The sequence below is a fragment of the Brachycentrus maculatus genome, unplaced genomic scaffold (assembly GCF_059751285.1).
Source record: "Brachycentrus maculatus isolate JH-2025_06_01 unplaced genomic scaffold, ASM5975128v1 h1tg000024l, whole genome shotgun sequence".
In the NCBI taxonomy this organism is placed as follows: Eukaryota; Metazoa; Arthropoda; class Insecta; order Trichoptera; family Brachycentridae; genus Brachycentrus; species Brachycentrus maculatus.
In genome coordinates this window covers 1,332,650-1,621,007 of record NW_028280778.1, presented here as the reverse complement: position 1 = coordinate 1,621,007, position 288,358 = coordinate 1,332,650, and the positions used below count along the sequence as shown (strand labels likewise).

Sequence of the window (288,358 nt, the reverse complement as noted above, 5' to 3'; positions counted from 1 at the left end):
CCAAGGAGATGGCGCGTGACAGAGTGACTTGGAGACGACTCGTGTTGGCCATATGCTCCACCTAGGGAGCGAACAAGGATAGAGATAGAGAAAACTTTATAATACTGCATCATTAAGTCAAAATTGCAAATTTTCGATATATCCATAATGACGCTCAAACACCGCCAATAACCTTTGCGCCACCCTGTACTTAGGTTGTACTTTTTCACCTTTGGTCACATATGAGGTTAGGTTATTGTATTCCTTGTATTCTTAACCTAAGCGAGAGAGATTACTCAAATGATTAGTTCTGCATTCATTAAAGCGATAATATGTATCCGCAAACATGAAAGCTACCGATCCTAAACATGCACACAATTGTATGCAAGAAAAACAGTCAACTTATTTTTTGAAAAGAAATATTATTCGTTATTTGAAGACCAACTGCAAATCTGCTTTAAATTTCAAATAGTAGATATTCCTGTTGTAATAATATATCGATATATCGAAAAATAATTGAATAAAATTTGATATGGACTTGCATTATTGAAATGCAACTCCAAATAAAGTCTCTACAGATATAAAAATAGAAGCTATTCATTGTTAAAAATAAATTAAATGCCTTTTGTACGTATTAGTTGAAAGGAAAATGCACAAAAAATAACATAAAAACTTTTATTTTTTGACATCTCATCAAATATGAAGAAGAATATGGAAGTCTGGGCATTTACGAGGCTGACGACCGTCATACGCTGGTTTAAGCGGTCACTTTACACACGTGTAACATTCACTAATTCAACCCATTATTGACAACCACACTACTCAAATTCTTGGAAGTTCAATATATATGAACCAATTTTGAAACATTGTTCTTGAATCACTAAAACTTCACTAGAGACATCTATTGGTGAGATGAAAAAACATATTTGGAGAAACTCAAAATGTTGTATATAAAAACTATTGTTTCATTAATTAAGTAGAAACAATAAACATTGAGTGTAATTCCCTCTCCAAGCACAAGAGCTTAGTCTCTTTTTTGGAGAGGCACAACGTAACTACAATAGTATAAGATATATAAAAAGTAGAAATATCTAGAAAATTAATAAAATCTTAATATTTTTTGTAACTGTATTAAATAATTTACAAAAATAAGTCAAATAAATATGTCGGTTGGAACCTTCTTATGCATTTCTTATTCATAATCGTAAATCATCGTGGTATTATCTATGAATCACAATTTGTACTCAATTATTAAATGTTTATTCTGCATCAGTACGAAAAAGAATTAATTGCCTTAACAGAATCTGAAATAGCGTTATTTGAAAGTGCTAATAAATTTGCAGTTACGGCTTGGCACAATGTATTACTCATTATTCCATGAGTCATATTGAAGTTATTTTTTGCATTATTACGGATGTCTCGATACAATTTCAGCGGGCAATAACAATGGAAAGGTAAAAAACACAATAATTTTTAACATGCTATGAGAGAATACAGTGAACGTTCCGTTTTTGTCACGTTTCGACTTTTCTGTACAATTTGAAACACGTTTAAATGTGCAAAAATGTATAATGTATTAACGTGCACTCATACATCACTCACTTCTTTCAACAACGTCATATAGGTACCAAAAACTTGATTTTTCAGGAGATCGTTTTTAAAGTTTAAAAATATAATGAAATGTATTAAAAATAAATATCAAGCCACTTATTGAACTTTTACTGTGCAACAGATCTTTTAAGGTAACACCTTAATGTTTTTTCTCCGTTTCGTCTCCCATTTTCTCTATTTCCATGGCGTCTCAACAAAGGCTTCTGGGTTTTCTCCACTTAAAATTTAGCAATTCTGCTTATTGACATAACCATTTAACCAAAAATGTGCCTCATCAATGAACAAAATTTTGTATTGAAAAAGAGGATCAAGCTGAATATTGTTTTCGGACCATTCACTGAACATACGACGTGCAAATTGGTCATTTAGTCTATTCATGATAAAATGGCAAAACGTACTGACTTCAAATCAACTGTCAACCCCAGTTGACAGTTGATTTGTAGTCAAATTGACAGTTACCAATTAACAAAAAAAATCCTTCTTCATTTATTAACAGGAGATTAATTCTCATAGACCGTTACGTGTTTGTATGTATGATAATTCAAGGCATAAAATGTACTACATATATCGGAATCGCTAATTATGATTTTATATTTTTTTCGCTTAAAGCTTTGATATTTGGCAATTATGACAGACAGATGATATTTAGCAATCATGTATGATAAATTTATTACGCCATATGGCCTTTGAACGGGATCTTACCGTCTCTTAAAAAATTACGTCACGAGATGTGAGATCATTAGTTTATGATCTTTTGTAAAAATAAATAGATTATACTATGTAGTAACCATTTTGTATGCGATTATACATCAATCAGTAAAATAAAATGATATAACTTGTCTAGCAATAACATAACTTACATTAACAAACAGAATTGATGATCTACATTTATTAAAAGAAAATAAATAATAATCTTCTTCTTTCTGGCTACATCCCAACTTATCGTCTTTGTAGACTGCTGGGGTCAGCTTTCCTCGTCCTCAGGTTGTAGGTCCTTCTGTCATGGACAACGTCACCTAGGTCATGTCTTCGAACCATGTTCTCTCTTTGCAGCATCCATAATTTTTTTGGTCTTCCTTTAGATATCTTTCTAGTAAGATCCATTGCTATTGCCTGGTTTACGACATGATTGGGTTCTCTGCGTCCTATTTGCCCATACTATCTCAAACGTCTTTCCTCTACCTTACTATTTATGTCTGTTACGTCTAGGCTTCCGCGAATGCGTGAATTATTGTGATTTTATTTCTATATTTGATCAATTATAGCTGATAAAAACCGATTCTCAAATTTATTTTTATTGAAATCTAAATAAAGAACGGATTATTGAGAGTTAAGTCATATTGCATTGTACAAATTATACATTTAAAAAAAATATATTGCACAAATGTATGATGCATTTAAATCCTTTTACTAGACCAAATAAGTGTAAGTAAATAAATTAACTGGTCAAATTATAAGCTAAAATAAAACAACGGGAAGGATATATTCTAGCGTTTCTCGAGTATGTGAATATAATTCTGGATTCGGACCTCACATACAAGTGACAGAGTTTCTACCAGATAAAAAGCTATCTCATTCAATTATAGATCTATCTCTCTAGTGAATTCAAACACTATGTTTCGAGTTTGATCAACACATTTAGAAGTTTCAAGAATTTGAGTAGTGTGGTTGCCAATCATGGGTAGAATTGGTGAATGTTATACGCGTGTAAAGTGATCACTTAAAACAGAATATGATGGTCGTAAGCCCCGTATTTACGGGGCTTACGACCGGGCATTTGCCCAGACTTCCATATTCTTCTTCATCTATGTTGTTTTAATTCTATGACAGCTAATTTTTTATTGGTTATAAATCCACTTTTATGCAAACAGACTTCTTTACCGGAAAGATCCTTAATTATAGAACACCAATTTTATTCTTACGCATCAAAAATAAAATTTATTTCAAATACAAATTAATAAATTAACGTACGGTTACGTATTTTGTTGGAAGGGACAAGGTAAGAAGTGAATTAATTTAAGTCCATGTGTAATTATTTCATTGTAAAACCTTAATACTGTGAATTGTTATTATTTCTTTTGTATGTAATGTATATAATCTAATAATTAAAAAATAATAATGAAAAAAAAAAAAAATTGTATTAACATGTAAGTTTTTCAGCTCAACACAGGCCATGCCATGCCTAAAGAGCCGTAAAACATATAGAAAATATATGTATCTATGAAATAAATAAAATTAAAAAAAAGTATATTTTTTTATAGTAAACGGAATTTTTTGTTTTTGTGTTTTGTTATATATTGATTTTTTCGTAAACTACTACCTCAAGGCAGGGCAAAAAATGTCATGACGTTTTCTATTGCTCATTGTTGTTCTCGGGAATCTTATCAGTTTAATCTATATACATGTTATGTGACGTTTTATGTACATATAAAACACTTACCGTGATGTGTCATACGTCATGAATATGTAGTATTTGCAGCGGCGAGCAGAGAGTTTTTAAACAAAGTATGCCGAAGGATTAAAAAAAAGTTTGAAACTTGCCACAAACGACTACATTCAATAAAATCTCAAAACTTGCCAAAATACAAACAAGGAAAAGTAAATTAAAAAAAATATTTCTTTAGTAAAACGCTCATTTACTTCAAAATAAAAGTTTTTTTCATGTTTTTACTTAAGTAGGGTAGGCACTGGTTACGTAAATATGTGGAACGAACGCCACTGAGTATTTGTGATGATATCATTCATAGTAATAATCTAGAGTAGATTCTAGAGCAACGGCTCTCAAAGTGTGTTCCACGGAGCCCTGGGATTCCGCAAGTCGTCTGCCAGGGCTCCGCCGCGACAAGCAGCACAATAAATCCACAATTATGCTACGATCAAAAACTGTAAATTAAACAATTTACCCTATATGAATAGGTATTGTATCATTTTGTAGTTTTGTGTACAGTTGTAGATGTCAGTAGCGTATATTCTAATAATTTTTGTGATTTTATAAAATCACAAAAATTAAGTTTAGTGTACTAAATAATGAACATAAAATCAGGTTTTGCTTAGGACTCCATCAGTATTTGATGTTTCAAAACGGAACCATCACCAAAAAGTTTGAAAATCGCTAGTCAGAGTAAAGATTCTTGATCTTGATGTATTCGAAAGTTACAATGATGTCATCGTTCGAATACAATATTGTTATAGCTACAAAACCGCAAAATCAATCACCCCATCAGAAAATGTTATAATTATTGAAAATGGCGTCGGACGCCAATCATATTTCATATTTGTCAATCATATTTCATATTTAAACTAAATGACTGCAGTATACAGATTGATGAAACGGCAACAATCGTGTATCAACACTGGCGGCAACCCATCCCATCCCTCAAAAAAAATTTTTTTTTTTTTATTTAGTAAAAAAGTTCTTTAAAACAAAATTGGTTAATTATTTTTGCGCCACCTTGATTTTTTCGCATACTTTGTAGCTGTTTAGTTCAAAAATGATTGACGACGCCGTTTGCAAAAATTGTAACATGTTCCGATAGGGTGCTCAATTTTGAACCAACTTATATTATACTATAGGAAAGTCTATAAATTTATAACCAATTCGGTTACAGTTAACCCTTTCCACTCTGACCATTTTTTCACATAACTGATCAGCTCAGCTGTCCAAACTTAAAACACAGTAAGGGACATTTTTATTTTAGTACGTTTTTTTTTGCATTTTTGGACTAAGTAGAATCTACTTAGTCCAAAAATGCAAAAAAAACGTACTACAAAAATGTCCATTACTGTGTTTTGAGTTTGGATAGCCGAGCTACTCTGATCAAAAAAATGCGACGCTTTTTTCTACCATTAAAATAAATATTTTGGGTCCCTAATTTTGGGACACTCTGTCTAATGTCAGCCGTCGATTTAATCTAATTCATTGTTTTTAAAAAAAACATACCTATTCCTCACATATTTGTCGATGTGGGCATGTAAATCTATGCAGTGTGCTTACTTACATTATGAACATATGCACGCTGCACAGTTATGAGACTCTATTTTGTAAATATTGTACTACGCACTTGAGAATCCATTTTTCACAACTGTATAAATGGATATTTCTTTTCACAGCCACATCAAGACAAGATCAACAGGAGTATGATTGACATTCATTACAAATGCTAATTTGAGTTATCGGCAGTTGGTAATATGGTTTATGCGTCAAAGGCTTAAGTACCTACGTGTTGTTTTGGTTAGTTGAAAGGAGTTGCATTTTATAAATAAACCCGTCGATATACTGACGACTAATTACTTCAGTTTTTTCTTTAAAATGTAACAAGAAAACATGACTTTGTAAGCAAGAATAGTTTGCTAATATTTGAGAAGAAGACTTCATCTATAATTAGAAGAAAAATATATTTTTTGAACACGAAAAAAAATGTTTTTTGTCTTTGATTTCAAAAGAAATAATCTTAAATTCAATAAATCAATCAAGTATGTTATTTTATCGATCAGCACTGTTATTTTATCGATGGTACTGTCGTTAATACAAAAATCAAAATAAGTAATGATTTCAAAAGAAAAATTAGGAAACATATAATATTTCATGTATTTGAAAATAATATGAAAATAACTCCTGTAATTGGAGCTAATCCAGATTTTGTGAACAAGTATAATTTTGTGGACCCACTCAAAATGTTGTACACACAAGACACATGCATGAAAATTTAAATTATGTTTGGTTTGTTTTTCATTGTGTTTTGATATTTTAAATTAAAGTATTGTTTATATATATAGAACTTCCAAGAATTTGAGTAGTGTGGTTGTCAATAATGGATAGAATTGGTGAATGTTACACGTGTGTAAAGTGATCACTTAAACCAGCCTATGACGGTCGTCAGCCCCGTAAATGCCCAGACTTCCATATTCTTCTTCATCTTTGATGAGATGTCAAAAAATAATATGAAAATAACTCCTGTAATTGGAGATAATCCAGATTTTGTGAACAAGTATTTGGACACACTCAAAATGGTGTAAATTAAAGTATTGTAATGATCACCCTTTTACGTTATTGAGCAAAAATAAATAAATGCATGATTTGATGTGAATTCTTACATCTTTATGCATTGAAGTGAATTGCAGCTGTCCAAATCAAGGTCTGTAAAGAATTTCGGAAAAGTTATTGATATTGAGATCAGGGTCTGCAACATTGTATTTCGAATACAATTATGGTAACCGTATACCGGTCTGAAGAGATAGCGGGTACAAAATAAGAATAAATGGAAATATATAACCCTGTAAGCCAAATATGTTGTTAATTGAATTCGTATAAAGGTAAGTCGATATAGATTCGTAGCCCTTAATTTATCGATCATTGAGTTTAAGAAGAATTCTTTCAATATACATAGGATTTACGGGTATTGATAAAACCCCTTTTATTCCAAAGAAAAATAAATTTTATACATGTATTTATTAAGGAACCTACGATACAATATTTACAAGCTTTTATTGTGAATTTTCTTCTTCTTCTTCTTCTTAACCTTTACTGCATCGTATAGAAGTGTTACCACTACACTACACTACGCAGGCGGTCTATGAAATTAATATTTTTAAATATATTTTTGAAGATCATGTAAATACTAAATACAAAATAAATATAAGATTTTTAACTACGATATTTATTTGATATACTATAACAATAGTCAAAAATGTAAAAAAACAACTCAAAAGTGGAGACAATCCAGATTTGTGAGCAAGCATCAAGCCACACTCAAAATGTTTTAAATGAAAATATGCTTATGTGTAAAAACGAAATCAGACTAATATGTATTCGAGTATATATCACAAAAATGCAAATACATCGCTCACTCCTTTCAACAATGTCAAATATCAAAAATCGTCAATTTTCAGTTGTGCATATTTTCGGAATGCCCAGAAAATGTACTATATCCCAGCAAAAGCGGCAAGATTTAAACTTAATATTTACCCGTTACAGGGCAAAAAGTGTTGTTTTTGCATTTTGAAGAAAAGGTATTGTTTAATTATTTTTTAAATATATTAAATATTTTTTGACTGGAGAAAAAACCTTCAGGTTTTATCTAAAAAGATTTGTTGCACAGTAAAAAGTTCAAAAAATGGCTTGATATTTATTTGTAATACATTTTATTATATTCTTAAGCTTTGAAAACGATCTCCAAAAAAATCAAGTTTTTTAATATTTGAAGTTGTTGAAAGGAGTGAGCGATATCTCATATTTAGTTCAATAATTGAAAGAGCCTTGTAATGTATCATTGCAGACGAAAAAAAATATTTATAAAATGGAAAGATATCACTTTTATATCGGCATTGTTTCAACATTATGGTTTTCACATGAAAGAATTTAAATAAAAATTATATTTACAGTCCAGTAGACCTTTGTATATGTTGTGATCATATTCCACCTTTGTCCGTGATACAATTCTTTTGTTTTCCGAACTAGCGATCATAATATTATACTTTGAGGTGTGTTCCATTAGCCCATCACACCCGAGCAGTAGTGTGGAACCACGTTAGTTCCACCATTTGTTATCTTCACTTCATTATCCTTGTTCACAATAGGCAGTTTAGTTATTTTTATCCTAGTAATGAATCTGTGGAAGCGACTTGGCTCATACTAATATCTGAATTATAATCCTTTTTAGTCAATCGTCATTCGAGTATATTATTTTAAAATTAAGGGGATACAACGCACATACAGAATTCAATCACTGGCCGACCAACGGAGAAGTCACACGTCTCTTAACACCTGATTTTTTTTAAAGTTTGTTTTTGTTTATTTTTTAGAATAAATAATAATAATATAATAAAAACCCTTATCCGCACCAAATGGTGCATAGGGCACTGCTTCATATAAACGCAGTGTTATCTTGATCGTTTACACATGAAGGAAAGGTGATCAGCCCTCCGCTTCAGGTAATAACCATAATAACCAGTCCAGGTAATATTAAATAAATATAACAGTGAAAAAATCACTTATATTTATTTTACCCTCCCTGGGAATCGAACCCAGGACCTCCTGAACGGTAGCCGAGCGTGCTGACCATTACACTACGGAGGCGGACTTTTTAGAATACATATAGATTTTGTTTTTAACTCTTTACCTATCAATAACTCTTTCCTTTTCAAAACCATGTAATTATTTTGAAGGAAAACTTCAAAATAATTATGTGTTTCATGTAGATTAATAATTATATTGTGTCAATGCAAAAACGGTGATTTAAGAAAAAACTTGATTTCGTAAAATGTTACTTGGATTTAAAGAAAATTAAGTTGCGACTTAACGAATACTGAGCCTTAAGGCCCAATTCACAATCAATTGCATAAGGATTCTCAAGAAAAAAAGCTTTTCTTCGAAACAAATATATGGTTTTGAAAAGAAAAGAGTTATTGAAAGGTAAGGAGTAAAAAAAATATGCAAATATTTTTTCTGTGTAAATTTAAAAAAAAAAAATTCCAACAAAAAAATGCATCCATTTGTCTCTGCGTATAAATCTACTAATCTAAGTATAAAAATAATTTAATATAATATAATACACAGGCGCTGTGGCATAGTTGGGTAGACGCTCGAAAGCAAAACTGGCGTCGCGAAACGGACATGTGACCTCTCAGGTGGAATGAATTCTGTATTTGCGAATATCCCCTTAATTCCCCATGAAACACCATAAAATGATTGACGAAGCTCTTGAACATAACAAAAGTAAACAACATGAACATAACACTCTTGAACATAACAAGATTCTGTTAAGACGGTAGCTATTAAAGCTACTGTCCTTATAGCTAAATGTTTAAACATGCATAATGTATAAATAGATATGGATAAACATATCTGAATTTGTGACGTGTTTTATGTTTCGTGTGTGTATTATGTAGCTGCCTCTGTAGGCACCAGCTTGCATTCATCGGAAGTGGATATCCAATCCAGGCGAGTCACTTCCTGTAACGTCCGTTTATTGTCGCATTGTTCCGGCTGCATACTGAATACAGTACAGGGTTTTATATTTTGGACTCGCGTGTAATTAATTATAATTATATTTTTTATTAAAGTGCTCCATTAAAAATAACGAGGTTAATAGACTAGATGTCTGTAGTATTAAACATGGAAATGTGCAGGGTGCAAGTAGAACAAGGTCCGCAGAATCATTTTATCATTTTAGCGATAAATGGAACTGCATTGATTTGGTATTTTAATCATTTTTAATTATTTTGTTGATATCTCGAAAAATCTGGGTTTGTCGACTTAGGAGTTATTTATAGTGATATGTCTACAAGGATGAAGAATAATATAGAAGTTTAGGTATTTATAGGGCTTACCTAGACTTCTATATTATTCTCACAGGCTAATTAAAATGATCACTTTATACACATGTAACATTCGCCATTGTACCCATGATTGACAATTAGAGTACTATTTTTTATTCTCAATATTATTAATATTTAAAGCATTTACTTTGTGGTTAGTCATTTTTACTTATTTATTTTTTTACAAAAATGTTAATAAAATTAGTATATAACCACTCACCGAGATTTTTACGTCTACCGGTTTCGAGACGTACCCGTCTCTTCGTCAGGACAATCACTAACACAGCATGCAAACAATACTACGTACGTTTAACCTCGTAATACGTACGTTTAACCTCGGCTCGTAACGCATGTCTGTATTGAAAACTATAGTGCATGTTGGTCTTCGGGTCGACCAAAAATCGCATGTGTTAGACATTTTGTGTAGTTTTGAGTGTGTAAATGGTGCTATGGTGGTGAAGGGTAGTATTGTTTGCATGCTGTGTTAGTGATTGTCCTGACGAAGAGACGGGTACGTCTCGAAAAGACGTAAAAATTTCGGTGAGTGGTTATATACTAATTTTATTAACATTTTTGTAAAAAAATAAATACTATTTTTTTTTCGTATTCTACTTCTCGACACCATCTACTGTTGAATTGAGAAGGTTTTTTTTTAAATTAGCAAAGACCTTTATCATGGGTAGAATGGTGAATATTACACGTGTATAAAGCGATCACTCAAACAAGTCTATTTAAAATTGGTAAATGCTATAAATACCACTTCTATATTTTGTACAAATCCAGATTTGTAATCAACGATTTGTATATGCTCAAAATTTTGTTATTATTTTTTATTCCAAAAAATATATATATATATGTATTTTTAAAATGATGGTAGTCAAAAACATTAAAAAACATCCTTCACGCTATGAATAAAAAAAACAAACATGTATATAGTTAATAAATAATTATGTATGTATTTGATCACCTGAAATATTCTGGGGACCCTTGGAGGTCCGTAAGGACCACTTTGGGAACCACTGGTGTAGACAAAAGTAAGTGAGTTCACTAATTTGAAATTATGAGCATTCTATAAAGGGTATTATACTTTCGATCATGTCAGTGACACAGGATCACGTCAGTGACGCGTGTCGAACGTTGCACCAGTAATAATGCCGTTCCTTAAAATTGGTATAATAAAAAATGGCAGTAAATACATTATTATGTAACTTGATTTGAAATATTTCAAGCATTTTTTGCCGACATAAATATAACTATCCGAAACCAATGTAATGCAAATGAAATCGTGTCGGGTTGTGGTCCCGTGGTTAGTGTCGCGGAGTCTTGAGTCAGAGTTTCTCGGTTTGAACCCACTCTACCACAACTTGATACCTATTTCTAATAATGAGCCGCTTAGGTTAACAGAAATAGTATGAAATAGAATTATTTTTGTAAATAATAAAAACACAAATATTTCTTTACAACATTTTGAGTGTGTCCAAATACTTGTTCACAAATATGAAATGATATTTTCTGGCATTTCTCATGTCTTTCTTCTTCTTCTTTTTCCATGTTCGCTCCCTAGGTGGAGCATATGGCCAACACGAGTCGTCTCCAAGTCACTCTGTCACGCGCCATCTCCTTGGCTTCCTCCCAGGTCAGTCCGGCGTCTCGAAGTTCCGCTGAGTATAGTCGGTGAATGGTCGTCAGCGGCCTTCCGGGGCGCCGGAATCCTCGGGGTTGGAAGAAGAGACATGAGGGGTTGATGCCCTCAGGTGGCATTCTAAGGACATGTCCCAACCATGTCCACCTTCTTCTCTTCAGGACTTCCAGTATGAGGGGCTGTTGAGTTCTTCTCCTCACATCGTCATTCCTGACGAAGTCATACCACTTTATACCCAGTATTCGCCTCAGGCATCTATTTTCAAAACTTGCTAGTTTCTTGCTTTGAGCTTTGGTGAAGTGCCACGACTCACATCCGTACAGCAACACTGTTAGGATGCAGGCGTTAAAGAGACGACACTTGGTTTTTGTCGAGTAAAGCAGTGAGTCCCAGACATTGCGCATTTTATTGAATATAGCTCCTGCCATTCCGAGCCGTACATTCAGTTCCTTCTGGACACTACCATCCTCCACCATGAGTGTTCCAAGGTATCTGAAGGTGTCGACTCGAACGAGCGCTCGTCCCTCACAAGTAAGATGTTGATCTCGGTCCGGACAGGCTGAGTTGCACATGACATTGGTCTTTTTGGCGTTCACTCTTAGGCCTAACCGAGCGGAGTTTATTTGGAGGGAGTCAATTATATCTTGCAGGGCTCCGATCGATGTATCTATTAGAACTGCATCGTCCGCATATTCTAAATCGCATAATTTCTGAGCAGGACTCACTGCAATTCCTCGATCCGGTGGAATTGACATTCGTAGGATGAAGTCAAACATGATGATGAAGAGAAATGGGGCTAGTACACAGCCTTGCTTCACCCCAGTAGAGACCTCAAATGGTTCACTGCACACATCATCTATTCTAACGCAGCATTCGCTGTTAGTGTGAAGCGCCCTGATAATGGCCACAATTTTGACAGGAACTCCATATGCTTCTATGATATTCCAAAGAGAAGACCTATGCGGGCTGTCGAAAGCTTTTTCGTAGTCTACAAAACAGCAGGCAAGGGCGCAGTTCCATTCGTTACTTTGCTGTAACAGGCATCGTAAGTTATGTATATGGTCAGCGCACGCCCTACCTGGTAGAAAGCCCGCTTGGTTCTCTCTGAGGACTCGCATTATTGGTTTTTGGATTCTTGCCAAAATTATTTGTGCCAGAATTTTTCCAGGAACGCTTAAAAGAGTAATGCCACGGTAGTTATCACACAACAGCGGATCACCCTTTTTGTGGAGGGCTATAACTTCCCCGTTTACCCAATCCTTCGGGCACCTTTCCTCTTCCCATACCTTTGAAAGTAGGTGATACAGGGGGTCGAGGAGAGCGTCCATGCCACTCTTGACGTGATTATAATCCAGGATTCGGACCTCACATACTGATATAAGAGTTTCTGCTCAATAAAAAGCTTCTTTTCATCTCACCAATAGATGTCCTTAGTGAAGTTCTAGTGATTCAAGTACAATGTTTCTGAATTGGTTCATATATATATATAGAACTTCCAAGAATTTGAGTAGTGTGGTTTTCAATAATGGATATAATTGGTGAATGTTACACGTGTGTAAAGTGATCACTTAAACCAGCCTATGACGGTCGTCGTCCGCCTCCGTAATGTAATGGTCAGCAAGCTCGGCTACCGTTCTGGAGGTCCCGGGTTCGATTCCCAGGGGGGGGTCAAATAAATATAAGTGATTTTTTCACTGTAATATTTATTCAATATTACCTTGGACTGGTACCTGAAGTGGAGGGCCGACCACCTTTCCTTCATGCGTAAACGATCAAGATAACACTGAATTTATATGAAGCAGTGCCCTATGCACCATTGGGGTGCGGATAAGGGTTTAAATAATTTTTAATAAATGACGGTCGTCAGCCCCGTAAATGCCCAGACTTCCATATTCTTCTTCCTCTTTGATGAGATTTCAAGAAATAATATGACAACTATTTCTCTTTAAAAAATAAAAAATACCCACGAGTAGAAGGTTCTAACACGCTTATGTACCAAACGCTGTCTCGCGTCCTTCGCTGAATATTTTGCGGTAATGATTCGTTATTAGCATGTTGTAATCGGTGATTATTTCAAATTGCTTTTATATAATGGTAGCAGCCACGACGGTAGCAGCCAGTGGCAACTGTGTTTCTGTGCTTTGGTAATATGGTGACTCATGGCATTATTAATACAATAAGTAGATACCTCTGAACAGGTGTCTGATTCCATTTTTTGCGGTAGGCGAGCGGTTTACGTCGCTAGTCTCAAATAACAGTAACCTTCAAAATAGCGATATAGCAAATGTATGTACATACATTACGCTAGACAATGAGATGAGTTTTATCTAAATTGTTGTATATGATTGCACGTTTTCCGTACATAATATTGTTAAGGTAATGCATAAAAGAAGATACGTCATGCTTGTGGAAACAAATCGCTCACTCCTTTCAAGAACGTCATAAATAAAAAAAAAGATTTTTCAGGAGATCGTTTTTAAAGTTTAAGACAATAATGAAATGTATTAAAAATAAATATCTAGCCACATATTGAACTTTTTACTGTGCAACAGATCTTTTTAGGTAAAACTTCTCTCCATTTGAAAAATATTTAGTATATTTAAAAAAAATATTTAAATAATATTTTTTTTTCAAAAAGAAAACACCACTTTCTGCCCTGTAGCGGGTAAATATTAAGTTAAAAATATGTCGCTTTTGCTGGGATATAGTACATTTTCTGGGCATTCCGAAAACATGCAAAACTGAAAATTGACGATTTTTGATTTATGACGTTCTTGAAAGGAGTGAGCGAAATGTGGCTTTATTCCTTTGATTATGTTTATGTAAAATGCTTTGATTTGTTCAATGGTGTTATTATATCACCAATCATTTTAAATCATAGAAAAATATTTTAAAATTATTTATGTTTTTCAATGTTTTGTTTTTATTTTGAAATATTTGATCTTTGATCACAAGGCATCAAGGGAATTTATCACAAACGCTGCTTTGGTCGTTTCCACTATATGTATTATAGCATTTTTCATCTAATGTAGTCCCTCCGTTTCCCTGTAGGGGTAGACAGAGAAGATGGAACGCCACACTCGTCTGTCCATGCCCTACATAGACTTTTGACACGACCAAATTTTAGGTTCTGATTGATCTGGTCGTGCCAAGTTTTTTTTGGCAGTCCTCGTTCTATTCTCACATTCACCTTTTCACATTTTCCAAACATACTTTCGTGGTCATTCTCATTATTCATTCGCTCCGTATGTTCAAACCGCCTTAAAGATCTTTTCAATTATTCCTAGTCCAGCCTTACTTTCATTTTTAATTCAGTAATAAATCATTAAAATTATCGATTATCCACACATTTATCTGAGGGAACGCATTTCAATGGCGTTCACTCTCCTTTCATCTTTATTCTGCCTAGAAGTCCCTGATTAATTGATAAAAAAATTGTTGGAAAATAAAATAAAGGTACTGTTCTTTTAGTGTAATGGTCAGCATGCTCGACTACCGTTCTGGAGGTCCCGGGTTCGATTCCCAGGGGGGTTTAATAAATATAAGTGATTTTTTCACTTTAATATTTATTCAATATTACACTGGACTGGTGCCTGAAGTGGAGGGCTGATCACCTTTCCTTCATGTGTAATCGATCGAGATAACACTGCGTTTATATGTTCTTTTATATATTTGACCAAAACGGGCAAGTAAGAAAACGATAATTCACCGAGTAAAAGTTAATCATACGCATATTTTGAGTTATTCATATTTTTAAAAAAATATTTCGTCTGCATTGCCCAAAATCTGTATTTGACAGGCTTCAGCGTCGTGGTTCGTGGCATAGTTGGCTACTCGCTCTACCGCGAATTAGCGTCGCATCGCCAACAATGGTCGATCTTGCCGATTGCAAAAGATATTCTAGAAAAAAATCAACAGGAAGATTTCACTTTTTTTAACCCGCAAACACTTCACCACTGTATCCGTTTAACTTGTCAAATTGATACTGTCAACCATACAAACAAAACCTATTTAAACGTTTTCTTATATGTATGCATTGTCGTTGGTTCAAATATTTATTTAAAAAATGTTTCGTTAAAATAACTAATGAGGTTAGAAGCAGTTAACAGTTGAAATCGTTAAGTCCCAACTTAATTTTCTCTAAATCCAGGTAACATTTCAAGTAATTGTATTTTTCTTAAAACGCCATTTTTGCATTGAAAAAAAATATTTTTCCTCGAAATAATTATATGGTTTTGAAAAGTAAAGAGTTATTGAAAGGTACGGAGTTTTTTTATTTTATTAAAATATATATTTCTAAATATGTTTATATAGACTGTGACCTCTCCGGTGGAATAAAATAATTTATTCAATAATTAACATACACAAGACAAACTAACATTTAAGGCGTATATATATATATATATATATATATATATATATATATATATATATATATATATATATATATATAAATATATATAAATATATAAATATATATATATATATATATATATATATATATATATATATATATATATATATATATATGTATATTTATATATTTATATATATATTTATATATATATATATATATATATATATATATATATATATATATATATATATATATATATATATATATATATATATATATATATATATATATATATAAATATATATATCTTCAAATCTGTCGCTGTCGTTTTCCCGGATGACCCGCCAAGAGATGGAAAGATATCATCGTTTGATAATGTAACAGTTTTTTTAGAATTACCTTACGTTTGAATGACTTTGAAGCCTAGCTACGGCTAATGCAACACCGCGTAGTCTCCTACCTTGTAAGTTTTATAACCTATTCTTAAGTGAGATTAGGTTAACTCTTTATGGTTGAAGTTTATATCATTTTATGTAATCCTTAAGTGATAAATTCCAATCAAAAACACTCGCTATCCCATCTCGGAAATATAGCTACGGCTTATGCAAGACCGCTCAGCGTAGTTCTTTTTAGTCTCCAACTTTATTTTAGTTTTTTTAATTTTTTCCTAATTGAGTATTTTGAGTATTTTGTTCTACAAAAATGTAAAGTTCAAATATATTTCAAATGATTAATCATATAAGTTTTTTAATGCAATATTTCTCATTCTTTTCCAGTCGTCATTCTACTCCAACAGGTTTGCCGTGGCGTCAACGAACTGGCGATAAAGACTTGTAAATTGCATGGAATTAATTAAAACCTTTGATTATTTTAAGTATACCACTGTCTACTATCTCCACTTACATACACCGAAGAAAAGCTAAGATTCTTGTTTTCATAATCGAATCACTGGTTTATCATGATAGCTTATCAATAATCGATGTTATTTATTTGATAGTCTAGATCAGTGATTCCTAAAGTGGGCATTATCCGGCCTAGCGGGTGAGAAATTCGCTTGTGGGCGATGAAAGTTTAAATGTGCTTTAAGGTCGATTTTGCATGATTTACCAAAAGGCCTACCAAGCAGAAGTAGAAGAAGAAGACCTTTCAATGACTATTTTATTTTCAAACTTTATAAAATAAAACAACTTTGTTTTAACCACTTTTTATTGGTACACTTTTTCCAACCGCTTTCAACAAGATCCTTGTCATCATTAGGGTATATGTACTAATTCTAAATCATTGAAATACTCATACTTAGGTTTTAGATAATTATTAATTAATGTTTTACTTAGTAAATACCACTATTTCTGCAAATCTACTGTGACACGTGTTTCGATGCATTCCGCATCGTTTTCAAACACCGTATGGTGTTTGAAAATGCATCATTTTCTAAAATTTCGGAATGCATCGAAACACGTGTCACAGTAGATTTTAAGAAATAGTGGTATTTACTTAGTAAAACGTTAATTAAAAATGGATAGATTTTACCACAAAGTGACTGCCGAATCAATTAATGAAATTATAGATAATTAATTAATTTTTGGTATCGTAGGGAAGGGTAATTACTTTTAACCTAACTATGAGTATTTCAATGATTTAGAATTAGTACATATAGCCTGATGATGACAAGGTTCTTGTCGAAACCGGTTGGAAAAAGTATACAAGTAAAAAGTGGTTAAAACAAAGTTGTTTTATTTTATAAAGCTTATAAAATGTGCCACAAAGTATCTGCGAAAAACATTCAAGAAATTTTGTTTTCAAGACCATATGTTTATTTCGAAGAAAACCATATTTTTTCAATATAAAAACGGTGTTTGAAGCAACAAAAAATGCATTTTCGTTAAATTTTACCTGGGTTTAAAGAAAATTATGTTGCAGGCTTTTGATTATCCCGCTTTGAGTTATATCACCCATCCTTGCTCTCGCGGATTCTTCATACTGTCCAGTGAGAAACACGTTTTTTAGCCCGTTATGCAGTTTTTTTATTCGCCAATGCAGGCCATTGATGTGTGGGCAGGGTAACCGGTGCAACGAGTGCACAAGCTGCGTTACTTATCATTATTTAGTTATAATAGACGGCTAAGTACCAGCCAAACAAGATATATGTAATTATAAGCTTCTACCGAATGCCATTATTCATCGAGAGTTTTGCAGCATCATGGTTTCTAGTTTTTAGCATTCTTCTTCTTCTTCATCTTTTTGTAGGCCTTGTGGCCTGTTTTTAAGAGCGATTAGCCTCCTGCGATGTCGATTCCCAGCTATCGACCCATCTCTTTAGTGGTCTGCCCGGAGTCGTCTACAATGGGGTTGGCCGAACAGTGCGATATGGGGGAGTCTGGATAGTTCCATTCTCCTCACATGCGCATACCATTATTTCCTTCGTTGCCTTCCCCACCTAACGACATCTTCGATCTCGCAAATTTCCCTGATCCTGGCGTTTCTTATTCTATTTTGAAGACTCTTGCCTGATATGTTTCTTAGAGTCTTTATTTCTGACATTAAATATAGCTTATATAAATAAATATAGCATATTCTGCTTAGCCATGTCTGGTCATTAAATTCATTTAAATTGTTGAATTTGGCAGTCACCCAAGGATGTTTCTGCCAGTGTCAAACAATTTTAAATGATAGCCCCTCTCCAAGCACAAGGATTTGTTTATTTTTTGGAGATGCGCAAAATAGCTACTCAAACATATTTTATAATTAAGTACAAACGTCTTTTTACTCTAACATTTTTTTATTATTACCCTGGACTGGTACCTGAAGCGGAGGGTTGATCACCGTTCCTTCATGTATTTACAATCGAGATAACACTGTGTTTATATGATGCAGTGCCCTATGCACCATCGAGTGCGGATGAGAGTTTGAAGAAGAATGAAGAAGTGTCTAGTTGATAAATCAAATAGTAATACTTTTTGTAACAATAGAAAAAGAACTTGGAGACAAAATGCTGTAGGTATATGTTTACGTGTAATTTTATTGTACGCTTTTTTTACATCAAACATATCAGTAGGAAATATAGATTTTATAGTGTTAGAAATTTCCTCAAAAATACTACGCTGCGATTTCCATTATTAAACCTTTTATAAAGTGAGTACCTACTTATTCTGTAAACTACTGGTAGGTTCCTTCCTAAATACCATAAGATAATGAAAGCGTATCAAATGGATTAAATCCGAAATGATGCTGGGTACTGGGTACTTACCATACCAAGATGTCGCAAAGGTGACTGTTACAATGAAACCATATTAATTAGATACTTTTTTCATAAAATAAAACTAAACTAAAACTGTTTTTGACCACTTTTATTTTTTGTACTTTTTTCTCCAACTGGTTTTGACAAGTATCTTGTCATCTTTAGGGATATAAGAAAGCTTGTGAAAAAAGTACCAAAAATAAAAGTGATTAAAGAGAATGTTTTAGTTTCATTTCATTAACTTTATAAAATGCGCCACAAAGTATCTGCAAAAAAATGACATTTTTTATTTAAATTGTAACCCGAATTTGGTTTTCTTTCTTTGGTATAATGTTTTGGCTACTAATCACTTATATTAAAAGGTAGTACAGAGGTCAAATATAATACATATCATATTACACTCATTGGTTGACGATTTATATTAATTTATTCATTGAAAGACATACCAATATAAAAATAAAATAAAATAAAAATAAAATTTAAGATTTGAACAATTTTGCTGTCGCTATTTTGGATGCACCAACGAGTCAACCTCCCCAATTAAGCTGACTTATCGGCCACTTTACCGAATAATCTTATGTAGTGTTATCTTGATCGTTAAATACACGAACGAAAGGGGATAAGCCCTGCGCTTTAAGTATCAGTCCGGGTAAATATTAAATTAATATAAAAGTGAAAATTAAACTATTTTAGACCCCCCGACAATCGAACCAATGAGTAGTATGTCTTAGTATGCATATTTATATAAATACAAAGAAATATGTATAAGAGTGACTAATATAATAGAAACCACATCATTTTATTATTATTATTTTTCATCTTCTACGTCTTATGCTTATAAATTACATAATACAATTTAATGCTTGTAATATTCTCGTGGTTAATATCTAATATCGTAATAACGATATTATGATGATTCATTTCTTTTAATTTCATTAGAATGTATTAAGTTTTTTGCATCAAACATGTCTTTTTTATATTACATAGCCCGATTATTGTAAATTTCAAGTATCCACAACATAAAAATGAGATTTAAACATTAAATTTTAAAATCAAACACTGACTTTTTTGACTCAGTAGTAGTAAAATTGCATTTTATTGTAAAAAAACACAAATATATAAATTTGTGACAGTTGTTTGAAAATGCTGTTGACATTCGTTCGAAAATGCCATAACAAGGCGAAACAATTATCACAAACTTATTTTTATGTGTTTTTTTTTTAATAATAAAATGCAGTTAAGTAGACTTAAAAAATCAGTGTTTGGTTTTAACATTAAATATATAAATTAAAATGGAGTTCTACAAATTAAACTCCAAATTTATAAATAAATATAAATGGTAGCATAATAGTATAAATTTACGGATACTTTTCAATTTAAACTGAAATATTTTATAAAATAAAAAAAATTAACAAATGCGTAAAGAACTATGAATAATTTTCATAAGTTTGTTGTGTAATTTGACCCAAAGTCTATGTCAAGTTAAACAGATTGATGAGGTGAAAGTCTAATCTACATTTAATAAAAAGCGACGAAGGCATCTTCGAGATGCTTTATGATTAAATGACTGTATTATATTTCTTTCCCCCTTTTTATATGGATTTTTTCAACGTGTGGTAGGAAAGAAATTTTTAATTAGGTTAGTTAGGTTGTGTTTAAGGAGTTTATTTTATTATGTAAATTTAATTAAATGCAATTTTTTTGTCCGCCTCCGTAGTGTAATGGTCAGCACGCTCGGCCACCGTTCTGGAGGCCCCGGGCTCGATTCCCAGGGGGGGTGGGTTAAATAAATATGAGTAATTTTTTCACCCTGGATTGGTACCTGAAGCGGAGGGCTGATCACCTTTACTTCATGTGTTAACGCTGCGTTTATACGATGCAGTGCCCTATGCACCATTGCGGTGCGGATAAGGGTTTGAAGAAGAATAAGAAGAATTTTTGTGTAGGATGACTGGAAATAATGTCATCCTTAACCACTCCGAATGTGTAATGATGAAATATTATTTTTATTAACCCCCTTTTCAAGCTAAGGGTGTCAAAAAATATAGTTAACCGGATTCTGAAACCATTTTTTATAGAAAAATAATATATCGGGTATATTTAAAAAAAATGGCTGCCAATATTACTCATTACTTTTTATAGTTGCCTGAAAAATATATGTCCAAAACATTATTGTACGATTATCTTTCAAGAAAAAACGATTTTTAATGTTTGGTCACAATATACGAGTATAACACCAAATCAATAAACCTCGTGGATTGCTAAGCCAACTAAAAACACAATACTTTTTGCTTCATCAAAAGCTGAAAAACTATGGCTTTAGTTCAACAAAACCCGAACAGATGTCGCTGAGATTAACTTCATATTTTTTTTAATCTTTAACCTTCACGATCAAAATGTGATTGGGAATTATTTAAAAAAAATGTTAGCGTGATGAGGATAAATATATATATGATAATTTATTCAAGAATTAAATACGTTTTCGCTACCAGTTTCTAACCCAATTTTTCCCCCTATGAAATGATTGATGATATTATCTTATTCTGGTCTTATTTTAAATAACGTTTACTGTATTTTTTCTTTTATCAAAATGCATGGTCACCTCCTTAACCCGGGCAATGGCGTTTTCCCTTATCTTCTCTTAAAAAGTGATGAATACTTTATTATCATTCCTATGCGCTATCTGAACGCATAGTATTTGTACTTGAGGTTATTTTTTTATACTGTCAGCATTCGTTTCAGCCGCACGACCGGTCCGCAGTTCAAGAGTGACCAGAACGAGAACTGGTCGTCCTCTGCTTGTTGCATTACTAACTGTACGAGTGTCAATAATGTCTATGAAAGCGTTTCATGTGGTGGCTCTGATCCACTTCGTTTATGGAATATATTACGATCTCAACTTTCTGGAATTTCCAGAGAGTTTTCACATGATTGGAACCATCGTTCCCCTGAAAGGGCGACTGAAGTTTTTGACGTTTTGGGATATGGTAAGCGGCTTTTTTTATAACACCAATGAACAACAAATATTGCCGATCTACACCCGCATATTACTCACGTAATCAAAGTTCAAGTACTACAATAATTTATTATTTACATAGTACCATCGTAAATTAAACACGCCCACTCGTTTTTCATAAAAAAAACATTACACTAGCATAAATCTATTTGACAACATTTTGAGCGTCTCCAAATGATTTCACAAATCAGGATCATCTCCAATTATATTTTTTTTATATCTCAACATAGATGATGAAATAGTGAAAATTATAGTGATTCTTGTACAATATTTCAAAAATCACACACATATTTTGAACTTACTTAACTTGTCAATCATGCGTAGAATTGGTAAATGTTACAAGTGTGTAAAGTGATCACCTAAACCAGCCTATAACGGTCGTAAGCCCCGTAAATACTCAGACTTCTTCAACGTCTATGTTGAGATGTTAAAAAAGTCATATGATAAATCCAGTTCATTAAACTCTCTCATTCAAGCAAACAGTGTGCACTGACCCATGTTTTTATTTTTATTGACAATTCATGAATATAATTCTGTTTATAATTTGTTTATAAAATCATAATTGAGGATAATACATATCACCGTATTGGATTCGAACATCGCAGCTCTTTTATAAAATGTACAAGCTAAATCTTTTTACATTTTAGTAATGGGTCTAGTCAGGTCAAAGATGGATCTTTGCTCCCGAAGAGTACGGACATTATCTTACTAGCACTATTTTTTGTACCTAAATAGAAAAATTATAAATTACTATTTTTTTTTAAATAAATGTATTTATCTTTTCTCGCAGTGTATTGTACTGTAAAAATTAATAGATTATATGGTACATGTTTCTTTAAAAGAGATAAAAATAGTAATATGCACGAAAATATTGTTTCTTCTATAAGTATTATATCTATTTAAATAGAAATTTTAATATCCGTTTGTTCAAAATCTTAAATCTCTTAAACTTATCTACCGAATGATTAAAAATTTTGACACAATGTTGTATTCGAATACTCGCGTTTTTTCATCTATAAAAATACATATGTAAAAGAGGATAAATATTTTATTTTAATTTTTTAAATCATGCCTCGTGAGGAAAACTTGGCATGATTAAGTAGTCGGAATAATTGGTGAGTATGTATAAGGAGATGTATGCATGTGGAAATTGTGAAGATTGTTGGCAAAGACAGATTTGTGTGGCGTTCTGTGCTCTCTGCCTACCCCTGTGGAGATGCGGCGTGATGATTAATTATGATAATAATAATAAAACCCTTATCCGCACCCCAATGGTGCATACGGCACTGCTTCATATAAACGCAGTGTTATCTTGATCGTTTACACATGAAGGAAAGGTGATCAGCCCTCCGCTTCAGGTACCAGTCCAGGGTAATATTGAATAAATATTACAGTGAAAAAATCACTTATATTTGTTTGACCCCCCCCTCTGGGAATCGAACCCGGGACCTCCAGGACGGTAGCCGAGCGTGCTGACCATTACACTACGGAGGCGGACGATGATTAATTAGTGAGTTTATATATAATATATAAAATTATACACCAATTATAAATTAGGAAAAGCCTAGTATCTCAGTGGTTGGTTGATGCTCGACTCCGAATCTGACGTGTTGGGTTCGATTCCCGCCAAATGTTAAAATAATTCAAACACTACATACCATATTTCCAATTGGTCTGAGTCAATGGAATTTGAATGTAAAAATATAGTATGTATTTCTATTCCCTTAAATCTCAGGATGGGACTCCAGAGGTAAAACAGAAATGTTTGAAATTGTTCCTCTGAAAAGGTTTCTACTAAAGTTACCTATTTATTCACAGTAGATACAAAAATATTACTTTCCATTCATCGTGACATTCTCTTCTACAAACATTTACCTAGGAGTGTTGCATAAAACACCTACTTAAGTACTTACCTACACATCCAATTGTTTATTTGACCAATTAGCTCTTTCACATACAGACGACGTGTATACTAAATACATAAGCGCATAAAGCGACGTAAATTTATATTAAGGTATGCAGTATGACATAATGTTTTTAAGTGGATACTATTGACGTCTCGATTTTAACATAAAATAGAAGTTTTCCTCATCTCACTGAAAAAATATAAAAAGAATCAAACAAGTTTTACAAAACTCTGATTCCATCTTATTCTTTATTCTTAATTACGTAGTTCTCCTTGGATATTAATGTTATATAATCGATAAAAACGGAGGTATCATAGTTATAATAATAATAAAAATGTTTCTTACCGAGTTTCATGTTTGATTTTCCTTTTAGTAAAGTGATGCCTCGTATAACGTACCTACTGAATTCGTTCCAGGAGCAAGTTCATTATGCAAAAAGTTCGTAATGTGAAACGCGTTTTATCGTGTTAAAACAAATTAATTGGTTCTAAATCATAAAATATAGTACGTTAATGTAATAATAAAGAAACTTACGTTTTATATTAAATTTTTTAGTGAGACTTTGATATATAAGAGTCTACTGAAGCTTGCAGGGTCAAATCCTCTTGCTCCATCCTTCCTTATTGAATGATTCATATCTTCCTTATCAGAATGTCTTATTAGAACAATTTTATAATAAATCTATTTATAGGGTAAAGTGTACCTAAAGGTCTATTTTGTAAATTCATATTATAAATACATATAATTGTAAGTTGTCACGACAAGCGTATTTAGTTGTTACTAAAATTAATTCTATCTCAAATTTAAATTAGAAAAAAAACACAATCAGTTTATATATTGTATATAAATCTAACAAACATAAATCTAAAGAAAATTTCATCTTCGAGATACCAACATGATACCAAAACGCAATACCAAACAATTCCAACAGAACTCTTAATATTTAGGAACCAAGTAACATTTCTAAAGATATAAAAAAAATTAATACATTAAAATGGTAAAACATTAATTGAATGAATTTTATACATGTTAATCTAAGAATGAAAAAAAAGAATGAATGAAAACCAACAGCACAAGAGCTTAGTCTAATATATATGTGTATATATATATAATATATATATATATATATATATATATATATATATATATATATATATATATATATATATATATATATATATATATATATATATATATATATATATATATATATATATATATATACAGTGGGTGGCCAAATTATTAGGGACACTTGTCCTTTTTTGTAATTTTCAAGTTTAAATGAATTTTATGATCAAATAAATATGTTCTAATTAAAAAATATTATTTATTTTTGTTGCTGGTATCATAATTATTGTTTTTAAGATGTAGCAATGCTGCAAACTATCAAAGAAGTAAAATTTTTTCTCATTTTAGTGTTAATTAGTGAAAAATGGTGTTGGTGTGAGCTCAGTTAATATTTTTTTAAACCATTTTCCTGTATGTTTTAAGAGTCCAAGACTATAAAAAAATTAAGTATTGTTTAATAATTTATTAGTTTTGCTAATTTAATAAGTTAATTTCAATTAATTTTAAATTAAAATTCAATTTAGTTTGAATTGAACCTTAATATTCTAAATTTAAGTATGGGCAAGTCTTTAGACATATCTCCAAGAAAATGTAGGGAAGTACCAACCTAACTACTTCATTCCACATATTCCTAAAAAAAGATAGCAGCACTCACAGGTATTTCGAAGTCAGGAGTCAACCGGATAAAAAGAAAAATTCATAAAAACCCACCTCTAGAAGCAGCCCGCGTCTGAAAAAGTGGCAGAAAAACGATCACCACTCCGCGTGGTCACCGTAAAATCAGGGACATCTATTTCCAAAATCGTAAAACGTGTGTTGATTGTCCACTACGTTGATAAGCGATGTAGGAATCAACGCCTCAAAAATGACAGTTTGGAGACGGTTAGTCGAAGTAAATCTAATTGGTCGACGTCCAACCAAAAAACTACGCCTGACTGAGGCCATGAAGAAAAAACGACTCTTATGGGCCAGAGCACTCCGGAATATGACTGTTTCGGATTGGAATCGAGTATTTATGACTTACATTTGTATAATAAAATAAGAAGATAATAAAAAATACACATTTTTGCAATCATGGTAATACTTTATAGGTCTGCTTCTAAGAAGAGTCAACATTTAAAATTTTGGTGGGAAAAACTTAATTCGTCCGACGGGGCCCAGGAGAAAAATTCCACCCGGACTGCCTGGTAAAGAAGGCTACAAACACCCTGTTAGCATAATGTTGTGGTCTATGATCTCATTTTAGGGTATGGGACGCCTCCATATCATGGAAGGGACCATGAGGCAAGACCAGTACCAGCGAGTACTGAAAAGTCGGCTCCAGCCGAGGCTAAGGAATGGTTCCCTGGTGATGAAGAGTATGTGTTTATGCATGAATTGGTACCGTTTCATAAAACCAGGAGTGTTACCGCATTCCTGGCTGAAAAAAACGTCTGTTGAGTATGTGTTTTGCCTTGCCCGGGCAATTTGCTGGATATGAACCCCATTGAAAACATTTGGAGGCAAACGAAACGGGAAATTGCTAAAAAAGTCATCACCACCAAGCGGTTACTGATAGAAACTCTTATCAGAGTATGGCATGGTAACCCTAATCTTCGGCACAATATAAAAATCTGCATAGAAAGCATGCCCTACGTTTGGAAGTTGTAATCGCAGCAAAGGGTGTTATTACTAAATATTACGGTTTTTTCAGAAATTTTTGAATAATCGCTTTTTATGATAAAAATTAATTACTTTTATTAAATGTTTGATTACATTGTTTCTAAATTATAAATAAAGCACCCCAATCAATAAAAAAATAATTAAAAAACCTACTTGTTTGCTCATTAAATTCATTTGAACATGAAAATTACAGGAAATTCGAAGTGTCCCTAATAATTTGGCCACCCACTGTATATATATATATATATATATATATATATATATATATATATATATATATATATATATATATATATATATATATATATATATATATATATATATATATATATATATATATATATATATATATATATATATATATATCCGGTTGGTTACATTTGTGAACAAATAAAATATAATTTAAATTATATTGAGAAGCAATTTGAACTTTCAACTTTGGTAATTATATTAATATAATATTTTTCCTTATTTCATATACATATGTATAAAACAGTAATTATACGACCACGGTGTTAATCAATCAAATTAAAATAGAACCTAGCAACATGTTCATATTATACAACTGCTAATTATGTTATCATTAATGCAAATATACATTAACCTTGCTGTAATATTGTTATTCTCCTTTTCCCCCCCACCTACTATTACTCCTCCATTTCCTTTCCCAAATATCAGTAATTTTATTTCTCTCTTACCTACGTCTTATGCATCTCGTCAAATTTATTTAATTCATGAATACTACGTTATTGTGCAAACAAAAATATTTAGGAGTATAAATATTTTTAAGGTAAATTAAAAGATATGCAGATGAACCAACCCTTTATTTTTTTTAATTTAATGTATACTATGCTTCATATATATAAAACGATAAACGACTGAAAACATGGTATGTTGATGAAGTTGGTGAAGGATGAGATAAAAGAAAATATCAAGCTTTTGTCATTGCTACAAAAATAAATAATCGGGATGTTATAAATTAAAAAAATTATGACTTGTATACGTTGTACGAAATATGTATTTTTAATATTTTATTAAGTAGGTACATTATCGATTGACCAGAATCAAATCGAAAACTACTGGTTCGAAACGATATTTTTTTTCTTTAAATGTTATTGCAAAATTTTGATAAAGTGTTTCACGTTTTACAAGGTTTAAAAGAAAACATATCGCATTTTACAGAACTCTTAATTAATTTCCGGTTTTTCGTTGAAACGATTCGAAGTGGTTGTTTTATAACGTTTTCCAATTTTCAGTTTTTTTTTATTCTTAACGTTACACGATTAAAAAAAAGTTATTGTACATAATTGGCAAGATATCGTTTTAATGTAATATTTGATATGATAAATGAATATTTATCATTTTTACTAAAATTTACAATATATCATTGAATCTTTTCCTATCTTTTTTATCTTTCTTTGCAATATTTATGTAATTATAATTAAAAAAAAATCATACCTTAGTAAAGGTTAATCAAGAAGATTATAATAACCAAGTGATTTAGATGAAATCAAAGTTGTTTTTAAACGTTAAAAACTGATAAATATGAATAAAATTCAATATCATCCTGATATGAAATAAATATTTATAGCATAGACCATATTTACGATTTTTATCTAAGTAACAGATTACGTAGTATAAAGTGTGGCAAGATTGTATTATACCTGTATTATCTATTACGGAGAAGATTTTGTAAAATAAATCGAATTTTGGAAGAAAAGTGATTCCAAATTGTTATTAAAGTAATATTTCCTCTTTCCTAATTTAACTCGCATATGATTTTATCTATTTCGTTTAAATTACTTTTAATTCATAAATATAAATTTATTCAATATAATTTTTAATTTGTACATATATGCATATTTATTTTGTCCGCCTCCGTAGTGTAATGGTCAGCACGCTCGGCTACCGTTCAGGAGGTCCCGGGTTTGATTCCCAGGGGGGGGGTAAAAATAATTATTAATGATTTTACACCCTAATATTTATTTAATATTACCCTTGACTGGTCCCTGAAGCGCAGGAGTAATCAGCTTGCCTTCATGTGAGTAAAGATAAATATAACGTGCGTCGATACGATGCAGTTCCCTATGCACCATTTGGTGCGGATAAGGTTTAGAAGAAAAAGAGGTAAAATACCAGTTCAGTTTCAGTGTATATTCAGATTCATTTTTTATTATTCTTAAATTGCCGAGCATATATGTGCGAGTATATGGTAGGTGACTTGGAAACAATTTTTAATCGAGGTAGACAGTTGAAGTGAGTTGTGTAAGGTTGGCACTGAGAAGTATGGTCTGGTAGGCACTGATTTTCTGCCTATATGGAATGCACGCCCCTGGTAAGTTTGGTAAAAGTCCAGATAAAAAAATTATTGATTGTCCCGATACAAGTATGAATTAAAATGGTTATTCTATTAGATCGTACGTATGAAAGAAGGACGTAGACGCGATGATTATTATCTTATAAAATATTATTTTGAAGTTTAGACTTATGGAATAATCTACGTTTACGAGTATTAGAATAATATTATGAAGATATGAAATGAAAATCAATAACAGGATTAAAGTCGTCTCTTCAAATCAAGATAAATATAAATATATATATATATATATATATATATATATATATATATATATATATATATATATATATATATATATATATATATATATATATATATATATATATATATATATATATATATATATATATATATATATATATATATATATATATATATATATATATATATATATATATATATATATATATATATATATATATATATATATATATATATATATATATCAATAATATATATATATATTCAATCGAAACAATATTGAGATATGAAATAGTTTTTATTTAAAAAAAAACGTTTTGTTACTTACTTATCCATTGGCCCATGTTACTGCGGACGACTGACAGCGAAGACGGTTATGAAGAACAAGTTTTAAATGCATACGTAAATAATTGGAATTTGGTATACCCACAGCACGCTCTGGAATGGAAGTCACAAGTCAGTAATCAGTGAACAGCGAAGTCTGAAGTACATCGCGTGCGTAGAGTTACGTAGATAATCGCGGTCTTCATAGAGTCGAGACGAGAAAAATGTTAACCTTCTCGAATTGAGTGGATAGTAGTTATCTTGTTTCCCTGGAAATGGTGCTTCATGCTGGAATGAATATTACACAAAATACTTTATCGTAACACATTTGTAGTCGAGATTCCGTATTAAAAGCTGTGCACGTTAATTTAACGGGACTTATCACTAACAAAATGAAGCTTTTTTTGTTCCATTTCGTTCTTAGTTTGTATTATTGTGTGTACTTTTACTATGTCGCGACCATATTCATTCCTCCACCGACGTTGAATATTGTGCATGACAATTTTTTGGATGCTTTAATCTTAGGGGGGTTGAAGTTTTTAACTACTTGGAACTTGGTAAGATATATTATTCCCTTTTATACCTGTTAAAACGTATCCCTAAAAATAAATAGTATTTTAAGGGATACGTTTTAGGAATCATGGACCATATAAATCTATGACTCTTCCCTCTCTAAACGCAAGAGCTGAGTCTCTTTTTTGGAGAGGCTTAGCGTAACTAAAATTATAAGATTGTATTAAGTAGAAATGTAAAAAAAATGTATAAAAAATTGTAAATAATTAATTTAAAAAAATCTGTAGTGTTTAAAAAAATTGTCAATTCAATTTCACTTTTATTCGCGGAAAAATAAACACATTATTTCCATTCAATTTTTCATACGCAAAATTGAAAAGTTAAAAATGGTAATATCAAGAAGCCCTAAATTTTAATTTACTAAAACTTTTCTTATCAGTTTATCTGACCCCTATCTACAATTAATGGTATACTCGTACAGGACATCGCGTCGCGTCGACGCGATATGTATTTATCAGACGAGTACTAGTGCTTTTCCCAAAAAAATCGCCGCCGTGGGGCTGATTAAAGTGCATATTATGTGCATATTATACTATAGAAATATATAAATTTACGCTTTGATTGTGGAATATTTTATGACAATAACAATCGGGTTTTTACTCAAGTATCCAATCAAAAATTTTTGAATAAAATAATTTAAATCACACGTCAGACAAATATGCTAATACGAAATAGAAGGAAAAAAACACTTCTTATTTTATTTATAATTTTTTTCTATTTTTGGGGAAAATTGTATTCTCATGATATAAAGAAACTTCTAATTCGATACTATTTCAGGTAAGCCTGAGTGGCTTGTGTTTGCAAACAGGAATCAAATTGTGGTAAAGTGCGGGTTGAACTTAGAAACTCTGACTGAAAGTCTGAGACACTCTTCACAGGACAGCAACCCAATCTTTGAAATTTAAATGTATTAATTTTTTTAACTATAGAGCATCGCTGTTGTCAGTGTATGAATTTTCAGTTCCCTATTAAATAACATGACTCTTTAACCTATTGAACCTCTCAATACGACTTTTCCTGGACTAACCAGGACCCTTCTTCTTTTACAATATCGAGCAGTTGAACTCACACGTGATATAATATAAAATCTCTCTCTCTAACCCTTATCCGCACCCAATGGTGCATAGGGCACTGCATCGTATTGACGCAGTATTATCTTGATCGTTACTTACACGAAGGTAAGGTGATCACTCCTGCGCTTCAGTGACCAGTCCATGGTAATATTAAATAAATATTAGAGTGTAAAATCACCAATATTTATTTTCACCCCCCTGGGAATCGAACCTGGGACCTCCAGCACGGTAACCATTACACCACGGAGGCGGACAAAATAATATAATATATCATTTATAAACTATACAATGGCAGTTAATCGATAAGTACGAATTGTTATGAAGCACAATATTCAATTCGGATTTTAATTGTTAAACAGCAAATCAATTCATACAAATTATCACAAGAAATCGGTAATATTGACATATAAAAAAATGCGAGATATAAAAAATTAAACTTCAGTTACTAGAATATCGCGAAAATCAGACAATTCGTGACGTCATGTTTAAAATAGCTAATAAGCTATTTGAAACATGACATCGGAGGTTTGCGGCTTTGCAAACCTGCGATCTAACATACTCGTATACTTACAACGGTACTTATGATTGATTGATGAATCAGAAGAGCGGGTGTGCAGTAGTTATGCATTTTTGTCATGCACTATGTTACCAACCTCGTTAAATAACGTTTTTAGAAATCGAAAAATAAATTAAATTATTGATATTTCAGATTCTTACAAATACAAATAGGACATAAAAATGCTTTTATATCTTAAGTATGATGAATCCAATATTCCTCCCATGTGCCATTATCCAATTGTACTCTTTTAAATTATGCACCTTTGAAATCCCATTTTCATGAAGAATGCAATAAAAATTAAATTTATTGGAATCTAATACGAAGTATGTTATGATATTTTTATTATAATTATTCACGTATTATTTTTTTTATTAATAAAAGGGTACTAAAGGTAATCTCGTGCGGGATATTTGTCACATTAAACTGATTTTCACCGTCATTAAAACAGTATTTGGTTTGTTTTTTTTTAAATATTTTTTTCTGCAATAAGGGTACGCGAGTTTGAGGTCTTTCTTGAAGTGGTACGCAGGAAAAACTAATTGGAAACCATTTCTGTATTGTAATACCTCGGTTATCAAATGATCCTGCTCAAAAATACATATTTTATATCCTCATTTTTATTCAAATTCGGCAAACGAATGGTACAACGTATTGCCTGAAATGGGTATATCGAGAATAATTCGTACCTTCCACGAATCGAGTCTGTAAAACAATTGAATTCGTAAGCCAAGGTATTACTCTACTTGGTGAGGCCATTGATCCTTTAATCCAATTATTTAAGAATACTACATAGACGCGACAGTCAAATAACCGTTTCGCGTTGTTAGTTGCATTTGGTAAAAACAATATGAACGTTAAAATATCACTAGCCTTACGAAATGTGCGAGTTTTTGTATATGTGCCTTTAAAAAATGTGCTTGTATGTAAATGAAAATGGGGGGTGTTGACTATTTACACTTTATTGCATTCATACAGTATATTTTAAGTGTCGTTTATGACATTGTATATATGCATGAATTAGATGAATATATTAAGAGACATACAAATATGCGTGCACCAGGAGGAAGATCAAAATTTTTGACGTATTGGAATTTGGTATGTAAATAAATAAGTATTGACAATATATATGTATATATATATATATATATATATATATATATATATATATATATATATATATATATATATATATATATATATATATATATATATATATATATATATATATATATATATATATATATATATATATATATATATATATATATATATATATATATATATATATATATATATATATATATATATATATATATATATATATATATATATATATATATATATATATATATATATATATATATATATATAATATATATATATATATATATATATATATATATATATATATATATATATATATATATATATATATATATATATATATATATATATATATATATATATATATATATATATATATATATATATATATATATATATATATATATAATATATATATATATATATATATATATATATATATATATATATATATATATATATATATATATATATATATATATATATATATATATATATATATATATATATATATATATAATATATATATATATATATATATATATATATATATATATATATATATATATATATATATATATATATATATATATATATATATATATATATATATATATATATATATATATATATATATATATATATATATATATTATATATATATATATATATATATATATATATATATATATATATATATATATATATATATATATATATATATATATATATATATATATATATATATATATATATATATATATATTATATATATATATATATATATATATATATATATATATATATATAATATATATATATATATATATATATATATATATATATATATATATATATATATATATATATATATATATATATATATATATATATATATATATATATATATATATATATATATATATATATATATATTATATATATATATATATATATATATATATATATATATATATATATATATTATATATATATATATATATATATATATATATATATATATATATATATATATATATATATATATATATATATATATTATATATATATATATATATATATATATATATATATATATATTATATATATATATATATATATATATATATATATATATATATATATATATATATATATATATATATATATATATTATATATATATATATATATATATATATATATATATATATATATATATATATATATATATATATATATATATATATATTATATATATATATATATATATATATATATATATATATATATATATATATATATAATATATATATATATATATATATATATATATATATATATATATATATATATATATATATATATATATATATTATATATATATATATATATATATATATATATATATATATATATATATATATATATATATATATATATATATATATATATATATATATATATATATATATATATATATATACAAAAGATTGGAATAGGTTTATTGTAAATCTGACCCGTCGTTCAGAAAATAATTTGCATTCAAATTGATTAAAAATTGTCTTTGGGAAGCATTTTTTGTCTATTGTTGTCTAACGCGATTTTTGTCGTTGATGTTTGATATCCTTGCTTACTTGTCAAAAATATTTCTATTCAGTCAATTTCAATTTCCAATTTAACTTTACATTTAAGTTTTTGTTCAAATTCACCACACTAAGATATATCGATATTATAAAAAGATACAAGACGCCTTTACCATGCGTAAAGATAAATCGTTGAATGTCAATTCTTATGAAATGGCCGTTTTTAAAGCTATGAGAAGTATAATGCATCTGATAGCGGCGGTGCATTTCGGATACAGTTGTTATTTCGACTGGAATTTTGTAAAAATACCTAAAGAAGTGAACTCATACGGTGACGCATTTGGAAACAAATTGAAGTACTTAACATTTTGGGATGCGGTATGTTAAAATAAAAAAATAAAACAAACTACCTTTTGCTTAGACAAATTATCTGCTGATATAATGAAAGCTTTCCATATACGATGGTAGAAACGTTTAATTACCGTGCACGATGTATCAGATGCGATTCCCGGCTGTGTCAAATTGAAGTCAAATAGATCTCCAAGTTTACATTTTCTGCTTATGAGAATAATAAATATTTAATAATCATATAAAGTTGAGTGTTTAAAATTGAAAAGTTACTACATAGTACAGTAGATGGAATCTTTGGTTACAAATAATAAAAACTCGATTAAAAAATGACTGAACAAAATTTAGTGTTAAGCGTGCGGGTTCGGGGAGCTGAGATTACTATTAAAAACTAGAAAAGATTTTAGAATAGGCAGCTAAAGGTAGTGATGAAGAAAATGCTATCTTCAGAGACAAACGAAGGGAGCATGTTTCATGTTCTCCAATCAGTGAAATGTGTGCAGTTGTTCTACCCAAAGTGTCATTAATAACCATTTTAATTTATTGTGTTTTTGTTTGTTCCAGTTACTGCAGACTCTGTACTTCTCCATAGCGCTGCTTAATGATTTTATTGGATCTAATGAGAATGTTCCCTCGAAGGTTCCGGCCATCCGTCGCATCAAAGACTTTGTATTTTGCACATTGGCCTTCCCCACTGCCATGTTTGTCGGTGTTTCATTCTGGAGCTTGATGGCCGTGGATAGGGAGCTGGTATTCCCCAAAGTTCTAGACGAGTTCTTCCCCACGTGGTTGAACCACGTAATGCACACCAACATAATGGTGTTCATTCTGCTGGAGATGTTTTTGACCTTCCGCCAGTATCCCTCGGTCAAGAAAGGTATCTCCACTGTGACGGCATTTTTAGTGACTTACCTCATCTGGGTCCACGTCATATACTACTACTCCGGTTTCTGGGTGTACCCAGTTTTGCAAGTTCTGAATTGGCCTATGAAGAAGTCTGACTTTTACTTATGTTCTCTACTTTGTCGGAGAATTCCTCAACGGCAAAGTCTGGGGAAAGCAAATATCTCAATCCAAGAGGAGTGGAAAGAAGAAGTCTAATTAGATAATTCGCTTCACTAGACTGTTTTAAAACATCGTATATTGCGTTTTGTATCTTCGTCACGATTTAGAATCGTTTGTACAAGTTGGAAACTAGATGAAGTACCTAGAAATTGTTTATATAAGCTTAAAGTTTTTAACCGAGAATATAATACTTTTTTAACCATCATTTTGTCAAACAATCGTACATCACAATTATCTGATGTTCATTAGCTAGTTGCTCTTTCAAACGAACAAAGTATTCGACCATGTCAAATGTGCGATGAAGTTGTGTAAATCCAGTTAACGCCAGCTTCCAAAATAACATCACCCAACTAAATTGAATGAAGAATTCTTTAGTATATGGCAGCAAGTATATTATTGTATTATACCATCACTTACACATGAACATATGACTAACATAACATCTGGGGTAAGGTAAAATGACGAGGAGTCAAGCAGATCAGTAGCTAAATGCTCTCTTTGTAACTCATTTTTCCCATCAAATATATACCTGAAATATATCATCCAGTATGGCAATACTGGATGATAAAATATCACATTTCCCCTTACCTGGTTAGACCATAAATTTCTATAGTGTATTATTTAATTCAACTAGGTTTGCGAACGTGTATCCCAATAGAGCTAAATAATAAATATTGTTTATACTAATACTTATTTTAAAATACTAAGTCAAATAATTATATTATTAGCATAAATTTTTCCTCAATAATGAATATTATCTGTTTAAACTTATGATTATGTATGTAACCAAAATTGAAATTTTCCTCAATAATTATGAATATCTTTTTGAAAGAATGTACAAATATAAACATATTTAGTGAAATTAATTCATTTAAAATGTTAATTTCATTTTTACAATACTACTTCATTTCGTACTTACGCAACAAACCCAATTTGAAAATATTCAATATGACTCTTAAATTGATTATTTTTTACTTTAGAATAAATGTAAATACGGAACCATGAAAGGAAGATTTTATTGCATTATGTTAAACATTTGAATGAATGTGATTAAGTTCTCTTGATGCAAGATTGTCTAATCTTGTTTTGCCTATATACAGCAATAAAAAATTTCATCTCACTTGGTCCGTCCGTAAATTATGCAAAGTGTAGAAATATGTGTAGTGACAAGTTAGATATTTCGCCCGTAAGTAATCTATGAAACATTGTATTTTTCACATGCATTTGCTAGTTATGAAAATTGACTCGCAATTGAGTTCCAAAGCATCATTCCATTAAATAGATTTATGATAATCTGTTAATGTATATAGTAACAGAAAAGCTTAGTAAGATTATTTAATGCATAATATTTTGTTACACAGTTTAGTATTGTAATGATTTTTTTTTTAAATTGAGCCTGAACCATCTGCTATTTTGAAAGCTTAAATAAATATTTAAAAAAATACATTTAATTTATTTTCATATTTGCATTTTCAATTCATTGCGTCACCAAAAATTGACTTTATGACAGCTTTTATTCGCTATAATGTAATTATTAATACTATATTCATTATAGTATGTATATTTTAACTTTAACAAATTGTAAAAAGCAATTTATCTGAAAAGTAGGACTACCAACTTTGTACTATTTTGTGATCCTTAGTTTAAGGTACTGTTGTCACTTCGTAGGTCTTATGAATTTTTTCATAGTTCTTTTGTATGTAATCATTAAATCTATGAAATATACTTGGATTGTTAAATAATAACTTGTCCGAAGTAATGTATTTTTATTTCCATAATAACCCCACCCCTTCTACTTTTTTCCTGCCATCTTGTGAAAAAAAATCCATTATATTTTATACAGCTCAAGTTATACTCCGCCTCTATGGTGTAATGGTTAGTGTGTTTAGCTATTATAGTATAATAGTAGTATAGTGAGCTGGAGGTCCTGTGAAAATAAATATTAGTGATTCTACACCCTAATATTTACTTAATATTACCCTGGACTGGTCACTGAAGCGCAGGAGTGATCACCATGCCTTCATGTAAGGATTGATCCTTACTTACTTGTCGGCAAGGTGATCTTGAGATAACACTGTGTCAATAAGATTCAGTGCCCTATGCACCATTGGGTGTGGATAAGGGTAAGAGAGAATATACTACCTGAACCTATGCGAACTCTTAATTATATATTACAATTTACTGAATCTCTCCTCCGCATTTGATGTGAAATATGGGTTTCTTCAAGAAAAAAAAAAACCAACTGGACCTTTCATAGATGCTTGATGGAATTTACTTAACATTGATGCTTGATGGAATGCTGGTGATTGCAGTTAAAAATTATGAATTAATTAAAAGCATTCTTTTTGATGATCTGAGAGCCAATATCTACAATAGTCATTTTTATATTTCAATAAGAAAAAATTGTATTAATTTTTGCTATGTACCTTCAGTTTTGATATAAGCGTAAAGGTGGTGACTGACCGGAGCATTTTGTCGTAACATCGATCGCGGCGAGCATCCGAAACTAGATGGAGCGCTCAGCTCGCTGTACTGACTGCCTGAATGCTCGCATCGTAACATGTTACGTTGCGACGAAATGGCTCCGGTCAGTCACCACCCTAAAAGAATTTTCTATACTGACTGCCATTATAGAACCAATTATTCTAGGTAAGGAAATATTTGTTTGAAAAATTATCCCTTTATTTTTCTGCCTCTTTTACATCTCATAATGAGGTATTATTATATATTTTTTTTGACATCTCATCAAAGATGAAGAAGAATATGGAAGTCTGGGCATTTACGGGGCTTACGACCGTCATAGGCTAGTTTAAGTGATCACTTTACACACGTGTAACATTCACCAATTCTACCCATTATTGACAACCACACTACTCAAATTCTTGGAAGTTCTATATATATGAACCAATTTAGAAACCTTGTTCATGAATCACTAGAACTTCACTAAAGACATCTATTGGTGAGATGTAAAGAAGCTTTTTACTAAGCAGAAACTCTTATATTAGTATGTGAGATCCAAATCCTGGATTATAATCACACACATGAGAAACGCCAGAAAATACCATTTTCATTTTTATTATTAAGCTTATAATTTGACCAGATAATTTATTTACAACATTTTGATTGTATTATTATATTACAAAAGCGGAAACAAATATAAATACACATATATATTTTCTGATATTTAAATGATGTTTTAATAAATACTTTTTTTAATGGACAATTAAGTTTCTACCCACCTTCGTTTGGGATTCGAATACTTGATAGAATTAGTCCCAACAGCTCATTTTATCTCAAAAATGCTACTTGCTCTCACTCAGGAAAAAGGATAAAAACAAACATTTGTAAAACCCAAACTTTTATTTTTGATATTGAATATAACCATTTACTTAAAATAACAAAAGTGCAAAGCAAAAATCTTGGTATGTTAAGTCACACATATGCAAGTGAACAGGTTTTGCAAAACTCATTATTCAAATAGAATTCAGAGAATGAAGCCATTTTGCAGAGATAAGTTGGTCATTTTGCCCCACCTTATTATCTCTGTATGCAGAGTAATAACAATAGAAAGTGTTGTGGAGAATTATGTTTAAATAAAACACTCACTTTATTTGACAATGGAGCGGGTTACCTCATAATTGCGGTTATATACATATATTTTTTTTTAGTTGTTGAACCTACACATACAATGTACATACATTTGTGGATAACATCCTGATATATACGGTTAGAATATGCTTAGCAATTTTATTTATAACATAACTGACATGAAAAGATGAAGATGTGCTAAATAGCAACATTAAAAAAAATCCATATTTAATCGAAGGTGATTCTCTGTTCATCCATATTTATAAATTAATAGCCTTAAATTAGGTATTTATGAAGGTTAGTACAATATGTATTTTATTTTGAACAATATTTGATTCTACTATTAACATAAACAATAATTATGTCAATGATTTGATCTTAGTGTACAAATTCTATTTTAATTTCATGGGCACACAATCTTAAATACAAAGTTGTATTTTAATTCATGTAAGTACTTATATTATTTAAATATAGATTTATATACATGGAAAAATATTTAAAAAAAAAACAGATTGCACAATCAGCATGTTAAAGTAAATGTAGCCATAAAACACAAAAAGAATACTTTAAATAAAATATAATAAAGCTGTACAGATAATACTACATATGTATTTGTATAATAATTGTGCATAAACACAAAAATAAGTATCCATAACTATTCATGTATAGTTATAATTATATATTAACATTTGTTTGGTGATATTATTAATACGCATAGTATAAACTACAAAAAAAAAAATTCTTTGACCCCTATCCCCAGTAATTCAGGTGCAGGGTTTCTTACATTTATTCTCTTCTTGACTTCAATTTCATGATAAATAAGAAAAATTCTAATTTTTAAACATGTTGACCTAAATGGTACAAATTCTGAATGCTCCATACGGGCCCATCAAATAGAGGTCCCTTCTGGTATTTTTTTAAAAATATTCTCTTTGCTACCTTCGTTTTAAATTTTATATATGTCCATAGCCCGAGTGAAGTATAATACATATGTATTTTGTTCATGAGGCTTGAAAAAGCAAACATTCAAGTGCGAGTAATAATGTTATATTTATAAAATCATATTCAATACTTTATTATTAGTTTTCAAGTTTATACTATGAGTTAGTTCAAAAATATTTATAATATAAACCATATACATATCAGGAGACATCGAAAATTCACAGGAATACTCAGAACTTTGCTCTTCTATAGTCAAAATGTTTTTTTTTTATAAAATTTAATTTTTATTTTGACCAAAAAATAAATAGGATTAAAGGTAATCTATTAACATTATCACTTAACCGTCTCTGCTGGGGAATGTCCCTCACTATATGGGAATAGCATTTTTTAACATAATTATTTATTAATTAAACACCCATTCGTTGCACTTAAGGAAGCATGAATTATTTTCATTGATAGCAAAAAAAGGCATGAAAAAAGCACACTTAATATTACGCTAGTATGTGTTTATATATATTTAAAAATACTAACCCAATAAACACACCTAACTGCACAGCTAATAATCAAAAAAATTTAATAAAATCATGAATAATACTAAATGATCACATGTTTAATAGGTTTTAACTTATTAAAAGTAAAAGTTTTTTTTTGTTTCATTGTGTAAATAGTATTTTTTGTTTATATAAATGTTTTCCTTATACATAATAAGAATGACTAGAGTTTTTGGCATACATTTATTGAAAACACAACTTTAACTTTGAAAAATAAATGTTTCTTATAAGTATTAGATCCAAAAATAATATTAAAAAATATTTATGCGTAAATATACTCGGCTGTCCAAACTTAAAACACAGTAAGGGACATTTTTTTGTAGTACATTTTTTTTTGCATTTTTGGAGTAAGTAGAATATACTTAGTCCAAAAATGCAAAAAAACGTACTGCAAAAAAATGTCCCTTACTGTGTTTTGTGTTTGGACAGCCGTACTGTGCAGTAACACTCTTGTTGGAAGATAAATTAATCACCAGAATTATAATAAATTAGAAATTATGAAAGCAAATATAAAAATACAAATAAAATGTTTGTGAAAATAGCTTCAACGAAATTTAAAAGAAATATACAATAAATGTATAATACGAAGTACAAAAATATAACAAAGTGTAACACTTTGCTAAAATGTAAATGCATAATAATGAATTGAGTTGGTGGTAAAAACGTTCATTCATTTATTATAAATAATAATAAATAAAATAAAAACCAACACCTTTTTCCTTTTTCTTTCTAATATGTGTATTAATATACATTTTTTTCTTTCCTAAGATTTTCACCGCGTCATACATATGCACGGCCCCATTAAATTTATTAAGTATCAATCTGGAGCCATTGCTTTCCCGAGCTTGCCAGAGGTCAATAGTGACTCTTAATCGGAATGTGATTTGGCATCAAAGACATAGAAATATTATTTATGTCTTGACACGTCTTCCAGACTTGATCACGCCGTTCCGTGTGCCATTTTTGGGTAAATGTCCATTTCGTGGTATTTCTCCATTCCCGAAGCGACTAGCGAGTGAAGTATTCTTGCGAGATTCAAAAAGCACATCGGAATCAGTATCCGAGTCAGAAACGGACATTTTGTTCGTAGCAACTGCAAAAACATAATAATGAATTAGAAAAAAAAAAATTTAAGTGTCAAATTTAAGGGTGGATAAAAGATAACATAATAATGAATTAGAAAGAAAAAAAATTTAACGTGTCAAATTTAAGGGTGGATATAAGATAACTTACATCTCTTTGTTTCTTCTTCATCTCCACCTCCCAGCAAGGTGTAGCGAGCAATTCTGCGATGAACGGGATTTTTTTGGGAGCACAATTTAGTTATCAGACAACAGCATCCCCAAATAACACCCGCGATGGACAGGAATATTAGCAATCCAGCGACGACAACATATAAGATGGACCAGTCTATAAAGCAATAAAGCGACATTTCAAAATGGTGTGTTTTTATCACAAGATTATATATGAATTCTTATAATGGAACTGTAAATAACCAATACAAACAAAAATAATTCACTTACCACAGTTAGGGTCAATGTCATCGACAAATGATGTAAAAATGTTTTGCATCCAAAAGGCTTCACAGTGACACTGCCTCGTGGGCTCGTTACAAACTCCATGGCCGGAACAATTATTTTGGCAGACGACCGTATCAATGTGTCCCACATTCAGTTCCAGCAATCCGGCATCTCTTCGCAACTTTCTCTTCAATATAGAAACCACTTCAGGCCCTGGCAGAAATTCGGGTGGAGTTTTCTAGGGAAAAAAAGTAAAATTTACAGCAACGTGTAACTTAATTAGTGTTTTTTTTTGTAATACATGTTGACGGAATTTGCATGAGGTAAACTGATCTACGGTTAGATTTCGTCAATTGAACAAATTATTTACAACATTTTGAGTGTGTCTAAATACTTGTTCACAAAATCTGGATTATCTCCAATTACAGGAGTTATTTTCATATTATTTTTTGACATCTCATCAAAGATGAAGAAGATTATGGAAGTCTGGGCATTTACGGGGCTTACGACCGTTATAGGCTGGTTTAAGTGATCACTTTACACACGTGTAACATTCACCAATTCTACCCATTATTGACAACCACACTACTCAAATTCTTGGAAGTTCTATATATATGAACCAATTTAGAAACCTTGTTCATGAATCACTAGAACTTCACTAGAGACATCTATTGGTGAATCTCACCAATAGACGTCTCTAGTGAAGTTCTAGAATTGGTGAATGTTACACGTGTGTAAAGTGATCACTTAAACCAGCCTATGACGTTCATGAGCCCCGTAAATGCCCAGACTTCCATATTCTTCTTCATCTTTGATGAGATGTCAAAAAATAATATCAAAAAATAAACAAATTATTAAATTTTTTTGCCTAAATTTAAAAAAAGTTTGCCTAGTTTAAAAAGACTTTTAGTCTGTCCAACTTTTAATATAAACTTTTTGTTATTTCGTGTTGGGTAGACTCACAACCCTGAGACTGGTGTTGTTGGTCGGATTCCTGCCAATTCGAATAATTTGACCTCTACCCAAGTTTAATTTGTATCAAACTCGTTAGACGATAAAAACTAAGCAACCTTTCATAACAGCGAAAAAGTTTGTTTACATACCTTATCCATGACATAGAATATGATTTGGGCTTTTGTCGTCAATTGGTCAGCTCTGATATCACTTATATTGATGGTGTAAGACTCTCCTAAGAGCAGACCCATTTTTTGTTCCAACGAAGTCATTTGGCCAAACGTTAAAGCGCTTGCGGGCGCATTCAGAGTCAACTGAACCAGGTTGCGTTTATTGGGGTTTGGCTTAACGTTAATGCTGACGGTATCTGTGCCAGAAAGTCCTTGATCATCCCAAACCTCCAGGCTGAACACATACCTCCCTGGTACTACATCAGTGAGCTGGAATAGATATAAATCATGCAAAATATTAATACATATACAAATAAGAGATGTATACTTTCATTACATGCCATCTTCATCCACGACAAATTTCATGGCAGATCATTTCAAATTCAATGAAAATTAATAAGCTCATTTTTTTCAAATGCATATAAATACTTAACATTTTAGAAAGTCCTGCGAAATACTTGAGAACAAGGATCTAATTTTTATTTTTAATTTATACATACAGTTTGTTACTGTAATTTTCGGATTTTTGTATTGTACTGTAGTTACGACTTTAAAAAAAACAGGAGTAACTTGCAAAGTCTCTATTTTAATGGCTTGTCTGCAGGTAAGATAGGCAAGATAGATATTAAAAATGCAACACAAATACGGTAATAAATTGAAAATAAATATTTATCTATGCAAGTTCTGAACTAAAAATGTATATATTCCCCCACCCCTCATTTATGTAATACAGAACTTGAAACATGTACATTTGGCTGATAACATCAAAAAAAATGTATATGATGATGATGATAACCTCTGCAATTGAGGTCAAAAAATTGGTGAGAAGACAAGTTATTGCTAAAAAATAACCTTAAAAAATGTTGACTAAGAATGTGGATAAACTGATGTTCCAAATACAGCACAAAACTTTTCATATACATACAAATAAATATGCATTGTACCATAAATGGAATTCATATAAAATACAGCATCGTAACTTCACACAACTGATGCATATTATGTATAATGTACGTTAACTATGGACCTATCCTTGATGGTTGTAGTTTTGAGTGAAGAAATATTTTCCCAACAAAATATAATTTGTTCATCTTCAGGTATAGTGCGGAATATTTTATAGAATGTTATACGGCAGCACCACCCTGCTTTAAGTAGTGTAAGGGGGTGACTGCAGGCTGTCATTCTTAATAAATATGTATAATATTTTTATAAATAAAATTTAAAACAGGAATTATTGAATTTTATGCCACAACACTATTGCACCCCAAAAGTATTTTTGATGGCATCAAACGGAATTTGTCTCATGACATCTATTTGCTATGAAATATCTCTCAACTGATTGATGGTATTCTAACACATTAACAAATTATTTGTGGGAATCGCTTAAAAGCGTCTTTGGTACAGAGCGGGAGACGCTTATAATATACTTTTGGTATAGCGCAAGAGACACCAAAAAACATTGTACAGAGCAGAATTGGGTTTGCGGTTATTTGCGATTAGTATGCCAAGGGTCGGGCGGCAGACTTTCAGAGTATAATTAAGGTCGGGGTTGGTGAAAAAACTGCTTGACTACTATAAGAAATTATTAAAACATAACTTTACTGACTATCTGTCTATGGGATTGTATTTACAAAATGAATACTTACCATCAATACAGCCTGTTTATCGGTGTCCCAGACTACTTTTCCTGCTGCCAATCCGGTGGGTTGGCGAGACCACTGCCAGCGAGCTATGCGCAAATCATCGCGGGATTGTGAGCCGTTTATTGTAACCACACTAACGGGCAGCACTACCGTTTGGTCTCCGCCCGCATTGGCTTTTGGTGGAGCATTCTTGTCTAAAGACACCGAGAAGAACACATCACAACAAGGAAACATTGAATTGAGAGTCATTGACATATTATACTCTGCAGAATCTTTGATATTTCTATTACAGTAAAACCTCGATATAACAGACTAATTGGGGGGAGGGGGTGTACGTTGAAGCCGAAAGTCCTTTATATGCGCGTGGCAACGAGGATACCCTGGAACGACTAGTTGTGATCGGTAGCCTGGAAGGAAAGAGAGGGAGAGGAAGATCCCCCACACGATGGACCGATCAAATTAAGGCAGCAGCAGGCACCTCAGTGGTTGGAGCGCTACGTGCAGCGCAGTCAAGGGATAACTGGAGAAGAGTCATTGCTTCTGCAAGGGTCACAACCCTCAGCAATGAGGAATAAGACGGAGAAGAAGAGGTTTAAAATAAATTTAATTATTATTATTTTTTTAAATTTGAACACTATTTATATGTGAATAAACAATACAAAAAAAATACATTTATTCGGACACTAGTCGTGAAGTGATATTGCTGTTTGATATCCACGCACTTGCTTTCGGGAATCCTGCTTTGTAAAAGGAATCAAGTTTTGTTTGCACTTTTGAATTTTGAGACATAATCTGTGATTATCATGACCGCAAAAATTGTTTACAAGCGACGGCACTTGAATTTAAGCATGTAAAATATTAACTGGGACTGTATGTCTGGGACTCACTGCTATACTTGACAAAAACCAAGTGTCGTTTCTTTAACGCCTGCATCCTAACAGTGTTGCTGTATGGATGTGAGTCGTGGCACCTCACCAAAGCTCAAAGAAAGAAACTAGCAAGTTTTGAAAATAGGTGCCTGATGCGAATACTGGGTATAAAGTGGTATGACTTTGTCAGGAATGACGATGTGAGGAGAAGAACTCAACAGCCCCTCATACTGGAAGTCCTGAAGAGGAGAAGGTGGACATGTCCTTAGAATGCCACCTGAGAGCATCAACCCCTCATGTCTCTTCTTCCAACCCCGAGGATTCCGGCGCCCCGGAAAGCCGCTGATGACCATCCACCGACTATACTCAGCGGAACTTTGAGACACCGGACTGACCTGGAAGGAAGCCAAGGAGATGGCGCGTGACAGAGTGACTTGGAGACGTCTCGTGTTGGCCATATGCTACACCTAGGGAGCGAACATGGAAAGAAGAAAGAAGAAGAAGATAATATTAACAGGACGATTTAAAAAAAATTACATTTAGCTGGATTTTTTTTCATAATATCCCAAGTTCATCAAATAGAGGTACGTTATATTGAGGTTTTGCTGTAGTAACTGTTGCGGTTTTGTGGGGAAACTTACTTTGGGTGACAGTTACATTGACAGTGTCCGAGGCGGAGTTTCCATTGTCATCCAGCACGGTGAGCTGTATTTGATACTCTCCTTTGGTAAGTTTAGTAAGATTAGTTACAGACTCGTTGAAGTGAATGAGGGTAGCGTTGGTCGGGCCATCCAGGACTTTCCACGTATAGGCCACAATGCGGTGGTCGTCCGTGGAGTTTGTACCATTTAGAGTTACCCATGTTAGAGGAAGAGAAATATACTACAGAAGAAAAAATGCTTGTTAGATAATATTATATACACATACAATTGTTTACATGACATGCTTTATAGTAAAAATATATGCCCACATGCAAAAGATTTCAAGTGAAAATACAAAAAATACATAAGAGAGCATATTATTTCAAACAATCATAACTATAATATTGTTTAAATAATTTAAATATTATGTACATGTATACAAAAATCTCTGTTCACAAATGGAGAGAATGATCAAATTAACCAACTCACAAAAGAAGTGTACAAATACCCATACATGTGATCCATGTGAATATTTAAAAAGAAGAAGTGCTGACTATTAAATGCTAAATAAGCTTGTCATTGATATGTGGACAATGCTTTTTTAATATGATTTTTATAATAAATATTAAAAAAATTTATAAAAATATTCACTTACGGACACATTCTTATTTGAAAAACTATCTAGTGTTGACCCATAGCACTGGCAGCAACAAAATAAAGTCTTTTTTCTCAATATTTTAAATTAACCGTTTTTTTTTTACTTTTCAATTAAACCAGAATTACATTAGTACAATTAAATAGTAATAAGTTACAGAATTTGATTGAGTTGGCGATACGCACACACTAAAAAACTTTCAAGTGCAAAGGGTTAATTTAATAATGACATATGGACTGGAATATTTATTAATTTACACTAACAAAAAAAAATGGAAATGTGTAAAACAATTGAAGTTGTACAATCTTTTAGTACATTACAATGGATGATTAAACCGTAGTTACCTGATGTTTCCCAGCTCTGGCAGTAGGAGGGGTGTTTGTTGGTGGTTTGACAAAAACATGAACATCTGCGGTGGAAGACTGCCCCGATGAATCGGTCACTTTCAGCACAAATGTATACATTCCTTCTGATAAATTGGACAGCTAAAATGAGAAAGAATTTATCACAAACAGTCCCCATCGAAACCGGAAACCCAAAAGTCTTCAAGTGCCAAACATTTTCAAGAATAAAATAATCATCAGCACAGTTCGTGATTTCAGAAAAAAAAACTATATGCATAAAGTTTGTGTAGATTTAAAATTTTGCTTAGATTGTTTATTAAAAAAACAGATTTAAGCTCCTTTTTCTTGTAGACGTGTCACTCATGTAGTACATTTAAAAAAAAATGTATTTTATTTATTCGGGAATTGTACAGCTTACATATAAAAAAAATTATATAAAACAATAGTTACATTAACAATAATAAACATTACATTACATTGACAAAAAATAGTTACGTTAAAAAAAAGCTAATTAAACAATTCCACAATTATGTTATAAAACTATTAAAAAACATTCAGAGATTAAACAAAAAACATAAAACAAAGAAAGGGTATTATATAAAATAATAGATTTAGCAGGAAGGAGAAGGAAAGGAGAGGAATTAATAAGGGTGGTTAAAGGATTTTTTTTTCTAGGTAAGAAGTTTAAAAATATATTTATAAATATACATACATACATATACATACGCATACATACACACATATATATACATATACATACATATTCATTATATATACAGAAAAAAAATTGTCGTGCATCGTTCACCCCCACCCATAACATACATGCTTGCTAACTTGCATGCTTTTTTCTTTTTCATCTTTTTTATGTTTTTGAGCTTGCATGCTTTTTTCTTTTTCATCTTTTTTATCTTTTTTATGTTCATTTTATTTTAAAAAAATATATATATATATATTTTTTTCTGATAGTCAAGTATTTTTTGTATTTTTTATTAACACTGTTATTCTAGTTCAACTTATAATACCTATTGTATTCTTGCCAGTGCCTTTTACTATGACCTAAATTATATTGGAAACCCACACACAGGCCATGCCTTTGTGGAATCTTTTTTTATATTTATATTTTATTCATTTTTTTTGTATTTGAATTTATGTCATGTTTGTATAATGCAAAAGAATTTTAAATAAAGAAAAAAAAACAACTTGGAAAATTTTATTGAAAGGAGTTAAAAGAGACAAATAGTAAATTTTTAATGACTGAAGAACGTGTGAATCACACAAGTGTATTTTTACATTGAAAAATAATAATAGAATAATTAACTTATATATATGCGGTTGTCATATCGCTCACTCCTTTCAAGAAGGTCATAAATAAAAAAAACTTGATTTTTCAGGAGAACGTTTTTAAAGTTTAAAAATATAATAGTATGTATTAAAAATAAATATCAAGCCACTTACTGAACTTTTTACTGTGCAACAGATCTTTTTAGGTAAAACCTGAAGGTTTTTTCTCAATTTGAATAATATTAAGTATATTTAAAAAAAAAATTAAACAATACTATTTCTTCAAAATGCAAAAACAGCACTTTCTGCCCTGTAGCGGGTAAATATTAAGTTAAAAATATGCCTCTTTTGCTGGGATATAGCACATTTTCTGGGCATCCCGAAAACATGCACAACTGAAAATTGACGATATTTGATTTATGACGTTCTTGAAAGGAGTGAGCGATATATATTTGTACATGCGAAGCCATAGTAGGCATCTACATATACCCTGGAATTTTGGTTCTTTTATCTTGTCTGTTTCATACAATATTGAGTAAGAAATCTTAAAAATGAATTATTCATTCATAATTTATAACTGCTTTAGTATTTAGTTTAGGTTAACACGAGTATATTATGGGTTAAGACTGAAATTTTTCGCAACTTGATCTATAATCAAAGACATGGAGAAAAGGCTAAAACTTAAAATAATTTACTATATACCTAATATCAATGTTCTAAACATAGATATTAGGTATATAGTCAAGTTCAAAAAACAAGATAATTTTAGTTTTTCTTTACAACATAAGCACTCAATGGCGCGTGGATTACGGTGTTAGATTGATGCAGCAATGGGTAAAATTTAGTGATTATATTTAATCTTACCTGAAGATAAGGAGAATGTGTGTTCTGCATGTCGACGGCTTTGTCTTGATCTTGTGAAGATTTGGTCCACTCCCAAGTAGATATCTCGTGGTCATCGGTTGACAAACTACCATTTAGGGTCAAATTATTTCTAGGTAAATATATTATAATATCTTGCCCTAGAAAAAATACAAATTATTTAAACACCAAATTCTTTTCAATTTAATTTTTTGAAAAATTAAAATTATTGCTATAATAGAATATCAGCAGAATTAATGTGCATTCATGTATGTATGTACATTGATGGGATCATTGCTGGAAAGCGATATATTCTTACCAATCAAAAGTAAAGTGGTGTAAATGGTAAAAGTTTTTTCACATAAGTAGGAGGATGAATAGGTAAGGAGTCAATAGGGGAGAGGATTTAAGAAAGGGATTTCATGATGGACAGTTGGAGAAAAGTAGTGAATTACGAAGATTACACGAATAATAGTCCCGACATAGATGAAGAATATGGGAGTCTGGGTATTTACAGGGTTTATGACCTAACATAGCCTGGTTGAGTGATCACTTTACACACATGCAATATTCACCAATACATATTGACAACCACACCACTCAAATTTTTGGAACTCCTAGATATAGTGTTGAGATGTCAAAAGAAATGTAAAAATAACTCCTAAATGGAGACGATACATATTTGTGAGCAAGTATTTGGACACTCAAAATGTTGAAAATAAAGTCGCTGTACCAAACTTAAAACTAAATATCGTGGGTATACTGGCAAAAAATATTAACTCCATAATCCCTTTTTGAATAATCCTTGGTTTTTAATGTTGAATTTACGTTTAAAACCACATAAATATGATATTTCAAACTACTTAGTGTATTTTGCCAGTTTATAGAATGTTAAAAACTTTATAATATGCATCATTAAGTCAAAATTCTATATTTTCGAGTTTTTGCCAGTATACTCACGAAATTTACTATTTTGTTCATTATCTGTGTTCTCGTAACAAATAAATTAATGTGTATTACTATCAAACAGGAAACATTTTTATCTACCTGCATTTGCTTCCGGGGGGTAGTCAGTATGATTGAGCACTGTTATATTGGCTGTGGTAGAATTTTTCACATGATCAGAATCTTCCACTGTCAGACGGAACGTATAGTTTCCTGGTAATTTGAGGTCCGTCAATTGTAAAGTAGGACCATCATGAAGAGGAGGTTGGTAGCCGAGAGGGCCGGAGATCAACTCCCAGCGCCATGAAATAATAGCATCGTCATCCTAAAAACAAATATTTACAGTAAAATTTTATTACTTATTTTATTACATAACCGGGGAGTTCATTTTATAATTGCGCAACATTCAACGGGCGCAAACTCTTTCACTAGGACGTGTCAGTACATTACGCCCGGTGGACGTAACTTCATAAAAATTATTTATGCTGAAAATAAATGAAAAGACATATTTTTTCATTTATTTATATTTAAATCACAATAGAAAATACAAAATTACAAACAAATAGAAAAAAGTTCATGTCGAGACACGAATTTTTATACGGATGACTAATTACCTTTGTTGTTTGAAAATATAGGTCCCGCCCATTCCAGATCGCAACATATATTTTAAGGACGTATTCATATGTTCTACCCATACCCGATATGATTAATGTTTGACATATTTATACGTCCCGCCCGGTTAACAGGTTAAAATTTTAATGGACTGAAATTTCAAATTGGCAAATAAAATAATTTCAAAAATCAAAAATTATTTCAAAACATTGAACTCTCATTTTAACACAATTTTGAAATAACACGGTGCAACAAAAAATCAACAGTAATTTGGAATTTCCTACGTCCTACTCAGTGTGGATAGACATCGCAGATGCCTAGCGTGATCTGTGAGATGGTGTGTTTTATTAGTAATATTTTTCATACTATAAAATTCGGATAATGCAAAAATTGTCAAACTTAAACATAAATGAAAGTCGGTGCGAAAATTTTCTCAAAGGAGTATCGATGTAAATGAACGTTGAAGTCCGTCTGCCAGTTGGTATGATGTACATAACTTGTATGGCAATGACATCTGTGGATATTTGTTTGTAATTTTGTCGTAAAATAAAACCTAGAGATGGTGAGTTTTATCTTCAATATCTGATGCGAGCATCGAATGTTAGGGATCTGGGCGTTAGATTTGTGAGCACCCTGACATTTCACGATCATATAGAGGCAGTCAGTGGTAATGCATTGAAAATGCTAGGATTTGTTCTGCGTACTGCCAGGGTTTTCGAAAATACCCGCGTGCTGAGAACTCTTTATAACTCCTTGGTGCGAAGTAGACTCGAGAGTGGCTCGATGATTTGGGGGCCACACGAGCTTAAGTACTCTTTTATGGTAGAGAAAGTCCAAAAGAAGTTTTTGAGGTATCTCTACATAAGAGAGTACGGCTATTATCCTTGGCTCTACCCGACCCAGTTTCTCCAGAGACTAGAAGGAATGTGCATTACGCATTACGCATTTTATCGATTGTTGATTTTGTCAATTACGCATTTTTATCGATTGTTGCGCGGTATGATCGATAATCCTGAAATTATCCAGAGCATTGGTCTGTATGTTCCCGATAGTTACCTAAGACAGCGTCGGCATAGATTGTTTCACATTCCTATACACAGGACCAACCTGCCGATGGTTATGCCTGTAGGAAGAGCTACCGCTATGTTGAACAATATCACATTGGATATTGATCTGTTCCATGTGTCCGAAGGAGTTTTCCGAAGCGAGATTCTTCTACACATTTAACAAGAGTCTTCTTGCGTAATTTTTAATTTGTTTTTTTAATGTATACGCCTTAAATGTTTGTTTGTAATGTATATATTAATTATTGAATAAATTGAATTGAATTGAATTGAATTCATAACACATAGATTTTGTGAAGAAAAAAAATTTTCATATCAAAAGAACCCACTTCCCAGAGAAAGTCGGACATCAATTATTACACTCCCGGAAAGGTTAAGATAAAAAAATTGTTACCTTTGATTTCTTTAAATTAAAATCAAGATACAATAAGCAATAATGATTTAAATTTTTAGATATCCTAAATTTATTTTTATGCAAAGAAATGATATATTTTATCAATCAGATATATTTTTTTATTATTTTAGTATAGTTTTTTTTACACATAATCGGGTGGAACGTGTCCACCGTGCAAGTAGAAAGTTCAGTGTATTATGTTAAAATTAAAATTGACAATTTTTTTTTAAAATTACCTAATAAGTGAATGAAATCTAGCTACGGCATTTAAGTTTTGCCATTTACGGCTTTAAATTTTTAAGTTTTATAGCCTATGTTAAAGATTTACTCTTTATGTTAAAAGTTACTATAATTTAATGTAATTCATGAGTGTAAATTCTAGGTAAAAAACACTCGCTTGACAAGATTTACTGAAATGGCCAAGCCAAATGCGGAAAAAAATGATGTGAAAATATTACCTTGCTGTCGCTTCCATCGAGAACGGCCCCCGTGTTGGGTAGCTTGACATTTTGTGACGGGGGAGTGATGACGACAACGGGGGCTTTATTCAGTCTATTCGGCGGAAGGACTGTGACGTTGGCGTAAGCTTCTCCGTACGAGTTGGTCGCGCTTCCCGACACAGTGACTTTAAACTGGTAGTTGCCCTCTGTCAACTGTGACAGGGTGACGGTCCCACCATTTTGCTCTTTCATATTGCCTTGAAATGAAAGCTCATGTTATTTTTGATAATTATAACAATCATTTCCATTGAACAGTAAGTTATCCGACAAAAATTGGACTTCATGACTCCCCACTATGCATTTTTGTATGGAGGATAGCGAAACGCCAATCCACAAACACGCAAAGAAACTGATCATGGGGTACTCGTGGAAATTCAACACAGAAGCTCTTAAGCTTAGCAACAAACAAATATGGATCCTAACCAAGACTTTGACAGGATACTGCAGATTGAGGAAATACATGACGAAAATTGGACTCCCCAGTATGCAGATTTTGTATGGAGGATACCAAAACGCCAATCCACATTCTCTATAATTGTGACGCACTCGCTCGCAAACGAAGTCACATCCTTGGAGGACCTCTACTGGACTCCGAGAAGGTGAAGCTCCTACCACCAAGACAGTTCGTGAGTTACATGACTCACGTAGGTCTTGGGAGTGAGCTGTAATACAGAGAGAGGTCACAATAGACCTAATAAGGTCGCGGTGACATAAGGAATGCAAGATCTCTTGACCTCAAAAAAAAGTTATCCGACCTACCGCGTAGTTTCAAATCGCCAAGAACAAAGCTTTAGAAATAGCATTAAAGTATGCAGAGCAGCTGAAGGAAACATTGTCTACCGAGATTTTACTTTAACATCGGGTAAACAAAAGACAATCACGGACTTTTTTAGCCGAACTTAAGTTTAGTTTCGTAGTTCACAGCACTGTATGCGAGTATGTACCTACTGTAAAACATGTTTTATTACTTTGACCTAAGTTAGAGCTATCTAGTAACACTTATGTACAATAAACCAGAGTCAAAGTACTAGTGAGTTATTACTGATCATCTCCCACCACCGTAGTACACAACATAAAGAGGTTAAAAAACATTTTTATATTTAAAACACTGGAAAATAAATATTTACCTGTGAATCCACCTTTGGGCTGGTCAACCAATTTCCAAACATAATTGTAATGATCGTTACTAGTTTTTTCATCCGGGATCGTGTATGCTGAGAGAGTTACTTCATTTTCTGGAAGTCTAACCTAAAAATATAGTTCACTTCAATGAAAACTATGTACATATTTGAAACATTGTATAATGTATAGAATACAAAAATCTCAAATATAAAAAAACGTGTGACTTCAGTTTATGTTTAAGTGGACTACTAACCGATCATAAGCACAGGACTAACCCAAACCATAGATGCTTTGATGTTGTGTGATTTTGGTTAACAGTTGATTAGAATGCTGATACAAAGCTAATTCAAGTCAGTAGTGTTTTGACGTCGCACAAGTAAATAAGAATTGAATAAATATAAAAAATACACTAACCTCCTTAGACAAAGCGGACACGGTTAATTTGTTAACATTTGATTTTGATGATGTTTCAATTCCAGTTTTTACAGGCTCCCCAGTATCCAATTTGCTCGCTTCTTCATCTTTAGCAGCTTTAGGCATACCTTCCTTTTCATCGATTCGACTGTTAAGATCCATAGAATATGGTACAGCCCTTAATAACATGCACATACCAGTTGTATTTCTGATGTATCCGTCGACACATTTGCATAGACCTGACCTAGATTTGCTGAGAAGACGGACACATTCCTCATTCAGAGGGCAATCGGTGACAATACCAACTTCGCAAGTAACAAGTTTCTCCGTGAAATCTTCCGACGCGTCCATTATCATTTGCTGATCACTTTTGTCGAGGAAATTCTTCAAATTGCCTGGTCTGCTGAGAAAAGATTCCTTGGATCCGATGTTATCGCTGAAATGGGAGAGCAACTCCGAATCTCGACTGTCTGCAAACTGCTTATATTTGATGACATCTAGAGCGCTCTCCGGTTGTATGCCTGTTCTCCGATTGGCATTGTTGAGGTTGTCAATTATTTCATCTTCCAGGGACAGAGTAGGAATATCTTGGTAGCTTCCGTAATTAGCTTGTTCCAGAATGTCTTGCCAATTTTCTGATGATAAAAGTGGATATTACAGTTTAATATCAGGTCACTGCACCTCGAATGATGATATTAGAGTTTAAAGGTGGAGACTGACCGGAGCATTTCGTCGTAACGTAACACGTTACGATGCGAGCATTCAGGCAGTCAGTACACCGAGCCGAGCGCTCCATCCATAGTTTCGGATGCTTAGTGATGCTCGCCGCAAGCGATGTTACCACGTTATGTTATGACGAAATGCTCCGGTCAGTCTCCACCTTAATATTAGTTTGTTATACCTCAAATATGGGATTTTCAGGCAGTCATAATTGTGAAAAAACTTTTTTCACAACTTCTTTACAAATTCCGACATTGAGGTGCAACAACCTGATATGTACCATAAGCACACATACTAAATAGTTATGTACACGCAAGTGACCGAGGGTATAAAACATAACGGTCTGCAACCACCATGAAAAAGAAATAATCACCTTTTAAAACATTTCTGATACATATAAGGGATTAAACTTAAGTTACAAGTGTGCATTTTCACCAAATGCACTGCACAAGTAATACTATGTAACCAACGGAAGATGCATTGTTTCATTTTTTAGATTTGTATGACATGCATTTATGCATTTGATTATTAGCTATTATTTATTTGGTTACAATACAATTAAATATGTAAACAAAAAAAAAAGAATTATTGTTTCTTTCAAGTTGTTTACTGCTGGATATGGCCATGTTCAGGCATATTAGAAATAGCTGTTTACTAAAACTACCAATAAACGATATACGCCTATAAAATCAGAATGTTAAATAATTCTAATTTGATATCTTTTGTCCGCCTCCGTAGTGTAATGGTCAGCACGCTCGGCTACCGTTCTGGAGGTCCCGGGTTCGATTCCCAAGGGGGGTAAAATAAATATAAGTGATTTTTCACTGTAATATTTATTCAATATTACCATGGACTGGTACCTGAAGCGGAGGGCTGATCACCTTTCCTTCATGTGTTCATCTTTTATTGTAATAAAATCGTTCAGTCCATTTGCAGTAAAGTGTTAACAAAACGATAAGTTTTGCATCAATCTAATGTTTATGATTGGAGAAGAGTCATTACCTCCACAAGGGTTCCAACCCTCAGTAATGAGGAATAAGACGGAGAAGATGAATGTTTATGAAGTACTTGTTGTATTCCTCACTTACCATCTTCCAACACTGGACTGACTAATACCATAGTAACGTGGGCTCCGAGATGCGTATTTTCTGAGCGAAACAACGGCAAGCAAAGCTCATCGCTAGCACATTCTATATGGTAACATGCCGTGTCATGCATGAAGACTACATTGCAGGTATCAACAACACAGCAACCCATCACACATTGCTTCAATCCTTTTAACTTCGGTTTTTCTGTGTAGTTACCGGCAGTCAGGTTTCCTGTGTGCATTGAGAAAATAATAAGTCATATTACAAAGGCAAACGGTTCATATTTCTTTCCCGCTTGAGATTTTGATGTCAAATTGTAAAATATATTAAGGAGTAGAAATACACCGCCGCCTCCGTAGTGTAATGGTCAGCACGCTCGCCTACCATTCTGGAGGTCCTGGGTTCGATTCTCATGGGGGGGGGGGGTGGCAAACAAAAGTGATTTTTTCACTCTAATATTTATTCAATATTACCCTGGACTGGTACCTGAAGCGAAAGGTTGATCACCTTTCTTTTATGTGTTAACGATCAAGATAACACTGCATTTATATGATGCAGTGCCCTATGCACCATTGGGGTGCGGATAAGAGTTCGAAGAAGAAGAAGAAGAAGAAATACATAATATGCAACCGAATTTGTGCACTGATCGGTTTGATTGGCTTTAAATGATCAAATCGAAAACCAAATTAAGTAAGGACTTCTTTTAAAGAATTTGTTATTTGATCACCCATAGTCAGTTGGAACTAAAGAAGTGTCCACTAGAACTGAAGTTTGTTGATTTTTGCAGGGTCAAAATCGGTATTGTATCAAGATTGGCAACAGTGGCGCCCTTAATGATTCAACTGATAAATTTGACTTGGTGTATACATTTGTAAATAGTGTCAAAATGTATATTTTTTAGGAAACACATTTGAACTGCCATAATTTTTCAAGTAGTCATTAGGTTAAATAAACTTTAAAGCTTGGTTTGTACAGTTTTGGTTTAACAATACATAATATATCGCTCACTTCTTTCAAGAACGTCATAAATCAAAAATTGACAATTTTCAGTTGTGCATTTTTTCGGAATGCCCAGAAAATGTACTATATCCCAGCAAAAGACACATATTTTTAACTTAATATTTACCCGCTACAGGGCAGAAAGTGTTGTTTTTGCATTTTGAAGAAAAGGTATTGTTTAATTATTTTTTTCAATATACTTAATATTTTTCAAATTGAGAAAAAACTTTCAGGTTTTACCTAAAAAGATCTATTGCACAGTACAAAGTTCAATAAGTGGCTTGATATTTATTTTTAATACATTGTATTACATTTTTAAACTTTAAAAATGTTCTCATGAAAAATCAAGTTTTTTGATTTATGACGTTCTTGAAAGGAGTGAGCGATATAACATTCAAAATTTACAATTCTAAAATACGGAAATACAATATTTGTCAGCTTGATCTGTAATCTTCCATTTACTATTACTATTACTGAACTATCAAGGGGAATTTACAAATTTTAAAACACTTGTTTATTAGTATCGCAACAAAAATACACCTGTAAGCTTAAATAGATGGAGTTAGCAATTTTGTCGACATATTGTCATGTTTTCAAAAAACTTTGGTACTGAGAAAGTCATTAATGTTTGCCTAAATGATTTGTAGTCAAAATATTTGTTAAGTTAATACACGAACAATACATTGGTGAACTTAACCAACCAAAAAAAAAAACACCAAATATTCAGTATTATTTATAACAATTAGAATGTCTATTTGATAATAATTAATTACCTCTTGGAGCATATCCTAAAAAATTTCTCGGGTGTAGGCGAGGACATCTATTTTCATCATTCCAAATTTCTTCATATTGAGCATCACAAAATTTTAACACAAACAGCATGTTTAGAATTGATGCTAAAATTATATCTTTATATTTGTTGCAGTTCATTTTGGTTTTAGATTCTGAAAAGAAAATTTCCACAGTATAAAAATATGCAACGCAAATAATTTGAACCAGCAGATGTTGAAACGAGGAATATAACTGTGGAAATAAACATAATTAGAGATAAGGAATAATAAGTATGCGGGTTAGATAGGTAACAGAATAAAATAAGCGTACAACTTATTACACAGGCTAATTAAAACACATATGCGATAAAAAGCTGTTATCGAAAACAACCAAATAATACCGTGGGCGAAGGAAGTTGGGGACAAATCAAGATTAAACTCACGGGCATTAGCATTTGACACAAAGTTTCAATAGTTTGACATATTTTTATGTCGCAGTCATATTTCTTAATTTTTTTTCGCAGCTGTCAATATGGTAACTAATTTTCAATTTTTACTTTATGGGTATTGGGCGAATCTTGGAATTCAATATGTAACCAGTTTCGTTGACCGTAGACAACAAACGATGTTATCTCAATCTGGATACCTACTTACTGTTTTATAGATGGTTTTTGTTCTAATAGGATTTTTTTATGTAAGTACGAATGAAATCCGATTGGCACATATAATATAACTCAAATCAATATCAAATTATCAAATCAAACGACTTTCTTGGTTGTTCATAACTTCTTTAGTGTTATTAATCAATTGATTGGACAACGAAGCTGCCGATAAACTTGCAAGAACTGGTGCTGAGAGGCCACCAATAGGCCCTGAACCCATATGCGGACTGACAATCATCAAGTTTAGTCTAAAAAACTGGGCCATGGACAAGAGCCAAGAGATTTGGTCCAACAGCTCAGGAATGAAGCACGCAAAGGAACTGATCATGGGGTGCTCGTGAAAATTCACCACAACAAACAAATATGGATCCTAACCAGGACCTTGACAGGATACTACAGACTGAGGAAATACATGACAAAAATTGGACTATATGACTCCCCAGTATGCAAATTTTATATGGAGGATAACGAAACGCCAATCCAAATTCTTTATAATTGTGACGCATTCGATCGCAAACGAAGTCACAACCTTGAAGGACCACTATTGGACTCCGAGAAGGTGAAGCTCCTACCACCAAGACAGGTCGTGAGTTACATGACACATGTAGGTCTTAAGAGTGAGCTGTAATACAGAAGGAGGTCACAATAGACATAATTTGGTCGCATTGATATAAAGGATGAGAGATCCCTTGACCTCACAAAAAGTATGAATTAATGACTTTGATTAAAAATGTTTTGAGACAGAATTTGTGTTTAATTTTGGAGTTATGTTTTCATGGTTGACATTATTACCACGACAGCGAGGACCGGATTAATAAATGACACATTTTTGGATTAAAAAGTTGAAAAAAATTGAGGCCATGATAAAATATTATTAAAGAATTGGAATTATTAATCATTCTTTTAAATTTACTCTTATTGAGATTACGTATTCACAGGAGGGAGAGGGGACTTATCATAGAAAATCAGTAAATGGAGAGAGAAAAACATTTTTTTAAAATCATTGAATAATCAATAATAACCACTAGGCGCAATTTGTCTGAATATTTTTATTTTTCACTTTTTACCTCTCACAGCCTCCTTATTTTTTCAGCGCCGCTTGGGAAGTGATACCTATTATTACCCAAATATTTCATTAGGTAACTATTCCATGCTAACGAATTGATTAGGTACCTACTTACTTTAATTTTATTTTAATTTTTGGGGACGCCTAACTTGTTTTTGGCTGTTGATTGATTTGTTTATGGTGTGTGCACATCAAAATGGGCAGGTTATGGACTAATCGTGTTTTGTATTTTGTTATTTAGACATAATGTCGGTCATTAAGTTAGCTTATGATTTCCAAAATTAGAAGCACGTAAAACAATTGTGATTCCATGTTCATATTTACCGTTTGACTTCGCGCGGAGATTTTTAAGTGACGGAAGGTAAGAATGACACATCAATGTAACAGTTCTGGGCTCTAATTCTATTTACTTACATTAGGTCAATATTTCATTTATAATATAGGTACCCGACAAAGTCAAGATGGAATTTTCGCATCCTCCGCCCAACATCAGCCTGCCGCCTCCCGGCATGGGTCCGGGGATGGGGATGGGTATGGGTATGGGAATGGGCATGGGCATGGGAATGGGAATGGGCGGCCGGGGAGGGATTCGCCATAACTTCAAACCGTACGCCTATCCCATGCGCACTCTCCAGCAGGGTCCCATGACGCAGGATGATTTTGACGGTAAAAGACTGAGAAAATCGGTGATGAGAAAAACTGTCGATTATAACGCAGCAATAATAAAAGCCTTAGAATGTCGAGTTTGGCAGCGAGACTGGCGCGACAGGTATGCTCTCCAGCCTGACGCTATGTACACTCCCGATCTCCTCCCTCCGCCGTCCTACTTAGATAATCCCATCAATGCTGTTACGACTCGATTTGTAAAGACTGCTACGAATAAGATGCGCTGCCCAATATTTGCTGTCGCCTGGACGCCCGAGGGTAGGAGGCTCGTCACCGGGGCGTCTTCGGGAGAATTTACACTGTGGAACGGGTTAACGTTCAACTTTGAAACTATATTGCAAGCGCATGATAGTCCCGTGCGATCTATGGTGTGGTCACGCGGGGAAGGGTGGATGGTCACGGGCGATCATTCCGGTTATGTAAAATATTGGCAGAGCAATATGAATAATGTGAAAATGTTTCAAGCTCATAAGGAAGCTGTTAGAGGAATAAGTTTTAGTCCTTCTGATGCCAAAATAGTGACTTGTTCAGATGACGGGACATTGAGAATATTTGATTTTTATCGGTGTCAAGAAGAAAGAATCTTGCGAGGTCACGGAGCCGATGTGAAGTGCGTGCAGTGGCATCCCACCAAGTCTCTCATAGTTTCGGGAAGTAAAGATAACCAGCAGCCTATCAAGCTTTGGGACCCTAAGTCGGGACAGTCTCTCGCTACTTTGCACGCTCATAAGTCTACAGTTATGGATCTAAAATGGAACGAAAATGGAAACTGGCTTATAACCGCATCTCGAGATCACCTTCTCAAGTTATTCGATATACGCAAGATGGGAACGGAGCTCCAGATCTTCAGGGGTCACAAGAAGGAAGCTTCCAGCGTAGCGTGGCATCCCACGCACGAGGGACTCTTCTGCTCCGGGGGCTCGGACGGAGCCATACTGTTTTGGAATGTCGGCACAGATAAAGAAGTGGGTTGCATCGAAGACGCTCACGAGTCTATCGTTTGGACTTTAGCTTGGCACCCGCTCGGGCACATATTATGTTCCGGTTCCAACGATCATACGTCTAAATTCTGGACTAGAAATCGTCCGGGAGATTTGATGAGAGATAAATATAACCTTAACACTTTACCTCCGGGAATTCAAGATGAAAACGAGTTGGATGAGCCGGCCATGATCCCCGGTATGGGTCCAGAAGACAAAGTGGAGATATTCACTTCTGTAGATAAGGCTATTCCCGGTCTAGACCTGGACACGAGTGTTATTCCTTTGGATTCCGATAAGAAAGGCAAGAAGGTTCCTTACAGCAAACCCATACCTCGACAATTCCAGGCTCAGTGGAACCATACGGGAGGGGAAGATCCCACGGATGCTCTGGCACAGGCTTTAGTGGAGTCCGTACCGGGAGTGGTTCCCTTGCAACAGATAACTCCTTCCGCTATTATTATCTACGGAAAACTCGTTCCCGTGGAACCGGGTTCTAGACTAGAAGCAGCTATTGCAGAAGGACCCATCGCTTTAAAAAAGTGTATCGCATCAGGAGAAATAGAAGAATTACACGATGTGATGCCACATAATGAGGATAATGAGGATGATGATGATGATTGCGATACTAATTCATCGTTTTTAAATGACGTCCCGAAAGATCAAGACATGAGATTTCCTCAATCTGGTTCTGAAAATTCAAATTTTAACGATAAGCAAAATACTTCAGTTGGTCCTCCGAGTAATAACACCGAACCAAACTACTCCGGAGTTCATTCAGAAAATGATGGGAGTTTTGATACGGACAACCGGATCTTCAATAACAACCAGAATAGAATTAATCCCGATAATGGCGGGGGGCAAGATTGGGGCGGAAACTACAATTCTAATTCCAATAGAAGTTTTAACGCAAACAATGATAACGATTTTAACAGAAATTATGATGATTCAAGAAGAGGACCGTTCCAAGGTCCTCCCGATCAGAATAACTTCAATAACATGACTTATAATAGAGACAATCGCGGCTCGGACGCATCGGGAATTGGCGAAAGTAATCGAAACGACAATTCATCTAGATTTAGGAATGACAACAGAGGAGGGGGGAACAGGGGCTTCCATCAGAGGCAAAATCCCGACATGGAGTCATCCCGTGGGGGCATCAATGGGCACCGGGGGCGCGGGGGCGGCAGTCCCTGGAGGGGGGCACGCAGCCGAGGACGATCTTCCAATTCCAGAACTTTCCGCAGAGCTGGCAGAAATAATAACTTTTAAAGCAGGTTTTGTTAAAGTATTTCTTAACATTATCAATAAGCACCTTTATCAGGTGTTGATGTGATCGATTATTTTATAAGGACGTTTTTAAATAGCAAATTTCAGTTGGAAGAGTCCACTTGTGTTCTCAATAAATAATGATTAATTTTTAATTAATTTGTGAATTTGTTATTATTGTTTCCATTTATGAAAGCTAGGTCATTCAATAAAAGTTTCTCTAGAATTGTTGATTTTTTACAAAACTTATATTTATATAAAAAAAATTCACTTTCAATAAACTTTTGAATTACAAATATTCTGACTTGATGACGTTGCAGATATAATTTGAATGCATAATATTAATCGAATCGATGAAAACAGTATCAAAAATATTAGTGTATATATTTTTTGTTAGAAAATGTTCTAATCCTAAGATTAAGGTTTGATGTAAGTGCATGATTTAAAAATATTTTTATTTCTTTTTCTTCTTTAAATTTGCAATTGGATTGATTGATTTTCTTTAGCACTTTACAAAACAGTAATGTAATTTTTCACATTGTAATACTAGTTATATTTATTTTCAATAAAGCTGACTCCTATAAATTGGAATAATTGTGTTCCAAACACCTCGTTATGTTTATATCTAAATCTTAAATATATAGATACTCTTCAGGACTGTACGAGAAATTTAGTGTTTATCTGTATGGATACTATATACCTTATTTCAAAGCATCCTAGGATGATTTCTTTTATTCGGCATTCGAGCGGAACTTGTTTTCGTTTTTTGGTTAATACTTCCGGTACATTGCTTTATAAAAATAAAGCTAAGTAACAATATTTCATCCTATCATCTTTATTCCATTAAAGTCTCCTTTAGAATGATTCACTTCCACCCGTGAATTGTATGATTGATAATTTAGTTCTAAATAAATGTATATTTTACATAATAAAAAAGACTTTTGTTTGACAACCATCATTTATTCTGATTTCGATAACAGTAGACTCCGGAATTACTGGGAAAGATGATGAAATAAAAATCCCAGAATGAAATTTTCTGTTAATCCAGTAATACCTATCTACATATGCATGAAAAAATGTACTAACTCATGCGTTATAAAAGTGCCCAGAGAAGCACATGTTTGCGAATCCCCGATTTCTTTGTCTTAAGGGTAATAATAGTTAACTTCTATTACATGACCAACTGGTAAAGAGTTTGTAAGTTGGTGTTTGGATCATGGCCGATACTCAGTAATTATTCATTTTTATTACTCTCATTCATTAAAAGATTTTAAACATTAAAAACAAATTAAATACCTACTTTTTTTAAATTTTCGTGACCAACACATTTGTTAATACATATTGCGACATTAAAAGTAGATTGTAGTTGTTCGAGTAGGTATTTACAAAAGCGGTGATCTCAACAGATTATATAGAAGTCCCTCTCTAATTGTGTGCTCATGGTAAGGGATATTTCTTGTTTGCGAATAATAGTTCAGATGACATGTTTCTACATTCCGGGAATCGACTGACTAAACAGGTGAGGATTTTGTGATCATCTTTGTACAATTCATTATGTAATTATTAAACCCATTATTTACATCAATTTTTTTTCTCCTGAAGTTATCATTATGCAAGGAGATGTACCAGCGATAGCGACTTGTGAAATGGGACCTGAATTTGAACTGTACCACGCATTGCCTGCAGATTCAAGCCAAGTGGATGTAACCTGATCTCGGGCTGTCGGAGAGCTGTGATTGTTTTCGTAAGATGTTAGTTTACTTTTAACACACTTTGTAAAATAAAGTTGAAATATACATTTTTGTGAAATTATATTATAATATATCCTCTTATTTTCTGAATAAAGGTATGCGTCAACAATAAAGGATTTTAATTTTTCCTTATTCCTTCATATTATATCCTGATGTTGCGCGACAAGAAAAACTGATTGTCATTGGTGAATAAATAATACACCACAAAACTGAATCAAATGTATCTAGGCCTCAATAAAATACAATATTATTAAACTTGTTCTTCTTCATCACATACCCCCAAACAATAAAAAAAATTATATCTGAAATCATGCCTTATTTTGCTATTTTGCTATTTTCTTTTAAAACATAAAAAAAACTGATTATTTTGAATTTGAGTTTCTCACGTTTCCTTTTCCTTTGTTCCAGGATGAAGGGGATATGTTTTGTGTTCGCAGTAGCATGTTGTCTCCAAACTTCCATTCAACACGTACACTCTAGTATACACAAAGAGAAAGATAGCCATTTTAGCATTTCGGATCCTGAGGACCCCCAGTTGGAGGCGATCCCCGGGACCCAGAATTTCCGGATCGCTAAGAAGAGCAAGGAAAACAAGGCTTGGTATGATGGACGAGAGATGACGCTTATTCACTGCGTGCGGAAAGCTAAGTGTGAACCGCTGAAAACCAACACGTGTCTGGGCTCCAAGTTGACATATTCCCATACCAGTCTCCACTTGACCTACAGTTATAGTCAAGACCAAGTCTACGAGAAATTGCAGCAATATGTGGCGCTAAAAAATATTCCCAAATGCTGGGCTGTGGTGCAGTTATTTCTGTGCGCTACGTTCATGCCCAGGTGTGAAGAAATCAAGGGGCAAGATATGGTGTTTCTGCCGTCATTAGAAATGTGTCGAATGATCATAGAACCGTGTAAACTAGTCTACAACACCACCATTTTTCCGGAATTTCTGAAATGCAACTCTTCTTTGTTTCCTCCCGAGTGTGATAATGATGTGAAGGAAATGAAGTTTAACACGAGCGGGCAATGCTTGCCTCCCCTTGTTCATACTGATATGTCTCTACATTTTTATGAAGGTACGTATTATTTATTTTGATTGGTTGGTAAATATAATACTTTTTTTTTGTAGATATAAGATAGCGTTTTAATTGCAGGTATGTCTGGATGTGGCCTTCCGTGCCGAGATCCGCTGTACACGGAAGACGAACACAACCAGATACGGCGCCTCGTGATGTGGGGAGCTTCCTTGGCCTTCGCTCTAAACTTGTTTACAGCAGCTACTTTCCTCGTCGATTGGAGGAGCTCTTCCAAATACCCAGCCTTGGTTATTTTCTACATAAATGTCTGCTACATGATTTCTTCTATCGGGTATGTGAAAAATAAAAAAATAAATATTTGTTGTAAATTTAAAAAAATCTAATTTTGTCATTATTTTCATCTTTTTGTGTCTTAAATTTTAGTTGGCTGGCTCAGTTTTTATTTGATTCTCGAGGTGATATCGTCTGTTCCAAAGATAAGACAATGCGCCGTGGAGAACCATCTGCAGGGGAAAATTTGTCTTGTGTCATCATCTTTGTTTTGGTAAGCTATTTTGAACTCTTTCCTTTAAAAAGTAAAACAAATATGGTTCAATTTGACTTGAACTCTGATGTGACATTTTAAAAATTATGTTTGGATTGCAGTATGTAAAATGTTATTGCGTGGAATGAAAATTGTTGATACATTGTTTACTGTTGTTTATTTAGAACAATGCCTCATTTGAACAATGTCAATATAGTAATTTGATTCAAGTTTGAAGGAATATATTAATTTCCTTGTACATTTTATTTAATACTTTGGCTCCCATTCTTCTACAAACATAATTTTGATAACACATTTATGGGATAGTAAAAAACTTGGTACCCACAATCATTGACATATTATTTACTACTAAATAGAATTAAATCTTTATCCAGATCCTCATTGAAAATAATTTCTTTGGTAAAAAGCAGCGAATAAAATAGGTAATTTTAATCAATTGAAAAAAAAAATATTTTCATTCTTTTTTAAAGGAATTTTTATTTTATTCATTAAAAAAAATCCAGTGTTATTATATAAAAAACAAATTATAAATTTTATAGTTTTGAAAAACTGTGTATCAAAGTTTACCATCAATAGTTGGATTTCTAATGTTATACATACTATTAAATTGCCAAAATAGAATTAGTTTATTGCGAAAAAAAATATTTTCTAAGCGATGCATTTACTTTCTTGATCATACCACAAATTGTTAAATTAGTACTTTTATGCAAATTAAAAAAAATACTTATTTTTTTTTTGTTGTTTTAAATGAAACGCGGTATACATATTTAGATTTAATAGATTTATATTATCCACTGACTTCGTGATGGAATTGCATTTTTAATTTATTATTAGATTAAAACCAATATTTTTAGCTTTTCCACTTTTTTATTTGACCAGCGACCGGGTTTCGTCGTTACCGACATCATCAGACTGGTCTGGAAACCAGTCTGATGATGTCGGTAACGACGAAACCCGGTCGCTGGTCAAATAAAAAAGTGGAAAAGCTAAAAATATTAGTTTTAATCTAATAATAAATTATATTTAGATTTAATATTTACATATTACAATTTATTATAAATGTTTTAGGTGTATTATTTCTTGATGGCCGCTTGTGTTTGGTTTGTGATTTTCACCTATGCTTGGCACATGAGCTTCAAAGCATTAGGTAAGTAAACTTTACTAAAAATAATTCAAATTAAAATATTTTTTCATAGTTTAAATACTAATATATCATTTATTTTACAGGCAAAATACAGGATCGCATTGACAAAAAAGGGGCCTATTTTCATTTAGTAGCGTGGTCTTTGCCGCTAGTTCTTACCATTACAATAATGGCGTTGGGAGAGATAGATGGCAGTAGTATTGTGGGAATATGTTTTGTGGGGTACCTCAATCATGCCATCAGGGCCGGATTCCTTCTCGGGCCTATTTCTGCCGTCCTACTCATTGGCGGATACTTCCTATCACGAGGTGAGTGTTCCATACTTCCACGATCAAATTGTTACATTATCTACATACTACGTTACGTGGATTTTAATTTTTTTAATGTGATTTACCTTTCTTTTTCACTCATGCCATAACGGAGTAGACATTAAGGTAAGAATTTAATAAATAAGTATTTAATTTAAAGCACTAGTTTATGAATAAGTCTATTCATAAAAATTCCATGAAACAAGCATTGAATCAATAAAATTTGCTTACAATGCGCCTACTTATAAAGGTGAAGACTGACCGGAGCATTTCGTCGTAACGTAACACGTTACGATGCGAGCATTCAGGCAGTCAGTACACCGAGCCGAGCGCTCCATCCATAGTTTCGGATGCTCGCTGATGCTCGGTTATATTACGACGAAATGCTCCGGTCAGTCTCCACCTACCTCCACCTACCTCCACCTACACTCTAAACAAAATTGTCCTACATTTTACTTTATGTGTTGCTTTTGCTTTACAGTAAAAGCTAATTTATTAAAAGAGGAATCAAAATTAGAAAAATATCTTGAATTAGCTAGTCCAAAAGTATAATATTTTTGGTCCATTTTATATAGGTGCAATAAACGTATTCAAAATTTTTAATATATATATTTCTTTAAAAATATTGATATACTGACAAAATGACTATATAATAATATTTAAATGACTATACATTAATATTTATTGATTAAAAAATGTCCATGAATTAAAAAAAACTTTAAAAATTAAATACATTTATTATAATTTACTTATACATAAATTAAAGCTTATAATTTATTATTTAATATATACTAATGAATTTTACCTGTACTAATTTTCAGTACATTAATTTTATGATAAAATATTTTTGTATGCCTCGTTTATTATACGATACTTTTTTATACAATTTTTTATTTAATATTTTTAATTTTTGTTTTCCTAGGCATGGCGACATTGATATCAGTGCAGACTTCGAGTAAAGACATTATCTCAGCTCGTGCTTCTAGTAAGATCCGTAACTCCATAATGAGGTGTGGAGTAACGGCTGTTCTATCTTTACTATTTATTGGGGCTACATTTTTCTACCACGTTTATGAGTTTTTGAATTACAACAATTGGTATGATAGCTTCCGCCTTTATCTCGTGTGAGTATTATCTATTTATAATTTGTAGTCAATTGTAGTGTTATCAATAGTAATTTGTAATTTGTAGTATTGTCCGCCTCTATAGTGCAGTGGTAGCGTGTTTGCCTATCATGCTGCAGGTTCCAGGCCCAAATCCGGGGGGAGGGAAGTGATTTTTACTCTCATATTTATTTAATATCACCCTGGACTTGCCTTCATATAATTAATGATTGAGATAACATTGTATCAATATGATGCAGTGACGTATGCCCCATTGGGTGCGGATAGAGATAAGAAGAAGAAAAATAAATAATTCTATAAAATATTATTGAATGTTAATTTTTCAGTACACATCAGTGTAAAAATTGAGTGATGTGAGCAAAAAATTTGCTTTTAAACTGAATCAATAAGTTCTTCATAAATTATCAAATTATTTCATCTTAAATAATATTTTAACATGACTATCTGCATTTCACACCTTAGTAGATTTGAAAAGGTACTATTTCTAAATCACATTTTTATTGGGAGTTAGAAATGGATTCTAATATCCCATCATGTAGATCATGGGTTGGCAACCATTTGTTGTAAAAGGGACAAATATTTTTCATGGGGATCAGTGCGGGCCGCACTTGCAGTAGGTATACATACAATATTTATTTACAAATATTTTAGTTTTAAAAATAAAACGCTAAGTGTATATTTTAACGACATTTATTGTATTTAATAAAATCAATGAGATTCCCTTCGCTCCCTTTCTCACTTCCTTTCACTCGATTGTGTATAATATCGTCCGTCATGTGCGTTGTGGCGAGAATCTCGCGGGCCGCACCAAGATGTCTCGCGGGCCGCAGGTTGCCGACCCATGATGTAGATAATGGGTTAATCTCAAAGTGACCAGCTCCATATCCTAAGGAAAGGCTATTTGAGAGGGTTTAAATAAGATTCATATGTTAAATATTAACACAATGCCAATTTCAGATGTCGTTTGACAGCCATGCATCGTGGTACGGAACCCAACGAGTGTGTACAAACTGAGCGGCCGAGTGTAGCCATGTTACAACTGCAATTGCTGTGTCTCTTCTGCTCTGCGGCTGTCATGGCAAGCTGGGCATGGACAGGCTCCACTGTGGACACTTGGAAAAGGTGTATAAGGAGGTATGTAATTATATTTGGTTATGTATATATTATGATTTCCTTAATACAAAAATTGTTATTGGTCAGTTTTTTCATCAACCCCGACACTAATTATACTCGGACTGTCTGCCTCCCGAGCCTCAGTATAGTAATCGCAAGTAACTGCAAACACAATTCTGATCTGTACATACAATGTTTTTGGCATCTCTTGCGCTCTACCAAAAGTAAACAAATAGAACGCTTATAAGCGTCTCCCGCTCTCTACCAACAGCATATAAAAGACACCTTTTAGCGTTTTCCGCAAACAATGTGTTAAGGTAAGGCACAGATGATATAATATTCCTTTTTTTGTTGTTGCAGAAAATGTGGTTGTGAAGTTGAGGAACCGGTTAAGTTGCAGAAGCACAAAATTATTGCGCAAGCATTCGCTCGGCGTAAAGAATTACATAATCAGGGTAGAATGTCTATTTCATTCCAAAACACACACACTGATCCTTTGGGGCTGAATTTTGAATTGAATTCTGTGGCCAGTCACGATTTCAGTTCAACATGGGCAAATAATCTCCCCCGATTTGTGAAGCGAAGAGGTGCTTTAACTGGAGCGCAACACTCTCACAGCCAGTCTTCCACTGCTCCCCGAAGAAACTCACAGGTAATTAAAGCCTTATATTTCTCTTTTTATAAGAAAAATAAATTATTCAATTGTTAATTTCATTGTATTATATATGTACTTACACACATATTTTTGTGTTTTTCAGGATTCTCAAATCAGTTTTAGTCTTCGGCATGTGTCAGTGGAATCTCGAAGGAACTCATTAGATAGTCAATTGTCTGTAAAAATAGCAGAAATGAAAACTAAAGTTGCGAGCAGAAGAAGAATGAAGCCAATATCTAAATCGTCTAGGCGACGTCATACCAGGAATAATACCGTATGCACTAGAAAGGAAAGCACAACTTCCGTTGAATCTCAGATTGGAACTCACATATTAAGTGCTATGTCGTCTACTAAACAAAGGCACAACATTACAAATAACAGAAGGTCCGGTAATGCCGGGTTAAGCCCGGAACAAGTTGAACTGCTGTTAGCCAACGGAAAAATGATTCTTCCGTTTTTGCAAAATCAAGGCTTGACCACTACTTCAGATGAGGAAAATGGATCCATGGCATCATTCAAAATTCGGGATAGTAAAGTTAATATTGTTCTCAGACAGAAAGACCTAAATCTAAGTACAGATGATATCGCCGAAACAAATTCAGGGAACGGACTCAATATAAGAGAATATCAGACAGATTCTGAATCCGAAGCGTGCAATAAACAATTAGCTCGCATCAAGTACTCGAATAATTTGGATCCGATATCCAGCGAGGAGTTTAAGTATTCTGGTCGTAAAGAAGTATTGAAAGATCTTCGGGGAAGTAAAAGCAGTTCTAAGAGTAAATCAAGTCGCAGGTCTTCGAGGCAAAGCGGTCGAGTAAGAGTCAAACGTCCTATAAAAACCACTAAAAGCAATAAATACAAAGAAGAAGGAATTAAGATGAGCACTTTTAAAAGGAAACATACTCATTTGAATGCCGATTCTATTATTTCGAGTAATTGCAAAAATTCTCTCGGGTCTTCGTTCGATTCATTTTGCTCCGAACTAGGACCGTTGGCCCTTCAAAGTTCCTTTTCTGGAGTTTCACTCGAGAAAAATAATTCTCGCAACAGTAAAAGAAGTTGCGATGTGGGAATACAGGCTAATTCTCACGAGATCGCCACGCACACATTGAGTTCAAACGAAGGAGAAATAAACAAAAAGAATAAACTTAATACTCTTAAAAAATCTCAAAATTCTCACATATCGTACAATGCATCTGACAAGTCTATTAATTTAGGCATGGACAGGAAGGAAAAGAAGGATGCCAATAAGAAAAATTCAAACTGCAGAGATATTAGAATTTGTAATTCGGAGAAACAGGATTTGGACACTGTTAAATATTATCATTCTTCAGAAAAGGTTCTTGGGACTAAAAACCGAAGTAAACACTCGAAAAATGATGAACTTGACGAACATCTATTGATACAGAGAAAGAATGACCGACCTATAGTTATTAAAAAGCGGAATGACGCTTCTTGCAATTTGAGTGAATCTAAGAAATTGAAGCAATTATTATTACCCTAAAATTTTATCTCATTAATTACCATACATGTTTGTGAAGTTTTACTTTCCTAGTTTATATTGAGATTAACATGTTGTTAATCATTCTGATGTGATATTTACTTCATTTTAGCGTATGTTACCAACCGCAATCTCCCATTTACACTATAATATACTCGCCGCATTATGTTGAATGGTTGTTACAGAATATATTTTAGTTTTGATAGTACAACATTTTATAGAATTAAGTTGATCTTTTAAAATGCATTTATGACTTTTATTTATGCATTTAAGAAAATAAATTGTGCCTTATTTTAATTGTAAGAAAATTGTTTAGAAATTACTTGTGAATTTTTGAAATATATATTTAAGACTGAATAATGTCAGAAGTGAGTGTATTGCTCTCTAAAATAATTTTAAATTATTTTGACTTAACAATTTTTAAATGTGATTTTTTTTTGTTACGAATACACCTAATTGTTGGGTGTGCTTGACTAATTTTATAAAAAAAATCTGTATTTTACTTATAAACGATAATAAAGATATTTTGTAGGTTTTCCACAATTATTGTTTTATTTAATAATATAATAAAATAACAACTATTCACTTTTTTCCACAATTTTTTTATTTGACCAGTGACCGGGTTTCATCGTAACCGACATTAGACTGGTGTCATTTATTGGAGAAGTCCCCATGCATGCTCCTTTCTGGGTACTCATTTATATGTTCGGTCTGTTGGGAAATCCAATTTTGGGAGTTAATATAGGTATTCAATATACAGAATTTCTTATTGTAAATTGTACTAACTACAATATATAACTGAATTATTTTTTCTCCTGCATCTAATGGTGGGAACTGACCGGAGCATTTCGTCGTAACATCGCTTGCGGCGAGCATCCGAAACTACGAATGGAGTGCTCGGCTCGCTGTACTGACTATACGAATGCTCGCATCGTAACGTGTTACGTTGCGACAAAATGGCTCCGGTCACTCCCTACCATAAGAAACTGTCCTATATTGCATAATGCTGGTAGCTACAATGATTGATTGTGCAGCAATTTATTAAAATTGAATTCTTGAAGATTATGATGATGATAAATTAAATTCACAAATAAAAAGATCTTGAATAAAATTATGGATAAATAAAAAAGAGGACACGACCCGAGAAGTGGTTTTTGGAAAGGTAGGTACTGTTCTCAGGCAACACTATAAAATTTGACATTTCACCATTTACCGATTTATTTATGAACTGTCAAAAATTCTAGGTTATATTTTTCAATTTTATTTGAAACGTTTATGCGCAATTTTTAATGAAGACAATTTGGTGATCAAACATGTCTTGTACTTTATTTGCGATATTTCAAAGGTCTTTACAGAAACATTTATTGAATAAATCATTCAAAAGTTCCGACTTCTTAGTAAACGGTTTTACTAGCAAAAAGGATTATGCATTTCGATTGAGAAATTACTGTTCCGCAAATCAATTGCCTGCCAATACACTAGAAGAAAGGGATCAATGCAATGTAGGTACGATAGGACATGTTGATCACGGGAAAACTACGCTAACTGCAGCAATAACCAAAGTACTAGAGCCCGAAGGTTTGGCAAAGTACATTTCATATGACAGCATCGATAAAGCTCCGGAAGAAAAAGCTCGAGGTGATGAATACGTGAATTAGACCAAAATAAACACGACTTGAAATTGTAAATCCAGATTAGTGTATAGCATTGTTTTTTTTTTAGGTATAACAATCAATACTGCTCATATAGGTTACAGTACTAAAAAGAGACACTATGCCCACACTGATTGCCCGGGTCATGCTAGTTTTATTAGAAACATGTTATCAGGAGCATCTCAAATGGATGGCGCTATTCTAGTAGTGGCCGGGACAGATGGCCAGATGCCTCAAACCAGGGAACATTTGCTTCTTGCTAAGCAAGTGGGAATATCCAAGTTTGTGGTATTCATCAACAAAGCGGATCTGGTTGATGCGGATGTAAGTATGAACACGAAAATGGTGTCTGGCGATATATCTTTATTTCAGTTATCCTTCTTTAATAAGACGGAAGCAAAGGTGTAAAAATGAATAAATTATAATCTGAATATAAAAATATCAATTTTATTTTTGAGTCCAGTTTAATGATTGAGTTTTAATTTGTTTTACTCTTTCCTGTAATGTAACTATTTAAAAAAAGATTGAAACTTGTTTTTGGTCACTTAAATAGTTTTTTTATAAGCCACATAGTTTCTATAAACTTTATTAACATTTATCATATCGCTCACTCCTTTCAAGAACGTCATAAATCAAAAATCGTCAATTTTCAGTTGTGCATGTTTTCGGAATGCCCAAAAAATGTACTATATCCCAGCAAAAGAGGAATATTTTTAACTTAATATTTACCCGCTACAGGGCAGAAAGTGTTGTTTTTGCATTTTGAAGAAAAGGTATTGTTTAATTATTTTTTTAAACATACAAAATATTTTTCAAATGGAGAAAAACCTCCAGGTTTTACCTAAAAAGATCTGTTGCACAGTAAAAATTTCAATAAGTGGCTTGATATTTATTTTTAATACATTGTATTATATTTTTAAACGTTAAAAACGTTCTCCTGCAAAATCAAGTTTTTTGATATATGACGTTCTTGAAAGGAGTGAGCGATATGTCATTTTCATCATTATGTTACCAAACATTTTTTTTACAGATATTAGAATTAGTGGAAATAGAAATGAGAGAACTGTTGGATGAATTTGGTTTTGATGGTAGCAGCACGCCAATTATTTGCGGATCTGCCCTTTTAGCATTAAACGGAGATAAGTCGCCCTTTGGTATGTTGATCTGATCTTTTCAATTGGTTTTCAAATTGTAACTAGTAAATAATTTGAGAAATTCGACATACTAGAGATAAAGCTTCAGTCCATACTTTTCTTGTTTCTTGACTGATCATAGTTTTAGATTGATAATTCAGCAGCAGTCGCTCTGATCAACTTTATTTAAGTTTTCCCAATGTCATGTCATAAAAAAGAATTTAAGACCTCTTTTCATTAGGTCATTGTTGTAATTTGTTAAGAAATTCTCAAAATGTTGATTCTATATTATTTTTTGACATCTCATCAAAGATGAAGAAGAATATGGAAGTCTGGGCATTTACGGGGCTTACGACCGTCATAGGCTGGTTTAAGTGATCACTTTACACACGTGTAACATTCACCAATTCTACCCATTATTGACATCCACACTACTCAAATTCTTAGAAGTTCTATATATATATATATGAACCAATTTAGAAACCTTGTTCATGAATCACTAGAACTTCACTAGAGACATCTATTGGTGAGATGTAAAGAAGCTTTTTATCAAGCAGAAACTCTTATATTAGTATGTGAGATCCGAATCCTGGATTATAATCACACACGTGAGTAACGCCAGAAAATACCATTTTCATTTTTATTATTATGCTTATAATTTGACCAGATAATTTATTTACAACATTTTGAAAAATAATATGAAAATAACTCCTGTAATTGGAGATTATCCAGATTTTGTGAACAAGTATTTGGACACACTCAAAATGTTATGTTGATTCTACATTAGATTAGCAGATTAGATGCTTCTCCGCATTAAATAAGCAATATTTTAATTTTTTAATTGATTCGGCAGTCACTTTGTGGTAAAATCTATCTATTTTTAATTTTAGTTTCACTGAAATTAAAAATGGATAGATTACTACTTAAGTTTGAAATAGTGGTATTTACTAAGTTAAACTTAAATAATTTTTTTATTTTTAATTAATGTTTTACTTAGTAAATACCACTATTTCTTAAAATCCACTGTGACACGGATACGGTGTTTGAAAATGATGCGGAATGCATCGAAACACGTGTCACAGTAGATTTTAAGAAATAGTGGTATTTACTAAGTAAAACATTAATTAAAAATGGATAGATTTTACCACAAAGTGACTGCCGAATCAATTCATGGAACTTTTTTATTATTTTGTTTTAGGTGAACCATCTGTAAGAAAATTACTACATGCTTTAGACACTCACATTTCGATACCCATAAGAGATTTTGAATCACCGTTCTTAATGCCAATAGACAACGCCTTTACTATACCCGGCAGAGGATCAGTTGCGATTGGAACCGTAAAAAGAGGAATTATGAAGAAAAATGATTCAGCAACATTAATGGGTTTCGGAGTCAATTTTAAGACATCTGTATCCGATATGCAGATATTTAAAAAGAATGTGGCACGGGTAAGTTAAGTATCACTTTTATACGATTTAAGATTAAGTATAAGTATATTATCTTTCTCTCTTTTGTAAAATTGTTTTACAAGCAATAGATATTTACGACTGGATTTTTTAGGCCGTAGCTGGAGATAATGTTGGAGTCCTTCTTCGCGGACTCCGGTTAAAGGAGATAGAAAAAGGAATGATACTTTGTGCTCATGGAAGTCAGAAACTTAGTAATAGTTTCATAGCGGAGTTTTATTTACTGAGTAAAGCAGAAGGCGGGAGATCAACACCTATTGCAGGCAAAAAATACATTCAACAAATGTACAGCGCTACATGGGACATTGCTTGCAGAATAGATTTATGTAAGTATAATAAAATAATAATAAATCCCTTACCGCACCCCAATGGTGCATAGGGCACTGCTTCATATAAACGCAGTGTTATCTCAATCGTTTACACATGAAGGAAAGGTGATCAGCCCTCCACTTCAGGTACCAGTCCAGTGCAATATTGAATAAATATTAGAGTGAAAAAATCACTTATATTTATTAAACCCCCCTGGGAATCGAACCCGGGACCTCCAGAACGGTAGCCGAGCATGCTGACCATTACACTACGGAGGCGGACAAAAATAATTTGTATGTAATTAAATTTACAGTTAAGATGTAAGTATATTGATAAAAAATCATTTAGTACCTGGAAGGAGATTTTAAAACCTATCTGTTTTCTCTGTATATTTTTTCTTCTTTGTCCCTTATTCGCACACTGATAGTGCATTAAGTACTGCATCATAATGACACGTTGCTTACTGGATTATTAATTGTACAAAATCAAAGTTATCAGTCGTCTAGATAACGTTGCATCTCATTGATGCAATGTTATTAAGATCGTTAATCATGTAAAGGCAAGGTGATCAGTCCTGCGCTTTAGCTACTAGTCCAGGGTCATATGAAATAAATATTAGAGGGAGAAATGACTCATATTTATTATAAAGCACGAAGGAGTTTAGAATGAATTTATATGGAAAAGGAAATAGAGATGGAATAGTAGGTGAAAAAATTTGATTGCAGCAATGGCTAGGGCACTTGGAGTTGTATGCCCGCAGTCGTACTTGCTTGTGTAACTTACCATTTACATTGATAGTATGTAAGAGTCTCCTAAGGATTGTATTTTTTGCTGAAATATACTTAATTCTGTTTTGCTTGGATATTTTCCGGAAAAACATGAAAAAAATGGTATGTTGATGATAACACAGATAGATGTTGACAAGTAATGGTTTTTTTTTTCCTTTTCGGTAAAGACAATAATACTGCAATTGTTCCTTTGTAATTGTTTAACCTGTTGATTGCCAACTACGAGATAACTCGTAGATTGCGTTCTTTGCTAGGATGCCGGCCACGAGTTATCTGGTACTGTGTTTACTTGCCATATTCGTGCAGCAACGATAAAATTCCTAGTTTATCAGTGCTAATATGGATAGATGGCACATGGGAAGAGATCAAAAAATTAATGCTGACTTACATAAATAGAAAATTTATTAATAAATGAACAGAAAATATAATTACAAAAATTTATTCAAAATCAAGAAGTTAAAGAATATTATTGTTTGACATCTCATCAAAGATGAAAGAATATGGAAGTCTGGGCATTTACGGGGCTGACGACTGCATAGGCTGGTTTAAGTGATCACTTTACACACGTGTAACATTCACCAATTCTACCAATTATTGACAACCACACTACTCAAATTCTTGGAAGTTCTATATATATGAACCAATTTACAAAGCTTGTTCTTGAATCACTAAAACTTCACTAGAACTTCACTAGAGACATCTATTGGTGAGATGTAAAGAAGCTTTTTACTAAGCAGAAACTCTTATATTAGTATGTGAGGTCCGAATCCTGGATTTTAATAAAATGAAAATAACTCCTGTAATTGGAGATAATCCAGATTTTGTGAAGAAGTATTTGGACACACTCAAAATGTTGTAAGTAAAAGAATATTTTCGAAGAATTGGATTTATAGACCGGAATTCTAAAAATTACCGCGGCAGTCAACGTGTAAAAAGAATTACTGGTAGTCTTAAACCAGGCTTTCAGGACCCCATAACAATATTAAATTAATTAGATATGTGATTCCTTCCACCCTATCCATAGACAGATGTTGAACGCTTTTCTCATTAATTGGTGATTAAAATTTATAAACCAGTATTTTTCTAAAATGTTTTTTCTTTTTTTAATTATAGTGGATGGTAGAGAAATGTTAATGCCTGGAGAACATGCAAGTGTTCAGTTGACGCTGCTATCTGGGATGGTTTTATCTCAAGCACAATCCTTTACCATCCGGGAGAATAATGTCACCGTGGGAACCGGATGTATCACCAAGATTCAACCATTTGTTGTTCTTCCTAAACCTAATAACTTAAGCGTCCTCCCTTCTGAGAAGAAGTAACCGATTCTGGTGTGTACTAGTGTACGCTTGGGTCTCTTTTTATGCGATAGATACGTTCCACGGGGACTCGCATAAAATAATACTTAAAGTATTATTTATTGATTCGGCATTAACTTTGTGGAATGACATGATTATTTTATTAAAAATTAAACACTTGAATATTCCACTTAATTGAGTTTTATTTTTATTTACGACTAGTTTCGAAAACGACAATTGTTTTCATCTTCTTTTAATTTTAATTAGTTTTTAATTTGTACCAGAAGATGAAAACAATTGTCGTTTTCGAAACTAGTCGTAAATAAAAATAAAACTCAATTAAGTGGATTATTCAAGTGTTTAATTTTTAATAAAATACTTAAAGTACATACAAAACTGAGAAATAGGTTCCATTATTTTTAAAAACCGCATAACTTCAAATCAAAATTATAGAATGTTCCAAAAATCGCTAAAAAAAAAGTTTATAAAAATTAAAACAGAAGAGCTTTTTCCTTGATTAAATATCCACATATGGGAAATCGTTTTTGAGATAAATTCAAATTAAAGTACTTTTTCTGTTTTTTTCAAATAAAGCATCTCTTGAATACGATGTAAGATTTGAGCTTAACTTTGTGCCAGTGACACAATCACACTTTAACGGTTGTAACCTGCGCTAGTCTAAATTTTAGATTTTTTAAATGCGAATTCGCATAAAAAAGACTTGAACTACATACAAAAATAAGGGATAGGTTCCATTACATTTGAAAATCGCATAAAAAAGACCCGCATAAAAACAGACCCAAGTGTAGTATCATAAATGTGACATTCTTATTTTGGCAACTTATTATTTGGTTAGTGACTAAATTCATAAATACTCTGTACCAATTTTGTCCGCCTCCGTAGTGTAATGGTCAGCACGCTCGGCTACCGTTCCGGAGGTCCCGGGTTCGATTCCCAAGGGGGGTAAAATAAATATAAGTGATTTTTTCACTGTCATATTTATTCAATATTACCCTGGACTGGTACCTGAAGCGGAGGGCTGATCCCCTTTCTTTCATGTGTAAACGATCAAGATAACACTGCGTTTATATGACGCAGTGCCCTATGCACCATTGGGGTGCGGATAAGGGTTTTATTATTATTAATTTTGAAAGTAGTCAGTGGAGATTCACAAATTAACTTTAAATAACAATTTTGGTTTAGTAAATTTGTTCGCCTCCATAGTGGTCATCGCGTTGGTTGCTATGATGGAGGTTCTAGCTTCGATTCTCAGAGGGTCCAAATAAATACAGTGGAACCTCTCATAACAAGCATAATTTGTTCCAGAATCTTATTCGTTAAGCGTTCTTGTTTTGAATAGCGCGGGAGTCCCGGCTCACAAGTGAATGTCCAGAAAAAGGGACTTGCCTTTTTTCTGTAACTCGTTATGCGAAATGTCGCTTTTTAAGGGACGAACTTTTTCACAATTTTTTTGCTTGTTATGCGAATTACTCATTAAGAGAGGTGCTCGTTATGAGAGGTTCGACTGTATGTATAAAATATTAATTTCACTTAAATATTGATTACCGGTATCTGAAGCACTGCATCTGCACTTTTTTTTTTAAATGGCCTTCAATGGCAACAGCGCCATCTGTTAAATGAAACAGTAACACACTCAATATAAGACATTGCTCATGGCGGACAGCATGCTTCTTGACACGTGCTGTCATTTAGAATCAACAATGTTTTTAATATTTTCATTGCCCCAGAAGCATTGTAAAATCAAACATTTTAGAAACGTACTTACACGTACTTACAGAAACATTCTTTGTTTTGAATAGCGCGGGAGTCCCGGCTCACAAGTGAATGTCCAGAAAAAGGGACTTGCCTTTTCTCTGTAACTCGTTATGCGAAATGTCGCTTTTTAAGGAACGAACTTTTTCACTATTTTTTTGCTTGTTATGCGAATTACTCGTTATGAGAGGTGCTCGTTATAAGAGGTTCGACTGTACATATAAAATATTAATTTCACTTAAATATTGATTACCGGTATCTGAAGCGCAGGACTGAAAATCTTGCCTTATAATTAACAATCATGTCAACTTTATATCAATCTGATTCAGTGCCCTATGCACCATTACATGTGGATAAGGGCCCGAAGAAGAAGAAATTAGGTTACATCGAAATTTTAAATGTAAATTCCGATTTTGCAACTTATAGCAATTTTATTTAATAGCTGACCGCATATAAATATATTGACCATTCATCATTTATAATTTTATTCACTGACCATTTAGATATTTTACTGATTATTTGTTAATTTGTTGACCAAAATACTGAATTAGATACTGACTAAATAAATTGAGGACATTTGTTTTCTGTAGGTATATTGTTCTGTCAACTGATGAATTTAAATAAAATATTTATATCATACTTTAATATTGTTTTATTTTATTATAATTATTTCTCACGTTATTGAATTGTAATCGAAGGTTGTACCTTTTATTATTTTTTATGCATGTAAATTTAAATGTTCATTTGTTCAAAATCTTAAATCTTCTAAGTAATTGACCGCTTGCTTTGAAATTTTGACAGGATGTTGCATTCGAACACGCACGTTTTTTTCTACGTATTGTATTGTAAAAAAAAATATAAACGATCGTTTGTTCACAATCTTAAATCTCCTAAGACATTCAATGATTGCTTGGTTAATGATGGCAAATTTCAATGAAATTTGACACAACGCTGCATTGGAATACGCGCGTGCATCTATATAAACAACGGATGAAAGATAAAAAATGCACTTTTTTTTTTTAAATGGCCTTCAATGGCAACAGCGCCATCTGTTAAATGAAACAGTAACACACACAATATAAGACATTGCTCATGGCGGACAGCATGCTTCTTGACACGTGCTGTCATTTAGAATCAACAATGTTTTTAATATTTTCATTGCCCCAGAAGCATTGTAAAATCAAACATTTTTGAAACGTACTTACATATTTATATACAAATGCATTTAGAAATGTGTGATTTTTTTCTATAACCAGACAGAGTCACAGCAAAGCGTAGCCAGCTAGTATTTACATATAATTAAATACCTTGTTACAGTGATTAAAGAAAACACTTGTTTTTTACCACTTGAGTTTTATTATAGACTACATGTTTCAGAAGTTAAACTTCCATCATTTTTAATCATTTCTTTAATCATTGTAACATGTCTTACCACAAAGCTAATGTCGAAACAATAAATAAAATAAATACCTTGTCATTAAAACGATATGATTACCATATTTTATTTAATTCAAAATACACGATGTGTGAAATTCACGTTGCACACCATGTATGGCACACTAGTGCACTATGGATTTTTAAAAATCTTTATTAATATTTCTGTAACTTACATCTTGTTCAAAGGTTTAATACTTTTAAACAAAGTTCTCAAGCCCTACGAAGTAAGACCTTAAAAGGTCCAATATACGATGAATAGCATCTTGATTTTCTTTAAACCCAGGTAACATTAAACGTAATTGAATTTTTTGCTTAAAATATCGTTTTTTTATGGAAAAAAACAAGTTTTTGTTCGTAATAAATATGGTTTTGGAAAAAGAAAAAAATATTAAAAGATGTTAAAAAAATAATTTTTTGTCCGCCTCCGTAGTGTAATGGTCAGCACGCTCGGCTACCGTTCTGGAGGTCCCGGGTTCGATTCCCAAGGGGGGTAAAATAAGTATAAGTGATTTTTTCACTGTCATATTTATTCAATGTTACCCTGGACTAGTACCTGAAGCGGAGGGCTAATCACCTTTCCTTGAAATCAAGATAACACTGCGTTTATATGACGCAGTGCCCTATGCACCATTGGGGTGCGGATAAGGGTTTTATTATTATTATTAAAAAATATTTTTTAATATATATATATATATATATATATATATATATATATGTATATTCTAAAAAAAGGCAAATTTGCGCGCGGAAACACGTTCGACCCCTAGCGCAACCGTTCGCGTTCTGAATTTGAACGTCTCGAGATCTCAGCCTTAAGACTCAAATTTATGCATACTTAAATAAGACAAGCTTCGAAATATTATAAGCTTTTGGAAAGTAGTCTACTCTCTTTTTAAACCTTTATGCACCCAGATGGTGCATAAAGCACCGTATCGGACGAACGTAATGCTAACTTGATCGCTAATCACCTGAAGGTAAGTAAGGTTAGGTTGGGTAGTGTAGATTAGTCCTGTGCTCCTGATTCTTGGATATAAGAGTTGAATATATTTGATGGGTAATGTATGTCGTAAGTGAGGGAGCTTAGGGTGTAGAACAAAGAAAATTAAGAATAAATAATTGTTAGGCTACTCGGGGTTGCATGCTTGTACTCCTTCTAGATTGCATATATATTTCAGAAATAAATATTATTTTTTGATTTGGCATTAACTTTGTGGAATTGTTACGTACTCTCGTGAGGTTTTTGTCCTGTATTTTCAAGTCTTATTTTATATGGTTATGTGATAGTGTTTCTCTCACTATGTCAGACAAGACTCTATTATTAAATTTTCCGCACACCCTTACAATCCGCATACTCAAAGTGCCTACACAGAGCATGATGAATTCAACAGCTCCACTTTAGTCGGGAATATAATTGGCATTTGACCCGGGTAAACTAATTTATACCATACTTGTATAGTGGTACAAAACTATATTAGCCACTGTATATTCAAATGAGTTGCTCCCGTAATTGCATGTATCGCGCAATACGTAAACAGCCAGCCCTCGGGTTACCGAGCGCACATCAAATGTATTATTAAATCTTAATAAGTCTGGAACTAGAGTACGTGTACAGGGGAATACATTGCAATACTAAGCGCAAGGGGAGTAACTGACATGCACTTTATATATTTCAGTGCATAAAAATTCTGTAATTAGTTTTAGCGACAGGTTAATTTTCATATTTTTATTTATTTACTTATTTAAACACATTACATACAAAAGTCACATAAATAATATTCCCGATGTGTAATGTCCGCCTCCGAAGTGTTATGTTCAGCACGCTTGGCCACCATGCTGGAGGTCCCGGGTTCGATTCCCAGGGGGGAGAGGTCAAATAATATAAGTGATTTTTTCACTCTAATATTTTTTATCCGTCCGCCTCCGTAGTGTAATGGTCAGCACTCTCGGCTACCGTTCTGGAGGTCCCGGGTTCGATTCCCAAGGGGGGTTAAATAAATATAAGTGATTTTTTTCACTGTAATATTTATTCAATATTATCCTGGACTGGTACCTGAAGCGGAGGGCTGATCACCTTTCCTTCATATGTAAACGATCAAGATAACACTGCGTTGATATGACGCAGTGCCCTATGCACCATTGGGGTGCGGATAAGGGTTTTATTATTATTATTAATAATATTTTTTATAATTTCTAATATGGACTGGTACCTGAAGCGGAGGGCTGATCAACTTTCCGGCATGTGTTAACGATCAAGGTAACGCTGTGTTTATATAATGCAGTGCACTATGCACCATTCGGGTGCTGATAAGGGTTTGAAGAAGAATTTCCATTACTCATTTTGGGACATGGGATAAAGGTAAACAAGAGTGAAAAACAGCTAAAAAAGTAACAAATAAGAAAACACAGGGCAAAATGTAAAATATAAAACAAAAAAAAAAGGTACAGTAAATAGGCATGCAAAAAAACAAAAGGTAAGAAGGATGTTAAAAGGAAAAAAAATACAACTAATCACTAACACATAAGTATATTTTTCCATACAGTATTTTTTCAGTTCATTCATTTTGGATTCCTGACCGGGTTCTATTTTATATATGTCAGGCATCTGGTTAATTTGAGTATAAGTAATATATTGCAAGGACCTGAATGCCAAGGATATTTCTATTTGAATGTATAAACTGTGTTTAGTAAAAAAAAATACTATTGTTTGAATTATTTAAATAAAAATCCAAATATTATTCCAATTTTTGGCCATAGTAACAAGTACTGCAACAAACTATGGTAATTATCGAAGCTTTCCAGTGGATGCCTGTACAATGCCATTTTAATATTTTGGCTCACACCTCACACAAACATCTAATGTTTATATTATAAAGTGGATTATAAACATCCACTTCAGCTTGACCAAGTAGTTCATATTACTATAATCAAAAAAAAAAATTAACTTAAAATTTACAACATTTTGAGTCTGTCCAAATACTTGTTCACAAATCTGGATTATCTCCAATAGTCAATTTTCATATTATTTTTTGACATCCCATCAAAGATGGAGAAGAATATGGAAGTCTATTACATACTTAATAACACTTTCTGCTCAATAAAATGTATCTTTTCATCTCACCAATAGATGTCTCTAGTGAAGTTCTAATGATTCAATAACAGTGTTTCTGAATTCGTTCATATATATTATATAGAACTTCCAAGAATTTGTGTAGCGTGGTTGTCAATAATGGGTAGAATTGGTGAATGTTACACGTGTAAAGTGATCACTTAAACCAGCCTATGACGATCGTCAGCCCCGTAAATGCCCATACTGTTTATTGTATACGTAAATGCCAAAATTGTTTATTTAATATTAAGTGCATTCGCGATGATAAAAAGAAAAAAATCTAAATGGTAAGGGTTAAAACGTATTAAAATGCCAGCTTTCTACGTTCCTTTGAATGCAGATACGGCTTCTGTGCTAAGTATTGTAGTATACTCGTATAATGCAAGGTGAATTCTGAATTCATACCGATATTCAATGGCGAATAAAGCTTTTGGGCACTCAAAGGTAGTTTTCCAGATGGGCTCCACTGGTTACCAACTACATATTACAAAACTCAAGCCATCGCATTACGGAGAGTAATATAATAGCTAACAGAGTGAAAAAGTGCTTAGAAACATCATGAATTAGTAAGAAATATTTTGAAAAAAAAAAATTAGATGCCATTTTATTTCTTTCTTTATACCGCTATCCGCACCCCAATGGTGCATAGGGCACTGCATCATACAAACGCAGTGTTGTCTTGATCATTAACACATGAAGGAAAGATGATCAGCCCTCTGTTTCAGGTACCAGTCCAGGGTAATATTGAATAAATATAATTATTTGATAATAAGTATTTTTATTTTTATACATATCGCTCATTTGGTGCAATAATGGCGTAATTACACTTTTAGAAATATTACTGTAGATGCCGTTCAGACATTGTAGCAACAGAAATGGCGCCATTTTACTCAATTCCCTCACTCCTTTCAACAACGTCATTTATCAAAAATCGTAAATTTTTAGTTGTGTATCACAAAATCATTTCTGTCTATTTTTCTCACGATGTAAATAGTCTTTCCGCAATTTAGACATATTTAACTTGTTTTTAAAAGAAAGTGTAATTACGTCATTGTTGCACGAAATGAGCGATATATGGTACACCGAAATATGTATTTTTGGTATTATTATCTACCTGAAAATAAAGAAGAGTCGATATGTGATATGCACTTTATAGGTTTAACTATACAGGGGTTACAACGGTTGATATGAAAACTTCCCATTATTTATAAGTAGCTTACCGAAAACAGTGTCATTTTAATGAATAATTTTTATTCAATTTTATATAAATGTTCATTTATCAACGATTTCTCATTCATGGATTAAAAAAATAATAAAATAATAAAATAAACACATTGAAAATCAAATATAATTAAATATTTTATATTATATTATTTCATTGAATGTTTTTGCTGACACATTGTGACTCATTTTATAAACTGTATCAAATAAAACTAAAACTTTTCAAAACATAAAGCGTATTTTTTAAGATTATATTTTATATATTTTATATTGCGCCTTTTATCAGGAACAAAGAACAAGGGGTCATACATAAATATGAGAGTATATTTTTCTTAGTCTAAGAAAAAAATATGAAAAAAATATTTTTTTAAATGCTGTAAAAATATTTTTTTTCCTTAAAAACAAAAACAAATAACAATAAAAAATGAAAAATGTATTAATTTATTATTATATAAATAAAGTAAAGCTATGTTTCCTCGTAAAAACCACACCGGTAACGCATGGTATACCATGAACCATGAATCATTAACCGTATGTGTGCGACATTTTAAACATAACTTATTTGCCAACCGAATAAAATTAAAGTAAAAAAGTAGGTGATTTTTTGGTCAACCCGAGGGCCAACACATTTTCATTTCAATTTACTCATGCCTTTGAGAAAGCGAGTGTTTTTGCTTAGAATTTTCGCTCATGAATTACATGAAATTATAGTAACTATAAAAATTAAGACGCGAGTAGCCATAGGCTATAAAACTTTGTTTGAAAGTTGAAACCTAAGTAATGTCACGATAAGCGATGTTGCTTAAACCGTATGTTGATTTCAGAGTCACTTGGACAATTTAAAAAAATATTTTTAATTTATATATATATATATATATATATATATATATATATATATATATATATATATATATATATATATATATATATATATATATATATATGTATATATATATATATATGTATATCTCACATTTTTTTCATGGATGACAGTAAGAATAAAACTAATTGCCTTATTATTAAAAAAATATAACTTAACATTCTAATAAAAAAATGATAATGAAATTTTCAGTACAATCCTTAGTATGTAACACATACGAAGGATTGTACATAATACAATTTAGTCAAAAATCTATAATGACAATTTCGGATATTAAAGCCAACACCTTAGATACCTTTTTATTAATTTAAATTCCCCATAATCTGAGGAATTATTTTATTTTCAAATTCAAACGAGCATTTTTAAATTCAGTGTAATTTTTAGTGAAAGAATTCTCCCGCAGAGAAATTGTGACGTGAATTATGAATACTTGTTTTGCGAGAAATGGCTCACTGTTTACATACATTGCGCGAATGGGGAAAAAAGATACGGGTCATAAATAATACGAAGTGTAATTTGTAGTCTATATGAAGGTATAATGAAAAGAAACACCGTTTTGGGAAATGATAAATATTATTCCGCGCCTTATAGACAACGGCATAAATAACTCTCGCACATAATTTCGTGTTTTTATCATGACGGCCGGATGTATTCCTGTATTCGTATTTTAAATTCCGATTATAGAGCACAATTTTTAATTTTTTTTATAAAACATCTGTGTTTCATTGAAATCCATAGAAAACAAGGTGTTTATAGTGAAACAAGTTTTTATATTAATTATTAAAATCAAACACTGATGTTTAGAGTCTACTAAATTGAATTTTATTATTAAAATCACATAAAAGTAAAATTTGTGACAATTACTTCGCCTTGTTATGGCATTTTTAAACTTATGACATAAGTTTGAAAATGCCATAACAAGGCGAAACAATTGTCACTAATTTTACACTTTTATGTGTTTTTAATAGTAAAATACAATTTAGTAGACACTAAAAATCTTTGTTTGGTTTAAATATTTAATTAAACAATTAAAATGGAGTTCTACAAATTAAAAGCTAAATCTATTAATAAAATAAGTTTCTCTCAAATAAGTATAAAAATATAATCACGCTCACTACATTTGTGAGCGTGATTATATTTTTGGGTGTCCAAATCCTCACAAAAAGAATGAAATTGAATCGTATATATTTATATATAATAAAAAAAAAACTATGAGAAAGGAAACTGAAAAAACGAGAAAAGCAGCAATCGTTGGGGCATTCGGGGCTGCATGCGTGTACTCGTACAAAAGTTCGTATTTAAGCATGAAATAATACTTTTATTTATTATTTTTCTAAAAATACGAAGATCGTATCGGATATTTAAATTACGTTCCGATATATTGATAGAAGTTTTTATTAGCTTTGTGTGAATCACTTTGTTGTAAAAGCGAAAAATATGTTTTTTTCTGTCATAATTTTTAACTCTTTTTTATTTATTTTTTCGGCATTTACTTTGTGGTAAAAAAATATATTTACAACGGAAGATGAATGCATCTGTAACTTCCGAACCTAGTCGTTAAAATAAAAATAAATATAACTCAAGTGGAAATAACAAGTGTTTTGGTTTAAATTTTGTCTTTAGCTCTACTAATAAACTCGTATAATATAAATTATACGAGTTTATTATCAGATTTCTCATACTGTTCTATACTCTAGATATGCAAACACATTAAAATTTCTATCACATTACAATATAATCTCAATTTACTTCCCACACATCACTACGTGATACAAACACTGCAATTAGAGAGAATCCAGTAGGCATTAATCTTGTCTATGTCAGCCATTGTTAGCTGTTAGCTTCTTCGTATAATCGCGCATCACACATTAGACACGAAAGCTTTATGCTAATTAAACGCCTGTGTGTATTCATGGAATGTCATAATTGTTACTATTATCTCATTGGATTCTAGTTATTTAGCTAGCTTTGCAAATCAGTTGAGTCGAAAATCTTATTATAGCTATCTCAACTTAATGTGAAACATCTATCGTTCCTCTTTATATGAAAGAAATGGAAGTTTGAGCATCCTAGGGCTTACGACCTGGAGTTTGGCTGGATAAAGCGATCACTTTGTACGCTTGTGTAACGTTTACCATTCTGCCTATTATTGAACATCAAAATTGCATTAATTCTTGAAACCTGTATATGTTAAATATGCAATGGTCGCAGAACCTTTTACATGTCTGTACAATTTTCGATACATTTGTATCGAAAATTAAAAAAAAACTTAAAAAACTGTCACTTACCTGTACATTAATAAAAATCTATAGATCCGTTTCTATATGTCCTAAAACTGAATTTCAGATGGTTACAGAGCATAAAAAATGCGCAAATGCTCAATTTTTAGTGTTTTATCTCATTAATTGATTCGGCAGTCACTTGATTAAATCTATCCATTTTTTATTTATGTTTTATCTCTTTACAAAAGCATATTTTTTTAATCCCGTCAGGCCTCTATTTTTAAAGGCTTGTCTGCAGGTAGGAAAGCAAGGATAGAGAAGGTAAATTTGAAAAATACGCCACAAATACCCAGACCAATTGAAAATATATCATTCTTGAATTTATGTTGCAATCGGCGGGAATGGAGCCCGCGACGCCAGTTTCGCAGTCGAGCGTCTACCCAAGTACGCCACGGCGCCTGTCGACTATATACTCGGTCAATCAGAAAATGAATAAAATTTCCAGATACGGAAGACCTAATATTTTCGATAAATATTTTTTGTAAAAAAAATTGCTTTGCAAGAGAAGGTTTGTCAGGAAGCCTAGATGCTTCTGTATCAGTTCGGGAATGCGGTAGGACAGCTTTCAATGTCCTTTTGTAGAAAAATACTGTGGGTTTCCGAGTTATTGAGTTCATATTTCGATGCCACATGATTATGATCGATCCCAGAACAACTGTTTTGCTTATACATCTTATCTCAACTTTGGTTAGAATATTCATGAAGATGATCAGATCGATAAAAAATATCCGTTATCAGCAATATGCGACATATTTCTGTAATAACTAAGACAATACTTTGGAGAATAATGATGAGGAATTCAACGCTAAATTCTTGAATATTTGATATACCCTTCATCTTTCTCTTTAAGCCTTTTAAGAGCTTATCTTGGTTGTGCTTATCCCTATTAATTTTATTCCGCACTTGTGATCCGCTTTTAATACGAATAGGATATTGTATGTAATATATTATGTGTATGGAACAATGGGGATCCACTTCATTCCGATACAGAATGGATCACAATATACAGTGATGGAAAACTAAATTTAATTAGCAAAAAACAGTATAAAATTAATATCAACTAGCTCTATCCTATCTATTTTTTTTTAGATGCAATATATCCATTTACTTTGCCGATTTTCGTAAACAAAATAGTAGAACTTCATCCAATGTGCAGTTGACCTGCTGACTACCGATAATTTTAAAAGTATACTATTTAAAAAAGGTTATTTTCAAAAGTGAGAAATATTTAAGACGACGTTATTTTTTTTACCACAGTAAAAAAACCTTACTCATTAGAATAATATAAAAATGGCCAATTTTTACGTGCCGCTTTGGGGAAAAATCATTTAAAGGGCGCCAAATATTTATAAAACAGCATGGATTAAAAAATATCAATAGAAAATAAATAAATAAGAATATAAAATAATTGTTTTGTGATTGTTATTATTTTATTAAATCAAATACATTTTCTGCATAATAATATGGTATTTTTGTTTTGAAAATACAGATATCTTGAATAAATAGAGTGAAAATTGTGCATCAATTTTTCAGACGATTTTTCTAGTAATTGCCAAATACCGACTAGTCAGTATTGTCAGCAATATGGCCGATTTGACGATTTAGCCGACTTATATAAAATAATCGATGAATCTCTTAACAATTGTATATATTTTTGATTAGTAATTTTTAAATTTTTATTTGTCCGCCTCCGTGGTGTAATGGTCAGCGTGTTTAGCTACCGTACTGGAGGTCCCGGGTTCGATTCCCAGGGGGGGTGAAAATAAATATTAGTGATTTTACACTAATATTTATTTAATATCACCCTGGACTGGTTCCTGAAGCGCAAGAGTGATCACCTTGCCTTCATGTAAGTAATGATCAAGATAACACTGCGTCAATTCGATGCAGTGCCCTATGCACCATTGGGTGCGGATAAGGGTTATAATAAAAAAAAATAAAGGAAATTGTATATTTCCAAATAATATAACATTATTTTTACTAGATATTTCGAGTAAAAAGTACTAACTACGAACATTTAAAAATTGAACACTAAATTTACATGAAATGAACTTCTGATTATATTTCAATATTCCATCACTGTATGTGGTACTAGGTAATTTAATATTTACGTTTGTGCGTATATTACAAGCATTTGATTACCCAATTAACCAGCAATCGTATTAAACCACTAGTGACATTAATATTAAAGCGCAAACAACATTTGAGAATTGTTGTATGAGTTGGTATTTTCATAAATTGTGTCACCTACTTTCAAAATCCGCTACATCCATTTTAATATTTTTTTTTTAATTTTTATTTTATTGGAAGGAAGAACAACAGTTACAATATATGATAAATCAGAATGCAAACAAAAAACATGAGTACCAATACAGTTCTTCACAACTATGCATAAGAAAAGTCTATTTTAAGATTAATACTCTATCGGAATGCCAATTATGGGTTCAAAATATTGAAATAGTTAAAAACCCTGCTAAAAAATACTTAAACACAGCGTTGTATTTCAAACTCCGATATATTCATGAAACTTGCCTTCTGACCCATATCGGCCAATCAGAGAGCGGGGATAAGTAAAAAATTAAGATGACGTCAATATCGGTTTGTGTTTCGTGTTTTTTTTTTAATACTGAAAAAAAATCAAAAAAAATAGGAAAATTCTCTATTTCATAATATTTTATCTAATGATAGACAAATATTTGAAACATAAATGTTACCTGGAGAATTTGCATTTTTTAAAAATCGACTTACATGGATCTGGCGGATTTTGAAAGAAGGCGACACAATTAATCATATTCATATAAATCTGAAAATAAAACCTATTTTGTTTTGAATTTGAAAACGAAATAACTCCGTGATAGGAAATATTTTCAATATATCTTACATGTAAATTTATTTTAACACTCACCTCCCTCTCACTCACTCACATCTCAGCATATTCGAATAAAAATAAACAATCTCATGAACTCATCTCAATATAGACGAAGAAGAAAGTCTGGGTATTTACAGGGTTTAAGACCTGTCATAGGTTGGTTTTAGTGTCATCATACCTGTATAAATCACTTTATACAGGTGTTTTTCATGATTGACAACAACACTACTTACATTTAAGAAATTCATACATATGTTCATACATCATATAATTCTCACGTCGCTTCAAGTGTGAGTTCTCGGCACTATCAATGGTTGACTTGAGTAAGCTTTTATTTATCAGAGACTCTTTTAATTTTATTATGTACAAGATACTTAGCAAATTTATATGTACATATTGACATATATCCATATTCATCTTTTTTTGATAAAAAAAAACACATAAGCATATTTCAATATAAACTGTGATATGAAGACCATTGTTATAATTTTTATCTTTAAAAATAGACGGTAAAATAAGATAAATGGAGGAAAAAATTCAGGTTGTGAAAATACTTTTTTTATTATTTGAATTTCTTCAAAAAATATATTTATTCGCCGGACTATTCATAGTCCGGCGAATAAATATTTAACATAGTCATAAATAAAAAAAAACTTGATTTTTCAGAAGAGCATTTTGAAAGTTAAAAAATATAATATAATATATTCAAAATAAATATCAAGCCAATTATTAAACTTTTTACTGTGCAACAGATCTTTTTAAGTAAAACCTGAAGGTTTTTTCTCCAATTGAAAAATATTTAGTACATTTCAAAAAATAAATTAACAATACCTTTTCTTCAAAATACAAAAACAACACTTTCTGCCCTGTAGCGGGTAAATATTAAGTTAAAGATATGTTTCTTTTGCTGGGATATAGTACATTTCCTGGGCATTCCGAAAACATGCACAACTGAAAATGGACGATTTTTGATTTATGATGTTCTTGAAAGGAGTGAGCGAATTGTCAATGACTGTTTCCCTTAAATCGTAAATTGTTGAATCGGTAAATATGTATGAATATTTTAATTTTTAATTACGTATAATTGGCTGTAATGTAAGGCTTACATGTAAATAAAAAAATAGAAATAAACATTTTCTTCGTAAGATGGCCAATATTAATGATGCACGTTTGTTGTTCGGGTTGTATCGGGTTATGGTCTCGTGGTAAGTGTCGCGGACTCTTTAGTCAGAGTTTCTCGGTTCGAACCTACTCTACCACAAGTTGATATCTATTTCCTAATTATGAGCGCTTAAGCTTACAGAAATCTCCACAATTTGATTCGTATTTCCTAAACTCTACCACAATTTCACTTCATCACAATTTGATACCTATTTCCTAATAACGAGCCGCTTTGGCTAACAGAAATAGTATGAAATTGAAATATTTGTGTAAATAATAAAAACACAAAAATTTATCGTTTTAAAAAAAAAGTTCTTTATCTATGTGAATTTAATTTTCTGTAAGAAAACAAACGCTTTTGAAATGTCGACACGTTGTCAGAATCTTATACTTCACAATATGTATTCTAAAGCAGTGATCCCCAACCCTCGGGCCGCGGACTAGTAGCAGTCCGCACAAGCCCTGCTTAAAAATTGAAATTACATAAAAAATAGATCCCACTGCCAGTCCCGACAGCCTATCTGCATGAAGCAGGGTTTTCTTCTGCAGTTACAGAAACCAAAACAAAATAACGGAATAAACTAGACATTAGCAACACACTTCTAGCGCTTGTGCACTACACGGAATTTTACTGTCCGGCTGTTAGCATGAAAAAACAGATGATTGGCTCGTGCACTTGTCCGTCTTTCTCCGGTGCGCTCGATCAGTGCACGCCAAACTGTCGTAGTCGCTTTTATTTGAAAAAAAAAACCGCACTGCCGGACAGTAGAATTCCGTGTACTGCACAAGCGCCCTTCGGGTGTCATTGTCTCCTTTAACCCCCGGATGACCAGTCTCGTTACAAACAAGTAAGCTCCGGGGTTCTTATTCAATAAGTGTTATTCTTCTTCTTTCTTTTTTCCATGTTCGCTCCCTAGGTGGAGCATGTGGCCAACATGAGACGTCTCCAAGTCACTCTGTCACGCGCCACCTCCTTGGCTTCCTCCCAGGTCAGTCCAGTATCTCGAAGTTCCACTGAGTATAGCCGGTGAATGGTCGTCAGCGGCCTTCCGGGGCGTTGGAATCCTCGGGGTTGGAAGAAGAGACATAAGGTGTTAATGCTCTCAGGTGGCATGTCCTTACCATGTCCACCTTCTCCTCTTCAGGACTTCCAGTATGAGGGGTTGGGTTCCTGTTGGGTTCTGCGTTCTAGTGAGTTCAAATGTAAAATCAATTTGTATAAATTTTTTGACGGCTGTATTTTATTTTATTTTTAAGGCATATGTATATACAATTTAATTGAAATCATCAAATCAGAATAACATCAATTAACGTTGTCGTACCTCAGTAGGTCTAGTTAAATTATCAAACGTAGACGTAAAAGTTGGGGACCACTGTTCTAAAGTATATTATTCGTAGAACGAATACATGGAAGTGTGAGAGTCGAGATTCAATATCCGCTACGAGACGTGCCAAAACTCCTTATGAATAGATGTCTACTCCAAATGGGCCATTTTCAATGTTTTCAGCAAATAAATCTATAAAAATCACAACACAATAGGTACTTTCTTAATAAAGGAAACAAAAGATTAAAGGATTAAGTCCGTCCAAGTAAGGTAATGGTAAGCGGATTTGGCTACAGTGATAGAAGTCCCGGGTTCGATTTTAGGTGTGCCAAAATAAATTTTAGTGTTTCACTGTCATACTTATTTAATATCACCCTGGAATGGCACAAAAGTGATCATTGTAACTTAACTATCAAGGTAACACCGCATTCATACGTGTTATGTACTAAGGTGGTGTAAGATGATAGTTCTAAGTGAGTGACTGGTTTCTAGGAGAGACAAATCTAGAATGCCCTTGCCAGACTATGCGGGTATCTACACGATTGCGTTTTTTGTTTTGTTGATGTTGTTGTCACCGATATGCCGCCAACATACTCACATTCCTTACGATGCGATGCAGCACCCTATGCACCATTGGGTGCGGATAAGGGTTAGAAATAGAAAAAGAAAAATAGTAAGAGTAAACTATCGGTATTTTCATTAAAAGAAAAAATAATTGCGATGTCATCAGTTAGTTGTTTTGACCACAAGAATTAGATTTGAAATTCATATTCGAAATATATTGCTTGAATTGACTAGAATTTCACATCTTTGCATGGAAAGATTAATAATATATATAGAAGTTCCAAGAATATGAGTAATGTGATTGTCAGTCATGGGTAGAATGGGTGAATTTTTCCATATTGAACCGACTTTTTGAGTGAATTTTTCCAAATTGAACCGACTTCCATATTCTTCTTCATCATGTTGAGATGTCAAAAAAATAATTAAAAAAAATACTCCTAATTGGAGATAATCCAAATTTGGAAACAAGTATTCGGACACCTCAAAATGTTTTTCTTTGTTAAAAAATATATATTTTATTTATGGTCGATAAAATAAAAATTATTTTTTAAGAAAAATAAAGAAATTGTAATATTCATTTTTCCGTTATTATTTATCTACCCTCATAAATATTTTAAGACTCAGAAACGTTTAGGCCTGGAAAGTTTCATAAAATCTTAAAATTAAATAATTTTCTTTGGAATTAATTTTTAATGGAGTTTTACTAAGTGGTCGGTAATAAAAATATTCATTAACATGTAAATGAAAACGTAAGAGTAAAAAAAAAATACCAACTTTACCATTTTTAATATTGTTAATTTCTCATTCAAAGGGCGATGAACGATTGTTAGCTTTCAAAAACGTTTGGGGTAAAGGTTATCTTGAAAAATGTATAATCTTAATTAATTACATTTACAAATGGTGCGATAAATATTGCTGTACCCAGAATCAAGTATTATAGAAATACTGTTTACATGTATTTAATTAGATACGCAAATACCCTTTTAAATAATAAGTGTAAGTCCCTCTCCAAGCATCAGAGCTTTGTCTCTACGGAGAGAAGAGTGTCATTAAGTTTAAGACTATAAAATAGAAGTTAAGAAAATTTATTAAGTAATAAAAAAAACTCTTGTACATTTATTAAAAGAAAAATTGTATGTAATTAAGTAATACCGGATGTATATTTCGAAATGTTTCAATTAGTCAAGAATTAGCATTAAGAGAAATCGATAATCATTTGATTATCGATTTTAAATATATATTATACATATATATATATATATATTTATATTTTATATATATATATATATATATATATATATATATATATATATATATATATATATATATATATATATATACATATATATATATATAAACATTTATATATATATATATATATATATATATATATATATATATATATATATATATATATATATATATATATATATATGTATATATATAATATATCTAAATTTATAAACATATTTATATTATCTAGAAAACTTCTAGTGATAAAGAAACAAAAAGCTTTTCAGAAGGAGAAAACATTTAAAAAATATTTAATACATAGGTACCTATATTTTTAGCAACCTTTTTTTTTTGGAATTACTTAACAATGTCCAAGAAACACTAAAATCTAGCTTAGTCTTATGCTTTATTCTTTATCGTGTTCCTATTAGGCTTCAACTTCAAAAGTTTGAAAGCCTTTTATACTTGTAAGTGGGTAATTATTGAATGATTATTTTAGCCGTAAACACTCTCGTTAATGGCACGAGTTTATACAATTAAATCATTCTAGGTATGTTTACAATGAATTAACATAGGTGTATGATTTTAGTTCTATCATTCTACTTGATTAAACTTTATAAAATGAAACAACTTTGTTTTTACCACTTTTTATTGGTTCACTTTTTCCAACCGGTTTCGATAAGAACCTTGTCATCATTTAGGAGTTTTTTTCCCGTTTTTTAAATCACATTTTCAAATGGTGAACGGAGTGCGTGGAAGTTTTTTACATCGTAAGGGAAAGGTAATTAACTAACCTAACCATGAGTATTTCAATATTTTAGAATTAGTACATAAACCCTGAAACAAGGTTCTTGTCGAAACCGGTTGGAAAAGTGTACCAATTAAAAGTGGTTAAAACAAAGCCTACTTGATTACTTACACGGGATATAAATTTTCTTATATACTAGGCACAAACTATCTTACCTTATATATTTAACTATCACTACATTTAGTTTTTATAATAATTAAGAGTCTTGGCGTAAGATGGCGGTCAAGGATTCTCATTAAGGTATTATACAGTCTTCTTCTAACCCTTATCCGCACCCAATGATGCATAGGGCTCTGCATCGTATTGACGCAGTGTTACGTTGATCGTTTCTTACATGAGGGTAAGGTGATCACTCGCTTCAAAGACCAGTCCAGGGTAATATTAAATAAATATTACAGTGTAAAATCACTTATGCTTATTTTCACCCCCTACCCTGGATATCGAACACGGGACCTCCAGCAAGGGAGCAAACACGGAAACGGACAAAACGGTCATACAGTAGTAAACATTAAAATTATATAGTAAAGATAATTTTTGTAAGTGATAATAAAACAGACTTTAAATACAAAATCATGTCGACTATCAGCAATACATTTCGAAATTGCTTCAGGGAATATGATTTTTCATGCGGAAAAATATTTTAAAATAAGAGCTTGATTTGAAAATTTTCAACACATTTTTCTTTAAACGTTGATATTCGCGTCGTTGAACAATTTTCAAATAAAAAAGCGTAATAATAAATGCTAGTATGGTTTTATTTTTCGCTGTATTTTCAATAAATTTGCTGCTCTACGGATTTTATTCACATCATTCCCCAATTTTTGGTTTGGTAGTTACTTAGGGAAATTAAAATGGACATGTTTTTATTTATTTATTTGTTAGACACTTTTTACATGTATTCTTTTAATTACGTTGATTTTTCCATACTGTTTGTCGCCTCATTGAATGCATCGAAATATTAATATTTTATTTTTATTTTTCGATGCCTTCAAATAAACATATTTATATTTATTTAGAAAACTTCTAGTGAAAAAGAAATAACAAGCTTTTCAGAAGGAGAAAACATTACAAAAATATTTAATACATAAGTTTATACCATAGATACTCTTTGGATACGATTTGCCCGAGCAGTGCTCGTTCTCGTCAAATGCAATATAAACTCCTTACCCGAGTCTCGCTCGGGCTAGATAGGGAACTGGTTACGTACGTATTTTGTCGATTCATACTGTAATACAATGTATGCAGAGCTTGTTATTCATTGTACGTGTAATTTCACGTAGAGCACGTTCTCGCTTATAGAAATATGGTTCCAACTCGGAACGTAACCTCAAACATTATGACAGCGATTCCGATGTATGATCGCCTTAGTCCTTCAACTGTGAACCATATATTGTGAATCATATATTTGCGTATTCCTATATAAATATCCAGGTGTCTCATAATCCAACGTATTCCTTTAAAAAGGGTGTTAGGCCAGCTTATGAATCACCAAAAAATGAGATCAACAGAAAAGTTATTCAGTATTGTAAAACATAAATTAGAGTCCTAAAATATGAAAATTTGAAAAAGTGGCATTCAAAAAACTGAGCTAAGACGTAGATGTTCGAGAAATTCATAAAAGTGGAAATATCTCGAAAACTAAGGCACTTCACAGAGGTCATATATTCATTTCTTTCATATATTCATAAGCTCGCCTAACACCACTTAGAAGGAATACATTGGATTATGGGACGCCCTTTTTATATTAACATATTTGTGTCTATTACAATCTACCATACTTCAAACATATTCATGTAATAAAGGATCTATTGTATTATACAAGGCCCTGTGTTAAAAAATACTGACAATCTTGTTTTAGAACATCTTTTACCAAAAACATACATTTTAAAGCATAAAACCCATGAAAATCGATCAAACACCAATAATATTTAGCGTAAATTTATCAACTTTAAGTACTATCGTTGTGTAGTAAGTTGAGCAATTTCCAAGTTTGGTACATTAAATACATAGATATTTTAGACAAGTTTCAGCAAGAATCCTTAAGATAAGCAATTAACAAGTTTACGTGATTTCACAGTATTTGGAAGACCTTTAGAAAGTACTTACGAGTAGATATATGATACGTACACGATATGCAAATGATATACACGAATACTTGTGTATGCACTATATACGTACAATGAAAACGCTGGAAAAAAATAAGTTGCGCTCCTACAAATGTTATTTTATTTATTTATTAAATTATTTTCTTACAACTGATGCCATCCCGCCGTTTCTCTGCAGGAGCAGGCAGATATGTGGAACGACACACTTGTCCATCCTGATATAACCCCTAGCTTCCTCTTTATCTCCATATTTAGTCGTACATGACCTCCGATTACGTAGTATTTTGCCAGAAGCAAATTTCAAGCTCTTAATTTTTTTATTCATTATTACGACTTTTTTAAAAATATTAATTATGTGTAATATTCCTTTTCCATTAAATAATAATATATTCATTTAACGTCCTTCGAAAAATTGTTATATTTTAATATAATTTATATCATTTATATCCATCTTTCGGCATAAGCGATAAAAATATACTAAAAAATCACTACACATTTCATTGCTTATATTAATATTAAAAGAATATACCGAACAGCCTCCATTTGGAGGCTTTTCTAGATAAGGTAGTGAGGCTAGGAAAGGCATGTCAAATTACATATTACATCATAAACACTCGAATACAGACCAATTAAAAATAAATATGTCTTAATTCACCATGTAATTTGGGGTAATCGAACTGTTGAGGGCAGTTTTGCAGTCGAGCTTCTACCCAACTACGCTATGGCGCCTTACGGTGATCAATGTAAGAATATTAACTGGAAACTAGTAAAAATTTTATGGTCATGGTAAAAAATCTAAATATACGCAAATCACATAAAAACATATTACGCTTTATCGAAACAGTGCTTAAAAATTTGCAGTGCCCTATGCACCATTGGGTGCGGATAAGGGTTTGAATGAATGAATATTTGAAGATAGTAATATGTTTTTTTTTCAGGTGGGGTAAATCAAAATCATTGATAAAAAGTCACCACTGATTTCAATATAATAGTCTACTTATATTATCTGGTCATTTATTGTATCGTTCATAAAGTTCGAAAATTCAATGTTCCAGTTAAAAAAATTAACTAACTAACCATCACCCCGCTTCCCCGCAGGGGTAGGCAGAGAGAATAGAACGCCACACCACTCTGTCTTTGCAAACATTCTTCGCCTCTTCCACGTTCATGCATCTCCTCATACATACCCGCCAATTGTTACGACTCCTAACCTGACCACTTTCAAGTATTTGGCATACCTGATCGTGCCATGTTTTTCTCGGTCTTCCTCTGCTCCTTTTCCCAATTACAATCGCCTAATAAATTTGTTTAACCAAAAAAATATACAAAACGATGTATGATAGATGTTCGAATAGTGAAATAAGGAAGGAATGCAAAGCTGAGATAAGCATTATCGATCAAATTAAGAAAGGTGTGTTGAAATGGTTTGGACATGTAGAACGAATGAGTGAGGAAAGAACGGAAATGTTGCAGTTAAAAAGTCAAAATTGATCGAGCGCCTGTCGTACTGCATTACGTATAACGTATATTTACCTATATATCGGCCCAAATTTAGTTGAAGTTCCTCTTCTCCATTAGAATATATCCCTAGGCGTAGCTCTGTGAACTCCTGATGAAGTTTAGCCCTTGCCAGGGTAGTGTGAGATGTTAACTTGTCCTTAGGATAATATGACTTTGGTCGGAAGAAGGCGCACCCTCGTCACATCGCACAAACGCTGTACGATGTGTTTGTTGCAAAGTAGGAACATACAAATGTAACATAACACACTGTTATCAAACAAACATGTAATTAACACTCTCTAGGCTGGAATTACAACACAAGTATAACCCGTAAACTATGCAAGGTAAATGACCTTAACGTTTATTTTATTTATTGAAACCGGCTATCGATCGATATTGTTTATGGTACTGAAAACGAAAAAAAATACTAAGATTTACGTATTACACTAACACAAACTTTTTCAAGTAATTTTCAGTATTTCAATCATATTTTTTGTATAATAATTCAAACCGATTTTAACAAATACATTAGCTTCTTCAGGCATGGATACATACTAAACATAAAATAGTGAAATATGTATACATATATGCATACATATATACGTATACGTGTATGTGTGTGTGAGCATGTGTGCATAAACCTAAGGTTATTTTACATTTTCTTTTATAAATTTATACGTTTAATAAATATTTTTCATAAATTTTTAGAATTCATTTATCATAAAATATTCGATTTCTATTTATAATCAAATGACTTATTTTACCTTTACCTACCATTTCCTGTTATTTTTTTCTTCATATACACACACATATATATATATATATATATATATATATATATATATATATATATATATATATATATATATATATATATATATATATATATATATATATATATATATATATATATTATACATAAATATATTTTTTTTATTTTAATTTTATTTATTTCCCATTTGTACTATGTTGAAGCGCCATCTGTCCTCTGATTGCAAACAAATATATAAGGTATCAAACGTTTATACCAATATCATCAGTCTGTTTTTTATTGGTTGGAAAATATTGCTTCTGAATAATAAGCCCGCTACATATCAGGTATGTATGTATAAATGCAATTTCTAAAAGCCTATTAAAGGCGTTTATATGATTTATTGCATAAATAACGTTCAGTATATATGTACTAAGTGACTTTATATTTAGTTCAAAATGTAACATTACGGCGTGGCAAATATAATGCAATAGAAGCCGAATAACACAAAACAGACCCCATTTTCTTGGTTGACCACTGAAATGTTTCAGCATAACTCGTTTAAAATATTCATGAATCTCGGCTGTCGGATGGCAGATGCTACCCGCCCGGACCGAGCTGGGGGAAAAGTAATCCACTTTTTCTATTACCTACGCCACGTATTGCACACCCCTGACTGCCACCTACCCACACAACTATACCATACCACCAGGGCGTGCAAAATTAACGGAAAATGGCATTAATACCGGTAATTCACAACATTTTGAGTTATTTTAGCTTATAATTTGACCAGTTAATTTATTTGCAACATTTTGAGTGTGTCCAAATACTTGTTCATAAAATCTGATTTATCTCCGATTGCAGGAGTTATCTTCATATTATTTTTTGACATCTCATCAAAGATGAAGAAGAATATGGAAGTCTGGACATTTAACTCTACTACAATTGGAGATAATCCAGATTATGTGAACAAGTATTAAGACACACTCAAAATGTTGTAAATAAATTAACTGGTATAATTTTAAGCTAAAATAATTAAAATGATATTGATATTTTCTGGCGTTTCTCGTGTATGTGATTATAATCCAGGATTCGGATCTCACGTACTAAAAAACGAGTTTCTGCATAATAAAAAAGATTCTTTTTATCTCACTAATAGATGTCTCTAGTGAAGTTATAATGATTGAAGACGCACTCAAAATGTTGTAAATATAAGTTGCTTTAATATAATATGACTGTCTATTATTTTAATATACTTTGGCTGTACGAGTATTATAACTGGGTCTGTTCTAGCTACCAGACATGTTTTTAGTTTAAAATGAACTTTCGATGCTAGCCGATGAAAACATTCATATTAAAAAAAAAAAATGTTGGTCAGGATTTGCCAGCTTTGTTTTCGCTGTTAGGCTTTTATTTGGTGAAACTGATTTCAATGGCAATTGATTTCAGTTAAACGAAAGCGTATATTATATATCCAAATTTGTAACTGTGGCACTTTCCCATTTTGATCTGAAGTCTCGAGGTCCAGTTACGAAACCTATTGCGGGTTTGTTAAGTACAATCAATATTTCTTCGGGTCAGACCACACGGAGCTGCCCGAATCAATAAATTAGAGTTCCGGTCAGGTTGACATGAACGACTAAACTGGCACCCTTAGACATTTTTTACGGTATAAACTTTACATCGCATTTAGACCAAGAGTCTAGAGAGAAAATATTGTGAAATATTCATTTTTGTAAATAGAACTATAAGACGTCAAATAAAATAACATAATAACACATAAAAACCAATTTCATGAATTGATTTGAAAATCAGTTTGTGGTAAAATCTATCCATTTTAAATTTAAGTTTTACTTGGTAAATACCACCATTTCTTAAAATCTATTGTAATTCGTGTATCGATGCATTTTGCATCATTTTCAAACACCGTATTTTAAAATAATGCTTGTTGAAAATGATGCTGAATGCATCGAAGCAGGTATCACAATAGATTTTAAGAAAAAGTGGTATTTACCAAGTAAAAATTAAATAACAAAAACCCACACACAACATTTTGAGTGACTCCAAATACTTGTTTACAAATCGGGCTCAAAAAAAGCTCTCCCAATCTAACCATAGATGGTTCTAGTGAATTCACATGTAAAGTGTCATGATATTAATGATATATGGAGGAGCTAAAAAAAATTGAGTATTGTGGTTATCAGTCATGGGTAGAATGGTGAATGTTGTACTTGTGTAAAGTGATTACTAAACCAACCGAAGACAGGTCATAACCTCTGTAAATACCCGGACTTCCTTATACTTAGACACTACCATATGTTGGTTTTAAAAATATATTTACAAATTTATTTATTGTATAAAGATAAATAAAACACGCGCGTATTGAAATGCAACATTTTTTAAAAACTTACAAACTTAAATTTACAATTTTATTTATACAGATTATTTCATGTATTGTTGCTTCACAGCTTTAATTTAATGTTCAAGAATAACACAAGAAGTGTTTATGAAGCTTGTAATATAATATTTACTATCGTTAAATATTTTATGGACACCATAAAAAAGATGGGTGTGATACTACGAAATAAGCTGCGAAAGTTTTCTTTTCGGTAATAAGTTTAGGAGGGAACCAAATTACATGTGGGGATCAAAACTAACGAGAGTATTCTGAAACTGATTAAAGAAAAGCATGGATCAAAGAACTTAGGGACTCATCCCTGTCCACACCAGAAACTTGATGAGATGATATGTCGTCTAATGACATTAAATTGGTAAAAAGATAAGAGAGGAATTGTGGAGGTCGTCACCAAAACGTTACATTTCCATTACAAATTATTTTAAGTTATTAGTAATTTAAGATTTTCAAAGTAAAACAGGTTTAAAATGATAAAGAAGTTATGTTTTTTGTTAATCATTCTGCCATTAGGGTATTCGTAATTTGACCACAAAGAAAAATTATTTTCGAATCTTTTTTAAAATCCCTTTATTAGGAATTACTATTAGGAATTTCATAACATTAGTCTAGTTGTCTTGAAAGGATGGATTTCTGCAACCGTTTTTTAATATATTTGTGGACTGAATTGGCAAGATAACACATATTTGTGGAGATCCTCACCAAAAGGTTACACTTGCATTATAAATTATCAGGAATTCTAGCTTGTAAAATTGTTACGTTTTGGTGAGGTTTAATGATTTCATATTGGTTAAACACAGAATTGGTCACATTTATCGCAACTTTACTTAAGATTTCGATAGACTACAGTAAACAGAACAGATTTGCATTGGAAGGATTTTTTTGAGCAATATTGGAAATATAACTTTTTGGTGAGGACCTCCACAATTGTTTTAGGCACTTTGTACTTCGCTAAATGGGTGTTTTGTGTAATCAATTTATTTAACCGGTGGAGCCGATGATTAAAAAACGTACTGTAATAATATAGAGAGGTTGATAGAGAGGTTGTGGTCGATGATCTAGTTCTGCGTCGTTCTCTGTAGTTCAGCATATTTCATATTATTTATTGATTCGGAATTGAGTTTGTGAATGACATGGTGATTATTAAAAAAAACACTTATATGTATAATACCATTTATTGAGTTTTATTTCATTACACACGACTAGTTTCGAAAACTTCAGTTGTTTTCATAGACAGATGATTGTTGATTATTATTTTTTATTAAATCAGCCTACTTCAAGTCAAAACATGGCTTTTTCAAGCCAAGAATTTGTATATCTATGCCTTCAAAAGAGTTTTTATTGATATTTCAACATAGATGTAGGAAAATACAGAAGTTACGATATTTAAAAGGCTAATAACCTGTCCTTTGAGTGATCAAATTTATACAAATTCACCATTCTACCAAAAAAAATCGCCAAACGCGATACCTAAAATATTGTGAATAAAACTTGGAGGGGATTTAAACGATTTTCCAATATTTATTTAGCGCTCTCACCGCATTTCCATCGCCAAATAGATGGAAAATAAAAGGGAACTTTATTGATTTGTCGGGAGCGAAGGGGTAATTAAACATACAATAAATCAATACCCTGGAAAAGGTAACAGAGGTTCCCAAAAGGGCAACTATAAAAATATTTCTTTATCGCTTTCGCTCCGGCTGGGATGCGAATAAATATTTTCTTTGATGGCTAATAACGCGAATGTGGTCGAGTTACAACCAGAGATGGCGAACCCTTAGCAAAAGGTTTACAAACACAAAATATTTTTTTTGAATATTTATTTATCTGTTGAATAATATACGCTTATTTTTAAATAAACATTCATAATTTTTTATGCATCCCAAAAAAACCCATTTATTTGTTGAAGACAAATATTTGTTTATATATATATAATATATATATATATATATATATATATATATATATATATATATATATATATATATATATATATATATATATATATAAATATATATATATATATATATATATATATATATATATATATATATATATATATATATATATATATATATATATATATATATATATATATATATATATGTATATATATATATATATATATATATATATATATATTTATATATATATATATATATATATATATATATATATATATATATATATATATATATATTATATATATATATATATATATATATATATATATATATATATATATATATATATATATATATATATATATATATATATATATATATTATATATATATATACATATATTTTAATTTTAATTTTTTAACAATTTTTTCTTTATTTTAAATTCTTTTGCATTTTGCAAACATGACATAAATTAAAATACAAAAAATATGAATAATTGTAAATACAAAAAAAGATCCCACAAAGGCATGGCCTGTGTGTGGGTAATCAATATAATTTAGGTCATAGTAAAGGACACTGGTAAGAATACAATAGATATAAGAAGTAGAACTAGAATAAAAGTGTTGATATAAAATTTAAAAAAATACAAAATACTTGACTATCAGAAAACAAAAAAATATAAAAAATAACAATAAAATAAAAATAAAATTAAACTTAAAAGTATAAAAAGATGAAAAAGTAAAAAAGTTAGCAAGCATGTACAACATGAGTGATACGTCTACAAGAAAAAGGAGCTTAAATCTGTCTCTTCAATAAAATCAATCTTCAATCTTCAATCTAAGAAAATTTTTAAATCTAAACAAACTTAGGTAATAGATGAAATGATATTTTGCAGAAATATAGCACCGTAATTTAGAACCATACTTTGCTTTTGCATAACATATAACGCAAGTAAGTAGGTGTAATAACTAGAGACTGAAACCTTATTTAGATCGCTAAAGTTTCTCGTTATACAGGGTGGCGCAAAATTAATCACCCCACGGAGGATGTTATAATTTTTGCAAAAGGCGTCGTACATCAATCATATTTGACGATTATAAATTAAACAGCTGCAGTATACAAACGACTTAAGTTTGGCGAAAAAATAATTTTCAAAATTTAATATTGAATAACTTTTTTACCAAACAAAAAAAATATTTTTAAAGAGATAGAAGTCTTTATTTGGACCTTTAATTTTTTTTATTTTAAGAGGAATAGGTTATATCTGTCAAGTGGCTGCCGTCAGTGTTGATACACATTTGTGCCTATTTTTATCAATTTGTTTGTATACTGCAGCTGTCTAGTTTACAAATATCAAATATGATTAAAGTACAACGCCATTTAGAGAAATTAAAGCATCTTTCGATAGGGTGATCAATTTTGCGCCACCCTGTTTTAGGCGAAGCTACTCGTGCTTTAAACCAATCTCGTATATGATGAGACTTTCAATTTTCTATCAGATCACTTTTAACATACACCCTCTATTATATCACTAACACAGTGAAGTATGGAATATTATTTTTGTGTAATTATAAGAAAATATGTGGAAGAAAATATTATTAGAGAATTTAAATTGTTATTTCTAATTTGTCGAGATAAAATAAAATTTGATAAATTTATGTTTTTTTGTGAATAGGAAAAGTAAAACCTTTCTGAATACCTTAAATAAAGAAAAAACTATTTTGTACATTAAAAGTATTTTTAACGGTAATATAACCGGTCCGCCTCCGTAGTGTAATGGTCAGCACGCTCGGCTACCGTTCTGGAGGTCCCGGGTTCGATTCCCAAGGGGGGTAAAATAAATATAAGTGATTTTTTCACTGTCATATTTATTCAATATTACCCTGGACTGGTACCTGAAGCGGAGGGCTGATCACCTTTCCTTCATGTGTAAACCATCAAGATAACACTGCGTTTATATGACGCAGTGCCCTATGCACCATTGGGGTGCGGATAAGGGTTTTATTATTTTTTATTTATTAATATAACACTCTCCTATTCATTCATCGTTCTCTTTCAAAAAAAAATATTTTTGTGTAAATGTGAGACCGTAAAAATTAAATTTTAATCTAAATTTGACCTGATGATGGAATGATTATTCCAAAACCGGTAGTCACGAAGTAGTGTTTTTTAAAGTGGCATTACACAAAGTGAACGATGAATGATAAGGAGAGTTTAAAAAAACTATTTTTCAGGTTATATTTTATGCGGAAAAATTAAGCTGAACCAAATGATTAATATTATCGTAAATAAAACAATTGTTACATCAAGGTACTCGTATACAAATTTTATATTTATACAAACCTTTATGAGTACGAGAATGCAACCCAGAGAGGCCCAGACATCACTGACACTCTCCTTTTCCCAATAAAAATCTCCTTTCTCATAAAGTAGTAATGTATTTCTTATGCTTCTACCTCAGGGTAGCTCCTTCACTTACGTCATTTTCTATCAAATACCATATTTTATGTATTCCACTAAAGTATCCAATAATCTGGAGCTAAGGACAAATTGATTTTAAAAATATAATTAGCGACCATGTTAACTCCGCATCGATCCATTACGGTAGGTACCCTATGTACCATTCGGTATTAATAGGAGTAATATACTTCTTCTAACCCTTATCCGCACCCAATGGTGCATAGGGCACTGCATTGAACTGCACTTACATGAAGACAAGGTGATCACTCCTGCGCTCCTGGGACTAGTCCAGGATGATATTGAATAAATATTAAAGTGTAAAATATTTCACTTATATTTTTTTCCCCCCTTGGAATCGAACCCGACCGAAATCGACATCCAGCACTGTAGCTAAACACGCTAACCACGAAGTCGGACAAAATAAATAAATAAACATACATATAATTACTACTACTAATACTACTACTACTACCATCACGCCGTTTCCCCGCAGGGGTAGGCAGAGAGGATGGAACGCCACACTCTTCTGTCCTAACATACACTCCTCGCCTCCTTCACATCCATACATCTAGTCATACATGCCCTCCGATCATGCAGACTTTTGACACCGCCAGCTTTTAGGTATATATATATATATATATATATATATATATATATATATATATATATATATATATATATATATATATATATATATATATATATTATATATATATATATATATATATATATATATATATATATATATATATATATATATATATATATATATATATATATATATTTATATATATATATATATATATATATATATATATATATATATATATATATATATATATATATATATATATATATATATATATATATTTATATATACATTTACATATATATATATATATATATATATATATATATATATATATATATATATATATGTATATATATATATATATATATATATATATATATATATATATATATATATATATATATATATATATATAAATATATATATATATATATATATATATATATATATATATATACACATATATATATATATATATATATATATATATATATATATATATATATATATATATATATATATATATATATATATATATATGTGTGTGTGTGTATATAAACTAATGCTTATTATTATGTGATTAGTTCTGCACTTCAGCTATTAGTCCAGAAATACACTTAGTAAATATAAAACTGTTTGCTTCCGTATTAGTATTACAGTGGTTAGGACGTTTAGTTGCCATGCAGGAGGTCCTGGATTGGATTCTCAGCGGGGGAGAAAGTCATACAAAATATATCATGAAACTATTACCTCGATAATAGACTTAGATATATTGTGGCCTTGGGTCTTTTATGAAAATATTCATTCAATAAGGAAAAAAACGTTACTTTAGCAACAACTATCCTTTTGCAAGGAGCAAAGTTGACTCCTGATTATGTTTCTTCTTTACTAAAATTTCCATTGCTTATCACGTATGGTATATTTCACCATAATTATGACAAAGCTGTTTATAACGAGTACGTGGATATTGCTCCTCTTATGTTGTGAATGTAATTACGAACACTGTTATTACTACTCCTACTATCACGCCGTTTCACTGCAGGAGTAGGCAGGGAGGATGCAACGCAACACTCTTCTGTTCTGACATACACTCTTAGCTTCCTTCACGTCCACACATCTAGACATACATGCTGGAACGTAATGGTACTGGAACACTTATGATGAGGAAGACGAAAACGCGTAAATGAAAGTCAATTATTTATTTTCCGAAAATTATAAAGGGGGAGAAGACAAAGCGACGCCAATAGACAAAGAGCGAGCGCGACGTATATATGTTTGAATTTTAATCTTATCTAAGTACACAAATATTGGTCCTCCACCCCTTATATACGATTTTAAAGGAGTTGCATGTGGTGGGAATAATATTGTTAAAATTTAAAAGTTAATGGACTGCGTCTCTTTGTTCTTCTCGCATACAATTCTGAATACAATTTTAATACACAAATTCTTATAAAAAATACACAAATTTGTGAAGGAAAACATGCCCTTTGATTATGTGAACTTTTGGCACCACTAAATTTTAGGTTCTGATTGATCTGGTCGTGCCAAGTCTTTTGTCAGGATGCTCAGTATGAGATATGAAAATGCGGTGGGACATCTTTCAATGATCACCTTCCACCACCTTTGTATATAAATGTATTTTTTAAATTAGCAATGAGTTACGAATATCACATTGCATGGGGACATATGGATGTATAGGTTATAAGTATACTCGTATGTACACATCAATATGTCATGCCGTACGTTATTGTAATTCCTTTACCAATAGATCCTGCATGCGAGTATATATGCGGGTCTCAATTATATGGTACATTTGATAGGAAACTCATCCAATATCCTGAGGCGAGCTCCAAGGCAATTAAGACGTTCATCAGTGTGTTGTAATTCTACCCTACAGGATTGGGTTGCCTGCTACCTGCTATTTGCGTCTCGGGTGTGGGCTCATAGTAAGTGAATCTGTCGAGAAACGAATCTACAAATGAATGCGAAATCATTGCGTTTATTTTAACATTGAAACTTAGTAACGTGTTTACATTATTACACATACTAAGTTATAACTTATCAATAGGTTACAAATTTGTCAATTTTTAACCGATTGTTAATTAATAAACGATGTTTTAAATCGTAAAGATTAAAAAGTAAAAAGCATGTTTAAAACTGTCAACTGTCATATAACAAGCTGTAGAAATATATTTGGTTTTATGGTTTATTTGATTTGATTTGATTTGATTCGACCGAAACACATAAATTTGACAGTTGATTTGCAGTATTTTTTTTTCAGTTAGTCAAGTTTTGCCATGTCACCATGCATAGACTGATTGACCATTGTGCCCGTCGTAGGTTCGGTGAATGGGCCGAAAACAACATTCAGCTTGATCCTCTTTTTCAACGCGAAATTTTGTTCACCGATGAGACACATTTTTGGTTAAATGGCTATGCGAATAAGCAGAATTGCCGAATTTGGAGTAAAGAAAACCCAGAAGCTTTTGTCGGAATGCCCTTACGTCCATTAAAAGTCACTGTTTGGTGTGCTTTATGTTATGGGCAGGTGAAATCATTGGCCCATATTTTTTTAAAGACGATGCCGGCCAGAATTATACCGTCAACAAAGAGCGCTGCAGAACCATGATTACTGACTTTTTTGTACCTCAGTTGAATGGCATTGATGTGACAGAGCTGTGGTTTCAACAAGATGGCGCAACATGCCACACGGCGAGTGCCACCATCAATTTATTACGGTAAATTTGAATTTGTATACCTCTAAAAAAACACTAAGTACATCTGATCCAAAACCACGCTAGACCCTATTTTCAAAGTACAAAAACTTATCCTAAGAATAATAAATAAATGTAACTCGACACACCCTTCCAATGAGCTATTTACAAGCTATACGGTACTAGACGTACGGCAACTGTTCGTCAAGGAAGTACTGATTCACTTCTGGAATAAAATGGAAAAGGTTAGAACGCAACAAACTATTCGAACCCGGGCAGCATTAAATAAAAACTACATTGGGCCAGCCATTAAAACAAGTTTTGCCCAAAAAAATTTTTCATTCCTCGCTCCAAAAATATTTAATTTGCTGCCCGAAACCATTAAGATTTCCAGGAGTGATCAGGTCTTTAAGAACAGTGTCCGTCGATGGTTACTTAACATTGGAAGGGACAAGGTGGAAAGTGAATTAATTAAAGTCCAGGTGTAATTATCACACTAAAAAACCTTAAAACATAAATTATTTTTGTATCTCCTGTATGTTATGTTTATAATCTAATCATTAAAAAAATATATGTATATTAAAAATTTTAAAAAAATATATATAAACTTGTATTACCATGTTAGTATTCGGCTCAACACAGGCCATGCCTAAAGAGCCGTAATACGTATAATAAATGTGTATATGAAATGAATATGTATATTGGATGTATCTATGTATTATGAAAATAAATAAATAAATAAAAATAAAATAAATAAAAAAATAAAATGCTAAAATTTTCATTGCTTTTCCCTTATATTTCACCATAATTATGAAAAAGCTGTTTAAAACGAATACGTGGATATTGCTACTCTTATGTTGACACTAAAAAAGTATTCTAAAAACAAATCGCGCTCGAAAATACGACCTAGCGCAACCGCTCGCGTTCTGAATTTGGTCGTTTGAAATCTCGGCCTTAAACAAAAGTGGAGATTATATTTATAATTGATTATGATCTTACTGGGAGTCCTGTGTCCAAAACGCAATAGGTAGGTATCGGTAGGTACCGCTCTACTACAAACAACACTCCCCGAACAAGGAACCCGAATGCTCGAAAGCTCAACATAAAAAGGCTAGTCTGATTGCCCTCCCACGAAGGTATTACGTGTTGTGATCCCGGCGATCGTTGTCTCGAAGGCTTGTTTGTAAATATTACAAGATTTATCGCTCTTCTTATATCTACTGAATTATTATTTCCATTCTTGTGAGCGGCTTAGTAAGGGGTGCGCACGCGGTCAAATTATTAGTTAAAAATGCTTTTGTATCAATTTAAGCTTACTACAAACAAATAATAAACAAAGAAAACAATAAAAACTATATGCTTAATGCGTATATGAGTTAAGTGTTTTTTTTATGTATTCGTAAAAATAAGTGAAATTTGTTGATATGCCTAAATTACGTTAATAAACGTTTTAAGCTACATGAATATTTTTATTACAGTATTTTAAATGTTCAAAGTTTTTACTCCATAGTGTCATTTTTTTCATTTCTTTGTTAAATAAATAACATTTTAAATGAACATACAAACGTTCATTCATTCATATATATGATTAATATAATATATGTGTAGTATATATATATATATATATATATATATATATATATATATATATATATACATATATATATATATATATATATATATATATATATATATATATATATATATATATATATATATATATATATATATATATATATTATGTATTTAAGCACGTATTTCAAAAGATTTTAAGATATAATAGTATTTACCAAGTTAATCTTAAAAATGTATCGTGACTATGGTAATACGCATTCTATTGAATAGCCAAAATTGAATTAAATAAACAGCTGGCTACATTTGTGTTTTTGAAACTATTTTCCATTAACCCTTGTAGGTACGATTCTCGGGTCCATAAAGCGAAATGAGAGATTTTCAATTCATCCAGTTGCTTAAACAATTACACGAATGGTTTATTTTCGCAGCTGTTACAGACATTCGCAGTTTGTAAGTACCCAACTGCAACAAACTATGTACGAGTTGCTAGCTTAAGGAAGGAAACTTGGCTTATCACTAACTTGGCGCATATCAAAACTAGAGACGGGTACAGTTTGAGAGAACTTTACATTAAATAATAAAGTACAAATGTTACAGTATTAATGGTGTAATACGTGGAGGGAGTGGTTGGCTCTAGATTTAGTTCCTGAAATATTTTTTTTTGCACTGGGTGGTACATTGAATGATTGACAGTGATTTCTTATTATGGTCCAGGATTCTGACAACATATACAAATGAAGGAGTGTCTGCTCAATAAAAAAAGGTTCTTTAAACTCACCATATATGAGTCTAGTGAAATTCTAGTGATTAAAACACCATGTGTCGAATTTGAACAATATATACCTACATTTACACATACACACACATGTATATATATATATATATATATATATATATATATATATATATATATATATATATATATATATATACATATATATATATATATATATATATATATATATATATATATATATATATATATATATATTTATATATATATATATATATATATATATATATATATATATATATATATATATATATAAATATATATATATATATATATATATATATATATATATATATATATATATATATATATATATATATATATATATATATATATATATATATATATATATATATATATATATATATATATATATATATATATATATATATATATATATATATATATATATATATATATATATATATATATATACATATATAAATAGAATATGAAGGTCTGGGCATTGAATGGGCTTACGACCGTCATAGGCCAATTAAACTGAACACTTAACACACGTGTAACATGCACTAATTCAACCTTTTTAAAGATTGACGACCGCACTATATTATTATTATTATTTTTTCTTTCACTTTCTTATTTGTCTATTATTTTTAATTTCATTGTTAAAAAAAATGTAAAACATATATGGCTGACTAAGTATTGCACCCACCGCTTAATTATTATTATTATATAAATATTTTTAATATTAAAAATTATTACTTCGGATATAACGTAAAACTGCTTCGTATTATATATTTTGCAATCATATGAATGTAGAAATAAAGCCTTATCGGAGTAACGACTAAAACATCAAATCTCGACATTTATTTATGTTGAATGTCAGAGAATACGATAAAGTACAAGACACAACTTTTTACACAGGGGTGCCAAGGGCAATTTTTCGCAAAAGTAATGAAATATCTCAAATTATCTCTTTCGGTTTGCATGGAAATGGCTTCCATAACTTTTAAGGCTTTGGATGACAATGCCAATAAAAGAAAAGGTCTTTTTCGTACTCGTAGTTCTTTCAGCGCAACTGGATTGTTGGCAATACGCTTGAAAAATTCAGTAAAAGTTTCAAATTCAACCTAAAATTGAGGAAATTTCGTTAAAACTTTGGAGTTTGTAAGTCACGTACAATGTTCAAGTTTTTTTTCAATGCAACGATTTTTAAAATTTTTCTATTTATTGTTTCGGCATTAAATTTGTGGTAAGTCAGACATGATGGAGCGGGAACCCAATTATCTACAAACTTTTAGTTATATTTTTTTTTAAATTGAACGGAATTAATTTATACTTTAATAATAAGTCCATCATATTTATAATTAAGTAATATTATTCAATTAACTTGACTTTGGCAAAGCAATATATTTTATATGCAACGCCATTATATATTTAAAAAAATGTAAATGGTAAAAAACTAAAGTGGTAAAAAAAGTGTATTCATTTACAATTTTTTAACATTATCAAAAAATTATAACACTATTTGAAATTGGTATTTTTAACAACATTTTGAGTGTGTCTAAATACCTGTTTACAAATTTGGATTGTCCCTAATATTTTATCTTTTATTATCTATTATTTTATTATTATTCAAACCTTGAAAACAATATTGAATACAGTTATTGGATTGAAATTCTATCCTCTATTGGTAAATATTAAGAACTGTGTTGAACGATTAAGTTCAAAAACTGAATACACTGATGACAAAATTTCGTTTCTTGGATTTGATCATTTAATGCCAAACATTCTTATGAGTGATCAAATTTTGTAAATTTCACGTTTTTCAAACTCTTGCAATATAATATTTGACATCAAATACGTAAGCTGGGAAAAAATAAATTTTGGAAAATGTAAAGAATATTATCCGGTAATAGTAGCCGCTATCCATATTTATAATAAGGAACTCACTACATTAGATTGAGTTACTAAAATAAATTAAAATTACAAGGAATGATAAATAGTTATATACTTGTACTTGATACAAGGTTGAAAATTCAGTTAAAATAGGTTTGTAGCAAATATATAAAGCGATTATTTTTTTTATAATTCTAACCGTAACTTAAAATCACTCGTAAGATTGTAGAGGCTTAAAAAATACCTTACCTATAAAAAGAATCAATATTTAACTGTATTACAAAAAACTAGCAGTCATACCAGTTGTTACTGCTAACGGTACTGGAACACGTTTGATTAGGAAGACGGAAACGCGCAAATGAAGACAATCTTTTATTTATTAAAAATTACAAAGTTATAAGTGTGAAAATAACAAAATTACACCAATATATCGAAAATTACAAAACACGAGGGCGAGAAGAACAAAGCGACACCAATATAAAAACAGAGCGAGCGCGGCGTATACACGTTTTAAATATTATTTAATCTGAGCACACAAGAATTAGTCCGCCACCCCTTATATATGATTTTAAAGGACAAAATTATAAACAAAATAAAAGCCGATGAACTGCGTCTCTTTGTTCATCTCGCGTACATTTATGAATACTTTTTTAATACATAACTTATTCTGAAAAATACACAGATTTTGGAAGAAACACCAGTGTTCAGAGCAAACTATTTTAATATAGATATATTCAACTAATTTGGTAGTTCTCAGATATTTATTTCATCCTTGATGAGTTTTAGCGTGTATTCAAAATAATTTTCATTATTTCCTTTGAATATGACCAATAAGAAACGAATAAAGAATTATAAATCGAATAACTGTAACCGAATTGTTAAACTGCACATTTGCAGCATTTTCATTTGCATTCACCTATTTTTAAGCGCTTTAGGGTTTATAGATAAATATTGAATGTATGACGTAAATGCAAGCGCGTTATTTGTATTTTACTTTAATATATAATATAAATTTGTTTACATACACTTGCTTCGAAATATTATGCATGTTATGTTTACGTGACTCACGGAAGATAAACTATTGAGCCCCGGAACAACAGTCCATTTATGTTTAATATGTTAACAAATCAAACACAACGCTCTATTGTTTTCATCGTTAAAAGTTTCTGCAAAAATCATTTTCAGGAGAACCATTTCAATTTTGTATAGTGCTACTTAAAACATTATTTAAAGTGTATATATATGTATATATATATATATATATATATATATATATATATATATATATATACATATATATATATATATATATATATATAAATATATATATATATATATATATATATATATATATATATATATATATATATATATATACATATATATATGTATAAATATATGTATATATATATATATATATATATATATATATATATATATATGTATATATATATATGTATATATATATATATATATATATATATAAATATTTATATATATATATATATATATATATATATATATATATATATATATATATATATACATATATATATATATAAATATATATATATATTTATATATATATACATATATATATATATATATATATATATATATATATATATATATATATATATATATATATATATATATATATATATATATATATATATATATATATATATATATATAGATATATAATATATATATAATATATATATATATAATATATATATATATATATATATATATATATATATATATATATATATATATATATATATATATATATATATATATATATATATATATATATATATATATATATATATATATATATATATATATATATATATATATATATATATATATATACATATATATAAACATGTATTACAAAAAAACATATTTAATCGTCAATTTTTTTATTTGATTTGGTAGGCAGTCTCAAAGTACAAAAATTGTGTCCATTTTTAATTTAAATTTACTTTGCCTCAATCGTAAAAATTAGACAATATTTCAAAAACTGTAATTACATATTTTTTAGCTATACATATATTTCTTTGACATATCACGGCAATATTTTCAGTGATACGTAATGGTTGCATAACCTCCTATCACACGACAAAACATTACATTTCACAAACGCTTTTTGCACAGTTGGGGGTAGTTGTGTTGCTGAGCCATTCAGTGTGACATGTCATTAAAATATTTATTTCAAAACCTTCTTTTCATAACAGGAATCTTCATTCTCATCACGCTGATGAAAAACAAACATGGGACGCTTCGTAATTGTTGTTTTTAATAAATTTAATAAGCTTGCTTATTTTTCATTAGAACAATAATATTTTCATTAAAAGACGAATACGCAAAGTCAAATAAGATATTTTAAATACAATAAAATAATTCAAATTCATAAGCGTTTTATGAAAGTACAAAATTACAATTTTCTACTAAAATAAACTCATCTTTCATTGTATAAAAACAAATACCTCCGGATTTGAATAATTGTGAAATTTTAACTATGTTTTCAAATTCATTAGAGACGATTTTAAAACGATTTTTTTACTGAAATATTTTTTTTTTATATTCTTTCTATCAATTCGAGTTTTACGATGGAAAATTTAAAATTAATATCCTCGTAAAACATACATATATTCAAAGTATATAAACTGATAATTTTATTTGAAGGATTTGCAAAACACAACAGGGTGTTATATAAAAAAAAACACAATAAAATCTTATTGCTAAACAGAAACAATTACCCAATTACTAAATATGAATTTATTTTCTTTCAAAACTAAAATACTTACCCTGTTTTAATAAACACACAATATATTTTTTTAAAGTCATGTTTTTTTAAGGACGATTCTGGTATGGCTGGATAAAATTATTTCTACACAATAAGAAAAATGTCATAGGTAAGGTGGTATTTATTAATACTTAAAAATAAAAGAAACATATAGATGGTTATAATAGGGACAACATACACTAATTTAGGTGTTGATAGTATATGTTTTTGAAGAAAATTTAACAAAAAAACTTTCCAGCTACTTTTTATTATAATTGATAATATAATGATACAATTGAAGATATTGATTAAAATCATCAACCATGATGGAAATTGTCAAGGAAAACATTAATTTTATCACGACTCAAATTTAGCATAAATTTGCGGTTCAAGCCTTCAAAAGTATTTGTTCGCAACTGAAGTCAAAGCTTGGCAAATATCTCAAATATTTTGTATGAGATTTATAAATAAGCCAATTACGTAAGACGTTTTGTGTAAAGGTATCCCTTCAAAAAAAGTTTTGCATAAATATGTTTATATTTTTTAACATAATAATAAGACTTTTAAATATCTCAAAGGCTCTTTAAAGGTTATCTCCCTTTTCCGTTAGGGGATCATATCCCTACTTTAGAAAAGGTTTTTCTTTCTTATAAAGCCCTTCCCTTTACAGATATATACACTTAACACGTTATATCAGTATTTAGTTGCAAAGATATATAAAAACACACTTTCTTTCGAAGGAGTATGCTTGCTTAGATTTCACAAAAATATCCTCACTTGAATTTAGAAAGATTTCTTTTTCGCATAAAACCTTTAACCTTTTTAACCGCGTGTGTTCAATATAATATTAGTAAAAATAATAATAATAACTATTTATTCCAGCTTGACTAAGTGGTGGGTGCAATACTTAGTCAGCCATATATGTTATACATTTAAAAAAAATATAAAATGAAATTAAAATTACAAAAATGAAGAATAAATGAAATGAAAAATAAATAAAAGAAACTGCGAAAGAAAATCAATTGAAAATAAAGTCTAATTTTAATATACGTTTAACCTCGGCTCGTAACGCATGTCTGTATTGAAAACTATAGTGCATGTTGGTCTTTGGGTCGACCAAAAATCGCATGTGTTAGACATTTTGTGTAGTTTTGAGTGTGTAAATGGTGCTATGGTGGTGAAGGGTAGTATTGTTTGCATGCTGTGTTAGTGATTGTCCTGACGAAGAGACGGGTACGTCTCGAAACCGGTAGACGTAAAAATCTCGGTGAGTGGTTATATACTAATTTTATTAACATTTTTGTAAAAAAATAAATAAGTGAAAATAAAGTGTTTTTTTTTGGAGGGATGTAGTAGATGAAGATCAATCAGCTCGCTGGCAAACGCAGCACTGTGATATAATAATTTAATAATTCATCTTTCATATATATTTTTAAAATGTTAGTATTATTAGTATATAACCACTCACCGAGATTTTTATGTCCACCTGTTTTGAAATGTACCCATCTCTTCGTCAGGACAATTACTATAACAGCATGCAAACAATACAATAATTTATCGTTTATTTCAACCAGTATTAAGGAAGTGAGTTTCAGATTAAAAATATCAAAAATAAGATATTAAATATTAATTTACTTTATTTCACATATCCATGTACGCAAGCCTTTAGGTATGTGTTTATACATACATATGTTTATTTAAATTTATATATATATATATATATATATATATATATATATATATATATATATATATATATATATATATATATATATATTTGTATATATATATATATATATATATATATATATATATATATATATATATATATGTATATATATATATATATATATATATATATATATATATATATATATATATATATATATATATATATATTTATATATATATATAAATATATATATATATATATAAATATATATATATATATATATATATATATATATATATATATATATATATATATATATATATATATATATATATATATATTATATATATATATATATATATATATATATATATATGTGTGTGTAAATACAGGGTGGGGGGCGGTCATGACTTGAGAGAATGCAAAGGAGCTGGCAGCTACAGAAAATCCTGGAGACAGTTTGTGGACTCCATATGCTCCACATAGGGAGCGGGTATGGTTAAAGTAAGTAAGAAAGGATAAACGTAACTGTAGTAAAATAGCGCATTTGTGATATTTTCTTATAAACTAAATTTATGTAGTGATTTGAATAAGCTAATACATATTAGATTTGCATAATTGCCAACTACTATCACATGTATTTGTGTATGTATATAATGATAAGTGCTAATTTAATATTAATAGTTTGCATTTTGTGTACATATGTACATAACAATTACATATGCCTGACTTCCTGCTGGTGACGATGATAACAGAAAAATTAAAACATTAAATGATAACCAAGTTATTATGATAATATGATTAGTAATTATGAAGCATCATAATAAGAGTGACGAAACTATTTCTCAGGTTTGTTTTTGTTATTTTTTAAATCAATACGAACCGGAAAAATTAATTTGAGAAATATCTGATGGAGTCAAGATGCTACCTTAGTCGGCAAGATAAATTAAAAAAGAGTCTAAAATAATGTTTTTGTAAACAAAATTTTGAGTGTATCTAAATACTTGTTCACAAATCTGGATTATCTCCAATTACAGAAGTTGTCTTTCATTTTTTTTGACATCTCAACGTAGGTGAAAAAGAATATGGAAGTCTGGGCATTTACGGGGATTAATACCATCAGCTGGTTTAAGTGATCACTTTGCACACGTGAGCGCCGTAAACGCCCAGACTTCCATATTCTTCTTCATCTTTGTTGAGATGTCAAAAAATAAAATATTTTTGTTTATATACAGTCAGGTTTGGTCTCTTTGTAAGGTTAGGTTAGGTTAGGTAAGGTAAGTTAGGTTAGGTTATGTCGAGTTGTTGTCCCGTTGGTTAGTGTCGCGGATTCATAGTCACAGTTTCGAGGTTCGAGTCACTCTACCATAACTTAATATATATTTTTGATAACGGCCTCTTAAGACAAAAAAATAGTATAAAATTGAATTGCTTGTGTATTTGTGATAATGTGTGTAAGTGTAAAGTGTAGACTGATTCCTATCCCTGTTTCCTTTTCTTCGGTAGAACTCTATCCTGTCCTATATACACATTTTTGAAGATTCCAAAAAAGGGGTTTGGAACATTTTTGCTGTCGCAACAATTCAGTGCTCGCTTTGTTTCAATTGCTAATCGAATTTCGCTTAAACCGCATCATAAAGTCTTAAACATACCCGAGCTAAATATATCGTAGTCGTACAGGAGAAAGTGACCAACTAACAAAACGTAAAATGTTCAAGAGGATATTATACTCGTACTTCCAAGTTTAAAATCGCTTTGGAAGTTTTTCCTGGTCAACATTTAGCTAGTAAGATGTCAATTAGTCAATAATCACGTTTTTGTAAAAAAAATCACTTGGTCGTTTTCTCCTGTATGAGAGTGATACGTTTATTAAATATTAAAATTGAAAACAAAAATTCTTTAAATACCTACCAAACTAATTTTTTTATTACGAAAAACAAGAAACATACAGAAACAAGAGTTGGCAGCTTATAACAGTTCTCCTTAGAGGAATACGAAGATCTACTAAAAGGTCAGTCCAATCACTTCATATTCTTATCACCCATTTTCGCTGTGACATTTTACAAAATTCAATAACCTGCGTTGTGAACCAGCTTACGCGTCGTCAATAAGAGAAAAAAAATCCCTAAAAAATCTAAATTGTTGAAAATATTAATGTTTGAAAATGATGCGGAATGCATCAAAACACATGTCACAATAGATTTAAGGAAAATTGGTATATACCTAGTGAAACTTGAATTAAAAAAAATAATAATTACTTTGTTGAATTAAACGATTGGATTATAACGTGTCAGAGATCTCTGCTTTTTTAACAGCATTATAAGCGGAAAATCGCGTTATGTATACCAAAAGCAACAAAACTTGAGCTGAAATGCACCCCGTCATATTAACCATTTCAGAGAATCGTGGGAGATAAACAACTGCGAATCTGTTTTCTCACCATCCGTTCGGACTGCAGGGTACAATATATAATACAGTAGATGGTGCCGTATAATAACATACCCTATAAAATATCGTACAGTAACAGCATTGGAAACGGCGCTTGAACAACGGCCATGCAGTGTATCGACAGGGAAAGCTTTCACTGAGAACGCTTTCGGTTGACTTGAGTGCTACCGTAAAAGCACACATTTGTTACGTTCTAGATTGCTGGGATAAATACTTAAATTTTCCGTAAAGTAAATACCGCTCGGGAAAACACATTTTCCCTAATTTAAAAAAAACTGTTTTTGAATATAATGAATTCAAATTAAATATAAATTCACAATATTTTGAGTTCTGAGTTCTGACCCTTATCCGCAATCAATGGTGCATAGGACACTGCATCGTATTAATGCTGTGTTAGATTAATCGTTACTTTCATAAAGGCAAGGTGATCAATATTTTGAATGTGTCATTTTTTTTTACATATTCGTGGTTTCATCCCACTTATATATTCTCATTCTAATACACTTCTTCATTTTTTGTTAAGCTGTCCATTGGATCAAGATAAAATGTTTTTTTCTTAACATTTTAAATGCGTCCAAATACTTGTTCACAAATCTGGGTTTCTCCTTTAAGGAGTTATTTGAACATTTTCGATATATTTTACATCCTAGCATAGATGAAGAAGAATATTGTAATCTGGGTATTTACAGGGCTTTTGACCATTCATAGGCTGGTTTTAAGGTTAGGTTATGTCATAAGCCCTGTAAATACTCAGATACTCTTCTTCATCTATGTTAAGATGTCGAAAAACATATAACTTATTAACTAACCATGACACCGCTTACTGCAGGGATATGCAGAGAGAATATAATGCCACACCACTCTATCTTTGCAAATGTTCTTCGCCTCTTCCACATTCATACCCTCCGCTTATTTCAACTCCTAACCTGATGATGTCTAAAATATGAATAAGTTATTTTTCGCTTAAATAATAATTTTTTTACAATTTTGACAAGGGTTTTATTGGATGTGATTTTGGAAGACAAGATTTTCAATGTCGGAAGTCACTAATCCTTGCAATCAGAATCACGTTACTTTGTTATATAATTACTTTCACAGTTATGAAATAAAAAAAACTTCATTCATGATATTAAAAAATATTATTGAAATAACAATAAAACTCCTTGAATTTTCCAACAAAAAAAATGTCTTATTGTACATTGGTAATATTTTTATGAAGGCATTTTATTTTACGTTAAGTAATATGTTTCCCCAAGGCCATCGAGATATAATCACTTAAAGCTCGAAAAAGCTTCAAGTTTTTGTTCTTTTTTTTATGAGATTTATAATGTTAGTATAAAACTTTAGAAATAATTTTTCATAATGCGGTATAAAAAGTTAGTTTCGACACAGTCGTTAGCAATATTTATATTAAGTGAATATCTCTGTACCCAGCTCTCGCGCGAGCTATTTTAAATTCACCCTGCTTCGCATTAAAACTTTTTTGCATTCGTAATTTTTAATTCAATTCTAGCTTTACATGTTATAAAACAAAAAATAAGTTTTGTTATTGCTGTTAATATAAAATTACAAATAATTATGGAAAAAGTTTTGTATTTTTTTCATAAATATTTACAAACTTATAGAATTATGCCCAATATTGATTGAAGGCAGGTAGTTTTACGAGAATTTACATGTTTAAAATATCAAAATATGAAAATAAATCTAAATTTTATAATCAAAATGTAACTTTGTTTTAAAATCACTATAAATATTTTATTATAACTTAATTATAATGTCTACCGGTTTCGAAGCTAACCGCTTATTAATCAAGACTGATTTATACTAAAACACTGTCTACTGAACAAAATTAAAAATATTTTGACTGTTATGTAAAGCCACTTGAGATATACCCAAGCTCCTTTGCATAACCGTCAAAATATTTTGAATTTTGTTTAGTAGATAGTGTTTTAGTATTAATCAGTCTTGAAAAAGAAACGGTTAGCTTCGAAACCGGTAGACATTATAATTAAGCTATTGTAAAATATTTATAGTGATTTTAAAACAAAGTAACATTTTTATTATAAAATAGAAAATCACGAAGTTAGTGCTTCAAATATAAATTATATATAGTCTAATTTAAAAAAAAATTATAATGGTAAAAATAATTGACTGTTGACAAAACATATATTTAAAGTTAAAATAGTTGTAGAAAAAACGTTACAATCATCTCAAATTTACGGAAATGGCGCTATATAAGTTATCCAAATTTATTATTTATTTGTTATTATTATTAACGGTATAAACATTATTTTTGAAAAAGGTTTTAACTTTTTGTTATTGAATATACTTTTGTAGTTGGAATATTTTTAATAAGTCCTCCTTCCAAACATATCGAAAATCATACTCATATGTAAAAGGTTTAGTGATTATTGCATATATACAGTTGGCAAAAGAAGGATGAAAGTAGACTGAATGCAGTCGAAATGCGATATCTCAGAAGAATGTGCGACAAAACGATGAATGATGGATGTTCGAACAGTGAAATCTGGAAGGAATGCAAAGCTGAGATAAGCATTATCGATAAAATTAAGAAAGGTGTGTTGAGATGGTTTGGACATGTAAAACGAATGAGTGAGGAAAGAACGATATAACAAATTTATGAAGCGAATGTAATTGGAAAAAGGAGCAGAAGAAGACTGAGAAAATCTTGGCACGATCAGGTATGCTAGACACTTGAAAGCGGCCAGGTTAGGAGTCGAAATAATCGGCGGGTATGTATGAGGAGATGCATGAACGTGGAAGAGGCGAATAATGTTTGCAAAGACAAAGTGGTGCGGCGTTCTATTCTCTCTGCCTACCCCTGCGGAGAAGCGGCGTGATGGTTAGTTAGTTTAGAATTAAACATCTAAATGTTCAATAATAGGCAGAATTGTAAGCGTTGCGAAAACGTATAAAGTGATCGCTTAGGCCAGCCAAATGCCAGGTCGTAAGCCCTGGGATGCTCAGACTTCCACATTCTTTCATATGAAGGGGAACTATTGATGTTTCCTATCAAGTTAATACAACTATAAATGGAAATATTTTTGTGGATATTTTAAGAGATTTTAAACGAAGCAGTAATGGAGATATGAATATAAAAGTCTGGCCATTTAATAGGCCGTAACCTTTATAAGTCTCCAGACTTTCATATTTTTGTCTTAAAATATTTTATGACAACAACGCCCTACATAGGTAAATCTATTATTTCTGCTCAATGGTCCGTCTCGAGTTGCGACACGTGGAATATATATTAAAATATCATTCGTAAGGAGAATAATCCAGTATTGGACAGAATAAACAATAAAAACAGTAAATAATGAACTGGCCAAATAGAATTATATTAAAAATTAATTGTTCATTCTGGCTCTCACTCTCTCTTTCAAAAAATAATTGAAAGAACTAATTATTAATTGTTTACTTTGTGGTATGGTATCAAAATTAAAAACCGACATACGAAAAGAATTCAATAACAGCGTAATATGAATGATCAATATAGGGCAGAATTATTAACCTTACACAAATGTATATAAAGTGATCACTTTAACCAGCCAAATACTAGATCGCAAACCCCGGGATGCTCAGTCTACCGTCGTGTTGAGATAATTATAATAAATATCGAAATATTATAATTTTGTTTTACAATATTTATAATTTAAAAAAAGTAGTAGTATGCGTTTCAAAACAAAAACTTTAGTACATTTACTTCCAATACCAAAAAATTTTGATACCTACACCGTCATTTTAAAATTTAACCAGTTGAATTCTTTCATGTAAAAAAACAATAGATGCTTCATCTCAAGTTAAGATACCTATAATGTGTAAAATAAAAACGATTTATCCTGATTTTCGTTTACGTACCATTCTGTATAAGTAATTACGTAAGCAGATCCTTCAATATTGAATAAAAATAGTGGCTCACTGCTGAATTTACGTTAAACTAACAACGCAGCGAAAAATACAATTTAGAAGGTACTGAAAACATCATTCACTTTTTTAGAGCACCCCTTTAGAGCTTTGTGTAGCAAGCGGCTCCGGTGAGCTTGGTCCGACTCAGTCGCGCTTGGTAAGCCGTGGGGGATGGTCGCGCTTTCGTCCTTGTTATAATATATCGACAAACGTTGTTATATCAAACTCACAAATAAGTGTCAAACTTCTAGGAGTTAATCTCCAGTATAAAAAAAATCAGAAGTGTTTTTTTCCTGTGATTTATTTGTTTGTTTGTGTTAATTGCGGTTTGAATCTCCGCTAAGATGTACGCGCTCATTTTCGTACTATTATTTTTCAACTCGTACGTGTTCCCGCCAATTCGCGCGGAGCCGGCCAGAAAATTGAACGAAACTCAAAAGGAAGCGCTGAGGGAGTTCGTTCGTCAGGTTTTGAACCTGGATATTCCGGAGCCAGACGGGAGAACTAGGAGCGGGTCACGCGACGCCTTCAGCGCGATACAATCGGAAAGTAAATCGAATGTCACAAAGCCGGGAAATGAGAAGAATAACAAATTCCCGAAACACATGTTGGAACTGCTCGAAAAGCACTCCTTCCAGAACATGGTCGGGAAGGAAACTATTCGCAGCATTGAGCCGATGAAAGGTGAGTTGTTCGTTTATGTTTATCAATCGACTGTCGATTTTAAATAAAGGTAAAGTAAATACTAGTTTGAGAAACTTTCAAATTGAGAGTCAGTATACGTATAACGTCTTTCTACAAATGGAAATGAATTTGAAAGCCCATGATTATAGTTTTATGCATTTTTGGTTCATATATCGCCCACTCCTTTCAAGAACGTCATAAATCAAAAAACTTGATTTTTCAGGAGAACGTTTTTAATGTTTAAAAATATAATACAATGTATTCAAAATAAATATCAAGCCACTTATTGAACTTTTTACTATGCAACAGATCTTTTTAGGTAAAACCTGAAGGTTTTTTCTCCTTTTGAAAAATATTTAGTATATTTAAAAAAATAATAAAACAATACCTTTTCTTCAAAATGCAAAAACAACACTTTCTGCCCTGTAGCGGGTAAATATTAAGTAAAAATATCTCGCTTTTGCTGGGATATAGTACATTTTCTGGGCATTCCGAAAACATGCACAACTGAAAATCGACAATTTTTGATTTATGACGTTCTTGAAAGGAGTGAGCGATATGTGTATAAAATTATTTAATTTAGCACTGTTGAAAGTCAGTGGAATGTTACTATAAATATATTTATATTTCTTTCCCCCCTTTTTCATCCCTTTTATAAAATCAATTTAATTTTTTTAAAATTAATATTTAAATTTTACCACTAAAGGTATATATTTTACCGGATGATCGAATAAGACACTAAAAGATGATAAAAATCCTTTTAGGCAGCTTTTATAACATTTGTAATAAAATGTTATACAAAAAGCATCTTTCTGCACCGTAACAACAAATTACTGAATCTGAAACTGAAGTACATATCTATTTTGTAAGCCAAATTGCCATCTTATAGCAAGATTTTTTTAATTAGATTTGGTTGGTAACTAGATAGGGTACCGATCATTTTATCTTTTCATTCAGGAGTTCAATTAACGAAAAAAAAGATTCTTTTATCTGATTAAGTATTCCTACGAGAACGAAGGACACCATAGCGCAATAATTTGTTTTAACAAAAAAAATAAGAGATCCATAAAGTATAAATAAACTTTATATTTTTGGCGAAAGTGAAAAGATAACTTTCATAAACTTTTTTTGCATTTTTAAATGATCATTTCGATTAACTTTAATGCCACATAATTCAAAATGGTTTTATACCAATATTAAATAAATGTTATAGAGTTATTAACTTGTTGTGGAATGTTATTTAATAATTAAGTATTTGGGGTAGTTCGGGTTGGTTTCATCCCTTTATTACTAACTTATTCGACGAACCTATACCTGAATGTTAACTGTACTCAGACCAAATGACAGATAAGGGATGATATTTGACAGGTTACTATGAATCGTTCATTAAAATTTTGACGTTTCGAGCAGTTTAAATGATTCGTAAACTTATGTTTCGTTCTTAAGTACAGCATTAAAAAAAATAAATTAATGACTTTATGTAATAATAATAATAATAATAAAACCCTTATCCGCACACCAAAGATACATAGGGCACTGCGTCATATAAACGCAGTGTTATCTTGATCGTTTACACATGAAGGAAAGGTGATCAGCCCTCCGCTTTAGGTACCAGTCCAGGGTAATATTGAATAAATATGACAGCGAAAAAATCACTTACATTTATTTTACCCCCCTTTACCCCCCTTTTACCTCCAGAACGGTAGCCGAGCGTGCTGACCATTACACTACGGAGGTGGACAAATACTGTGGACTTTATATACACTTGTAATTAAATACTGTATTAAAAAAAGTGTAATATGAAAATTGACACATGGTCAGGTTGTCGTCAAGTGATTGGTGTCCCTTATATTAGAGATGGTGCAGAGGAGATTTCTGATATATCTCTTCATAAGGGAGTATGGAAACTATCCATGGTTATTCCCTTCAGACTTAATTCTGGGGATGCTTGGATTTAGCAGTCTGGGGAAAAGAAGGGATATAAAAATGCGCACCTAGCTACGCATTTTTCCGTCTGATCCGCGGTGTGACGGCAAACCCAGTTGTACTGGAGAGAATCAATCTCTATGTTCTCGATAACTATCTCAGTTTTCGGGAGGTTAGGTTCTTGTAGGTTTTGATTGTTGAGAGTGATGATCTTGTTTTCTGGACTCATACTTTTTGTTATTACAATGTTTTAATATTCAGATCGTCTACAGATGTTGGGATGTCAAAATGTAAAACTTTTCCATTTTTATTATAAACATATATTTTTTGAAGTACTCCAACGCACCTTCCGATAAGAACAATAATACATACATATACCATAATATTGTGTGATGTAACGCAGGTATTAAACACTTTTTAAGTTGATTTATGAAAATATGACTAGTTTCGAGAACTCCAAATGTTGAGATGTCAAAATATGCAAACTTACCATTTTAATTATATATATATATATATTTTTTTTTTTTTTTTATTCATTTAATATATTTACATTTTTATTTATAACATAATAACATTTGAATCATTTATACATATGTAGAACTTTTATATTTCGATTCGCTGTGCCTCTCCATAAAAGAGTCTGTGCTCTTGTGCTTGGAAAGGGACTTACACTCGTGGTTTAATGTTACATAATAAAAGATATAATAGTTTTTTTAATATATTTTTTTAAAGATTTAAATGTATAGAGCTTTAATTTTTTTCTTGAGGATTTTTATATCATCTATTTTTTTTATTTCTTTAGGGAGTTTATTGAAATGTTTGATTGCCAAATATTTGAAGTTTTGCTGAAATTGCTTGGTGTTGCATTTTGGAATAGAAAAATCGTTTGAGAATCTCGATGATAAATTCTTTGTTAAATTTAAATAGTTGTCACCCTTTAGTATTTGAAAAACTGCGGTTTTTTTATAAATGGATTCTATATTTGGGACTTGAAATTTTTTAAATAATAATTTTGTTGGAAATATGTTTTTTTTTTTCAAGATGACTTTAATTATGGTTTTCTGTACTATTTTCACTGAGTTCAGTATGTTGTTGTATGAGCCTCCCCATGCAATAATGCCATACTGTAGTAGTGAGTGAACGATAGCATAGTAAACTCTTTTTAGGTTGTCGATGGTTAGTATGTTTCGGATTCTAATGAATATATATATGCATTTTCTTATTCGTTTTACTAGTTCATTAATGTGACTATGGTATTTCAAATGTTGGTCTATTATTACACCTAGATATTTTATTTCTTTTTTTGGACATAAAACAGAACATAAGTTTTTGCAATTTGAATCCCTGCAGTCGCCATTGTGAATTGTAATTTTTATATTTGTCGGTATTTTGAGTTTATGGATACAAAATGGGATAAAGAATGTTTTATCTGTATTTAGGGATAATAGATTATTGTCAAACCAGAATTTTAGGATTTTCATGTCCTTATTTGCGCGATCATTTACGGTATTCCAGTTGGGTCCGTTTATAACTATTGCGGTGTCGTCAGCATAGGATATTATGTTACCGCTGATGTTTTGGTGAAATATGTCGTTGACGTAGATGATAAATAGTAAAGGGCCTAAGACTGTACCCTGAGGTATACCGAAATTACTAGTAAGGGGTTGGCTATAGGCTTCATTGATTTTGACAATTTGGGTTCTTTCGAGAAGATAACTCTGGAAAAGTTTTAAGGCTTTACCCGTAATTCCGACAGATTTTAGTTTTAATAGAAGTTTATCATGAGAAATACTGTCGAAAGCTTTTCTTAGGTCGACAAAAATTCCTATACAGTTGAGTGATTTATCGAGAGAATCTTGAATGATGTATGATAGTTTGGCAATTGCATCTTGTGTGCTTCTTTTTTCCATGAATCCATATTGGTTTTCATTGATTATATTAAATTTATTTACATATGTGGACAGTCTTTTTTTAATGATTTTTTCAATGATTTTACCTATGTTTGATATGAGAGATATAGGTCGGTAATTTGTGACTGATTCTGGATTTCCAGATTTGTAGATGGGGATGATAATGGCTTTCTTGTAAATTGAAGGGAATATACCGGTTGTGAGGCTAAGGTTTATGATGTGTGTCAAAGGTTTAGAGATTTGTTTTTTTATGAATTTTAATGTATTAACAGAGTGTCCGTCGTATCCCGGGGCAGATCCTCCTTTCATATTTGTTATGATTTCTTCAATTTCCTCCTGGGATGTTATTTGTAATGATGCTAATATATTATTGGAAGTTGGAGTATCTGTTTTAAAAATATCGGAATTAGTTTGAGTAGGGATTTTTTGCGCTAAATTTTTACCAACACTGGCAAAAAAATTATTAAACATATTAGCAGTTTTGTGAGGCATTTCTAAGCAATGAATTCGTGAATTTTCGTTTGAGAGGTACATTATTTTTTTTTGCTGGGGGTGTTTTTTATCAATTATATCATTTATTATATTCCACATTCTCTTACTGTCATTTTCTGCAAAATCTATTTTTGTTTTGTAATATTTTTCTTTGGTATTTTTGATGAGAAAAACAAGTTTTTTTCTATACAGTTTAAAATATTTTTTTAGGCTTTCGTTTTCGGGATTTTTTCTAATTTTTTTTATTAGACTTTCTTTATGTCTTATAGACACAATAAGTCCATGCGTAATCCACGGTTTTATTGGTTTGAATTTTGATGATTTTTTTCTGAAGGTTTGGTATTTGCTGGCATTCATGATATGACAAAATTTTTCTTCGAATAATTTAAAGCATGTGTTTACATCGGTACATTGGAATAATTCTTCCCATTTCTCGGAGTTGAGTTTATTTAAAAGTAAATTATTTAATGCCGGTGCTGAAGAGGTTTTATTTGGTATGTTTATATTCGTTATATGTGTGTTCGGTAGGTTATATGAGTATTTAATTATTGTTGTAAAATGATCAGTAATAGAGGTGTGTATAACGCCAGCTGTTATATTATCAGAATCGAGTGCGTTACAGAAAATATGGTCTATACAGGAAGGTCGTTGACCTTGAATGTTTCTAGTGGGATTATTAATAAATGATGTGAAATTGAATTCCGCTAGAGTATTCAAATAATTATGTTTATTATTGCAGTCATATTCCCTGTCGATGGACAAATTTATGTCACCTAATAAAAAAGTTTTTTCATTTTTGAGATTGATTAAGATACATTTTAAATGTTCTATGAATGTTGTTATCGATGAAGAATGAGTTCTGTAGATTGCTAAAACATTGCTAATGTGACCTTTGTAATTAATTTTAATTTTTAGGATATTAACATTTTTTATTATTATTTCTTCGAAATCAATAACGTTATGTGTATTTGCTATGAAAATTGCGATTCCGCTATTTTTGTTGATGATGTTTTTTGTTGCATAATAAGTGTAGTTCGGAATGTGGTAATCGATATCATATGATGAGTGAGTTTCTGTCAATATAATCACGTCCAGTCTATTAAAACTATTTGTTACTACTATGAATTCGTCAAAATTTTTTCGTATACTTCGAATATTCATATGCAATATAATTAAGCTATTGTCAGGGTTTGGATCTATTATAGCATTTGTATCATTAACGGTATGAAAAGTTCGTTCGTCTATTTGGAATTTAGTATCTATAGAATTAATTAAGAAGTCAGTCATTAGAACTGAGAGAAGATATAAAGATAATAAAAATAAAATAAAAATAAGAATAGGTAAATGATAAGGAGAAAATTACGGTTAGTGAAGTAATAATGTTTTTTTTTTTTTATTGTGTGGAAATGCATATATATACTCACTAAAAACAAAAAAATACTTACTCATAATCTATTCGGTCTTTCGCTATGATCAACATTTTTTTTCTGTATTCACAGCAGGTATTATCCGCGCTGTGATCAGTGGAGTATTTCATATTGTAGTTGCGATTTTGCGAAGCGCAGTTAAAACAATTGGATTTTTTATCTAAATTTGTGCAGTTTTTTTGCGAGTGCTCTCCTGAGCAGTGACGACATGTAGGTGGTTGAGTTCGAGATAAGCATCGTAGAGCAGTGTGACCATATTTTTGGCAGTGGAAACACTGAGTTAGAGGGTTGCAATCTTCTACTGTAATTCTTTGAAAGTTTATGTTGAGTTTGCCCTTTTCTATTAGAATTTTCCTTATTTTGCCTGAAGTTTGTATAATATAGTTAGTCGTGTCTCTATTGATTCCTTCTTTGTCATTATTTTTAAATTCTTTTAATAATTTTATACTATTTTTATCGTCTTCTTCTAAACCATTATTTTGCATAATGATGCCGTTTACTATTTCTTCTTCGGAGAGGTGGGTTTCTAGTCTTTTTAGGATGAGACATGGTTTCCTTTTTTGTATTTCTTCTGCATTAACGTCTCTTCCTAGTACATTATTGATTTCTTCTACTAGAATTTTCGTGTCCTCTTTTTTAGTGCAGTTGATGATTATTTTATTTACTCCTACTTTTTTGATACCGTCGATTCCTATTTTTAGTTTTGGAATTTTAATGTTTTTTTTTATTTTATCTTTGATTTCTTGAGAGATTATGTTGTTTTTTCCTGTTATTATTATTGCATGTTTTTGTTGGGGTACAGGTATTTTATTATTTGTTGTAAGTACTTGTGAGTACGTCCTCTTGCTGTTGTTTAAGTATTCTTCGATTTTTTTTGTGTAGGTTTCGTTGTTTTTTATGATTTTTTCTTGCAGGTTAATTATTTGGCTATGGTATTCGTTTTTTTCTTTATTTATTTGCTCTTCTAGCGCCTTTAAATTCTGTTCTAGGACATTTTTTATTTTCGAATCTTTAACCGTAGTGATTTTGTTTATTTCATTTCTGATATTGTTGATTATTGGTTCCATGTTGGGCGTGAATTCGCGTCGCCCGTCCGGGCGTGCGCGGGTTTGTGTTTAGACGGTAGTTATCACGGCAATAAGCTATATGTAATTATCACTATACGTCCGCTCACTACTGCTGACAGAAGTGAAGTGATATATATATATATATATATATATATATATATATATATATATATATATATATATATATATATATATATATATATATATATATATATATATATATATATATATATATATATATATATATATATATATATATATATATATATTTTACAAGGACTGCAACGCACCTTCGGATAAGAACAATAATACAAACATATATCATAATATTGTGTGTTGTAACGCAGGTATCCCCGAGAAGCTAATGTAGAAATTAAACACTTTTTAAGTTGATTTATGAAAATATGACTAGTTTCGAGAACTCCAAATGTTGAGATATTAAAATATGCAAACTTACCATTTATTATATATTTTTCATTGCTTTTACAAGGACTGCAACGCAGCTTCGGGTAAGAACAATAATACATACATATACCATAATATTGTGTGATGTAACGCAGGTATGCCCGCAGAAGCTAGTATAAATAATACAGGTATGCCGAAACAAAAGTTTCCTCCGGAAATAACGAAATTCTTTGAGTGGGAGGATAGAACGAGACCTCAGACAAAGAGCTATGTTTTAGAGGCAACCTTTATATGCTAACTTGATAACTATTGTATTTATTCCATGGTCAATTATGATATAAATAATAATTTTTGGAAAATTGGAAAATTTATATAGCGCCATTTTCGTAAAATACCACCTTTAGGGCGCTTAAGACGTAAATATATGATGATGATATTAATAGTTACATTGTAATCTAGCTATACCCAGCCACGCATTGCGGTAATTCAGTCTGGTTAAATGTAAAAGAAATAAAGGAAAAAACACACATTTCTAATATTTTTCATCTCACAATGAAATTTTCAATAATCTAAAAATCAGAAATGCAATCGATTACAAATAAAAACGCAAAGTAAAAGCAGCTATTATGAAGCACGTTGTGCGCCATGAGAAATGTTAAGTATTACTTGTGTTGCGGTTATATTTAACAAATGGCGCTGTCATTGCAGTAAAATATTAAGTTAATTTTTTTTAAACATATTTTTACCTACCACAGGTATTATGTAGTCAACGTAGTGTCAAATTTCAAAAAATAACTTTTCATGATTTAAGGTTAAATTAATGAGGCTAATGTTATTGGTAATAGAAACAGAGGAAAACCCAGGAAAACTTGGAACGATAAAAGTTATTGAAATACTTGAAATTGCTCAGGCCAGAAGTTAGAATAATCGTTAGGTATATATAAGGAGATGCGTGAATGTGGAACAGGCGTAGATTGTTTGCAGACATATTGTGTCATCATTTTCTTTCTGTTTATGCGTACCTCTACGGAGAAGCGGCGTTAGTTGGTGAGTTTTAGTTTAAGGTTTAGCAAAATTATTTACATTTAAATAAATATAGATTCATAATAGTTTACAACATTTTGAGTGCGTCCAAATACTTGTTCACAAAATCTGGATTATCTCCAATTACAGGAGTTATTTTCATATTATTTTTTGACATCTCATCAAAGATGAAGAAGAAAATAGAAGGCTGGGCATTTACGGGGCTGACGACCGTCATAGGCTGGTTTAAGTGATCACTTTACACACGTGTAACATTCACCAATTCCACACATTATTGACGACCACACTACTCAAATTCTATGTTTTGAATTATTATGTGCATAATAGTTATGTGATATTTATATTTATTTGCTTTTTTAGTATCTCAGAGACGAAGAAGTTATTGATATGGCGATACAAATATAAATATCCAGACTGGTATAAATGATCGCTTTATCCACCGAATAAATATCTTTATGGCAACTCCATGAGAAGTAAAACCCAGAAATTGTTTACAGAGATTTGAATGTTTTCAAAACTAATGTATTTATAATTATTAAAAACTTTTAAAATGTAGTCGCTAGCTTTTTCAGCAAATAATGATTTATAATTTATTATATTTTAATTTATAAATGAACTGGTCAAATTATAAGCTAAAATAATAAAATGAAAATAATATTTTCTGGCGTTTCTCATGTATGTGGTTACAATCCAGGATTCGGCGATATATATATATATATATATATATATATATATATATATATATATATATATATATATATATATATATATATATATATATATATATATATATATATATATATATATATATATATATATATATATATATATATATATATATATATATATATATATATATATATATATATATATATATATACATATATATATACATATATATAGAAGTTCGAAGAATTTGAGCAGTGTAATTGTCAATCATGGGTAGAATTGGTGAATGTTAAACGTGTTACTTAAATCAGCCTATGACGGTCGTGAGCCTTTTAAATGCCCAGACTTCCATATTCTTCTTTATCTATGCTGAGATGTCATAAAATAATCTTAACAACTGATCTGAAAATTTAATATTTTTGTTAGAAGTTTATAGTATAAACGAGTATTGTAAAGGTATATGGAGTATTTTTCTACGGGAATGAGTATTCCTCGAATTCCTACGCGCAATAACATATTTTTCAACTCCCCAGATGCTCGCTATTTTTGTAAATACGCTGAAATATCCCTGGAATTGAAATATAGTTTTTTCAGGTGTGCTGAAAACTTTTCTATAGAAGGTTATTTGCGACGTATTACAAATTGCGTTGTTATTTATATTACTAAATGCTTTTACAGAAGTTGATTTAATTCACTTAAAGTTTATTGCCCTGAATTTGTTATGAAAAAACGATTAAATAAGCGATTCATCATATGAAACACATTGAGGATCTTCAACTCAATTCTTTTTGTGTTATTATTGCTTATAAAAATATTTCAATTTCATTATATTTCTGTGAGCCTAAGCGGCTCATTATTGAAAACAGGTATCAAATTGTGGTAGAGTGGGTTAGAACCCAGAAATTCTGACTCAAGAGTCCGCGACACTAACCACGGGACCACAATCCGGCACATTAACTGCCACGGGAGTTTTTATTTTATCTGCAACCGCTCTAAACAGGAACTTAGTGCTACATATTTCACGTCTTTAATCCAGAATATTCGTCTACCTTCTTTATTGCGTTTATTTACCTCAAACTTTCTCGTGTAAAATAATACGTATTATTTCGTATTTATCTCCTCTCACCAAAATACTCTAGATTTTATTCTTTACAATCTCTATAACTCTAACACTCTTTCCTCCATCCTTCTATTACTCCCTTCCTCTCTTTGAATTAATCTTAAAACAACTTTTTTCCAACTCTCTTTATCCATTACATTTTGAGCATTCTACTTAAGCACTATATTTGGAATAGCTGCTTCAACCTTTTTTGTGATACCTTGGGTGAGAGTCCAGTTTTCTATACCATTAAGAAGCATCAAAAAGATGTAATCCTATTGCGTAAAAATGTGGAAGACGCGAAGAATGTTTGCAACGACAGAGTGATATGGCGTTCAATTCTGTTGGTTTACCCAGGGAAGCAGTGTGATGGTTAGTTAGTGGGTTAAATAATTTGTTTGACTGGGTTTCCTTCACTCGTTTGAATCGCATGCCCAAACCATTTCAAAACACCTTTCTTTATTTTATCGGTACTACTTATCACGGCTTACATATTTGATAATGAAAACATGTAAAAATAGGATTCATCCCTTTATTAATGGCCGTAGCCAATTAATACAAAATATATTACATGTTGTATACTTTATGATAAAATATTATGTTTTCTATTTTAAAGTATATTATTTATTTTATTTATTTTTTTATTTTATTTATTTTATTTATTCGGGAATTATACAGCTTACATATAAAAAAATATATAACAAACAATAGTTTCATTAACAATAATAAACATTACATTAGCAAAAAAATAGTTACGTTAAAAAAAAAAACAATTAAACAATTCCACATGTATGTTATAAAAACATTCAGAGATTAAACAAAAAATAAAAAAGGGTATTATATAAAATAATAGATTTAGCAGGAAGGAGAAGGAAAGGAGAGGAATTAATAAGGGTGGTTAAAGATTTTTTTTTTCCTAGGTAAGAAGTTTAAAAACATATTTATAAATATACATTCATACATAAACATACGCATACATACACACATACGTACATATTAAACAAAGATGAACATATGAAACAATGCATCAGCTATTATCCTAAAACATTGTAATTATTATCGCTGTATAGTTAGGAAGTGACATATTCCAGATATCAATATGGTCCGCGAAATCATTGCCGAGATTTTGCATTCGGTGTATGGGAGTGTTAAATCCAGACACTGTCCGACTGTTATTACGATAACATATTTGACGGTTTCTCGTCTTTCTGGTTGGCACATAAATATTTATCATTTGCAATAACAAGGATTAGAAACTGATTTGAAAATAAGTGAGTTTTGAAAACTGTGTTTATTTTAAATTTTATTTATTATTTTTTGACATCTCAACATAGATGAAGTAGAATATGGAATTTTAGACATTTTCAAGGCTGATTTAAGGGATCACTTTACACACGTGTAACATTCACCAATTCTACCCATGATTGACAATTACACTACTCAAATTCTTAGAAGTTCTTTATAAATGATTCAATTTCGAAGCATTGTACTTGAATCATTAGAATTTCACTAGATCTCCCAAGAATTCGCTTTGCACTATTGAAAATATTCCCATTGTGATTACTTTTTCTTCTTTCGCTCTTCAAAATTTTGTTTTCATATAAATGTCAGACCGTAATTATTTCATTTCAATGACCTGATGATGGAATGATTATTCCAAAACCGGTAGTCACAAAGTTGTATAACACAAAGTGAACGATGAATGATGTGGAGAGTGTTATTGAAAACTGTTTTAATTTGAAATTTTAAAAGTATTTTTCATGTACAGTTATGTGCAAAGGGAATTCTTGGGAGATCGTCAAAAAAAGCAAACTGTGGAGCTCGCGTCGAAGTTCTGAGAAGCTTCTTGTATAATCTCTCATCGTTTGCTGTGTATGCAAATTGAACGCGACAATGGTTCTTAATTCGTTCCCTAACGACGCGACGCTTATCGCCTCCTCGAGAACAGCCAATGGCTGCGGTTATTCGATATCGGAACCTCTTATCCGGGTTAAGTGCTCTGCGATGTTAACTAAGAAGGCGAGTCATTGTCTCACGAATTAGAAAAAAAAATCTACCTGTGTTTTGGAACCACCTGTGCTGAGATAATAATGTGACGTCACTGTTGCACAAATTCCGTCGTTCAGGTTTTCATAAATTGTATACATTTATTTAAAGAACAATTATAAACATATTTTTTTTTTGAAGAGACCCACCAAGCCACCGTGTGTCTTGTCGGTGGGGTTTTTTTTACTGACATTTTTTATTGTTTTTCTCAATTTTGACCATACATACAAATCAGAGAGAAAAAATTAAGAATATAAAGTATTTTACAATTGTCATAGAATTAACTCTTGATCATTTACCCATTCTTTTATTTTGCCTTTGTTCCATATTTTATTTCGACCTCCATCCTCCTTCGGCAGTAAATGAAAAATGTTTTTAACGATATATATTGCAGTGTTTGACTCCCATATTTATTGTTAATTAGGTTATATTTATTATATATATATATATATATATATATATATATATATATATATATATATATATATATATATATATATATGTGGGTACAAAAATGGAAAGGAGTGGTTATTCCTAAATGATTCATCGTGAATTGGTGTTGAATAAAGAGAGCGTTATTGCATATTTTCATAAAATAATTTGTGAATTTTTTTGTTCAATATTAAATGAATGTCCTGATTGATAAATCAGTGTACGTATAAAATCGGCGGATATGAATGAGGAGATGCATGAATGTGAAACAGGCGAAGAATGTTTTCAAAGACAGGGTGGTATGGCATTCTATTCTCTCTGCCTACTCCTGCCGAGAAGCAGCGTGATGGTTAGTAAGTAATTTTTTTATGTATAAACTAAATGTTCTATAATACAAATAGAGAGACCATAATATAAGACACCCAGATAATGATTGCGGACGGAATGTGCGAAGGCACAAACTAATGGATTAAATTATCTTCGAAATGCGTTGTGGCGGATAAGTCGAGCTGAAGACACGAGCGGAGGATAGAGCCGGATGAAGACTGAACATGAAAGAAGCAAACCAATCATAACATAGAAGATTGTAGCCCACGAAGAAGAAATCAGTGCCACATAAATATTCTAATAGTGCCATACTAATGTTTAGAATTAAAATATACTGATTGATTAGTTTTAGTTCTTGCCGGGTTTACAAATTCCTTACAATAACCCCAATATTCTCAAACATTCCCCAGCCCTTAGAACTTGACATACTCTCGATATCAATTTCCCCTAGTCGTCGCATGTTTTTACAGGAAATATTAATATAACTGGAGGTGTTGCGGAAACTAGGGTGACAAATTAATCCGTCGGTTTCGTAGCGCAATATGTCTAGCGCCACCAACCCTCAGGCCGGGGTTGGGGACGTTTCCTTAATAATCACTTTTGCCCTGTGAAGGGTTTGGGGACGAAGGTATTCGGGTACAAAAATCTGATTTAGGCCCTCAAATCACACCAGAACCCTTACTAACTAAAAGCTTAACTCAACCGCATATCAGTTTTTTTTTCGTTTTAAATATGTAATTAATATACTATTATTGTATTTTAATTACATATTTAAAATGAAAAATTCTATGTACCTGTATCCTCAAAAATCCGTACTAAATAAAAGCCTAACCCACCCGCATATCAGTTAAGTATTTAAAAAAAATATTTATATACAATGTACCTATACAAATATACTAATTGAATGTGTCTTCGAAAGAAAAAAGTTGCCCCACCCGGAGGACAGGTGACATGGTTTGTCAAACATTGACGCGCTAATATTTTTATTTATTTAAACTTCATGCACAGAAAATTAACAAGTACATTGGGGGGCTTATAGCTAAAAAGCAATATCTTCCAAGTAACCAAAAACAGACAAGTGATATTGATCAAAACGTAAATATTTTGTTTCTTATAAAACTAGAACAAACATATAATCTTTAAATGCAGAAAAAGGTAGCACGCACAGATTGATTTTTGTGGTATTAATCAGTCCAACAAATAAGAGCTATAAAAATAATCCGTCTAAAAATTAATGTTGTTACTGTTTTACCAATAAATATGGTACATTTAACTATTACGCACGTATTTACGAGTTTATATAAAAAATGCGATAAATTGACAAGAAAACTTAACTAAAAAAAAACGCAGTAAAACATTGCGCCTGGGATGTAAAGTTTTGAATTTCAACTGATTTTAGTTGATTTTTCAATCGAAATAATAATTATATCCAAACAGGGACATCATTCGTCAAGTGCCAGTAATAAATTAGTATAAAAATAATAAGAAATAATGCATTTCCAAAAGTTTTCTTTACTGCTTTGTAGGTATCATACGAAAGTATCTTTATAATCGCAGAATCTCAGCAGATGTGATCTTCTATTATAGATTGTTAAACTCATACATTGATTTGCCGGAATTGTTTTAGAGTTTTAGACTTCCCGGTCAGATCACCGGACAACTGACACCTTAACGCTTCCCACGAGTAGAACAAACTCTAAACAAGGTTCTTATATTTATCGTTCATCAAAATTGGTAAACGATGAATAAGGGAATTTTGATTTGTTCTACTCGACATTGTCGACACTGAGATCACGTACATACTCAAGTCGATACTCCCAATTTTCACAAAATTTGTCTTGACTTGAGCTTTGATCTTCCCTTTTTCCCCCTTTCCTCCCTCTCGTCCCTCTTCTAGGTATTTATGTTAAATTACATTTGTGAAATTTTGTAAATGGAATGTTACAAATACCTGTTTTTTGTTGCTTATTAAGGTAAATGTATCGTAGTCATACAGGAGAAAGTGATCAAGGGTAGTTTTTACAAAAAACCTGATCATTGACTATTTGATATCTTACTAGCTTAATATTGGAAGTATAATATATATAAAAAAAACTAACTAACCATCACGCCGCTTCCCCGCAGGGGTAGGAAGAGAGAATAGAGCGCCACACCCCTCTGTCCTTGCAAACATTCTTCGCCTCTTCCACGTTCATGCATATCCTCATACATACCCGCCGATTGTTACGACTCCTAACCTGACCACTTTCAATTATTTGGTATACCTGATCGTGCCATGTTTTTCTCGGTCTTCCTCTGCTTCTTTTCCCAATAACATTCGCATCATAAATTTGTTTTACCGTTCTTTCCTCACTCATTCGTTCCACATGTCCAAACCATCTCAACACACCTTTCTGAATTTTATCGATAATGCTTATCTCAGCTTTGCATTCCTTCCTTATTTCACTATTCGCACATCTATCATACATCGTTTTGTCGCACATTCTTCTGAGAGATCGTATTTCAACTGCATTCAGTTTACTTTCATCCTTCTTTTGCCAACTCCATGTTTCACTTCCATACATTAGAGTTGGAACCAGGACTCCGTTGTGCACTGCCAGTTTAGCTTATATTTATATTTATATTTATACTCACTGCATTGATGTTTATTTTTTTGGCATACAAAAGTGACTTAATTGGCCCTCCTGAACATTATGTGTATAAACCATTGTAAAAATTTACTGAATAAATATATTCGGAACATTTGCAACCTGGTTTTATTTTTAATGTATTGTATTGTATTGATGTTTATTTTCTTGCCAAGCAAAAGTGACTTAAATGGCCCTCCTGAACATTTGACGTTTTGTTAGTTGGTCACTTTCTCCTGTACGACTACGGTATTTATATAACTGTTACGTAAAATTTCCAAATAAAATTAAATAAAAAATATGAACTTTGATTCGCGGCTGATATGCGAATGTAAAATATTCTTAGCCGCCTAGATATGGCGGCCGGTATGGTGACGGGTTAACCTGCCTACGCCCTTGTGCTACGCAGGTGATATTAATTTCAAGCACCCTGTGTAAAGAACATGAGTACATAGTGCCAACTTATTCCGATTTAGTAACACAAGTTTCCAGGAAACTCTTATGTCCTAAGCACTTAGCGAGCAAGCGTTAACGCGTACCGATTTTCTATACATACATGTTACGAACTTTAAGCTTGTACCCATTTACTACACTAATGCGATATTAATAATAATTACTTTACTAGTAAGTCTGAAACGATATCTTGGTTAATTGGAATATATTCGTAAACTTACAAAGTAACATACATTAATGTAACTACAATATTTTGAGTGTGTCCAAATACTTGTTCACAAATCTGGATTATCTCAAATTAAAGGAGTTATTTTTCGTTTAATTTTTTTATATCTCATCATAGATGAAGGAGAGTATGGAAGTCTGGGCATTTGTGGGGCTTACGACCGTCATAGGTTAATGCTTCTTTCGTCCTACCAATAAATATTTCTTCTGAAATTCTAGTGATTCAAGCACAATGCTTCGAAATTGGATCATATATATTGAATTTCCAAGAATTTGAGTAGTGTGGTTGTCAATCATGGGTAGAATTGGTGAATGTAGCACGTGTGTAAAATGATCACTTAAATCAGCCTATTCTTCTTCTTTAATGTACCTTCACAATGTGTTCATGTTATTCTTTTACCCATTTATAATATTTTGTTAATGAAAATGAGTTACGAAAGAGATCATAAAATCAATTAAAAAGGTTGTTGAAAGCTGTCCCACCGCATTCCCAGATCTGATACAGAAGCATCTAGGCTTTCTGGCAGACCTTCTCTTGCAAAGCGATTTCTTGTCTATCTTTTGAGCTAGAATAAGATAACAACTTTATTGTGTTTCTTCATAAATAATCAAATTTATGGAAAAAGAATTATAATTTTTTTAAACTAAGTTAAGAAATTTATAGAAAATGTGAGACAAAATTGTAAATAAAAAGAATAAATACAACTTCCGAAAGTTTGAGTAGTGTGGTTGTCAATCACGTGAATCAACAGTGGTGAATTTTACATACATATAAACTGGTCACATAAGCTAGCATATGATCGCATAAATCGTAAGCCCTGTAAATAACCAGACTTCCCTGTTCTTCTTCATCTATGTAAAGATATCAATAAATTAAATAAATAATACAATCCTACAAACCACGTAACTTTTCACGTGTATAAAGTTATCACTTATACCAGCCAATGATAGGTCATAAGCCCTGTAAATACCCAGATCCACATATTCTCTTTCATCTATGTTGAGATATCAATACAAATAACTCCTAGGTGGACAAACATAAATTTGTGAATAGAGACTTGGACACACTAAAAACTGCTGAAATATTTTATTTTTAACCTTTTTAGGATTCTTGTTGCGAATTTTATTTTTTAGATATTATAAGTCAGAGGTAAAAATACGCGTTTGAATCAAATTTAATGAATCTCTTTAATAAAAATCAAACAAAATTTATCTCCCTAAATCGGTTTTTGTCAAAGAAGTAGATATATTCGCGGAATGATTCTGAAATTGTTGTCTTAAATAAAAGAAAATTTGTTTTTGTAATTTTTACTTTGATGGATCTCACCCGCATCGCAAAAAGCCTCATCCATCTCATTCAAAGCCTCCGGCCGCGGAACAACAAGGCAACCCAAATCTATGTAACTTTTGTTTTTTCAAATGACTTTCAACAAAAAATGTGACGATCCCCTGGGTACCAAGTGACAAGGCTCGTGATATATGCGAGCTTCAGTCAAAATAATCCACACTCTGACAGAAGAAATCAAGTTTTACTTGGTAAATATCACTATTCCAATTATTTGAATGGTGGTACCAAGCAAAACTTAAATTAAAAATCGAAAGATTTTAGAACAAAGTGACTGCCAAATAAATATTAATGAAATAAGAATTTAGTTCAACTAATACAAATGAAACATTTTGATATCTTCGTTTCTTCCTTTAACCCTTATCCGCACCCAATGGTGCATAGGGCACTGCATTGTAGTAATGCATGATGTAGGTGATCAGTCTTGCGCATATTGTACCATTCCATAGTGATATTGAACAAATATGAGGGTAAAAATCAACCATATATAATTTAACCCCCATTGGAATTGAACCCGGGATCTCCAGTACGGTAACCAAATGCGCTGACTGCTACACAACGGAGGTGGATATATATTTTAATACATTAAGTTGTACAATCTGCTTCCATTATATATGAAGTTATTAAAAATACAATGTAAATAAAAAGTACTATTTATAAGTCCATAACGGAAGTGAGCAGATCTGAAAAAGATGACATCATCCATACATGTCGTATTGGAGTGTAAAATAAATTTTATAATGTTATAATTTAATAAATAAAATTGATGAAATGTGCCTTCCGTACGAGAAAACTCAGTGAACGCATATTATTGTATTTTTTTAATATTTGTCATTATGTATATGATGAAATAATTAAGTAAATAAAATCGAGATGGCCAGACCTAAAAGCACTCATTCGATCAAAAAATAATTTTACAAATAATTTTCCTGTGGTTGTGAGACCTGGACCTTAACGAAACCTCAGGCAGGAGTCGAGAAAACTTAGGCATAGTCCAGAAAACTTACTAATCATTGATCTCAATCAAGTAAAAGTAAGTTAAGTACCTGAGACACATCATGAGATCCGACCGCAACTAACTTATACAACACAGTAAATAACGATAATGAAAGTGGTGGATGGAAAATGTATGTACAAAAGGAAGTGCTAGTTCTGTCACACAAGGGATTAGACCAAGATTTAATGTTCTGAGGATCTTTTTGCCCTGGCGATGACCGTTAAAGATATTTCACTACTGTAGCGTTTAGTATTTATTCAGGAATTGGGCTTAGCTTTCTCGTTTTTACGTTTTCTTTTAAATCATTAAATTTTATGCTACCTCCATTGCTCAGAAAAGTTAAATACATAAATCCCCTAACCCTAACCTAACCCTTATCCGCACCCCAATGGTGCATAGGGCATCATATAAACCTTTCCTACATGTGTTTACGAACAAGATAACACTCACTGCATCATATAAACATAAAGTGTTATCTTGATCGTAAACACATGAAGGAAAGGTGATCAACCCTCCGCTTCAGGTACCAGTCCAAGGTAATATTAAATAAATATAAGAGTGAATTTTTTTTTATATATTTATATATATGATTGACAACCACACTACTCAAATTTATGGAACTCATACATATGTATTATATGACTTCCGCGGCAACATCCAACGTCTCTTGTTGATTCTCGAGAAAGCTTTTATTTAGCAGATTATTCTGCATACTACGATTTGGAAACACTTAAGTATTGTGAAGCTTTGAATAGTTTATAAGTGTGGTTGAAGCTTTAAATAATATAATGTCCCATGAACGCATTATGAAGTGATCACGCCTTGGACTATTGTTAGTTTGCCTTTTCTTATTGGATCAGTACTGAACAAACTCGTTAGTTACTGCACTGTTCGATAAAACAGATTAAAAGAAAAGTAAAAAAGTGTATATTAAAATAATCTTTTAATTGCGTACTGCACTGTAAAGTAAGTTTCAAAGTTTAATTTTGAAATGTATTGCGGAAAAGCATTACTACATAGTTTACATGGGTATATTATTAATGTATTGTATATACTTAAAACCGATTTAAAGTTTGTAAGGCCATCAGCGTGGAAAACTTAAATTGTTAAGATTTCTTTGTAATAGAACTGGAGTATATCCATCAGATAAAATTGATTATTAAATTGAGTTTCATGTCTTGGCAAAAGTTCAAAGTAATTTAAATTTAATTATTAAATTAATCGGTTGATACGTTGAGCCATTTTTGAATTGGTTGAATAAATTTGTATTATTTTCCATATTCATTATGAAATTTTACGTTTCTAATAATCATTAGATGATTCTAATTTCGTTTATAAAGTCAAATAGCTATCGGGTTGAAATCCATTTAGTTGTAAATGGTTGTAAAAATATGTGGTTGCAATTTTGTTAAAACTTGTTGGACCTCTAAGGTCTTCAAAGATAATACAAGAGTTGTGTTATTTGCGTGGTTTTGATAAATCCGCGCCTATCACGTAAGACGTTTCTAAACAATTTTTTTACATGAATATGACACTATATGATGAAGAGTGAAGTTGTGGCAGCCAATGGTGTTGACATTTTGTCAATTTTGGAGGGTAGTATTGTACGCCAACTAATTTCGTACCTATAAATTGCAGGGATGTTTATGAAAAACATACTTTATACTCTCCAAATAGTGTTCCCTCTCAGCGCCGAGGAATTATACAGATATCTAAGTAGCATTCTAACATTCCATATATAAAAAGAAAAATTCGTTATTACTTCCCCTCAGAAAAAAATGTAAATGCTGTATACATCAATAAGATTTTTTCGGCAATTCGACACGTCTAAGAAGGTGGCCGAACAAATCCAGAAAACTATTTTTTTAAACAACAGAAAAATATGTAATAGTAATTAGTATACGAGTATTTGATTATTGTTTTGAATAACATTCTCTGTTAGGTATATTCACATGTAAAAATAAAAGTATTTTTAAAAAGTAATTAAAAATCGATGGCAACTAATCGGGAAAAACACGTATTCACTATTTGAAACTGACAAAAAAGTATCTCTGTAAAGTATGTTTATATTATAAATTGAAATATCTGTAAAATTGTTGTATAATAAGAAAAAATATTTTTTGTTTATAGAAAATGGTACATGAATTACTTTAGTTTGATATTACAGCTAATTTACATATAACGGAATCGAATCTCTGACATAAGTTACTAGCCACAGCAATTCCTTATATGGAAATAGTTTGCAGCAAGTCACTGAAGTTGAACTAACGTATAACGTTTCAATTTCATTTGATGCAAATATTAAACCAAATTTCTACATAATTACCTAAACGTTTAATGTAATTCAATATTTAATGATGACGATGATTTGATACTGAGAATATTATGCGAGGAATGTTATCTCGATGGTTTGAGAAATTTCGACGAAATTGAGTACATTGATATTTTCAGGTTGAAACCAGAATTAAAAAATTATATTATTTATATATATATATATATATATATATATATATATATATATATATATATATATATATATATATATATATATATATATATATATATATATATATATATATATATATATATATATATATATATATATATATATATATATATATATATATATATATATATATATATATATATATATATATATATATATATATATATATATATATATATATATATATATATATATATATATATATATATATATATATATATATATATATATATATTCTTGTATGTTAATTTGTATCTCTGTTACTTAAAGATACGGTATTTCTAAGCCTTTTGTTCAAATATCTATAAGACCATAAAATAATAATTCCCTTACCAAAACTATTCGGGAGCAATGTAGCGAATTTATATCCTGCAATATCCATTAACCCACACTAAATCTGGGCAATTTAACTTAATTCCTTAAATTGCTTGCGATAAGGAATGTTCGATTTCGCACAACTAAGTTCAATTAATCAGCCAATAATTACGTTATTACTGCGAAATGGAATACAGGAAGTTCTCGACTAGGACATCTCTAATGGATATGCGATATAATCGACCAAAATAATAATTGAAAATGCTTTTAATCAAAAAATTATTTTAAATCCTAATATCGCTCTCTATTTTAAACAACGTCATATTTCAAAAATTGTCTATTTTCAGTTGTGCATTGTTTTTCGAATGCCCAGAATGTGTACTATATTCCAGCAAAAGCGGCATATTTTTATCTTAATATTTACCCCCTACGGGGCAGAAAGTGTTGTTTTGCATTTTGAAGAAAAGGTATTGTTTAATTATTTTTGAAACTTAATATATTTCAAATGGAGAAAAAACCTTCTGGCTTTACCTAAAAAGAACTGTTGCACAGTAAAAAGTACAATAAGTGATTTTGATATTTATTTTTAATACATTTTATCATATTCTTAAACTTTTAAAACGATCTCCTGAAAAATCTTTTTTTTTATATTTGACGTTGTAGAATGGAGTGAGCGATATATCTAACGTGATGATCAATCATCAACTTTTATGCTTTTGTCGACCTACAAATGTTTTTCTAAAAGATGAATAATTATGCTTCTTCTAACCTTTATCTACACCCAATGGTGAATAGGGCACTGGATCATATTATTTATAAATTAAAACATGAAGGAAAGGTTTTCAGCCCTGCGTTTCAATTTTTTTTTTACTAACAGAAACCTGAACGAAATGTATGTAAGATTCTCTCCGAATTATTTCACATACTAGGAGACGCCTGAACCATATTCATTTTCAGAAATTTGAGTAATGTACTTGTCAATAATGGTGAATGTTACAAGTGTATAAAGTGACCACTAAAGTCTGCTTATGACGGCTCGCGAGCCCTGTAAATACCCTGACTTCCATATTCTTCTCCGTCTTTATTGTGATATCAATATATTAAATAAATCATACAATCTCGCAAAATATAAGTTTTCATTTCGTGGGTTTTTTTAAATACTTCGAATCAGAATACACATTTAATTTCGTACACGGTTTCTTTGTTTACGAACAATATGAAAGAGGATGAAAAAATACAAGAACGCTTTTCATGATGTACCAGACATATATTCCGGATCATGAAATTCCCCGAAAGGTTTTAAATTATTGTTTGAATTCACTCAAACAGGAAACAAAACCTAACGACCATACTACGAGGAGGTTCTATTTACAAACAAGGTACAGGGCGTTTCATTTAGTAGCGAATGGGCTACATTTTACCTCTTTATAGAAACGATAAATTTTTATCTTGTGAGTCAAATCTTTTTGCAATTCTAGAACACATGATTTTTTTTAGACCTTTATTAAATTACTGTTGCACCTAATGAAACTTGATTTCATACTCAATTTTTTATATATGAAGAGATGTTTTCAAAATAAAATATCCATAATAACACTACTTATTGGGAATAATTTCCTTGCATCTCATTTAAAAGTTTGATAAAGTTATGGTTGTATGTCGTTTTTTTAGCAGGTTTCCATGTTTTCATCAATAAGATGATTTCGCTGTTTGCTTTTATAAGGTTCATGCTTCAAAAATATTGTTTCTACTATGCGTTTTGAAATTTTTTACGAGTTTTCTAACCAACAGCAACGTGTTGAGCGGTATGTATGGTAAACTTTATAATAACAGGTGTTCCGACTTGTATTAAAAACTTTGTACAGACTTGTTTGATTCATCAAAGTGAACAGTACTGTGACAACTGTCAAAACATATTTGCAGTTGATGAGTGAAGGAAAATTCAGTAAAAGGCAGACAGGGGGTCTGCGGATAGCAAAAAAATGAAAAGTGGTCTACGTTGGGGATAAGTTTGGGAAACTATGGTGTAGACATTCCTACAAACCACAGATTCTCAACCCATTTTGGTCTAGCGCCTGGAGAAGGAAATTGCCAGAATATTTCCTCATGGACAGGGGAGAAGAATAAAAATTTATTTCTACTTCCAGTCTTTTCTTTTGTCTTAAGTATTTCTAAGAATATCCGGTCCCTGCTTAAATTTTGTTTCAATAATATAGCACCGAGAAAAAAATAATTAGCGCATTTCTACGTCTTTCACTATACACACACCCGGTATAAGGTAGCGTATAAGCCCTTCACGTAATAACATTCGTTATTCCAGACCATTACTTGTCTCATACTTAGATTTCTTCTGTAACCAGATTTTAGGGGTTGAAAGTGTTTTAATTTAAATATATTAAGGTTGTTCTTATAAATATTTATACTTTTGTCTCTGCTTTTATCCGACGATAAATCTCAATGTTTAAACATAAAACCACACCTTTGTAGTGCTGTGATTGTTTTATTTGATAGCGATGCTTGATTCCATTTATATTACGAATAATTTAGCTATGTCTGAATTTTCGTTGTTGAGTTTTTAACTTACTTATTGTAACTGCAGACAATTGGTAGAATTCCATATTGAATTGTTGGGTAATATATCCAAAATAAAAGACCGTTTTTGGATTGAATTCTACATTTATTTATTTATTTGTTAATACGTGACGCGTTTCGTCTTCTTAGGACATTATCAAATACGGACAGAGTTTTTAACTATCTAGATTTTGATGTCAAAATTTAGTTCTATTTTATTTTACTAAAGGAAATTTTCAGATAATACGCAAAACGATACGAATAAACATATAACTATAACTGGGCATCGATAACACATTGAATCGGAAATTTTAACTGACCTATGAAGGTCAGTTAAAATTTAAAAGTTAAGTCTTTAACTTTCTTTTCTGAAATTAGTTTTAATCAGAATAAAAGTAATTTTAAAGTAATCTTTACCGTGTAGTTACAGTAAAAACATTCATAAAGAATCCCAGGACTGCTTTGCGGATATCATACCTAAATTTTCATACAATGTTCGCAAATATTGAAATTGTTTGTTTTATTGTAAAATTTGAAAGGTTAAATGACACATTTAATAAATAAATGAAGAGTAATGAATGTATATTTAATGAATGTGTTAAAAGTTTTGACGTAAACAAAAACCTTCTTATAATTTTACTAATATTATGACACGTGTTTTGATGTATTCCGCATTCGTTTTCAAACACCGTGTTTGCAAATGATGCGCAATTTGGTACATCAAAACACGTGTGACAATAAGTTTTAGGAAAAAAATGGTATTTTTCCAGTAAAATTTAAATAAAAAATTAGTTTACATAATCTGACAAAATAGTTTACGTTGTCTGCCTCCGTAGTGTAATGGTCAGCACGCTCGGCTACCGTTCTGGAGGTCCCGGGTTCGATTCCCAAGGGGGGTAAAATAAATATAAGTAATTTTTTTACTGTAATATTTATTCAATATTACTTTGGACTGGTACCTAAAGCGGAGGGCTGATCACCTTTCCTTCATGTGTAAACGATCAAGATAACACTGCGTTAATATGACACAGTGCCCTATGCACCATTGGGGTGCGGATAAGGGTTTACAATCTGACAAAATGGAAGTATTTGGAAGGTATTTCTAACCCTTATTCGCACCCAATGGTGCACACGGCGCTGGTTCATATGGAAACTGTATTATTAAATATGTAAATAAAACATGAGAGTAAAAAACTATTTTCATATATTTTAACCACGCTTGAAATCAAACCTGTGACCTCCACCGCGGTAGTAAAACATACTGATGACTACACTAAAGATTACACGCATACCATGTACGAGTATATCCTTCAAAAACGCTTAGATCGAAATTATTATTTTTGTAATGCATAGTATAATCATTTTGTTATAACCGGTTTTATCTTTTTTCGATTCCTGACCAGCATTTCACAAGAAATGGAATTTTGTTTTCTGTATTTAATGTGTCGAACATTGACAACCATCCCGCGGAACATATGAAAAATGACAGCTTGACAGCTGGGATCGAATGACAGCACGCAAGAAACGTTTACAAATATTTTGCCATGTTGAAAATTGATCGAATTTGGTAGCTAAAAAGTGTTAGAATCATTGTATACAGATATTTTTATTAAATTTATGTATATATATATATATATATATATATATATATATATATTTATATATATATATATATATATATATATATATATATATATATATATATATATATATATATATATATATATATATATATATATATATATATATATATAAACATGTAAATATATATATATATATATATATATACATATATATATATATATATGCATATATATATATATATATATATATATATATATATATATATATATATATATAAATATATATATATATATATATATATATATATATATATATATATATATATATATATATATATATATATATATATATATATATATATATATATATATATATATATATATATATATATATATATATATATATATATATATATATATATATATATATATATATATATATATATATATATATATATATATATATATATATATATATATATATATGCACAATGATTCAAACACTTTTTAGCTACCAAATTCGATCAATTTTCAACTTAGCGAAATGTTTGTAAACGATTGTAATACATATAATACATTCAAGTTCACCTAGCGGGCTTTATCCCGTACAGGTGCCTATACATTTTGGATCGCCGATTTTTTGTTCAAACACATGAAAATATAAATTTTAACAAGTGTTTCTTTTCTTCCGACCCTGATGATTTCGACGCCCAGAAGACCGCATACGATCATTCACCTACTGTACTAATCAACGCTTTCGGATGCTAGACTGACCTGGGAGGAAGCCAAAGAGATGGCGCGACAGGGTGACCTAGAGAAGACTTGCGATGGTCATATGTTGAGGAGAGAAAATATTAAAAGAAGACGAAGAAATATTTCTACAGGTGTAATTATTTCCCCGGATACCGTACTATTTGTCAGAATAACAAATCACATTAGCTTTTAATACAATATGGAATTCTGGTGAGAGATTCGAATTGAATTATTCGGGTTTCAATAACAAGATCACAAAAGGTGCCTTCGGCTTTCACAAGAAAATATATCGAATTGAATATCCAATAAACGAACGGAAACTTTTCTTCTAGCTATAGGAACACGACAATAATGTGTAATTTTATAAAACTCCATCAAGTATTTTATTGCTAGCTCGAAGAAAACATCGATTCGATTCAATTTGTTCAATAAATTCTGAAGCGCGCAGTATTACTACGTATTATTGAATAAGAAATGAAAAATTATTTTTCATCAGTAGAAATAAAAATGGAAATATTCGTTTGTTCTAAATCTCTAATGATTTAATAATGTGTTCTGAGTGAACATAAAAATAATTTTTGTGATTTCATATTCATATATTTTTTGTAAATCGTAAAAATTTCATTTGCTTCAAAATTTAATGTATGGAATTAAAAATGCCGAAAGCAATTTATGTATTTTATATTACTCATTTTTAAATATAAAAAATGTCGTTATTCGCCATTTTGTGCAATTATTTTACACATCCATTCCTTGAAGATAAATATGAAATCTTCAAAGCGCCATGGATACGACATTGTTTGTCAGTGGTAAGGATGTACAGTAAAACCTTGATATAACGGACCTTTTATTTACAATATAACAGACAAAAAAACCTGTCAAATATTTTTTTTTATAAACATCCTGTTAATATTATACGTGCTTGAAATCAAGTGTTGCCGCATGTGATCAGTATTTAGCCGTCATAATATTGACGTCATTCGTCTAGCACTAGAATTTGAGACATAATGCCGTCCTGTTCGTTGACTGCACCTTGCTGGAATGATAACAACACTTCCAAAAATTATCAGCGGTAAGATCACATCTCGAAAAACTAATAACATTTATCCACTATTCGTCAGATAACGAAGTTCAATTTTACTGTACCCAATTTCGAAATTTAGAGAGGTGATTATAAAAAAAAAACAGCAAACTTTAAAAGTGCGAACAAAACTTGATTCCTTTTTTCAAAATAGGATAACTTAACAATAGTGCTTTGTATTATTTATTTATTAATATCTAAATACAATGTTCATAAACAAAAAAAACTTTTTATTTCCAATTTTTATATTTATATAACAGTCTTTCGGCTTTAACCTGTTAACCGGGCGGTTCACTGTTCAATTACGCAACTTGTAACGGGCGCAAATACTGATTCACTCCGTGTCTTAAATTCATGTCGAGACATGTATGGATGACTTATCTCTTTGTTGTTCGATAAATATACGTTCATATATATAAAATAATAAACATATATTTCAAGGACGTAATCATATGTCCTACCCGTACCCGATATTGTTAACGTTTGACGTTTTTATGCGTCCCGCCCGGTTAACAGGTTAACGGACACCCCTAGCGTCAATTAGTCCGTTATATCGAGGTTTTACTGTATTTGTAAAATATTATAAACCAGGAGACGAGGGATAACGCAGGAGGCTATTTATTTTCTTGTTATGTTCCCGAATGATTGTAATTTAGTGTACCTACTCAGAAATAATAGGGATGCTTCACGGGACGCCAAGGATTTTTTTATATCCCATCCGCAGGGTGAAATACCTGAGACGGTAAAGCGGAAATATAAGGACCTAACTTCGAGAGAACAATACAGTAATGGGAAGCAAGGGATCTATGGGCACTTTGTAAAAATATATCATCAATTTTATAACAAACTTTCGTGTTTGCTTATAACACAATCGTTTTTCGCTTTGATAGTTTATTTTATAAGTTATACAAATAAATTTTTAAGTAATCGATACTAGGCGCCATATGCTAACCACTTAGACTTTATCAAATTAAATTGAAATATGTAATGTTCTTATTTCTCTCATTGAAAATTTATACTTTTAAATTGGATAAAAAATGTACCAAAAACTACGAAATGACCCAAATAAAGACAATTTCATTTACAAAATTTAAAGTATATAAGTATAACTAACTAACTAATAACCTAACCATCACGCCACTTCCGCGCAGGAGTAGGCAGAGAGAATAAAACGCCACACCAATCTGTCTTTGCAAACATTATGGCCCACTTAAATGGTTGTAACGCATATATTTTATAGAGTCGTCTTGTTTTTCCGGTTCTATTAAATACTTGAACACGTGGTCTGTCCAGTGTATTCCCATTATGCGTCTGTAGCACCACTTTTAAAGGCACAAAATGCATGTTTTAAAATAACTTGAAAAAATTTTAAATCTCTTTTTCAAATCTTTAAACAGTAGATTTGTACATTTCATGTTTAAACATTACTTAAGTAAATGTTTTAATTGTACAAATGTTAAAATTAAAACATATTTGTACAAGTACATATCAAGTAGGATTTAATAATTCCCTTGAAGTTAATATTTTATTTTTCATGAACGTGCTCATATATCAACACGCATATTTAAAAAAAATAATAGGTTTTTTTAAAATAACATTGAATTGTTTAAAAAAAGTGTACATATAAATATATATATATATATATATATATATATATATATATATATATATATATATATATATATATATATATATATATATATATATATATATATATATATATATATATATATATATATATATATATATATATATATATATATATATATATATATATAAATTCATTTAAAAATTTAATTACAACATAATTAACATTTTTTTGTAGAGACCCACCCAAGCCATTATTAGTTTTAACATAACGTACACACAAATAAAAAAATGGATAATGAAAACTTTTTACAAATTTTATAAAATTAAATCTCGATCATTTACCCATTTCTTTATTTTGCCTTTGTTCCATATTTCATTATAATAATACAAATACATATTTTATCCAGAATTGCGAAGTATGAAAGTAATAGTTTTATTTATATATTTTTATAAAAACTTTATATAAATTGGCACGTTTTGAGACTTATCAAATTACACGGCTATGTATTTTGACACGTGTCATAAAACAAAACTTTCATCTTTTAAATAAGAAATTGTTTTTTAGTACTAAATAAGAACCTTTTACATCAAATTACGTCTTTGAGAGACATTTTACAACACGTCCTGACATTGATTTTTAATGAGAAAAAATTTAAGTAAAGAAGACGAAAAGGTAACAATGAAAATGGATATTACTTTTTTTTCATTAACTTCATTGAAGTGAGTTATTATATATTTATATATATATATATATATATATATATATATATATATATATATATATATATATATATATATATATATATATATATATATATATATATATATATATATATATATATATATATATATATATATATATATATATATATATATATATATATATATATATATATATATATATATATATATATATATATATATATATATATATATATATATATATATATATATATATATATATATATATATATATATATATATAATAGAATACGTCAGTACTAAAACACACATTTACGGATGATTTTCATTAAATAATTACGATTATAGTTTATTAATGACCATGTTAACTTGTTTGCTTATTTTAGGGCTCCCTGAAAAAAACACGTATTTCAAAAGGTTTCATGGCCAAAAAAGTTTGAGAGCCGCTGCCCTAGTTGATACATATATCCACCAGGAAGAAGAATGAGAAAGTTTTCATCATTCAAAACTATTAAGTTGTTCAATTGATAAAATTTTGTTAGAAAATTTAAATGAAATGCTTTGATAAGTGATTTAGTTACAACGCGTCGACCCTTTTACGATTTAAATTCTTGAACAGTGGCAGCTTTATGGGGTCCATGAATTATTCTACTAAAGGCAACCCCAGCGTGATTAATAATATTATCATAAAACCACCAAACGAGAATGAATTGTGTGTTTAAACACATTAAAAAATCATTTTCAAATCGAATAAAAAGTACGCCTAGTTGTAACACATCATTTTCGTATTTCTTACTATTATGTTTGTAGGTAAAAACTATAAAGCGGCAATGGAAAATGGTACTTGTGACGTAAACGTCTTCTTCTCTAGTTTCAATTGTGGGAATTGGTTGGCAAAACAACCCTAGATCTTTTCCTCCACTCCACTTGGTCTTCGGAAACCCTCTTCAGCCCCGTACAAAAGGTACAGCTCATATCGTGGCATATTTGCTCAAATACTCTAGGTAAGAAGGCCCGCTACCAAACGATCTTTCAAACATTCCCTCCAGTATGCTGTGCAGAAGATCGTCATGACTTATTGTATGACCCATCCTTTCCGCACGCTTCTTCAGTATGCTGTTTGAAAGGTGTCTGATTTCCTTTATCCATCCTCTTCAGATCCTCGTCATTCGTGGTGAGGTCTCTTCTAAATCTTTTTCGCATATGCACCATGTTTTACAATCAGACATCAAAACACTTCACTTATATATCTGGACTAGTTGTATATATGCCTTCCGCACATGGACGTTATTTTAGGGTCTGTTTCCTAAAAAATATATGTGTCGCCTACTTTCAAAATCCGCCAGATCCAATTTTATAAGATTTTCAAATGAATACCCTATCAGAATGCCAATTTTGGGTTTTATTGTTTAAAATATTTATATACTTGAACACCCTGCTCAAAAACATTTTTTTTTTTTTTTTTTTTTTTTTTATTTATTTATTTTTATAAATCACAATTTTTAACATATGTTAAAAATAAAAATAAAAAGTTATTTTGCAGAGACCCACCAAGCCACCTTGTGTGTCTTGTCGGTGGAGTTCTTTTTGCATACATTTTTTTATTGTTTTTTAACCATTTTAACCTAATATATACACACAAAAAAGGAGAAAAATTAACAATATAATCTTTTTTACAATGTTCATAAAATTAACTCTTGATCATTTACCCATTCCTTTATTTTGCCTTTGTTCCATCTTTTATTTTGACCTCTAACATCCGTCGGCAACAAATTAAAAATGTTCGGAACGATATATTGCAGTGTTCGACTTCCATATTTATTGTTGATTTTTGGGACTATCAGACCTTCGTTTTGTGTAAATTGTGTATCATGGTTGTGTACTAGAAGATTTCGATATTTTTGTCTAGTTTGTTGCTCAACGATGATACTCATCCACAATATTCCACGTACCGGCAGTAATTTTAAATGTTTATATAACAAGATTGGATTGTCCCTTTGATTATATATATGACTGGGTACAATTTTTTTGATTATGGAATATTGCAGATTTTGAACCATTTTTAAATTTGTTTTCGTCGAATGTCCCCAAGACTTAATTCCATATCTTATTAAGGATTCTACTAAAGAACAGTATATAATCTTTAAGGTTGGTTTAGGCAGGATAAAGTACAACTTATAAAAAGTACTCCCTAGAGCCCGCAGACGATCACAGAGTTTTATAATATGCGCATCCCATTTGAACTTATTATCTATACATAAACCTAAATATTTAAATTCGCCCACAAATTCAATCCTATCGCAACTACAATTTTGTTGCTTTTTATTGTGCAAACAGTCAAAATTGTGTGCAATAATATTACCTATCTGTGCAAATTTGTTTGCAAAGTGAGGTGAACTAATAAACATACATTTAGTTTTCTTTGAATTGATTAAGAGTCCAAAATCATGCGCCCATTTTAAAAGCTGATTAAAATCATATTGTAATTTTTCTTTAGCTTCTAATGGATTTTCACTTTCTATGACTAAAGCTGTGTCATCGGCGAACACAAATCTATTTACATATTTAAATATTTTTTTCATCAGTGAGACATATATTATGTACAGTTTTGGTCCTAAAATCGAACCTTGTGGAACTCCAGATAAATATTTTTTGTCTTTACTGAGAACATTTTTGATTCTGATTTTCATTTTTCTCCCCGTAAGATAATTTTTAAAGAAGTTTAGCAATTTTCCCCTTATGCCTATTGATTCTAATATACTGACCAGTTTTGCGTGACATATAGTGTCGAATGCTTTAGTAAAATCTATGAAAATAACAATAATGTGCTTTAAGTTATTTAAACTACAATTAATTTTATCGGAGAATTTTTGCAGCAGGTCATCACAACTGTTTTTCTTCTGAAATCCAAATTGATACTTGTCTATTATTTCAAATTTTTCCAAATATACGTCTAGATGAATCGATACATACTTCTCCAAAATTTTTTCAATTGACGATAGTAATGAAATTGGTCTATAATTATTTACGCATGAGTGGTCTCCTCCTTTATGTATAGGTCTTATTATACTATATTTTAGTTCGTCTGGAATTTGACCACTGTCCATTATTAAATTAATAAGGTGAGTTATAATAGGAGCTAGAAATAAATTATATTTTTTAATGTCGTACATCCTAATGTTATCTATACCTGTTGTTTTTGTGTTTTTCATTGATTTTATAATAATTGCTATTTCGGGCACCTTGGCTCTCGGCAAGTACATGGAGTGTGGTCTATGATCGAGTTCCATCTTGCTAGTTTTAATTACACATTGATGAGTTAGACTATTAACCCCCTCCTCGAAGAAATTTGCGAACTCTTCGGCTACTTCCACAGCTGACTTCGTTTTCATAAAATATTTTTCTAAGACAGTGTCACAGTCCGCTTTATTTTTTCTTCCCATCGCTACGTTTATTTCATTCCATGTAGCTTTGATGTTACTATAGCAGTTTTTAAATTTTTCATTGTAATACGCAGCTTTTGTTTTCAAAATAATCTTATTAATTTTATTTCTATACAGTTTGTATTGCTCTTGAAACCTTGTGTTTTTTGGTGAATTTTTCCATCTTCTCCATAACATATCTCTTATTTTGATTTTTTCTATTAAATCAGGATTTACCCACGCTTTTCTTCCTGTATTATTATCTTTTCTGCTCTTCAATGTTATTTTGCTATTTTCGTATACTTCATTAAAGAATATTTTAATTTTATTATAAAGAATACTTGGATCAGTTTCCGTTAATAAGAGATGCCACTGTATTTTCTTCATATTTAAATCGATATTTTTTTCCGCGAGGTATACATACTGTTCGTGTTTACTTTCTTGTTTTTTCCTTAAACAGCGTTGTGTTTCAAATTCCGCTATATTCATGGATCTTGCATTCTGACTCATATCGGCCAATCAGAGAGCGGGGATAGGTCAAAAATTAAAATTACGTCATCATCGGTTTGTGTCTCGTGTTTTTTTTTAAATACTGATAAAAATCCAAAAAAAATACGAAAATCCTCTATTTCATAATATTTTATCTAAAGATAGGCAAATCTTTGAAACATAAATGTTACCCGGAATTTAGCATTTTTCTTAAAATTGACTTACATGGATCTAGCTGATTTTGAAAGTAGGCGACAATTATGTTAAATAATTTGAAAACCTGTATTCAAATGGAGCAAGCTTAACAAATACTTCATCAATACCTTAACTGATGGCGCTACAATCAGACATACTTCACAAATGAATTAAAAACCTTACCCGTGTACGCAAAGATCTAAAACCATTGCATATATACACGATTCAAGAGTTAATGCAATATGGATGCTCAATAATGGGCTGAATGGTGAACGTTACACAAGTGTGTAAAGTGATTGTTTAAGCTAGAAAATGCCCGGTTGTAATCCCTGGGATGTTCAGACTTGAATCAAGTTGAGACATCTTTAAATGAATACATATTGTTAGTAAAAATGATAATACGCTTGTTTTTTTTGTTTTCATTTTATTCCCCGGCGTAACAAATTCTTTAAGTTATGATTTAAAACTGAATTTCCGAGAAAAAGTGCTTATTTATTTCAACGAAATCTGAAAACGGTAACGATAGCAACACTCAATATTCAACGAATAATGATCGGTTCGAGAAATAAAGTATTCTCAGTAACAGCACAAAAGGAAAAATGTATTTTCAATATTTGCTCAAGGTATCGTGCATGGCATTATATTTCACGTGCCTACAGGCCTTTACGTATTTTTCCTCTATCGGATTTTCTCCATCGTGATAAAATCACATCTGATTTCACTTGACGTAAAAAGCAGCCCACTCGGATTCGATGAGCGTCAAAAATATCCGGAGAATATATATTTAAAAAAAATATTTTTTCGAGTGTGAAGTTTGGGCAGTTCATTTAACAAAGGATGTAACCGAAATGGTGGAATATTTTACATTATTATTAAATAAAGAATCCCTTTTTGGCCCATGACATACATGTATTTTTTAGAATATCATATTCGTTGAATAATTCATAAATCTAGGATTCTAGGAAAATAAAGGAACCAAAAATTATACTTCATAAAATATTATTTTTGATAAGGAAAATAACAATATATTTTGCATTGGATATGATTTCTTTATACCCACGCGTATTTTTTAAAACTTTTTGTTTAAATAAAATACATTTTGTCAACAGATTTTTTAACGCAATGGCAGTACCGTCTGTTGAATGTAACAGTAAATACTGCTCTTTGCCCACAACGTGCTTCTTGCCAGTGCTGTTGCTTTAAATTTTCGATGTTTTTAAATTGCATTGTTGTTTCGTAGATTTTAAATATTTTCACTGCTTCACAAGCATTTACAAAAGAAAATATGTTAGAATTTTATTTAACGTATTTCTATTTTCACCGGTTTTTATATTGTATAATACTATTTTTGATTGAGCTGTTTCCGATATTAGGGAAAAAGAATACATTCAGTAAATAAGGTAGGAAGGATTTAATTATAGCATTCAGAACATAACTGTAATGATTTATATTATTAAACTCCAATTACTTCAGAATGTTATCATCTGTCATTCCTCCGTTTCAATATCATGTGATACGTTTACAAACTCCACTAAGGATCATTAACAAAATCCTCGTGAATAATCTACTACAATTCAACTACCGAATCGATGATTGAAAATGTTTGAATCGAAGTGAAACACAAACATAGAGTTTCCCATACCCCATCAGTACTATACAATTAATGGGAAGGACTCCTTGAATAAATAACTATTTCGGAGAACGAGCATTCAAATATATTATTTCAAAGTTGTTCAATGATCTCCCTCAAAATATTATTCATACAAAAGGGTTACAAAATACAATGAAATAATTGAAATTAAGACTACAATAAAATTAATTGAGTTTATTAATGATATCTTATTAGAATACATTCCTTACCATTTATCTTTCACTTTGCGCAATAACACTTTCAAAATAGTAGTTCAAGACTACTTCTTTATTTAAAACAATATAAAACTATTAATAAGTGTCATTACTTGCATAAATTTTATCGTTGCCGTAATGAATATAATATAAAAAGCAGATTTAACGTTTAGATACACGATCCTAATGACTGCGTCACTTGCTTATTAGAACAAAATGTATGAGAGCTCAGTAAGCTTTAATTATACAATGGATAGTTTTATATAAAAGCAGACCGTAACAATTTCACTTTAGTCTACATTTGACCTGACGATGGAATGATTATTCCGGTAGTCATGAAGTAGTGTTTTTTTAAGTGGTATTACACAATGTGAACGATGAATGATAAGGATAGTGTTATATCACCATACCACAAAGTTAACAATGCTCTTAAAATACAAAATAAATTTTATCAGGCTTAAGTTTTGTACTGACGTTTCTTAGTGTAACTGAATTTTATATAATAAAGTAACAACTATATAGTTTTTCTACATATATTTATATGTGTTATTTAATTGAACAATTATATTTTAGTTTTATATCCGTTTAGTTAATATATGCGCAACAATACATGAAAACCAATGACCCACTGAAAAGTCAATAGATTTATTAAATTACAATTTTTTTTTGTTCTTTCAGTCTCTGGATTTTCACCTTAAGCACAATTGATCAATATGTATTATGTCAGCATCTCATTAGAGCTTAAAATCTAAGCTTTTTACGAATGAAATTCCGGTGCCGGATAAAAAAGTATTATAATGTACCGGTCAAATTATAAGTAAAATTTTTTTTTTTTGTTTTTTAAAAGCGTTATTAACTTAGTGGTATCGTTAAATATACTCGTATAACACTGTCCATTCATCGTTCAAGTGGCATTATACAAAGCGAACTATACATGTGAGTGTTCAATATTCAAATATTTTTCAGGTTATTCCTAGCAAGTTAAATAATACGAAAGAAGTGAAATCCGGTATAATTCTGAAATTAGGACCTCATGTATATACATATATTGGTGGAAATATCGCTAAGAGACAACGAAAAAAGGACCGAAAATTATTTCGAAAATATATAATATATATAATTGTACGGTTTTAACAATGCTAAGGACTTTCTGTCAAGCAATAAAAGCTAATTCGCATTCTGCGTAGATGTTGACTGACAGTTATGGTTTGGGATAATTGCTCTGGAAGCACCCTACCCGACAAGCTTGCTGAGCGAAATGGATTCCAGACTGCATTAGTCGACCTGTCAATTATCGATAAACTGTCGATAAGGGATTGTGTTACAGCGACAGGTAATGACTGGAATTCATGCGCTTTATTAATATTATATATATATATATAAAAATTTATATATATATATATATATATATATATATATATATATATATATATATATATATATATATATATATATATAAATATATAAATATACATAAATATATATATATATATATATATATATATATATATATATATATATATATATATATATATATATATATATATATATATATATATATATATATATATATATATATATATATATATATATATATAAATATATATATATATATATAAATATATATATATATATATATATATATATATATATATATATATATATATATATATATATATATATATATATATATATATATATATATATATATATATTTTTTTTTATTTTTTTTATTTTTTTTAACGAAATATTTCTTTTCTTGCAGATATATTTTGATTAAATACCGTTTTCAAGTATGTCTTGGCGGCTTATGTTTCCATTACATTACACTAATTCTTTAACCTAACCGTTACGAAATTGTAATTCAACGTCTTTCACGAAATTGTGAATCATACGTAACGTTTTTGAATGCATCTTTCGGATAGTATATTTAAAAAAAAAAAATTATAAAGCTTGTGGATTCCTTGAAATTGCGCTTTAAATACATATAAAATCCATCCAAGAATATAATCATATTAGATAAATATAAATTAATAAAACAAAAATGACGTTTTTCGGTGTCGAAATACCGACAAAAAATAAAAATGCATTGCAGTTAATTACAATACGTCACTGTTTCCATCATTAGAGCCATTAATTTAAACGGAATTTATGTTATAATGTAAATAAGTATAACTATAAATTAAATATTTATTATCTTACTTAAAATACTCGTTCGTAAAAGTTTTAATTATTAATAATGGATCTCAAGTCATTTCTACAATCTGTTGAAAAGAGGAGAGCAAACGATCCAAATTTAGAGGGTGAAAAAATTGCAAAAAGTCACATTTCTGAAATCGGAAATTTGATATTTTTAAGAGGAATTCTCACAATCTTCAGTGTCAGGTGGAGTCAAGTAACAGGTAACGGGTGTCTCGAATAATAGGAAGCTATTATAACTAATGGCGCCCGTTGCTCTGGCAACTCATACATTTACAAAATTTTTGTGAAGCTAAAAGTGGAGAGAAAAAAAACAGTGAAAATTTTAAAGATTTGACATTCTAGCAACTACCTGCCTTATTTACTACAGAGAAACCTAGATTTAACGGATCTCAAGGGGTTTCGAAAAAATGGTGTATCGAGTAATTTATTATATTGATTTATAAAATAAAACAACTTTGTTTTAACCACTTTTTATTACATATACAATTTATCAAACAGTTTCGACAAGAACCTTGTCATCATCAGGGTTTATGTACTTAATTCTAAAACAATTTAAGTATTGTATGATATTAAATTTTTTTTAAAAAAGGTTATTATTTTTATTGTCACGTCAACTCCAAATGACTTAACATAAAATAAACCCTGATGATGACAAACTTCTTGTCGAAACCGGTTGGATAAAGTGTACCAATAAAAAGTGGTTAAAACAAAGTTGTTTTATTTTATAATGTTTATAAAATGTGCCACAAAGTATCTGCGAAAAACATTCAAGAAATATTAGGTTAATGTTTCGATGAGTAAAATATTATTATCAACATTTTGAGTGTGTCCAAATATTTGTTCACAAAATCTGGATTATCTCCAATTACAGGAGCTATTTTCATATTATTTTTTGACATCTCATCAAAGATGAATAAGAATATGGAAGTCTGGGTATTTTCGGGGCTGACGACCGTCATAGGCTGGTTTAAGTGATCACTTTACACACGTGTAACATTCACCAATTCTACCCATTATTGACAACCACACTACTCAAATTCTTAGAAGCTCTATATATATGAACCAATTTAGAAACCTTGTTTTTAAATCATTAGAACTTCACTAGAGACATCTATTGGTGAAGAAAAAATTATATTGAGGTTCGCTCTCTTATTTGTTGACCTCTTATTCTATCTAGTACTACTGCTACTACCATCACGCAGTTTCCCAGTAGGGGTAGGAAGAGAGCATGGAACGCCACACCCTTGAAAATATTAAGTTGGAGTTTTGAAAAGATTCAATTGACATCCAAGCATGCACACAAATATAAGTTCCCCTTTTCGTACTACAAAGTAATAAATTATCAGTGGCATATATATTATGCTACATATTTTATTTATTATTCGTAGATAATTCGAAAAAAGTTAGCATTTATATTTTATTTTTTATTTTAAAATTCAAATGGAATATCATAGTACATTAAAGACATGTTTTGAATATTGAAAGCATCAACTTTGTGGATCATAGTGATATATTATTTTGAGAAATTAAAATACTTTATTTTTTGATGCACTCACATTTTTATTAATAACCAACTAGTTTCGGCAACAACCTGTAGCCTTCTTCAGGGTTACTTTTGTTATTTTTGGGTCATAAAATAAAACCTGAAGAGGGCAACAGGTGGTTGCCGAAACTAGTTGGTGTTTAATAAAAATTTGAATGGATCTAAAAACAAAGTCTTTTTATTTCTCAAAATAAAACGTTAGAGACATATTAGTAAACATATGTTTAAAAAATAATAGATTCAAACTAAATATGAATGTGGAAGTATAATGCATTAAAACATATAATAGTATTTAAACGTAAAAAACAATAGAATTTAAAATGAAAGCATTAAAATTAGTATTAAAAAAGTCATTTTACATAATATGAGGGAAATATGTTTTTGTTTATCACTATCCATCATTCGAATTTAATAATATTTTTAGTGAATACATGTAATAATATTGTATGTCAATAATACTTTGAGCATGTCCAAATCATTGTTCACCACCGTGTTTAACACCCCGAGAGATTATTAAAATTACATGTCACAGGCCTTGGACAAGGATTTGGATATCATTATAATATATTAAAGTAAGTAAGAACTGGTTAAAATAAACATAAGGAATAAAAAAATCAGGCCTTTTCTAGGCTAACGATTTGGGAGAATCTCACAAACCCCGTTGAAGGTTCCAAATATATTTACTTCGCGAGATTTTCAAGAAAGCTCAGAATTCAAATGTAAATGATTGCTTGTTACGTATAATATATAACGAGCATACAGTGAAAAGTGACAATGTCAATTCGTGAAATTTTGACACATTCTCATTTAAATGATTGAAAGCTCTGCGAATTTCGTGAATTTGTTTTTCAAATTGTTTTAAAGCATTCCTCAAACATTTCACATATTTTAAGGTTCAAAACTCTTGTATATATGTATTTGTATATATTTATATATATATATATATATATATATATATATATATATATATATATATATATATATATATATATATATATATATATATATATATATATATATATATATATATATATATATTTATATATATATATATATATATATATATATATATATATATATATATATATATATATATATATATATATATATATATATATACATATATATATATATATATATATTTATATATTTATACATATATGTATATATATATATATATATATATATATATATATATATATATATATATATATATATATATATATATATATATATATATATATATATATATATATATAAGATATATATATATATATATATATATATATATATATATATATATATATATATATATATATATACACATCCATATGTAAACATAAACATTATTTTTTGATTTGGCGTTAACATTGTGTAACAACGTGATGATTTGATTGTAAAAATAAAACACTTTTATAAGGCCATTTTTGTGTTAATTTTTTAAAAATTTTGTATAGAATAAATAATTATATATATTTTGAGAATTTATAATGCGCAATTTTTGTAAAATTTTACTTCAAGGGCGCTTAATGTAAACGTTCAGAAGTTTTGTAAACTACGGATGTTTTCATCAACACGTGAAAATGCAAATTAAATATATATTTCAGTCAGTAAATTCATGTTTGTATTTTTAAAACTGTTATCCGCAATGAATGGTGCATAAGGCATTGCACTGTATCAACGCAATGTTATCTTGATCGTTAATTCCATGAAGGCAAAGTGATCAGTCATGCGCTTCTTGTACCAGTCTATGGAGGTATTAAATAAATATGGGAGTAAAAAACACTTCGAGTTTTCAACAATATAAGGGTGAAAAATACTTGAAACTAAAGAGAACTCCATCTTCGAGATACCAAAATGACTTTACAATACCAAAATGCAATACCAAACAATTCCAACAGAAATTTAAATATTTTGGAACCAAATACTTTAATAACCTTTGACATTAAAATGCTAAAAAATAAATTAAATAACTAATATACATCGAAGAAAAAAAACAATAATAAATAAAAATTATAACCAAATATAAAATGTAAAAATCAAACACTGATTTTTATTTTATTGATAAAAACACATTAAAATAAAATTTGTGATAATCGCTTGTTATGGCATTTCCAAACTTATGCCGCACGCAAAACAATTGTCACAAATTTTATTTTTATGTGTTTTTAACAATAAAATGCAATTCAGTATATTCTAAAAATCAGTGTAATTATAAAAATTAAAATGGAGTTCTACACATAAAATGCTTTATCTATAATTAAATTAAAGCATTCATATAAACAATAAATAATAAGTGTTAGTACATCTCGAAGCACAAGAGCTTAGTCTTTTTATTGTAAAGAACAGCATAATCAATTTTAAAATTGTTAATTTTTTATGAAAAACTCTCGTAACTGTATTAAAAAATATATTATTGTATAAAGCCATTAAAATCTTAAAAAATCTCTTAGAAAATTACATCTGTAACATTCAATTCGGCATTAAGCAGTAGTCGATATCCATTTATCAAGTAGGATTAATTTATTATTCCGTTTATCACTGTCTAAGAAATTTTGTTACGATTGTTAATCTTCCGAATCGCGATACGAACTTTCCTCCCAGACGCAATCCCCCTTAATTTAATACTTGTCTCGCTCTGCAAAGCGATTTCCTAAATGTTCGCAATCAGCGAGAATGTTCATCTTGTCGCTCCACGATGAATGAGAGTGTAAGGAACAAATAATGTTGTTATTCAAATGAGAAGTTTTATTTCAGCATCGGGACTCTTACATGGATCACATGGCATGATTTGAATAGCTGTTGTATCATAATATATTTACTTTAGACGAGTAAAAGGCTAACGATTTCATAATAAAAATCCGGATGAAAAGGATTTCGCACAATAGAACTGAAAGGGTACATTCACAAAATTTGAAGTAATTTTTTATTTTTTGCTTTCAAGATTACTTTAGATATTCTGTCAAAAAATTACTTTTGATATTTGATGTGTCTATACTACAGTTTGATTATTTAAAAAAAGTTGTTACTATTTTTAAACCTTCTCTCGAAGGAGAGAAAGTCATAATTGTTATAAATTGTTACTACGGTTTCATAAAAATGAACTATTTTTTTAATACTTTCCGCTGCTCAAAGTTATTTTAAAAATTGTTTAAAATAATTGCTTACATGCAACAAAAACCAAACCATTTTTTTAGAAGTTTATACGAACTAAAAAAAAATTATAAAAATACGTTAGCAAATGTGAAAAAATTTAATCACATACCATAAAGATGCCAACAAACAACGATGAAAAAAAATGGTTCCGGAAAATTATGCGTGAAATTATAAAACCTTCATTTTATTCTTCCAAAATTTAAGAGTAATTTTGGTTATTCTCTTCATAATATCTGACTTAATTCTAATGTGTTCTTTTAAGTTATGATTTAAGGCTAGTTTTTATACACAAAAGAATCACATTTTTATATTGACTAATTATAACTTTTAACAAATGATTTTTTACGTCCAATCTGGTTTTCTTAATATTATCCTTTTCCATTCTTTATTATTATATATTTTTTTACTAGAATTATGTAACCACACAAAAATTTAAATAGATCTAAAAAAAAAAATTATCATTTACAAGATTTTAATCTTTACTGACAATAATAATAATAATAATAAATCCCTTACCGCACCCCAATGGTGCATAGGGCACTGCTTCATATAAACGCAGTGTTATCTCGATCGATTACACATGAAGGAAAGGTGATCAGCCCTCCGCTTCAGGTACCAGTCCAGGGTAATATTGAATAAATATGACAGTGAAAAAATCACTTATATTTATTTTACCCCCTTTGGGAATCGAACCCGGGACCTCCAGAACGGTAGGCGAGCATGCTGACCATTATACTACGGAGGCGGACTGACAATACGAGTACTTTTAAATATATAATAATCACATTTATATTTTTAAAAGTACTCATTATAAAACATTATTTATTGATTTGGCGTTTAATTTGTAGAACTCCATTTTAATTAATTTATTTATTTTTAAATCAAACACAGATTTTTTGAGTCAACTAAGTGAAAAAAAACACATAAAAATTATTACTGTAACAATTGTTTCATCTAGTTATGACATTTTCAAACGAATTCTTAGTTATGGCATTCGTAAAACAAATTACTACCAACATCAAGTTCACGCTGAAATTGTCTAAGGTAAATTTCGTTTTATTTTCGTAAATCTCCAAAAAATAAATATTTGCATGATCTGCAAAATAATCGTGGGTTTTGAAGGGATCCAATAAAACTTTAAGAATCACTCTGGATCCCAGATTATGCGTATTTTGAGTAGATTTAATACAATAAACCAAAACGATTTTTCTAACTGGAGTTTACGATGTTTTTCTGGGAAAAAGGTCGATGTTTTTGCCCGAAAATACTGGGATGTGAGTTTTTTTGTTTTTATCAAACTACGAAGTACTTTGTACTCGCTAAACCTAACTCAATTTTGGCCTGTGTGTGACTTGGTACAAACTTATTCCACTATGATGACTTGTTCGAATATATTCGGGAATCAGCTTTTTTGATTTTTTTTAAATGATGGAATACACATATATTTGGAGATAATTCCAAGAAGTGAATGAATGACAACACCATCAGATGTAATAAATAAGCGAAAATATATCAGTACTTTTCATGATGTGAAATCGAATATTATATACAAAGTTTCAAACAAAGTAGAATTGGTGAATATTACACGTGTGTAAAGTGATTCAAGCCTGTGATAGATCGTAAGCCCTGTAAATGCCCATATTTCCATATTCAACTTCATCTATGTTGAGATGTCAAAAAAATGTTAAAAATATAAAGTTAATTTTCATGGCGCATAAATGAAAGATATTGAGTAATACACGAGGTTAAAAATAAACTTTTTCAATTAGATATTTAAATGCGAGATGAAGTTTACTTGGTGCTTTGATTCAAAGGATTGAAATCTGAGATAAGTGAGGAATAAGGAATAAAAATATGATCTTGAATAGCAAAAGAGTCAGGAGATGAGATATTTTATAAGTGTGTACTATATTACATAGTTTTGTCGTCTTTCTAAGTAAGAAAAGGAAATTGCATTCTGTAAGGAAACTCTCTTATTGACTCGTTATAATTTATAATACCTCTCTCGATATTTGTAAACGACGTAACTTTGATTCAAATATTTACTTTGTCAAACATTTACGTCTCCTTAAAAAGCCATGTACCATATATAGCTAGAGATGGTGGAAACATTTCCTAGATTCGAGAATCGAGGGCTAATAAAGTCATAAAACTAAAAGAAAAAGTGATGATTACACTGTGTTTAAATATAAAAATCGAAACGTCTTTTTTCAACGACAAAAACAAAATTACATTCATTTTGCTTATTTTTTAAATTAAATTAAGAAAACGGTCAAATTTAATACAATAAAATTGTATTTTATCCAATGCAAGTTTTTATTAAAATTGTAATATCTTTATGAGACAAATTTGAAATGCTGGCGTTTTTTGTGTTTTATATTCATGAATCAATTTAAATAATATACTACATGTTTGAAATATGTAGTTTGATATTTAAAATGCATACTTAAGAGACCACCTTTGAGTTTATTAATGACATGACCAGTTTACAGAACTAACATACATTTGTTGTCACATCTTTTTTTGTCAATATCAACAAGCTCACAAGTGGTGTATTACGAGTGTTGAATTTTTATATTTAAACCATCATGTCATTCAATAAAGTGAATATCAAATCAATTATAAAACACGATAATTTTTTTTAATTTCCTCCGTAACATTTTACATATGTAAACTATCCTTACAAACATTTATTTAATATTTAACTAAAAATATCATCTGTATATATATATATATATATATATATATATATATATATATATATATATATATATATATATATATATATATATATATATATATATATATATATATATATATATATATATATATATATATATATATATATATATATATATATATATATATATATATATATATATATATATATATATATATATATATATATATATATATATATATATATATATATATATATATATATATGTATATATATATATATATATATATATATATATATATATATATATATATATATATATTTATATATATATATATATATATATATATATATATATATATATATATAAATATATATATATATATATATAAATATAAATATATATATATATATATATATATATATATATATATATATATATATGTATATATATATATATACATAAGTCATAGTTTTTCGGTTTGAACCCACTCACAGAAATAGTATGTAATTGAAATATTTGTGTCAATAATAAAAACATAAAATTTATTTTATTTATTTAAAAAAAAACATTTGACCGAAATATATAAAAGTTTTAAATCAATAAATTCATTGAACGATTCCAAAATTTTTCCGTATATGTCCTGAAATTTGAACGGTCGATTCTGTCAAAATAAGTTTTATCTAAAAAAATTGTGACTTTACTTAGTTAATAAAAGTACGATAAACTGCGGTATATATATTTCTTTTACGAAGTGTTTGAATCATGGGAAAAGTTTATTTCGAGTAAGCAGGAAAATCACGTACAAGACAGACATCCCAACAAGACATTCATTTTATCTTCTCGCGCAGCTGACTTAGAGTTGGATTCAAATTATCACCATCGTTATTCGGTCGATAAACTTACGTTTCGTCCCGTTTAACTTTAAAAAAAAAACTTCTAACGCAGAAGTATAGTGGTTTGTTTGTTTAGATTTTTTGTATTGAAGATATATATATAATATTAAATAATAAATAATAAAAAAATTAAATGAGTTTTTTTCGATTGAAATATTTCATGTTATATAAACCTCATTTTGAATTGTCTTCTATACCATTTTGAAAAACAGGTTTGTTAAAATGGCTTTGATACCAAGAAAGTACTCTGAAATGTAAGTGAAATATTTTGATTAACACATATTTTTCAATTCATGACCATCTCGTTCAACGACTATTCACACTTACGACAGTTGTTAAATTTTTGTTTTACTTTATCAGATCTATGATTGCATCCACCAATTAAGTGAGTATGACTGTATGAATGGCAATTCAATAAGAGACAAGCCAGGAATTCATAAAATTTTATTCATACAGTAAAACCACTTTCTTATATTTAAGAAAAGGGTTATTGAATTTTCAAAGCTGAAGTCAAATTAGGAAGATGATAATCGGTATTGCATAAGTCGTAGATAGAATACGGAGTCACTCAGAGAATTTCGAAAAAAAATAGATAGTTATAATTAACTTGATTAAGTTATTTTTAACTCGAAATTTTGGAAAAAAATGGATAGTTATAATTATCTGACGATATTTATATTCAGATACAGTATTTTAAAAGATTATTTTACCTAAACTACTAATGACGTAAAAAACTCTATTGGCGAACGAATGACGAAAATGGTTGTGTGGTTTTAAACAAGCCTCCGAGGTGCCTCCTATATAATATAATATTCTACAGATACTTTTGCTACCTTAGTACCTGAGCCAGAGACCATTTAATATGTTTTATTGCGCGATTAGACCGAGAAAGATTTATCTAGGGAGCACTTTATTTATACCTACATATAAGTACATTTAAAGGCTATGCCAAATGTATAAATAATGGTCTGCGGCTTATAATTTCTAGAAAATTCTTTAAGGTTTCCTTGCTACCGTTTTCATCATATATTGCTACCGTTTTCATCATATAAACGTCGAAATAATATGTAATGTAACTTAATACCTCTTACTAACAAATGAAAACATATTGATGGTATATTTTTAAAGATAGGCACGATGATTCGGAGTAAAAACGATGTGTTGATAGCTTTAATATATTCTTTCACAAAATTAACCTACCTCAAACAAATATTTACGTATCCTAAGCTTTATTTTAAAATCTGTTCATCTTCAAACTATTGCGTCTTTTCTTTTTTGCGCAGAAACTATGTTTTTGTAAAATTACTAACTGTTGTATTAATAGGTTGAAAACATCGATAAAAAGGAAAATGAGTCTTTGTTAATACAATTTGGTAGTTATTTTTGGTAATTATTTACCATAAACGATTTTAACGTTTATCTTATTATATCTTATGATTTAAAAATGTTATTTAACTAACTAACTAACTAACTAACCATCACGCCGCTTCCCCGCAGGGGTAGGCAGAGAGAATAGAGCGCCACACCACTCTGTCCTTGCAAACATTCTTCGCCTCTTCCACGTTCATGCATCTCCTCATACATACCCGCCGATTGTTACGACTCCTAACCTGACCACTTTCAAGTATTTGGCATACCTGATCGTGCCATGTTTTTCTCGGTCTTCCTCTGCTTCTTTTCCCGCTAACATTCGCCCCATAAATTTGTTTTACCGTTCTTTCCTCACTCATTCGTTCTACATGTCCAAACCATCTCAACACACCTTTCTTAATTTTATCGATAATGCTTATCTCAGCTTTGTTGTTGTAAAATGTTATTTTGTGTTTTAAATACTGTTCCTAACACATTTTTTAATTATAACAATTGAAATTTATCTTGCCACAATTCAAAAAGTAATTATATATATTTTGCTCTAAGTAGAAATGATTAAGTTTTTTTATTTATTTTTATTAATAACGATTTTGTTGATCATTCTTTATAAGCGCGTAATGATTATGCATCGTGTACACTCAAACGCAATATATTTATAAATTATTACTTACAATTAGTTAATGCACACAGTAAATACGTTTTTATGTTCTTTTCGCTTGTATATAAACAATACGTGTTAATTATTTTATTTAGTTTAGAGCTCAAAGTAGAATTGGAAATACTCTTCAAACTTCGTAAATGCAATCCATTAAAAGTTATATTGGTGTTTCAAAGGCTTCATCAAATCGATAATGGTTCAATTAATAAGTTAGTGAGTGTGTACCACAATACGGGCGTTTTCCAAATTCTCTAATTTTATACAAGTGCTTTATTCGGTTTTTGGATGAATTGCAACTAATCAATATTGGGAATCAGTGTACAAATTTCGGTGCTTATTACCAATTTTAAGTTCCTTTTATATTATTTTTGAAAAAATTACATTAGAGAAATACTTGTATGTGACTTATTTTCAGTTAATGTACTGTATTTTCAAAACTATATTTTTTTGTATATTCATCTGTTGTTGAAAACATCTATATTCAGGCTCATTAGTTAAATCCAATAATCCGTCTTCGTTTGACCAATGAAAGCGGACACAGCCCTAGTTAGCTGGGACACTCTGGTTTTACGTCTGACGACCGTCGATGGACTTTGAAGTAAAAAAAAAACAAAGGTTCATAGAAAAACAAACGCTAAGACGCACTACCCTGTATGGCAGCGAGGGTGATTATCCTCTTGGTGATACAGAGACTGACAATGACGATTGAAAGGGTCCCAAATTGGCATGGCCTATGTGTCGCTGTCCATGATAAAGGACCTTCATAACCCGAGGACGAGCAGAGCTGACCTCAACAGTCTATATAGATGATAAATTGAAGATAAGAGAACATCTACACTTCTCGAAACCAGTCGTGTTACATTAATATAGGTAGGCAAGAGATCTTGCACAAGTGTTTTATTTTTATCCCTCAAATCATCATGTTATTCTACAAAATTTATACCAAATAAATAATATCAAAAACTTAAGGTACAAATATATACAATTTTAACCGTTTAACCAAAGAAGTAACCATTAATTATTAAGAACATTTTACTTTATTATAAATGTATGATATAACCTTAATTAGTTGAATGAAAATAGGTGCTTGAGGCGATTACTAGGTGTAAAGTGGTATGAATTCGTCAGGAGTCAATGAGGAGGTGAATGAAGATGTGAGGAGAATAACCCAACAGCCCCTCATACTGGAAGTTCTGAAGAAGAAGGTGGACATGGTTGGGACATATCCTTAGAATGCCACCTGAGAGCATTAACCCTTCATGTCTCTTCTTCCGACCCCGAGGATTCCGGCGCCCCGGAAGGCCGCTTACGACCATTCACCGACTGTAATCAGCGGAACTTCGAGATGCCGGACTGACCTGGGAGGAAGCCAAGGAGATGGCGCGTGACTTGAGACGTCTCATGTTGGCCATATGTTCCACCTAGGAAGCGAACATGGAAAAAGAAAGAAAATTTGGTTGAATAATAAGTACTTTAAATGTATATTTTTATTAAATAGGCACATCATTTTCTATTTATATGTATTATTGTTAAGGCATTCTATCTGTTATAAAATCAAGCTTAAATTTTGCTACCATTTGATTCTATGCTGGTAGGAATATACCCGTCTGAAGTGCTTTGTTCGAACGTTTGCTGTACTCGTATATATTATTATTAGCTTTCTAATCTTTGTTGATTCCCTTATATTATATTACGTTGTAGATTGTCTTTGAAGTCCTCGCAGTCTCCATGGCGCGTCGGCGTCGGTTGAAATAATACAAAGATTTTGCACAATATTTGAATATTTGTATTGTATGAAAAAGAGATTGATTTCATAAGTTATTTGAAGGAGACACGGGAACACCGAATATTGGAATATTTTTTAAAAAAATAATTAAAACAAGAATTCTTTTCTTAATTAATGTGCCTCGCATATTGAGAGCTTTTTTCAAAACATACATATATGAATTTTTGATATCATATAAGTATTTAACAAATAAATACACCCAAAGTACACTTAATGAGAGGTAAAAACAGAGTTTTAAAATTCATTTCGATTTACGTTTAAACAGTTCGTGATCCAAAACATGAATACATTTTTTTTGTGTTGTAAGTATTTTATTTATTGTTTCGGCATTTACTTTGTTCTAAGGACGTGTTAATATGATTAAGGAAGCACTTGTTTTTATAAAACAAGTGCTTCCTTACTTACCGAAACTAGTAGTCATAAATAAACTCAAGTGGTATAAAAACAAGTGTTTCCTAAATCATTTTAACGTGTTATAAGATAAATAAAATTATTTTACACAGTTATCATTGAAAATCAATCTCACGGACAATGCGCATTTGTTACTAAAAATGACAGCTACATTTAAAAATCATCGTGATTTTAAACATACAGGCAGTGTTTCTAAGCGCAAGAATATAAATACGGCAGTTAATTTTTCAACATATGTTTTACATGATATAATATTAACAAAAAAATTTAAGGGGTAGAGTTCACCTTATTTCATAACGATATCATATCTTTTAAAGTACAATAGTTAAAATTTTATGAAAATAATAAATAAAAATGAATTTAAATATTTTAGTATAAAAAAAATCGTAGAATTTTCTTCTTAATATCAGTGATGACGAATCTCAGTCATTTGGCAAATTAAATAAAAATGGGAAAAAACTTTGTTGTTTTGATTTCATACAAAAATGTCTGTTCTTAAAATTATCCTCTAACAAAAGGATTTAGTATAAATGGTAAATAAAAAAAATTAAATAAATGTTTTATAAAATGCACACGATTTCAACCAATAAAATCATATACAATAATATTTTACACACTAAAAACATATTTAATAAAAGAAAAAATAACACTCAATACACAAAGTAACTCATTTTTCAAAATTACCATTCTTAATAACCACATCCTTTCGTCCTTTTATTTGTTATTGTTAAAATCATAACTGCATTCTGGGTGGCCCACATTGATGTGAAACCTTTTCTTAATATTTCTAAATTATAAAAGTATAACAATAATATACTAATACATTAATTGTTATAAATTATTTATAAAATTAAATCTGAGCATAGTTGTGTAGTAGTCGTGAATTGATATTATGATTTTTAAAAAAAAGACATTATTTTTTTTTTGGATATTATGAAAAATAAAATAAAATAAATTACCTTTAATTTATTTTAAGTGTAATTTTATAATGCTCTAGATATTAAGGTATTCAGAAGAACGTTATCGTGAATGTTTTTTGTGAATCAAAAATAAAAATGATCACCTTATTCTTAACGAAATTGAAATTTAATAATTCCTATTAATTTATTAACATACCTTTATTTAAAATGAAAATAAAAATGTAGTAATTAATTCCATAAAATTGTTTTTACTGTGTAAGATGAAGCTTTCAACAATATAAATTCATAAAACATAAAAATTTAATTAATTATTTAATAATATATTTTCCTTCTTGATTACAACCTTGACCGGATTTGAAGTAAATGTCTTATTCTTCAATGCTAATTAAAACGAATAATGATCTTTGAAATGCCTTTTGATTCGAAATCGGTGAAATTTGAGTTATCATACAAAATGAGTTAAAAAAACGAAGTTTTTAAGTTATGAAATTAAAATTACAACAAGTGCTAATGATTAAAATTTATACTAAATACTAGCAGTATCCCGGCCAGACATTGCTGTGGCTCAGTTTGGATAAAACAAAAGTAAGAGGATAGCAAACACATCTAATATCCTTTTTTTGAAATATTTTTATTTCACAATGCTTGAGGGTACAAAATATTTTAACAGCTGTCAAAAAACACAATGTCTGCCATGAACAATATTTGGTATTGCACATTTACTGTTATGTTCAACAGATGGCGCTACCATTAGGGTCACAAAATACATTTTAATAATAACTTTTAATCTTTTACAGGTAAAAACACCTGTCGCAATTAGTGAATTACCTTAGGAGATATAAGATTTTAAACTAATTAACATATACATTTTTTTTATTTTTTTTCAAAACATATTACTGACATAAGTTATATATATATATATATATATATATATATATATATATATATATATATATATATATATATATATATATATATATATATATATATATATATATATATATATATATATATATATATATATATATATATATATATATATATATATATATATATATATATATATATATATATATATATATATATATATATATATATATATATATATATTTATATAATATTCCCGATGAGTAATTTCTATTTCTCATTTTAGGACATGGGATTAAGGTTAACAAGACTGGAACATAAATAATAAAGTTACATTTTTTTTTTAAATAACCAAAACTAATACATGAAACAAAAATAAAACATAGTGAAGTTTTAGTGATTCATGAACAAGGTTTCTAAATTGGTTCATATATATAGAACTTCTAAGAATTTGAGTAGTGTGGTTGTCAATAATGGGTAGAATTGGTGAATGTTACACGTGTGTAAAGTGATCACTTAAACCAGCCTATGACGGTCGTAAGCCCCGTAAATACCCAGACTTCCATATTCTTCTTCATCTTTGATGAGATGTCAAAAAATAATATAAAACATATACATTACTATTTATATATACTCGTAGAAACATATTTGCAACCTAGTAATTCATTTTATTATGTAAATGGTATAAACCTGTAAAGTTATTGATTAACGATATTGTTCAAAGACATGATTCTGAAACAATATTCGATATTGTTCTAAGACCAATGGTTATGGTTCAAGGTGGTCTTTTCATTATGTCAGAATTCTGAGCTCTCCTAGAGTAACATAGAATTAGGAATGCTAACTGCCTTATGGAAAGGTACGATCCGTTTAAACAGGATTTTTTGTGCATATAATGTCCCGGGCTCAGTTCTTACGTACATACTCGTATATTACCTAGCATATTATTTTCGAAGAATGTTCGATATTTCGTAAGTCGAAAATCTTTGTAATAAATATTGAAACAATTTTAAATTACTGTTACTGTCCTGATTTTACCGTTATTTAATTCTTGCTTTTTAAAAGAAAAAACTTTATCGAATAAAAACAAAAGATTATCTTTTTTCATAATTATATCATATTTATTTAATAGTTGAAAAAAAAACAAAAAAAGGAATGATTTACATACAGAGACAACGCCCATTTCAAATTTATAGGAGCACCACAGGTGTTATTCTTTACAATAAAAAAACTCATTTTAATATATCTTTCGAAAGTTGTAGGTACCCAAGATTTAAAATTTTTTCATATGGTAAAATATATTTTTTAATGTTATTAATTCCCTGTCGGTAATGCATATGTAATAAAAAAAGACAATAGTGAGACCAATCGTCACAGTGATTTGTAATATTATTGATTTGACATTTACATTGCGGAATAATCGTTGAGTTTTAAGGAGATTTGAGATTTTGAACAAACGAACATTAACAGTTTTATTTATATAGATGTAATATTAACATAAATCTAGGTGTTATTTATATTGACATCTCAACTTATGTAAAGAAGAATATTTGACCTGTTACAGGCTGTTTAAAGACCTTTAAATACCTAACTTCTTCTTTTTGTTAAGATTTTAATTTACATGCAAATCACTCTTAAGTGGACTAACCCAGATATCTGAACATGGATTTGTACACACTCTAAATATTTTGATATATCTAGGTGTTAGCGCTTATGATGTCTTTATAAAATAAGACAACTTTGTTTTAACCACTTTTTAGCTCACAAGTTGTCATTCGGAGTTGACGTATTCTCTAAGCAATGCACAATAAAACAACACCTAGGAGTTTTTAAATATGGTGTACACCATATAAAATCTCCGTACACCATATAAAATCATACTTTTATATGGTGTACGGAGTGCGTGGAAGTTTTTGGTAAGGGAAGGGTAATTAACTATGAGTATTTCAATGTTTTAGAATTAAGTACATAATCCCTGATGGTGACAAGGTTCTTGTCGAAACCGATTGGATAAAGTATACCAATAAAAAGTGGTTAAAACAAAGTTGTTTTATTTTATAAAGTTTATAAAATGTGCCAAAAACATTTAAGAAATTTATGATTTCTATTTGTCGGCTGTAGGCTTTTCTCATACAAAGTGCCAAGAAGTGCTAATGTACGAGTATGTTAGTAAAATGCTAAATGGGTATAGGTGTCTACCACCGCAAAAGGGTGAAAATAGGAAATTCAAATCCGATCTCGACTGTCTACGTTTAAACGACCAAATCAAGGCTTTTCCGCACACAAAATGGTTTTTCTCCAATCCCCTTCTTCTTTTATTGTATTCGAATTATTTATGAAATACATTTTTGCCATTTTAAAAGTATCCTTTGAGGAAATAATACAGTATTTTTTTTCTTCTGATAAACCATGAAGAATATTATTAGGTTTTATTTTTCGAACCACTAAACCATTTAAAAATACATCATCTCTTGTAACTTTATATAACGCTTATGTTCGTAGTCACCTCGAATTCGCCTCAGTCGTTTGGAACCCTCAGTACGCTATATATATAGCTCAACTTGATCGTATTCAAAATAAATTTCTAAAAATGTTGGATGGTAAGCTTCATTTAAGTTTCAACTCTTACGAAGAATCTTTAGCCTTCCATAAATTATCTTCACTTAGTAAACGTAGGAATATATCAGATTTATGTTTTTTGTATAAAGTTATAAATAATATGACTGAGAGCCCTTATCTTCTTGCGCAGATACCTTTTCACTGTCCAATTAGAATCAATAGGCATAGTCATACCTTTTATAATCCAGCACCAACAAAGAACTATTCAAAAAAATCCTTTATTTATCGAAGTTGTGGGAAATTTAATGAATGTTGTACCCACCTTGATATGTTCTACTCCAATCTTTCAAAATTTAAAGCTAAATTTTTCGAAATCTTATAAACCTAAAAAAGTAATTCTATTCCCTGTCCTTTCCTTTTCTTTCTTTCCTATCACTGCCATCTCCTTTTCTCTTTATCCCATCCTTGTCTCATGTCTCTTCCTTTATATAGACCTCTCTTATGTATAGTTGTGAAGAACTATAATTGGTACTCATGATTTTATTTTTTGTATTCTGTATGTATCATGTATTGTAACTGTTGTTCTTCCTTCCAATAAAATAAAATAAAATAAAATATTAATAATTTATTTATTTTTATTTTATCAGTCTCTTCATCAATTACTGTGGATAATATATAAATGTTATAGGTGTCTCAACTTGTGATGAAACATTTGTCATTTTTGTACGTAAGAAGATACAAGTCTGAGCATCCCTGGGCTTACAATTTGTCTTGTTAATATAGATGAAATATTCAACTCATTACTACCTATGACCAAATAGATCATGAATATGTAACTTTTTGCTAAAACAATCCTTACATTTAAGAATAACTCTCGCATGACACAAAAAAACACCTTAGAGTAAAGCAAATAAATCAGGATTAATTATGGAAACTGGAAACGTACATATCACTATAAGATCCATAACACAGAAACACATTAAACAAAGCCTAACACATACCTCTTTTGGTTGAAAGTATTTTCATTATTAAACAATAAAATTGTACAATTTGCTTTCATCGTTCATGAATTCACCTAAAAAATATTTATTAGGTATTAAAGAGTTATTCATAAATAGATAATGGAGGTGGGTAGATCTGAAATAGATCATATTATTTGGTCATGTCGTATTTGTTTTCATGTCAAAAATAATTTTATTTTTTTTATTTTTATAAAGAAGTATTGTAAATGTGCCCTTGCCACGGGAGAAATAAGTGAAATCATAATTGTAATTCATTATTATATGTATCATTATTCTTTATAAATAAAGAAATGTGGCTAGAATCTCATACACTCGTATATAAACTAAAATTTGACTCATTACTTCAAAAAAATTGCTTCGAATATATTTACATGTTTTCGCTCAATTTCTTCACGTAAGATCCCAATAACTTATATAATTTAATAAAAAATCCAAAATGTACATGAGATGTGAGTTCTTATAACAGTTTATAAAATGTATATTAAAATGAACTATTGGAAAACTGAGCGTGCGCGGATCGCGCAATAAAATGGCTATAAAACCAGAAAATTGCCTCAATTTTTCGGTCCATCTTCAATATTATGGACCGCTTCATATTTTTACAGTTTCGTCGTTCTTCATCTACACTTAAAATGGTCGTTTTAAAATTAATATGTCATGACTATAAAAATAATAATTGTTTGGCATCTGCTGTATCGTCTGGGGTCATAAAAATGTATTGTGGTGTGGGTTGGTTTATATTTATCTGAAACTGCACATTTTATATAGGAAGCATGGTGGTGGTAGTATTGTGTGTGTGTATAAAAAAATATTTTGTTCGATTTCATTAATTGATTTTGCAGTCACTTTGTGGTAATATCTTTATATTTTTCATTCGAGTTTTACTTGGTAAATACCCGAATTTCTTAAAATCTATTATGACACGTGTTTCTATGCATTCCGCATCATTTTCAAACATCGTGATGCGTGTTAAAAAATGAAAAATTATGCGGAATGCATGGAAATACTTGTCACAATACATTTTAAGAATAAGTGGTATTTACCAACTAAAACATATAAAAAAACATTCCTTCATTCATTTACCAAGTAAAACTTTATTTTTTGACGTCTAAACATAGATGAATAACGATTATGAATAACGGCATTTACGGGGCTTACGACCATCACAGGCTGGTTTAAGTGATCGCTTTACACGCGTGTAACATTCACCGATCCTACCCATGATTGACAACCACACTACTCGAATTCTTGGAAGTTCTAGGTATATATTTGATCCAATTTTGAAACATTGAATTTGAATCACTAGAATTTCACCAGACATCTATTGGTGAGGAGAAAAATCTTTTTTGTTGAGCAGAAACTCTTTCGTTTGTATGTGAGGTCCGAATCCTTGATTATATTAACTAGTATTTGGATACACTCAAAATGTTGTAAGTAAAACTTTAATTTAATTGATTTTATTTCGACTATAATAGATTTTGAGATATTACTATTTTGGGAATGTGGAGCCCCTTTTCAAGAGAGTATGATGTAAATATTTCTCTCATGTATGCCGATGTGATGTACAAACATGACGAAATTTAAAAGCAGGCGTCAGTAGAAGCAGGAGTATGTTTTAGTCGTTAGGTAAGAAAAACGAGGCTGAAAATTGGTGCTGGAAGTGAGATGCACAATCACGTTCCGTGTATTAGTGGCTCATTAGTGCCGTTAGTGTGGCCGGGCCACGTGGCCATATTCCCGCATGCTGTACATACTAGTACCTGCATTATAGGCCAGTCGCTAGGTACGTTTGGTTTTAAATTAATTATTTAAACAATAATTAATTTTGAGTGTGTTCAAATACTTGTTCACAAAATCTGGATTATCTCCAATTACATTATTATTATTTTCATATTATTTTTTGACATCTCATCAAAGATGAAGAAGAATATGGAAGTCTGGGCATTTACGGGGCTTACGACCGTCATAGGCTGGTTTAAGTGATCACTTTACACACGTGTAACATTCACCAATTCTACCATTATTATTGACAACCACAGTTCTCAAATTCTCGGTTCTATATAAATGAACCAATTTTGAAACCTTGTTCTTGAATCATGACGGTCGTCAGCCCCGTAAATGCCCAGACTTCCATATTCTTCTTCATCTTTGATGAGATGTAAAAAAAAATACTTGTTTTAAACCACTTAACGAATTTCATTTCTTAATCACGACTTGTTTCGAATACTAACAATTGTTTTCGTCTACAGGTGAAAATTAAAAACACGTGTTTAAGAAATAAAACTCATATATTGGTTTATTACATGAGTTTAATTTTTTTTTTATTATCTACATGTCATTCCACAAAGTTATTACCGAATCAATAAATAATTAAATTGTGTTAATTATATACTGCAAAACTTTACTTGACTAAGTATTTCAAGTACTTGATCGTGCTCATGTCAGGAGGAACTGATTTCAAAAGGTGTATAATATGTGCAAGGAAAGCGATTAGTTAATGAATGTTGACAAATCCGAAGTTATGCGTTCTTTTAGACTAATGTGCGGTAAAACGCTGTATGATAGACGTTTGAATAGTGATATAAGGAAAGAATGCAAAGCTGCGATAAGCATTATTGTAAGTAAGGTGTGTTGAGATGGTTTGGGGATGTGAATAGAATGAGGGAAGGAAGGGTCGTAATTTTTTTTATAAAGGCGAATGAGGTTGGTAAAAGAAGCAAAAGAAGACCGAGAAAAACTTAGCATGTTCAAGTGTTCAAATACTTGCGCGTGGCCAGGTCAGGAGTCGTAATAATCGGGTGGTATGTATGAGGTGATGCATGAATGTGCAAAAGGTGAAGATTGTTTGCAAAGACAAATAGGTGTGGCATTCTATTCTCTCTGCCTACCTCTACGAGGAAGCGATATGATGGTCAGTAAGTTGGTTAAATACTGCGATAATAATGAACTCATACATCGCAGCGATAGTTTATCATTCAGAATTTTCCTTTTTACCTTATCCTCACTATCATACCGCAAATATGGCTTTGTGGGTTAATGCTTATAAAAATATGTAATTTCGTACAATTTTCATGATTTAAGGTTAGGTTAGGTATGATACTAGCTAGATGTCCCATAAATCTGTATTCAGTCTCTCAAAGACAGTTCTTTTATATTCTATAACAGAAAAATGGTGCATTGAGTTTGTGCAATATTATCGATTTCTAAGGGAGATAGCGACTGGACTATTAAAGTAAATATACGTGGAGGGTGTGTTCTAACATCCTGTATGGGAAATGGGTATGATGTATGTATATGGATACATGCTTTTACCAAGCAGGAAAATAAGGCTGAGAGGAAATATTAATGTAACGCCCAGAATCCTTTAATATTAAACCTAACTTGATAGTCTTTTATGTATGTACGATATTCTTTTCCTGACCTATAATACTGCAATAAAATATTTAATAGAATTTTTAAGTTCTCGTAATATTGAACTACATTATGTCGTAAAATGTTGCGGATCAATAGTTGGTATTTTAATTATTTTGGTAAAATAATTGAACATTTCAGCTACCAAGCATAAATAATTTTAGGACAAACCTAAAAAGGGATATACCATACCAACATTATTTTTGTAGATTTGGTGTTGATCGTAAAAAGTAAATAATATTTCTGAGATCAGAAAAAAACATTCGATCAGATTTGTATGTTAAATTGTATATACACACAAACACATACACTTAAATATATAACATTTGTAAAAAAATGTTATTATATTTCCCAAAAATAATCATTTACGAATGTCGTTTTGAAAGTTAAGATTACACAACTGTTAATTGTAAAGTACCCTTTTTGTGATGTTTTTGTATTAAATTTTTTATTTGGCCATAATTATTATTATTTTTATTATTTTTCTATTTATTTATTATAGCCATCTATAAGCGAAATGTTAAATTACTAAATCGTTATAAATTTATTGTTTTGCAATATTATACAATACCATTAGAGACTATTTTAAAAGCCAAATTCTTACAAAAATGTTTCGAATAGACATTTTATTAATTGAGAAATTATCCTTTAATTTAGGTTTACATGTTTCATTTTTCTATGGATTTTTTCGAACAATCAAAAAAAAAATTATTTGCGATACCAATGCAGTATGAATTTAAAAGTTTTTAAAATTAAACCTGACACTTCTGAACGGGGTAAAAAATTTATGAAATCAATTAGCTCTGAAATAACGTATACGTTTAATGTAATATCCATGCTACAAACTCAATAAAAATTAAACAAAGAGATTTCTTTTTAATACATTTTATACTTCAGGTTTGTAAGAGTGAAAAAAAAATTATGAACCATCTAATATCATATTGTATAAGTAGAGAATACAAAAAACATTTCTCATTATAATCACGTGAAAGCGCTCGCGAGTATAATGGTGCTTTATTAGAAATTTGTCGGCGTTAATAACATCAAAAGTAATTTATAATAAGTCAACCGGGACGTTATTAAATTTTCATTGTCACATCTGCGTTACATAGAATTGTATATTAGTTTATTACATGGGTTAGAATTCTTATCCTTATAAAATTATAAGATATATATATAAATAAGACAGGCGCCGGTGCCGTAGCGTAGTTGGGTAGACGCCTGACTGCGAAACTGGGTCGTGGGTTTGATTCCCGCAGATTGCAAAATGTATTCAAGAAAGATTTTTTTTCAATTGGTCTGGGTGTTTGTGATGTTTTTTTTTCACATTTAAATTTCCTATTCTTACCATTCTATCTGCATACAAGCAAATAAAATAGACACATTGAGGGTTATTCCTTTAATTAAAAAAAATCAGGCGTTTTGTAACCATTTTTAATGTAACATATCAATTTATAAGTTTGTAGAATGATTGGAAAACCAATTTTTTTTAACATCTCTACATACCAAGATGAAGGAGAATATGGAAATCTAGGTATTTACAGGGCTTTAAAAGGGTATCTGCTTAAAAAAGCTTTTCTCAATACAACGTAGATAGCTGTTGTGAACTCGTGTGTACTGTGTCATGAGATTGATCGAAAATTTGAGTAGTGAGGTTGTCAATCATGGGTAGACTAGTAAATGTTGCTACATCCGAATAAAAGGATATTTTTTATATAAAAGCTTTCTTCATCCCACGATAGATGGCTCCAGTGAACTCATATGCATAGTGTCTCACATGCATATGAGATAAATGATACATGTAGGACTTACAAAATTTGAGTAGTGAAGCTGATGAAATACCAACGCTTCAGCCCACTCAGCTTTCAGAACTCGTGAGATTTTGGTCAAACACTCGATCACTGTTCTTCACCTTATACCATAATCACTATATCTAACTTGTATAGAAAGTATTTTTTTTTTTTTGACATCTGAACATAGTTGTAGAATAATATGGAAGTCTAGGTATTTAAAGAGCTTACGACCGCCTTACGCTTAATTAAATAATCACTTTACACACGTGTTACATTAACCAATTCTACCCATGATTTATAACCACACTGCTCGAATTCTTTAAACTTCTAGATATATTGATCAAACTTGTAACACAGTATGTGCGAGTTCACAATAGTCATCTATGAAGGGATGAGAAAGCTTTTATTGAGAAGAGACTCTTTCCACTTGTGAGTGAGGTCCGAAACATGGATTACACATATTGACGTTCTCGAGAATCGCTTGAAAACATGATTTTCAATTTAATTTCGCTAATAATTTGACCGGTTAAATTATTTACAACATTTTGAGTTGAAACTCAAAATTTAGTAAGGTACATTTTGTTTTATGACGTCAGTATACATTTTAATTGAACAGGTCAAGTGTATAAATGTTCATACTCATACATATCTAGTACAAACCCGTACATAATGACCCGATGGCTATGGCTACTACGATAGTAGGTAACGTTTGAAGTATGAGGATGGGTATTTGTTAGTCAGCAAAATTGGACCGTTAATTAAACCGAGAAGAAGTCCTAGAGGGCAACTAATGGAAAACTAATATCGATTACCAGTGACCGGTAACTATGCGTCGTTTTCTATACATACAGGATGGATTCATCAATGATAAAATATTATTTATTGATTCGGCATTAACTTTGTGGAATGACATGTTGAATATTTAAAAAAAAATTAAATAATTGAATATACCACTTTAATGAGTTTTATTTATATATACGACTCGTTTCGAAAACTTACAGATGTTTTCATCTTCTGGTAAAAGAATAAATAAATGAAAATTGAACTGTTTTAATTTTTACCAGAGGATGAAAACATCTAATCTAAAACAGTTTAATTTTAATTTTTTTTTACCAGAAGATGAAAACATCTGTTAGTTTTCGAAACTAGTCATATATATAAATAAAAGTCATTAAAGTGGTAAATTCAAGTGCTTAATTTAATAAATATATTCAAAAATAAAATATATTAATAAAACAGTTTTTTTAACTGTGCAATAATTGAAGCCGGCCACTCGTTGCTGTGGCTCTGTCTGATTGAATGGAAAAGAAAGAAGACAGAAAGGACACATTTCTAAGATATTTAACTACACAATGGTTGTGGTTATGCAATATTTTATCAGCTGTCTAAAAGCACGCTATCCGCTATGAGCAATATTTATTATGGCGTGTGTTGATGTTACGTGCAATAGATGGCGCTGCTGTGACAGTAAAAAATACTTAAATTATGTTTTCATCTGTACAGATTCCCAGTAACTTGTGTAAAACTTACGCTTTTACGAGTATAGGTATGCAACCTCTAGTGCCATAAAACTTTTCTTTCTTCATTTCATTTCTAACATAGTAGTAATGTCCTTAAACCAAGCGCTTTCACTTTTGTCACATGTATTCCATTAAATTCCAGATTCAAGAATCTAGAGAATGGGATTGATTTAAGGAATGAACAAAAACATCACGTTGATTCGATTCAACAATTCAATTCAATAATTAATATTCCTAATGTTCTCAATTTTGGATATTCAAAATCTGATTAATGTACAACGATGTCACCCTTTGCTCTTCATTCCTATAGTATAAATAGTTTGTATAAAGTAGATATGATAAAAGGTTGTTGATTCGCTGTCAGATGCTTTTAGTTTTACCATGGAAAATAAAACGAACTGAAAACCCATTTCCGGTATCCAGGCTGCAAAATACACTTTTTATATAAGTAAACTGAAAACATAAAGAAATATTAAAAAAAAAAACGCTTAAGTTTAAATATGGCTTTTAGTTCATCTTGCACTTTTCTATATTCCTCTCCATAGCGCAGTAGTAAAGCATTTGGTTGGTCTCTTGAAGGTGCCGGGTTCAATTCACAATTCAAAAATAAGATTTTTTCACTCGTATATTTATTCAATGTCACCCTCTTCTGGTTGACTACTTAAAGAGCAGGACTGATCGCCTTATTTAACGTAATATTAGAAAAATATGATATTTCTTTGAAACCATGCAGTGCCCTATGCACTTTTAAATGTTATCGTATCGATCGAACATTATTTAAGTAGAGTTGTTTTGATATTTATTAAATTTATTGAATTTTTTTACTAATATTTAACTTAAATGCATTTATAATACAATAAAACTGTTTTATTGTCTGTGACCAGTGATAATGCTTATCTGAGCTTATGCTTAGCATTCAAACATCTATCATAGAACGTTTCGACTGCATTCAGTCTACTTTATGCTTCTTTTGCCAACTCCATCCTTCAATATCATACATTTGAGTTAGAAACATGACTTTGAACATGACATGAATTGTTTACTACCCGATTAGCATTCCCTGACAGGGTGATGATTTGCAATATCTTAATTTAATAAACCATTCACTCTGTTCCCAGTATTCACTCTCCTTTCTATAACATAATATATTTCTCCTGTTAAAAAATTTCCCCATTTACTATTTTATAACATCCAAATCCACATACATTACTTTAAAAAATGGTACAAGTCTATAAAAAAGCTGTTTTGTACATATCCCAAGCGATCATGAAAAAAACATGCATAAAAAGTGATCGCATAAGTGAGGCTTATCTTCGATGTCCGCATCAAAGCACAATCATCATATAATATACACATTAATCCCTGGGTATTTACAGTTAACGTAAAATATTTAAGTGCCGCGTAGAACCTTCCACCCTTCATCCCTCCTATACCCCGAACAAGCAATCCAGCCATACGTACATATGTATACGTATACGGTATGGTTACATAGTATTCACTTTCAACCAGCCCCGAGCTAAGCTGTTTAATATATGATAAAACCGGATTTGTCGTCACTTCAGCCGAGTTGTGTGCTCGAGGGTTTATTTAGCCAGATTATGTTTTTATTCAAATTTAACTAAACCATAAACCACAGCGAGAAGTCGGCTGTAGGAAGCGGTAACGAAACATTTTCGGGACTATCAAAATGAAGACATGCATACGTGTACGAGCCTTCATACGAAATAGAAGGATTACTGAAAAACTTCAGTTATAAACTTTTTCAGGATGACTTAATTTGTGAAATTTTTCTTTCTTCTGTCACTAAATTCTTAAAAATCATGAATTTGAAAAATTCAAATACAAAAGTATTTTGAACCTAAATATTCGAAAAAAAGATCAATAAAAATTATCATGTGTGTAAATGGTTAATTATATGATATAAATAAACGAATACTCCAAAGTTCACGATTCTGCAGTAATTTTTTCATCCCTTATTTTAAGATCAGAAAATCTCAAAAACAAGAATATTTTCACTATGTTAAAAACATTTCTTCATAAATATGAAGTGATTATACAGACTTTTATTGATATCTTAAGAGCGATGCAAATCTCAATTTTTTGGCATTTAAAATGTTTACGGCAAATCATTAGTTGATTTTTGTGAAAATTTTACACACTGTAATATTCGCCATTTTCCCCTGATTGATAAATATTTTACTCTTCTTTCGGTAAGTTTTTATATACTTCGATTGAAAAGATGAACTGCATATTTTTAGTAAAACTTCGTGTACAACATCTATGGTTTACTAATAGAGATCTTCATGAAATATTATTATTTTACATATAAAAAGACGTCTGAAAATATAATTTTTCATTGTATTATACTTTTTGCCCTACTGTTTACAATGTTTAAAATGCGTATAATTTTTGCACTTAAAATTAATATTTTTTGAAAATTTAATATCGTAGAACAAGAATATATCTTAATGAAAATTATTTTTAGACAATCCTTTAATTCACCAAAAATATTAAACATTTATTAACGTTCGCGTTTCAAGGAGTAAGGGTGTAATTAATCTCTTGAGTAAGCATTCTGTCAGATAAACTTTGTGTTTCAAACAAATTGGGAGTTATTTCAAGTTTTCACAGTGTACAAAGTTTGTCAAACGCTTCATAAGTCACTTTAAATTCAATCTACATACCTTATGTTTATTAGCTATTGTGTTCGGTCTAAAGTTTGAGAATGAGCTAATAAAATGGTGGTTCCGCTTTGAAGTAACGAAAAAGTATTTCGATATCTTTAAATAACAATGAATCATAAAAAATACTTGCTTTCGATGCTTATTGTATAATTAGCGAGCATGTTTTTGAAAAATTTAAACATTAAAAAGAAATAGACAAAAAGAAGCTGGCTTTGAACTTAATTAAAGGTATCTTGGGGTCATCCAAGCTGAAAAAATCTGTAATTATGTGTTGAGTGCTGCATCACTATATTAGATAGACCTTGGTTTGACTCGTATTACATATCTTCTTTCTTCTAACCCTTATCCGTACCCCAATGGTGCATGGACCACTGCATCATATAAACGCAGTGCTATCTTGATCGTTAACATATGAAGGAATGGTGATCAGTCCTCCACTTCAGGTATCAAGCCGGGGTAAAATTGAATAAATATTAGATAGGAAAAATTCCTTTTATTTTTATTGACTCCCCCCCGGGAATCGAACCCAGGACCTCCAGAACGTAGGTACCTATACAATGCATATTCATAAACATATTTTTCACAAGTCAACATTATTCTTTACAATACGATACTTTACTTTCTTTCCTCGCGAAATACTTTCTTAAAAAACCTTTTTTTTCCCAAATGTTAAGAAAAATGAATTTTAAATAGTCAACCTACATCTTATTAACCAATTAAGAATAAAAAAAACATTCTCAGACAGGTGCCACGCCGTGGCATAGTTAGGTAGACGCTCGACGGCGAAACTGGTGCAGTGGGTTCGATTCCCGCATATTGTTAAATAAATTAAAGAAAAATTTATTTTCAACTCTTAAGTATTACACTATTTTTTAAAAATTTATTGTCTGGTTGGTTGCGATGTATTTTTTTAATTTTTATTCCCTATCTTTACTATCTTACCTCTAAAAGTAAAGGCTTTGCGGGTTATTCCTTTAAAAAAAGAGAGATTATAAAGCGCTAAAGAATTGTAAAGTAAAAAAAATTATGTATATATATATATATATATATTCATCTAAAGAAATCTAGTTCTACGAAGTGCTTTAATTAATGCCTTTTAAATAAGTCTTTTTCAGAATCAAATACTATTAGCATACTGTAAAATCCTCGTCGTAGTTCCTTGGAGACACAGAGAGTAGAGGTAAAATACAAATTCGCATAAAATGAGATTTCGCGGGAGATTTTCAATTGTTTGTTTAATAAAATCTCATGATGCCTTTCGAGAGAAAACGGAGGTATTCAATTGAAAACGGTATTGATGGTATTCATTGTTTTATAGAACAAACAGATTCATTTGATCTGTATGATTTATTTAAATTGCCCTCGATAAATCGCATATAAGTAGGCGCGAGGATTGCTTTTACATTTTCAGAATTATTATTGAAACGATGCTATGTTCGGATTTACTGCTATAAATCAGTCTTCCATTCAATGATTTAAAATTTGAGGAAATCGCTGAATTGAGTTATGTAGCAACATGATTCAATCAAAGAGATTAATGTAGCGTGGCGTGTGTTTAAAAAAAATATATGTTCCTAACTTTGACACAGATGTCGTCGCTAGAGAGTATTCATTATTTTCACTTATTGATATGGCAATCACTTTATGGACTGTCTATCCTAATCTAATTTTTTTTAATTAAATTAAACACTTAAATAATCCACTAAATTAAGTTTAATTTTGATATTACGACTAGTTTCCAAAACGACAATTGTTTTCATCTTCTAAATAAAATAAAACTCGATTCAGTGGATTATTTAAGTGTTTAATTTAATTAAAATAATCATGTCATTCCACAAAGTAAATGCCGAATCAATAAATATCCTAATCTAATAGTTTTTCTTGTAAAAGTTCGATTGTGGATTTTCATACTTTTGTTTGACTTCCAGAAAATTCAAAAATAATTAGGTAACAGGAATTTTATTAAAGAAATATTTTTTTTTAGAGTTTGCTAACTATTTAATAAATAACGATTGCTCGTATAAAAATAGTAATGTAGAAAACCTAAAAATTATAAATGCATAAAGTTATAAACTGCAACATTTTGAAACAATATCAAATCATTGTTTATTGTTAAAAACCCATGATTAACAATATGATAATAACTAAAGCCTCGCCCCTATTGCCCATGTCCTCGTTGATGAAAAATAAAAATAAATAAACAGTTCTTTCCTGCTCTTCAACCTTCAATTTTCCAAGGACACAAGACTAATTTTTTTTACTTTAGCTTCACATACTGTGTTTGAAAATGATGCGGAATACATCTAAATACGTGTCACTATAGACTTTAACAAATAGTGGTACTTATCAAGTAAAATTTAAATTAAAAAAGTTTTTTATTTTTTATAAACCGTTTTCTTCTAGTTTTAAAATTTATTAAAACACAATTGATTCATTTTTATTTGTATACAGTTTTTATTACTTTTTAACGCTACCTACTAAAAGTTCACATAAATGAACAAGTTTAATGTATTTAGTTTAAAATAATAGATTTATTTTTATGAAGTCTTTGCAACTCGGCTGTCCAAACATAAAACACAGTAAGGGACATTTTTTTGTAGTTTGTTTTTTTGCATTTTTGGACTAAGTAGAATCTACTTAGTCCAAAAATGCAAAAAAAAGTGTTACTTAAAAAATGTCCTTTACTGTGTTTTGAGTTTAGATAGCCGAGTGTTGTAAAATAAGTTTTGTAATTCATGAAAATTAGATAAATATCCATTTAAAGGCCTTTCAATTCCACCAAAATTTAATTTGAATATTGTCTAGTAATTTGAAATACATTTCATGTATTTTTTTTATTTTTAAACGCTTTTTAATACCACTAAAAATTTATCTGGCTTTCGGCTAGTGATATGCCAATACAAATTGTACACCGGTATAAATTTAATCGTACATAAATAGTACATTATCCATCATTACTTTATTCGAATAAAAAATTGGTTTGGTATTTTGGAATACCTAAGTACTGCATATTTTTTGTAGGTTGAATTACTTGGTCGTTTCCGCTTTCCACTAAAATTTCGTTGCTAAATTAGAACCGGAATGCAGCCGAAGTCTGGCGAAAATAAACGAAATGCAATTAGTCCCAAAAAAAGATATTATATATCGTCGCGTGATGGTACTTTTAATATATATTCGGATATAAAGTCTGAAAAGTCTAATTGTTCTAAGTACACTATACGAATGATGCATTCTGAAAACGTTACGAATGAATAAAAGTCAATTACAATTTCGTGAAAGGCGGTTAGGTTAAAGGATTAGTGTAATGTAATGGAAACATAAGCCGCTCAGACTTACCTGAAAACGGTATTTAATCAAAATATGTCCGAATTGTAAGTATGTTACAGGTATAGAAATGTTTCATTATATATATATATATATCTATATATATATAAACATATATATATATATATATATATATATATATATATATATATATATATATATATATATATATATATATATATATATATATATATATATATATATATATATATATATATATATATATATATATATATATATATATATATATATATATATATATATATATATATATATATATATATATATATATATATATATATATATATATATATATATATATATATATATATATATATATATATATATATATATATATATATATATATATATATATATATATATATATATATATATATATATATATATATATATATATATATATATATATATATATATATATATATATATATATATATATATATATATATATATATATATATATATATATATATATATATATATATATATATATATATATATATATATATATATATATATATATATATATAGCTGTTTGTAATTGTATTTTCAGGCGTTTCCTTTAAAATATTAAAATAACAACAATGCTGTTTTTTTTCACACATATTTTATTTTACATTCGTATGTCTTCCAGGTTTCGTCGTTACCGACATCATCAGACTGGTCGGAAGCTTGACAAAATTATTTGATACGTACTTAATATAGCAAGGGTTGAAAAACATGATTTTACATATTTTTTTTGACAAAATTTATTTAAATTGAGTGAAATAAAGTGTTGTATTCAAATAAAAATTACTCGCACAAGTTGCGGTTAGGGTTTTAAGAATGATTTTATATAATTGTGTTATAGAAATGGATTTAGGTATGTAAATTTAAATTTTCTTAGTGTAAAATAATTCAATGAATTATCTCACGTTTATTATGTTTCTGACTTACATATTTTAACAGTAGGTAGATGTGTCCTTTTGGAAAAAAAGTTATAAATTTTGATGAAACTGGAATCGTATTTATTTATTTTTTAATAATTTAGTAATTTGGTATAAATTAGGATAGAATGGTGTATATTATAAGTTGTAAATATTGTTAATACTTAGACTTCCATCCTTATCTGGTAAACCCCTTCATTTATGTTGAGATATAAATTGAATCTTGGTTTAAATATTAGGTTGACTTTTCAGTTTATTTATTTATTGGAAAACCAACAGAATATTTAATGATAATAAAACAATAATAAAATCCGCACACCAATGGTGCATAGGGCACTGTGTCTTATAAACGCAGTATTATCATGATCGTTTTACACATGAAGGAAAGGTTATCAGCCCTCCGCTTCAGGTACCAGTCCATGGTAATATTGAGTAAATATTACAGTGCAAAAATTACTTATATTTATTTTTACCCCCCTTGGGAATCAAACCCGGAACCTCCAGAACGCTAGCCGAGCGTGCTGACCATTACACTACGGAGGCGGACAAAAATAATATAATGTAATAAAAAAAAAACAATCAAATTATAGGTTTTCACTTAAGTAACCTAAAATTGAAAATTAATTATCGTGTACACAAAAGTATAACTAAATTTATAATAAACTTACATTACATGTTTTAAAATTAAACAATAAAAATTTTCTTTATCAACTAGTCAAATAGATATCAACAATATTTCTCTTAAACGTATTAAAAGAAACATTATTGATGTCTATTATCCAATTATTATCCATTGGATAATTATTTTATTTCGTTATATTTTTAAGGAAATAAAGGAAGGCCAAAACCTTCCTTCATCTTTGGCCTTGTATTATTGGGGTTCTATGCAAGTTTAATCTGCCTAGCAAATCAAAAGTTAGGTTGTTTAGAGTGTAAATGACACTGTTTCGCATTCCCCTAGCTCATAACAGTCACGAATACGAGTTCGGGTTATTATTATCTTCGTTTTCCTTTGTTAGATACACTTTGTTACAAGTGCAGGGTTAAACTTACGACCAACATTAAAATCCGGTGACAAATGTGTATCCGGCCTGAACGAGAAATACAGATAGCTTTGTTGAACAAGGTTGCCGACAGTTGAAATTGAATTTCAATCGCATTTGAAACGATATATAATACTAGTATGTATGCAATTTTAGTGTAGCTGGGTTTTTCTGGATCATTGAACTGCATGCATTTTAAACTTTATAAAATTAATCAACATTGTTACAACTACTTTTTAAAACCCTGATGATGACAAGGTTCTTGTCAAAAGCGGTAGGTTAAATTGTATTAATAAAAAGTGGTTAAAACAAAGTTGATTAATTTTATAAAGTTTATAAAATGTGCCACAAAGTATCTACGGAAAACATTCAAGAAATGCGTGCCTTTTCATTACTTGTCGATATTTCAGGCCGCTATTGTATCATTTATCATCTGTGTACATGACTTTAAAGGCTCTGATTGTCAAACTTTTTAGGTTTAGCGCCTCCTTTAGGCTGAGATCTCAAAAGTTCTTATTCGGAACGCGAACAGCCACGTTAGGTGCTGGACGTTTGTACACGCTCGATTTTTTTTATGAATATATATTGGAATCTCATCTTTTTTTTAAATTTTTAATTATTTAACCTTTAAAATAGCTCATTTCTTTTGGAAACCATATACTAATTTTGAAAATTTACGATATTTTAAGCAAATAAATAAATAAAATTAAATGTAACCTGGGTTTAAAGAAAATTATATTGCGATTAATTGTATATTGGACCTTTATTAAAAACCGAAGGATCGCTTAAGTTAATCAGATATCGATGGATTTCCGAATAATCCAATGACGATTCAAACTCGCAAAAAAGATTCTACACGCCTCTAAATTTTCTGCCTTCCTAATCTATCCTGCCCAAAAAAATCGATATATTAGTAACTTTTCACTATACAGAATACAAGATTGTTTGGTTATTTTTCCCATGTTGGTATTTTAAACAGTATTGTGTAATACAAAAATGATTTTTTTAAATTTACGAAAATGGTAAAAATTTGCATGGAGTAATTGGTCAAGGCGTCTCGTAACCCTGCGGTGTAATGTGTGTCATTCAAGAGATGTTCCGCTAGGGGCGGGAAAATGGACCCGAACGGCAACAATAAAAGTTCTGGTCAAGCGACTTTATGTCCTGTCCGTGTTGTTTTGTGTAATATATACCCCGCTCGCCTGGTTTTGTATTTCATTATGAATTGGACATGGGAAATTCACGGCTTTGTTCACAGACGCACGAAAACGAAAGAAATACACATTCCAGAAGCATGACACGACAAGATTCAGTTAAGGGTGTTTCTTCTTAGACTCACTCGTATGTTTTGCAACAAAAGAATACCACCTTTATTCATAAATTATACCTGCGAGTTAATATGAAAGCAATTATCATAAAATAATAATGATAAGTGTTTTTACTTATAAACGTTAAGAAAATAATTATTTTATATGTGATTGATAGTGCAACTATAATAATTGTAAAATGATCATTTTTTCATGGTATAACATTAACTTCTTACACACTCTAAATTTTAAATAAAATACTTATTTTTTACCGCTTGAGTATTATGTTGTTACGACTAGTTAAAAAAACTACAGATGCTTCTATCTACGGGTGTGAATATAAACGAGTATATATATTTAAATATTCATATAGTTGGAGACATCTATAGCTTTTGAAACTAGTCATTACAATATAAAAACAAGTGTTTTATTTATAATTTAATCAAATCATTCCACAAAGTGAATGCTGATACAATAAATAACTCTTTTTTTATTACCTACCTTATGTTTTTACCTACCTTATATTGCTTTAGTCCGCCTCCGTAGTGAAATGTCAGCACGCTCGGCTACCGTTCTGGAGGTCCCGGGTTCGATTCCCAGGGGGGTCAAATAAATATTAGTGATTTTTTCACTCTAATATTTATTCCATATTACCCTGGACTGGTACCTGAAGTGGAAGGCTGATCACCTTTCCTTCATGTGTTAACGATCAAGATAACACTGCGTTTATATGATGCAGTGCCATATGCACCATTGGGGTGCGGATAAGGGTTTGAATGAATATATTGCTTTATCAAATTGTTTTTTTTTATACTTCTTATCATGTGATAATTTTATCTACTTTTTACTGTATTTTTTATTCTGCATAAATGTAATGACATTCCTTCTGTACTGCCACACAATCAATACTATGTATTTAAAAACTCATTGGAAATGTCCTATTGTATTTCATATTTTAAAATTGAGTAGTATGACAGAGTACTATTAATCAACGAACAAAGATATATTTGATAAAAAAAGTCATTAAAACCCCTTGAACAAAAAAAGTAAATAAGCACTTATCGCAAATATAATGAAAACGACAGCGTTTCCTTTGATATTTATTTACATGAATAAATATAAATTAATGTACAATTTTATGATCCTCAGTGAATAATAATTAAAAGTATTATTTGATTTTAATTATTGTATTATTTTTTGACATCTCAACAAAGAATAATATGGAAGTATGGGCATTTACAGGGCTTACGACCGTTAAGCTTGGTTAAGTACCTAACTTTATACACGTGAAATATTCACCAATTCTACCTATGATTGATAACCACACTATTCAATTTTTTTTCAATTTCAATATATTTAGATGAAATTCGTATGTTCTAAAGTGAGATGTTAAAAGCTTTTATTGAACAGAGTCCATTTGTATGTGATGTCCGAATCCTAGATTAACATACTCAAGAAAGGCTTGAAAATATGATTTTTAATTGATTTTAGCTAAAAATTTGTCCAGTTAATTTATTTTCAACATTTTGAGTGTTTCCAAGTTATTCTTATCCATTTTTGTTGAGATGTCAAAAAAGAATGTAAAAAATAACTCCTAATTAAATGTAAAATCCAGATTTTTGAACCAGTATTTTTACACTCTCAAAATGTTGAAAAATTCAATCATTGTGTTAAAATGAAAAATAACAATAATAATCAACTACATATTATTTATGTTTAAAAATAGGAATCATGTCTTTTAAGTGAAAAAAAGAGATTCATCTGGATTTTATAAAAAAAGAATGCGCGTTTTTTTATAATTTTTATATTACAAATATTTAAGATTCACAATGAAGTGTCATGAAAAAAAATATGATCCTTTAGAGTACTTGAGACTACCTTACCAATGGCTGTCTGAATCTCATATTTTAGTTCGTAAGTAGTTCTTAGATTGTTGACGTAAACCTTACCTTTCATAAAAAGTTTCTAAAGAAACCCGGTCAGCGGTGACATATCGCATTTGGGTGGGTAAGGTGCGCGCGTGAGGGTTTCGTTTTCAAGTGGTTTTTCGAAAACGCTTCGCTGTGTGATTTCGTTGACAACCTATTGTATCTTTTGAATATGATTTACATTTTTTAGACAGTGAATTTCATATAAAATATTTTTCTTCATTAAATTTTACAGTACAACCCCAGCTTTCAGTTAAAATATGAAGCATTATAAAGGACAATAATAAAAATGTGAAACTTAAATAAATTAAAATTTATCTTAAATATACTTGTATTCTCACAAAATACACAATTTATATTCTATAATTTTTTTTGTAAAAAAAATTAAAAATAGGGTCAATCAAAATAATAATAATATTTATTAAATTAAACTCATGAACTCAAAATGATTTTTTAGTCAATTTTCATGTAAAACTATCGACAATTTGGCAAATATAAAAATAAAACACTCGTAAGATCAACGTTTTGAGTAAACACGTATTGTTTTGAGAACTTGAGATATTTTTCTCGATAGGCAAAAATACAAACTGTCAAAGTGAAAATACAAATCAGTTTGTATTTTCATATATTCATGATATCAACTGTAGTTCTCGAAACCAGTCGTGTCCAAACATAAATACACTATTTAAAAAAAATCTTTAACGAATATTTTTATTAATTTAAATCATTATGCCCATCTGCAAAGTTAATGCCAAATTAATAAATATAATATTTTTCAATAAAATTTCTTCGTCCTTATGATAAATGAAAAATATTTTTTCCAATCCTTTGGAGGATAAATACATTATTTAAATACTCGTGAAAATTTTGGAGATATGTAATATATTAGTAACATACTGTTTTTTTATAATGCGTAAAACAACGACCTCTCAGAACTGTCCATTTTATTACAATCATTCCGAAAGCTCAGATAAATTGTAATATCGGAATTCATCGGAATGGACATACGAGTAGGTATTATATCAGGATCGGTTACTTCTCGTACGTCAGGTATAATGTAATATACTGGCACTACTCAGTGAGCCCACATCCGAGTTTATGAGTCTAAAGGGAAATTAAACTCCACGGGTAAAAGGGAAAAACGTTAGGCATTGAGAGCTTGGCTATAGATAAAGCGAGATGATTTTTATTTTCCGTTTTATTAAACAAAACAAGCTTTATTCTCTCTTTTATAAATAAAAATAAAAATAAAACCCTTATCCGCACCCCATAGGGCACTGCGTCATATAAACGCAGTGTTCTCTTGATCGTTTACACATGAAGGAAAGGTGATCTGCCCTCCGCTTCAGTTACCAGTCCAGGGTAATATTGAATGAATATTACAGTGAAAAAATCACTTATATTTATTTTACCCCCCTTGGGAATCGAACCTGGGACCTACAGAACGGTAGCCGAGCGGGCTGACCATTACACTACGGAGGCGGATTTATACTACAGTTTCTCTTTTATACTACAGTTAAATTAGAATTTGATCATAAATTCGAAGCCATTTTCCTTCTAGCAAATTTTTTTTACACTAAGGAGTGAAATTTGTTAATAATATTTAGATCAGAATTTCGATTAAACAATTGATTATTTTTATTTTATCATAAAATGGATTATTCACCCTTCGAATGATTTACCTATCAATGTAAGGGTTTCAACTAGTGATGATCGTTTAAACCGGCCAAATAAGTCTGAGCATCCCAGATCAGAAGCTCTTGTATGCTCAAACTTCCATCTTCTTTCGTATAAAAACGATATAAAAATGTTTCATCTCAAGTTCTGACATCCAGAAATTGTATTAAAAATTAAAATTAAACATAATTCAGTTAATATACATAATCCATGGCAAAAGATGTATTAATAACAAAAATAATAATTCATATTATTTTTTAACATCTCGTCAAAGATGAAGAAGAATATGGAAGTCTGGGCAATTACGGGGCTGACGACCGTCATAGGCTGGTTTAAGTGATCACTTTACACACGTGTAACATTCACCAATTCTACCCATTATTGACAATCACACTACTCAAAGTCTTGAAAGTTCTTTATACATGAACCAATTTAGAAACATTGTTCTTGAATCACGAGAACTTCACTAGAGACATCTATTGGTGAGATGAAAAGAAGCTTTTTATTGAGCAGAAACTCTTATATTTGTATGTGAGGTCCAAATCCTGAATTATAATCACATATATGATCCAGTTTTTGTGAACAAGTATTTGGACGCACTCAAAATGTTGTAAATATAAAGATTATTTTGTTTCATCATGTTTTCGCCACTGTCAAAAAATATCCTTTAATTTTATAAATATTTTTTTTTTTAAATAAAATTATTTCATAATTATCAGATTTGCTATACTCCGAACAGTCCGTAAGACATAAGGTTTGCATTTTTCTGGCTCCATATTCTAGCGAATATCAAGTTAATCGCGCCAATTAAAATTCTAATTAAGTATTCTAGAATTCTGGTGCCGGCGCCTAATGGCGTTTCTCCTAATCGTGATTTTAGTCCTTAATGAAAGTTTTCATTAATGCTACACTCGCTTGGCGAATGATTTATATTTTACTCCTTCAAGAACGAGATTTGCATAAAAAATGCGAGTTCTGTAATCATTACCCACAAAAACATAGAAAATGTGTGTAATTAATAATGTTTATAAATATTTATGCGTGTAAAAGATATACATATAATGAATTAAGGTTTTATTTTAACTTAACTCGCTTGGCGAATGACTTATATATTGAACTCCTTTCAAGAACGAGATTTGCATAAAAAATGCGAGTTCTGTAATCATTACCCACAAAAACATAGAAAATGTGTGTAATTAATAATGTTTATAAATATTTATGCGTGTAAAAGATATACATATAATGAATTAAGGTTTTATTTTAACTTAACTCGCTTGGCGAATGATTTGTATTTTACTCCTTTCAAGAACGAGATTTGCATAAAAAATGCGAGTTCTGTAATCATTACCCACAAAAACATAGAAAATGTGTGTAATTAATAATGTTTATAAATATTTATGGGTGTCGTGTAAAAGATATACATATTATGAATTAAGGTTTCATTTTAACTTATTTTCGGACGATCCTTGTAAATCTATTATGTAAATTGCTGACTGAGAATGACATAAAATTACATTAAAAAAATACACACACTTCCTCGAAAGATATCTAAAGGAAGACCAAAGAATTTATGGATGCCGCAGAAAAAATACATGATTTAAAGGCATGGCCTAGTTGACGTTGTCCATGACAGAAAGACATACAACCTGAGGACAAGAAAATACGACCTCAACAGTCAAAAAGATGGATGGAGAAGTTGGGATGGAGCAAAGAAGAAGATGCATATACGAAGAATGCTGCATTTGTATTATAGGATTATTGATGTTGTGTTAATTCTATCGTAACTTATAAATAGCTATTAGTGCTAGGAAATTTAATTAATATTAGAAGAAAAAAAATACTTATATTTATGTTGCCTCGTTGTGTACTAAATTTGTATTCTACGGTAATTTCATCTGTATTAAAAAAAAATAAACGCATTAGTAGAATCATTTGTTTGCTTCAAATTATATATTTCAGCAGAATTGTTGGATGAACAGCATGTCTAGCCAAAGTGTGAATCTTTGATGATTTGTTATTGTCCAACTGTATTCGAAATCTTTACTTAGAGTCGGGAAACATTTCAACTGTGAATTATTATCATTCACAATGGCTCGTATCAAATATTTACACAAAAGATCTCAAAGCTGCGAGTATTAATAAAGATTATTTTGTTTCATCATGTTTTCGCCATTGTCAAAAAAAGCAATTTTGAATTTACTGTTTGCTCTCGAAAAATATTTAGGCGTACCTACAAACAATGCTTCGGTGATAAAAAAAAGAGAAATACTGTGAAGCAAAAATATTAAAATTTAAATATCATTTCGAGACGGAAAAAAACTCATTTCTTGAAGTTCATTTGGTACTAATATTTTTTGCTTAAAAAATATTATTCATTTAAAAAACGGTATATATTTTTTATATCATTGAAAGTTCCCAACCGCATTCTCGAATCTGTTACAGAAGCTTACAGGAAGATACAGGCTTCAGACAACTCAATTTTTTATGAACTAAGTAGCAAAAACATATAAAAATTGTGTAACAAAATCGAATTTCGATTTTACTGTGAATTCATATTTAACACATTAAAAAAATTAAAAGAAGGGAGAAATATGTGTGTTTTTATTATTTACAAAAATACACCAATTTCAAACTTTTTCTGTGAGCCTAAGCGGCTCATTATTAGAAATAGATATCAAATTGTGGTAAAGTGGGTTCGAACTAAGATACTTTGAGAGTCCGCAACAATAACCACGGGACCACAACCCGACACTTCACAACCAAATATGAAATGTCCCTGTTACTGCCAGTCCAAATTCTAAAACCACCACCAAGTTTCTAGAAGTGCCCCAGTGTAGGCAGTGAAAGAGATTAGAACTTAATTAATTCAGCTAGTTATGATGAAGCACCCTTGATATAATATGAAATTGTTTAAAAAAATAAACACTTGTAATAAACCGCTTAGTGAGTTTTATTTTTATTATACACGACTAGTTTCGAAAACTTATAGATGTTTTCATCTATAGGTGAAAATTAAAACTAACGAGCAAAAAATATTTAGGGGTATATTTGGAGGTTGATAGAGTAATTTAAATAGGGAATAATAAAGGTGTATTTTGAAACAGTAAATTATTAATTAACGTTTTATCTGAATTAAAATTTTTATGTATTTCTTAATTTTCTTAATTATTCATGACTTGATCTTTATTTGTAACAGAGTGAAATAATTTACTTGTAAGAGAGTCAAATGAGTGGTTAGTTTCCATGATATGATTCGCAAATTCCGAAAAATAATTACTTGTTAGTTCACGGCGATGTTCTCTTATTCTAATTTTTAGACTTCTCGCGGTTTGGCCAATATTTATATATATATTTTATAAATGATTAATATAAAATTAAATATTTTTGTATCACATATTGTTAAACACAAGATGTTGTCGTATTTTAGTTTACTTGTTTATTGGCCTCATGAATTGTAAGCCACAATTGTGGCCACTACTCGTATATTCCTTCAAGTTTATCTGCAAACATAGGAATTTTTTTCCAGATATAGAGACCTCGTGCCTAAAAATATACGGCAAATAGAATGTAATTATTTCATTGAAAAAAAGCATCCTTCAATCTGCCAACATCGTTAGGTTTAATTAAATTTAGATAATGTATGGCGCCATTTTCGTAAAATAATATCTCAAAAGCGGTTCGCTATAATATCATATAATTCATTGTTTATTCATGGATATAACGATAATAGTAGTTAATTAGAAGGTTTACTTTCCTTTATGTACAGCGTCAGATTGCCTTGGAAAATTTGTCGCATCTGGCACATCTGCTCGGGTCCTTTAGGGTCGCATAGCAAACACACTTTTAATACACTAAAAAAATAAAATAGTTTTTTTAGTAATAATATAAAAACAGCGAAATTATTTTTGGTTTAAAAAAATACTTTGTATAATATCTTTTTTTTAAAAATGTGAGTGAAAGAGTGTCTTGTTTGCAAAGGGTTGATGACTGACACGATTGACAGCTACTTATCTGTATAAATTTATGAAATACAATGTGATTTATTTTATGAGAGAAAAAATATTAACCTCTATATTTTTTAATGTAAATATATTTTTTTTGACATCTCATCAAAGATGAAAAAGAATATGGAAGTCTGGACATTTACGAGGCCGACGACTTAATAAATAATTTTAAAATAAATCCTGTAATTGGAGATAATCCAGATTTTGTATTTGTAGTATGTGGACACACTCAAAATGTTGTAAATATAAATGACTAAACTTCTTTTACAATATTTTAATTTTGTCCAAATACTTGTTCACAAATCTGGACTATCTCCAATTAATCATCAATTTTCAAAAAAAATGAACTATAGGTACTTCTGTTATCGGCATTTTTTTTTGTATTTATGCAAATAATATATTATCTCTTGTAATTTCCCAATTTCGGAAATTATAATTCCAATAAACATGATCGAAATTATTGTTTTATTACAGTGTAATTTACGTTGAATATTTCGATAAGATAACATGAAATTATTTGAATAATATCGTCTGTATTGTTGTTAATTTGTTGTGAATTCAACTCATCAGTGAAGTCCTTTGTTCGTATACCCATTAATTAGAATGTAAATATATCTTCCCCATTGTTACTTGTAACATAAATTTAGGCAAACCCATAAATTTAAATCTGTGAAATAATAATCCAGCATTTCAAGAGAAGTAAAATTGTTTACAGAGTCATTTCATATTTGAGAAATACGATTGAAAGCGTTTTACGTTTTAATTATGACCTTTGACGGCATATATTTTTGTTGTCTTAATATGAAATATAATAATTTATACGAATTTCTTGAAAGATTATATTTTTTTTGTTTTACTTTACCGCTTACTGAAAATATGATATTGACCTTTACGTAAATTTTTCGTGTACGAATTTCAACATCAACATTCTCCTATGTTAATGAATAATAAGAACATATATTTTACGTATCCAATTTCTTTTTCTCACCCTCTTCTGCATTTAATGGTTCAAAGGGCACTATATCAAATTCTTGGAGCTTCCAAATATTTTGTTCAAATTCGAAACATAGTGCTTGAATATAGTAGAGACATATTTGATAAGATGAGAGAAGCTTTTTATTAAGCAGAAACTCTTTTATTTGTATATGAGGTCCGAATCACATACTCGAGACACGCTAGATAATATTATTTTTATTTTTAGCTAAAAATTTGACCAGTTAATTTCTTGAGAAGTTAAAAAATAAAATAAAAAATTCCTTATTGGAGATAATCTTGATTTGTGAACAAGTATTTGGATATACTCAAAACGTTGTAAATATATTTTTCTAGATATAAATTAAGTTATAAATTTATTCAAGTAATTTTGTAACACTCTCGTTATCATTCATCGTTCACTTTGTGTAATACCACTTAAATAAACACTAATTCGTAACTATTGGTTTCGGAACATCAATATTAATATTAGACCGTAATAATTTTATTTTAATGACCTGATGATGGAATGATTACTCCGAAACCGGAAGCGGCGAATTATTGTTTATTAAGTGGTATCACATAAAGTGAACGATTAATGATAAGGAGAGTGTTATATTACCATACCCCAAAGTTAACAATGCTTTTTATATAGAAAATATAAAGTATTTTTTTATTGGTTTAAAATAATGTAGTACTTGAAAAGCTAGACCCTGACGGTTGGGATAGCTTGCCTATTATGTTTCAGGCTATGCCCCGATGACCCGTGACGATCCATCACCGACCTCCCTAGAAAGGATTATCTCATCTTATATTTTACTAAGCTCGTAGTACGTACAAGGTCGATAGTAATCTGCATTCAAATGGCAGAACCCGCACTCAAGCTTTGAGCGTATTATAATATAAAACAAAACGATATCGACATCTCAACTCAGATGAAGAAGATTATAGAAATCTGGTTATTTACATACATATTTATTCATTCATTTTTCAAAACATATTATATATAAAACATAAGTCATATCGCTCACTCCTTTCAAGAACGTCATTAATCAAAAATAGTCAATTTTCAGTTGTGCATGTTTTCGGAATGCTCAAAAAATGTACTATATCCCAGCAAAAGCGGCATATTTTTAACTTAATATTTACCCGCTACAGGGCAGAAAGTGTTGTTTTTGCATTTTGAAGAAAAGGTATTGCTTAATTATTTTTTAAATATACTAGTTATTTTTCAAATGGAGAAAAAACCTTCAGGTTTAACTTAAAAAGATCTATTTCACAGCAAAATGTTCAATTAGTGGCTTGATATTTATTTTGAACACATTGTATTATATTTTTACACTTTACATACGTTCTCCTGAAAAATCAAGTTTTTTTGATTCATGATGTTCTTGAAAGGAGTATGATATATATATATATATATATATATATATATATATATATATATATATATATATATATATATATATATATATATATATATATATATATATAATATATATATATATATATATATATATATATATATATATATATATATATAAATATATAAATATATATATATAAATATATATATATATATATATAAATATGTATATATATATATATATATATATATATATATATATATATATATATATATATATATATATATATATATATATATATATATATATATATATATATATATATATATATATATATAAATATATATATATTTATATATATATATATATATATATATATATATATATATATATATATATATATATATATATATATATATATATATATATATATATATATACATATATTTATATATAAATAAATATATATATATATATATATATATATATATATATATATATATATATATATATATATATATATATATATATATATATATATATATATATATATATATATATATATATATATATATATATATATATATATATATATATATATATATATATATTTATATATATATATGTATATATATATATATATATATTTATATATAAACATATATATATATATATATATATATATATATATATATATATATATATATATATATATATATATATATATATATATATATATATATATATATATATATATATATATATATATAAATATAAATATAATATTCCCGATGACTTATTTCTATTTCTTATTTTGGGACATGGGATTAAGGTTAACAAGACTGAAATACGAATAATAAAGTTACAAAAAAGATTTTTTTTACAAGAAATATCCAAAACCAATACATGGAAAAATATATAAACAACAAACAGGTATAATAAATAGGCATTAGAATCATATTTAAAATAAACAAATGAGAAAATATAAAAAATGAGAAAGAAAAACATAAGGTAAAAACAAAATAAGAAAATATGACTAAACACTACATATACATATATCTTTCACATAAATAATTTTTTCAGATCATTTATTTTGGATCCTCAAATGGGTTTTATTTAATATATCTCAGGCAGCTGGTTTAACTGGGTTATTCTCATAACCTAGTTAAAATTATCATTTTATACGGACGTAACATACACCATTCTACCCATGATGGACAACCATAGCACTTGGATTTCGCAACTTGTATATTTCTTTTTAATTCATACGTTATTTGTGTCACCTACTTTCAAAATCCGCTAGATTCAATTTTATAAGATTTACTCTATCGGAATGCGAATTGTGGGTTTTATTGTTTAAAATATCGATATACTTGAAAACCCTGCTAAAAATACTTAAAAACAGCGTTGTTTTTCAAATTCCGGTATATTCATGAAATTTACCTTCTGACCCATATCGGCTAATCAGAGAGCGAGGTTAGGTCAAAAATTAAGATGACGTCATTATCGGTTTGCGACTCATGTTTTTTTTAAATACTGAAAAAAATCCAAAAAAATGGGAAAATTCTCTGCTTCAAAATATTTTATCTAAAGATAGACAAATCTTTGAAACATAATGTTTCATATATTCATTTGTTATCATTCATAATTAATATTACCATACCGCAAAGTAAACAATGCTTTTAATATACAAAATATCAAATAATAAAATTGAAAATGGCAGTTAGAGTCCTAAAAATCAGGGTTTCATCAGGAGGTGTTGGGTTGTGGTCCCGTGATTAGTGTCGCGGGCTCATGAGTAAGAGTTTCTAGGTTCGAACCTACTCTACTACAATTTGATACCTGTTTCTAATAATGAGCCGCTTAGGCTCATAGAAATAACATGAAATTTAAGTATTTATATAAATAATCATAAAAAAAACACAAATATATCTTTTGTTTATTTGAAAAATAAATAAATAAAATTACCAATGACCCTTCCAACGATTGAAAAATATGTATTTCACAGATTTTTTCGATAGGTAAGTACTGGATAAGTAATTTTATAATTCGCAAAGAATAAATGTAAAAAAAACATCTTAGTTTTTCGTCAGTCCCTAGACAGGAGCCGAGTAATATTTGCTTTTAAGGATTTTATAAATTCAAGATAACACAATTAAGTATTAATTTAAAGAAAGGTTGGATTAATAAATTAAGTCCCCTCGTTTTTTCTTTACTTTGTCATCAAAAAATATATTCTCCCATCTGTATTCATATAATACAATATATATATATTTATATATATAAGAGCAAGAAGAAATTCGCAATAGTAATTTAATCCTTAATTTAAATGAAAGTGTCTTACCTTAGATAATACGATTTTAGCAGTATAGAATATTAGATTAGAATCTAATTAAACAGCCGAGATAATAATTTCAGCTCATTTTTTAGACGTATCACTCATGTAATACATGCTTGCTAACATTTTACTTTTTAATTTTTCATCTTTTTATATTTTTTACTATTTAAGTTTTGAATTTTTATTATTTGTTTTTTAATTTTTGTCATTCAAGTAGTATATTTTGCATTCTAGTTCTACTTCGTACAATATCTATTGTATTCTTGCCAGTGCCCTTTACTATCCCCTGAATTATATTGGATATCCACACACAGGCCATACCATTGTGGGATCTTTTTTCGAATTTATATTTTATATATATATATATATATATATATATATATATATATATATATATATATATATATATATATATATATATATATATATATATATATATATATATATATATATATATATATATATATATATATATATATATATATATATATATATATATATATATATATATATATATATATATATATATATATATATATATATATATATATATATATAGATATATATATATATATATTTATATATATACATATATATATATATATATATATATATATATATATATATATATATATATATATATATATATATATATATATATATATATACATGTATTTATTTTGTCCACCTCCGTAGTGTAATGGTCAGCATGCTCGCCTACCGTTCTGGAGGTCCCAGGTTCGATTCCCAGGGGGGTTTAAAAAATATAAGTGATTTTTTCACTCTAATATTTATTCGATATTACACTGGACTGATACCTGAAGTGGAGGGCTGATCACCTTTCCTTCATGTGTAATCGATCGAGATAACACTGCGTTTATATGAAGCAGTGCCCTATGCACCATTGGGGTGCGGTTAGGGATTTATTATTATTTATATTGTGGTGTATAATGCAAAAAAATTAAAATAAAGAAAAAAATGCATACTCTTGTTTAAATAGTTTAATAAAAACCATATTATGAATTATCCGGGAAATTCGGATAACCGGAATCATTTATATGTTTTCTATAACCTTTTCTAATAACTGTTATTGTCAACTATAGAAATTCAAGAAGAATATGGAAGTCTTGGCATTTACAGGACTAACTACCGTTATAGGCTTACGGGGCTGACGACCGTCATAGGCTGGTTTAAGTGATCACTTTACACACGCGTAACATTCACTGATTTTACCTATGATTGACAACCACACTACTCAAGTTTTTGGAACTCACATATTTCGTAAATCAAAGTGAACATCAATGTAAACGATAAACGATAAGGTGAATGTTATTTCGGTAGTAATCTAAATACTACATGAGACATGGAAATAGCAAATAAATTTTATAAATTTGGATGTTTGATCATGGATTGATCGGTGTATGTTACACAGTATGTACAGTGATCATTTAAACCAGCTAACGAATGTCGCTAGCTCTGTAAATGTGCAGACTTCCATATTCCCTTCCCGAAAAACTATTTTTTTTTTATTTTTTTTTTTAAAACAAATAATCCCTAAAGCCTCTATTAGAGGTTTATATGCAGGTAGGACAGGGAAAGTGAATGTTAAAAATACATCACAAACCCCTGACCAATTAAAAATAAATCTTTCATGTATTTATTTTGCACTTGGTGGGAATCGAACCCGCAACGGCAGTTTCGCAGTCGAGCGTCTACCCAACTACGCCACGGCGCCTATCTGGGTTGAGACATCTCAAACATCGTGTTTTTTACAATTATAATTTAATATAGTGCTCAGCTAAAGTTATATATTATGTAGGCACTGGTACCTACGTGTTTTAAATAACAAAGAACTTGAAATAATTTTTCCACTCCGAAATTCATTTCAATGTAAACACCCCTAACGATCTCCACTAACTGACTGAAAGGAGTTGTTAAAATTTTCGTAGGTTGTATATACCGTGTGAATGTTATGTTAGCCTCCATAGTGTAATGGAAAGCGCGTTTAGCTATGGTTCTGGAGATACCAGGGAAAACCGAAATAAAAACAGTAATTGTTTACTCTAGTATTTGTATGTATATTTATAAAAAAAACCCCTAGACTCGAGGAACACGACTGATCTCCTTATTTTCATATGATATTTCGCAACGAAGTTTGTTTTAGTTGTGCAGAAGACGTATTATATGTAGGTTTGCCAGATTTCTGAAATGTTCAACCGGGATTCCAGAATACCCCCAGCGTTCAGAACAGTAACATAAATAACAAAGTAACTATCCTAAATAATCCTTCACTGTAAATTATTTTTAGACTTTTTTGCTATTTATAGTCAAATTTATTTGATTTTTTCTGAAAACCGGGACAAACCAGGACGTTTGGCAAGCCTCATTATATGTAATACGCTCTGTTTTAAGATCAATTCGAGATACTGTTCGGTATTAGAGTACCGATTCAATTATGCATATCTTTACAATGATCGGATCTCACCCACCTTTAATTCAAATAATACTTTGTGGTAGGTATCTTACTCTAAAAATAATCGTTTTCAATTGTAAAATATCCATTTTTAGGTTAGATGTCTCCACTCGTGTCACGTTGCCAACATGTGCGTCTTACTTAGCATATCAATAAGCGCATATAGCGCAGTTTCAATTTTTTTTTTTTTTACATTTTTTTTCATGGTCCATGTCAAAATTCGACACAAGGATCATTTAAAAAAAAATAATGAAATGAAATTTGTTCATTTGGAATTTGAATAGAAATATACACTCATCAAATCTAATCGTCAATAATTTTCTTTGTTTGAATAATAAAGTTTGGGGAATAAGTTATTTAGACATATTTTGAGCTATTATTTTTCGAATTAAAATGTAACTCTGTTTTAAAATCACTATATTTATTTTATTATAACTTAATTATAATGTCTGACGGCTCGAAGCCAACCACTTTTTTTTATCAAGACTGAATAATACTAAAACACTATTTACGAAACAAAATTCAAAGTATTTTGACGGTTATGCAAAGGAGCTTGGGTAGATCTCAAGTGGCTTTATTTTTTATTGATTGGCAGTCACAGTCAAAAGGAATCAGAGATGATGAGAGATTGGAAACATATTTTTAAGGAAACTTTTAGAAAAATCATTTACTTGTGTATTTTTTAGTTGTAAATTATTATTAATTGCCTTTTTAATTCCTAATGTTTCTAAGTAATCCAATTTAAGTCCTCAATTGCATATGTGTAATATATTTAGACCTTTATTATTGCTTTTTTTTATCAAATAGATGATTAGTTTCTATTCAAATATAAATTATATTATTTTTTCACTTAGTATGTCAAAATATTTATTCATACAAGAAATTTCGTTTAATTTTAGCTTTACACTACCACAACGAGTATATTTCCTACTTTATAATACATTTGTAAATATCTTCTATCTCAATCGAAATGGGAAATCTGCTCCCTCTTTGCATCTCAGTGAGAGATTCGATATTACCCCTTTCCTTGCCTATTGAGCGCCTACTGACTGAAAAACAACCCTTTTACTCTTTGATTTTTTTTTATAAAATAGCAAATATAGAAAAAACCAGCCTGCGAATTCTTTGATTTGTGTTTTCTTTTTGCAACCTTTAACATCAAAGATTTCGCACAAAGCAAACACATTTTGTGATTGCAAGAGTTGGTTACTTTGGAATCTCTGAACATGTTTGTAGCCCAGAATTATTTTCCAGGCGTAAAATATATATATAAATATATATATACAATATATGTATATATATATATATATATATATATATATATATATATATATATATATATATATATATATATATATATATATATATATATATATATATATATATATATATATATATATATATATATATATATATATATATATATATATATATATATATATATATATTATAAAAAAAAAAAAAAATTAAACGATAAAATGGGTACTTGCGTTTCATTCTTTCAGTGTTATTAAAGTTAATGATTTTTCATTATTTATTTATATATCATTAAATATATATCATATATCATTTAATAAACAAACTTGTACATATCACACACACACACACACATTTCATATCAGACCAGTCTGATGATGTCGGTAACGACGAAACCCGGTCGCTGGTCAAATAAAAATAAAGTGGAAAAGCGAAAAATATTGGTTTTAATCTGATAATATATTAAAATGCAATTCCATCACGAAGTGTCAGTGGATAATATAAATCTATTATAAATATATATATATATATATATATATATATATATATATATATATATATATATATATATATATATTTATAATAATCAAAATAATAATTTAAACGATAAAATGGGTACTTGCGTTTCATTCTTTCAGTGTTATTCAAGTTAATGATTTTTCATTATTTATTTATATATCATTTAAAGTCAGTTGCTTGATTTTTCAACGTACAGATATATTAAGATATTCAACATATTTTATGTGTCTCTCAACTAAGACACCTATGTAAACCTTTCTTTTGTTTTTATACAATAACGACTGATTTTTCTGTTTATGGGAAATCTTTAATAACCAATAGAAATGCTTAGAAATAGCAAAACTTTATCTCCATAAATAAAATTTTTACGGTTAGATTGTTCAAAATCTTAAGTATTCTTAAGTGTTTCACCGATCGCTTTGAAATTTTGACACAATGTTGCATTCGAATAATACTTGTGAATTTTTAGCTGATGTTTTATTTTTAAGCCTAATGGCAGCGCCATCTGTTGAAAGTAATAGCAACACACGCATTACTAAACATTGCTCATAAACAACGTCTTGACAGTTGCCATTAATAAGCCGTTTTAATGTGCATTTGAATGCATTGTTGTTTCATTGATTTGTATTTTTATAGCTTCACTTGCATTATGAAATGATACATATTCGAAATTTTTGCTTGCTATTGCATTTGATCAGACTGAGCCACAGCCTCACGTGACTGGCTCACAGTCTGGTTAATAAAATTTCAATAAATAAGCTTTTTCAAATATTTAAATGTTACAAGTTTTTCCCTCCATTCAAAGCAAATATGTTTACATACTATATAATTTTTCAATAAAAGCGTCCGTCATGGAAAAAAGTTATGGTGATGACAGGGGATGTTGCGTTTTGATGAAAACCAACATTATTTTTACCCCGCGTTGAGACACGAAAATTTTGTTTATTGAATATTAATTTTTAGTGATATTGTTATGTAGAGCAACGGATAACAGTAGATTTTATTTTCGGTTTGAGAATCTTTTTAATTTAATTTAATATTTAATTATTCATCTTTTATTAATAATGATCATAAAAAGGGGTGTAATGAGGAAAAATTATCATAAGCGAATCTACTCTTCGGGTCAAAGGACGGTTCCTGTAACTCATTTTATTGGTTACTCTGAAGTATTAAATTTTTGACATCTTAACATACCATAGATGTCAAAGGCTGGTTAAGTGATTATTTTACACACGTGTATCCACCATACTACCCATGATTGGCAAGAATATTACTAAAATTTTTGGAACTCCTACATATATCATTAATCTCATGACATACAGGTTGAAAAAATGAAAATCACGTTTTCCGGCGTCTCTTCGGTTAAGATCTTGCTTACGTCCTAATAAAGGGAATCTGCTTATTTAAAAAAAAATCCAATTCAACCAAAAATATTTGGCTCTGTTGAGATTCGTAGAGATATCCAGATCTCGGGTACAGTATACTAGAGAGAATGATTGAGGGATCGATTGGCAGCATCTTCGCTGGGAGTATCTGGACCAAATATGCCACGATATGGGCTGTATATTCTGTACGGGGCTGAAGAGGATATCTGAAGACAGAGTGGAGTGGAAGAAGAGAAAAGGGTTTAATTGCCAAGCAATTCCCAGGATTGAAACTAGAGAAGAAGCCTTTTGCATCACCAGTACCATTTACCAATCTTTATTTTTTTACGAACGTGATGATAATGATACGTGTTAATTATGTTAAACTATGCATGTTTTTTTCGATTTGAAAATGAAGACCTTTATGTGTTTGAAGGCACCATTCATTTTCAATTTGTGGTTTTATGATAGTATTATTAATCACGCTGGGGTTGCTGTTAGTAGAATTATTCATGGACCCCATAAAGCTGCCACTGTTCGAGAATTTAAACCGTAAAAGGGTCGACGCGTTGTAACTAAATCACTTATCAAAGCATTTCATAGTTTAAATATTCAGCCACAATTTTATTAATTGAATAACTGATTGAATGATGAAAACTTTATCTTCTTTCTTCTTTGAGGGTATATGTTCGCACTGGGGAAGTGGCTCTCAAACTTTTTTAGTAACGGAACTCTTTTGAAAGACTTAGGAAATCTGAAATAAGAAGAATTCAGGTTTATGGTCAATTTTTAACATTCAAATATAATTTCACTTTAGGATAAAATTACGCAATAGTCCCTATAGTGGTACTGTTAGTAGACCCTGGTGTCCAGGACTTTCAATATCAGATTTTCAAGATTCGAGCTCAGTCTATCACATATTTAACCTTACGAAAATAATACGATATTGAAATATTTTTTATAGAAAGTAAGAATACAAATTCTTATCATTTGAAAAATAATATAAAAAAATACCATACTCCATCTGTGTTGGCCTAAATATACTAACATTCGCTAATGGAGACAAAAAGCGTTTAGTATATTACTAACAAATTTTTCGTTCATTAGGTAGATTCGTTGATAGGGTAATTGGAGTATACTCGTATAAGGGTAACAGGTCAACAAGCTGCTCTCCGGCGTGACTCGCTCAGGAAGACGTCCTGCCCAACATCTTGGCCATACTTAAGCCCAAGAAGACTGAGAAGAAAGAACAATAATACGGCAGTTCCAGACCCCAGACTCAGCCGATTGACGACGTGTTTTTTAGTAAAAAATTTTACCTATCATTATTATTTTCATATAATAATCCCCTTGTGTATAACCGCCTTTGAGGAAGATTTTACGAAAATTGCGCTGCATAATTGATCGAAAATGACTATTTTTTTTAAACGCACGAAAACAAAAACATTTTTTTAAATCGTATGTTTCAATGTTACGAAAAATAACGAACGTTATATTTCATATTTTTATTACGAGTATGTGGGTCAGATTTTCGTTCGGCTTCCAAATATATCAATCGCAAATCCCCTCTGTACGAGGGTGCGAAGCTACCCCATTACCGCAGTGAAATACGACTTCAAGAAAGTGAAACAAAATCTTTTATTTATCGGCACAATAATGGCCGTATTATTAAGACATACTGCCCGCAATAAAAGTATTCGTATTAAGCTTTAAAAGCGGTGGCGGGTTTCCGGTCGGTACCTTCCGGGATTACCTTACTATTCATTGTGAAATATTATCCCAGTGCTCCCTATATATCATCACTAATAAGTGTAATTAATATCTGGGAATCTAATAAATCTCTTCCAAGGATCACTCCTACAAATTGATGCTCTGGCAGATTCTAGATGTGGTATTGTTTTTACAAGTCGATTCTCGGTTGCCCGCTATCCATCCCACGCGGGCAGTTCACATTGGAAGGGTGCTTATAATTCTCATTATAATTTAATAATTTTATCATACTATTACAAATTTACGAATTTTCTAGAAGAAATGAGTATATTTTGAAATTATTAAAAGTTGTTTGTAGACATGATCAAGGAATTTGATGAAAAATTAAATAAATACCTTCAGATCTTTATAAAATTAAACAACTTTGTTTTAACCTCTACTTATTATTAGTACACTTTAACCTACCGGTTTCAATAAGAACCTTGTCATCATCAGGGTTTATTAAATATTAAAACATTAAAAACATTAAATTACTCATAATTAATTACATTCCCTTACTAAAAACTTCCGCACACACTTTTTTTAGTAAGGGAATGAAATTAATTATGAGTATTTTAATATTTTTAATGTTTTAGAATTTAATAAATCCTGATGATGACAAGTTTCCTGTAGAAACCGGTAGGTTAAAGTGTACCAATAACAAAAACGTGGTTAAAACAAAGTTGTTTTATTTTATAAAAAATATAAAATGTGCCACAAAGAATGTGCTAAAAACATTTAAGAAACCTTCTACTAATTGTTTATTTCATATCTATATATTTTTTCTGTTAATTTTTCTTAATTGTAATATTCAGTTGATTTATTTTTGTTAAAGTGTATTTATAATTATTAGGTACCACCACGAGTAGCAACAAAAATAATTAATAGAATAACGGAGACAATTAATAAAATAATGTCTTGCTGATTAAAGTTGAATAAATGTAAATAGTTATCATGTGCTTTTTCAGAATCTGTATTTTGTATAAATATTCTTGCTTTTTTATTAAAAATATTTATTTAACAGTTATGATTTTTTCACATGTATCACCACGAAGACAACACAAATGAATAATGGAATATCGTAAAAGATTAAAATAATAACTTTTTACTTCTTTAGTAAATGTATGTAAGTAAATATAAAAAAATTACATTTATTTAAATATTTGTATGCATGTAAGGGTTGCCACCGTTATTGATATTGTTGGTAATCGATATTGATAGTACTGTCCCAATATTCCGATAGTCAAGAATATGTTAGAAATTTTCCATGTAACCGATATTATTTTGAGTGTTGATAAAAATTCTAACAAAAACACAAAAAGCCATGATATCAACTACAAAAAAATTGTATTGTGTGCACTTTTTTTTTTGAAAATCTTTCGGTAAAAATGCCCTTAATATACATGCAAATTTCAAAGGACGAAACTCATAAAATTACCTATTTTCCAATTCACGCAGAAGAAAGTAAACAAGACAATAGAAATATTGTAATATATCTCTTTACTTAATCTCACGATGTCGCGGGAAGGAACGTTCCAGGGGTTATTAATTTGGTCTCTGGTTTAGGGCAATTTATCCGCGTGGATAAATGCCCTATTTACGTGCGTTAAACACAGGTTCACAAGGTGTTTCCCATTAAATGCCGTCTGTTATTTATGGGGTTATATGAATTCATACTTCGTACTGATAACGTAATGGTGATAGATCTTTTTCATTCCTTCCAACCTTAATAATGCATCTTATACATATGTACTAAGCAATTGTATTTTTTGGTACATATTTTCATTTGAATATAATAATAAATGATTTATGATCTTTTAATAGATGAGGTTCATCCGAATCATTTTTATATATTTTTAAGGTGACAGAGCCTGAAATAACGTTTCTATTTTTAGATACTTGTATTATATAGAAGTATCTTCGGTAAGATAATTTAAACGTCAAAAACCATTATTAGACCACAAAACACAAAAGCACAATAAAGTCGAAAATTAATTAATTCCGGAACGAAAGACAATGGGGGTTGCCTCTACCTTCCCAGGGCTTTTTAATTTTGAGATATCTGACATGAAATGGTTCTCAGCCCTGCAAAAGTACTTTCCCAGATTCCCTTCTACAAAATTCCAGCAAATTACAGGTATTTTAAGTAAAGTATTTTATTATATACAATAGTTACGTACAAGAATCCGTGTAATTCGACAGCTGTAACAATTCCTAATCCCGTTGTCGAGTAGCCTGAAATGTAATTTACCTTAGACAATCGTTTAAAGTGAAAAATAATTTATTTATCACGAGAGGTCTATAAAACGATGAAAATGGACTTTATTCTAAAATTATTTTTTTTCAAATCGTTAAAAATAAAGTTTAAAATATATACCCCCTCTATTTTTTTGCAACAAAATATTCAATTTATGAAATTATATTGTATTGAATAACAATTTTTCAGTAAAAAGCAAAAGACAACTCCTATTTTCTAAATAAAAATTATTTCATAACTTTTTTACAAAAAGTAAAAAAGTAAAAAAAGATTATAATTTCGTAAGACGTACATCAAACGAACGAACGTACGAACATACAAAAAAAATATTTTTGTGCGTACATATTTGTGAACTACTGATTAATTTTGCTTTAAACAGGTTTGGAATAAACACTAATATTGGTAATAAAATAAGAATTTAATTATATTTTTCGATTACATATTTGTCATTACGATTGAAAAAAAGACAAAAGAGATATGTTAAAAAAAATAGTACAGGAATTGATCGATATAGATTTTTGTATATCACAATTTTAGTCACGATAAAATCAGTAACTGATGTTGTAAATAATTAAGTATCTGCTGTTATTTCTCTAGACAATTCAATTTATGTTTTATTTTCCTTCTGATGAGAAACATTTTTTTTTCTATAAAATGTAAATGAGGGGTAATGAGAAGCTCCTGTATTACAAAAATTATAAAATCTCTTGAGATATTTGAGATAATAAACATCATTTAGCTGGTGGATAAATATATATTAAAAATAAACAGAATTCTGTACAACACAAAAATTCTTACGTGAAAAAAGACTTAGGTAACAGTAATTTTACAAAAGAGCTTGTTTTTATTTTGAAAAATATTTGTTTTTTGGGAATAAAAGTGTTATCATCTAAAAACGGATCATGACTTTTTTATCATTGTTTTTTTTTAATTAACCGTTAATGCATTTAATTGATTGTAATTGAATTATTATAATATGTCGAATATTTCAAGAATATGTGAAATATTGTTTTTTTTTCAATTTCAAAAAAAAATTAATAAGGCAATAACGATTACAAATATAACAACATGAAAATAAAGAATTCTTACCCAATGGTGAATAGGGCACTGCATTGTATTGACGCAGTATTATCTTGATTGTTACGTCCATGAAGGCAGGTTGATCACTCCTGCGCTTCAGGCACCAGTTAAAGATAATATTTAATAAATATTAGAGTATGAAAATCACCAATTTATTTTCACCTCCCCTGGGAATCGAACCCGTTACTTCCAGCACTGTAGTAACACGCCAACCATTCATCAGAAAGGCGGACAAACAAACGTAAATAATCACAATACAAAATGAGAAATACTATTTACATGACGCGTGGTACTTCAGTTGTTCATATATATAGCGTCTGACGTGAACATCTACAAAACGCACATCTACACGATAATATGTATCTTATTCTATTGCTCTGTATATTTATGTAATCGTTACTCTCTTTTACTCCACTATCTTTACATCTTAATGTATAGCTCTCCTTCTCATTCTCTGTACGTTATATATTTCTTCTCTCTCATGTAACGAAATGAGCCTAATAAACTTGAAACAAGTTTCATTTAAAAAAAACTTTAGTCATGACCATGATCAGACTGGTAGCAGTCCGTGTTCACCCTACAGCACGTAGCCACGAAAATGTTCAGTACGGTCAGTATTCCTCCGTCGGTCGTTTGTATTCATTAAGGACTCGGACTATAGTCACCATATTCCTGTACACGGATCTACTCAGGTATTCTACACATCCTTTTCTCGGATTCGTCTAAGCTTCTTGTACGGGAAAACTTGTTTAAATGTTTTGGCAACCATTACACAGTGTAATACACGTTTACCGTAGAATTTCATTAAATTAAGACTCTTTTTAGATGGGAGTTGAATATATATATATATATATATATATATATATATATATATATATATATATATATATATATATATATATATATATATATATATATATATATATATATATATATATATATAAATATATATAAATATATATATATATATATATATATATATATATATATATATATATATATATATATATATATATATATATATATATATATATATATATATATATATATATATATATATATAAATATAGATATATATATATATATATATATATATATATATATATATATATATATATATATATATATATATATATATATATATATATATATATATATATTAAAGATAAGCATGTTGAGTGTCGTCCATAGACTTTCCGTTCCACTAGAAGAGGGTTTGACATTTGTGTCTTAGATTGGCTTGTGGTACTAAGGCTACTCCAATTGCGGATTTTAGAAAAAAATGATATTTTTTTCCTGATAAATGTAAGTTAGATTATTCCTTCTTTCAAACCTTGAATCATTATTAAATATTCAAAAGAAGAAACAGTAAATCGAGAGAAAAACCGAGTAAAAATAAGTGAATAAACATATTAGCAAATAGGCATGATTTCCTTACACATTAAATGTTAAAATCAAACCCTGATTTTTGAGTCAACTAAATTGTATATTATTATTAAAAACCCATAAAAATAAAATTTGTGACTACTGTTTTGCCTTGTTTGGCATTTTCAAACTACTGTTTATCTTCATTGTTTGAAAATTCTAAAATAAAGTGAAAATATTATCCCAATTTTTATTTTATGCGTTTTTGATAGTAAACTACAAAAGTAGACTCTAAAAAATCTTTCTTTCATTTTAATATTTAAATGTAAATTTAAATGAAATTCTACAAATTAAACGTTAAAAGCTATAAATGAAAGCATGCCCAAAAACAGTTATATTTGATCAAATAAACAAGTTTAGAACTAAAGTAATTAAATTTTTCACTTAGTTTCGGGTGTTTTTGAAAACAAGTAATTTAAAACCTCCATATTTTTTAAATATTTTAATTCTTATTAGAAAATCCAGATTATTTCATCCAAAAGAACTAGGTCAAAGTAGCAATTAGACTATGGGTAAAAATATATACATTATTTCATAATTAAAATTTAACTTTGTTTTAAAATCACTCTATAAATAAAATTATAACTTAATTATATAGTCTACCGGTTTCGAAGCTAGCCGCTTCTCTATCTAGATTGGTTAATACTATTAATCGGTATGGTAATAGTGTTAATCAGTCTTGATAAAGAAGCGGGTAGCTTCGAAACCGGTAGACATTATAATTGAGTAACAATAAAATATTTATAGTGATTTCAAAACAAAATTACATTTTAATTATAAAATGGAAAATCACAAAGTTAGTGCTTTAAATATAAATTAATAATATTTTTTTCTTTTTTCCATAATTAAGTTAATAAAGCTGGTATTTTATTAAATGACGGAATGAAAATGTTTTTATTTTATTTATTATTGAGTACATTGTAATTGTAAACATATTTATAATATAACAATAATATTTTATCACATTCAACTACATTTTTACAAATTTGTATGATTTTAGATAATCCAACATCTTAACATTTTTGACAGTCTGGATATGTACTTACTACCTGCTTAGGACCTGTCATAGGTTGGTTAACTGATCACTATACACACGTGTAAAATTCACCATTTTATCCATGATTTACTACCATGTTAATAAAATTTTGGAAGTCATACATAAATGATCAATCTTACGACGTTCTAGAATTGAGTTTACGGCAGCCGTTTAGGATTGGATTAAAAAGCTTTTATTTAGCAGAGACCATTTCATTTGCTCTTTTTCATTTACCTTTTATAAGCCTTGCATATTCTTCTTCATCTATTTTGAGATATAAATGTAACATAACTCCTAGTTATAATTGTAGGCACCCAAATTTGTGAATAAGTACTTGGACACACTCAAAATGTTGTAGGTAACTAACTTCCATTGCGTTAGAAAAAAAATGTTTACTAATTTTTCTTTCGGTATCATTTTTTAACATCACTTATTAACAACACTTAATGACAACCGGTTTCAAAATAAAAATCGTTGGAAACAAAGTCCAAAAGTATAGTGAAAGTTATCTTTACTATGTATGTAGTTAACTCTTTTTAGTTAAGTTTTTTATGTAATCGATTCCCTGATCTAATCTAAATTTTACTTTGATCACAAAAAAGTAACTCGAGTAATCCTTAGTTGTTGTACTCGTATTTACGTTTGTTCTATAGATACAACACACACTTTATGTGTCAAATTAAGCCCCATCTAGTACGATAGAGAAAAAGGATACTTTTATTTATTACCTCCATAATACCCTTCCGTGAACTTAACAGCAACAAACCTAGCGCCTTAGGGAAAAGCTTTCAGCCCGTTGCCAAAGTTAAGTCCATGCATTGAAGTAAATTCCGTAAGAATTCCCCCTAAGTTTAATCGTCAGGCTGTGTTTTTGGGCGAGGCTCTCCATTGTCGGGTGCTTCCTGCCAGAAAAGTCTGAATAGAGCCTCCAGCCGGCGGGAGCTAATACTTTCAGTGGGAGAATCGCCGTCTATGTTCTCATAGAACCTCTCCTCGGACGGTTCTCTAATGATTTGGCCGGAGTTTTATTCCCAGCTGAGCACAAAAGCTCTTTGTTGAAAGGATTAAGGATTCGTGTGCATTTCTTTTTGGTTCCGAGAAATTTATCGGATTGCCAGACTCAATATAATATAATTTATTAGACTTAATTGCTATCAGCGAGATTAAAGCAAAAATATTTAGCCTTACGTTTGGGAAAAAACAATTAAATACCTCATTGATTAATTTTGTTTACTTTAGGGTATTGTATTGTAATTTAAACATATACTTAATCCCGTTAGTTAAATTCAGCAATTTATCATTTGTCATCATGGGAGTAAAGTTGGTTTTGAATATTAAAAGCATTAACTTTGTGGATCATCTTGATATATTATTTCGAGAAATAAAAAATACTTTGTGTTCTGATAAAGTTGTGTTCTGTAAAGTTGGTATTTAGTTGTGTAAATCGAAAATTCAGATTGTAACTCCAAAGACTCTAACCCTGTTGCGTTATCCGCCATCTTATAAAAAAAAAAACAATTGAACGCTACACTCCAGTTTTTAAATTTATTTTTTTTTTTTTAAAAAACAAGAGCCTTATTTTAGAAAAAAACGTTTGTTGTATTGATAGTTTAATCTTGTTTTAAAAAATAATTATTCAAAATAAAAGTACCTTCGTTAAGTTTTTTAAATCTGCTAAAATGCGTTTGATGTCACTTAATCCACCCGAGGACAATTTGACCAGGTGATTTACCAAATGTCAATGTCTGACATGACATGGTATATTGAACCAAAAAGAAAGAAAACTTTAAACTTTTTTTATTGTTTTGTCCAATAATGAATAATGTATTTTCACAAAGAAGCACCATTGAGGTAGTATTTTTTGAAAATGGCACTCTATAAATTATCCAATATAATAATAATGACAACCATTACGTATTAAGTAATTATGACTTTAATTCTTAAATCGATCATTATATGTATGTCCTTAATGTGTCTTAAAATACATATTTGTTCAACTATCTTTATTATATCGCTCACTCCTTTCAAGAAGGTCATAAATCGAAAATCGTCAATTTTCAGTTGTGCATGTTATCGGAATGCCCAGAAAATGTACTATATCCTATCAAAAGAGGCATATTTTAAACTTAATATTTACCCGGTATAGGGCAAAAAGTGTTTTTGCATTTTCAAGAAAAGGTATTGTTTAATTTTTTTTTTAAATAAACTAAATATTTTTCAAATGGAAAAAAAACCTTCAGGTTTTATTTTATTTATTGTTTCGGCATTAACTTTGTGGTAAGACATGTTACAATGATTAAAGAAAACACTTCGTTTTTTACCACTTGAGTTTTATTATAGACTACATGTTTCAGAAGTTAAACTTCAGGTTTTACCTAAAAAGATCTGTTGCACAGTAAAAAGTTTAATAAGTGGCTTGATTTTTATTTTTAGTACATTGTGTTATATTTTTAAACTTTAAAAACATTCTCCTGAAAAATCAAGCTTTTTGAAATATGACGTTCTTGAAAGGAGTGAGCGACATGTTTAAAATTATTTATAACAACTTGAACTATGACAACTTGGCATGATCAAGTATTTCAAATACTAAAATGTGGTTGGGTCGTAATCTGCAAGTATGTGTGAGGAGATGCAAAAATGTGGAAGAGGCGATGTTTGTTTGAAAAGACAGATCGGTATGGCGTTCTATTTTCTCTGGCTACCCCTGCGGAGAAGCGGCGTGATAATTGAAGTTAGTTCAGTTCCTTAAAAATATTACTATTTATATTGTTAGTTTATTAAAATATAAATTAAATTCAATATTGAGGAAATTAATAAAAGTAAGGAAAACCATTTACTGCTTGGATTTGTAGAAAGCAGGAATAGCAGTATATTATACCGTTAAATAAACTACTTCCCAAAGCACGACAGAATAATACGGTGAGATTTTATTTTTGTATTTTCGTGAAAAGAAACATCTCAATTTAAGCTCGGATTCCTTACGTAAAAAATATTAGCTTCAAGAGATTAAACTACGTTTGAGATGATAAGGTAAGAAAGGAATGTATTTAAAAGGTCAGCTAAGGTTTTGTTAATTTCACAAGAGATTGTAAAAAAAATATTTCTAGAGCATTACAATTTTTTATTATTATTTCATGCCTGTGCATACATATAATCTCTATAGTGTAGCGTTTGAAACGGTTACTATACTTGGATTCGCCTCCCGTGGGGGTTAAAATAAATATTATTTCTACTCTAATATTTATTTAATATTATCCTGGACCTGAAGCACAATACTGTTGTTAAACGTTGATTATTAAAAAAAGCTTGTTTAAAACCATTTAATGAGATTTATTTCATTACACAGGACTAGTTAGTTTTACTTTTCATCTGTAGATGAAAACATCTGTAGTTTTCCAATTTTTTTCAAGTGTTTTGATGTGACGGCATCATGACGTTCGCCATTAGTTGTAAAAACGTCGGAACTATATTTACGCAGCTTTTTAAGTATCACTGTTTTTATATTTTTTATGGGAAAAGCACGCTGTTGCCCGTTCCATGTTGCATGATTACTAAATTGGCTTACTTGCTCAAAATCACTATCTCGCAGTACTGATCATGGCTGCCACTACGATCTTAAAAAATCCATTTTAATTGTGTCACCCTAAATATAAAACAATCAATATGCAATAAATTATTTATTGCATTTATTAATTCGGCAGTCACTTTGTGGTAAAATCTATGTATTTTTCATTAATGTTTTACTTAGTAAATACCACTATTTCTTAAAATCTACTGTGATACGTGTTTCGATGCATTCCGCATCATTTTCGCATTTTCGCGTCATACGGTAAGTGAAAATGATGCGGAATGCATCAAAACACGTGTCACAGTAGATTTCAAGACAGTAGTATTTACTAAGTAAAACGTTCATTTAAAATTATTTTTTGTTTGAAATACTTAAAGCCTTTTAAGATTTCGGAAATAATTGAATGTCAATAACAGGTAATTAATGAAATTTGATTCTAGATGGGAAAATTTTAAGGAATCTTTACTCTCTTCCGCAGTTAGTAAGAATTTCCTTGTCAAGAAAAACATTGTATTTTATTAGCTCTTGTTTCAGGAAGTGGCGTTTTGACAAACAATGAATTTTGAGTGATTTTCCCAAAGCTTTTTTTTAACCCCGTGCAGCTTTAACAAACAACAGGCGACTGAATGACAAATGTAACCCAACCTTAAGCATGTTTGAAATGAATTGATTTTATACAAAGTTTGACCAATAATAAAAATTTTTACTTTTAAGTTTTTTACCGACATTTATTGTACTGTACTGACACTGCATTTTGATTATTAAAATAATAATTTTATAATTTAATTTAGTCTTTTACACTTGTATTCTATTTAACCAGTGACCGAATATCGTCATTACCGACATCATCAGACTTGTAAGAGGCTTGACAAAACTATTTGTTACAAACACAAAAAGGCAAGATTGCTATATGAATGCATTGTTTTTAGAAAGTTATAGTGCAGTATGCTTAGTATGCTTAGACTTCCAATTTGCTTTCGTATAAAAATATACCGTTTATAAAAATATACTTTTCCGCTGAGATACCTCAAATATATATCTTGATATGTCGATCTTAGGGTAAAACTCTAGTGTTTCAATATTCTTTAAAAATTGAACCCAAGATACTTTTTCCGTATATCGAATCTAGTTAACGTAACTAACTAACTAACTTTCACGCCGCTTCCCGCAGGGGTAGGCAGAAATAATAGAAAAAGCCATACCACTGTCTTTGCAAACATTCTTCGCCTCTTTCACGTTCATGCATCTCCTCATATGTATGAGAATGTTCCCGCCGATTGATTCGAGTTGAGTTTCTAGTTTACGTTAAAAATTCAATTCAAGCTGATTTTTTTCACTCCAATTTCACGTTGAGTTTTAATTGAAATCGAAATTATTATAAACTCTTTAACTCGATTGAAGTCGAGTCCGCAACCTATTTAAAACATGACGGGAGTAAATTTGGTTCTTAGTTGGAGTTAATAGCAAATGTCATGTTCTAGAAACTAGAACCGCACTCAAGAGAAATTGAATTTCAGTGAAATGGACTAAATGTCACTTCAACGAGTACAGTAACTGAATCCAATTTAATTCTGAGACAATGGTAAGGCCTGGAACCATCTCTCTGCGGAGTGTGTCTCGGTCACATTTACAAGCAGCCAAAATAGGTCATTTCATATTATGTAATTATTCTGTTTAAATTAAAATGGTAAGAGAGATAATGCTAGGAAGCTTTATGTATATGAAACAGATGGCAATGCAAATTACGTCTCAGTCTTTTAGAATCCATGGTTTCTAACTTCACGAATAGCTTAGACCAGGGATGACGAACCTCTTTGAGCATAGTGCCAAAATATATGTAATTTTATATTATTTTTTAACATCTCATCAAAGATGAAGAAGAATATGGAAATCTGGGCATTTACGGGGCTGACAACATAACAACGTAACATTCACCAATTCTACCCATTATTGACAACCACACTACTCAAATTCTTGGAAGTTCTGTATATATGAACCAATTTAGAAACATTGTTCTTGAATCACTAGAACTTCACTAGAGACATCTGTTGGTGAGATGTAAAGAAGCTTTTTACTAAGCAGAAACTCTTATATTAGTATGTGAGATCCGAATCCTGGATTATAATCACACACACGAGAAACGCCAGAAAATACCATTTTCATTTTTATTATTTAAGCTTATAATTTGACCAGATAATTTATTTACAACATTTTGAGTGTGTCCAAATACTTGTTCACAAAATCTGGATTATCTCCAATTGAAGGAGTTATTTTCATATTATTTTTTGAAATCTAATCAAAGATGAAGAAGAATATGGAAGTCTGGTCATTTACGGGGCTGACGACCGTCATAGGCTGGTTTAAGTGATCACTTTACACACGTGTAACATTCACCAATTCTTCCATGTAACATCCATATTCTTCTTCATCTTTGATGAGAGGTTAAAAAATAATATAAGTGCCATGTAAAATCGTCTCACATGCTATAGGTTTGCTATCCCTGTCTTAGACTTTTCTCTGACAGCATTAACTTTCAGCAAAAAAATCCACTTACAAAAAATCTAAATATCTCATTAAATCAACCGTTTTTGTTTTTAGCTGTTGAAATTAACATAAGGTAGATGAATTTTAAAGACAGCTAGGAGTTTTAAAGATCAGAACTTAATTGTGTTTTTTTTTCACTCAAAGCAGGGTATACAAAAGAAATATAATAATCTTGAAAGTAGTTTGTTTTTTTTTAACTCCTGAATAATTATCAAGGCTCCCGTTTGCACTCCATAAATAATTAACAAATCGCATACCGTTTACCTACAGGGGTAAGCAGAAAGGATATTGTGCACCCCACACTCTTCTGTCCTGACATTGTATCTAGGAGTGTATCATAGCATCCTTCCCAACCATACGTCCAATCATACATGCCCTCCGATTACGTTGACTTTAAGCACCTCGAGATTTTAGGTTCTGATTGATTTGGTCGTGACATCAACTCTTCTTGGCCATCCTCGTTCTGTTCGTAAGTTTTTCTTCGAAATACATGTATGGTTTTCAGAATATATACTAAAAAACAAAACAATTATTTATTCTTGAAAAATTGGGCGTTAACTAACGAGCGACTTTTAGCGCAGCCGGACGCTTGATGAATCGTATTATGGCGATTAAGGCCTTAATTGAGACACATTTGTATTTTACCCACCCGTTTACATTATATTTAATTCAGCAGTGATTAAAACCCTTCGTTTTAACTGCCCAATGCCAATAGGGGTCGTCTAGGTAACGACCTAACGATATGATAATAATAAATATTATTCCAATCTATTTGTATTCCGCAAAATTAAATTAGCATAAATAACCTTGACGCGACCTCCATAATTCAGCTGAATACACAAACGGCTGATTAGAATGTAAACATAGAAGAGAGTATAATGCAAACAGTACTTGACCGATTTAGGGGCAAGCAAAGCTTGGTTCTGACACCGCTAGATTTACTGCATCCCGTAATACTTGAGCTTTAATTTAAACACGCCCATTTTGCACAAATTCCCATATCTAAATTTCTATACTAAGCACTGCGTGTAGAGGGAAAAACTGACGTTTTCGTTTTCACGTTTGTCTGATTTATTTCAAATTAAAAATAGTTTTTTTATATTATTTTTTGACATCTCATCAAAGATGAAGAAGAATATGGAAGTCTGGGCATTTACGGGGCTTACGACCGTCATAGGCTGGTTTAAGTGATCACTTTACACACGTGTAACATTCACCAATTCTACCCATTATTGACAACCACACTACTCAAATTCTTGGAAGTTCTATATATATGAATCAATTTAGAAACCTTGTTCATGAATCACTAGAACTTCACTAGAGACATCTATTGGTAAGATGTAAAGAAACTTTTTATTAAACAGAAACTCTTATATTAGTATGTGAGATCCGAATCCTGGATTATAATCACACACATGAGAAACGCCAGAAAATACCATTTTTATTATTATTTATCAATATTTATTATTATTAAGCTTATAATTTGACCAGATAATTTATTTACAACATTTTGAGTGTGTCCAAATACTTGTTCACAAAATCTGGATTATCTCATTATTATTTAATTATTATTATTATTATTTTTTTTTAATAGGCATTCCAAACTTTTATTTTATAAAGTTATTAATGTATATAAGGAACCTCAGTAGACTGCGCTTTAAACTATTGCATTATACTGTTTTAATTTTTATCACACCCGATTATTGCTTCTTAGTTTGTATTTTCACCTGTTGATGAGAACATCTAGTTCTCGAAACTAGTTGTGTTTATATTAGAGCCCAACATACGTCAAATCGCAAACTTTATTTATCTTTAAATCCAGGTTACATTTGACATAATTAAATTTCTTTAAACACCATTTTTGTATTGAAAAAATACGTTTTTCTTTCAAATAAATTTATGTTTTTGAAAAGAAAACAGTTATTGAAAGATGAGGACTTAAAAAAAATGCATAAAAATATTTTTTCCATAAATATGAGTAAAAAATATAATATATATTCTAAAATACTGGTGTGAGGTGGCAACTGGCTCTCCGCGCAGCCGAAAACGTAATCAGTTATATTATTAAGAGTAAGGCCTTAACAAACCCAATAATTTCGTCTTTGGATTTAATTATGTAATGGTAAATGTTTCTTTAACATGTAAAATTTATTCCGTAAATAACCATCAGTGTCAAATATATCAAGCTATATTCGTAATCAGATAAATTTATATAAACAATAATATACATGATATTTTTTGACATCTCATCAAAGGTGAAGAAGAATATGGAAGTCTAAGTATTCTGGGGCTGACGACCGTCATAGGTTGGTTTAAGTGATCACTTTACACACGTGTAACATTCACCAATTCTACTCATTATTGACACCCACACTACTCAAATTCTTGGAAGTTCTATATCATTCTATATATGAACCAATTTACAAACCTTGTTCTTGAATCTCTAGAACTTCACTAGAGACATCTATTGGTGAGATGTAAAGAAGCTTTTTATTAAGCAGAAACTCTTATATTAGTATATGAACACACTCAAAAGTATCACTGTGAAGTATTTGGACACACTCAAACAAAATTTTGAATATACATGATAGTACCACAAGACCATAAAACTACTCGATTATCTTCTTATTTACTCGAAAATGTCATCATAATGTCAACGGCATTTAACCAGAATATTAAATGATTATATTAAACATTAAATATGTAGAATTAATTTAAAGTGATTTAAACACATAATTTATTAATAATTTAATGATAAAGTGAGTAAAGTTCGGCAGTTACTACCCAGGACTGGCATGTTCAGACCGTTTTATCAAACATGTGATCTGGAACTTTTGTAATATATTTAATTCGGAGGTGCTTTCGGCGGACCACGTCCCAGAGAAATGGTGTTACCGCCAATACGAGGGAAATGGAAAAGTAACCCGGTATGACAACCGCACAGCGCCTAGCCACTTTGCACCCCTATTGTACTCCATACTTAATCCATAGTGTGCCTGTATTCACAGTCGTTTTATGAATACACCTAATGATTTGAAATTTGGTATCCGAAGTCAAATACATGATTTATTTCTTCAAAACTAACTAACTAACTAACTAACAAACCACCTTGGCGCTTCCCCGCAGGGGTAGGCCGTCATATATATATAGAACGCCACACCACTCTGTCTTTGCAAAGATTTTTCACCTCTTTCTTCCACGTTCATGCATCTCCTCATACATACCCGCCGATTGTTACGACTCCTGACCTGAACACTTTCAAGTATTTGGCATACCTGATCGTGATTTTTTTTTTCATTTATTTCTTAATTTAAACATATTACAAACATAAGTCATATTTATAATATTCCCGATTATTAATTTCCATTACTCATTTCGGGACATGGGATTAAGGTTAACAAGACTGAAAACAGATAAGAAAGTAACAATTAAGAAAACACAGGGCAAAATGTATAATATCAAACAATAAAAAGAACAGTTAACAGGCATAAATAAAATACATAAGGTAACAAAAAATATAGTTTTTAAACATAATTTACTATTATTTATTGATTTGGCATTAAGTATGTAGAAAGATATCTTATTTTTTTAAAAAATAAATTATGGTCATTATATTTGTCAAACTGGATAAAACTAGGATTTAAAAAAATCACTTTGGACTTCTTAATAATTATTTTTCCGAGTTCGTGAATCATTTCATGGAAACTTATCACTCACTCGACTCACACAAACTCAAATAATTACACTCAGCCACATTCAAAGGACACGTCATGAACAATTTAGAAAATTTAGAAAAACAAAAAAAAACTTATAGTGATCAAATTTTAATTATTAATATGCTATTCCAAAATTCCTCACTATTACTGTCTATGTTTCCATTAAACCAGATCTCACCCCCTTCCCCCACCCTCTAGTTATTACCCCACACACTACTATCAATAACAAAACGATTTTTGTTCCTAAGGTTTTGTGATCACCCGTCGATAAATCATGTGTAGTTTTCGAAAGTAGTGTGAAATAAGTGTTTAATAAAAAAAAAATGTTTTAATTTTTAAATCAAACACAGATTTTTTGAGTCTACTTTCTGTGTTTGATTTAAAAATTATTACAACAATTAAAATGGAGTTCTACGAGTTGAACGCCAAATCAATAAATAAAACTTTTCATATTTAAGACTTTTAAATCTAATGAATGTTAAAAAGGTTTATGAATACTCCTTGTTCGGATAATTCAATATACCACCCCTATGTGGTTAAGGGAAACAAAACCAAACATAACCATGAAATATGACCCTAACCGGAAACTGAGAACAACTAATTACACAATCTTTATCTCATTCTGAAATTAATTAAAGGAAAAACCACTCGAAACTGTTTTATTTTAAATAAAAATGAGACACAATACCTAATAAGTTTTTTTTTCACGTAAAAATAAATACGATAAAATATTCAAATGTTCATAAGCGTTTATTCATTTTAACTTTTTTTCTTCTTATTTTGCATCGATTGAATCTCTACCATATAATTAATTTAAACCCATTGGTTTTCTGTGTAAAATATCGATATTACTTGTATCGATTACTTGTATAAAATTATTTATAGAAAACTTATCGAATTTACTATTTTTTTTAAATCCGTGTAATTTTGACATGTTAACTTGATCGTATCATTTTTAATTTAAATTTTAGAAAAAAAAAATCCAAAATTTAAAATGGAAGAATTTTCAATCAAGAAGAAACAATTAAAGATGTTCAAAATTTTGTTCATAAAAATTATTTGTGGATGTAATTTTTTTTTTAAATTAACATATTATATTTGATTTTTTGTATTATTACATTGTGTAAAATTACATTTAGTGTGTTGTATGATTAAAAAAACGGTTTCGTTAGCGCGGACGACATTGTCAAACGAGACGCCTAACACAATTTCCTTCGTTCATTAACATTTCAAAGACAAAAGATGGAAACTTTGTCGTTCCGCGAATTCTCTTCATACAATATTTGCGTTCGTTAATGTTAGTTTCAGCGGCGCATATTCACAGTTTTTAGTCCCTCAGGAGATATTAATATTGTGGTTGCCAAGGGTGGCTCACAAAAACTGCGTTTCTTAATAAATGAAAAAGGTTAAAAAGAGGGTTTAAAATAAAATATTTATCGGAATCGATGCAATTAGTTCACATGGAAATTTTGTATGTAAAATGATAACCCTTGGTTCCTGTCACAACTGATGAAAAAGATTAAATGAATCAGAAAAAGTTGGGAACTATGAGTTCGCCAGTTTCTGTATCACTAAAATTATACCCATAAGATTGGATGAATCACTTAAAGATTGAGGTTACGTGTACGCCAGTTTCTGGTCACAAAAATTATACCCAAAAGATTAGATAAATCAAAAAAGCAAGTTCCTTTGTTATGAAAATTACACTTAAAAGATTGGATGAATCAGTTTAAAGTTATGTATATGCTGGTTTCTGTGTCGCAAAAAATACAAGCAAAATATTGAATGAATCAGTTAAAGTTTGGAGTTTTTTGCACACCAGTTCCAATGTCACCAAAATTACACCTAAAATATTGAACAAATCAGTTAATGTTTATAATTATATGTACGCCAGTTTCTGTATTACCAAAATAAAACTCATCGAATGAATCAGTTAAAGATTGGAGTTTTGCGTACTCCAGTTTCTGTGTCCCCAAAAATACACCCAAAAGATTGAGTGAATCAGTCAAAATTTGATATTTTATTATTATTATTCATAATTATCCAAAATTACGGTTATTTTTATTAACACTCTTGTATTGCATATAAACATTTGCATTTATTGGACTCCATTATTTAAATATGTGCTTTAAAAGTCGGCTTATTTAAAACAATCGTAGCTTATAATATACATAAAGTTGCAAACATGTTGTCTTATCGGATTGATACAAAACCAGTAAATATGAAAATACATGAATTGTTTTTTCTTTAATTTACTTATTCTTTTCTTGGTTCGCCACCCTGTATAAGATGGTTTCACAAGGCGTATTATTTCATCATTTAGAAGAGAAACGGTGTTTTATAACGTCGACGTAATAGTTTGTAATAATAAACGGTTCTAGGAGATATTACAATAGCAGTGCATATCAAATATCTTTTTTTTTCAAAAACAGTGTGCAAGATGGAGGTTTTCTTATCTATCTTATAAAGTTGTTGGTCTGCCTTCTTAGTCAAGTGAACACGTTTGGTTGGCTACCATACAAGAGGTCCCGGGTTCGATTCCCAGGGGGTTAAAATAAATATAAGTGAACTTTAAATAAAACATTTATTCAATATTACTTTGGACTGCTACCTGAAGCTCAAGAATGATCACCGTGATTAATGTAACTATCGATGAGTTTACCTAAAAAAAGCTATAGATGTTCTCATCAATAGGTGAAAATACCAAAATTTTTTCGGATTTTCACCTTTTCAGAAAATCTGTAATTCTGAAAACTTGTTAGCATTCTCTTTTTATAACCTTAGGCCAATGAATGGTTCATATCGCCACACAATGGAGATGGAGATGGACGTTAATAAACTCAAATAAACAAGTGTTTAATTTTTATTGATATCTCATCATGGATGAAGAATATATGGAAGTCTGGGTATTTACAGGGCTAACAACCTGTCCAGAGACTAGTTTAAGTTGTATTTATCCTTCGATTGATATCCTCTTCATATGCGAGTTCTCGGAACCATCTATGGTTAAGTTGAGGAAGTTTTCTATTTAGCGGAGACCTTCATTATAATTTGAATTATAAATCAAATAAATCAGAATGAATGTTACATGATTTTTATAAAGGTTTCTGCTTTATACAAAGTATATTCATATAAGGTTATTTTTTAAATAAGGTAAAAGTTTATTCATATAAGGTTATTCATATAAAGTTTATTCATATTCAAAGTTTATTCATATAAGGTTATATTTATTTACATAAGGTTTCTGCTTTATACAAGGTTTCTGTTTTATACAAAGTTTATTCAACTCCATAGATGGTGCCGAGAACTCACATGTGAAATAACCTACTTTCTTCTTCGTCGCGTGCCTTGTCAGGTCCCCCCAACGTTAGAGACAAAGAAATGCGCCATCTAGAACAACTCTTCCACTCCTCACTCATCCTGGTCCAGTCGCGAATGATGCAAAGCTACGATGTTTGCTTGCTGCCAGCTCCTCGGCGTCGTTTTATCTTTCCCTATCTCCTATATAAACTTGGGCCTCGTATAACACGATTATGTGGTTCCACAAAAACTCGTGTTATACAAGGTTTGAAGTTCATACAAAATTAAAAATCGAAGATAGTTTATATGAATATTTACTTTATTAAAATTTAACATTTGAATATACCACTTCAATGAGTTTTATTTATATTTACGACTAGTTTCGACAACGACAGATGTTTTAATCTTCTTTTTTGAAATTTGTGTTTAATTTTAATAAAATAATCATGTCATTCCACAAAGTTAATGCCGAATCAATAAATAATATAATATTTACTTTATTATTTTTTTAATAACAAACATATTATTTAATTAATTTATTTTTCTGAAACCGTGTTATACGTGAAACCGTGTTATGATGGAAGTTTAATTTCTGAAACATGTAGTCTTTAATAAAACTCAAGTGGTAAAAAACAAGTGTTTTCTATAATCATTGTAAAATGTTTTACCACAAAGTTAATGCCGAAACAATAAATAAAATTATAAAAATAGCGTACAATACATGTGTATACAAAAATATGCCACAATTTATACATCCGTGTTACTTGAGGCCCAAGTGTATATCTATGTTCTTCTTCATTTATTTTGAGATGTCAATATAAATGACTCCTCTGTGAACAAATCGTAACTTAAAGTAAAATATGAAATATATCTGTGTTATTTTAGATTTCGTGCCCCACTTCAAGGACATCCTGGTGTTCAACATGAGCGGCGTGTCGCGCGCGGAGAAGGTGCGCTCCGCGCAGCTGCACATCCACCGGCGCCGGCTGGGCGCCGCGCGCAAGGGGCGCTCGGGCGGCGCGCTGCCGGCGCCGTGCCGCGTGCGCCTGTACGCGCTGCACACGGGCGCGCCCGCGCTGCCGCCGCCCGCCGCGCCCGACCGCGAGCGCGCCCAGCTGGAGCGCACCCGGCTGCGCTCGCTCGACTCGGTGCTCGTCGCTCAGGTAGGATGCTTTTTCTTCTTCTTTTTTTTGTTTTGTTTTTTATATTTTTCTGCATTTCACAATATAATATAATTCTTCTTCTTCTAACCCTTTTCCGCACCCAATGGTGTATAGGAAACTACATCTTATCGACGCAGTGTTATCATGATCGTTACTTACATGAAGGCAAGATGGTCAGCCCTCTTTTCTCCGTTGATGAACTATCAAAACACATTTCGCTTACTCCTTTCAAGAGCGTTATATATAAAAAAAAAGATTTCTCAGGAGAACGTTATTAAAGTTTAAAAGTATAATACTAAGTATTAAAAAATACATATCAAACCACTTATTGAACTTTGTACTGTGCAACAGATCTTTTTAGGTAAAACCTGAAGGTTTTTTCTCCATTTGAAAAATATTTAGTATATTTAAAAAAATATTTTAAACAATACCTTTTCTTCGAAATGCAAAAACAACACTTTCTGCCCTGTAGCGGGTAAATATTAAGTTAAAAATATGCAGCTTTTGCTAGGATATAATACATTTTCTGGGCATTCCGAAAATATGCACAACTGAAAATTGACGAATTTTAATTTATGACGTTCTTGAAAGGAGTGAGCGATTTGTAGCTGATAAGTGAAAGAGAATTCAATACAAGGTAGACAGGAAGTTTACAGATAGCAAAAAATTACTAGTGGTTTACAAAGAGTTAGTTTAAACTAAAGTTTGGGAAACTTTAGTTTAAACTAACTCTTTGTGGAGTAGTTCCTAGTTTAAAGAATATGATTCTACACTTACACAAACGAGCATTTTAAATTTTCAGACTTATCCAAACGTTTTAAATTGTTAAGAAAGTTTGAATGTGGAGTTTATCTCTTTTGTTTAAGCGGTTCACAGTTTTCCAAAGCTTAAGCTTTCTTGACATTCCTTCGTACATACAATTTACTTTTGTACTTAGCTAAGTTTTACTTATCAAAGTTATTATATTTCGCTCGGAAAATATTCAATGCTTAAAAAAAATTTTACTTCTTAAACATCTTACGTTAGTTCGAAAAATTTGCGAAGGTGAAATGACTGGTAATAATAATATAATAATACCCTTATCTGCACCCCAATGGTGCATAGGGCACTGCGTCATATAAAAGCAGTGTTATCTTGATCGTTACACATGAAGGAAAGGTGATCAGCCTCCACTTAAGGAAAGGTATCAGTCCAGGGTAATATTGAATAAATATGACAGTGAAAAATCACTTATATTTATTTTACCCCCCTTGGGAATCGAACCCGGGACCTCCAGAACGGTAGGCGAGCGTACTGACCATTACACTACGGAGGCGGACAAAATGGTACGGACGGACTGGTAATATATCAATAATTATATTTACTATAATTTCAGTGCGGATGGGGTAAAAATATGAGGTAAAAAAGGTTTTTGTCGAAAAGAGCTTTATAATTAAACAAAGGCATTATGAAATAACATTTAAATGTACTTATTTAAACAGGGTTCATGAAATAAAATAAAATATTTAACGTAATGAATTCAGATTGTATTTACAGTCAGATCACATAAATTTGTATGTTTGCAAAAGGTTTAAAATATTTCGAATCATTTACCAAATACACGATTAATCCTTTGTGAATCCGAAAACAAATTTCATGTTTTACAAATACTACAAATGATTTACCGATACTTTTCACAAATTGTATGCTTTTAGTCGAAATTTTAAACAAATTGGAGATTTTTCAAAATAAAGCTATGAGAATAGTTGAAGAAAAATAGATTTAAAAATGTAGAAAAAAAGAGAAGAACTCAACTTGTACTTATAAAAAAGCAACTAATCTTTATCATACATATACATAATATGCTTATTTTTATTTTTATTTCTTAGCACAAAATGCCTAAATGTTTACAGAATAAAGAAGTTTAAAAAAATCATCAACATGTTACTAGAAATAATAATAAAATAAGACCTAAAAAAAAATACATAGAGTCGCAAAATTGTATCATGTATAAGGGTTTGAAAATTTATGATGAGATGCCTGAATGTATGAAGGATGCCTGAAAGAATTTAAAAATAAATGTTTTGCATATTGTAAAAGATATAAATTAAGTGTTAAAAATTGTTAGCATTAAATGTTATATACAAAAGCTAACTAAAGGAATAAAAAAACGAAAATCTCCTTTTGAAAATCGAATCAAGGGAAAATGAAGCTGTTTTCATAATACAACAGAGATTTTACGTTCTTTTTTCCACATCTACGCTATTTCATAAGCCGTAAAAAGTTGGAGGTTTTACGAGCGTTAAGTAAACGCTTTGAGCATAGTTTTACATGAATATTCCTGTAAAAACATTCCTTTAATCCCAAAGAGGAAATGGTTGTCATTTACTTGAAATTCAAATCAGGTTCGTCGGTTTGCAGCGATGGGGGTTGTACTTTAAGAGCAGTAAAAACGAAATACGGGAAACCTTTTAAAGTTGTTCTCCAGAAAGGTACCGAATAAATTGGTATTCAATATTCCAGTGAGGGAGATCAACACAAACAAAAACCAACTTACGTTCCATTGAAAAGCGAGCTCCATATTGGGAAAATATCAAAATTTACGATTTTGAAAACAATTCAATGTTAGCCAGTTTACGATTGTATTTTCTTAACCTGATCCATATTTTGTTCTTCTTTGATTTTTTTCTGATTGAAGCTTTGTGAAAGCTTCATAAAATGTGTACTAAATAGTCCCTTGAGGTTAAATACTTGTCCATATTATTATGAATGTTAAACACATTTATTCAAATTAATGAATCTCATTTATATTTTTACGCTTTGTGAAGTTTGCAGCTAGTAAAAAATTTCAATCGTAGAGTTTTGATCGAAAAATATATTGGATCTTTATAATTGAAGCATATATATAGCTTTCCAAAATTTGATCAACGGTTTGCCAATCATGGATAGAGTAGCGAATGTTACACAGTGTATAAAGCGATGACCTAAACTAGTCAATGAACGGTCCTATAACCCCTATCTATTGTATAAGTGCCCAGAATTCTATATACTCATGTTTGAATAGACACAGAGATAGAGAAAATATGACATATTGGTCACATTTTATATGACAAATATGACATATTTTAAAACATATTGGTGGACATTAAAATAATTTAATTCATTCGTTTATTTGTCAACTTCTTGTACAGAATATATGTACATTGATGGGCTTATTATGGTATTAAGAAGCCATATCTTATAACTAACCAAAATCAGATAACAATATTTCGTGACACTAAATAAAATTTCTTGAATGTGTTTCGCAGATACTTTGTGGCACATTTTATGAACTTTATAAAATTAAACAACTTTGTTTTAAACCTGATGATGACAGGGTTCTTGTCGAAACCGGTAGGTTAAATTGTACTTATGTGTAGTAAAAAAGTGGTGAAAACAAAGTTGTTTATTTTAGTAAAGTTCTAAATAAATTTTTCTGTTATAAACAAAATTCGACTTTACTTTAAACAGCCATATAAAGTGTCTGACTGAAAAAAACAATCCTTTTCTCAGATGCCTTCAATTTGTATGATACCTTCACCTTCTGTATAAACGTGTATTTTTATAAAAAAATCATTTTAACTTAACCAACAATTATTAAGGTCCAAGAGGGGTCTTTAGTGTTTCTATCTTATCTATAATGTATCTCTCAGCTTGGGATTATTTTCAAACGGTTTTATTCTGAAAATCATAAATGAATATCGTTAGAGTCTAAAATGGCCACATTTCCTCGAAGATTCTCCCTGTTTTTATGTTTTCTCCTCTTTAGACGAGTGCTTCTACGTAATAAAATATTTAAGTGCATCGTTTATCCTATTCACAGCCTTTCCTTTACCCTTCCACTATTATCATAATACGTTCTCCATTACTTCGCATAAAACTACAAATAAACATACAAAACGAGATCATATAAGATCGAGAGTTTTATAAAAAAAAAACATGTAATAAAACAATGTACTTTTATTAAATGAATAAATCAACGAAAAAAATCGTAATGAGCTAGAAAATTATACATTAATGAAAAAATAGTTATTGTAATTTTAACATCCTTCTAGAGGTTTTTACCTCCGTAGTCAGCATGATCGGCAACGGTACTGGAGGTCCTAAGTTCTATTTCAGGGGGGGTCAAATAAATATAAGTGATTTTTCACTCTAATATTTATTCAATATTAGCCTGAACCGGTACCTGAAGCGGAGGGCTGATCACATTTCCTTCGTATGTTAACGATCAAGATAAAACTCCGTTTATGTGAAGCAGTACCCATATACATACATATGTATGACTTACAAAAAAATTGAGTAATGTAGTTGTCAATCATGGGTAGAATGGTGAATGTTATACGTGTGTAAAGTCATCATCTAACCAGCCTTTGATAAGTCGTAAGCCTTCCAAACTTTCTTCATCTACGTTGAGTTGCAAAAATGTTAAATTTTATATTTAATTTTGAAAAGTTAAAAGCAAAAGAAAATGTTACAAAGATCCTAAAGTTTTTGATTTTGTTTTTGCTTTAACGCTATGAAATTATTACAGGCATTACACAAAATGAATTAAGGCGTCCATTATTCTATTCGTAGATTAATGCAGAATCCTAGATTATTTATTATCCTAATTGGCCTTAGGGCACGCCTTTCAATTGATTATTGTAAACCCTTCCCATAAAATCTAGATAGCAAAGATTTTAACCCTTTTAGGATTTTGAGAAATGTACAAATCGGTTTTTGCTTATTGCGTTTTGTTCAAATATTAATCTGATTCATTTATCATACTAGGATTTGTATTCGGGACGTTAAAGTTTCATCTATTTAAGGACGAACGATCAAAAGAGGCGTAATATGAAAAGCATTTAGTGTACATCTCAATACAGATGAAGAAGAATATGGAAGTCTGGGTATTTAAAGAGCTTGTGACCTATCATAGGCTTATTAAGTGATCACTTCACACATATTCACCATTCTACCCATAATTGACAGCTACACGACTCAAATTTTACACTCCTGCATACATCATTAATCCATGACAATGTAAATGTGAGTTCACTAGAGCCATCTATGTTGGATTGAGGATGTCTTTATATCGTAGAGACCCTTTATTTTGATGTATGGAGTATGCAAGATCATAAAGAGATTCATTATCATTTTTACGCCTGAAAGTATATCAAAATCACTTATTTTTATTTTGACTCCTCTCAGAATCGATCCCGGACCTCCAAATAGTAGCCAAACGTGCTGACCCTCACAATATGGAGGCAGACAAGTGTTAAATGATGCATCTGAAACTATACGCAATTCAATTCAAAAGCTATTTATATGGATGATAGTAGCTTCGCTAGATTTCTAATAGTTTGTCAAGTAAATAGACGTCTTGCTGTAATGTAACGGACGATCAATATTTAATGATAAGGTATCAAAAAATTACCATTATTAAAATTTAAATACTTGTTAATTGAGTTTTATATAAAGGAAATAGAGATATTTAAGAATAATAATCAAAGAACATCGCCAAGGTCTTACTAGTAATTATTTTTTAGAGTTCACGAATCACATAATGGAAAATAACCACTCATTTTACTCATACAAACTGTAATTTTTTCACTTAGTTTTCAAAAAAAGCGCAAGTCACAAAATTTGGAAGTCCACAAAAAGCCAAATACTGATAAAGCATTAATTAACAATATGCTTTTCCAAATTTCTTCATTATTGTTGTCTATGTTCCCATACAAGTTCCACTCCCTAACCTCCCCCCCTCTAGTTATTACCACACCAACCTCTATCAATACTTGAATGATTTTTTACTCGTTAGTTTTTGTGATCACCTGTCGATGAAAACACCTGTAGTTTTCGAAAGTAATCGAGCGAAATAAAACACAATTAGTGGTCTAATACAAGTAATTAATTTTAAAACGTATGTACATATAACAGTGAAAATGTGGTAGTAAAAATAATAAATACTAGTACCGTAATATCTCTTATTAATGACAAGAACACATACCCAAAGTATGTTTCCTTAATCAAATCGTCGTTGGCTTATAAGAAACAAATATAAACTAACAAGTTCGAGGAATAATCACCTGTCAACAAAGACATATGTAATTTTCGAAACATTTCGTTTGAAATAAAATTTAATTAGTTGTCTAATATAAGTGTTTAATCATTGTGTCATTCCACAAAAAATAACGCAAAATCAATAAAAAATATATAAAATACTACGCAAGCAAAATAAAATTTCATATTTTCTTGTTATTTTCATAATTGTGTTATTAATTAAGACTTGGTGAATTTCCGTTTCAGATTACAAGAGGCGGTTGGCACACAATCGACATATCGATGGCCCTCAAGGAAATGCTGAATTCGCCTTCCGCCAGCCCGACGTCTATATTCGGAGTTCGGTTCGAAGGACCCAGGGGTAAGGATGCTTCACAATACACCAGTAATTGATCTATCCTAACACAAAACAATGTTTTGTCTCGTTGTTAGGGTACTTATTTCAGCACGTTTCAAAATAATAATTAAAAACTTTTATTTTAATTCTTTATTCAAATAAAGCTTATGATAAATCAATGTGTCGTATCCCTTTAATATGATTTTATCAAGGGAAGATAAAAATTTGATAATATCTTGAAGTTTTGTATAACTATGATTGTATTTAAGGTAAAATAAAAATAATTTTACCAAATACCTCTTTTTCTTCTTCTTCTTCTTCTTTTAGGACTAGGTCCTGTCATTCTCGAGTCGCTCCTGGGAGGTGGAAGAACAGCTATCCTTCCATCGTTTGGGTTTACCAAATAACACAAAATAATATTGATATAATACAGTTTATTGCTCCTTTATATTCTCAAAAGTATAATATTATTGATCTATAAAATATCATATTTTGAAAAGAAATATTTCAATTTCACTATCTATTTGAATAAACACATAACTTAATAAAATAATACGACATAAAACAAAATATTATACAACAAAATATATCATAACACAATGTAATACATAATAAAATATTTAAATACATAAAATACAACTACCCCTTTGCAATTTTAAATTAAAGTTTTACCTATAGTATTTACAAAAAGGGATGTTAATTATAAAATATTATTAAAATTTTATAAATGTGTTTTGAAAAAAAATTGGAAGCAGCAGAATAATTAACAGAAGCACGAATTTGGCTTATAATTAAAGTATTTTCACCATTTTATTTAAATATTACACAACGATAAACTAGATCCCGATTATAAAACTATTAAACCATAAAATCTCTTTATTACGATTATGCTTTGATCCGAGAAATTTCAGCGCTAAAATAAGAAGACATTTAAAATTGTCATCTCTTTGAGAGGATTAAACAGAGGAATAAAGTATCTCTGAATTAATCTGAAAAGTGATAAGTTTCTCAAGCTGTTCAGATCCCAAGTCACTATTCTGTAAATGTTAAATTAAGCCTTAGGAACGATTGTTGAAAAGTTTGATTCTGAAAATTCCTATGTTTAAATTCACAGTTTTAAAATATATGTAATTTAAATGATGGCAATTTATTTCTTATTTTGAGAGAACGTTCTTTATTTTCTAGGCAAAGCGATCACAGCGAACCACTTTTTGAAAGAAACTGGAGATAGCATGTCGTCTTCCTTCATCGTCGTATATACTGAAGATAATTTGGTCCAGGATGAAATCCCTCTCACTTTGGGTAGCACGAAATTGAATAATCAACAACTGAAACTAATTGCGGAATTAATGGAGAAAAGTAATAAGATTCCCGAGCATTCGGAAAATTTAACTGAAAATTCAGTGAAACGACACCCGGGAACAAATTTTTACATTTACGATAAAAGCCGACAGATGAAAAAGAATAGAAAATATAAGTTTAGCGACGTCGACCCTATACGTCACGAAAAAAAATATTACAGGGAACGTTACGCCCCGGAAAAGAAATCCAAAGATTTGTTCTCGAACGATATGGACAATAATGATATAGATAAAGTCAAACTCAATCAGCCTTTATCGCCGGGCAACGGGGATATTATAGAACTTTTGGATTACGACAGGGTCAGGAAAGCTAACAAACTTAGGAGACACAACCATAAAACAATTAACAGTTTGAGCTTGCGGTATGACACGGCCACCAAAAGGGTGGTCCAGAGGAAACTAGGCAAATCTCGACTGGCTCATTCTAAGAACGACGAATCCCGTAAAAATAGAAATAACATTTTATTGAGGGAGTCCCCTATATCAACTTACACGGAAGAACCACAAAGCAATATTTTCATTACGAATAATCCAAAGTACAATACCAGATCGAGGCGATCTGTTCACGATGATACCAACATTGAAAGAGATTACGAAAATAATACGGATAAAACGAAAATTGATGATTCTGAAGGTAACGAAAAAGAAAATACGAAACACGAAAGAGAATTTTCGATGGAAGATGACATGGGAGACTTATCGTTCGATTTTAATTCTAATAAGAATCCACACAAGAACCCCGATAAAGGGCATGGCCATATTGTATATGAAAATGATCCATATGCTGAAACAAATCGTGTCGAAAATGAGGATTTCGTCGATAATTCTATGGAAAACTCCGAATACGGTTCGATGGGCGAGAATATTGCAGAGACTGGCGGATTAAAATCGGAGACTGCGGATAAAACTTTTTCAATCGGGAAAGATGAAAGTACTCCAGACGAGAAGTGGAGTGATAATATTCCGACGTCAAGGAGCGCGGAGAAAAGAAGGCACAAAAATCAAAAGAAGTCGAGGAGGAGGACAAGTAGGGAAATGAAGGTGATCCAAAAACACTCGAGTAGTTCGGATACAAAAAAAGAGGTAATGTAAAAATGTATTTTAACTTTAAAAAAATATATTTATGTAGGTACACAAACATATCGAAAGTCACGCACTGTAAATGCTGGCAAAATCAAGTTACACACTGTTTACACTCACAACGTTATATCAAAATCACGCACTGTTTACGTTCACAAAGTTATATCAATGTCCCACATTGTTTACACTCACAAAGTTTAATAAAAGTCACGCACAGATTACACTCACAAATTTATATTTAAGTCAAACACTGTTTACACTCACAATGTTATATCAAAGTGACTCACTTTTTACACTCACAAAGTTATATCAAAGTCGCGCACTGTTTACACTCACAAAATTATATCAAAGTCACGCACTGTTTACACCCAAAAATTTATATAAAAAATCACACACTGTTTGCACTCACAAAGTTATATTCAAGTCACGTATTGTTTTTACTCACAACGTAATATCACGCACTGTTTACTTTCACAAAGTTATATCCAAGTAACGCACTGATGATTCTCACAAAGTTATATAAAAAATAGATCATTGAGCTCTTTATTTTATTTAAATTTATTTAAGTTTTATTTATCGATATGTCGTAGTAAAACTGCATTATTACAATTGATCATAATCTTAATGTATGAAAAATCAATATGGAAATTAGCATAAGAAGGGTGAAAGTAGACTGAATGCGATCGTTCAAACAAATGTACGATAAAACGAAGATTGATATATCGCTCACTCCTTTCAAGAACGTCATAAATCAAAAAACTAGATTTTTCAGGAGAACGTTTTTAAAGTATAAAAATATAATACAATGTATTAAAAATAAATATCAAGCCACTTATTGAACATTTTACTGTGCAACAGATCTTTTTAGGTAAAACCTGATAGTTTTTTCTCCATTTGAAAAATATTTAATATCTTTAAAAAAAAAATTAAACAATACCTTTTCTTCAAAATGCGAATACAACACTTTCTGCCCTGTAGCGGGTGAATATTAAGTTAAGAATATGACGCTTTTGCTGGGATATAGTACATTTTATGGGCATTCCGAAACCATGTACAACTGAAAATTGACGATTTTTGATTTATGACGTTCTTGAAAGGAGTGAGCGATATGTTCAAATGGTGATATAAGTAAAGAATGCAAGGTTGAGATAAGCATTATTGATACAATTTTAAAAAAAAATGTGTTGCCTTACGTAAACCTTGTGAATACTAAGACTTCCATATTTTTATTCATCTATGTTGAGATCTCAAAACTGTGAAATAACTCCTTAGTCGAGAAACTCAGATTTGTGAAAAAATATTGGACTCACTCAAAATGTTGAGAATTGTATTACCTGACGAGCGTTCTTCTGAGTACATCACCAAGCTCAAGATATGCATTACGTTTTTTTTCTTCAGTGCGCATAGTTCTGTATTTTGGTAGCTCTCAATTCCGTCTGGGGGGAGAGTGTTTAATTTCCACCCGTTTGAAAACTTTTCGAGCTTCATACGCCATTAACACCTCCTCTGCGATGGTGGGTCTGATCAGACCCACCATCGCGGAAAATTATTAATTACTTAATAGGTAATTTTTTTACGTCGTTTTCCTTCAGTGTAATCGTTCTTCAAACAATTACCTACAAATTGAGATATAAACAAAAATTATCGGACGAGATTCGAATGAGTTATTTAAAAAAAAAGAACAAATAAAAGATCAAAAATCATATTGAGTAAGGTCAGTTGTTCGCTATCAATGTGTTAGTGTGCCGTCTGCCGTGCCCTCGAACTCCCCAAAACAAAAGCAAACATTGTCAATCTTTGGCGATTGATTCTGTATATTGTTTTTTTTACATTCGTTTTAAACTGATTTATTTGTTTACTTGTATGAAAAATACTAAGGATCACGTTTAAAAAAGTGTAATTATTACATAAGTTGTTAATATTTTCATAAATTGATTCGGCAGTTACTTTTTGGTAAAATCTAACCATTTTTAATTTAAGTTTTACTTAGAAAATACCACAAATAGTGGTAATATATAGTATATAATAGATTTATGTATATATACAACACCGACATACACAAAGTTACTAACTTCAAAACTTCACAATAAACTGTTTTATGTTTGAACAATTTCTAGTTTTTAAAAAAAAAATCTTTACGACACTACCACAATGAATGGCAGGAAAAAAAATAAATATCTCATAACGAGATTGTACGACTTTTGGACAGTTCTAAAATTGAAAGAAAAGTGAGAAAGTAGTGTAGATGACAGTGATTTAGAATTCAAAAACCTTAGATACAGAATTTTAAAGTGAAACAGAAAACTTGGTTTTGTAAGAAATGTCAGTAAGTGATGAAGACATCGATTTTAACAAGAAAAGTAGCGATGTCTTCTGATTTTTTGATAATAATTTACTTGTCTATATTAAAATTAAATTTGTTACCTATTATGTCTAACGAACTTGTATATAAAAATAATTTATACCCAAAAATTAGTTTTATTTAGTACCGTACAAAATTATATTCATAATTTCTAAGACCCGCAAATCTATGTAAGAAATGGCGAACATTAAATGAATATTTACACCATTTTGGGCAATTCTGTTTATATTTTTCAATGAAAAATTTACCATTTTCTCTGTATTTAAAATAAATTTTAATTGCATTATGGACAAAAATTTATCTTGAATTATGAACTCAAGTCAAAATCCCAGAATCATTTTGTGGTTTTTGGAGCTAACCGCCACGTTTTATATTTGAAGATAACAAATAAAAGTTAAAAATTCTATCTTTTATGATGTTGACTTAAAATATAGTTAAAAAATTAAAAACACAAATTATTTGAATTCATTAAAAATAAACATGTTTACAACCACTGCTTCATGCCGATCATGCCTCACGCGGATGCGACATGCTACGCGGTGGTAGTTAGCAGCTGCGCTCGGTCGAGTTCGCATGTAAAATGAAGCGCTTGGATAATTTAAATTCAAAACTATCAAAAACTTGAAAATTCTCATACAAAACTTATGACACATTATCCTATTGCTATGTAGCCTATTTTGATTAATATATAAAATATAAAAACCCGACAAAAAACGCCTAAAAGGCGATTTCTGTACTGGGTCAGATCAGACCCACCACCGCTGGGCGCGTTTTGTTTGAGGGCATCGCGCTTTAGGTGTTAATTCTACCCGATTTATTTTTGCCGCTGGTGCAAACTAACTACCTGATCCCTCAATGGCATCTTTAATGAAGTGGATTCTCAACTTCGGAGGTTTCGGGAATATTTAAAATGGAACAGAAGAGAAATATTTAATCCGGCTCACGTGGGTAACGATCCGTTAAGAGTGAGTCAGTGTTTTCTGGAGAGATTGCTTTGCCTTTTTTAAACTTTAAACTTCAAAAGCGACCTCGTGTGTTAGAATTTCACTCAAAATTCTTCAGAATTATTAACGATAGGAACTTTATATAAACATATAAAATGTATTTATAATATATTAGATTAAAACCATATAATAATATATTAGATTAAAACCAATATTTTTAGCTTTTCCACTTTATTTTTATTTGACCAGCGACCGGGTTTCGTCGTTACCGACATCATCAGACTGGTAATGTCGATGATGTCGGTAACGACGAAACCTGGCCGCTGGTCAAATAAAAAATAAAGTGAAAAAGCTAAAAATATTGGTTTTAATCTAATAATATATTAAAAATGCAATTCCATCACGAAGTGTCAGTGGATAATATAAATCTATTAAAATGTATTTAAATATATATGTTTTCATATATTAATCAGTTCTCCGGATTGCCATTAAAGTTATTTTTTATATTTGAATAACAATACATACATGTATAAATATTCAATCATTCAATCATTCTATGTAGTTGTAAACAAAATACAATAAAATAAATAAGAAAAATGTAACTACTTATTCCAAACACAGATGTCGCTGAGGATGTTTTAATGGAAAAATGTGGTTGACGTTTTCAATTGAAGTAAGTATAATTCAATGTTAAAACTTCCGTAAATTTGAGTTATGTGATTGACGATCATAGGCTGATTGGAAATGTTACAGTGTGTATTAAGTGATCTCTTTATCCAATCAATAACAGATCCTTAAAATCTGTAATTGTTCAAAAATACATATTCAGCTGACAAAAGACTTCTTCGTCTATGTTGACAAACAACAAAAATCTTGATACTGCAAGGTGATGTAACTTATGTGGTCGTATAAACTTATGTTGTTACTTAAATATCATACTCTTATAAATATTTATTAAATTATTGATGAGCATTGGGATTTGAAATTTCTTAGTCCTTTTTTCTTTATTAGAGACAGAAAATATAATAATACTAGGTCTTTAAGATTTTACTTGACATATCGCTCACTCCTTTCAACAACGTCATATGTCAAAATACGTCAATTTTCAGTTGTGCATGTTTTCGGAATGCATAGAAAATGTACTATAACCCAGCAAAAGCGGCATATTTTTAACTTAATATTTACCTGCTACAGAGCAGAATGTGTTGTTTTTGCATGTCAGTTGAAGAAAGGGTATTGCTTAATTATTTTTTTAAATATACTTAATATTTTTCGAATGGAGAATAAACATTCAAGTTTTACCTAAAAAGATCAGTTGCACAGTAAAAAAGTTCAACAGGTGGCTTGATATTTATTTTTAAAACATTTTATGATATTTTTAAACTTTAAAAACGATCTCCTATAAAATCAAGTTTTCTGATATATAACGTTGTTGAAAGGAGTGAGCGATATATGTAAACAAAAATGTTCAAGTAACTTAGTTTTTACTTTAAGCGTCTATATTTTCTTTGAAAAATAAAACAACTTTGAAAGTATTTACAACGCCGTCCCCGCAGCGGCGTTGATGGAAACTTTTTAGCTGAGTAACCTTGCAAAAAATGTGCTGAATGTAACAGCAACTTATTTACTGAGGTGAGAAGTATTTTTTTCGGCAAATTCAACTCTTTTGAAATTCGGCGAAAATCGATAAACAACTCGAAGCGGATTTCGCTTATCCCAAACCATTTTCGAAAGGTCTGCTTTGTGTTTTATTTAACGTAAACTTTGGCTAAAGTAATTTATAATAAAATTTATAAACATTTCATTTACACAATAAATAATCAAAGTCTTTTACATCTTTTGAAATATATGTGATACAGGCAGGGGCGTGCATTCTATGTAGGCAGAAAAGCAGTGCCTATCCTAACTTACCCGCGTGACATATAAAAACGTAACCAGCACCTACCCTACCTTACTAAGTAGTACCAAACTTACCTTACTACTCAACTCTACTACCTACCTTAGTATGTAGTACCAGCTTATCTTACTACCTACTTCTCCTGCCTACACTAATTAATTCTCTGTACACGCCACTGGATACAGGATAATGTGTGTTTTGGATCACAAAACAACTATGAACTGTTCGTAAACGGAGTCGAGAAACGTAAAAGCTCTGTGTTTAAAATTTAAAGTTCTCATTTTGACCGGATAGAATCCTTTTAATAAAATAAAGCAGCGCAGTTACAAACGACCTTTCATGGTGCTTTTTGTGTAACCCAGATCCATTTGTAGTATTAAAGTGAACAAAACCCCTCACGAAGTGACCCCGTAAGTCTAGCTAAGCCGTAAAACGCTTACGTTGTTACGTTCCCCCGAGAGCTGGTTGGCTTATCGTATGCAAGGGAAAGCTCTTCTCTAAGGGTGCATACTTTATGCTTTTTCCTGTTTAACCGATCCATTCTTCTTTTCCGTCAGCTTAAAAATAAATACCGAGAGGTAGTGCTACAAAGAGAGTATTAATGTTGTATGTACTTCAGATATGGTACTATATGTTAATGTGAATGTTTTTATAATATAGTAAAACCTTAATATAACGGACTTCTATTTAACGAATGTCGGACAAAAACTACTGACAAAAATCCATTTAAAAGTAAAAAAAAACTAGAAAACGATCTTTCGGCTTTGACGGACACCCCTCTCGTAATTAGTCCATTATATCGAGGTTTTACTCTATATAACTTCTTTGGCTGAAAGGAAAATGTGTAGGAGTAGACGAATGTATAAGTACATTTTTTTGACATCTCAACATAGATGAAGATGAATATGGAAGTCTAGATATTTACAAGGCTTATGACCTGTTATCGGTTGGTTAATTGATCACTTTACACACGTGCAACATTTACCATTCTACCATGATTTAACAACCACAATACTTAAAAAAATTACTATTAGATAAAAAAACGTTTTGATTGTGTCTAAATACTTGTTCACAAATCTGGATTGTCTCCACCTAGGAATTATTTTTGATATCTTTTATTTAAAAATTTCAATATTTGTGTTTTTATTATTTACACAAATATTTCAATTTCATGCTTTTTCTATGAGCCTAAGCGGCTGATTATTAGAAATAGGTATCAAATTGTGGTAGAATGGGTTCGAACCGAGAAACTCTGACGCGAGAGTCCGCGACACTGACCACGGGACCACAACCCGACACGGCAAAATAGATGAAGATGAATATGTAAGTCTGGGTATTGTGACTTGTCATAGGCTGGTTAAGTGATTACTTAAGATACGTGCAAAATTCACCATTCTACCCATGATTAACAACTACACTACTTAAAAATTTTTAATTCCCAGATAAGTATATAGTATGTACAATACTAAATCAAGAATTTAAATTACCGGTTATTTTAAGTTCGAAAGGTAAAATGAAGTTCACGAATCAACAGAAAATTAGTTTCATGTTTGAAATTATGAAATAAGACGCTTCATGTTTGAACGAAATTGGGAAATATAGAAAACTTACTTCTAAAGTTGTGAATCTTCTTTCCAAACTGTAAGAAACTTACGAAAAAAAATGGTAAAAAAATGCTGTCCTCCCTTTTGAGTTGTGTACGAATAAATAAGACTCGCAAACCGTATATCGGTTGTTCGACCCAAAGGTAAAATAATGTTCGCGAAACACGGTACTCAAAAGTTTTCTAAAATAAAAACAGAAACCTATTACATTTCTTTTCCGATAATTGAGTTTGGTAAATAAACCGGTGGTATAGTAAAGGTTTACTTTGCTAGTAGCGTCAACGACGAGCGGCGAACGCTAAGGGTGGTGACTGACGGGAGCATTTCGTCGTAACGTAACGTCGTAACATCGCTCGCGGCGAGCATCACCGAGCATCCGAAACTATGGATGGAGCACTTGGCTCGCTGTACTGACTATACGAATGCTCGCATCGTAACGTGTTACGTTACGACGAAATGGCTCCGGTCAGTCACCACACTCACACGTATTAATGAATTAACTCAATTTAACTTTTTTATTTTTTTTACAAAAATGTTAGTCAAATTAGTATAAAATCACTAACCGAGATTTTGGTCTACCGGTTTCAAGACGTACGCGTCTCTTCATCAGGACAATCACTCCAACAGCAAGCTAACAATACTACACGTCGCTAGCATGGTACTATTTACACACTTATAACTATATAAAATGTTGATCACATGCGATTTTGGTCGACCCGAGGACCAACATGCACTAAGGATTGCAGAACAACATACACTAAGAGCCGAGGTCTGACATGCACTAGGGATGTTAGTCAAAGTACGTAGGATTTCTAAAGGTTGAAAAGAGTGGGCCGGGTTTAAATAGGATATTGACGAATCTTGGTTAATCGATGTTGAATCAAATAATAGACTATAAGGAAATTTTATTTGGTTACTAAATAAAGGAATTTTAACTTCCGTGATTTGAATCTATAAGGTGATTGGCACATTTAGAGAAGTTATGATTGTTAAGGCATCTTATGTTTGTTTATTATAATATAAAAATTATGTGACGTTCCACCAAAATATACAAGCAAAGAAACGGTGGAGAAATCTTGGTCAGTGTACTAATATTACTAAATTTAAATGTAAAAATAAATTATGAAATAATGACTTACAACAAAGTAAATGCTTTAAACATTATTAATATTGAGAATATTCTTCTAACTGTTATCCGCACCCAATGGTGCATAGGACACTGCATCATATGAAAGCAGTGTTATATTGATAGTTAAATACACGAAGGAAAGGTGATCAGCATTCTGTTTTAGGCACCGATCCAGGGCTATGTGAAATAAATATTAGACTGATAAATCTCTAATAAAATATTTATTTGACCCTCTTGGGAATCGAAATTGGGACCTCCAGCATGGTTACTAGCTTACCACTACACTATGGTGGAGAATATTACTTCTATATTATTTTTCATCAATGTAGAGTTGTCACAATCTAAAAATGAGTATCATGGGAGCGTCTGTCGCTTAGTTTAGCCGCACATAGGAAAGTGATCCTTAAAGATCCTTGAAGTGACCAGTAGACCGCATGAAGTGGTTAGCTGTGTGGTCGGGGTGATTCGATTAGTCGACAGCTACGGTAGCGTGTTTAGCCGAAGGATAACCACCAATGTTTGAAAGTGAACAGTTTTATGTAGCGTTTCTATTTTCAGAACGCTTTAAGGATTTATTCAATTTCTCCCGCATAAAATCGCATTTCTCACACATTGAAGAAGCAACTATACTTGGAATGAGAAATTGATTATTAAAAATTAAACGTTTGTATCGGACAACTAATAAACATTTATTTCAAATGTGGTATTATACAAAGTGAACAATGGATGATAAGGAGAGTGTTTTATTATCATACCACAAAGTTATCAATGCTTTTAATATACAATATACTATACTTGTTCATTGAAATATCGATATTTTTCACATTTCTTTATAAAATACACTTGGGTCTTTTTTATATTATAGATACGTCCCACAAGGAGACGCATAAAAAATACTTGAACTACATATAAAAATTGATTCCATTTTTTAAAAAACCGCATAACTTTAATCAAAATGATAGAATGAACCAAAAATCGCATAAAAAAAGTTTTTGAAAATTTAAAAACAAAAACAGAAGAGTTTTTCCCTTAATTAAATATCCACATACTTATACGAAATCGTTTTTAAGATAAATCATCAATCCAAATTATAAGTGCTTTTTCTGTTTTTTTTTCCAATAAAGCATCTCTTGAGTACGATGTGAGATTTGGGCTTTACTTTGTGCAAGTGATACAATCACACTTTAACGGTTGTAACCTGCACTAGTCGAAATTTGAGATTTTTTGCATAAAAAATGAATGGGAATGCATATTCCCATTGAATGAATGGGAATGCATATATATTGAAAATGAATGGGAATGCATATTCCCAAAAATGAATGGGAATGCATATTCCCATTAAAAGACTATAACTACATATAAACGTAAGGGATGGGTTCCATTACATTCAAAATCGCATAAAAAAGCTCCGCATAAAAACAGACCCAAGTGTATATTGCATTTATTATACGCGTAAAAAACAATTGCATTAAATTTTTTAACCCTCATCCGCACCCAATGGTGCATAGGGCATTGCATTATATAAACGCAGTGTTATCTTGATCCTTAAGGCATGAAAGAAAGGTGATCAAGCTTCCATTCAGGTACCAGTCCAGGGAAATACTGAATAAATAATACCTCCATTTTCTTTTGTATAAAAACGATACGTGTACGTCGGAAGTTGATATACAATGTATAATACATTTTTATTTACTAGTAAAAGGATTCTTCTTGCATTATGCATTTTTTCTTTCTCACACCCTGTAGATCAGAATATCTGGAGCAAAACGTGACGTTTTTGTTTACTTTTTGAGGAGTGTTTACTTTTTCACATTTATTTTGTTAGTGCAGCTCTTTTCATATTTTATTCAGCATTATTTATTTGAAAATGATTCATAAAACCGCGATGAAAAGGAAATAATAATACATGCCACTATGTTTACAGCACCAAACTGGTTTATATATAAATCCAGTCATGCTTTTGTTGGCTGTTGGATTTACGGATCGATTTACTTAGATAAATGTATTATACAGAATTATAACGTACTTTAAAAATAATTTTAGTTTAGAAGAAAACTTTGTATTACACCATTAATTGAGTTTTATTTCACACGACTTGTTTCGAAAACTACAGATGTTTTCATCGACAGGTGATTACAAAAACTAACGAACAAAAAGTCCTCCTGCATAGTGTTATGGTCAGTCCGCTCGGCTACCGTACTATAGGTCTCAGGTTCGATTCCCAGTGGGGGGGGGGGGTTAAATAAATATAAGTTATTTTAACACTCTAGTATTCAAAACTACCCTGGACTGGTAGGTTCCTGAAGCGGAGGGCTGATCACCTTTCAAGATAACATGCGTTTATATGATGTAGTGCTCTATATACTATCGGGTGCGGATGAGGGTTTGAAGAAGAAGATGAAGAAAAATCGTTCAGGTATTGGAAGAGGTGGGTGGGGGAAACTAGAGGGGTGGATTAAGATTAAGGGGGTGGGACTTGGTTTAGTGGAAACATAGACAATAATAAAGAGAAATTTTAGGAAAGCAAAAATTAATTAGTTTACCAATACCAGAATGAATTTTAGCTCGTATGTTTTTATGATCAACTGTCGATGAAAACATCTGTAGTTTTCGAAACTAGTCGTGTGAAATACAATACAATTAGTGGTCCAATACAAGCGTTTAATTTGTAATAATGAACATGTCTTTCCACAAAATAAATGCCAAATCAATAATTAATATGATTATTCATTTGATAATAAACTAACAACATTTTGAGTTTGTCCAAACAATAATGTTAATAAATTTTCTGGTCAAATTAGAAACCGAAATAATAAAATCCAGGATTCGGACCTCACATACAAGTATAAGAGTTTCTGCTAAAAAAAAAACCTTCTTCATCTCACCAATCGATCTTTCTAGTGAAAAATTCTAGTAAACTTTATAAAATAATAGAACTTGAGAAAAGAATTTGAGTAGTGTGGTTGTCAATCATGGGTAGAATTGGCGATTGTTATACGTGTGTAAAGTGATCTTATGACGGTCGTAAGCCCCGTAAATGCCCTCCTCATATTTATTGAGATGTAAAAAATCATAGTATAGTTCTGAATTTCGTAAAGTTATCAAAGTTTTTTTGCGTAATTGGGGATGAATAACGATACACATGTGTGGGTGTCTTTTTATAAGGCCTTCACTCGTTTCCGAGTGACACAAGGGTCTATGGAAAAGGGAAGAAAAACACGACACCACTGCTGGAATGGAGGTCGAACCGTCGGAATAAAAATGTCAACATGGGATTACCCAGGAAACAAAGACCGATATCGACAAAGGGTTGATAATTTACATGTGCTTGTATTAATAACACATTTCATCCCACTTTTTATTATTCATATTTATTGAGTTATTCATGAGAAATATACCAGTTCTTGGATATTCCCTTTTTGGAATTATTTTAAATGCAAAAAAAATCTAAAAAGTCTAACCTAATATAATCTATCTGGACAGACATTAATATTCCATTTCTGACTTATTCTGAATTAAGTTGTTCGTAAATTTTACGATCAATCCTTGGACTAGTACTTAGCGTACTCCCGCTGGAATCGAACCGGGATCCTCCAGCATTGAAGCTAAAAGTGCAAACCACTACGGAGCGGTGTATATAAATATATATATATATATATATATATATATAAATATATATATATATATATATATATATATATATATATATATATATATATATATTTATATATATATATATATATATATATATATATATATATATATATATATATATATATATATATATATATATATATATATATATATATATATATATATATATATATATATATATATATATATATATATATATATATATATATATATATATATATATATATATATATATATATATATATATATATATATATATATATATATATATATATATATATATATATATATATATATATATATATATATATATATATATATATATATATATATATATATATATATATATAATAATAATAATAAAACCCTTATCCGCACCCCAATGGTGCATAGGGCACTGCGTCATATAAACGCAGTGTTATCTTGATCGTTTACACATGAAGGAAATGTGATCAGCCCTCCGCTTCAAGTACCAGTCCAGGGTAATATTGAATAAATATTACAGTGAAAAAATCACTCATATTTATTCTCACCCCCCCTGGGAATCGAACCCGGGTCCTCCAGAACGGTAGCCGAGCGTGCTGACCATTACACTACGGAGGCGGACAACATACATATATATATTTTGACTGCAGATTTATGTGTTCCATGCCTAGCATATACACGTGTACTTTTAACCACGACCAAACAATAATGGCTTCACTAACACAATGCAACCCCTATCTCCACCTTCCGAAATGCAATCTGCTCATGTCAGAATGGTTCAGATAATACAATTTCCCTGTCAGAGGACTGGAGAGATAACCCTATATTGTCCTCGCTCTGTAAACTGATTTCTGAGGTTAATTGAATTTCCCCACGGGACGGGGAGGATGAGATGATTCAGTATTTCAATAGCACTATCAGCGGGCATGCAAATTTGTCGACAGGTCGCGTGAGTGGCGCTGTACCATTTATTGGTCCAGGTCCGAAAACAGACTCCGAAAGGCATGGACGAAATATTGCACAAACAAAATTGGTACATACATATGTACAAAACATTTTTTTTTGTAATTAAACTTTTATAGTGAAACACAAATTAGGATCCTAAGATATGAAAATTTGAAGAAGTGGCACTCAAGAAACTGATCCAAGAGGTAGATTTTCGGAAAATTCATAAAAGTGGAAATATCTCGAAAACTAAGGCACATTTACTGAGGTCATATTTTAATTTTTTGGTTAGTAATAATAATATAACATAAATATGATGATGATAAGATAAAAATAACTATTAAATATCTTTTAAAAAATATAAAAACATCATTCAAAATCATACTTCTCAATTTTTCTCGATTTTCGGTTCAGAATTTTTCGTGGCGGAATTTTTCAGGGCGGGTTAGAAAAAAAGAGACCAAGATGAAAGGATAAAACGGTGAAATATCTTAGAAAAACAATCATCCCTAAACGAGTTTTTTACTTCACTTTTTAATCCGACCCTTAAAAACAATGTACCTCGGATATAAAAATAATATAATATAAATGATATTACTGCTTATTATTTCTTAATTTGACGTTATCACCTGATTGGTGATTATCCATATTTGTGAACAAGTATGTATATGGACAAACTCAAAATGTTGTTGATTAAAATATTTAATTTTACCATTATTTTGACATTTTTTACGTGTATCCAATTTTTTTTTTACTTAAATTATTTTTTATAAAAAAGAGAAATATTTGTGTTTTTACCATTAGCAAAAATATTTCAATTTCATACTATTTTTGTGAGCCTGAGCGGCTCATTTTTAAAAATAGGTATCAAATTGTGGAAGACTGGTTTCGAACTCACAAACTCTGATTGAAGAGTCAGAGTTTGTGCACTACCAATGTACCATTTTTAATGCACATATATATACTACTGAAAACTTTTCAGGTAAAAAAAGAAGATAAGGTGGTCGGATGCAAAATGTCCAAACTGGAGGTGATCTTTTCTGACATCGGATGGGATGTGATTGCACCTAACTCCATAGAAATGACCTTCTGCGAGGGATCCTGTTCACATGAGTTTTTAACGGTAATTTTATTTTTACATTATTTTTTCATTTTACTGCATTAATTTCTTTAGTCAGGTTTACAGCCTAGACCTCTTTCTAGTATCAATTAAATTATGACGGACTAATATTCCACATTGATTCCTTCTTCAATAATTTGAAGGAAAAAGTAGGAAACACATAGAAATTGTGTGATGGTAAGTTAGTTATGACACGTTGGGTGCATAATTTGAAATGTTGTCATCACCGCTTCTCTGCAGGGGTAGGCAGAGAGAATAGAACGCCACACTACTCTGTCATTGCAAACTTTGGTTTGAGATTGTGCTGATGGTTTGAGATAAATGCGTGATTTGGTTCAAAAGAAAATTAAATTATTCATTTATTACCTAAACAAGAATGTTTAATAAAGAGCATTTTCATTAACTGAACTTTTTTTCTCGTTTTTCTCAAAACATCCAGTAATCCGAGCGACCTACTGCACATTTTACTATATATTTATATATATATATATATATATATATATATATATATATATATATATATATATATATATATATATATATATATATATATATATATATATATATATATATATATATATATATATATATATATTAATAATATTAATTATTAATTATATATATCGTAGTCGTACAGGAGAAAGAGACCAACTAACAAAACGTAAAATGTTCAGGAAGGGCCATTTAAGTCTCTTTTGCTTGGCAAGAAAATAAACAACGACGCAGTAGGTCAATTTTAACGAGTCAATATATTGTACTTCCAAGATTAAAATCGCTTTGGGATTTTTCAGGGCAATATTAAGCTAGTATTTTTGTAAAAACAACACTTGGTCACTTTCTCCTGTATGACTACGATACATATATATAATTTCACGACTAATTTAATTTCTCTGTCTCTGAAATTTCTTCACATCGATTTGAAAAGTTCCGAATCGATATCACTTACCCCTCTTTATTTAGTGTACAGCAGTACATATCTTAAAACGATCGTATTCATATTCGTATAAAAAGACAACCTTTTTGGCAGTGTAAATAAACGGCTTTATCTAAACAAAGTATCCATCGAAAGAGGAATCATGCAAACGACAAGCCCGCCCTCCTAGCTGAAGCTGCGAGCAAGATAAACATGTCCCCTTAGCTCGTTTTCATATTTCGTGCCCGGCCACAGAGCGACATAGTTGATAAAATTTTCCCATAAATTTGAAACAAACATAGATTCGCAAACAAGAGTTCGTAAATAACATAAAACCTTTGGTTTATTTGACTGGCCAGACGTTATCCTGTGCGAGTTTCGGGCTATTACGGGAGTTTAATCAAAACCATTTTCACGATCGTACATACACAATTCGTTCACTCACCCTCGTACCAGACCACATACGAGGGAACAAGTTTTCAGGTTCAACTATATTGCCAATATTTTTAAATGTTCAGTCTCATATTGATACATTTACGCAATTTACCATTGTAATATTTGCTTTATTTAAAACATTTTGAGTGTGTCCAAATCCTTGTTCACAAAATCTGGATTATCTCCAATTACAGGAGTTATTTTCATATAATTTTTTAACATCTCATCAAAGATGAAGAAGAATATGGAAGTCTAGGAATTTACGGGGCTGACGACCGTCATGGGCTGGTTTAAGTGATCACTTTACACACGTGTAACATTCATAATTCAAATGAAAATGGTATTTTCTGGCGTTTCTCATGTGTGTGGTTATAATCCAGGATTCGGACCTCACATACTAATATAAGAGTTTCTGCTTAGTAAAAAGCTTCTTTACATCTCACTAATAGATGTCTCTAGTGAAGTTCTAGTTATTCAAGAACAAGGTTTCTAAATTGGTTCATATATATAGAACTTCCAAGAATTTGAGTAGTGTGGTTGTCAATAATGGGTAGAATTGGTGAATGTTACACGTGTGTAAAGTGATCACTTAAACCAGCCTATGACGGTCGTCAGCCCCGTAAATGCCCAGACTTCCATATTCTTCTTCATCTTTGATGAGATGTTAAAAAATAATATGCTTTATTTTAAACCACGTACAAGGAACAATGTAAAAGATATTAAAAAAATACCAATATTTTTTAATGTTCAGTCGCATATTGATACATTAACGCAATTTAAAATTATAATATTTGCTTTATTTAAAATCACGCACAAGGAACAAGTCGACAGATTTTAAAATATTGCCAATATTTTTTAATGTGCAGGCGCGTATTGATAATATATTTTGAATTATTTTTTGAAATCTCAATAAAGAAGAAAAATATGGAATCAGGGCATTTACAGGGCTAACGACCGTCATAGGCTAGTTTAAGTGATCACTTTACACACGTGGAACATTCACCAATTCTACCCATTATTATTGACAACCACACTACTCAAATTCTTGGAAGTTCTATATATACGAACCAATTTAGAAACCGTGTTCTTAAATCACTAGAACTTTACTAGAGACATCTATTGGTGAGATGTAAAGAAGCTTTTTACTAAGCAGAAACTCTTATATAAGTGTGTGAGGTGCGAATCCTGAATTATAATTTCAAATGAAAAATAACTCCTATAATTGGAGATAATCCACATTTGTGAACAAGTATTTGGACAAACAAAAATATTGTTTTAAAGTTTTTTTCCTTATAAAGTAGGTACTTAAGCACGGTTTTTCTTTTATATTTCTGTTAATCTTCTTACATTTTCTTATTATCCCGCTCTCCCCATCCAGGATACGGAGGAAAAATGTGTAAGCACTTTATTACAATTTTATACTAATACTTTTATGCTGGGTTCAAATCTGAAAGCTTTATTTCAGACCAAACTTTCCAGTTTTTACGAAGAATTCGTGTTAAGTTTTCGAAGAAAACTGGTTTATATCGAATAAATATTTGAGTCAGAAATCATATTGGCGATTGATCAATTTTAAAACCCTATTTTGTTATAAATTTTTTTTTTAATTTGATTTAAAATTAAATTTTATTGAACTACAGTGAAACCTCTCGTAACGAGTAATTCGCATAGCGAGCAAAAAAATGTGAAAAAGTTGCTCCCTTAACGAGTGACACAGTTATGTGAATTCCGTTTAGTATTTTCGTTAAATTTAAACTAATCTTTAAAAATAAACACAAGCAATGAGTTCGTAGAGTTGAACTAACAAATATTGTGAATTAAACAATCTTTAATGAACCTTTTGTCAATTCCAGGCAAACAATGTCAGTAATCACGCCGTGTTGCAGTCAGTAGCCAGGATGGTGTATCGTCAAATTCCAAAGCCATGCTGCACTCCTGACGAAATGGATTCATTCACTCTACTAATCAATCTCTCCCCTGGAAAGGTCGCTCTCCATAACTACAAGGACATGATAGTTAAAAGCTGTAAATGCCGATAAAATGGCTTTCTTGTAGACATCACTTTGGATGAAAAGAGATGTAAACGTCGATATGACATTATCTTCCCTACCTTGTAGAGATTCAGAAGAAAAACACGTAAAATGTCAAGAAAATTATGTTTTAATATTTAGGCTCCGTGAAATTATGAATTTTTACTTGGGAAAGGTCAGAATAACCCTGAAATGTTAATATGATGTTAGTACATAAATTCATTATCTTCCCTACCTTGTAGAGATTTCATGAGAAAAACATAAAAAGACGTGAAGAATATTATGTTATATTAATATAAAGCATCTGTAAAATTTTAAAATTTTACTTTGGAATGGTCAGAAAAACATTAAATTTTAATATGATAGTACAAACATCCACTACTTTGTTGAGATTTTAGAAGAAAAATGTAAAAAAAAATTATGGTGTAATATATAAGCATTGTAAAATCATGAATTTTACCTTCCAGAGGTCATGGAAGGGTGTCAATATAATATAATAACCTCTAATCTTTACCTTGTAGAGATGACGAATAGGAAACCTCCAAAATAATTTCTGTAAAACAGTAAGTATTGTTTTACTTCTGTTTATCTAGTAGAGATCACAGAATTCCTGTAAATATCGATGTGACAGTATATTCCGCACTCTTCCTCTTGCGGAAATTAAGGAAAACCTGTAAAATAACATATATCAAGATATACTTACGTAATATGTACCCCAATAAATGTTGAAATGAATATATTTTCATTAATTTTTAAATGTGATTAAAAAGTTTATTTCCATTCTTATTTTCAATTATTATAAACCCATTCTTATTTTCAATTATTTGGAGGTGAAAACCTCTTACCAAAAAAAAACTATATAGTTTTATAAGTAGAGTATTGAAACATATGGAAAATATGATAAAACTAAATTTTTATTTAGGCACTAAATACTCAAATAATAGAGTGACCTTAATATGTAGGTATTTTAGTTAAAATGGGGCCCTGACATATAAAAGATACATCATTTTCCGTATATTACGCAGAAATATACAGCATCAGTTCTGAGAAATCACGGGACATATGTTTTGAATTGTTCATTCAAAACATATGTGATAAATTAATCAAAAAGGATGAAATTTAACTCCAACAGTCAAACCTATATTATCCACACTAAAAAGGTGTTTGTATAATATTTATTATAAGCCTATTTTTGTTGAAAATGTCCTCGAAATGTAAATGAATTGTAAATCCCAGAACTGTGCATGGAAATATTAATTTTCAATTGGTCTGGGTGTTTGTGAAGTATTTTTCACATTTTCCTTCCCTATCCTTACTATCTCACCTGCAGACAAGCCTCTAAAAATTAATGTTCAAGTTAATGAATTTAAAATAAACCTCTTAGAATAATTAAAATTTGAAGTTATTTGTTTTACTTACTGTTTGAGATATTTTTTATGATTAATGTTTTCAAAATGTAAAGTATTATATATATATATATATATATATATATATATATATATATATATATATATATATATATATATATATATATATATATATATATATATATATATATATATATATATATATATATATATATATATATATATATATATATATATATATATATATATATATATATATATATATATATATATATATATATATATATATATATATATATATATATATATATACATATAGTGATCATTTAGACCAATTTTCCCTTATTAAATTCATAGGTGCCAAAATATCTTTCATAAGGAATAAAGTAGGTATAATTTTTATGAGGGCTATCTAAACCAGTGTTCGTTAAATACGAATGGAATTTCCTTATGGTAGTCAGTAATGGAAAATGTGACCAGCATTAAATTTGTTTTAAATAAAAAAAATAACATTGATTTGAATACTTGATTATTTTGTTGAAATATATGTATTATGTGGCAACTTTTTGTTAATGTCCTTAGAATCCTTAGATCATTTTACTCACTGTAACATTAACCATTCTACCCATGATTGACAAGCACACTACTCGAATTTCGGAAAGTTGTAATTATGGCACAATTAAAAACATTTAATTTATTTACGTAAAGGTTTCTGCTTTTGAAAAAACTTACGCATTTCAACTATGGATGTTCTTGACGAAGTTTTATTTGAAAATACTAATACCTAATGCAACAATTTAATTATTTTTATTGGTGTTTATTGATTTTCTAATTAAAAAAATATTAAATGGGAAATTAGACCAATAATCCTATCAGTCTAGTGGTTTTTGATAACGGGACGAAAAATAGGAAACCACTTATTCCATGTTTTTTAAAATGTCGTCATAACAGGTTAAGGAGATTGTCATCTATTATGTTTTCTTTTCTTTTATAATATAATATAATACAGAAATATTTGCCTTTTGAAACCTTCGTAATTACAGGTAAACCTGATATTGACATTATGTTTTGCCAATTTATCGGTAAGGTAATTTTTTAGTAATTTTAAATAAAAACATGGGAATAATCTATGTATATTTTAATTTTACCATCTGTTAGAATAAAAATGTGTCTCTTCATAATACTATCGTACTGTTCTTAAAACCTTTTATGCATAATAATAATAAAATAATAAAACCCTTATCCGCGCCCCAATGGTGCATAGGGCACTGCGTCATATAAACGCAGTATCATCTTGATGGTTTACACATGAAGGAAAGGTGATCAGCCCTCCGCTTCAGGTACCAGTCCAGGGTAATATTGAATAAATAGGACAGTGAAAAAATCACTTATATTTATTTTACCCCCCTTGGGAATCGAGAACCCGGGACCTCCAGAACGGTAGCCGAGCGTTCTGACCATTACACTACGGAGGCGGACATATGAACCTATAAAAGGTCTGTTAAAAGCATTAATTTGTTTATTACTTATTTAAAAAAATAAATATATTATTATGAATTATGAAGAAAATAAATGTATTCCTGTTTCAACTGTTAATTTATAATTTAGAATAAAGAGTATATAACTATTTTATTTACAAGTTACTGAATCTGTATTACTAATAAATGCTGTAAAATTGCATTATCAAGATAATAAATAGCCTTAAAAATAAATATTTTATGTTTTCTTTTACCATTATATTACTCGTAGGTATGTATATGTAGAATTTTCAAAGTTATTTATTTCAAAGTTATCTGCGTGCGTATAGATAAGAAAAAAAATCTTCGAAATAAACATGTAAATGGTTGTGAAAATAAAAGAGTTTTTGAAAGGTGAGGAGCTTAAAAATACAAAAAAAAATCCATTTCTATTCCAAAAAAGTGTATTTAAAATATGTAGGTATTTAAAAAAAATATTCTACACAAATTTATTTTTTGACATTTATTTTTGTTTACGAGCATCCAGGAAAGTCTTCAATTATTCTTATATTTTTTATTCTTAAATTTTTTTTCGATAAAATAAAATATTTTCTGTTATCCATAAGTTAAAGGTCACAATCGCAATCTCTCTAATGTGGTGTATTGTTGTTGCCATTAATCAAATTTAAATATGGTTTCCAAACCAAAATTCAATGAATTATTCTGCTTTTATCGTACATTGATCCCTATTTTATTGTGCTAAGTTTAAAAAAAACAGCAACAAAAAACCTGAAAACAAAAAAACGTATCATACCATTATAAAGCATACCGTTTCAATGACGCTAATGCAAATACAGATGTATTATCATACAATTGGTAATAATACAAATATAGATGTATTATTACCAATTGGAGGAAAGAAGATGGAAATGGCTAGTAAAAATAATTAATGACGATAGTGACTTGTAATTATATTTAATAATTAAGTGGAAAATATTAAATATTCATACAAATAACGGTTAAACAAATTTATGAGGCGAATGTAGTTGGAAAACGAAGCAGAGGAAGACCGAGGAAAACTTGGCACAATCAGGTATGTCAAATACTTGAAAGCGGCCGGGTCAGGAGTCGTAATAATCGTCGGGCATGTATGAGGAGATGCATGAATGTAGAAGAGGCGAAGAATGTTTGCAAAGACAGATTGGTGTGGCGTTAGATTCTCTCTGCCTACCCCTGCGGGGAAGCAGCGTGATGGTTAGTTAGTTAGTTAGTTAGTGAATTAAAAGATTTATTTTATTTATAACTTTTATCTTTTACCTACAATACTAAGTGAGAAATAATTTTTTTTCAAAGAAGACTATCCTGGGACTCCGAACTTTTGTAATACTTTAAAACTTGAAATCAAAGAAATAAATAATATGAGTTTGCAATAAATGCAAATGAGAAATTATAGATGTTATAATATTTGATATAATATAGATGTCAAAAAAAAATTATTATTAAAACCCTTATCCGCACCCAAATGGTGCATGGTGTCTTATAAACGCAGTGTTATCATGATCGTTTTACACATGAAGGAAAGGTGATCAGCCCTCCGCTTCAGGTACCAGTCCATGGTAATATTGAGTAAATATTACAGTGAAAAAATTTCTTATATTTATTTTACCCCCCTTGGGAATCGAACCCGGGACCTCCAGAACGGTAGCCGAGCGTGCTGACCATTACACTAAACAAAAAAAATTAATAAAATAAATAAATAAAATAAAATACTAATATGAGAAATTATATGATTAGCTGGACATAATAATATTTTCTAAGACTTAAAAGGTTAGTTGCCTATAAGACTATACGATACTATGGACTTGGATGAGAATGTTGCTCACATTTCGAAAAATCTACTATCGGTTCATAAATATTGAGATACGGATTCGAATTATTGTGTTTTCTAATTATTTTAATCCATATAATTTGAAAATATACTGTAGTTTGCATTGTTTTTAAATAGAAAGAAAAATGAAATGACCTCTTTTTTTGTCAAGAAATCTCCAATTTTTCAAGTTTATTCCCTAAACATTACATAAATTCAATTATCTGTCAACTTTTACGCAGTTCTTGCTGATCTCGCCATACTTTTTTGCAAGCAACACCGCCTACGTAGCTATATCTATAATTTATGGCTTCGTCAAAGATCGGCTATCTTCGGCTAAAGTCGGAAAACTCTACAGGCCGCGGTTTGCCAGTCTCGCCGTTATGGGTGCCCGCCATTCTGAATCTGACAGATCAGAAAAGAGAGCGAAGAGAGCGGCTGTACTGATGGCGTCCCTAATCGAAGTTCAACGGATGATAAAAAGCGACAGAGTCGTCATATTTTCGAAGACTCATTGTCCGTACTGCAAACTGGCCAAAGGTGTAAGTTAATCAAGCCATTTTTTTTGTTATTTATTGATTTTTGTTTGTTTTTAATATGTTGCCGGTTCAATGATCTAACCTCATTGATTAGTTGCTCAATTCGATCTACATGAATTTTAACCTCTCTAAGTACCTCTTCATGATTCGAAATTATTGTTACATTTATAACATATTGTTGTCAGCCACTTCACAATCCTGGGAGTACCCACAGTTTTAAAATCCAAACTTTATTTTGAAAATGTTTTAAATTACTCATGCATTCAAGAAAAGGAAATACATCTCATCTATAAATAAATAAAAAAAACAGTTGTTGATTTCATTATTAAGTAAAACAATGATTAATACTAAGTGAAAGTGATATTTTTGGACATAAAAAAGTTAAAGTACCAACAGTTTTGAAATCCAAATTTTATTTTGAAAATGTTTTAAATTACTCATGCATTCAAGAAAAGGAAATACATCTCATCTAAAAATAATAAAAAAAAAACAGTTGGCGATTACATTATTTAGTATAATAATGATTAATACTAAGTTATATGTGGAACTGGCAAAGGAAGGATGAAAGCAGAGTGAATGCTGTTGAAATACGCTCCCTCAGACGAATGTGTGGAAAATCATTGTATGACAGAATTAAAAACGACAATATAAGAAAGGAATGTAAGGCTGAACGAGGAATAATTGAAAAGATTAGAAAGAGCTCTTTGCGGTGGTATGGACATGTGGAGCGAATGGATAGCGAGAGAATGACTAAGAAAATATATGTGGCGAATGTGAGAGGGAAAACAGAACGTGGACGACCGAAAAAGACTTGGCACGATCAGATCAATCAGAACCTAAAATCTGGCGGTGTCAAAAGTCTGCGTAATCGGAGGGCATGTATGACTAGATGTATGGATGTGAAGGAGGCGAGGAGTGTATGTCAGGACAGAAGAGTGTGGCGTTCCATCCTCTCTGCCTACCCCTGCGGGGAAACGGCGTGATGGTAGTAGTAGTAGTAGTAGTATATGTGTTTGAAATGTTGTGCTAGAGGCGGATTTTACGGACCTAGGATTGAATGATGCACATCCTTTCGAAACTAACAGTAATCGATTTTCCACAACATGCCTAAAAAAGAGACTTCCCTACTCGGGGATATTATCAGAAAAAACAACAAAAAAGTCTTAACAAAAGAGAATCTAAGAGAACTATATCTTACAAGAGTCCTCTTCAAACACTTCTCCAGCTTGACCCAAGACCTGGTAAATGAAGGTGTCCCATTGTCTGACACCCAAGATGACTATGAAGCTCCGCATTTAACAATCCTATGAAGAAGAATAATAGTAATTGAGATCTGTAACGTTTTCTGAACATTATTTATGATTATTTGTTTTTTCTTTAAAGGTTTTTGACAAACTGGACCAAAAGTATACTGTTTACGAGCTTGATGAAGCGGAAAATGGATCTGATATCCAAGACTTCCTGAAAGATGTGACCGGAGCAAGATCGGTAATGATCACTACTTATAACTTTTTTGCGATCATTTTGGCACAACATATTTGACTTAAATGTATTTTTTTGCCTTCTGAATGCCAAACTATCCCAAGGGCGCTTGTCCACTACCCGGAATTACACGGAATTTACCGTCCAGTTAGTGTTTTAAAATGATGATTGGCTTGGATTGGCTTGTACTTTTATCCATATTTCTTCGGATCGGTGCTCTTGATCGGTGCGTGAACACGTTGCGCGTAAATTCAATCACGCTAAACTGTCGTAGTTGCTTTCATTTTTCAAAACCGGACTGCCGGAAGATCAAATTCCGGATAAGTGGACAATCGCCCCAACTGCAAAAGCAATTTTACAGTGGGGGGCAATTAAACTTTTGAAAATGAATACTGTCAATTATTAAGTAGTATTTTCTTGATTATTTTGATTCATGATGTTTGAATGGCTAGTTATTTATGTTAACACATTGTTGTCAGGCAGATTTTTCATCACTCTGACCCTAAATATACTCGGACAGTCTGCCGCCCGACCCTCAGTATTCTAATCACAAGTAACTGCAAACCCAATTCTTGTCTGTACAATGTATTTCAACGTCTCGCACTCTACCAAAAATAAGCAAATACAATGCTTACTAACAGTATATAAAATACACTTTCAAGCGTTTCCCGCAAACAGTGTGTTAATAACTTTTTGTACACCACAATCAGGTGACAATAAAAATCACAATACTTACAATTGATTTATATATGATTTATGATAGTTCTGGATTCCGACTTAACCCAACTCCCATAGTCATTGCTAATGTTTTCCTTTTTCTCTATTATTCCTCCATTTTCATTTCTATGTAGCAGTAATATCCTTCAACCTGAGATCCACTTACGTTGTCAGTATCCTATTAAGTGTATTCCTCTCCTTGATCCAAAAATCTGCAGAGCAGGACTAATCACCTTTCCCTCATATAATCATCGATCATCTTAGCATTGCGTCGATTCGGTGCAGTGTCCCATGTGGCATTAGATGCGGATAGGGTTCAGAATTTTAGCAACAGTTAATGTTAAATATTTGCAGAATTGTCTGCCTTTATTAAAATTATGTTACCATAATGTTGAATTTTTTAATACTTTCTTCATTGTTAGAAAAGTTTTGGTTTGTGGGCTTGCGAGTGAAATGAATAATTCAACAAATCGTTTAGAATATCTCAAAGTTATAGACGCTTTGGTTACTATTCTGATGTTACATTCGCAAGGAATAATATTTTATTTTGGTTAGTTAAACAAAATGGCGAGCGTCTGTACTGCTTTGGTTATCTGATATATAATTTGATGTATGCAGATAAGCAATAATCTTGTGTACATGACAAAATAAATGTCACTTGACTTGCATACCATTTTGTACTCCTTTTTATTGATAGCATTTGTATACATAGTTAATTAGTAGTGCATACATGTATACATAGAAATAAATGGCTTATTTATTCTTTTATTGATTTGGTGATATCCACATAACATATGTTAACTATTCTGTGACCCGATTCCATTTCGATACTTATAAATATTTTTTTCAAACCCCTAAAGGCTCTGTTTACAGTTCTCAGGTGAATTGCTGTAGCTGCATTAAATTATGATATTATGAATGAAATTAAAAGAACAAATGACAAATAACGTAATCAAAAATATATTTACCTAGCACTATTGTATAAATATATGTATTTATTTCATGGATGTTTTGCAAACATGCGATGCAGTTATATATTAGTTATTTATTCATTACTTAATTTGAATATATGACAACCAATTTTCTCTTTGCAAATACTATAAAATATGAAAATAGCTTTGAAAATAGCTGACAGTGTCAATTTTAACATTGATTGAACTATAATTTTACAATAAGATTCACCGTCGATTACATGAATGTTCTCAAAGGCAATCGACAAAAATCATAGGAATGTTTAATCACTTAGCAGGTGTACAAATTGTTTTATTACATCCAAAAATCTAAGTATGACCCAACGCCGGTAACGATAAATTCCTGCTGAAAAATCATATCTGTAGGAAGGCCATGTTTCCTGAAGTAAGATTATGTCATATTGGTTGCAGAGGTCTCGTGTATGTTTTTCAGTGCGCCTTACTACCCTGCAGTTGAAATATATTATTTAAAAAATATAAAAGAAAGTATTTCAATCGTGCAGTCATAACTTAGCTTAGCTGCAAATTTTTCAATCGTATATTTATTAGAATTTATTTTTGGATGGGCGGGGTATGTCATTCGTATGGTTGATTCGCGCTTGCCCATAGCTATTTTGTTTGGTGAGCTTCTCGAAGGAAGACGAAACCTAGGAGGGCAGTACAGGAGTTACAAGGATCAATTGAATGCCACATTGAGGTCGGGGGGATTGATGGTGACCGGGAGTCGTGGGCTAGAGACAGTGGGAGAAGCTCCGTAAACATTGTGCACAAGGTCTCTCTCTACATGCGGCTACCGGCACAACAGAACTGACGAGGACACGGAGTGCGCAGTGTGCGCTCGAATTATCAAGTCCGAAATTGGCATATTCAGCCACATAGATAGCCCCACATGCTGAAGACAGTACATATTACTCGATTGCAAGTTGGGAGCTATTATTATTAGAATTTATTTTATAAAAATATTTATTACAATGTATTTGTATTTTTATTTCCAGGTGCCCAGGGTATTCATTGATGGAGTATTCATTGGCGGCGGTACTGATGTAGAGAAGATGATGAAGAATGGCTCTCTACAACCGCTGCTGGCTGGTTCTCTTCTTGGTCAATAATATAGCCATGCCAATTTATAAAAACGAGCTAGACTCGATAAACATTATATTTAGCCGACCAACGGGCATGTTTCTTGTTAGTCATTCTGATCAATTTTAAGTTATGTTATATTTATGTACAACATCAATTTTTTTATTGTTTTGAAATAAATAATTTACGTTTTTTTTAAACTACCAGCAAATGAATGCAAATGAAGCAATGGAGCCTTTTATTTCTCACCCAGTTGAATTATTACTGACAGTTAAATGCTGCATAATGTGAATAAGAATTAAACCCATGGTATAGTGGTTAGTAAATTTGTCAACTAGGCACGAGGCCCTGGGTTCGATTCCTGTCTGCTATTACACAAGAAATGCGTATTTCTTCTACTATATTGAGTATATCACTCTAAACTGGCGCTTAAGTGTGAAGCTGATAATAGCATTGAGATAAAATTATGTGAATGTCCGCCTCCGTAGTGTAGTGGTGGTTAGCGCATCTGGCTACTGTGCTGGAGGTCCCGGGTTCGATTACCAGGGGGGTAAAATACATATAGGTTGTATTTATTTAATATCACCCTGAACAGGTACCTAAGCCCAAGGCTTGTCACCTTGCCTTTGTGCAATTAACAATCAAGATAACACTGCGTCGATAGTATGCAGTGCCCTACAAACCATTTGGTGCGTATAAGGATTAGAAGAATATATACTTAGCCTGACGTATATACCAATGCCACATAAGACGAAGACTAATATCATAAAACAAAATGTCCTTTATTTAGAAGTTACTTGTCTTCAATGCATTCACCTCTCCGACGCACACACTGACCCCAATAGAGTTCCACCTTTAGAAAATAGTCCTGGAGCGCTTTTTCCTGATGTTCTTCAGCTCATTCATCTCATTTGCCATAATATCCGGAATTGTCTCCAATCTTTTCACCTTTGAAAGCAAGAAGACCCTCCACATCTAAACCGAATTTGTGTCTGAGTAAAAGAATGTTTAACTGGTCGCCCGCAGTATTAAAAAGTTTAGCTACCCCTGTTCGAAATTGAAATGAATTTGAATTTTCCTGATTATAATATTTTTGATCTAGTTTTATCTTATCAGTTGCTTTTTACATCACGTGCTTGCATTGTGTTATCAAGTATTTACTTTTTATCATTTTTTATGAGCAATGAGTTTAATTCGGCATACATAAAAAGTACTATATTAATGATTATAATTTAAAAGTACTATACATTATTGGATAAATGATGATATAAGAACTTTATAATCTAATATATAATTAGTAAAAAGAAGTTTAGTTGAATCATTGCACACATACAGTTATAATTTAACACCTACTTGACTCATTTCTATTTAAATATGTTGTGGAGAACTAGATAAGCAGAATGATGGCGTTAGCCGTGCCGGTACATTCTCTTTTTAATTCGAATAACTTTTGTATGTGTAATGTGTCCTTACACTCATGTAGCGAAAGTTGTTTCAAGGTTATTTGGTTTGATTGAAATCTAAAATAATTATTTTTGTATCCTGCCATCTTTGTTTACGAATTCGAACTGTCAAAGTAATTACGCTCGGCTTTGTACGGTATACTTTGTTATTCTGACCAAAGATGGCAGTAAACGTACTATTTTTGTTTCCTTTAATCCCAATTAAAACAAACATAAAAAAATTCTTTTACTTTTATTTATGGTGAAATTACAAATGCCATAATGGTAAAATGCCAAACCAAAAATATAATTTCTACATCATAGCTTTACTGAAAAATATTTTTAATGAAAAAGGGGATTATCTGCTTTGGAAAATTTTGGATTATTACTTTTTAAGATTTATTTAAATTTATTCACGTTAAAAATATTTTTCAATATTTTTCTGGAATAGCCAGGAACAGAGATATAATATTTATGGAATGACATGTTGAGTATTAAGGGGTTATTTGCAAATACAGAACTCATTCGCTGGCCAACCGCCGAAGAGGTAACACGTCTTTCCACGTCCGATTTTAAAATAAATGTATTTTGTTGTTGTTTTTTAGAATATATATCTTAAAAATATATTTTTATGATTTTTTGAACTTCTTACCTTTCAATAACTCTTTTTTTCAAAACCGTATAATTATTTCGAAGAAAAACTTATTTTTTCAATACAAAAACCGTGTTTTAAGAAGAAAACCAATAACTTAAATGTTACCCGTGTTTAGTAAACATTATGTTGCGAGTTAGATTAAACACTTGTATTAGACCACTAATTGAGTTTGAAATTTGACACGACTAGTTTCGAAAACATCTGTAGTTTTCGAAACTAGTCGTGTGAAATAAAACTCAATAAATGGTCTTAATACAAGTATTTTTAGACATCTCAAAATAGATGAAGAAGAATATGGCATTTACGAGGCTTACGACCCTCATAGGCTCTTTTAAGTGATCACTTTACACAGTGTAACATTTACCAATTCTACCCGTGATTGACGACCACACTATTCAAATTCTTGGATCTTCTAGATATACTGATTAACCTCGATACACAGTTCTTGAACTCGATAGACTACAGGAGAGACATCTATGGTGGGATGAGCCAAGCTTTTTATTAAAAGTATAATAAAATATAAATTTGAAGGTCCTCACCAAAAAAGCCACATTCCAATATTGATCAAAAAATCTGTTCTGTTTACTGTATTCTATCGAAATCGTAATTAAAGACGCGACAAAACGTGACCAATCCTGTGTTAAAACAATATGATATCATTGAATCGTATTAATTATTGATTGGGCATTAACTTTGTGGAATGACATTTTGATTGTTCTTTTTTTAAATTAAACACTTGAACATACCACTTTAATGAGTTTTATTTATATAAACGACTAGTTACATAAACTTACAGATGTTTTCATCTTCCGGTACAAATTAAAACTAACATTACTGACGTTAGTTTTAATTTGTACCAGAAGATGAAAACAGCTGTAAGTCTTCTAAACTAGTCGTATTTATAAATAAAACTCATTAAATTGGTATATTCAAGTGTTTGATTTTTAAAAAATCATTAAATCGCACCAAAACGTAATCATTTTACAAGCTAGAATTCCTGATTAGTTAAAATTATTTATATTTTAAATGTAACGTTTCGGTGAGGACCTCCACAAATATTTGTTGCGATCTTCCAATTAATCTTTGTTTTGACCCAATAGTCAATTATCAAGAAAGGAAATTCTCATTTCACCAGGACTTGTGGTCCAGTTCCCAGTTATTAGTAGTTTCTAGATCCCATTGGGCGGTGTTCCGCGAGCAGTCCAGATGTCCTAATAAAGTCTCTGCAAATACCAAGTCCACGAGGGTCCTGCTATCGCCGACTCTCCTCTCTCCCGAACATAGATTGTAGAATTGCAGAGTGGGATCATACCATGCAGGATAATCTATATATGTTCACAAAAATAGAGAAGAACTAAACTGGTTATTTATAAAAAAGAGACTGGTCTGATGATGTCGGTTACGACGAAACCTAAATGTTGGTCAAATAAAATTCACGTGGAAAAAAATAATGATAATAAAAATAAAACCCTTATCCGCACCCCAATGGTGCATAGGGCACTGCTTCATATAAACGCAGTATTAAATTGATCGTTTACACATGAAGGAAAGGTGATCAGCCCTCCGCTTCAGGTACCATTCCAGGGTTATTTAATAAATATTCCAGTGAAAAAATCACTACTATTTATTTGACCCCCATGGGGATCGAACCCGGGACCTCCAGAACGGTAGACGAGCGTCCTGACCATTACACTAGAAAAAATTACATAGTTGTTATTTTATTATATAAAATGCAGTTCCACCAAGAATTGTCAGCACAAAACTTGAATCCACTCATGATTGACAACCACACTACTTAAATTTATAGTTTGACGAAGGATTCTGCCACTAAAAACAAAGTGCAATTATAAAAGAAAAACACTTCTTTTTACCACTTGAGTTATATTTATTTAATTATAACAACTTGTTTCAGAAGCTTTGCTCTCATCTTCAGGTCTAAATATAAACAAATGTATTCGTTATATTTAAATAAATATTACTCAAATGGTAAAAACATGTGCTATTCTTTTAAAATTTCATCATGTTTTACCGCAAAGTGAATTCCGAAACAATAAATATAAACATAATGATTTAAACATTGATGGCACCAACTTTGTAACATAATTTAAACCTATGTATAATTTATATTTGAAGCACTAACTTTGTGATTTTCTATTTTATAATTAAATGTTACTTTGTTGATTTTAAAACAAAGTTTCAATGATTAAAGAAAACACTTGTTTTTTACCACTTGAATTTTATTAAAGACTACGTGTTTCCGAAGTTAAACTTCCATCATTCAGGTCAGTATAATAACTAAAATATAAAATATAAAATTGTTCTATAAATAAGGAGATGGGAAAGTAAAGGGAAAGGGTTAGTCAAGGGGCGGAGTTTGAAATCAAAAGAAAAATGGAAAGCAACGGTGAAGAATTTTGAAACAATATATTATTTAATAAATTATTATTAGAATTTAGGTTTTTTTGGATTTCTAAATTTTCAAGATAATTCATAATTTGGCCTTTATATGGAACAAGGTGTAATAATTTGAATTTATGAGAGTGAAATGAGTGATTTTGATTTGATTATAGAACAATTTTATATTTCATATTATTTTTTGACATCTCATCAAAGATGAAGAAGAATATGGAAGTCTGGGCATTTACGGGGCTGACGACCGTCATCGGCTGGTTTGAGTGATCACTTTACACACGTGTAACATTCACCAATTCTACCCATAATTGACAACCACACTACTCAAATTCTCGGAAGATCTATATATATAAACCAATTTAGAAACCTTGTTCTTGAATCACTAGAACTCCACTAGAGACATCTATTGGTGAGATGTAAAGAAACTTTTTATCAAGCAGAAACTCTTATATTAGTATGTGTAAGGTCCGAATCCTGGATTATAATCACACACATGAGAAACGCCAGAAAATACCATTTTCATTTTTATTATTTAAGCTTATAATTTGACCAGAAAATAACTCCCGTAATTGGAGATAATCCAGATTTTGTGAACAAGTATTTGGACACACTCAAAATTTTATATTTTAGTTTTTATACAGACCTGAATGATGGAAGTTTAACTTCTGAAACATGCAGTCTATAATAAAACTCAAGTGGTAAAAAACAAGTGTTTTCTTTAATCATTGTAACATGTCTTACTACAAAAATAATTAAAGAAAACACTTCGTTTTTTACCACTTGAGTTTTATTATAGACTACATGTTTCAGAAGTTAAACTTCCATCATTCAGGTCTGTATAATAGTTATTATACAGACCTGAATGATGGAAGTTTAACTTCTGAAACATGTAGTCTATAATAAAAATTAAGTGGTAAAAAACGAAGTGTTTTCTTTAATTATTGTAACATGTCTTACCACAAAGTTAATGCCGAAACAATAAATAAAATATCTTACTACAAAGTTAATGCCGAAACAAGAAATAAAAACAAAGTTTCATTTTAATTGTATAAATTAAATCTTTTCAATTGAACCAAACATAAAACTGGATACGTCTTGATTCTTTGAGGTTTACAGTTCTTTATATAGTTATTTTAATTTCATGTACAGAAAATATCTTCATTATTTTAATCAATTTTCCTACCAACCAAAAACAATCATATGGCTAAAACGTTTGATACCTTATACTTTTATATTAAATGTTATATTTCCAAATCAATGTATGCATTTTAATAAATGCAATACAATTTTCAAAATTCGGTCCTGCATAGGTTGCATTTGTCGTGAGACGTGTGAGGTAGCATTTTCTACACAAAGCGGTCCTTTCTCTGAAGATGGAACAAGATAGGTGCGAGATATTACTACCAGCTCTCCCCTCGAGAGTGATCATGGTCGTAAACACTATACACTGGCTACATTATAACATACGTATGAACTTACATATGTAGGTGTACTGTATATCCACTTACTGACGTGGGACAACAGGATACTGTCGCATGGTGGTCATGGGATAGAGCAGAAAAATAATTATGTTTATATAAAGACTAAAGGGAACACAAGTTTACTTAGGACACCATTTGTATCTTCAATAGTACTTTTGAGAGCAATACTATATTTTTTAATTTCAATTCCTAGGGATACAATAAAAACCAGTGTTTGCCCAGCTATACGTATTTTTTCCGACAAAAATATCATACCTATATAAAAATTGTAACAAATTTTTGTTTTGCTGGATTTCCTCCACTAAGCAGATATTTATATGAGATTATATTGATCTTATTTTTTTTAAATGAGTCATCCTTGATTTAATCCACCGTCATAGTGTAATGGTTAATGCGTTTGGCTACCATGTTGGAGGTCCCTGTCTCGACTCTCAGGGACGCCAACATAAATATCAGTGATTTTTCATTCTAATATTTGTTCTGTTCACCTTTCCATCATGTATTTAACGATCAAGATAACACTACTTCTGTTCGATGCAGTGCCATTGGATGCGGATAAGAGTTAGAAGAAAAAGAAGACGGAATGATTAAATTTTGGAATTTAAAGTTCCGCGGATTTCAGCAGTGAATTTTTAACTCAAATATTAATTCAATATTACCCTGAACTATTACCTGAAGCAGAGGGCTGTGCACCTTTTTTTCATATGTTAACGATCAAGATAAAACTGCGTTTTTATGATGCAGTGCCCTATGCACCATTGGGGTGCGGATAAGGGTTTGAAGTAAAGAAGGGTTTCAGGACGTAAATGCAATATTTAAAAAAAAAAACTTAAAAATAAAACAACTTTTTTTAATAAAAAAAACCAAGCCGTTGAAATAAAATGATCGTTTCTGCGTTATAAGGATAAAAATTTGCACAAATTTTCCACAAACTATAAACTTTGTAGACAAAAGACGTGTCTCAAATCCAAAATTTTATTATATTACCCGTATTTGTATAGCTGAACTATCCGCGAATCCCACCTTTGAATATTTTTAAATAACGCGATAGAAAGTTTTGTTCGAAGAAGCCTGAAAATAAGTTAATTCAACTTTACCAACAAGAACGGAGACTCTTCCATTCGGCTCGAGATGATAATATTTTCTAGAAACCCTGATTTTCTCTAAGGGAAAACACTCTTTTGTTTTCATTTTGCCGCCATATTTCTTTATCTCACTCTTTTTCTAAGAAAAAAACGATACCGTATTAAGGAAACATTTTTTTTTAATATTGTGTTTCAAAGAACAAAATACTTTCTATTACATTTTTGTTTAAACAGGTCATTGAGTATATTTGCCTTGAAATTTCACTCATGACTAACACATATTCAAATTAAAGTAACTTTAAATGTCCGCCTCCGTAGTGTAATGGTCAGCACGCTCGGCTACCGTTCTGGAGGTCCTGGGTTCGATTCCCAGGGGGGGTAAAATAAATATAAGTGATTTTTCCGCTGTAATATTTATTTAATATTATTACCCTGGACTGGTATCTGAAGCGGTGGGCTGATCACCTTTCCTTCATGTGTAAACGATCAAGATAACACTGCGTTTATATGAAGCAGTGCCCTATGCACCATTTTGGTGCGGATAAGGGTTTTTATTTATTATTTATTAAATGTAAAGAGTAAGCCCACTCACAAGCATGTAGGAATATGCTACATAACTTGGATCCTAAGTAGGGACGTCTTAACTTGTGTTTCATAAGCCGTAGCTGGATTTGAAAGTCACTTGGAAGATGGCTAATTTAAAAAAAATCAGATTCAAACAGTTCATTAGTGAAAAACTTGTTAACATATAATTTTTTTACAAAATTAAATTATTACATTAAACACAGGGGTATTTATACTATTTTTTTCCTCTTTTTCTTACCCTTATCCAAACCTCATGGTGCACAGGGCACTCCTTCGTATAAAAGTGTTATCTTGTTCGTTAAATACGTGAAGGAAAAGTGATCAGCCCTGCGCTTCAGGCTTAGTCCCAGTATAGTTAGTTTTTAGTTTTTATATCAAATAATTATAAAAATTAAAAACTAACTTACTATCACGCCGTAGAGTTAGATTGAGAGAGTATAATGCCATACTAATCTGTATTAGCAAACAATATTCGCCTCTTCCACATTCATGCATTTTCTCATACATACCCACCATTTGTATTGACTCGTCACCCGACAATAATTATTAAAGTAAAATAATATGTTTTATTTATTTAGACGCATAGTCATAAGCTCTATAAATACCCAGACTGCCATAATTTTCTTCATCTATGTTGAGATATAATAAATAACCCCAAAGTGGAGAAAGCCCACACTTGTGAACAAGTATTTATGTAACTATTCATAATGTGTGTGTAAATATATTCTTCGTTCCGCTGTGCTGTGAGTACGCCTTTTTTTAAATTACCTTACGTCCAAGTAACTCTAAAATCTAGCTACGGCTTATGCAACACCGCTTATCATGACACTACTCAGGCTTCAACTTTTTAAGTTTCATAGCATTTATGTATTAATTTTAAATCAAACACAGATTTTTTGAGTCTACTAAGTTGTATTTTATTAACAAAAAACACATAAAAAATTATATTGTGACATTTGTTTTGCCTTGTTAGGGCATTATCAATAGAAATGTTTTTTGTTAATAAAATACAACTTAGTAGACTCAAAAAATCTATGTTTGATTTAAAATTAATACATAAATTAAAATGGAGTTCTACAAATTAAACGCCAAGTCAATAAATAATTCATAGCATTTGCCTACTCGTGAGTGAATTTACTCTTTATGTTTAAAGTTACTATAATTTCATGTAATTCATGAGTGAAAATTCTAGGCAAAAACACTCGCTATTTATTTCACTGTGAGTACGCCTAAAGATGATCGATTCTTATTAATAATAAAGTAAAAAGGTAATATTATTTTACGGTGAACATTATTGAAAAGTAACAGTAGTTACCTTTGTAATATAAGTGGGGTTTTCGAAACGGAAAAAGTCGTTTTCATTTTACGACCTATTCTTGTGCTTGATAGGCCGTTCATCGAATGATTGCTGGCCATTATTTTCCTTCCAACGCAAAATCTGGGTCGCGTTCGTTCGCCGTACACGAGTTATATTTTTATTACAATTTCACGGAACGGCTCCTTATTCATATGTTAATGTTTTTTTTTCCGTAAAATATTTTAGATTTTATTAAAACAATTGGGGATTTAAGGATTGCCATATCGATATATCGGCCATTAAGACGGACACATTGGAATTCCCGATATATCTTCTGATCTTATACTAACCATCTCATTAAAAATAAGAAAATTTATTATTTCAGACACTGAATTATACACCCTACACATGAGCTGTCAATATGAAAGGTATCTTAACATATCTCAACAATCTCCGTCTCTTCCACATTCATACATCTCAACATACCCGCCGATTATTCCAACTTCTGACCTGATCACTTTCAAGTACATATTTAAAATTCTTGATCATGCTAAGTTTTCCTCTAAAAAGATTATGTAAATAATCAATTTCAGTGATTATTTAGAAACACAGGTATTTTAGTAGAAAAACCTAATATTTTTTTCACAGAAATTGAGAATTAAGCTATTTATAAACTTATTTCATAAAATAAATTTTAAAAAAGCCGCAGTGTTTCGTTTATTATTTTTTTGAGGGCATAAATATAACCAATAACTATAAAAGCGCTAGTAAATATTTGAATTTAAGTTTTGTACTGACATTTCTTGTTTGAACTGCATTTTTATATAGTAAAATAAAAACTGTGTAGTTTTTTCCATAAATATGGAAAAAACAAAATTGTTGTTATTTTATTTTGTATATAAAGTACCTAAACATATTTTACAGTAGATGTTTATTTTTTCCAGATTTTGAATCTCGCATACATAGTTTAGTCAAAGTACTGAGATAGTAATGTGATTATTCATTTTAAAAACACATACATGCATATGTAAATAACATTTTCTACATTTCGTATAATCTGTATGGTGGGTGAATACATATGAGGTGTCAGCTCATCCCTCTCGAGATGAGAGGGAACTTATATGATTGAAGCAGGGTGCGGGATGCACAGTATAAGGAAGGGTCGGGAGGCTGTGATGAGGGGGTTGGTGTACCTATATTCGCTCTCCTTTTTACTACTGATAATGCTCTCACCGCCTGGCTTTGTGTCTACGCTGCATACCCCTTCTACTAACTTATTACCCATAGGTTGTTAAATCATTGTTAAAATTCTTGTTTCAATTGCGTGGCATAATGAACAAAATAAACATGTTTTTTGATGTAGCTCATAAGTTGTCATTTGGAGTTGACGTATTCGCTACGCAATGCACAATGAAAACAACATTTAGGAGTTTTTAAATCACATTTTTAAATCATATTTTCATATGGTGTACGGAGTGCGTGGAAGTTTTTGGTATCGTAAGGGAAGGGTAATTAACTGTAACCTAACTATGAGTATCTACTTCAATGTTTTAGAATTTATTACATAAACCCTGATGAAGACAAGGTTCTTGTCGGAACTGGTTGGATAAAGTGTACCAATAAAAAGTGGTTAAAACAAAGTTGTTTTATTTTATAAAGTGTGCCACAAAGTGTCTGCGGAAAACATTCAAGAAAATATGCTTTTATATATTTTTACAAAAATGTAGTAATAATAATATGTAACCACTCAACGAGATTTCTACGTCTACCGGTTTCGAGACATTCCCATCTCTTCATAAAGTCAATCACTACAACAGCACGCAAACAAAACCGGTAGATATAATCTCCGTGATTGGTTATATACCATTATTATTAACATTTAAAAAAAAAAGACTTACCGCAAAGTAAATGTTTAAAATATAAATTATATTGAGAATGAAATATATATGCCTCCTTTTTTTACATTTTTGACATCTCAATTTAGATGAAGAAGAATATGGAAGTATGTATGTTGAGATGTTAAGAATATAAAAAAAGAGCTCCTAATCCTGATTGTAAACAAGTATTTAGAATTTCATTAATTGATTCGGCAGTCACTTTGTGGTAAAATCTATCCATTTTTAATTAATGTTTTACTTAGTAAATACCACTATAATAGTGGTATTTACTAAGTAAAACATTAATTAAAAAAGTATTTAGAACACTGAAAATGTAACATCATTTTGAGTGTGTCCAAATACTTGTTCACAAAATCTGGATTTTCTCCAATTACAGGAGTTATTTTCATATTATTTTTTGACATCTCATCAAAGATGTAGAAGAATATCGCCAGAAAATACCATTTTCAGCCCCGAAAATGCCCAGACTTACATATTCTTCTTCATCTTTGATGAGACGTCAAAAAATAATACGAAAATAACTCCTGTAATTGAAGATAATCCAGATTTTGTGAACAAGTATTTGAACACACTCAAAATGTTGTAAATAAATTGTCTGGTCAAATTGTAAGCTTAAATAATCAAAATGAAAACGGTATTTTCTAGCGTTTCTCATGTGTGTGATTATAATCCAGGATTCGGACCACACATACTAATATAAGAGTTTCTGCTTAGTAAAAAGCTTCTTTACATCTCACCAATAGATGTCTCTAGTGGAGTTCTAGTGATTCAAGAACAAGGTTTCTAAATGGGTTCATATATACAGAACTTCCAAGAATTTGAGTAGTGTGGTCGTCAATAATGGGTAGAATTGGTGAATGTTACACATGTGTAAAGTGATCACTTAAACCAGCCTATGACGGTCATCAGCCCTGTAAATGGCCAGACATCCATATTCTTCTTCATCTTTGATGAGATGTCAAAAAAAAATACTCAAAATGTCGTTAATAAAACTTCATTAAAAATGGATCGCAATAAAGAAGATAATTTAATTAAATAAATTCAAAATAAATTAATGATTTAAAAAATCAACCAATAATATATATTATAATAAGAGGAGTCTCCCAATAACTTAAAACCTTATACATATTAAATTTCGTAAATTTAATTAAAATTATTAAAACGCAAACTTAGCTATTAAGTAATTTATATTTGTATTTTTTATATGCATAGCATAGTTAACTCTGTCGTATGGTAATATAACACTCTTCTTATCAGTCTTCGTTCACTCTTTGTAATACCACTTAAAACACTACTTCATGACTGCCGGTTTTCAATTTTTTTTACACAAAATGAATAATGAATGATAAAAAGAATGTTGATTTATTTTTGTACTATTTCCATCTCGTTTCAACAATAGACTTTTCTTCTTTAGGGATGTAAAGGTAAAATAACTAGACACAATATATAATAAAAATATTCATAATTATATGAGCAGGCGGGACAAGAAGAGGTTAATTTGGTTAGGATTGACTAACTAACTAACTAATCATCACGCCGCTTCCCCGCAGGGGTAGGCAGAGAGAATAGAACGCCACACCACACTGTCCTTGCAAACATTCTTCGCCTCTTCCACGTTCATGGATCTCCTCATACATACCCGCCGATTGTTTCGACTCCTAACCTGACCACTTTCAAGTATTTGGCATACTTGATCGTGCCAAGATTTTTTGGTCTTCCTCTGCTCCTTTTTCCAATTACCTTCGCCTCATAAATTTGTTTTACCGTTCTTTCCTCACTTATTCGTTCTACATACATGTCCAAACCATCTCAATACACCTTTCTTAATTTGATCGATAATGTTTGTCTCATCTTTATCGATAAAATAAAAAAAAAACAAAGTCAGATTAACAAAGCTACTTGTGTAAGGATTGTGTTTTATCAATTTTTACAATGTTAAAAATATGTGAAGGTGGAGCAACTGGAGCTACACGGGTTAAAGTACATTGTATCCATTATATAGGTCAGGTATAATATTTGATTATTCACGTCGGTACGTAATACATAGTAGTAAATTGATTGAATGATAAATCGATGCCTCGATAATGAGAATAACGTGTATCCAATCAATCGGTTGACACTGTAATTATGTCACGAGATTACCCTTACGAGGCATGTGTGCAAACGAACATACATATAATACATAACGTAATGCGTGTGTACATATCGTACATCCAGCACGCATAAATTAAATTAAATTAAATTAAACGCATAGCAAAGATGATAGCGTCTTGGCAATATTGAGGATATTAAATCATCGATAAATTGGAGTAGCTACATTATAAAAGATATATATATATATACATATATATATATATATATATATATATATATATATATATATATATATATATATATATATATATATATATATTTATATATATATATATATATATGTATATATATATATATATATATATATATATATATATATATATATATATATATATATATATATATATATATATATATATATATATATATATATATATAAATATATATTTTTATATATATATATATATATATATATATATATATATATATATATATATATATATATATATATATATATATATATATATATATATATATATATATATATATATATATATATATATATATATTATAGAGAAAGAAAATATGTAAGAAATAGGCGTCTAAATACTATCCAATGAATTGCGTGACGATTCTAATATTTTCCGTAAAAACTGAGTGTTTTGTATACTTGAATGTGGTCAGGTTAGGAGTCGTAACAATCGGCGGGTATGTATGAGGAGATGCATGAACGTGGAAGA

General features: G+C 30.6%; 7 protein-coding genes and 2 long non-coding RNA genes across 12 annotated transcripts; 6 read left to right on the top strand and 3 right to left on the bottom strand.

Moving 5' to 3' along the window:
• Positions 1–34,606: 34,606 nt before the first annotated feature.
• LOC148313072 (androgen-induced gene 1 protein-like) lies at positions 34,607–37,367 on the top strand. Its single transcript, XM_088268966.1, is given in 3 exon segments — positions 34,607–34,952; positions 35,487–35,914; positions 35,916–37,367. Coding segments are annotated over 3 exon segments (744 nt in total). The 5' UTR covers positions 34,607–34,748; the 3' UTR covers positions 36,028–37,367.
• Positions 37,368–41,781: 4,414 nt separating this feature from the next.
• On the bottom strand, positions 41,782–59,175 carry LOC148313071 (dyslexia-associated protein KIAA0319-like protein). 2 transcript variants are annotated; one of them, XM_088268944.1, is made up of 15 exons: positions 59,036–59,175; positions 58,638–58,808; positions 56,866–57,096; positions 55,058–55,692; positions 54,649–54,769; positions 53,480–53,718; positions 51,054–51,276; positions 50,010–50,167; positions 47,865–48,005; positions 46,866–47,106; positions 45,359–45,549; positions 43,692–43,982; positions 42,592–42,826; positions 42,302–42,478; positions 41,782–42,161 (listed from the first exon to the last, which is right to left on the bottom strand). In XM_088268944.1, exons 2-15 carry the CDS (start codon positions 58,792–58,794, stop codon positions 41,980–41,982), a joined length of 3,222 nt encoding a protein of 1,073 aa, XP_088125070.1. In that variant the 5' UTR covers positions 58,795–58,808; positions 59,036–59,175; the 3' UTR covers positions 41,782–41,979. The 2 variants fall into 2 exon arrangements, with proteins under 2 accessions (XP_088125070.1, XP_088125062.1); XM_088268936.1 differs by having other exon boundaries at positions 59,078–59,175.
• A 1,360-nt stretch (positions 59,176–60,535) lies between these two features.
• On the top strand, positions 60,536–64,004 carry Wdr33 (WD repeat domain 33). The gene is made up of 2 exons (XM_088268926.1): positions 60,536–60,723; positions 60,806–64,004. The coding sequence occupies exon 2, from the start codon at positions 60,824–60,826 to the stop codon at positions 63,278–63,280; it is 2,457 nt and encodes an 818-aa protein (XP_088125052.1). The 5' UTR covers positions 60,536–60,723; positions 60,806–60,823; the 3' UTR covers positions 63,281–64,004.
• Positions 60,536–73,000, top strand: smo (smoothened, frizzled class receptor). 2 transcript variants are annotated; one of them, XM_088268914.1, is made up of 10 exons: positions 60,536–60,723; positions 65,437–66,104; positions 66,183–66,396; positions 66,489–66,609; positions 67,678–67,756; positions 67,837–68,061; positions 68,984–69,185; positions 70,143–70,319; positions 70,659–70,950; positions 71,057–73,000. In XM_088268914.1, exons 2-10 carry the CDS (start codon positions 65,438–65,440, stop codon positions 72,458–72,460), a joined length of 3,381 nt encoding a protein of 1,126 aa, XP_088125040.1. In that variant the 5' UTR covers positions 60,536–60,723; position 65,437; the 3' UTR covers positions 72,461–73,000. The 2 variants fall into 2 exon arrangements, with proteins under 2 accessions (XP_088125040.1, XP_088125032.1); XM_088268906.1 differs by lacking the exon at positions 60,536–60,723 and adding an exon at positions 64,218–65,028.
• A 665-nt stretch (positions 73,001–73,665) lies between these two features.
• LOC148313068 (uncharacterized) lies at positions 73,666–79,133 on the top strand. Its single transcript, XM_088269525.1, has 6 exons — positions 73,666–74,095; positions 74,180–74,433; positions 75,140–75,263; positions 76,441–76,691; positions 76,804–77,035; positions 78,920–79,133. Exons 1-6 carry the CDS (start codon positions 73,771–73,773, stop codon positions 79,123–79,125), a joined length of 1,392 nt encoding a protein of 463 aa, XP_088125651.1. The 5' UTR covers positions 73,666–73,770; the 3' UTR covers positions 79,126–79,133.
• A 31,536-nt stretch (positions 79,134–110,669) lies between these two features.
• LOC148313067 (uncharacterized) lies at positions 110,670–134,885 on the bottom strand. The gene is made up of 2 exons (XR_015838404.1): positions 133,726–134,885; positions 110,670–111,441 (listed from the first exon to the last, which is right to left on the bottom strand). It is a non-coding gene; the product is annotated as an uncharacterized LOC148313067 (long non-coding RNA).
• LOC148313066 (uncharacterized) lies at positions 127,415–265,432 on the top strand. 2 transcript variants are annotated; one of them, XM_088268879.1, is made up of 7 exons: positions 127,415–127,952; positions 239,056–239,333; positions 245,640–245,754; positions 246,916–248,174; positions 261,674–261,814; positions 264,538–264,555; positions 265,013–265,432. In XM_088268879.1, exons 1-7 carry the CDS (start codon positions 127,613–127,615, stop codon positions 265,196–265,198), a joined length of 2,337 nt encoding a protein of 778 aa, XP_088125005.1. In that variant the 5' UTR covers positions 127,415–127,612; the 3' UTR covers positions 265,199–265,432. The 2 variants fall into 2 exon arrangements, with proteins under 2 accessions (XP_088125005.1, XP_088125012.1); XM_088268886.1 differs by lacking the exon at positions 264,538–264,555.
• A 4,450-nt stretch (positions 265,433–269,882) lies between these two features.
• LOC148313065 (uncharacterized) lies at positions 269,883–274,898 on the top strand. The gene is made up of 3 exons (XM_088268860.1): positions 269,883–270,422; positions 271,803–271,907; positions 274,585–274,898. Exons 1-3 carry the CDS (start codon positions 270,264–270,266, stop codon positions 274,696–274,698), a joined length of 378 nt encoding a protein of 125 aa, XP_088124986.1. The 5' UTR covers positions 269,883–270,263; the 3' UTR covers positions 274,699–274,898.
• On the bottom strand, positions 271,917–276,099 carry LOC148313064 (uncharacterized). The gene is made up of 3 exons (XR_015838402.1): positions 276,023–276,099; positions 275,507–275,644; positions 271,917–274,036 (listed from the first exon to the last, which is right to left on the bottom strand). It is a non-coding gene; the product is annotated as an uncharacterized LOC148313064 (long non-coding RNA).
• Between the last annotated feature and the right edge of the window lie 12,259 nt (positions 276,100–288,358).

Coding starts and splice junctions, on each gene's coding strand:
- LOC148313071 (XM_088268944.1), bottom strand. CDS start 58,794: ATGAACTGCAACAAATATAAAGATATAATTTTAGCATCAATTCTAAAC. Junction 50,168..51,053: donor CCCCCCGGAAGCAAATGCAG/GTAGATAAAAAT, acceptor TATTTTTTCTAG/GGCAAGATATTATAATATAT. Junction 42,162..42,301: donor TGAAGAAGAAACAAAGAGAT/GTAAGTTATCTT, acceptor ATGTTTTTGCAG/TTGCTACGAACAAAATGTCC.
- Wdr33 (XM_088268926.1), top strand. CDS start 60,824: ATGGAATTTTCGCATCCTCCGCCCAACATCAGCCTGCCGCCTCCCGGC.
- smo (XM_088268906.1), top strand. Junction 66,397..66,488: donor TACATGATTTCTTCTATCGG/GTATGTGAAAAA, acceptor CTTAAATTTTAG/TTGGCTGGCTCAGTTTTTAT. Junction 70,951..71,056: donor CTCCCCGAAGAAACTCACAG/GTAATTAAAGCC, acceptor TGTGTTTTTCAG/GATTCTCAAATCAGTTTTAG.
- LOC148313068 (XM_088269525.1), top strand. CDS start 73,771: ATGTCTTGTACTTTATTTGCGATATTTCAAAGGTCTTTACAGAAACAT. Junction 74,096..74,179: donor TCCGGAAGAAAAAGCTCGAG/GTGATGAATACG, acceptor TTTTTTTTTTAG/GTATAACAATCAATACTGCT. Junction 74,434..75,139: donor CGGATCTGGTTGATGCGGAT/GTAAGTATGAAC, acceptor TTTTTTTTACAG/ATATTAGAATTAGTGGAAAT.
- LOC148313066 (XM_088268879.1), top strand. CDS start 127,613: ATGTACGCGCTCATTTTCGTACTATTATTTTTCAACTCGTACGTGTTC. Junction 127,953..239,055: donor CAGCATTGAGCCGATGAAAG/GTGAGTTGTTCG, acceptor GTGTTATTTTAG/ATTTCGTGCCCCACTTCAAG. Junction 239,334..245,639: donor ACTCGGTGCTCGTCGCTCAG/GTAGGATGCTTT, acceptor TTTCCGTTTCAG/ATTACAAGAGGCGGTTGGCA.
- LOC148313065 (XM_088268860.1), top strand. CDS start 270,264: ATGGGTGCCCGCCATTCTGAATCTGACAGATCAGAAAAGAGAGCGAAG. Junction 270,423..271,802: donor ACTGCAAACTGGCCAAAGGT/GTAAGTTAATCA, acceptor TTTTCTTTAAAG/GTTTTTGACAAACTGGACCA. Junction 271,908..274,584: donor ATGTGACCGGAGCAAGATCG/GTAATGATCACT, acceptor TTTTATTTCCAG/GTGCCCAGGGTATTCATTGA.